Below are 281,300 nucleotides of genomic sequence, written 5' to 3' on the forward strand. Positions count from 1 at the left end.
GGCCTTGTGCTCCAGGACTGGGTGGGTACCTACCCTGGGCCACTAAAGCCCCAGCACTGGGAAATGGGGACAGCTATTTTTCCATCGGACATGGAGTAAGACTCCTGGCTGCCCAGCCATCTCTGCTAACAACTAGGTGACTGGCAAGTTATGTTTCCTTTCTAAGCCCCACCTGAACCTGCAGGAGAACAAGCACCAAGAGCTGTTTGCTGAGCCCTCACACATGTGTGCCCCTTGAAGATGGGGAAATGATACCGCCCTGGCTTCACAGATGGGCACACAACTCTTGGAGGGCTGGGGCAGCATGCAGTGACCTGGGGCCAGAGAGCCGGCAGGGGGTTCTGGGAGCTCCAAGGAGGAGCACGTAAGGCTGATGAAGGCAAATGGAATTTTCCTGGAGGAACTGGTGTTTGACCAAGCTTAATGGGTGAACCAGATGTTCTCAGGTAGAAAAAGAGAAAGGGGACCTTTCAAAAAGAGGGCCCAGCAGGGGGAAAGCCCTGAGGGCGAGGCATGCCCAGAAGCTGGTGTGATCCTCTGCCAGAGCACCAAACGCCCGGGACACAGGGAGGTGAGGCTGGCTATTCAGTTAGGAGGCAAACCTGGGAGGGCACTGAATGCCATTATCAGGACCTCTGGTTTCACTTGGCTGGCAGTGGGGAAGTAGAAAAGGCTCTCAGGAAGAGAAGAAGATCTCCTGCCAGCAATAAACCTTCAATAGTTCTCTGAGCCATTACCTCCACTCTTGGTAACCATGCAGCCTTGGACAGGTTACTTAACCCCTCTCCCTCTCAGTTTCCTCATTTTTAAACAGGGGACTAACACCCACCTACATGTCTGTTGTGAAGATTAAACGCAATCATATTGTAAAGCATCCAGCACATAGAAGGCCTGCAGTAAACATTGTCTTCCCCCTCAGAAACAAATATATCCTCAACTCAGCCAACTTCCCAGAAAGGGCCTCCTGCTGTCTGGCCTCCCACATAGGAACCTCCTGGGGCCCCAGCTGCTGCCTGCCCACCCCTCTGCCTGCTCCTGGTTCCTGTCTGTCCCCAGGAGCTCTTACCTTTCATGGCCTGGGCCCTGGGGCCTGGGCCCACCAGTGCCAAGGCCAGTAGCAGATAGGACCCCAGCTCTCCCAGCATCTCTTCATCAGGGGCCCCCAGAACCTTGCAGAGCTCAGGCCAGGCTAGGATCTGAGGGTCTGGAGCAGGGAAAAGAGGTGAGCTGCAAGGGCCTCTGTGTTAATGGAGGGGTGAATAATTCATCAGCCCCTCAAATTAGTAAGCTGATCCCCAGGTGCCTCCTTCTCTCCACCCTAAGGTGACGGTTCCAGTGGTGCTGGTTCACACGTTTGGAGGTCTGTGCTGGCCACACTATATCAAGAAGGGAAGCAACTCAGAGGTAGAGGGGAATCTGGTGGTGGAGAAAGGGCACGAATTAAGAGTGAGGCAGATGTGGGACCATCCCAGGTCAAGCTCTCACTTGCCAGCCGATCTTAAACCGAAGCTATCTAACTGCTCTGGGTCTTGGACTTATTTATCTGTCCAGTGGGGCAGTGCAGCCCACCTACCTACAGGGCTGTTGTGGAAATGAAGTGTGATGAGATTTGATGAACTACATAGTGGGCACTTGCCACAGGTGTTTCCCATCCCCCATGCGTGGGGCTGCTGAAAGGAGCCTCTAGTTAATAGGACAGGTGGGATAAGGTCCTTCAGACAAGCTTAGATTAGCTTAGGGGTGAGCTCAGGAGGTTGTTGTGGACAGTTGATGAGGAAAAAGTCTTTTTCATGGAAGAATGCAGCAGGAATAGGGCAATCATATTGTGCAACTAAAGTAATCCTGGGTCTGGGCCACAGTGTAAATTCTGGCCAAGAATATTAAATGTTCACCCTTTATTGATCTACAGATCTTTTCCTGCCAACACCACTGTGTGCCATGTGCTGTGTTAGGAGCTAAGCTATAGAAATGCCCTCAAGATTCTGTGTCCAACAGGGAAGAGCATCTTTCTATTTCCTCTCAGAGTCCTGTTTGGTTCCAGGCAGTCCAGTGCTCATTTCCTAAGCTCCTTCTCTGCACAGAGCCTGCACCAGGCACAGGGCATCTGAGGTAAACTGCCCGCTGAGGAGTCTGCACTCTGGTTTGGCAGATATGGTCTCGGTCCTGGCTCTACCACTCACTCCGGGCTGTGGGAGCCTGGGAAAGTCACCTAACGTCTCTGAGGCCCAGCCAGCCTCCCTGCCTATGCAATAGGAGTAATGTATTCGCCTGCAGCTTGCTGTGAGGGTTAAATGAGCCATGTATGGAAGTCTTAGCAAAGGCCTGGCTCAGGGCATAGGAGCAACTGTGACTTTTATGTGCCTCAGAGGAACTGACACCACCTGCCAGACCACATGTTGCCTCTGGCCCATCTGTCTGTCCAGAGGTCCCCAGGGAGCCCTTTGCTACCCGATGGGAGGCCATGGGAAGGTGTTCAGCAAAGGGCATCAGGAATGGTCAGATCTCAGGGATTGGCTTACCTATGGGGCTTGGTTGGCAGGAATAGAAAGGTTCCCCTGTCCTAAGCAGTCTGAGGGGACGGGAGCTTTTATTAAACACTTGCTGTGTTCAGGAGAGAGGGTGCTAACCCAGCACCTGCTGAGTGCTGGGCGAGGTGCTAGGAGTCTCACATCCATGTGGCATGTCCTCCTAATTTCAGGGCCACATATCAGTCTTCCTATCTCACCAAGGAGACCAGTGAAGCTCAAGAGCTTTGAGCCACTGTCGTGGGTTGAGTTGCTCCACAAGAAAGCCCAATAACGAGAATTCAAGGGCAAGTAGTTTATTTGGGAGGTGACCCCAGGCAGCACAGGTAGGGGAGGGGGAGGTGAGACAGGGATGAGAAAAGCCAGTTCAGGGTGTGCTAATGGGCAGCTTGCCATCATGGGCAACAGAGGCCCAGCTCCCATGGGCGCCTCCAGGAGACGGTATAGACTGTGGCCCCAAGTTACTCCACTGAAGGGCGAGGAAGCAGTGTCCACCAACCGCCAGCCACCTCCACCTCCGGGTGAAGGCTGTGCGACGGCGTCATCTCCACCCTGCCTGCGAATAGCCCAAAAGCCCAGGGGCTGTGGGCAGAAGCTGTCTGCATGCCTGGGAAAGGTGAATGCCACAGAGGCAGGCACTGACAGCAGTCAAGGAGCCACCTGGAAGACTCGCCAATATTGTGACTGCACCCTGGACCTCTGTCCCTGGAGTCACTCATCTCTGAAATGCTCACTGTGACTGCACCCTGGACCTCTGTCCCTGGAGTCACTCATCTCTGAAATGCTCACTGTAGGAGCAGCCATACTCTTCCCGCTCTCCTGAGCAGCCTCCCGACACTCTGGGCTCTTCCCCGGCCCCCCCAGATGCCCCCTGCTCTGTCTTCCCTCTTGGGCTTAGAACCCAGGGCTGGGGCGACCTGCTGTCCTTTAAGGGCATCTACCAGGCGAGCCCAGCTGGCCACACTCTCCCCTGGCTGTCTCTGAGCACTGTGGGCAGAGCCCCGGCACTAAGCAGGCAGCACCAGCACCCGCTCATGGGCTCTGGCCCCGGGCCAGGGTCTCAGGTCCACCTCCCAGGTGGCTCTGCTTCCGGGCCTTGGTGGCTCTCTCTGACTCTCCACAGACCACCCTAGACAGTGCCTCCTCCCCTCCCCTTGCAGATGACCCCACCCACTCCTGCAGAACAAAACCGGCATGCCCTGAAGCAGAAAGCCCTCCACCTTACAGGGGTCCCCTGCCTTCTGCAACCTGTGCCCTTCTCCAGCCTTAGGGGAAGGTGCCCCGCCTCCTGCCCGAGGCTCAGGGATCTGACTCCCCCAGGGCTCCTCCTCTCTTCATACCCTCAGCCTCTCCTGCCTGGATGGCTTTCTCCCATCCACACTAAGCACACGCAGGTCTCCCCACCTTGGAGAGGGATGTCAGGGGTGCTGCAGATACACTTTCCATGAGCCCGTGTCCTCTCCAACTCCCTCTCTCCCCATCTGCCAGCGTTCCCAGCCAAGCTTCTTCAAAGCAGTGTCTACACTTACCTTCACTTTCTCCTCTCCCCTCCCTCCTCTGAGGTCTACAGGGCTACGCTACCTCCCCAAAGACAGTCAAACTCTGTGTGTCCTGGTCACCAGCAACTCTCTGGTCCCTAAATCCCATCAGTGTTCCCTCTTTCTCCTAAATAAACCACAAGCGTTCAAATCCTTATCTCAAGGTCTGCTTTTGGGTGAGCCCAATCTAAGACACATGCCCACTTTGAGGCAATCCCTGGAAAAGAGGAGCAATCAGCACCATGACCAGCTTAGCACAGCTCATCCCCTAAGATGAGGAACATCGCTTCTACAACGAAAGCAGGATTTGGCCGGCAAAGAGCAAAGCCAGGGTGGTTGCGGGCTGGAAGCTGATGGTAGCCACCAGCATGCCCCTCAAGCCCCTCAAAATCAATAGCTCCCCAACGGAATTCATTGGCCCCCCATCCCCAAATGTGCTCCTCCTCTGGCATTTTCTACTTGAGGTGGTGGCACAACCAACCTACCAAGCCAGAAACGTAGGAGCCGCCTTGACTGCCCTTCCCTCATCCTCACATCCGTGGTCACACCTGAGCTTGGTCACCACGTTAGGCTCTGAAACAAGTTCTGAAGTTGCCACTACCTACATCCGCCCTCTCTGTCCTGCATCACTGCTGTAGACTCCTCACGGGCCTGTGTGCCTCCGCTCCTGCCTGCTCCCTGCCCACCCCAAACCACTCTCTACTCCAGTCTGCCCAAAACGCTAGTCTGGCCATGTCACCCTTTTGCCCAGAGTAAATCCAAGTCCCCTGCTTGGCGTTCATGCCTCTTCAGGACACCCACACCTCCAGCACATCTCAGACTCTCTCCCCACCTTGGGCTCCACATCCCAGCCATCAGCATCTCTCTCACGGCTCCTCACATGCTGTGCCCTGAGCCTGCATTGCCTTCCTTTTTCTCCCGTCTTCCCTTGACAGACTCCTACTCATCCTTCAAATCACTGTGACCTCTTCCAGGGACTTGTCTTGACCCCACCCTGGGCTGGGAGAGTGCCACCCACCGCTGAGAGCCCCCTAGTGCCACCGAGAGGACCCCCTGTGCCCTGGCTAGCTGGCTTTTCTGCAGGTAACCCTCCAACTTCTTAGGCTTTCGTTCCAGTGCTAGCGTGGGGCTTAGCCCAGATCACAGCCTCCACTTGTTCCCACTGTACACCTGCTCAACGGCCTTTGATGGATGGAACTGCCCAGGGACACATAGCTAGGAAGTGTCCTTGTTGACTGGAGCCCCTGTTCATCTGTGTCCAGAGCGTGTGCTTGTAACCCTGCCTGGCAGAATGGCAGGGTGATCTGGTGTGCTCTTTAAGCACAGAGCACCTAGAACTAAGGCCATGTGAGTTCAAATCACAACCTGGGCAGTTACTAGTTATGTGACCTTGAACATCACCTCTCTGGGCTTCTGTTTCCTCCCCTGTGAAATGAGGATGGCATTTACCTGCTGGGCATTGTGAGGATTAAATGGGTTAGCATGTGGGGGTGGAAAGAAGAGTGCCAACACCTAGGAGGCTCGGATGCACGTGCCCCTCATCCTGAGCTCCGTTTGTGTGAGCTCCAAAGGCTGTCTGTGTGCCTGTGTCTGTCACTGTGTGTACACGCCCATCTGGATGACCTATGTCTTGCTGGTCCATGCTTACATGAGCCCATCTGGTCTTGCTGTATCCGTGCATAGTGCCTATGCATCAGGCACAAAGTACATTAGTCTGTCTGCAGTGACTGTCCATTTCTGAGTGCCAACATGCCTTTTTGCAACTGTGCCCAACACTGTGCATTCATATCTGTTTCCTTGAATATATGTGCATCTCTGTGTATACACATGGGTCACATATATGTGTGTCTCTCTCCATGTCTATGAATATACATCTAGACCTGCACGTGCCCAACTCTCTGTGTGGATATATACAAAGATTTCTGGGGGAATGTCCCTCACTGGGTGTGCATCTGTGTCTAAGTACAAATGTCATAACCTGTGGTACATGACAGTCTCAGGGTCTGTGTGCCTCTCCACTGCATGTACACATTCATCTTTACATGTGCACATCCACTTCCACTGTGTATATGTGCACATACACAGCTATCTGCTGGTGTATGGGTCTGCACTGTGGTGTAGAGTTATGGCCTCTGGGTGTGCACATCTGTGCCTGAGTGCTCATAGCTCTGAGTATACATGCTGGCACAGCTCTGGTGTGCACTTCTACATCTGGGGTTCCTAAGCCCATTTTGTTTTCATATCTGCATTCTGTCACTCTACCTGGGTACAAGGACGGTGCCCTTGGGATAGCAAGGGTTGTGCCTAATGCCTCCCTTTTCCAAAGAGGTCTGGGCTGACAAAAGGGGGTGTGGCAGAGGGCAGGATGCAGGGAGAATGTGCCACTCCCGGTGATTCCACTCCCCCAGGGAGACACATCTCCATTAGTCAGGGCCTGGGGGACTTGGGACCTTCCCAAGGGCATGGGCCCAGTGGCAGAGGCCAGGAGGTGGGAACACCCAGGAGCACTTACACCCTCTGCTCGTGACATCAGCAGAGGCTGGACACGCCTGATACAAGATGGGCATGTTGCATCTCAGATGTCCTCTGCTGGAGCCTGATAGAAAGCCACCGGGTCAGCGTAGTGTGAGTAGGTGTGTGCGTGACAGAGAAGGGGAAAGGGAAGGGGGTGGAATACAGAGCCGGCAACCAGGAGAGTGAGGTGAAAGGTCAAAGAGAAAGGTGGAAAGCTGAAAGCAGGGGAGGCAGGAGGAGGCAGGTGGAGCCAAGGCGGGTGGTGGGCCGGGGTGAGTCCCCAGGGACAGAGGAAGGGGGCTGCTCCCCACAGCCCTGGAGCAGCCCCCAGCCCCCAGGCTGCGATTTTGCCAAGGGGAGGACACCATCCCTCCCCTACGCCTCTCAGAGCCTCTGTTTTTCTCTTTGCCCTGTCCTGTTCCCAAAGGCTCCGTGTGAAGGCCACATGCCAGGAGGCTCCAGAAGACCAGGCTGGCCAAGGATGAGCTTCCCAGAGAGCACAGACAGGGCTGTGACCTTCACAGCCTGCGCCTGGGCCAGTGGGAAGAAAGCGAGGAGGGGCCCACCCAGCTCTGGGCCATGTCAGCCGTATCTCACTGGACCTCCCAACCCCGTAGTGAGTGGGAAGGTACTGTCCCCATCCACACTGCAGCCCAGGGGATGAAGGCCCAGCACAGCAAAGGCCCTGCCATGGAGCTGGGACTGGGCAGTACGGGTGCCCATAGTCCCAGGACAGGGCGAGAACAGGGGTGCCAGGCAGAGAGCCAGACTCCTCGCAGGAGCTGCTTTCCCTCAGCACTGCTATGTCACTATTACCCATAGTTTAGAGCGATGGGTTTGGGTTCAAATCTCCCCAGGTTTAGACCCACGTTCCATGTCTGACAGGCTGTGTACTTTGGGCAAGTCACTCTCTTCCCCCTGAGCCTCAGTTTCCCCGCATGTGAAGGGGGGTTACTAATCCTGATCTACCTCCCTTGGCTGCTGTGAGGATTATTAAATGCACAATCTGGGAGGTAAAAGGGCCTTGAAACTGTGAAGAGCTGTGCACCCCGGTGTCTGTGCCTGCAGGCGGATGAATGCTACAGAAACAACTCAAGTGGTAACTATAGTGACCACCTATTGAGCTGGGCGCTGGCTGTGCACTTGGTGTAGATTGCTTCATTTAATCCTCATACCACCTCTGAGGAAGCACCATCGAGGCCCATGGCATAGGTGAAGAACCTGGGGTGGAGGAGCTGCCCAGGACCACACATCCTGTAGTAGCAGGACTGGGATTCAAACCCAGGACTGTAGAGCTGCAGGGCTGAGGCTCTGAGTCACCAGGTGGGGTCTCCAGGAAGTCGGACAGAAGGGGTCCTGGAAGAGGATTTGCAGTTTGGTGGCGGTGGGGAGGCTCACATAGAAAACCTCCTGACGGCCCACCTTCTCTCCTCCTCTCCTCCTTGATGGCCAAATGTCCTGCTGCTTCTGCTCAGCCTGGACCTTTGACAAGCCAGGGCATGTCAGGAAGTTCACAGTTAGGTAAGGAGGACTGTCTGGTGTCCCCTGCCTCAGGAGAGGCTGCGGGAACGCTTGTCCCAGGGTTATGACCTCCAGGGAGTTGTCTGCAGTGTTTTACTGCCTCCCTGTACCCCTCCGGGCCCTCCTGTCCTCACTACACCCCACCACTCAGCGACTCCCCTCACCTACTCATTCACACCCAGAGCTCAGGCACTATGAACGGCTCAGCATGCGGCCTTCCAGAGTGCCCTGCCTCGCTCTGCATCACCAAGTCTAGAACCTCCCTGCCCCATGATAAAGCAAGTATTGAGCTCCTACTGCTTGCCAGGCACATTCACATCCAGCCACAACCAAGCTATGTGACCTTGGGCAGGTTCTGTAACCTACGTCTCTGTGCCTAGGTTTCCTCACCTGTGAAGAGTGAAAATAATGTTTATATTTGCAAAGCATCTACAAGAAGAGTACATGGCTTGTAGTGAGCTCTATTAATTTGAATTCATTAATTTAAACAAAGTTAAACATCTTTTTAACAACTTTGCAAGGTAAGAATCACCAGCTCCATTTCACTGTTTGGTAATCAGGGCTCTGAGAAAACTGCTTTCATCAGTTCATTCATGCAACAAGTATTTATTGAGCACCTACTATGTCCCGGCCAGTGTTCCTACTTTGTGCACTTATCCTTCCTAATTCTGAGGAGGTGTTAGTTTCTCCTGACATTTCCAGCACCCTCTGGGGAGCAGCACTACCCTGGCTGAGACCGACCCCTGGCTGTTTGCTGTGTCCCCCCCAGCTCCCCCAGCAAGGTGTCACCGGGAGAGCTATCTGTATTTTGTCATACTGTATTTCAGCCTATCGCACAGATTAGGTGCTCAATAAATACCTGTTAAGAGAAGGAATAAAAGCTTGCAGATGAGGAAAGTGAAGTTTAGCAAAATGAAGTGATTTGCCCAACATCACACAGCTTGCTCAGTGGCAGAGCTGAAACTTGAACATTTGTCTGACGTGTTCTTACCGTGACACTGATTCTACCAATGTGGAGGCCCATTTGTAGGAGGAAGAAGAGGTCTGAGCTGGGATGCAGACTCCGGGCAGGCTGTGGATGCCTAGAGTGGCAGAGCTGGGGGCCAAGACACTGTAGCCTCCTTCATGGAGGGTCCTGGCCCCTCGTACCTCCAGCCTGCCCACCTGCCTTTCCCCTTGGGCCGCTGGCTGTCATGGTCAGGGAAGCAGGGCTCCCTTATCAGCGCACCTGTCAAGAAGAGGGGTGGGCTGAGCTTCAGGAAGTCCAGACACAGAAGCTGCCATCCTCAGGCTCTGCTGGGAGTCCAGGGTGAGACGGAAGGGAGCAGAGGAGGAACAGCGTAGTATGAGTAGGACAGGCCAGGGCCTTGGTCCATCAGGGCCAGAGGTGACCTCAGAGGGCAAGTCCAATCCCGTTTTCCTACACACTTTCTGACTGTGGAAACTGAGGCTCAGAGAGGGTAGAAAGACAGAGCCCCACACATGCTAACTATGTACTGTATCTCCAGCCAGGCAGAGTGCCAGGCTCTTTCAACAGCATCTGTGGCCTCCTGGGAGACTGTGCGCACCTCCAAGGTCAGGGTCCTCAGGAACCTAGGAGAAAGCCTGCACGCAAGCCGGTGTTCAGAACCATGCTGGATACGTGAATGGAGGAGTTATTAAGTCTTCAGAGTAATCTGGTGAAGTAGGAATTAGTATGCCACTGAGGAAATTGAGCTCAGAAAGGAGGGAATTAACAACAGTATCAAATTCTGCTGAAAATAATCTCTGGATACCAGGGACCTTATCAAGAACACATGGGGTGGGCACCAGATCGCAGTGGGTGTGAGAGTGAGGGGAGGTGGAGAGGAGGCACTGCAAGTTGTAGGCAGCTCTTCAGGGTGAGGCTGAAAATATGAGACACAGAGAGAGAGAGAGAGAGAGAGAGAGAAAGGGACAGAGCCAGAGGGAGACAGGGTTCTTCCCTGAAATACCATGGAGGTGAGGCAGGCTATTGCTTTATTTTGTTGAGTTAACATGGGGAAACCTGGATAGGCTTCAGGGCGAGTTGGGAGCCAGTAAGGACATTCTGGACATTCCCTGGAGAGATATTCTGGAGAGCCCTTTATCTGGAGGTTCAGAGGTGGTCCCTGAAGGTGGTGACTGAGCTGGGCACAAAGGTTCACTTCTTGGTAGAGATCTGTGCTGCCCTTGGGGCAGAAGAAGGGAATTACTGCTCGGTGAGATCTCGCTGTGGGCCAGGCAGGGCACTGGACACTTCACTTACACCATCTCCTTTATGTAAGCCTCAAAGCACCCCTGGAGGAATGGAAATCCCAGCTCATTTCACAGTGGAGCAGTAGCTAACCCTGGGTCATGTGGCTTCTGCCAGTGCATTCATTCACTCATTCCACAGATGCCACTTCAGCACTCACTGGCCAGGCATTGCAGTAGATGGGGAGGTGGGGAGGAAGCAGGCAAGCTACAGAGCCCTCCCTGCCTTCCTTCAGCAGCCGCTTTTCCTCTTGAGCACCTGTTTCTTCACCTACACAGGGAAGCTGCTGCTCTCTAAAGACGACGAGAAAGAAGTGAGATAGCAGCGAACACGGTCGATGTGCCACCTCTATCACCCTGCCCACCCAGAGGAGCCTATAGGAAGTTCCTAAGAGCACGGGACTTCCTGCGTCTCTTGGCCCACCCCACACCTACCAGGGAGGCTGCAAGTGTGGCGAGTGGGTGTCCCGGGCGCAAGCCTGGCGTCAGCGGGTAAATGCCCAGGCTTCCTCACCCCTTAGGGGGACAGTTGTAGGGGGTGTTCCGCGGTCAGCCTGGGACCCCGGCAGATGAGCTTCAGCTGTGCCTGGGTTCACCTGCCCATTGACACATCCTTTGTTGGCTTCCCAACATCTCCTGAATAAACTTCCAGCGGCCAAACCCTTGCTCAGACTCTTCTGTGGGGCAAACCAAGCCTGGGACAGATGACTGAAACTTGGCACTCAGAAAATGTTTACCTCCATGCTCATTCTCACTTTTACAGAACCAGACATCTCTGAGAACACAGCCAAGGCTCCAGCTGAACCACCACCACCAGGCCTAGCAGTATCATCTGGGAGCGGGTGAGGGCTGGTGGCCTGGGGCAGCACGGAGACGGGGCCTGGGGCAGGGGAGTCACCACCAGAGGCCACAGGGCACTTCCTGTAGGCCGAGCCCCTCAGAAGCCAGGCTAATATCTACACAGCACTATATAGTTACAGTTATTTTCTCATGTTCCAGGTTCTGTGTTGGCGTATTCCATCCCATTGTTCCAAATCATATGCTCCAACTCAGGGCTCTATGTTCAACATACGAGGCCTCAAACCAACTTGCATGTTGTGGGCACCCCACCACCATCACCACCACCACCTTGCTCTTCTCCCTTTGGTCATCCTGGCCAGGGGGCACATTCCCTCATGTCTGGGCAGAGAAGCTGATACAGGCTCACTTGCCCTCCAAGCAGGCCCATGTGGCCACCACCCAGCCCATTGGGCCCACCAGGCCATGGTGCTGAGTCCCAAGATCTGGGATCTGGTCAAGCCTGTCACCCCACCCTGCTACAAGCTAGCGTGCGCCGTCAGCATCAAGAGCAAGGATCAGGACATATGCGGTGGTCTCTAGCCCAAGCCTGTGGGACCCACGTGCAGATAGCTTTGCCACCTCCCATGACGTGAAGTCCATGTGTGGCCCTGGTGCATGCCGTCTACTTGGAGTGAGCCCTGTGGGGTGAGGGGTCTAGGAACCTCAGGAGGGCCCCAGGCTAGAGCCTGCCACAGAAAACTCAGCCCTAGCCCATGAGTCAGTGGCCTGTGAAGGCGGCACCTTCCCAGGCCAGGCCAGCAGCTCCCACAGCTCATGGTCAAATTAAAGAAGGAAACGAGTATGATGCACCCACACTCACAGCTTCTCAGGCCGCCCAGGCCACACACACTGCTGTGTTCCTGTGCCTCTGGCTGGGGTTATGTCAGCCACACGCAGCTCCCAGCTGGCTGTACAGATCAGAAACTCTAGGGATAGCTAGCTATGTCTTTGATTAATAAAAAAAGGGAGATAAATTAGTAATGACATAACACATGCAATTTGGGATCAAAATCTTTGAAAGTATGGGAAAAATAATAAAAACGGGAGATCTTGATAGTAAAAAATTTGAGAACAAGTGCTGTCCTCAGAGGCCAGCCATGAGCTGGGCACTGCCAAGGCCACCAGGGGAAGGAGAGGAGGGGTGGGCTTCTCACACTCGCTCTATGCCACGTGCTGTGCTGGGCTTCACACGTTTCCTTCACTCTCACACAATCCTGGGATATTACACTACCATCCCCACTTTATGGATGAGTCAACTGAGGCTCAGAGAGGCCAGGTTACTTGCCCTGGATATTTACAGAATCAGTAAGGAATTTGAACCTCGGTCTGCCTCACTTAAAAAGGAAAACAAACAAAATAAAGCAAAAAAAGGAAAAAAATTGTCCAAAACTGTGGTGTCTGGAAAGTCATTTGGGGTTGAGTTTACCAGGAACGGAAGAGGGACAAATGGAACAGCATGTAAGTTATGAGTGCTGACATTTTTTTATACTATTTACTGCTATCTACAGACCAGGGCACACAGCAGGCGCTCACAACAGTTTCAAGTGAAAGACTGCAAAGACTGAGGCACAGAAGGGTGAGCCTAGCCTGCATTGGGGAAGAGGGAGTGAATGTTTTTAAGCCTCTAGTTTCTGAAGCACACTGACAAAGCATGTTTAATCTTTCAAAAACATTTTTAATTATGGAACTATTTTGAACACAGAAAATTAAGAATGCAGTAAGGCAGACATCAGTTGAACCCATTGCCCAGATTCAGAAGTTCATATTTTGCCATATTCATTTAAAATGTTTTTATAATAAAGTGATACAGAAAGAAAAAAAAAGTTCCCCACATCATCCCATCCCCAGAGGTCACCACTTTCTTGAGGTTGGTGTATGTCCTCTCAGCACATCTGGCATTATTTTGTGTTTTTAAACTTTCCAAATATTGGTCTCTGACTGTACCTTTCCGTTTACAATTTGATTTTCACTCAATTATTATGTTTTTTGGATTTAGTCTATGTTGATACATGTAGATCTAGTTCATTCATTTTAACTGCTGTATAGTATTCCACAGTGTGAATAGAGAACAATTTCTATATTCTCTGGTTGATGGACATATATACAGTTTTTATTCTTTGCTATTTCAAGCTGCACAGCGATGAAAATCTTTGTATCCCTCTCCTGGTAAACTCATGTGTCACGCATAACCTTTGTAACAATTGTAGCATATTGGAATTTATGTACCCCTACATGACCTTGTAGAATTGCTTCATGTTTCAGAAATATAGTGCCCTTATCAGTAAACTGGGGTAATAAAACAGTATGCACTTAGGTGACAGGTGGGTGCTTCAGTGTAAATGAAAAGCATTTTGCAGCCTGTGAAGTACACTGTGAATATCAGTTGTTTATATGCAGGTGCTTGACGTTCAGGATGTACTGAGCACCCTCCTGTGCTGGGGACTCAATAAACAGACCCCAGTATGGTACTCGATGTGCTCACACACATCAGAGAGTCTGAGAAGGGCAGCAACAGAGGAACGCACAGGAATCTGCTCACTAATCTAGCCTGGAGCGGCAGAGGCAGACAAGGCTACCGACAGGAAATGACACTGAGCTAAGTCTTCAAAGGATGCGAGGCAAAGGCAAGTGGAAGATGGAAGGGTGGAAGGACGGCCCAGGCAGAGGGAGGAGCAGGCCTGAAGGGCCTGAGCGACACAAGAGAACACCTGGAACGTCAGGGCTGGGGGCGAAGGGGCCGTAACCGAAAATAAGTCTGCAGGGGTAAGGGGCACCGAGAGGCTGTATTTGAGGACAACAGGGAGCCACTGAAGGATTGTATGCAAGGGAGTGACAGGCTCAGACTTGCATGTTAGAAAAAGCAGTCTGAATAAACTCGAGATCTGCTGTACAACACTGTACCCACAGGAAACAATAATGTATTTTACACTTAAAACTTTAAGAGGGTAGATCTCGTTAAGTTCTTACTGCAATTAAAAAAATGGTTTGGCTGCTGTACAGAGTAGGGTGTGGGGGGAAAGGCCGGAGGCTGGGAGGGGGGTGGTGCAGGCCGACCCCGGTGAGGTGAGGGCTGGACTGCAGCAGCTGTCATTTTGGTCACTGTCACCCTGACAGCACACCTCCCCTGATACGCAGCGGGCGCATCATCAGGAAGGCTGAGAGCAATGGGCCAGGTGACAGGAACCTCCCTGCCAACTCAGAGGTCTGTCTTCACGCATCCCAACTGGCCCTCTTCTTGGGCTCGGTCACCTTCGAGGCACAGCACCCAGCCATGAGCTCCCAAGTTTCTGGACAATATGAGCCCTTTTGGTGTCCTGGAACCAAGGGCATGGCTGGGTCCTCACCAGTGTCCCAAAGGAGACCCTGTCAGTATCCAGACTCCATGGGTCCCACATGGAGTGAGAAGGGGAGGGACATTCTAGGGCAAGATGAGCTGTTGGTGATCACTGAGTGGTCTTATTGAATACCTAAACATGAAATAGCTAAAACAGAACAAAGACAGACATCCAAGAATGCCCCCACTCTGTACCCCATCACTAGGCACCCCCAGCAGTACGAGTGTGAGCACTGCCTTGGAAGGCCTCCTTCCCCTTGGCTGGGCTAAAAGCCCTTGCCATCCACGCTCCTCACACTCTGTGCTTTCCTTTTTAGAACATTCAACCCTTTTAGGACCACAAGTTTGACTGCAGCCCTCCCTGCCGGGCTATGTGCTCCCTGACGGAGTTTACCAGCACCGTGTCTGCTTTGTTCACTGCTGATTCCTTGGTGCCGGGAACGGAGTCCGGCTCATAGCAGGACCTCAGGGAACACTGGTGAACAGAATCAACAGGACACACTGAGGGAGAGGAAGAGTGGGGGAAGGTGCCCAGATGTCACAGGCCCTGAGAGAGGAAAAGTGTCTTGCTTAAGTCACAGGTGAGGCGAAGGAGTCACACGGCCTGCCTGGGGCCTCTGACACTCAGTGCAGGGCCTTCCCTCTTGTGACACTATGCTTAAAAGAGGCTGTGCAACAGGTCAGCATTTCCAAAAGCGCAGTCTATGGTATGCTGGCTCCAAGATTTTAGTGCATAGAAAAGTTCTGTAAATAAGTTTGGGAAACTCTGGGTTAAATCAAATGAAAAAGGCTGTTTTTTTTTTTTTAAGCCTTTACCATGCCCATATGCATACGATTCTTGGTGAAGGTCACAGGCAATATTCCCCACATCTATGGGACCATGGAATTCTGCCCGGGGACATGGTATGAAACCTTTGGCACCATCCCCCAGCTGCCTGTCATGATTATTTATTGAAGCACAGCATGGAGATTTGTTGCAACTTTTTGGGTGGTGCAAAAAAACCATTTTGCAAATGAAAATGGCTCCAAGCCCCAATATATAAATGGAATAAAAATAGAGCTTCTCTGGTTGAAGGGAGCCCTGGAAATCCATCTGGCCACCTCTTTACTGCTGCCATGCCAGTAACCCTCAAGTCCTGTGGAGCCATTTGAAAACAACTGGTACAGAACTCAGCACAGGGGTTCTGGCACTGGCCCTGCTATGCGGGGCACTTGCCCACTTGGGCAAGTCACTCAATGTCACAGGGCCTTGGTTTCCCCATTTATATGAGTCTGTTAGCCTGGATGCTTTCTGGAGGCCTTAATTTTAATCTCTGATATGATGAGGCCGATGATTCTATGCTGTAAAACTCTAACTTTAAGATTCTATGGTTCTTTGATTCTGAGATTCCATGACTTGATATTCTGATTCTGGGAGTGCTTGTAGCCAGCCTGAGCTGATATGGCACACGGGGGCCCAGGCTGTGAAAAGCAGAATTCATTAACTGCAGCGTGCTGCCCAGGAGTGCAGGGTTCCATGGGGAAGGTATGCCCCACGTAGGATGGAAGGGGCGGGGGGAAACGGGAGTCGGGTGTGGATGGAGTCAGCAGCCGCTCAGTTGGCAGAGCAGGGAGAAGGACCCAGGTCTCCTGACTCCTGCTCTATCTTTAGATCTCCATAGCAACTGTCACCAGGGTGCCTGAGCTGAAGGCAGGGCTGAGCTGGCTGCCTGCAGGAGGCAGGGGCGTTTGCTTCCATGCCTCTTTTGTTGAGGAAAGGACTCTAGGCCAGCCTCTGAAGCCAGGGATGGGAGACTGAGAGTAAAGCCTTCCAGAAGAGGAAAGGCTGGGGGACCAATACAAAATAAAGATAATCCAGGACCCCACCTCCCTCTGAGAACCTAAGACCGTGTGTGTCAGGTTCGTGGCACTGGAGGTACATAAGGCAAGTTCCTCCTCCAAAGATCTCTGAGCTGCCCCCTTGGTCATTTCCTAATCATTAACAAGCACCTCATCAGAGCCAGCACTGAGGCCATAGGAGAGACACACAGTTTCCAGGGAAAACAGGCTTTGGCATAGGCATTACACAGCAGGGCCCAGAGGGAGGCTCTGGCCCCCCTCCCCACAACCCTCTCACCTGAAGAACCAGGGGAGCTCCTCCCGCCCTTCCTTCTGTGAACACCTATAGCCCTAGCACTCAGCATGGATCCAGCTTCCTCTAGGGCGTCCTCCCTGACTCCAGGCTGGTTACTCTCCTCCCAGGGGCTCACAGCAGTATGCCTGTCTGAGGGAGTCAGTAATCTCACGGGGTAGATGAGAAATGGAGGCATGCATGGTAAAGACATTCACCAGAGTCACTGAAATGTCAGCAGTGCTGCTAGGCCTGGACTCCATGTCTTCTGATTCCAGCCTGTGCTTCTTCTCATGTCACAGAGGCAGGCCCCTGGCCTGGATTTTGGGAAGGAGGCCAGCGTTAGAAGAGGAAGTAGGAGTCCTCCGTCACACCTGCACATAGCAAGCACCTGGCCATGTCCTTGGTAAACTCAGCTGAGCCACAGACCAATGCAAATGGTTTTCTCCGGCAGGAGCTGACCAGCTCTTCAATCAGGTTCTGGGCCAGGTGGCCAAAATGGGTTTTCTCCCGGTAACTCCAGGGAAGCTGCTCTGGGAAGTTCTCCTGGGACAAAGAGAAATAAATAGTGGAGAGGGATTAAAGATGGCGGTGTGAGAGGTGAGACAGAAACCTCCTCCCTAAACCTCATATAATTAAAAAATATAGCAAATACAACTAATCCTGAAAGAGCAACAGGAAAGAAGACTGCACCAGACTGTCTACACCTGGGGAAAAGATCAGATCTCACTGGAAAGGGTAGAGTATCAAAGCCACAATCCAGCATGACCCAAGCCCTTCCCTCACCCCAGCTCACTGGCAGGAGGAAGAGAAACAGAGCAGGGTGGGGGTGGAGGCCTAGGACTGCTGAACATCCAGCCCTGGAGATCTGCTCTGGGAGCACGAACCTACATTACATGGTGCTCTGGAGATTTGTGGGGTTGGAAAGCTAAGACAGGCGGTAAACTTGGAAAGACTGAAATTCCAGTCACTTGTGGAGAAAAGATACCCACAACTGGCTGGTCTGGGACAAAAGGTGGGCACTCTGAGAGACTTCCCAACAGCTAGAGGGCTGCTAAAGGGGCAAGGATTGCACAGAGTTTGCTGCTCAGGAGAAAGGACAGTGGACAAAATTGTCCAGGTGCACTCAGTGCAGCTTGTTCCCAGGATAGGAACTTTCAGGAGCTTCAGGCACTCCATCTCCCTGTCTGGCAGTGCAGCTCCAAGGCCCCCCACCATGATATACAGCTTGCCGCTCCTTCCTCCCGGCCGGCATCAGTTCGCAAACTGGCTGCCCCCACCATTGCGCCAGGCCACCCAGAGGGCGGCCCCACCTATGACAGCTACAGGGGCGTAGCATAGAGACTCCTCCTTGCATGCTCAGCCCTCTGGCCCGGGCAGTGGAGGCAAGCACTGTAGCCAGCCAGGAAGCAGGAAAGAGCTCTTTTCTCCCTGACAGGCACCAGCGCCGCTTGCCTGCAACCCCCTACATTGCTCCAGGGGCTGAGCAGTTCCAGAGAGTAGAGCTTCTGGGCACTAGAGGGCACCACCTTTGCCAAGTTATTTCTAGAAATATGAAATAGCAAAAGAACCTAGAACAAACCAAAACCCACAATCACCAGAAAGAGGGCCAAGTGAAACTGAAATTCCTAATATTCCTGAAAAAGACTTCAAAAAGACATCACGGAGCTATAGAACTTAGAGAACAGGAACACAAAGAAGCTGAGGCAAAGAGAGAAAAAGGATCTCTAGGAGTGAAAGAGTATTAAGAGAACTGTGTGAACAATCCAAACAGAACAATATTTGCATATAGGGGTATGAGAAGAAGAGAGAGAAAAAAGGATAGAAAGTGTCTTTGAGGAGGTGATTGCTGGAAACATCCCCAATTGGGGGAAGGATATATTCTCTCAAGCCATGGAGGTGCACAGACCTCCCAACACAAGGGATAAGGAAGACCACACCAATTTTATTATTTAATAATAATTAAAATGGCAAAGATCAATGATAAGGAAAGAGTATTAAAAGCAGCCAGAGAGAAAAAAGATCACATACAAAGGAAAACCCATCAGGCTGTCATCAGACTTCTCAATAGAAACCTTACAGGCCAGAGGGAGTGGCATGATATATTTAATGTAATGAAACAGAAGAGCCTTGAACCAAGAATACTCAACCCAGCAAAATTATCATTTAAATTTGAAGGAGGGATTAAATAATTTCTAGATAAGCTAAAGTTGAGAGTATTTACCTCCCCAAAACCATCATCTCTACAGTGTATGAAGGGGCTCTTATAGATGGAAGTGTTCCTAAGGCTAAAGGACTGTTACCACAGAAAATAAAACCACAATAAAGGAAGTAGACTAATTAATTACTAAGCAAATGCAAAATTAAATCAACTATCCCCAAAGTCAGTCAAGGGATACAGAAAGGGTACAGAATATAATGCCTAATATATAAAGAATGGAGGAGGAAGAAAAAGGAGGGAAAAAAAAGAATCTTTAGACTGTGTTTGTAATAGCATACTAATTAAGTTAAGTTAGACTGTTAGATAGTAAAGAAGCTACTCTTGAACCCTTGGTAACCACGAATCTAAAGCATGCAATGGCAAGAAGTACATATCTATCTATAATCACCCTAAATGTAAATGGTCTGAATGCACCAATCAAAAGACATAGAGTTATGAATGGATAAAAAAAAACAAGACCCGTCTATATGCTGCCTACAAGGGACTCACTTCAAACCCAAAGACATGCAAAGACTAAAAGTGAAGGGATGGAAAAAGGTATTTCATGCAACTAGTAGGGAGAAAAAAGCAGGAGCTGCAGTACTTGTATCAGATAAAATAGACTTCAAAACAAAGAAAGTAACAAGAGACAAAGAAGGACATTGCATAATGATACAGGAGTCAGTCCAACAAGAGGATATAACCATTATAAATATCTATGCATCCAACATAGGAACACCTACATATGTGAAACAAATACTAACAGAATTAAAGGGGGAAATAGAATGCAATGCATTCATTTTAGGGGACTTCAACCCACCACTCCAAAGGACAGATCAAACAGATAGAAAATAAGTAAGAAGACAGAGGCACTGAACAATACATTAGAACAGATGGAACTAACAGACATCTACAGAACACTCTGCCCCAAAGCAGCAGGATACACATTATTCTCAAGTGTACATGGAACATTTTCAAGAACAGATCATATACTAGGCCACAAAAAGGATTGAAATTGTACCAACCAGCTTCTCAGACCACAAAGGTATGAAACTAGAAATAAATTATACAAAGAAAAAAAAAATCACACAAACACATGGAGGCTTAACAACATGCTGCTAAATAATCAATGGATCAATGACCAAATAAAAACAGAAATGAAGCAATATATGGATACGAATGACAATAATAACACTGCAAAAATCTGTGGGACACAGCGAAGGCCATGCAAAGAAGGAAGTATATTGCAATACAGGCTTACCTCAGGAAAGAAGAACAACCCCACATGATCAGTCTAAACTCACAATTAATGAAACTAGAAAAAGAAGAACAAATGAGGCCCAAAGTCAATACAAGGAGGGACATAATAAAGATCAAAGCATAAATAAATAAAATTAAGAAGAATAAAACAATAGAAAGAATCAATGAAACCAGGAGCTGGTTCTTTGAGAAAATAAACAAAGTAGCCAGACTTACCAAGACAAAAAGAGAGTCTATACACATAAACAGAATCAGCAATGAGAAAGGAAAAGTCATAATGGACACCACAGAAATACAAAGAATTATTAGAGAACACTATGAAAAACTATATGCTAACAAATTGGCTAACGTAGAAGAAATGGACAACTTTCTAGAAAAATACAACCTTCCAAGGCTGACCCAGGAAGAAGCAGAATATCTGAACAGACCAATTACCAGCAATGAAATTGAATTGGTAATCAAAAAACTACCCAAGAACAAAAACCATGGACCAGACAGCTTCACTGCTGAATTTTACCAAACATTTAGTGATGACTTAATATGCATTCTTCTTAAAGTTTTCCAAAACGTAGAAGAGGAGGGAATAGTTCCAAACTCATTCTATGAGGTCAGCATCACTCTAATATCAAAACCAGGCAAAGACACCACAAAAAAGAAAAACTACAGACTGATTTCCCTGATGAACATAGATGCAAAAATACTCAACAAAATATTAGCTAACCGAATTCAAAAATACATCAAAAAGATCATCCATCATGATCAAGTAGGATTTATTCCAGGGATGCAAGGATGGTACAATATTTGAAAATCCATCGACCTCATAGACCACATCAACAAAAAGAAGGATAAAAATCATATGATCATTTCCATAGATGCTGAAAAAGCACTTGGCAAAATTCAACATCCATTCTGTTAAAAAGTCTCAACAAAATGAGAATAGTGGGCAAGTATCCCAACATAATAAAGGCCATATATGACAGACACACAGCCAACATTATACTTAACAGCGAAAGGCTGAAAGCTTTTCCTTTAAGATCGGCAACAAGACAAGGAGTCCACTCTCCATACTTTTATTCAGCATAGTATTGGAGGTCCTAGCCATGGCAATTTGACAATACAAAGAAATAAAGGCATCCGGATTGGCAAGGAAGAAGTCAAACTGTCACTGTTTGCAGTTGACATGATATTGTACATAAAAAGCCCTAAAGAATCCACCCCAAAACTACTAGAACTAATATCTGAATTCAGCAAAGTTGCAGGATATAAAATTAATACACAGAAATCGGTTGAATTCCTATACACTACCGATGAACTAGCAGAAAGAGAAATCAGGAAAACAATTCCATTCACAGTTGCATCCAAAAGAATAAAATACCTAGGAATAAACCTAACCAAGGAGGTGAAAGATTATACCATTAAAACTACAAGACACTCATGAGAGAAATTAAAGACGATACCAATAAATGGAAATACATCTCATGCTCATGGATAGGAGGAATTAATATTGTCAAAATGGCCATCCTGCCTAAAGCAATCTACAGATTCAATGCAATCCCTATCAAAATACCAACAGCGTTCTTCAACGAACTAGAACAAATAGTTCTAAAATCCATATGTAACCACAAAAGACCACAAATAGCCAAAGCAATCCTGAGAAGGAAGAATAAAGCAGGGGAAATTATGCTCCCCAACTTCAAGCTCTACTACAAAGCCACAGTAATCAAGACGATTTGGTATTGGCACAAGAACAGACCCATAGACCGATGGGACAGACTAGAGAGCCCAGATATAAACCCAAGCATATATGGTCAATTAATATACAATAAAGGAGCCATGGACTTACAATGGGGAAGTGACAGCCTCTTCAACAACTGTATTGTCAAAACTGGACAGCCACATGCAAGAGAATAAAACTGGATTATTTTCTAATCCCATACACAAAAGTAAACTCAAAATGGATCAAAGACCTGAATGTAAGTCATGAAACCATAAAACTTTTAGAAGAAAACATAGGCAAAAATTGATTGAATATAAACACCAGCAACTTTTTCCTGAACATATTTCCTCAGGAAGAGATACAAAATAAACAACGAACAAATGGGCCTACATCATGCTAAAAGCTTCTGTACAGCAAAGGACACCATCAGCAGAACAAAAAGTCACCCTACAGTATGGGAGAATATATTTGTAAATGACATATCTGACAAGAGGTTAACATTCAAAATATATAAAGAACTCGCATGCTTCAACACCCAAAAAGCAAATAACCCAATTCAAAAATGGGAGGAGGATATGAACAGACACTTCTCCAAAGAAGAAATTCAGATGGCCAACAGGCACATGCAAAGATGCTCCACATTGGTAATTATCAGGGAAATGCAAATTAAAACCACAATGAGATATCACCTCACACCATTTAGGATGGCTGACATTCAAAAGACAAGGAACAACAAATGCTGGCAAGGATGTGGAGAAAGGGGACCTATCCTACACTGCTGGTGGGAATGTAAATTAGTTCAACCATTGTGCAAAGCAATACGGAGGTTCCTCAAAAAATTAAAAATAGAAATACCATTTGACGCAGGAATTCCACTCAGGAATTTACCCAAAGAAAACAAGATTTCCGAGTCAAAAAGACATACGCACCCCTATGTTTATTGCAGCACTATTTATAATAGCCAAGATATGGAAGCAACCTAGGTGTTCATCAGTAGATGAATGGATAAAGAATATGTGGTACATATATACAATGGAATATTATTTGCCATAAGAAGAAAACAAATCCTACCATTTGCAACAAAATGGATGAGCTAGAGGGTATTATGCTCAGTGAACTAAGCCAGGCAGAGAAAGACAAGTACCAAATGATTTCCCTCATTAGTGGAGTGTAACACAAAGCAAAACTGAAGGACCAAAACAGCAGCAGGCTCATAGACTCCAAGAACAGACAAGCAGTTATCGAAGGGGAGGAGTGGGAGAGGTCGGGCTGGGTAGGAGGGAGAAGGGGATTGAGCGGCATTATGATTGGCACACATGGTGTGGGGGGGTCATGGGAAAGACTGTGTAGCACAGAGAAGACAAGTAGTGACTCTGTGGCATCTTACTACACTGATGGACAGTGACTATAATGGGGTATGTGGGGGGACTTGATAATATGGGTGAATGTAGTAACCACAATGTTTTTCATGTGAAACCTTAATAAAAAATTTAATTAAAAAAAAAGAAATAGTGGGGTGACTACTGGGGGGGCCTTCAGAGTTCATGCAGCAAGCAGTCCTTTGTCAAATGAAGAAACTGAGGCAGAGGGGTGGGAAGGCAATATTCACCTAGGCCTGCCAGGGGCCAGGTACTTCCTCGTGCTGGGACTCAGATCACCCTCACAAGCCTGTGGGTGGATAGCCATCCTTCTACAACTCGTGAGGCACAGGGCGGAGGAGGGACATCCTCCAGGGTACACAGCGAGGCAGGGGCAGTGGCAGGACCCGACCTCAGGCCTTGCCCTCTCTCAGTGACTTCCAGGGGCCGCTGCTCCTGTCACTCTGGGGGGAACAGTTTCTCCCCAAGATTACGTGTCTTCCAGCGTCTTTCCAAGGTAATCCAACACTTCACCCTCAGAGCATAATTTTTGTTCATGTAAGTTTTCCATTCACTTGTTAACAAATGTGTGCTGAATGGTCACTCTGTCCCGGCACTGAGCGTGGCACAGTGGATATGGCAGCAGCCCTACAGACAAGGTTTCTGGCCTCATTCTAGCTGTGTGTGTCAGAGGTCCCAGAGCGTAGTGCCTTAAACAACAGAGGGGCTTATTTCTCCCATGTAAAAAGGCTGGAAGTAGTACTATGGGGTGTTCGGTGCCCAAAGGGCCCAGGCTCCTTTCTTCCTGTCCCTCTAGCCTTAGTTTGTGGCTTTTGTCCTCAAAGCACAAGAGAAAAGCTCCACCTCTTGCTGACTTGGAGGAATTTCTTCTATTTTCTTTATGTAAATGTTTTATTGAAGTAGAACATACGTATAGAAAAGTCTACAAGTAATTCTAGCAAAGAGATGGAACATGTAACCAGCACCCAAAGAAAAAAAAAACAGAACAGTACCATCACCTCTGCAGACCGTTAAGGTGAGCATCTAGTTCCTGGAGCCAGGCAGACACAGGATGGAGAGAGGAGGGTGGGTCAGGATCCAGACCTGTCGCTGCTGCCTGGCTGAGTGACCGGGACCTTTCTGAGCTACGTGATGAGTGCACGGGGTAGGGAAACCCCTGCAAAAGGCTCCGTGAGCTCCATTCCCAGGTGTACTCACAGGGCCCCACCGGGTTCACCCAACTGCACCGGGGACAGCAGTGTGCTGCTGACAGGCATCCTCTCCACTGATCTGTATCTTCCCACACTTCCTCCACACCCTGAGTCACCCAATGGACCCTGGAAAGCAGGGGCTGGCAGGTCCTGCTGGCCTGGGCTTTCCTTCCCACTCCCTGGTTCCCTCAGGCTACTCACGTTTGGCTCAGCTCACCCCGACTGCACAGAGAGGTGCTGGGTCTGGCTGCTGCTCAGGTGGTGGGGTGGGAACCATAAGCATAGATGGTGCAGTGGGGTGGGTGGTGTGCAGGAGAGCCCAGCCTATGACACAGAAACATCTGTGCCAGCCTGGAGGCTCTAAGACAGCTTCTAGGATGGAATTGCACTGCAGCAGACAGATGTGAGGGATGGGTAGTGTCAGGTGAAGAAGTGGGGGAAAGTGTTCCTGGCAAGGGAACAGCATGAGCAAAGACCCAGCAGCCAGAAAAGCCCAGTGCACTTGCATGAGCAGACCAGTGACACCAGGGCAGCAGGGAGGGTGCACGGGGATGTGAGGCCACAGAGATTGACGCAGCCACGAGGGCTCAGACTTCATCCTGAGAGCAGCAGGGAGCAGGGAAGGGCTGAAAGCAGGGTGGCGGTGTGACCAGAGCTGCCCTTCTGCCTACCGGATGAAGGACAAATTGGCAAGGGGTGGCTGGACCAGAGAGACCCTGGAGGATGCTGTCACTGCAGCCAGGCAGGAGAGGGAACATCCTGAGGCAAGGGAGCATGGCTGGCCAGGAGGCACCTCCCACTCCATTGCCGCTTATCTGCCCCTGCCAGTGATGGCCAGCCCACTTACCTGCTAGACCCCAGTTCACTGACATCATCAAGCCCTGGCCCAGGGCTGAAGGTACTTTATTGCTGATGAAATTTAACTCTACCTCAACTCCAGGCTCAAATGCCATCTCCCCCATGAAGCCCTCCCTGCTTGCTGCATGAATACCTTCCACAGCACCTATCCCTGTGCTGTCTCACAATTTGCTCTTTGAGGCACTTTTAGAGTGTCCCTAAAGACTTATGTGAACTTTGACATTGTAGCTGCAGAGCATGGCCTCTGCAGCAGAACCACCCAGGGTCACACCTAGGTCTCCACCAAGATTGCAGTGGGATTGAAAGACAACACACATAAAGTGATCAGAACAGCGCCAGGCACAGAGGAGTGTTCCATGAAAGGGAGCCGCTGTCTGCCATCCTGTGGCTGGCTGTCTCCCCATATACAGGTGAGTACCTGGAGGGCACAGAACAGGCCATCTTCATTTTTGTATCCCTGGCACCTGGTATGTAATCAGGGAACAGGAATGCAGGCTGAGGTGACTCGGCCAGGTACCTGCCTTCCGGCTACTCCTCCCACCTTCCCTGTCCTGGCACTCAGGCAGGGCCAGCTAGTGCCACAGTCTTCTCTTCATTCCTCTGCCTTGGGCACCTCATGCTGCTACTAATGCTCACTAAGCACGATCCTTCTGATGCTCATGTACTGAGCGTTCTGCCCCATGGACAGGCCCCCAGCCCCTGGCCCCTGGGGATCTCAGGCCCTTTGGTACTGGGAGGGGAAACCCAGTTTCCTGATACCCCACACCCAGCTACAATGTCAAAGTTCACATAAGTCTTTAGGGACACTCTAAAGCTGCCTCAAAGAGCAAATTGATGAGAAGGGTGCTCCACAGTAGAGGGCCATGCAGAGGACCCTGAGCAACAAAGAATGGAGTGGAGGCCCTAGTAGGGGATCCAAACCCAGGGGTTACAGTAAAGAAATAAAACTAAGACCAGGGGAAGGCAGGTGAAAAAAGACAGCCAGGGGCCTGGCCTGAGATGAGGGGGAGACACCCCACCTGTGCTGCGGACCCGGGTGCGGGGTGCTGGGAAGGGTGGCCTGAGTGAATGGAGGGGATGCCGAATCAGAGAGAGGCTTCCAGGTAACGTGTCTGCAGCGCGGAGAGTTTGAAAGCAGCTTTCCTCCCATATAGTCAGGTAGGGACCCTAATAAATGTAGTACCCTCAGATCCTGTTCCTGCCATCCATCGTTGACATAGTACATGCCTTCTCTGTGACTGGCACTGTGCTAAGCGCTGAGGAGAGGGTGGTGATCCAGACATGTTCCTGTTTCAAGAAGCTTATCACAGCCTTGAGGATGTCTGCGGCCTGGCCCACAGACTTCACAAACAGGCCCTCAGCAAAAGATGATGCCAGAGGGCAGACAGGCAGCAGGCATCATGGGTGAGAGCTGGAGCTCTGGAATCAGACAACGCCAGGCTCAAACCCTGGCTTCACCCCTTCGGCCAGCAGGACATGGGCTGGCACCTTCAGCTCTCTGAGCCTCGGTTTCCTCATCTGCATAATGAACATGACAGTACCTGCCTTCCTTGCCAGGCACATGGTAGGGGTTCCACCAGTGGCAGGGATTATTATTATGGCATGGAGCAGGGAGGCCACAGCAGGTCGTCAGAACAGCTGAAGGGGACATGACTCTCAGTCAAGGAAGGAAGTCACCACCTTGGGCTCACCTGGCTGAGGACAAAGAAGGTACGGATGTTCCAGAAAAGGGCCTGCTCCTGGAGGAAGGTTTTCAGGTAGATGTCCTCAAAGGTCTTGAAGCAGCCAACCAGGGTGACAAAGGTCTCATCGTCTGCGTTGTCTGTGATGCTCTGGAGGATGGGCACCATGGGGGCCAGGCCAGTGCCTGCAGCCAACATGAGGAGCTCACCGTGCTGGGGAGGAGTAGCGGCTACATATGACAGGGTGCGTTGGGAGGGTCTCACCCACCCACCCACCACAAGGCCTTCTCTTGGGCTTGCTTCAACTGCATGGCATGCTCTTCCTGGGTGTCCCGCCTGACTGAGCTTCCCCCTCTACCTCCACCAGGAAGCCACCCTTGCTTGTGAAAGTCTGTAGTTTGTGAGGTGTGTGTCACAGAAATGGAATCTGGGTACTGAAAGAAAATGTTAAACAGTGAAGCCCACCCTGCAAGTGGTTTGGGTACTTTCCTAAGCATCGCACGGACTGATTACACACTTCAACTGACAGGTAGCCCTCTACCTCCCAAGGCGATTTGCTCTATTACAGGCTGAGTCCCCTTGCCAGGGAGGACTTCCAAGCCCCTGGGCTGCTTCCTCTGCTTCTGGGAAGCCCTGCACAGATCTGAGGGCCCCATCTTGAACCCCTGAGTCTGCTCTGCTTTAGACTAAATGAGATACTCATACCTAAGTGCCTAGCACAGGGCTGGTATGAAAGAGCTATACAATGAAAGTGCATTTCCACCCCGAGAAGTTGCTGTTCCATCATCCCCTCCTCATAAAACCCCTTTTCTGGCTATGGGTCTCTTACAGAGAGGCAATGCTCTTCATGGTCAGAAATTTAAAGGTTAGTGCCTAACCTATGCAGTGAGGTATTCACCTTCCTCATTCTAGAGGTTAGGCCTCTGTGAATGCAGTCTGAGTTTTCACTCGCTGTATTGACCACCACTGCACATCACACTGCTGCATGAAACACTTCCTTGAGGTCAGGAGTCACAGACCTGGGTATAAATCCCAAGCCATATGGTCTGGGAAAGTTCGTTCACTTCTCTGAACTTTGGTTTCTTAACTAGTAAAAACATAAGAGAACCTGCCCATTGCAGCTCCTATCTCAGAACTGTTGTGAGGATTAAATGAGATACCATAAAGTGCCTGGTGTGGATCAATGCAGCTGCAGTTCCTCCCCTCTCCGAGCCCTGAGTGCAGGTCACGCATCCTGCCCTGTGCTGGGGCTCCCCTGGCCTGCCGCTCTTCAGCCCGCCAGGCTCCTTTCTCCCCCAGCACCACTCCAGCTCTCCTCTGGGAAGCCTTCCCCGAGCCAGGGGCAGGCAAGCATCCTTTGCATTCCCAAAGCCCTCTGTGCACCTCCTCACAACACTGGGCATGCTGTACTGTCGCCTCCCCATCAGACTGAGCTTCTGGAGGCCATCTGTGGCTCTGGGTGGATGCTTGTGAATGTCTGTGGAATAAACGCACAGGTGCTGATGTGCCTGTCTCAGAGCTGATGTGAGAGCCCCCTGCAAGAGGAATACAAAGCAGTGAGACGGCTGGGAAGAGGGCCAGAGCACCCCAGCGTCCTCACGGAAGCACAGCCGAGCTTGGCCGCAGTGTCAGCAGCCAAATGCTTATGTGTGAGATGCCATCTCTTCTTCCTCACTGCTGGGCCCTACAACCCCCCTAGGAAGGAAGTACAGGGGCTTTCTAGTGGTGGCCTATGGATGCAGAAAAGGCTCCACCCAGGAAAGGTGGTCAATACAACATTCATCAGGTGCCCTCTCTAAGCTGGGAGGAAACAGGGACCATTCCTAATCCATGCTCTCAAGAGCGTGGGGGACATAAGGACACCATCAGCTAAAATGCAGGCTGAACATGGCTGCACCAGCAGTACACTGTAGAAGAGCATTAATATATGCATACCACATATCTGTAAAACGGGGGTAGCAGCTCATAGGAGCTGTTGTGAGAACTGAATGAGTTACTACATGGCAAGTGCTAATAATCAGGTGCCATGTATGTATTTGATATTATTATTATACACACATATGTGTGTGTGCATGTGCCTGTATGCATTTCCAAGTGTGGAAGAGGATTTGAAAGATAGACACCAAGGCAGTAAAGCTGGTTTATTTGGAGAGATGGGCTGTAGTGTTACTTTCTTCTTTTTGCCTCTATATCTGCTGATTTTTTTTGGTAATGAACATGTACTGTATTTTTAATAAGGGAAAAAAACTTAAAAGCTGTTTTTAAATTAAACAAAAAAATGGAGAGGAAGGAATGATTCATTCTTTTCCATTTGTTTTTGTTTTGCTTTGTTCCCTAATTATAAAGGTAATAGGTGTTCATTGTGGATAATCTGGAACATATAATGAAGAAAATAAAAATAATCCATAATTCTACCACCCAGAGCTGTTAACATTTCATTGTATTTTTTTTTCATATTTTTTTCTGTGCATTTTAACTTTTCCCCACCTGTTGTATATTCAGCTTTGTACCTAGTGTTTGTCACTTGATCTTACAGCCTAAGGATATAATATCATTTATAAACAATTTTAAAATCCAGGGTAATATTCTATCAAGTATCTGTACTTAAGTGTTCCCCTGTTACTGGATATTCAGTTGTCTCCAATTTCTTGCTCTTATAAATAAAGCAGCAGTGAACACGTGCCCAGGAGTCAACATTTGGATTCTTTCCATAGGACAGACTTCTAAAAGTAGAGTTACTGGGTTAAAGGATTTGAAGATTCTTAAGACTCTTGGAACGTACTGCCAAACTGCTTTCCAGATACACACCAACTGATGGTAAATCACTAAGTCTTCCTGGGAATGTCAGGGCAGGATATGCTGGAAAGATGAGGGGAAGAGCCTTTGGGCTGGGGACAGGCTCCCAAGCAGCAGGCCATTGCACATGTCCAGGGAGTGGTCTCCTTGTCCTGCACCTGGAATATGAAACTGGAAAGCTATCTGAGGGCCAGTAGGGACCCCCAAAACCACGTACACGAGTCTGGATTTTCTAAGCAATGGGAAGCCATGGACAGTTCTAGAACATAGGCATGCAGTTTTGTTTATTAGTGCCTATTCCATCTTCTCCCTTGGGGTTGGGGTTGGGTTCAGAAAGAATGGCACAGTAAGATTTTATGGCCTAAAACATGAAAACCGTAGACCTCAAGGCCAACCTGGGAGGGATCTACTGATGAGTTAGTGTGCCCATACTGACCTGGTTTGGCTTATAAATGAAGCCTCCAAAAGGTCCTCGCCAGAAAGCTGTGTCTCCTGCTCTCCAGGACTTGACATACCGGGCCATCAGCCCAGTCGGGTAGCACTGGGGGCAAACACAGGGGACCTCGATGGGACAGGCACATACTGCCAGGCAGACCACAGCGGTCGTTGACACGGAGTCCTTCCTGCATGCTAAGTGCTTTTCCTATGTTATCTTGTTTAATCCACATTGTCCCACAAAGTTGGTGCTATCATTCCCGGTTTTCAGATGAGGCCCAGAAGCTTGCACAGAAGGGAAATGGCGAGGCTGGGATGAGAATTCACAGGACCTACTGCCTTAACTACAGAGATCTCAAACCCAAATAACTACAGGGATCATGCAGGTAATATAACTTTAGAAGATTAATGGCAATTAACACCCAGTCTCAGTGTCAGGGAGATAAGAAAGAGTGGGGGGTACGGGGGACTGTGGTGAGTGAATGCTCCTTCTAAAGGAGGAAGTCCCTTTGCAGACTCCAGTATGGAGTTTATGAGGTTGATGATGCCAGATCTGATTTTCCAAGAGGGGAAGGAAATCCATATTTTTATGTAAAATCTCCCATCTTTAAATGGCAGTAATTAATCCTATATTTTAAAACACTGTGCAGGCCAAAACCAAATATACTTAAGGGCTAGAGTCAGTTTGTAGGCCACTCATTTTCAATGTCTCCATTACTCATCACTGTCTTCTGGCTGGGTGATAAAAATGGAACTTGTAGAGAGGATTCTTCCACTGGGGGCCTGCCAATTCTGTGCCAGGCACCACATTGGGGCTGCAGGGGAGACCACTGGATCTTAAGCTCCAGGAAGGCAGCCAGTGCCTAAACACCATGGAAAAGACTTAATAATTATCTGAATGAATGAATCAATTAATCCAGAATCAAGCCTTAAGGAAGTCACGATATAGAAGTGACTTAAGTCTCAGATACACAGGGTAGAAACTACCTAATAGCCCATGAGAATAGAGTGCTAAGAGAGCCCTGAGGAAGTGCAATTACTTCCAATGGAGTAGGATCAAGGATGGCTTCCTGGAGGAGGAAGCACTTGAGCTGGATCTTTAGAGCTGGCCAAGACTGCATTCATCGCTGGGGGTGGGAGTAGAAGGGCAGAGAGGATTCTGAGCATCAGGTGTGGTGTGGTCAGGGGTAGGAGAGCCTAGGTCATGTTCTGGGAATAGCAAGTGACACAGGAGGGGAAGGGGAAAGGGAAAGCACTGGCAGACAGGACTGGAACAGTGTTTGGAAGGAGATTTTAACCAGGCTTGAAGGAGACACTGGGCTTTGATTAGCAGACATGCTTCTAATTACCCACAGCCACCTCTGGTACCACCCTGACTCAGTTGAGCACCATATGCATAAAGCAAGGGAAGTCCTTGTCTCACCTATTAGGGGTCTGGGAAGGAGGCTACAGTTTTCCTCCTAACTTGCTGGAGGCTGTCTCAGAGCACACCTTGTTTTCTGGCCCCAGTCTCGGGGGAGGCACAGCCTCAGCTGTGGCCTTCGAGGCCTTATGGCGCAGACAGACAGCACTTCCGTGTCTCCAGCACCCACAGACAGACTGGCTCAATACACATTGTTAAACAGAACTTACACTGAAGTGTTCTTTGACTTGGATCATATTACCCAAGAGGCCTTGGCACAATGACATCATCTCTCTGAGCTTCAGTTTCTTTATCTGTAAAGTGGGGATAATATGATCTACTCTGCAGGGTTGTTATAAGGTTAAAAGGAGACAATGGAAAAAAAAAAGAGCTAGAAGCAGTGCCTGATGGCCAGAAGGTACCTGAGAATGGGGAGCTCCTCCTTCCCACTTGCGAAGGTAAACCTAAAAAACCTGCCTGCCTTCCAATTGCAACGACATCTTCCCAGCTAGCAGCTTAGGGATAATTAAGCATCTCTCTAAAGAGAGGCTTTCCCGTAAACGAAGGAGAAAATCAGTCTTGCAGCTGGGAGAGATCCAGCTGCCCTGAAGAACTGTCTCCAGGCTTATCCTTTCAACAGAAACACACCCAGATGAGCAGCTTGGGGATGCAGGCCATTTGGAGAGGATTTGTGGAATCTCCCAGACAAACAGTTGTGGGAGAAGGGATCCCATCCAAGCTTATGTGTGAGGGAATAAACACTCTGGCGCCCAGGGCAGGCGGGGCGGGCAAGAGCCGGAGGCAGTGCTGAGGTCTTGGAGTCAGAGGCCAGGGCTCACTCACAGCCAAACATCTCACTAGCTGCAAAGCCTTGGGTCTTCCTTTGGCCTCAGTTTGAAAAGGGGAAAATAATTCCTGTCCTACAAGTGAGATAAAGGATGACAAAGCTGTTCTTAAATACTGATGTCCTAGGATTCCATTTGGGAAATGATGCGGTAGAGATATACATTAGGCTGACCCATATGAAACTGCTGTTAATCTTTAAGGCAAAGGTTAGAGTATCAGCAATATCATGTAGTTCAATGTAATTTTTTTTCCCACACAGAATTGGACCTTCATGACTTCTTATACATTTTGGTGCCAATTCCTTGGGTCTCTTGTGGGTTTTGTACCCAGCCCTCTTTGTTTATCTCATCTCTGCCAACTTCCCCACTCACCTGGGCTGCCCCCACAAGCACCTCTCCTTCCACCACTCAGAATGGTTACAGTTTCTACAAGATCCTGTTCTGTTTCACTGCCCCCTGCCTTTGGTTATCTGTCCCCTGGGCCTGGAATGCCACTTCCTGCCACTGGCAGTTTGTACTCCTTCAAGGCCCAACTCAATGCCTCAGATCCTGCCCACCTCCCAGAGAGATGACCTCAGGTTAGTTTGGTCCACAAGGCCCTCTGTGTCCCACCTTTTGCCTGCATACTGCCTCTATGCCAGGGCACAGGACTAACAGTCCCCAAATCATGTGGGACACAAATCATGTGGCCTCCTTTGCCACTGTACAAGCTGCTCCCAGCACTCAGAGATCCCTTCCACATTTCTCCCCTAGGTCCCCACTCCTCAACTCAAACATACAGCTCAACTCACAGCTTCCACTGGGAAGCGCAGCCTACCTTCCCTGCCCCCCCACCCCCCGCTGCCCTGAGCTGGGTTGGGGTCTGCTGTTACAGTGTCCATCACGCTGTACTGTCTCAGTCTAGCTCATCTCTGGATCCCAGTGCCCAGCACACAGTAGGTGCCAGGTGACTGGGATCCCCATTCCTTTGCGGTCAATGCTCACTCTGCATTGATAGGGAAGAAGGTGAGGAGGAGCAGCTTTCTCAGTCTGAGCCTCCTTTTCACAAAATCTGTCAGGAATATGCCCTCTGTTGGTGCCCAGTGGCTTCCTTCCCCAGGGAAGAAGGAGATGGGAGAAGTCCTCCTTCGCTGTCCCCAGTCTTCCCTCAAGCCAACCTCCCTCAATGTGATCACTGGCTTTTCCCACATGGGTAGAACTTCCCCATCACATCCCAACCAAGCTGGTAAATGTCCAGTTCACAGCATCTTAGCACATCCACGTGGGCCAGCTTACCTTGATTAAAACTTCAAAGTAACCTTCTGCGTTGGCAGGGCTGATGGGAGTATAGGCTCTCTGAATTTCTAAGTCATCTACTTTCCCCCTAGGAAAGAGAAGTAGTCAGTCAAGCAGTCAGCCAGTCATTCAACAAACCCTTACAGGTATCTACTATGTGCCATGCTGGTGAAAGTAAAGGTGGGGCCCAGACATCCAGGTGGTCCTCACTGAGGGACAAAATAAGGACAGTAATTCCAGGCAGAGGGAATAGCCTGGGGGAAAGCTTAGAGGTAGGATAATGTGGGACAAGTCAGGGACTGATGAGTAGATCATGAGGCTGGAATAAGGGGCAAGTATTGGGGAGGGGAGGGAGAGATAAACTTGTTGAGAAAGGAATCTGGGGCCTTGGGTTATGATGCCACTGGGGAGGCATTGTGCAGCACCAGAAGTTTGGGGAGTGGCATGGTCAGCCACGTGGGTTAGGACATAGCTTAGGACTGGAGTGACAGAGAGGGCAGAGGAGAGGGGCCAGCCTAGGGGCAGGGAGTTCTGAGCCTCCCTGGTTTACAGATGGAGGGCTGCATGGGTCTGTGACCTGCCCTGTGGCCCCTCCCACCTACTGGAATAGTGGGCTTCAAGGACTGCCAGCCAGGCCACAGGCCCGAACAAGATGGGCACAAACACCAGGGGTCAGTGCAAGGCAAGTGGCCAGAGTGTGACCAGTAATGTGCTCTCTCTCCTGGTTTTCCTCCTTTGCTGGCTCCTCCTCTTGCTAATACCATAAATGCTGGCATTGCCAGGGCTCGGTCCTCTGCCCTTCCCTCTTTCCACTGTCCCAAATATATGCCAATGATTCCCATATCTACATCTACAGTTCGAATCTCTCTGCTGAGACTCAGACCCACAGTGTAAATAGTCTAGCAGACAATTCCACCTGGAGGTCCCAAGGAGCCTTCTCCCTGGGCAGGTGGGGTGGGGATCTAGGTGGGAGGGGAGTGCAAAATTAGGCTGGGAAGAAGAAGGAACTTGAGAGGAGTGGTGAAGAGTGTAACGCAGGAGGCAGACTGTTTGGGCTTGAGTCCTGGCCCCACACTTCATTAGCTGTGCGATACTGGACAACTCACTTATCCTAATAACAATGTCTTTTCTCTCAGATGGTGTTAACCACATTAGGTTAATACCACAGGCTCTAAAGCCAGACTGCTTGCCTTCAAATCCCGGCTCCAACACTTTGTGAATGTGAGACCTTGGGCGAGTCACTGAACCTCCCTGATTTCCGTTCCCTCTCAGGAATGATTATGGTACCTACCACAAAGGACTGTATGAGAATTAAATGAGTTCAGATGTATAAGCACAAGAACTGTGCCTTGGATAGTTAGGTGCTATAAAACTGTAGGTTACTGTTATTAGTAGTACTTATGAAAATGCATTATCTAGTTCAACCCCAAGAACCCTCTAAATCAGATATTGCTAGGTTTATTTTGAGGTGACAAATGGAGGCTTAAGAGAGATGAAGCAAGTTTCCCCTAGTCCACATGGCGAGCAAACAGAGCAGGGCCGCAGAGGTCTGGCCCTCCCGCTACCTGAGTGTACCGTAGGATGAGGTGTTGGCCAGGCCGCAGGCCAAGTGGGCTGTTCCCAGGCAGTGCGAAGCGCACGTGGTAAGTATCCTTAGTGAGTTTGTCTATAGCACTGACGCAGAAGGCTAGGAAGGTCTCAGGGCTCAGCTTAGTGGGGCGGCTCTGCAACAGGAAAAAGCTGGGCTCAAGCATCCAGAAGCAGCCTTCCCACTCTGCCAAGGGGAAGCTATCTTGTCCACTAAGTTTTCTGTGAAATATAGTAGCTCCACCTTACTTCCCTTTCATGCCCTAAGAGTGCCAGTGCACTCAACCTGGGGCTCACCCTGCTATGAAAACTTCCATGGCCCCCTCAGCCCCAGGATAAAGTGCAGGCTCCTTAGCTAGACACTCAAGGGCCCCATGGACAACCCTCAAGCCTCATTTTATCTCCTACACATCAGATGCCAGGCATTTCTCTGTCCTCCCAGGACACCCTGCTGCCTCCTGGGAGCATCACCCTGGGAGTCCTGTATTTGTTCAAGTTATGCCCCCTTGTACAGAACACTCACCTAAAATGTATGAATGGATTTTTCATACCTTCAAGCCTACTAAAATCCAGATTTGCAGAATTTAGAAATGGATGGGGCTTTTAATGATGATCTAATATTCTTATTTACACGTGGGGAAACTGAGACCTATGTGGTAGTGGATTTCTTGTCCAAGGTCACACCATGAGCAGGGACTTGAATTCATGTCTTTGAAGTTTCAACCCACTGTCTTTAACATTCCACCACACCTCCACCAGGAAGCCTTCTCTGCATGCCATGACTCCAGATCTCTCTCCTATAAAATGCCCATACCCAGTTCACTCCTGGAACCACCCCATGCCCAGCTCAGGCTCAGACTTTGAACCCAGATCTGTCTGCTTCCATTAAGCACACTTTCTCTGTGCTGTGCAGGTCAGGGAAAGCTTCCCTGAGCATCAGGTACACTTTGCAAGGCCAGGTAGACCGCCATCCTGGCCCACTCGCCTGAGGAGCAGCCCTTCCTCACCCGTGACTGCTCCCCACTCAGCAGGCTCCTGTTCTTGCTGGCTTGGGCTGCCTCCCACCTTGCCAGGTCTCGGTGATAGAGGTCGAACACACAGGGTGAGCAGCCACTGCCACAGCACTGGGAGGGCAAGGGCTCCACCGGCCGGAGCTGCAGCCAGGCCTCCTCACTGTCATCCTCCTCCCTCTTGTCCATTGTCAGTGGGTCTTCGGCAGCCTGGGAGGGACAACTGGGTGCTCTTCCCAGAGTGGGTCTGGCTCGGTGAGGCCATGGGCCCAGGCCCTGCTCCCCTGCCGGCTTAGGAGAGGGAAAACATGGGTTACACTCTGGTGATCTCTCTCCTCCCCATTCTCCCTGAGACCTGCGGGTGCCATGCCCTGTGTGAGCACGGGGACGAGGACGGATCAGCCCTGGGATCTGCTGCCCGGCGGGGAGGCAGGGTGACAGGACACAGCAATCTGAGCTGGCAACCAGGTCTTCCTGTACTCTGAGTACTTGGTTAGGTACTTTACATAGAAAATCTCTTTGATTTAAAAAACATTAAAAATAATAAAGTACAGCATGTACAGTATTAAAAATAAATTAAAATGTTGTAAAAGAACATCTTTGTAATTACCACTTAGTCAAGTAAAAAGAACCTTGCAAGCATCCCAGAAGCCACTCACACGTGCCCCTTCCTGATTATCACCCATACCCCAGCCTCCAGGTAACCACCATCCTGAATTTGGCATAATCATCCCCTTGCTTTTCCTTAGTTTTGCTACTTTTGTTTGCATCCTTAACCACTATAGCTTTGCCCGGTTTTTATTTTTTTATAGATGGAATCCTATGAACATATTCCTATGTCTGGTTTCTCTCACTCAGTGTTATTGATGAGTCACCTGCCCAAGTGCTGCATTTCATATATTTTCACAATGAGGCTAGTACAGGTATCATTTCATAGATGGGAGGACTGGGGTCTGGGGGGCGTTAATCCAGTCACATAGCTCCTAAAGTGGTGGCACTGAGATTTTAACTTCAGGCTGCTTTCAGAATCTATTATTTCTCAACCACAGGGAAACAGGAAGAGGAGGTTGCGATGGTCCAGCTGAGAGGACCCGGACTAGGGCGGCTTTGAGGGGGATAATAAGACAGGGGTCAACTAGAGAAATAGCAAAGAGGGCATTAACAGGACACAGAGACAGACCAGTGTGAGGTGAGGGAGTGAGGCGGGCAGAGGGGCTAAAGGCACATCTACATGTCCTGGCTTCAGTCTGAGTGGACAACGGGCTCAAGAAAAGAAGTAAAGCTTTAGGGAAAGACGAAAGAGGGGAAAGATGGTAAGTTCAGTTTAATGTATGTTGAGTGCCCATCCAAATGTAAAATCTAGTTGTCAGCTGGGTTAAACAGGTATACGGATCTGGAAACAGAGATCTAGGTAATCTGACACCAAGGGAGGGACGAGTGGGTAGAGGAAGGTAACAGGCACGCTGGAGCCTTCTACGAGGGCCTGCTTGGCTCCATTCCCTCCTGCAAGTACTTACTGCACTTGGCCCAGCCCTGGTCATCGGAGCTGCCCAAGAAGTACTCTTAAGTGAGTGAATCAACCTCACAGTGTTACACGATGTTCAGAAATTACATGGTTATATGTCTTTCTCCTCTTTGGAATTATAAATTCCTTGAGGGCAGAGAATATTTTTTAATCGTTTTATGAAGCAGCGCACTAAATATTTAAAGATACGTTTGTGACATGAAAAGAAGGAAGAAAGGAAGAGAGTTTAGGTATTAGGTAAGAGGTATTAGGGGGCTATTAGGTAAGAATAGTCTGGAAGACAGATCAGGGAGGGAAAGTTAAATGGCAGTGATTTATTTTCAGATGATTCTGTCAGGGCAGTTTGGGGCTTACAAGGTTCTCCATATTTACATGTGGAACTCCACAGTTTATATAGAAATAGACCTGATCATTTCACCTAAAGATGAAATATTCATTTAAAATTCCACAGGTAACCGGAATATGTAAAACAAAGTCTATGTGATAACAGATAATGCTTACTGAATGCTCACTGCATGCTTAACATCACATCAAGCAATGTAATGAATTGTTTCATTAGTCTTTGCAACTACCCTTGAGGTAGTAGTAGCATACCTATTTTATGAGTGAGAAAACTGAATGTTAGAAAGACTAATTAATGTGTCCTGTGTTACACAGGAACATGTTAAGAGGGGGAAAAAATTCTCTAAAAAATTCCACAGGTAAGTCAAAGCAAAAGAGGGTGTTTCCTTCTTCTTACCTGAGAACAGAACTGAGGGGAATTCTGATGTCACAGAACATTATTTGATGTAAATATCACTCCTCTAAAATGCAACTACTTTTGAGAGTTCTAGTCCCTGATTTCCTCCATTACTGCTGCCAGACACTCACTGGGCAGGAGCTGCTGCATGAGGTGCTGGGATGCAGAAGTGAGTGACATTTGTCCTTGCCTTGAAGAAGTTACTGGCCTAGTGGGACAGTCAGCCCTAAACAGATAGCAACCATTATAATGGATGTCACTCACTGGGCCAGAGTCTCTGCCAAGTGCTCTGGACTGTCTCACTCTGTCTTCCTGACAGCCACATGAAGGGAGGCCATGGCCTTCCTCATTTCACAGAGGGGAAAATGAGGCCTGAGTCAGGAGGCTAGAAGTGATAAGGTTAGTACTCAAACCTGGGTCTCTTCTGCCTCCAGGTTGGTAATCTTTCTCACTAGATTTCATGCTTCTGGAGAGCAAGGTACAGGGGGGTCTTCAACTCCAATGCCCAGTGCCAGGCACTGGGCTGGCACACAGCAGGGGCCTAACTTGCCAAACTGTCACTTAATTTTGTGGGCACCATGGAGCCTCCCAATGGCACTAATTTCATTCATTCATAAAGTGCTAGGATCAAGATGTGAACCAAGTCTGTGGAGGGGCAGAGGGTTAACCACCAAGCCTGCCAGAGGACAGAGAAGCTCCACTTCTTGGTTACCAATCAGCTGCCAAGAGTCCTATCTTTAAGATATTTCTACTTTTCCTGCCTCCTCTGTCCATTTACACTGGAGCTTCTCATGCTCCCAAAGGCTGTGCTCCTAGTCTCTCCCTATACCATCCGTCATCACACCTGCCACCAGCTCTGATCACACCAGTCCCCTATACTTAGCAACTTTTAACAGCTCCCCATTGCCTAATAGACAAAATTCAATCTTCTTGCCTGATGCCCAAGGTTCTTTCTGATCAGAACTTGTCCAAATTTTCTTACCACTTACTATCATTGGTTTTAGAAGGGCAGTACTTCTGTGTGCAATAAATCTTTCTCTTACAGAAGAAAGGTTTTGGTTTCAGAAAATTTGTTTCTGCTGCTGACAAGCTTTATGATTTCAGGAAGGTTTAGCAGACTGCGACCCCCTCCAGGGCAAGGATGACATCTTATTCTTTCTGCAGTCTACCACCAGGCACAGGCACATAGAAGGCTCCAGTGATTGGTGACTGCTCATTCAGTTTACAAATAAGATCCGGAGCCAGGCACAGTGCTAGGTGCAGGCATTCAGCAGGGGTAAACAGGACATGGGCTCTCCCTTCAGAGAACATGCAGCCTAGCAGGGTGGTACATCAATTCAACCCTTTTTATTATGAGTGAAGTTTGTTTCCTTTTTCATGTTTTCTTAATCCCAAGTTTTTGGGAGGTCAAGTGAGATCAGTGAAAAAGCTCTGTTAACTCTAAGCTGATATTCAGTGTGCGGGTTATTCTTATCAGGCTTTGCCTTAAATGTATCTTCTCCATGTTTTCAAACCCACTTTCTCGGTATTTTGGAAGTTGATAGAGAAGTTGGCCTTGTTAGTCATATATTTTAAAGACCTGGTTCATGCATCCTCTTAGGCTCCACTTCTTCAGTCTAAGCACTACCTTTAAGCCAGGCCTTAACACTGGATGTTGCCTAAGCCTGGATGACTCTCTCCACTCTTCAAGTTTTGTTTATAGGTCATCTCTCCTCAGAGGCCCTCCCTGAACCTTTTGATTTTCATTCTCTATCATGTATCCGATTTGTTTCTATCATGTCTTCCTTCATTAAACGTATATTTACCATGTGCCAGGTACTGTTCTGGGTGCAGGAGATGCAGCAATGAAGAGAAACCCCTGCACTCATGGAACTTATAGTCTAGTGGGAGAGACAGTCATTAAACAAGACCAAAATGGCAAACAGGGCAGAGTGTTAAAGGCTGAAGAGAAAAATAACCAGGGCAAAGGTGTAGGCGGTATATGTGTGTGTTGCAATTGCTTATTAGTTTACTTGCTTTCCGAATCTCCAACCACAGTAAGGTAAGCTCTACAGCCCGTTTTAATCACCAGCACAAACCTGATGCTCACCACAGTGCCTGACTAACAGTAGGCATTTGAAAAAGTGGTGTTGCTCAAGAAGCAAAGGAACACCTTCATCGCCCTGGCCTTCCTTCTGGGAGGCGGAAGGGAAAATCCCGAGTTAAAGGGAGGAAAATAGGTCACTTTGGCCCTGGGGAAGAGGCACGCAATACGAGCTGGTGTGGTGGACAGGGCCACTCCCAGGCTCCGGAGAAGGGCAGTGATAAAAGTGCCCACAGCAAAGAGAAGTGCTTAGACAGGAAAACAAACGTCTGCGCATCCACTCCATGCTGAGCGCTGGCAGGTGCCCTAACACGTATTTCTAGCCCCACATTTATAGCGAGGGACATTGAGGCTCAAATGGAAGTGCTTTGTCCAAGCTCCACTAGCTCGTAAACAGCCAAAGTTGCCGTCAACTTAGGTTTGGAGTCCCGGTGCTCTTCTAGTCCCACCGCGGCCCGTTCCACCAGCACTCACCTACACTTCTGCGCCACTCGTCAGAAGTTCCTCCAGGGTCAGCCCTCTCGCGGGAAGGCGGGAAGTACCGAGCTCGTCTCACCAATGAGAAAATGAAAACAAGCATGAGAGGCGGGGTAAAACAAGCGTGCCCTAACTGTGATTGGCTAGAGTGGCTGCCACTCATAAAGCGAGCCTCAGCGCCCAGCCCCTTTCGTTTCCAGCAGGCCTTGCGCGCGGGAAAATGGTGGCGTCCAAGTGCAGTTCCTGAGACTAAGTCGGTATGGCGTTGGTAACGGGGCCCGCTAGGCGGGCACTGGCTCGCCCAGGGCGGCTTATCCTTGGGGGCTGCGGGGCCCCGAAACGCAGGGCGTACGACTGGGGCGTGCGCTCCACGCGGAAGCCCGAGCCTCCTCCCCTGGACAGGGTCTACGAGATCCCTGGACTGGAGCCCATCACCTATGCGGGGAAGATGCACTTCATGCCTGGCTTGGCGCGGCCAGTCTTTCCTCCCTGGGACCCCGGCTGGACGCACCCAAAGTTCCGTCGCACGCCTCCGATTCACGAGCATCCGCTGTACAAGGACCAGGCCTGCTACGTCTTCCACCATCGTTGCCGCCTCCTCGAGGGTGAGGCCCCTGGACGGGCGGGAAGGGACGTTGTTTCTCTGCCTAGCACCGACACGAACCACTGTGGCTTTGAACAAGACATTGAAACTGTGGGTCTCCGTTTCTTCGTCTGTAAAATGGGACCGTTAGTGATTTTCATCTTCCGAGAGTTGTGAGGATTCAGTGGGATGTAAAGAGCTGTGCTTGCAAGAGGGGAATTAGATAGTTTGAGCGGCAAAGTGAAAGACCTAGTTCCTCGGCCTACCCCGTCTCTAATTCTGTGTGGGGTTTTGGGCAAGTGGCTGAACCTTCCTGAGCTTCCATTTTCTGTGAAATGAGTGGTTTTGACTAGGTGGTCCACACTGACCCTTTCAGCTCTGACGCTCAGGTGTAGTTGTACATTTACGAAATAGATGGAGAAAGATTAGAGTGGGAAGAGGCAGCAGAGTGCTTATCTCCTGGCCTATATCATCATTTTACAGGATTGGTAAATGTGACAGAGGGAAGTCATTTGCCCACAGGCGGACCGTGGGTTAATAGTGAATCTGGTTGTGGATCTGGTTTCTTGAGTCAATGACCTTTGTGAAAGGTCAGAGCTGAGCTGTTTTCAGAGAAAGGATCTGAACCTAAAAGCTGCTAGCCCGCTTCTGCTCCCCTTTCACTCTCACTGAGAACAGATTAGAGTGACTGAGCCAAAACCAGTCAATGTATCTAGAGCTGTGCCAGAAGTTATTTTCCAGAGTCCGTGGAAAGGCTTGTTTATAGAGAGTCCCTTCTCATTCTTCCTCCACGTTCTTCCTTAGTCCTCAAATCAGGATGGGGCTAGGGCTTGTTCTGAAAACAAAACAGTTGAGGTAAATGGGAGCAGTATTTTCCAAGGAAAGAGACCTGGCACGATTTGGGGACTAAGCCAGAGAATAAATCCTGGGTTTGAAAAAAACTTAAGTCAACTGGCTGGCATTTTGAGCTGCTCAAACCCATTCCTGAAAGCTGAGTTTCCAGCCTTTAAACACTTCCAGTGTCTGCACAGGGTGCTGGAAGCCCTCACAAGACTTGGTATCCTCTAGTGACTCTGCTAACATTACCATGTGGAGGAATGCATTAGTAATATTTTAGAAGTTAAGGTTACACTTGTTTGACTTACATTCACTTGACCAGACTGAAAACATACCCTGTGCTTTCACCATAAACAAAGACGTTTTGTGAAGTCTGTAAAAAGCTCTGCAAGATACAGGGCTAGTGAAGCAGACTGGGGTAATGGAGAGATCATGGGCTTTAGGTTTGACAGAATCAGGGTCTCCTCCCAGCCCCATCACTTAGAAGGTATGTGACTTGAAGCACATTCCGTAGTCTGAATTTCATCCTCCATTCCATGAAATCCCATCCATCTTGTAGATAAAGCCCCTGGCAGTGGGTAGATGGTGATGCTCAGTAAATGGCAGTAAGCATTATTACATTTATTCATATACTAGTGAACCATAAAAATCTTAATATTTATCCACTTACAAGTTTAGGGAACAATGGCCATGTCTGGACTAAAACCTGGGCTACCTGACTCCCAGGCCAGAGTTGTTTCTACTGCACGAGAAAATCCAGAAGTTACATTTCTAAATGTTTGTGTTTCTGATATCTTAATGAGCCTTCAAGTGAAAAGTCTATTGCCTTTTCCCAGAAGAAATTGCCCAAGGGTGTCTCTCCCCAAAGTGTTCTAGGCTCCCTTTAATCCCAGACATAGCTTTTCAGATGAGGATATGCCTGAATCAGAGTTGTGTTTTTCCAGCTGGGATGAGTAGCCTGCCAACCAAAGCAGTCACCAGTCCTCTGTCAGCTTGGGGCAACAAGCAATGAAAAGAATAGTGTTAACTGATCTGAAGGTAGAGGACTTGTAGGTGGACTTAGGCAGAACTTAGGTCCTGGGGCTGCATCTGTTTCTCCCTTAGGGAAGCCAGATCTGGGGAAAGTGAGGTGAGGGGATTTTGCCTGGTTACCACAGCAGAGCCCATCCTGCTTAGAGTAGTTGACATTCCTTAATGTTTAAAAACTAAGTGGTTTGAATCAAATCTGTTTTAGTTTATTTATACTATGTCTTTTCCTGAAAAGCATTTTGGGCATTTTACAACATATCCAGATTAAATAAAAAATAGGTAGGTTAGGGGATCATCACAAAGGAAAAATAAAACAATGAGGTGAATACAAAAAATCCATACAAAATCCAACTTGCTAACAGAGACCCCCAAATTTGGCTCTCAGCTTGCTAGCAATCAAAAAATGGTAAAGGGACAGTCACCTGACTGGGCCAATTGGCCTGTTTCTGTAGTTTTATTAGAATACGGCCATGTCCACTTGTTTACATGTTGTGTGTGGCTGCTTTCATGCTACAGTTTCAGAGTTGAGTAGTTGTAACAGAGACTCTACGGCCTGGAAGCTGAAAATATTTACTGTGTGGTCCTTTATTGACCCCTGACACAGGGGAGAACTTCATTTAAGCAGTTCACTATGTCCATAAGACAAAACAGTTCTGAACCCAGGAAAAGTGCAACCTTCCTGGGTTTCTGAACCTGAGGCCAGAGAGGTTCAGAAGGTCCTCAGTATGATCCTTTTGACAAATAGAACAGTCTGTTTCATAGGGCATCTTCATAAGAAAATCTGCCTATAAAATAACTCATAGAATCTCAGAGATATAAAAAATTATCTGTTTAAGTGCTCCCAAATCCAGGGCTCCTCAAATTATTTCTAGAAATTATTTCTAATATTTCCAAAAGCTATTACCCCTGATAGAGCAGCATGGGCTTAATCCTGGGCCCACACCTGGTAAGTGAGGTGTATTTGCTAGACATGGACTTTTTCAGTAAGGGACTGGGGTGTGGGTTAATAGAAGGGATCTAGGTTTTGAAAGGTTGGCATCCATTGATTTAGTCCCATGGTTTAGGGTCTGTCTGAATCATGTGGGCAGCAGATAGACCCCTGCCTGCAAGATTCAGCCCTATGATCTCAGTCATCTTAGCCACTGTTTAAATTTTTCCCTATCAGGCACCCACCACCTCAATCAATTATTGACCATCCTTATGTAAACAGTCATTCCTGAAGTTGAGTTGACATCTGGCTCTCCTAACTCTTCATTATTAGTTCTGGCCCCTCAGGTATCACAGAACAAATCCTGTGTTTCCGTCTAGGCAGACTCTTCCCCATGATGTTACCTGGCTTAAGCATCTCTTCCTGAATCGTCTTCTTTTTTTGTTTTTTTGTGACTGACTACCATGAAGGTGTGAAGCAGGCCCTCTGGCTTACCAAGGCCAAGTTAATAGAAGGCCTTCCCAAGAAGGTACTTAGCCTTGATGATCCAGGGAACCACATAGAGAACCAAGATGAACGCGTTTTGAATGTGATCTCTCATGCTCGTCTCTGGCACTCCACTGAAGATGTCCCCAAGAGGGAGACCTACTGGTAAGTTTCCCCCAAGTCAGTAAGATTTCCACTTGATGGATCTTGGAATCAACCTGTTGCATTATATCTCCAAATGTCTCTTCTTTTCTCCAAGCCCAGTCATTGTGGACAGTCTGATACAGCTGTGTAAGTCCCAGATTCTCAAGCATCCTTCTCTGGCAAGGCGGATCTCTGCCAAAAACTGTATGTTATCCACCACCTGGAATCGAGGTTGGTCATCTTTACACCTGAAAGCCTCAGTCTGTTTTTATCTTTCTACTCTTCGCCCCACCACCAGCTCACATCCTTCATGGTCCAATTCTGTGGGTGCTCAGACACACCCTCAGTATCATTAGCCATGGCCCAACCTTTTTTGTTTTTAATCACTTCTTCCTAGACTTAATTCAGCCATATCCATTGCCTGTTAGTGCCTAAATGTTGAATGTAAGGGAGTAATAAAGCACATACAGTCTCTGCCCTCATAAAGCTCATACTCTGTTGCAAGAGCCTTCTTACCCCATTCATGCTTTTCTCCTTTTCCAAATCCATTTTATGCATAAATACTAGAGTGATCCTTCTAAAATGCAAGTCTCTTTATGTCCCTCCCCTGTATCAGATTCTTCCCCATCTCCCAACAGCATAAACCATTTATCATGGTATCTAAGGCTGTCTGTGATTTGGCCACCACCTAGTCTTTCTAGTCCTTCTCCACCCCGCTTCATCCTCATACCCAAAATTTACACTTAAGCCACTTGCAGCTTTTTGGCGAAGCTTTTACAGCTTAGTGCTTTTGCACATGCTGTACATTCTGTCTGGAATGCTCTTTTCTACTTCCCTTATTTGAGTCCTCAGGACTAACTGAGGCCCTTTTCCTATGTAAATCTGTAGGTTAGCTATTTCCTCTCTGCTTCTTATGCCTTCTATGCCTGTTTTTATCATAGTACATATTACACTGTCTTATAATTAATATCTTCTCTGGCTGCCCCAATAAACTGAATTTCTGGTGTCAGGGACCATGTCTAACTCACTTTAGTCCAGTGTGTCTAACACATAGTAGGTGCTGCCTGAAGGGATGGGTGAGTGAATACCAGATCTCAGGTGTTTCAGGTAGGGGTGGTGAGAGTACCCAGATGTCCTAATGGGTAGAATCCTTGGGAAGGGAAACCAGATGTGGAATAATTGGGGACTTTCAGGACATCTTGGTGAGGTTTCTCCAGCTTGCACTGTTGGGTATGGACTTCCTGGCAAGGAGTCAGCTTTGCAGAGGTAATGGCACCACTAAGGAAATTAGTGAACCTCATTAATAGAGGAGTACTTACTGGCCCATCATCAAGTATTACCTCTAATTAAGCTGCCCTATTTGGAGCTGTCACTGGAGGAGGGATGTGGAGGGAATTGAGTTGGAAACCACGCTACAGTGGTCTGGGGGGAGAACCTAAAACCCAAGGTTAGAGGTCCAGGCATATTTATCTTCCTTGCAGATTATGTGAGGAAATAGGGAATACTTGAGAAAACTATTATTGAGGTGTGGATATGATGTATTTTAACAAGCAGATCAGAGTACCCATACACAGATGTAGTATCTGTTTTTCACATACCCAGAAAGGGAAGCCACATGCTAAGTAAATGACAGTGTTGGCCAAACCAGTTTTTAGATATACAATAGCATCAGCCTTGATCTGTTACCATCACACTGTGGTTTAACTATTTCTAAAAACCCAAGCACCTTTAGAGGAAGATTGCCTCCATGGAGAATTCACAGGAGGCCATTCTCACAGGGTCTTTGCAGGCACATCTTGCCTGGTGGTGGCATGCAGCCTTCTGTAGGGCATCTGCACAAGTTGACAGTGACAGGCTTGCTGATTAGTCAGATTTGAGTTTGTTTCCTTTTATCTATTTCTCCATGTTGCAAAAATGCTAATCTGACTTGAGAGAGACTTTCTGACTAGCCTGATTTTTTTTTTCTCTCAGCTGTTGAAAACGTGGCCCTTTTCCTGGGTTTGATAGCCTTTCTCTGCAGCCTCCAGTCTCCATACTTCTCCCTCTCCATCCCTCCTTCCCTTTCTTTGCCTGGCAGACTCTTACAGAATGGGTTTCAACCAAGTGTAGTTTTGCCCTCCAGGGGAGATTTGACAGTGTCTGGAGACATTTTTGATTGTCATAGCTTGAACTGGGCCTGTGGGGACATTGGTAGGGGGGAGGTTTCTACTGGCATCTAGTGGGTAGAGGCCATCCCAAGGGATGCTGCCAGACATCTGTAGTGCACAAGATAGCCTACCTCTCCAACAAATTATCTGGTCCAAAATGTGACTGGTGGCAAAGTTGAGAAATTCTGCTCTTATTCACCCTTCAGAAGCTAGTTTGAAGGCATTGCCTCTTTCAGGAAACTTCCCAGTCCTCCCAGAGGAAGTCAGTTTCTCCTCCTCTACTGAGTATGGTTTATACTTTTGTTGTAGCACTTACTACCTGTAAGGACCTTGAGGGCAGAAGGTTACTCTCACTCATTTCTGGGTCCCCAGCTTAGAGCAGGTGTTTGGGAAGATCTGTGTGGGGCAGCCCTGAACCTACAGAGACCACCGGGTCTGAGAGTTCCCTGGAAAGGAAAAACTGCACAAAGAGTGCCTTAGTCAGTCCTCCTCTCAAGAATCCCAGGATTAACATCTCAGCCAAAGTGATTAGGCTGAGCAGCTAGGAAAGCTATAAGACATGAGGAGCATGGCAGGATGAAGGCTTTAGCCTTAGCTGGGCTGAAAGAAAGCTTTGAGCCAGTAAACTAATCACGTTTCTCCACCTTTAGAATCTGTGCTCTTTCAGGTCCGTGGTTCTAGTGGAGTCCAGCTGAATGCCAAGGATCCTCTGTCCCCCATTGCCTCCAGAGAGGAGGTTGAAGCTACTAAGAATCATGTTCTTGAGACTTTCTACCCAATATTGCCCACTATTGATCTTCAGGAATGCAGTGTTTATGATGTGAAAGATGACACAGGTAAGTATCAAAGCCTTTGACTTTCAGGCAACTTGGAGATGTGGTCATGTTTTTTCCAAAGGGAAAGGATAGATTGAGTGCTTCCTATGTGCTAAGCACCTCGTGCATTTTCTCCTAAGAACCATGTAGCAGCCCTGTGAGACAGGTACTATCACCCCATTTTATAGGCAAGGAAACTGAGACTCAGGGAGGTTAAGTGAGTACCGTGAATTAGTGAAAGTGGGTGAAAAGGAAGAAGAAAGAAGCTGGGAAAACATAGGCTCTAAAAATCTTAAGAAAGAGACCTGGCTTTCCTGTCTGCCTCAGTCCTTGCTTCAGGTACTTAGCACATGTCAACACCCAGCACTCAGCTCTAAGACAGGTACAGGAACAGAGGCCAAGCAGAGCCTGCCACTGCCTTTGAGGAGCTCAGTCTGGAGGGAAGCCTACCGAAGGTTTGCTCAGAGCCATGCAGGGGGAAAGAATAATGGCCTGGCAGTGCCATGGCATAGATGAACAAGTGCTGGTCTCAGCTCTCAGCACCAGTATTGTGCTGAGGAAGGTCATTTGTTGCTAATAAAAAAGTACTGAGTTTTGTAGGTAATTTGCTTTTTAAAGAATAATCACCATACATTTCAGGTTATCCTTGTACTAACATCACTGTCTTCTGTGTGCTTGAATGCAAGAGAAAGGGGTGAAGTGAGAGCTAGCATGTAAGAAATTGCCTATAATAGATTGATCAACATTTTCTGTAAAGAACCAAGTAGTAAATATTTCAGGTTTTACAGGCCATATATGGTCTCTGTCACACTACTCAGTAGGCATTATGTAAATGAGTAGGTGTGGTTTTGCACCAATATAAACTTTATTTTCAAAAACAGGCAGGGGACCAGATGTGTGCAGGCTGAGGTCTGCCAGCCCCCAAGCTGTAATGATGTTGTCTGCCTTGAGTGAGTCTCCTGAGTGCCTGACCCTGAGCTCAGGTCAGGCGACTGTCCTGAGGCTTTGGGGCGGCTGATGAATCGTGTCCTCCCTTCCACATGATTATGTATTTTGCAGGATTCCGGCAGGGTTATACTTATCCCTATCCTCACACCCTGTATTTCCTGGAGACAGCCAGTTTACGACCACACCGCTTTCAACCAGATCAGCTGCGCGCCAAGATGATCCTGTTTGCCTTTGGCAATGCCCTGGCTCAGGCCCGGCTCCTCTATGGGGTACGTATGTGGAGAAGACCACCTAGCTGCTTTACATGGTGTGGGTCTCCAGCCTTACACTGATCAAAGAGAGAAAGGAGGCACAGGAGGACTCCTTGCTTGACTGAGGAGTCTTAAAGAGAGGCACTTCCACTCACCCTACAGAGTGAGCTGATATCTGCCAGGGGCCTGCCTGGCAGATGTGCTTTTACATAAAATACCTCATTTGTTGGTCATAGTGGCCCACAAGGCTTCTTTGTGATTGCCATTTTCCACATTATGCCAGTGAATCACAGGGAGGCCAGGGAGCTTGTCCAGCACTTCATGGCAGTAAGTGGGGAGAAAGGATTGTAACTAGGTATGCCCCACTTCTAAGGCTTCAGTTTCATGTGGTCCAGCACACTGTGTCTGTTCTGTAGCATCAGGACTGGCTCCCACACAGGCTCCATTGGGTAGGCAGGGGGAAGTGAAGCAGTAGAGATGACCCAGACCTGCCTGCCAAGTCAGGATGGGTTCTGGGGACCCAAATACCACTTAGAGGTGGCCCCATGATTTTAAGGGGAAGTCTCAGTGACCTAGATGGTGTAGAATAGGGGCTGAGTGATTGTCACACAGAGCTACCCAAGATTGGCCTACGAGAAGAGGCTTCCAGGGAGGGGATGGCAGTCTGGGTGCCCCTGAGCAGTCCTAGGACACCAGACCCCTGGCTGTGTGTGTTTATGGCCGGGGAGCTTCTGAGAGCTGTGGCCAGCTCCCAGGGCTTGGTTGGAGCCTAAGGCCCTCCTGGAGGGGTAAAGAAATTAAAAATGTTCTGTTTCCCATCCTAGGAACTGGGTGGGGTTGGGGAGGTGTGGTTAGCCAAATGAGACAGGGAGTAGAATGTATCTTGCCCATATTGAGCATTTGCTACATGCCAGACATTTAATTAGGGTTTCTGTATCAGTGGTTCTCAAAATATGTTCCTGGATTAGTAGCATGAACATCATCTGGGAACTTGTTGGAAATGCAGATTCTCAGACCCACTCCTCTAGGCCAGCTGCATCCGTAACTCTTGCAGGGTAGAACCCGGCAATCAGTGCTGCATCAAGCCCCCCAGGTGATGCTGGTATAAATTCAAGCTTGAAAACCACTGCACTAAGATTGAGAACCACTGCATTGTTTAATTCTTGCAGCAACCTCCTCTGCAGATACTATGTGCTTCGTTGTACGCATCAAGTAACTGAGGCTCAGGGAGCTAAGTAGCTTGCCCAAGGTCACAAAGCTAAGAGATTAGCATCTTTATGTGACCTTCCTGTGTCCTTCCGATCTTTGGAAGGGTATCTTTATTCCCATTTTCTGACTATATTTCTTGAAAAATCTGGAAGGTTGGGTAACTTGCCCCAAATCCATAGCTAATGAATGGGAAAGCAACCATTGGAGCCCTGATCCCTCCAGCTTTGAAGGACATGCTGCCTCCCAACTCTGGGGCAGTGGAAGGAGGCAGAGATAGTCTCATGCCAGGCCCCAGGCCTGTAGGCTCATTGTAGCTTCTGTGCCAGCTACTGCCAGTAGAGCATAGATAGCAACGCTGTTGCTAATTGCCACCCAGTTGGGTAGGAGAGGCCTCCCCATCTCCAGGTACAAATTATTCCTGGGGATGTGAAGTTGAGCAATTATGGGAAGAGCCTCTGTGTAAAAGGTAAAATTGCTGAGAAATTTATGTACTACCTGCAGTTTTATTGATCTGTAGAGGGAGGTAAGAGTCAATACAGAATTCTCTGCTAACACTTAGAGGTACTTTTCTTTTTATTTATTTCTTGTGCAGCTAACAACAGGTATTTCTAAGGCCAACAGTCCCAGTGTGGCCCACAGTGAGGTCTGACATAGCTACTCCTGATGTAAGTTTCAGCCCTGGAAGGGTGAAGGTAGGCAGCTTTTTTGAATCAGAGATGCTCTGCTTCATGGAGCCTGCATGTTGGATCTTTGTCCACTGGGCAGCAGTCACCAAACTGGATTGCTGCAAAAACTCAGGAGGGGAACAGAGGATTTGTCATCCCAACTATTGAGGACACTAGTGAGGGTAAACAGAGGTTATTGTCAGATACAGGGGTGTACTATGAGGTGGAAACCAGAACAGAAGGGTTCTAAGTAATTTATTAGCATGGAGTCTGATCCTGGCCCACCTCTCATGGGTAACTTGAGCAAATTATATCATTTCACTTCAGTTGCCTCATCTGTTAAGTGGGTATATACTGCTAGATTTAGGAGATTAGAAGAGACTTTATGTAAAAGTGGCATCATGCCTGGTACATGAGAGGCCTTCAGTAAATGGTTGTTGGTATTATCATTACTATTATTATCCACCAAAGGGCACTAACTGATAGTTAGATGTGTTGACTAGTGAAATCCTCGTTGCTGACACAACAATAGGAGTGGACGCTTCTGGAAGCTGACACATTTTCAGAGTTGCATTTTGAGTGCAAAGCCAAGGTAGGAAGACAGCCTGTAGGCTTAGGGCATTCCAGGCTGCCAGGCCCTTAGGAGCAGGTAGAAGTGGGAAACAAGTGTGTCTAGTGTTAGCCAGTCTGCGCTCTGAGGCCATACATCTGTGTGACTTCAGACAAGTCACTTGCCGCACCGAGTCTCACTTTCCTCACCTTTCAAATAGAGTGAGAACTGAATGAGATTATATTCATTGGCCTTCCCAGGTGATCCTTGATAGAGCTGATGTTATTTTTGTCACCACCAGGTAATGCCATGAGTTTGAGGGTTTCCCATCGTTAATCTCCTGGCTCACCTTCCTGTATTATGCCACTTGCCCAGTAATCACCTCTCAATGGCAGGAATTATTACCATGTTCAGGTTGAAGAGCAGGCACCCTGGGGCCACAAGGCCCTTAGGCCAGGCAGAGCGAGCCAGGCTGGGCGAGGGACGGAAGGTCTGGCCTCGGACAGTGCCCTGAGCTCACTCGGTTTCCACTGCCCCATGAAGTGGAGTGGGCGTTTGCTCTAAAGGCCAAATCTAGAATCCGCCTGGCCTGTGCTGCTGCTTGCACCCTATACTTTCTCATTTGATTTACTTGCCCTCTTTCCCCTCAGAACGACGCTAAGGTTTTGGAGCAGCCGATAGTTGTGCAGAGTGTGGGCACTGACGGACGTGTCTTCCAGTTCCTGGTGTTGCAGTTGAACACCACAGATCTGGCCTCTGATGAGGGCATCAAGAATCTGGTCTGGGTGGACTCAGACCAGCTCCTCTATCAGCATTTTTGGTGTCGACCAGTGATCAAAAAGAAGGTAGTTGTGGTAAGTTCAGCCGTCTTCAGCCAGGTGAAGGACTATGGCCGTAGCTCCTCCTACCCAGAGTGAGCCAGGCAGGGGTGAAGGGATGCTCCTGAGTGGGGCCCTGGCTGTAGGTGCTTCAGCCCCAGGACCTCTGCCTGGAGGCACTTTGGCCCTGCCCGTCACCTAAAGCAGTACCTTCCACCCTGGGCCCTGCCCAGCTCACCTCCCACCTCCCTCTGTGCCCTGCCAGGCCCAGCCCTCCCCGCTCCCTCCTCCGGTAGCCCCACTGCTTAGGTAGCTCAGGATCTTAGCTGATGCCACTCCCTTTGCATAGGAGGTCTCTCCTTTCTTTCTCCCTTCCCCCTGCCCCATTTCTCTCTTGTCTGGCCCTCCTCCACTTGCTCGTCCAGGTTTAGCATAAGAACTCACCGTCCCACTTCCAGCCTCACTTCAGTGCCTCACATGGGATCCTGTGGCTCCGTGCCCCCCATCCCAGCTCAGTCCCACTGCTGTGCAGTAGGCCTGGGTTTACATGTGTCTCCTCCATCAGACCCAGCTCCAAGCTCCTCCAAGGCAGGCCCACAATCGAGGCAGTCATTCATTTCATTCCACAGGTGCGGAGCTCCTCCAGTGGCATTGTCCCTGCTGTACGCCCCGGGCTCAGCTGAGAGCCCAGGCCTGTGGTCTGTGCCAGGGGGTGGCGGCAATATCTAAATAAGTTGGTAATTCAGTGTCTCAGGCAGTGATAAGCACTCTGAAGAGACATGAAGCAGGATCAGGGAACGAGAGAACGGAGTAGGGACACTGCTGGATCTGTGTCGAACTGTGTCGTACGTCCCACACAGGGCTGAGGTGATGCGCTCCACAGAGTTGCTGAGCCTTTGAACTGTATCTGCATGGCGGTTGTAATCAGTTCTCAGCATCTATCAGTGTTGTTTCTACTCTTGAAATGCCTCCTGGGTCTGGGCCTTTCTCTCTGCCTCTCATCTGCCAGCCACGCCAGTCAGCTTAGTCATGCACTCTCTCACCCCTTCTTGTCTTGGGGTTCTCTTCCTTCCGGAGCACTAACACTGCAGACCCACCCTGGTTTGGTCAGACGCTCTTCCTGCCTCTGGAGTTCAGCTCCTGCCCCCACCTGCCCCCTCCCCTCCCACATGGGCCCTGCCTCCGTCCTTGCCCATTCCCATCCCGGCCGTCATCTGTGCTTCTGTACCAGTGCCTGTGCTGGTCTCTGAAGCCACCTTCCTTTTCTTCCTGGCCCATTCTACTTGCCTTTTCTCATTCATGGTCCCATGTACAGAAGTCAGAGTTAGTTTTTCTTCTCTGCTTTCTCAGCATCTTTTTCCTACTTCTGTTGTAAGGCCTGTTGTCACCTTTAATCATCACTGTTTGACTATCTGGCTGTATAAGCTCCTTGAGGGCAGGAACCAAATTCAGGTCACTGTTCCATTTCCAGCACTGGGTGCAGGCCCACTACAGAGACAGAAGGCACCTGATGAGTGTGGGTGGTGTGAGTGAGGGATCATTGTCCCTGGGAACTAAAGGGGACAGCAGGCCATTTGTTCATGGTTGAAGGGAGAGGAATTAGGGATCAGGGCAGTGCCAACAGACGATTTGGCTGAGAGGTGCTGGGAATGCTTCATGTTCTTCAACCCAGCCCTTCAGGCATCTCTTCAGTGCCAGCTCCCCAGTGTCCCTCTTTGGTCTGTGAGAGAAAGAAACAATTATCCAGGCACTTAGGATTTATAGAAAACTGACCTTTGTTTTAATTGCTGTCATCAAACCTAGTAGCAGGATCCTAATGGGCTGTGTTCTTTCCAGGAACCTGTTGGGCCGACCGGTTTCCAGCCAGAGACATTCAGGAAGTTTTTAGCTCTGTATTTGCATGGTGCCATGTGAGCCAGGGACCATTCTGAGGCCTGAAGCCCCCCCGCCCCTTCTTCCACAGAAGATCCTGCATCCTGGGTGGTACTGGGGCCTGCCAGGTACCTTTTGGTGTTCTTTTGGCCCAGTGGTCTGATGACTTTAAATAAAGAGTCCTTCCAGTGCACTGGAGCCTGTAATTGGTGTGAGGGTGCTGTCTGGAGGGGCCACCCACCCGTGAGCCCACACTGAGCTGTCTCCCTGTATGAGCAAGCCCTGGAGCCTGACCTGCCCCAGGTTAAGCCCAGCTCTGCCCATAACCCATTTTGTGACTTTTGGTAAGGATTTAATCTCTCTTGAATTTCAATTTCTTTACCTGAAACTTGGGGCTAATATAACCTACCTTGTATTGAAGACTATAGATCATGCTACATGTAGAGTTTTGCCATGTAGGTACTCTGTGATGTCACAGGTCTTACTGGATTATCAAAATTGTGGACACATTCCACAATGACTGCAGAAAATTTGAATAGAATATTCATTGTAGATTCCTCACTAGTGTCTGTGTTTCAAATAACATCAAGTCCTGCTCTGGACCAAGCACTTTATACACAGATTCTTGTCTAATCCTGACACAGCCCTTGTAAGGTAAATGTCATTTCCATATTCAAAAAAGTGTTCAGTGCCTGCTATGTGCCAGGCACTGTTCTGGACCCTCAACATGAGGCAGTGCAGACTGTGTGTGGAACTTGCCCAAGGCTACACCACTGGTGTTTTAAGTCAGCTTCCTTAGGCAACACTTTGAGATGGAGATTTGCAGGTGGAAGTTTGGGGAGAACCTTGAGGCTCAGCACTGGTGGAGGAGACTGAGCTCAGTGGATTGGCACCTGAGGCCTGGGCCAGTTCCCGGTTTTGTAGGCGCTCCAGAGGTGAGGTACTGAGCCTTTTTGCAGATGCCTTGGCCTGTCTCCAGTCACTGGACATACACTGCTCCCGAGAGGGGCAGACACCTTGGGTTAGGTGGCTTTGTTGGGCTGAGTGCAATTCTCAGAGGGCCTGCTGGGAGTGAGCAGTTAGCCCCGGACACTTTCTGCTACTGGAGGATCTCTTGGAGGAGAGACCTGGGACCACATGTTGCAACCACTACAGCTAATAATGGGCAAAGCAAGTCCAGCCTGTGCGTCTCTGCTTCAGGCTGTGTTCCTTCCACTTTACAACTCACCTTTTAGGCTTGGGATTGGGGGAGTGGTGAGGCCAGGCTGAGCATGGAGGAGTGGGGAGTGAGAGGGTGAAGCAAGCCTGAATCGTGAATCTGTGGGATGGAGACCGTGAGTAAGTGGACAGTGGGCAGATGACTTTGCTGCTTGAGGGCTGCCTGAGTGAGGACATTCCTAATGGCTGGCTTTGATGTGTTCCCTTTGCGCCCCAGAGCTAAGCTGCGGAGCCTGACATCCGTTGCACTGTCCCTCAAGCCCCTTGCAGCTGGTGTGCAAGTGAGGCAGGCAGTACTGATGGTGTTTATTATCCCCCTACAGATGAGACAGGTTGAGACCATGTAGTATCATGTGAAGATCTGGGAAGCTGCTCTGTGATGACAACTGCCTGCTTCCCCAAATCCCAAATGCCCACCTACTTCACTGCTGACCACCTGCTTAAATCCCCTTCCTTGTTAAACACAGCAAGGGAGGAAATACAGAATGATTTTAAGGCCCTGTTTGGTCTAACGCCTGAGACTGACTAGCCACCTAGTCAGAGTGTGTCTGGAGGAAGCAATAATCAGTACTGTGTGAGTAGAGGGGTGGCGGATGTCACTACGGGTGTAAAAGTCCCACTACAGGGACTTGGACTTGTAAGCAACAGACTTTGGGACCAAAATTTTGACACTGCCATTGTGGACATATGTGAACATATTTTTATCTGGTCATATATTTAAGCATCTTACTGATCCATTAGGAAGTTCCTCAGTTCATTTCCAGCAGACATCAGTAGCAAGGCAATTACAGCCTTGCACTAGGGAGAGGCCACGTCCCAGAGCTTCCCATATTCCAGCTTCCCTCTCCGATCCTGCAAAATGGGGGTAAGGCACCTCCCTTTCAGATTTCCCTCACTTTTGGGTCAACAGGTTGCATTTGACCAAGAGGTTTTAAGTAGATGGATCTGCAGGTTTTCAGAGGCACTATGAGAGTGGGGTCGCTTTGGGGGCTACTTTAGGCTGCTCTCTGTCCTCTCCCAAGGCTGGCTCAGGCTGGGCCTAGAGTGGGTGCTTGTCAGAGGCTCTGACTTGCTGGGCTCTGTCCCTCAGCTGCAGGCCCAAGGCTGGCAAAGGAGCAGGCTAAGGGCACCTCAGGTTTTAGACTCTCTCCCTGGGTCTTCCCTTTCACCTGAATATACAAATCACTGTGAGTCTTGGAGCCCACCTGCTTGGCTGCTGCAGAACCACCATGTATGGGGACCCTCTCCCCAGTTATGTCTGGGAACCTCCAGAGATATGCACTTGTTACAGCTCAGTTCTAGTGCCTGGTCCTCACCTCAGGATGTGAACTATCAGCCACCTGATTTATCATCCAACAAGTATCTGTGAGCATCTGGTATGTGGCAGGCATGCCACAAGGCCCTGGATACAAAGCTGTGAGCAAAACGACGTCCTGGCTCTCAGCGTCCACGTTCTAAAGTGTGAAGCCAACAAAAACAAATTTGTGTCAGAGTGATACAAAAAAAGTGAAGCAGGGTGCCTTAGATGGGGGTTCCCTGGCACAGACTCTGAGATGGAGGTTGTGGCAGGTTTGCTGGGGAGCACTCACTCCCCAGAGACCTGTAAGCAGGCAAGGAGGGTGCGACTGGGAACAGGGAGGAGGTGGGACCTCAGCTCACCCTGAGAGGGCTTGGATTTGGATGGCCCTTCAAACTCCCAAACTAAGGCAGAGGGGTGGGGCCTTGAGGTCCCACATCAGCCATTGGCCACTGGCCATGCCTGGGAGGAAGTGAAACCCTGGTGAGGTAGTTCCCTGGGGCCTAGGGCACTGCCCCAGAAGGGACACAGTGTGAGCCACTGGCAGCTGGGGAGGGGCATGTCAGCTCTTACCTCACAGGTGAGCTGTGCTCTATTAGGTGACGGAGGCCAGGAGGGCTTCTGCAGGAAGGTGACATCTGAGCAGAGACTGAATGAATGTGGGAGCAGGCTGGGAAGGTAGCTGGAGGAAATGCAGCGGCTCTGGGAAGGCCACGGGATCTGCGTGTGTAGGAGAGCAAGGAGGCCAGGGAGTGCCTGCCTGGGGGAGCACGGGCTCCATTATCAGGACAGTGTCCCACCCCTTGCCCCAGGCCTGCGCCACCAGCTCCTCCTTAGCAGCACTGGATCTGCCACAGCCTTTGGCAGAAGGAATTTCAGCCCCAGAGCAGCGGAGTTGGTGGGTACCTCTTCCACAGATGATAGAACAGCTGGAAGGCTGGGAGGGACTGAGTGAGGCCAGAGTCAGTTCCAACCCCAACTCTGCCCCTGAGAAGGGGCCTGTTTACCCTCTCCTCTGCCCCTGACCTGGGATCCCAGGAATCAACATCTCTCAGTGGACGTCTGTCCCCACCTACCCTTCCCCCAGCTGGCTAACCACTTCCAGTGGGGGGGGACTTGCCACTTCTCTATGTAGCTACTTTCAGACTTTGGCTATCTGGCTGCTGGGTTTTCCCATCTTGGGAGGAATGTCATCCTGTCACTTCAACTCACGGGTCCCAGCTCTGCCCTCTGGAGCCTCAAACCCCACCTGCTCTCTCAGGGAATTGCCCTGTAGAAATTCCAGGCTGGGAATTACATGCCTCAAAGCCAAATAGCCGTGTCTGCCTCCCTCTGAACCTCTCACCCACTTCTCAGTCCACACCTCACCGTGGCCACCAGCTCCAGGCTCAATCAGAGCAGGGCCCAGGGACCTTATTCTTCAGGTTGGCTGAACACAGCCTGGTGGAGTAGGCTAGCCCCTCCCCTGGTTTGGACTCTGCTTTGGTTACTGCCTCTGAGATCCTCAGTCCCATGCCACTCACACCTCCCCACTCCCAAAACCTGTATCCAGGGAGCAGGCTTGCTGCCCAGGGCCAGATTCCAGCCTGTCAAGAGCAGCATGGCCCCTCCAACTACCTACTGCCTCCCGCAGTGACTGGGTGTTGGCTGAGTACAGAGAAAGCTTCTTCTCGTCCCCAGCTGGGCCATGAGGGAACCCAGGAATAGGTCAGGATTAGGGACTGAGCCCTGAGGTTCTCCACTGCAGACCTCTTCTCGGGGCAGTCCGACAATTCAGCCCATTTTGTAAGTACCTATTGTGTGCCAGGCCTTGTGCTGGGAGCCAGAGATACACAAGAGATGTGGTGCCTGAGCTCTGGGAGCTCCCAGTTTGCTGGTGGACACTGAGAGCAATCTGTCTCCTTTGCATCTGCAGAAGCAGGTAGCCATAAAGGCCACCCCTTTCCTCACACCTGAGCACCTGCCCACAGGTGACAGCATGCAGTGGGTGACTACTCAGCCAACATCCAGTCGCTCCCTGAATATTCATTGAGTACCTGCTGGGTGCCAGGCCTTGTCCTGGGTGATTCTGGAGACAACACTCAGACGCAGTCCCTGGCTTCAAAGAGCTCCCACCTTAGGTGGGAGGCAGATGCTGACCCATTATAGCATTGGAGTTGTGGGGGCCCAGAGAAGGCCTCTAACTTGGCCCATAAGGCTCCAAAAGAGGGGCCATTTGAGCTGGCTACTGAAGTACAGGTAGGAAAGGCACACTAATACAGCAAGCACAGAGGCCCTGGGTGGGGGGGGGCATCCATCTGTAAGTGGTTCTGCATAGCTGGGCATGAAGTGCTGAACTGAAGGTCAGGAGAAAGCAGTGGAGGCCTGTGGGGCCCAGCCATGCACTGCCTGAATGCAGTGTGAGTGTGGACTGGGTCCCTGGGCCTGGAGGGCCCCTCAGCAGCCGGTACCACTCTCCTCACTGTGCTGTTCTCTTCACTTCTCTGCCTCCTGTGCCGATTCCTCCTGCTTCCCAGATCTGTCACTGAGCAGCACAGGGCCCAAGGGCCCTTCTCCATTCCCTCTCCAGATGATCTCAGCCAGTGTCGTGGCTCTAAAGGCCATCCAAATGCCAACAACTCCCAAAGAATGCCAACAGCCCAGACCTGCCCACTTGACATCTTTACCTGGATATTGAACAAGCACCTCAAGTTCTACTTGCCAAAACAGTGTCACCCCAACCTGCTCTTTGGGCAGCCTGCCCTACTCAGTGAAGGGCATCTCCACCCTTGCATGTGTTTTGTTCACTATATAGCCCTGGTGCTAGGATGGCCCCTAGCATGTAATAGGTGCTCAACACATCCACACATGGCTGCATGGAAAGAAGAGCTTAAGAATGCCCAGAACTGTGTTAGATCTTTGTGGCACTGGAAGGGCTGAGATGGAGGCAGGAAACCAAGGAGGTGGCTGTAGGCGCAGGTAACAGAAGCCCCGGGACTGGGCATCACACGCACCAGGAATGGAGAGGCAGCACTAGCGCAGGGCAGAGTGGCCCCTCTAGCCATCAGGCACACCCCGCTCCTCGTTTGCAGCACCCCCATGCCCATGTCCATTGAGCCCAGGGTTAGCACGGTGAGACAGGCCTATCCACTTTTCTCTCCTCCCCTGCCCAGCCCAGCCCTGGCCAGGGGAGCCCCAGTGCTCCAAGAGGCCAGTTTCACTCAGTTCAGGGCATGGCCCTCACAGCGGCTTACAGGGTGCTCCCAGTGCAGGCCCCCCTCCCACCCTGGTCTGTGAAATCCTCATGAGACAGCAGCTGCGGGTTCCTCAGGGTCACCCAGGCACATCAGGCTGAAAGCTCCAGCCCCAGCTGAGCCTAAACTAGAGTCCTGCTCTGGCTCTGGGCCTTGGCAGCTGCTGACATCCCTGCCCCCCATGCCCCCCACCCCCAGACCGTGGCTGGCAGCAGCTGACTTGCCTCGAACTCTCCTTTTTGGCTGCAGGGAGGGGTGCCTAGGCAGAGCAAGCGCACAGGGCCTCTAGCCAGGCCAGCTTGTTCTGACTTCAGGCCTGGCCCTCACTCTGGACCCCGAGGCTAGCTCCCCTAGAATTGGGCCTCATGGACAGTGATGAGTCTTGTAGGAATGTAGCTGCCAAGCTTCGCCTCTTGGCCTGGCTCTTCCACTCCTGCCTCTTTCAGTGATGGGCTGAAGCCCTCAACTGTGAAAGAATAGGAATGACATCTCCCTTTCACCTGTCACCGTCTGGGATCCTTGTCCTGGCTCAGTGCCTGGTTCTAGTCTGGCTCTGCACCTCAGTCAGGCCTGAGCAGGGGAACAGAAGCCAGTACTCTCTTCAAAGGTCTGGCCCTGGTGGGAAGGCCCACCTGAACCAGCCCTCACCAGGGCTGTGAGTGTTACAAAGTCAAATATGGGTTTATGGGGGGCTGCTGGCCAAGGGGTGGTATGGAAGGGCACTTGGTGTGCTTACTGCCCAGGCAGAGGTGGGCAGTGAGGCCCTCATTCCAGGCTGCGCCCTGCCCCCGTCCTGGGTTCCCTGCCAGCTTGGCACTCCCCCCACCGCTCTTCTGTGCCGGAGTCCTCTGGGGAGCACAGGTGGCAGTCAGGGTACTAGATGGCCATCCCGTCATCTCCACCCATCTCCTTTTTCCAGCATTGGGTTGGCACAGGGCAGAAGCTCAACACTGGAGGAACTGCTCTTCAGAACTGTGAGTCCCCTCGTTTGTCCAACAGTGATGTTTCCCAACATCAGAAGTGTCTGAGTTGAGGAACACCCTAGGACGCCTTGTCTCTGATGAGCAGGGAAGGGCAGGTGGAATAGTCTGGGCTCTCCCAGCTGCTTCCCACCACACCCATCCGGGCTTTCCCTAGACAGGAGGAACAGTACCTGAGAGCTAACATACTGCTCCCAACTACGTGCAAAGCACTGTTCTAAACACTTTACAAATGTTCGCTTATCCTCACAAACACCCCACGAGGTCGGCAAGCCATTGTCCCTATTTCATAGATGAGCAAACTGAGGACAGGTGAAAACGAATTTGCTCATTGCCACACAGTAAGTAGGCAAGGGCGAGATCTGAAACGGCAATTTGCCGTCCGGTACCCTCAGCCCTGGTCAAGGTGGACGGAGCCCACACTGCTGACACTGTGGGTTTCCCTCCCCTTTGGCTGCAGGCCTGGGAACAGGTCCCCAGAGCTCCAGGGATGCAGAAAGTTCTACTTTCCAAATGTTCCAACCAGCATCCACTGGGGCTTACCTCACCCCAGCTCTCTTACCTAGATACTGGCTGCGGCCGAGTCTCCCCACATCTGTCCAGCCCCATCCAGGATGTGGCTGGTAGGGGTTTTCTACAACTCAAGCCAAACTTGCATGATTCTTAAAACCTTTCAAGGGCTCCTCAATGCCTTGGAGGGGAGGAGGGGAGGGGGGGAGGGGAGGGGAGGCAGAAAGGAGGGAGGAAGGAAGGGAAAGAAAAGCCCGAGGCCCAGCACCTTAGGCCCAGTGAAGCAAATCCCCCCTGATGGGAGAGCAGGGTGTAGCTGTTGCCCCCAGGGCCATGCTGACCAGATACTGACTGGATTAAAAACCCAGGGCACCAAGCAGCCTTCTTCTACTTGCAGAAAAATACAGACATTCTGGCAAACCAAAATCTGTTTACAAGACAAGAAACGTAAAAGTGGCCCTTTAGAATGCCCACAAGTATCTCTAGTGAGACTGATATCCTTCCTCCCAACTCACCGTCCCAAAGGCCATTGCAACTCTCCACAGAAAAGGCAGAACCAACAGGCTCAGGAAAAGCCGGCAGATGCCTTCAACACAAAACAAGATCTTGCTGAGCACCAGGAAAAAAACCTCTGTCAACTAGTCGCCTTGCATTTTGCAATCACCGTAATAATAAACTCCCACCCGCAATTCCCCAAACATGTCAGGAAGGGCTGCGGAAAAAAGATGTCCCTTTAATAAAACGTTATCAACATATATCGTACACAAACTACAATGTATCATAATTACTTTTTTTTTTCCTCTCTTAACTCAGAACCAGACTACAAGGTAAGAAAAAACACAGAACAGCTACAATGTTCCCAATAATCGGCACAAGGTCTTTTTTCAGGCAGATGATATCGCACATAATATGATATACATGGGTCAAAGGGGAGGGGAGAAAACAAAGACCAGCTACAGGGAGGGGGCGCAGGGTGTAAATGTACAAAGAATTCGGGTGCCTTCAGGGCAAGAGACGGAGGTTCCAGTGGGGGAGCGAGGGAGGCCGTGAGTCACCCCTCCCGGGGGCAAGGGCTCCACTGTCGCGCTTGTCAGTTTTTGAAAATAAAAACAGGACCGGAAACAGCATGTCTGTTCGGTTGTTGGTGTGCCCCCGACCCCCCACAGCTGTTCCAAAGTCTCTCCATACAGTTCCAAGCATATACAGAGCAACTCTGGTCAATACCCCATCTTTGAAAAAAAAGGAAGAGAAAAAACAAAAAACCTAAACTCCAGCCCTACACTGCCCGCACACACGACAAGGATGCGAGGGCCACTGGGATGAGAACGCGGAGGGCACGGCTTCTATGTCGCAGGTCACAGCCACCCTGTCGGGGCGGCCTGCCCCTACGCTGCAGGCCACCACCCAGCCCAGCCGGCAGGATTCTCTCTGGGAAGACGGGGGTGGGGGCTGAGGAGGTGCCGGAGCGCAGGAGTGGGGTCCGGCAGAGAGAAGAGGAAGCAGTCCTGGGGACGTGCACCGTGAGTCTCTGCTGTGGCCGAATCCTGAAAGCGGTCAGGTGGTTGGGCTCCCTCTGGCCACCACGGGGGTGGGCGCGGGGCCTGGGGTCCAAGTTGTGCAGAAACCAAGCAAAAACAAAACAGGCCCCTTCCCCTCCCTTGCCCATCTGCACAAACCAAGAACCCCTAAGTGGAAAAGTAACTTCCTTTCTTTCCAAAAAAGGCCTTTTGAAAGAAACCACCAATTGTAAACTGCCCAGTTTATTATTATTATTGTTTTTAGATGGCTACAAAGACAGCGTGAAATCTCACACCTAGACTAGCTTTCCTGGTGGAAGGGCTTGGGTACACACACAGTGGGCCTTGGGGTTTTTTTGTCCTTTTTTTTTTTTTTTTTTTTAAAGAAGAAAGCAAAGAGGTTGATTGGGGTGGGGTAAGGGGGGCTTGCTAGAAGCTTCCATTTTTAAAAATTTTTCCCCAAAAAAATACCCCCTGAAAACAAATTAAAAAAATCCCAACAACGGTAAAACCCCAAACAAAAACAACAAAAAAGTGTCATGTACATAAAAGGTCCTTTTGAGAAAGGGCAAAGGATGGGATTTTTCTGGTAGTTGACTTGAAAGTTATTATTTTGAGTTTTGTCCTTCATGTTTTATGGAATAAAAAGTTCGGCCTTTTTATTGCATGAAACCAAAATTGGGACAGGGAGAAATGGAGGGAGAGGGTGGGGGTGAGGGGGAACGGGAAGACGCCCCTCCCCCAGCTCCTGGGTAATGACACCTCATTTCTTCTTGCATAATTTCTGGCATCTTCCCGCCTGCAATGCCGGCTCTCTCAGCGTCTTGGAGAAGAGGAGGGGGATCACACACTCATCGTCATGCTTGGAGAATACTGGAAGGGGAGAAGCAGAAAAGGGGGGTCGTGAGGGCCAGGGTGTGGGAGCCTCGTGAAGATCTGGCTGCATGGAGCTGGACGGGACCAGTCAGTGTGCTTGGGCTGAGAGGCATGTGACAGTCCTGGGTGGGGAGGGGACCTCTCAGTACCAGCCTGTGTCCCTTCATCAGGAACTATGGGAGATGATGTCACCTCACCCTTCCCCTCTCTCTAAACCACAGCTTCTCTCCAGCTGAGGAAGCAGCTCTATCCCTGCCATGGGCACAGGGCCAGCAGCTCTCCAGGAGCGGGCCACAGTCTTGCAAGCCAGAGTACAGCCAGGGTGCCCAGGGTGGAAACCAGTCTGGGGGTCTCAAAGGCTGTTCAGCTATGACGTTTCTTCAGCTGAAACGGCAAATAGCAGCCCAATATGGAAAAGCAGATGGCCGGCCCTTCTGCACTGAGACCCTAGGAAATCACTGGTTGCATGAATCTTCCTCCCCAGGACCAATGGAACATTTGCCCAGGGACAATGCTGCCTGAGACCCAGCCTGGGGCTTTTCCAGCCACATCAGCTCAGTTAGTGCTGGCGGCATCTGCCTGCACAGACGAGTGCCTCCAGGACAACCTGCCCTCAGGTGTAACAGTCAGGGGAGGAAGGGAAGGGCTCTGTTTTCTGTAGGAAAATGATGGATGGGAAGGGCCTGCAGCAGGCCTGCTGGGGCAGCACTCACATTGTCGTTCTGGAAGGAGTGGAGGAAGTTCCCCCCTAGCTCCCCGTCGTCTCGAGGGGTACCTGGAGGATTGCTAATGCCACTTATGTTGTTAGGAGAATTCTGCAGAGAGAGGAGAGGAAGTGAGCCTGCGTGCCCAGCCACCTGCCTACCAGATGGGGAGAGGCTTTGTGGGGGCCTCAGGGGAGGGTGGGGCAGGCCCGTTAGGGAGGAGACTGCAGAATGCACTCACTTTTGGAAGTCCATCTATGTCACCAGACCCTGGAAGAAAACAGAATCTGGTTCAGTTTCTTGTTTGCTTTTCATGGAGAGACCTTCAAATCCTTCCACCCAAATCCCACACTATTTCTGAGCAGTCTTCCATCCGGGCTGTCTCCCTTGGGATCTTCCCATGTGCCTGGCCAAGGCCAGGGCTGTGGACCAGCCTGGTTGAGGCAGGAGCTGAGCACGGGGCGGGGCATGGCTCCAGAGTAGTTGCTGGCTTACCTAATGATCCGTTCATGTGGTGCGGCTCCATGCCGCCCATGCCTCCCATGGGGCCATCCGAGCCTGGACCCATCGGGAACTGAGGAAGAAACACACAAGTGTGGTGGCAGAGTGGGCCAAAGGCCCTCTGCACCCTTTCACCATTCCCATTCCCACAGGGGCTTCCATTCTGGTGGGACTCCTGTCATACATATGCTGGGAGGCTGGGGCTGGCACCTCACCTCGGCCTCAGAGTTGCGCAGGGCAGTGGTGCTCATTCCTACCCAGGACAAACCAATCCAGAGAGGGAAAGGGACTAGCACAGAGCCATCCAGCAGCATGGGGCACCAGCTCTCCAACTGAACCCTTTGGGTCCCATCATAGGGCTCTTTCCACCTTGGTGGGGAGTGTGTGGCTCATGGTCGGACCCTCACACAGATGGTGACTGAACCAGGCCAGGTCCAAAAACATAAATGCTTCTCATCCCAATTTTACAAATGAGGAAACTGAAGCAGAATGGGAAGTGCTCTGCCTGAGGTCTCCCAGGTGGGAGATGAGGAGCTGGGACTGGAATGGGGCAGCCTGGACCTGGAGCCATCCTAGCAGCCTCCTCCAAGCACTTCCTCCGAAATGATGTTTCCTGGGGACAGGAGTTCTTTCTTTGGGACTACATGGAGGGAGGACACTAATGAGGTCCCCCTGCAGAACTATTGGCGTGAGCAGATCAGAGCTGGTGTCTGCTCTGCCTACATCCCCAGGCCTGTCTGCAACTATCAAACCCATCTCAGAAAAGCAGCACATGCATGGCCACAAAGGGATGGCTGAGCCCAGGCTGCAGATGAATGTCAGGGTGGGCCCGAGCTGAAGGTGGCAGGATGGAGGACTGTGTGGCATCTTGGTTGGGAGTAGGACACAGAGCAGGGTCATAGCCCAGAGGAGATCACTGTCATGGACACCAAACTACCCCACAACAGATGTGCTGTTCCAAAGGGAGCTGCAGACAAAGTATGGCCACAGCTTCAGCAAGAGGCACTGGAGAGAGGGCAGAGAAATCAGAACTGGCTGCATGGAGGAGGAGGCATCAAAATAACTGAGGGGTAGAATTTGGGCAGTAAGAGCCAGGCCACAGAACTCATTCCAGGAAGGGGTCCTGCATGAACAGAAGAGGCCTCCAGCAGGTGGCTGCTTGGAAAGGCTAAAGCACAGGCCAGTGTGAGGAGCCACTTCCTCACACCTGCCCGCCCACTCACATATACCATGGGTACAGCATCCTTGCCTGCCAGTGGCCACTCACAGGCTTTGGGGCACATTGTGACATCTGGCAACACATTTTATGCTTATTAACCCAAGTGATATGAGGATGAGGGTGGACAACTTTTTAGGGAGTCAATCCAGGATACACGCATATCAGACAAACCCCCAAACATAATATAATAAACATTTATATACATAAATGTTATTACTTAAACATAAATTTAAGAACATTCGAAGTTATGCATTATTGTACATTTTTTTGTATATTATCAACAGCTTTATTGGGGCTTTAATCCCCACACAACTAGTCCCTAATTCAGTGGTTCTTGGTATATTTACAGAATTGTACAACCATCAACAGTTTAAGGATATTTTCATCACCCCCAAAAGAAACCCTGTACCCATTAGCAGTCACTCCCCACTCCCCCTCAAACTCGCAGTCCCAGGCAACCATCAGTTTGTTTTCTGCCTTTATGGATTTGCCTATTCTGGATATTTCATATAAATGGAATCATATATGACTTTTGTGGCTGGCTTCTTTCATTTAGCATGTTTCAAGCTTCATTCATATTGTAGCACCAATTGAAACCTCATTCCTTCTTAAGACCAAATAACGTTCCATTGTGCTGACAGACCACATTTTATTTATTTATTTGTAAGTTGATGGACATTTAGGTTGTTTCTCCTTTTTGGCTATTACGAATAATGCTGCTATGATCATCAGTGCACAGTTACAGTGTGAATAGGTGTCTTCATTTCTCTTAGGTAGCTTACCTAGGAGTGGAATTGCTGGGCCATATGCTGTTTAACTTTTCCAAAGCAGCTGCACACTTTTACATTCCCTCCAGCAATGTATGAGGGCTCCAATTTCTTCCATCCTCACCAACACTTGTTATTTGTCTCTAGTTACAGCCATCCTAGTGGGGGTGTGGGAGTACCTCACTGTGGTTTTCATTTGCAATTCCCCAGTAATTAATAATGCTGAGCATCTTTTCATGTGTCATTGGCTACTTGTATATCTTTGGAGAGATAGATGTCTATTCAGATCCTTGGCTCATTTTTTACCTGGGTTGTTTTTTTTATTGTTGAGTTTTAAGAGTTCTTTACATATTTTGGGTTCAAGTCCCTTATCGGATGTATGATTTGCAAATATTTTCTCCAATCTGTGGGTTGTGCTTTTACTTTCTTGATGGTGTCTTTTGAAACACAAGTTTTAAATTCTGATGAAGTCCAGCGTACCTACTTTTTCCCTTTTGTCACTTGTGCTTTTGGTGTTCATAGCTTAACCCTGGTCATAAAGATTTACTCTTATGTTTTATAGTTTTAGCTCTGATATTTAGGTCTAGGGTCTACACTGAGTTAATTTTTGTGTACTGGTTAAGGATGCAGTGCAACTTCATTCATTTACAGGGGGATATCCAGTTATCCCAGCACCATCTGTTTATTCTGTATTATTTACTTTTCGGTTACATAAATGTTATCATTTAAACAAAACCATAGTAAACAGTAGCAGTTAGGAGGACTAGTTAAACAAATGATGAGAAAAATTTAACATTTTTATGTTTCTGTCCTCTGATATAGTTGCTTCATTGGAAATTTAAACTTTGTAGGCTATATTACTGTGTATTCTTGAAACATAAATTTAAGATTTTTAAAAAGAGAAACCTAAATACAATAGGACTGATAAACATACTTTAATTCTTAAAAATGTTTTGTTTCTGCCCTTTATTGTAACAGGATATTTTTGCCTTGCCTTTTTTTTAAAGATTAGAAGTTTTTAGTTTTTAAAGATTAAAAATGTTTTATTTATTTATCTAGTACAAACAGCTAGTATTGCTTCTTTCATTGGGTAGATGTCTCAGATAATCCATTCAAGGAAGATCATTTAGTCCAACTTGATGAAGCCTATATCCTTTGCATCCTGATGGGATCCGCTGGTGGCTCATACTGAGCCCGTACTTCTGGATCGGACCCTGGCAGTCTGAGAAGACATGGCAAAAGCAAGAATCCGGGTCACATTTTCTCAGGGGGCTCCAGTAGAACAGCTGGTGTTCCTTCTTGCTTTCACAGGTACAATGAGGCTAAAGGTGCTGGCTTTTCTACTAATACTTCTCTGAATTGCCTGTAGCCTTTAGAACAACTTGTCTTCCTTCATGTAGTGGTAAAACTGAACAGAGAGTCAGATGCAAAATTCCCCTGGACTTGCTGCTCTGCCCTTATCAACCCCTGGTGTCAGCCTCAACATGGTACCACCAAACTATCCTCTCCACAAAAACGTTGATGCATGGAGTACTTAGGATTTTACTTACTTGCATGGGGTTCTAGACCTGCTGGATCCTCTCTCCGCTCTCCAAAGATGCCCATCCACTTTGCAACTACAGGCTAGTTTTGGCAGGCCAGCCACTTGTCAGTTGGGTCCTTTGCATCCACAAATTCATTAAGTGGCTACCCCTGTCTAAGATGTTTACAATTTCTAAACATTCTGAAGTACACTGGAAGTCATTATCAATTAAAACTCTTTCTCAGAGAAAAAATGGTTTTAAAGTAAAGCACAGAGATCATATGAAGCTATGAGATCCAAACTGGATTCCCAGTAAGTTATAATTTTAATAAAGAAATTGAGGAAGTCCTGTTGAATGTGGCTGACCGCACTGGTGGCATTTTTTGAGTTCCCAAGCAGTTTCATTTCTAAAACTCAAGTCATTATTTTGGCTGCAGATGTTTCGTCACAACCCCCAACAACTCTGAACAACTCAGGTGCAGTGTGCTCATCCTCGTCTGCATTCTTCGTGACCTCTTTAAAGATCATCACACAGTTCTGCAGAAATAGCACATACATTTCCGTTTTACTGTAGTTCCCTTCTCCAGTCTCATCTCAACTTATTTCCAAATTAGAGGAGGATATCACTGCAGGCTGACATTTTCACATCTTTTCTATGGCCAGCAGCAATGATAGCCATCTGGTGGCGTGTGTCTGAGGCTCTCTCCATTTCTACAGTCAAAAGTGTCATTAAGGGCTTCTGCACATTCTGAAGAAATTGACAAGTGACCAAAACCTTTCATTATGAAAGCTCATATCACAAGTAACCAGGTCACACCTCTCTATAGCGGTGTCGGGGAGGCGTGCGAGACATTTAGCAGGTAAGATGTTTATAGACAAATGGTATTTGCCAAATTAACCGTGTCCTGTCTGCCAAAGATGCAAAAAGAAGAGGAAAGCCTAGTTTGTACTTGGGCCAGAGAACAACATTCTTTTGTTTCCTGCAGTTTCATTCAAATCTTCATAGAAATCAAGATGATGATTTGGAGCTCTAGTGTTCAAGGCAAAGTACCTACAAGCAGGGGAACATGTTTTTGTTGGCATGACTTGATGCACCACTTGATATTCTGTAGGAAGCTCACCTGATTGTTGGCAAGATCCAACAGAATCAGCTCTAGGCCGTAAAGGACCGACACTTTTGTCATCCGAAGTCCCTCTTCCATTCACCCACAGGACTTAGTTGCAGCCTCTGACTCAGGCTTCTCAGCTGATGGAGCTATCAAGGGAATGGCATGGTGATGGGTTCCTTGGGGGATATGCCCGAGCTAATGTGTGGCCACGATTGTGTACTGAGCATTGGCGTCTCTTCAGAGGACGAAGAAAACTCTGGCTTGATTTAGAAGGACATGCCTGTCTCATCCCAGACTCATGCGATTCAGTCTCCACCGAGCTTTCCCTTCGCCGTCTTCACATGCCCTTCTCCTCTTTTCTGCATACCATGTGGTACGTTCCCCTTTGGCTGTCTGTCTCCCTAATCCAGTGTGTGTGTGTCCTCCCACCTGTCATTACAGCAGCACCATTGTTTAGCCTTTTTGGAGGAGATGTGTGGGTCATACTGCTGGAGGTGGTGTCATTGTTCTCATTTTCATTACCTGAACTCTTAGAAAACAAGGTCATAATACTCACAATGTGAAAAATGAAACCTATACCATCTCAACACAAAGCATAGTAGTTCATCTGCAGGTGGAGGTGAAGGCGGACCCAGCTCCCTGCAGTGACGCAGCATGCAAGATCCATCATCAGGAACCACAGACATGAGTGCGGGCACCCGTGGTCAGGGGAAATATGGCCACAGTGACTAGAGGAAGAGGGCAATCTGACGCTAAAGCACAGTGTACCGAGTCCCTGTCTTCTGGGCCGCTGTATAGGTCTTACACTTTTCCATTCAAACGTATGCACCCATTGCCAAAACCCAGGACTGTGTGTGTCCTGGGAAGTCATATTCTGTGACATAGGGCTTTCAGTGCAAAAACTCGGATGGTTGGTCACCCTAGAAAGAGGCAAGGGCAACAATGCCAGGGTGTGGGAGGTGCTGGCTGCCCAGAAGGAAGCAACAGGGGTGGCAGGGCAATGGGTAAGGAGTGCAGCCCCCATACACCTCAGTCGGTGTCCCTGGCTCAAGTCCCTCTCACTAGACCAGGAGGGAGGCCAGAGACCCTCGGCCCAGAGGCTGCTGGAAGATTAAACATGGGCCGTGCCCTGCATGGAGCAGCCCCCATCAGGAGTCAGCTCCAAGGGAGATTCAGATGTCATAGCAGGAATGGAGCCAACAGGACCAGACAGAGCGCCCCAAAGGCCAGAGGCCACTTGGGGGCCACAAGTCCACCCTCTGGCTCGGCAGTCCACACACTAGTCATCTGGTCACACAGCAACCTCCTTTCCAGACACTGAGCTTCCCACAGGCAAGGCAGGCCGGGTTTCCTCCCCACTTGGTGTGGAGGGGTTGTCTGCAGAGGTGAGCCAGACCAGCCTTCTCCTGAGAGCTGCCAGCTGGGAGAGGGAGACAGACCACCCTGCAGTCATTTAAAAGGGGACATGGAGCATGGAACACAGCAGGGAGTAGATGAGCAGGAATCAGAAAAGGCAGAATTTGAGTTGCAACATCATCGAGTGCTAGAACTTTGAGGCCAAGAAGGAAGGGAGTGGCTTCAAGGCCAAGGAGAGCTGAAGACGCTACAAGGGGGCCCCCGTTGGAGGGCCCCCAGGCCCTGGAGGCCCAGGGCAGGTAGGTCCGCGATGGGCCACGTGCTCCTGCTGTGGCCTCCACCCCAGCTCCATGGCTGAAGAAACAGACTTGAGAGGGAGCGGGACTGGCCCAGGTCCAGCTGCTGCCTGGTCCTTTCCCTCACCAACACACACTCGGAGTGCTGCAGGTCCTCACAGCAGGGCCAGATGCCCCCCTCGGATCAGAGGGGTGGGAGTCACTCCACCCACTTCTCCCCAACCCCCTGCCACCTATGCAACGGGAACTGAGTTGCCCAAGAGTTAATCACTTTTCTGATGGTTTGTTTTACTCATCTTTGGTAACAAATGGCTGAAATCAATTAAACTTGCTTTCCCCTTAGCTGATGAAGTTAATTATGATTTGTTATGGTATCTGATATGTAAATTATTAGAAAGCAGACTTACGTTGGACCGGCTGCCTCCAGGCGGCACCGGATTAATCATTGTGTAGATGTTGTCACTGGAATTTGTTGAATCTGGAGAACAGTGGAAACCCGCAAGTCGGGGTGATTAATCCATTTCTTAATTAAAACAAACTCATGGCACTTGAACTCATTCTTTTGTATTTTATCACTTAAAATCTCCTCTAAGTACCACCATTTTCTGGCTAATTTGTATTTAATGAAGATTCACAAAGTTTTTAATCACAGAAAATTCAACTGTGAAAACTACTCAACCCTGAAACGAAGAATTTCAGGGCGTCTGGACAGTAATGTGGACACGGCAAAGGGGCATTACAGGATTAAATTCTCGACTCCCCTCCCCAAACCAAATCTGATCTCCAGACACTGCCTGGGACAGTGCAGGGGCAGCCAGCCCACCACCCGTGCTCTCCCCCCAACCCTGCTCAGCAGTCTTAATCAAACTGGGGAAAGAGAAACGCCACAGAACACCCAGGAGCCACCCTGCCAAGCTGATGGGGCAGAAGGGAGAGGCAGGGATGGGGCTGGAGATGCATTAACATATGGAGTGGTTTAACGTGACCCAGTCTGAATGTAGGTCACGCAGCTCATAAAAATGCAGCAGCAGAAGGAGGGCGCTGGAGCAGGAGCCAGAATGTCAGGGCTGCCACCGGCTCCACCCCTGCATCTGAACAGCTTCCCTAGCTGTGGGGTGCTGAGGAGGGGTGGCAGAGAGGGAGCCCCCTGTCTCCCCACATCAGCCAGAAAAGTCTCCCTAGGAAATCAACTAGCATGTCTATATCAGGGGCAGTCACCGTATTTCTCAGGCAGAAATCCAACTACCTCTCACTTTTTATTTTTTGGGGTGGCTAAAGATTATTTGTATGTTGAATTCCTCCTAGTTGATGGTATGCTACTCTTAGCTGGAAAAGAAACACAATTGTGATGGTGTGCGTGTGTGTGCATGCATGCACATGTCCATGCCCATGTGTGCACGTATGCCTTCTTCTGATTAAAGAAAAAGGGGGAAGAAATCTCCTATACAGAGAAGCCAAGGGCTCTGGAAACTCAAAAGGCATCATGCTATAGAGTTCTGGTTCCTGGAGGCCAGAGCCCCCAACCCCCTTTTCAGTCATCTAGAGAAATGCACAACTAGGACAGTGTTCTCTGACCACTGAGAGCTGAGGGCAGCGAGACCCCTCAATTCCTGGATCTCTCTGCTCTGCCCTGTCCTGTAACCAGAGATGAGGTGTGACCTGGCCTGTGCCACATGCTGGGTTGGTGGCACCAAGGGGCCTCCACCCCACTAGATTCCTGATGCCAAGATCCCTGATGGTGTATGTGCTACTAAAGAAGAGTGGCTGGTAAGCTTTGGCTCTGCACCTGGGCCCTCTAGGATTCCCTACTCTTCCAGTAGCACCCCTCCCCAAGCCCACTTACCTGCAGGGCTAGGCATGATGGGTGTTCCTGGGGGGCCGCCACCACCAGGGGGTCCCTGGAGATACAAACTGACATTAGACACTCATGGCAATGACACACGTTGGGAGAGGCCACCAAGCTCTAGCCACATCAGCAGCAAGGGCTCACCTGGGGCCTAGCCCGGTATTCAACTCTCGCTAAAGCTCCAGAGCTCAAGCAGAGCCCACATGTTTAAGCCTTGGGAGAACTGGACCTGTGTTCTAAACCTAGAGGCAGATGTGGGTGTGTGTGTGACAGTCTGTGCTTACACTCGTGGCCATATGTGACACCAGAAGCCTGCAGTGGAAGCCAACCAGCCCGCCGGTCAGTCCCCTAGATGGTGAGCCCAAACTCAGGGTTTTGTCTGGGGACTTCTGGACCACAGAAGGCATAGACACCTGAATGCTGACACCAAGTTCTAGCAGTTTGGAACCTAGGCTTGGAACGTGTTTTGAAAGGGAGAGAGACAGGGACCGTTGACCAGTTCTCTTGTGCACTCAGGCACAAGTGGCTCACATGCAATGCCCCAAACCCGCACATACTTACCACATAGGTACCAGGTGATGAGGAGGAGTACGGAATCTAGAAACAAGAGGTGGGGAAGTCACATGTCAGAGTCACTTGCTCCAATGGGCAGCACCCTTTGGCTTCCAAATCCACCTGGGGACACAACCCCACTCTTGATGGGAAAGGCTGTGGGACCCACCGAGCTACCCAGTTAGTTTCCTTAAGAGGGCCAGGGGTGTGAGTAAAGTCCAGTTCCTACACTGAACTGACTTATCCCAAGAGCCTTGGCTGGAGGCTAGGGGGACCATGGCATGGGAGACCCTCCATTTGAATGGGCAGGAAGTAAGGGCTCGTCCCACCCTTTGGGCCTTCTGCCGCAGACTGTGTGGGCTGAGGCCCTTCCCAGCTCCTCCCTCACTGTGCTGGGAGCCAGTTGCTGCCAGGGAACGGAGGTCGGCAGGAGCCTCTGTGTGGACGATGCTCTCTAAGCCAGGCACTCAGCTCACACTGGAGAGCTGCTAGGCTGTGGCTGGGCAGGCGTCAAGCCCCTGATGGCCCCCAGGTGTCACTCCCAAGCCTCCACGTACAGGTGGGCTTCTCCCTGGAAGTATCAGGTGGAGTCCTGCTGCATCCCCCTCCGCATGACACCTCCAACATGGGGACAGGAACCATGCTGTACCCTAGAGCCCCCATCCTGGCAAACACCACCTCACCCAACCTGGGTACTCACTGAGTTAGCACTGTTAGGATTGGGCCAGGGTCTGCCGGCTCCCGGGCCCCTGAGAGAGGGAGGGAAAGAGAGATGGAGACAATGAAAAAGGTGCTGTGAACTCCATGGGGGTGGTGCCAGCAGGGGCAGGAGGGGAGGGTGGAAATCACTAACAGGAAGCCTTTTATAGAGTCCTAGGGACTTAGAGACCATCCTGTTCTTGGACAGTAGTGGGTACTTCCATGGATAGAAATCTGTCAGCTCCTATAAAGTGTGTGTAAAATTTGTGAAGTATATACAATTCCTTGGCACATGCATTTTCCTAGGAAGGGAATCCACGGATTCTCATAGGGGTCTATCACTGCGAAGAGGTCAGGAAGCACTGAAGCACTCGTGGTCACTTGTACAGGGCTCACACCTTGACCCTGCCACGTAGAGCTATGTGGGCCTGTGCACATAGCCCCTCTCTGTGCCTGAGCTTCCTCGTCTGTAAGTGGGGGGTAGTAACCACCACCTCTTAGGGTTATTAAGAAGGTTAGGTGAGCCAATTCATATAGCAAGCTCAGAACCGTGCCTGGCAAGAACTGACACTGTGAGCTCTCATCATCAGTATCATCGACATCCTCATTTCACTGATGATGAGACTGAGGTTCAGAGAGGTGCCAGTAATTACTATGATAGCGAGTCTTTTGGGGGGCCAGTGGAGGGTGGGGAAAGCCAGGGGCTCTGAGCCGCCAGCAGGGTCATTTTTGCCTTACATGTTAATGCCGGGCATAGCGGGGCCAAGGGAGCTGGGTGGTGGTCTCATGCCGCTGCCGTAATTCTGCAACGATAACCAAGGGTCAGTCTATGAGAAGGAGAAAGGGAACCGGAGAGAGAAGAGGGAGGAAAAACAAACAGAATATAAGTGAGAGGGTTAGTCTGCGGAAAGGATCTGATGAGGAAAAATACACATTTGTTTAAAAAAGTGGGGGAGGTGGGAACCAAATGACAGGACAATGACAAGCCAGCACAGAGGGACAGTCACAACTTTAAACGCATCTTCAGGAGCCTCAGAATGGTTCTCAAAGCATATGGATGCCCAGCAAGCTGCTCCCATCTGGGCTCGTGACCCCGGTCGGCACTTTCCCTCGGGTCCCTGGTGGGTGAAAGGGGTGGGCTCGGTGATGGCGCCCACCTTAGAAACTTTGAGGGAGAACACACTGCTGGCAGGCTGAGGGGCTGCGCCTGAATGCAGCGGGGGAAGGAATACTTCTGAAAGGCCTGTCCCATGGCTGCCCCCAAAGCCCCGCATGTACAGATACCCCACCTTGCCCCAGGTTTGGGTTGTCCACACACCCCTAAGCTCTGGGTCAAGTTGCCTGATTCAGGTGTCAGCATGCGGGGCCTTCAATAGGCTCAGTGCTGCAGGAGCAGGAGACTCCATTTCTATGCTCGGAGATTACCGCTTCATTCTACATGCAATATGGAGACTCACGGGAGTCTCAGCTCAGTTCAGTACAACCAAGGCAGGGCTGTGTGGGTCACAAGAGGGCCTGGACCAGGCAGCCTGGGCCTTTCACCTGGTTTGTCTCCTGTCACTGCTGCTCCCCGACTCCCCCCTTCCAGTGCTGTTTTCTTTGCAGGAATAAATGCCTTGCCTCCCTTCTCCGCTTGGCAGGCTCCTACACACCCTCTAATACCCGGCTCGAACAGCACCTCCTCTGTGAAGCCCTCCCTGCCCCACCCCTCGGGGTACCTGCTCTCTCCTAGCTACTCCCACAGGGCCTTGTAACTTCCCTGCCCCACAGCCTGTACCACACGGGGTTCTCACAGTGACCACATGTCCATCTTTCCCGGAGTGCCTTTTCACAGTAGAATCTGTATCTTAGTGATCCTCCCATCCCCACCACTCCACACACCAGCTGCAAAGACTGAATCAGTCAGTGAAGGAGTGAGGTGGGTGAAAGGGAAGGACACCGAGCCTGGTTGTAGCTTAAGCTCTGCCTTTGTAGGAGAATCTGCAAGAAGTAAGGCAGGTGGGATTTTGATGGCAAAGAATAGCCAGTGTTAGCTTTTTATTACTGAGAGCATATTTTAAAGTCTCTGGTATGGTCCTTATAACAAAGCAATGAGGCTAGTATTATTCCCATTTTACAGAAGAGGAGAAGGAGGGTCTGAGGGGAGAAAAATTCACAGTCAGCAAATTTAAATCTGGATCTTCAAGCCTCCAGGGTCTGTGCTCTACCCGACACATGTGGTGAGAAGGGAGTGGGAAGGGGGTGGACAGGAGGCTCAGAGCCAGAGCTGACAGCAGGCTGGTGGCTGGTTCTTCAGCCATGGACCGTCTCCCAATGTCACAACCTCGGGGCCACTTGTCGGGTTGGCTGCCCCTCGAGGGGCTTGGTGTCCTGAGAGACAGGGCGTGGACAGTGACAGGAGCAGCACCAGGCTGGCTGGGAATGAGCCGGCACCTCCATAGCTCCGCATGCCCCATACCTGCTCAGGGCTGAGTGCCTGGGCCAGGCCCTCTTTACTACTTGCAGGTGACTCTGGGCAACTGCACAGGTAACAGTAATGATCCCTCCACGCCAGGCTGTGCTACCTGCTTGTTATCATCTGCATTTTTAAATCATCACAACAACCCTATTACTATCTCCACTTTAAAGATGAAAAAACTGAGGCGCAGAAGCAGAGTGACAGCTCCTCATGCAGCTGCGTGCACAGCACAGCTGGGATGGAGGCCCCGAAGCCTCGCTCTGGCTTCAGAGCTACAACCCCTCTTCTGTGCTACCTCATCCACAAAATGGGGACACAGAGCCCCCAGCCTTCCAGGGCCCTGTGAGGATCAGACGCAATGATGGCTGTGAAGTCTCTGTCAGCTCTCGGAGGTGGGCACTGATTTAGGATGTCAGCAGCAGGTCTAACGCCAAATCCCTTAATGCTGCCTTAAGCGTCACAGGATCTCGGGTCTGAAAGGCCCTTTCTGAGTCCCACGTGCAGCTACTAAATCCCCTGTACAAATCTCAGCCTCACGGCCACGCCTCCAGAACAGAAAGCTGCTGCCTCCGCAGGCAGCCTACTCTTCCACTGCAGACAGCCGAACTGATTAGCGAGGTCTTCCCGATCCACTGTGCTATCCCTTCCAGGGGTGGCATTGCATCTCGCTGCCTTTTCCACCCAGGAGAGCAGCCTGCATCGAGGTGGAGGGGAAGGTTGGCCAGGGGGGCTGGCGGAAGCCCTGGCTGCTGCAGCCCAGAGGAGGGTGAGGGAAGGGCAAGCAGGTGCTCACTCCTGAAAGACATGCAGCTCTGCACAGGAGGCTACGGGGCACCACTGGCTATTTCTAGCCCTACCCCCCTTTCAGGAGCCTCCCAAACAGTTGGCATGGCTACCTCCCAGGAAGGAGTGTGCCCACCAGGTCCTCCCTCCTATACAGGCACAGACTCTGGAGGGCCACTCATACCTCCCCATTTCACAGATAACAAGCTAGAGGCACAGAGGCCAAAGAGTTGCCAAAGGCCAAACGGCAAGTCAATAACGCTAACAGTTGGGTTTGAGGGGAAAGTTTTCACATCAAGAACACCAGCCTTTTCAGAGGGCAGAAGGCTTGGGACAATGGTTTCAGACTCAGCAGGAATGGTTCCTCTTCTCCCAGCACCTGCCTGCCTACAGCACTGGTTGCAAGGTGTGACCACTAGCCACATGCTGCCCTTTCCTCTGCCATCAGCACTACTCCATAGGGACAGGGGCAGCTGGGGACAAGAGGAGGAGCCCTCTGAGCAGCCATGCAGCCAGCCATTTGCATGGGGGTCTGTCTTCCCACGGCCCTCATTCTCATCCCCACTTGGGTGCCCCAGGCCTTGGACAGCAGGAGGTTGATTTGGTCAAGGACAATGAAGGGACCCCTGCTGGGTGCTCGGTCTCAGCTCTGCACCTTGTGCAGGGTCTGCAGTGCCACGGGAAGGCACCGGCCTGGCACAGTTTCTGCTGCTCCTTGTCAGAGGGCCTCTTTCTTGGTGCTGCCTGCCTGTGGCCCACCACACACTACCTTCACCTTAAACAAGGAGAAAACATTCCAGTCTTTGGGACAGATCTGTCAAAAAGGGGTCTTCAGGCTGTGGAGGCAGTTTCCCAGGCCTGTCCTCCACCCACTCCTCATCACGAGGAGGCCTGGCCAGCCATTGCTGGGAGAGGTCTCCAAAAGGCCACCTGGGAAAGTGCCTCACCCAGTCCCTGGCTTCTCTGACCAGGCTAATGATCCTTCCATCTCTTTCTGGGGTCTCTGCTCAAAAGGCTGAGCTTGCTGTCCTGAAATGGCAGGGGGAGGCAGTTTCCTCCAGGAGCCACAGGATCGTCCCTAGGGATCACGGGTTATCCTTCATTGTAATTTTCTCAAATTCAGACAAGCCAGGTTGGCGATCTGACTCTCGTGCTGACTCCATCCCCGACCTGAACACCACAAGCGCTGGGGATCAGTATCCTGGTATCCGTGGGGTCTGAGGCACAGCGCCCCAGGGCCTCTGAGTCCTCTCCATGGGAGCCTGGCCAGACGTCCCCACAGTCTCAGCCTCATTCTAATAAGATGCACTTTTGAGAGACTCAGCTAAAGTTTCTGACCTGACGCTGACATACACACAATTCTTAGAGAGAGAATACAATTAAGTGGAAATACTACCCCCTTTTGGTGCTGGCCATTTCATAAAAACACAGGAAAATCTGAGGCACTGTGGGCAAAGGCAGGGTGATGCCCGGTATGCTAGTTCTTTCGTGACATTTAGGCTAAAGTGTCTTCCCCCCACAAAATGCAGTGTCACTCTGTTTTGGTCTGAAACCTGCAAAACAGATTAGATCATACTGGTCTTTGCTCAGCAGGTTCTGCAGTGGCCACTACCACCAGGAATCTTCTTCCCTTCCCACTTGGATAACAGGCTGATGGTTTCCCCATTTCGTACCTGGTCTCAGCACAGCACTGTACACTCAGTGGTGCTTCCTGAAAGCTGCCTGAAGGGCTTTCCTAAGAGCGCAGGCCTGAATTCCAGGGAGGGAGTGGGATCCGTGGAGCACTTTGAGGTGCTATGCAGCTACTGCTTTGCGCACAGTGAGCTATGAGGTTATCGCCTGGCTGTCCACTTTGCACATGAGGGGATGGAGACCCAGTCAGGCTGAGCCACGACCAGAATCGTGGTTTTCCAGCACTAAGTTCTGAGTCTGTCCTTCTCCTGTCCACTGAGAGTGACCAGGGTAGCACCCTCAGGGGACACAGAAAAAGGGGGTGGGGAGTAGCACTGGGGGACGTCTGCCCTTTCCCCACCCTTGGCCTTGGCATCTGAAACTTTCAGGCTCTGCAGTGCTCTCCTTGACTGGCCCAGAACCTCCAATCCATCCCACACCCCAACATTGCCTAGGCCCTGTTCCACACAAGGCCAGGCCTTTCTGTCCCCGGTAAAGGGCTGGTACAGACATTCTGGGTTGCCCTGAGGGAGGCTTGGCCGTGGGATTTAATACTGCACCCTACCCAGAGGTAGGAAAAAGTACTGTAGGGTCTCGCTATTGACAAAATTATAAATAAATAGCAAAGAGAATTTCAGAGCCCCTGAGGTTAGTGAGGTGGAGAAGGTCAGTGAGCCACATCCTGGGCTAGCACCTCCCTCTGCTCTGGGCACCCCTCTCAGGGCCTAAGGGAGCACTCCACGCAAGTACATAGCTTGGAGAGGCCCAGAGAGCCACGTGGGGCCCAGCTGGCCCTTGTAGCAAGACGGTGGCTTCCAGGACATTAAAGCATGCCATAACAACGTGCCAGACTCCTGGTCAAAGACAGTGACATGACAAGACCCCAGAAACTCTGGAATACTACTCTCAGACAGTCTGACAATATCCACTCCCAGCTTCTAGTACCTCAGTATGACTATAGGCTTAACAAGCTATTAATGGCCTTTGCCTGAAAACATTTGTGAAAAGCTCACAGCAATCACGAAACTCAAGTAACCCTGAACACTGGTTTTGAGCCCCTAAGTTGGAAAACATAAATTGCTTATTAAGAGTCTACACCATGCCAAGCATCACATCAAGAATGTCGGCTGCCTCCTCCCAGGACCCCTCAAGGAAGATGCCTGTCTCCTTCCTGTGTTACAGGTATAGCTACTACTCCACCAGGAACCCTGTGTCCGGGTGGGGGGTGCAGGGAGGCTGGAAGTGCAATAAGAATGCTCAGTGCTGTGGGAATGAAGGTTTCCTGCCTCACACTCCATCCTCTTGTATCCCCCCAGGACATTCCGCAAGTCTAGGCCACCGCCGACTGCTACGCAAGAGTATCTGTAATGAGCAGTGGAAGGGTCTCAAAGTTCCTGACTTGAGAGGAAATATTGCTTGGAGACCCTGCCACCCCTCCCACAGGTTTCTGGGCCCAGTCACCCTGCAGAGGTCAGCTCAAGACAGCTAGCTGCAGGGCAGGAAGGGGCCACTCTGACTTGAAAGGAGCTGGTGAAAACACAAGCTTTGAGGATTTAATTTAAAAAAAAAAAAAAGGAAAACTGGGGCTGCAATTGGTGTGGGCTTGCTTCCTTTTAGGATTACAGGGCTAATGGATGACAAGACCTCCCTAAAATCTTTCAACGCCACAGATGTTGCAGCCACCACAGACAGAAAGCAGCAGGCTGGGTGTGCTGTAAATACAACTCCAGACACAGCAGATGACTGTGGGGAGTGCGCAAACAGCTCTCCCTACAAAGGGGATGCACTGTGTTTGAGCAGGGGCACGGCTCCATCCCACAGGAACCAGAAACCTGGAGAAGGGCCCAGAGAATCCAAACATCTTCAGGAGGATGGGAGAGACAAGTAGGCTTCCAGACAGGGCAGGTAAGAAGGGAAGGAACACTCTTGTCCCAAACCCTCCTATTCTCCCTGTGAAGCTCCAGTCTCCTTCTTCAGATGCCTAGCTTCTTTTACATATTCAGAATCCAGAGAATTTTCAAGGAGGGCAGAACACAGCAAGCTCTGTGCCCCAGCTACTGCAGGGAGCAGAGCCACAGTCACACAGTCTGAACAGTGGGAGCCAGCTGTGACAAGGCTGTACAGGAGTGGCCTGTCAGACCCCTGCCTGCTGGGCCTGTGAACCTGGTGCCTGTGGGGTGTGGAGCCGGGTCACAAGCATCAACCACTGTGTTATAACTGAAGAGGTAGACAGGGCACTTGAAATAATTTCTTCCAGAGGTTTCTAACTCTCCTTTTGGGCAGTGGAGGCCCTCTGTTCAAAAGAAATCTCAGGCAGGAACCTGGTCTATGAAACCGGCAAAAGTTCTGGATGACAGTGGGTGTTTGGGGCCCCGGCCAGCTGCCTCCTCTCACTGGGGCTCGTATTGCTGAGAACCATGGACTAGGCTCACCCCCATGGACAGGTGGGGAACTAAGGTCGAGGTCAAAGGGATTCATCCAAGGACAGACAAACGAAGAGTTTTCAGCAGAGCTAGGACAACCACTCATGAGTCCAGCCTTTATTGTGACCATTAAGCCAGCTCAAGTCCACCACCCATGATGGGAGGCTTTGGGATTGGTGGAAGACCCACACCACTACTCAGGCACCAGACCCCTGCCTTCCAAATCCCTAAAACCCTTCCGCGGAGGGAACTGCCAACTCAAAACCCCCAGATGCCCTTCCTCCCTGGGAGTCCCTCCACTCTGTCTGCCATGTGCAGAGTGGGGCTGCTCCTGGCTGTACATGGACAGAGAAAAACCTGTCATACCACCCCCTGTGCCCCCGCGCTGCAAGCTGAGTAGTGTGAAAAGACTGACAAACTATGGAAAGAGGAGAGCAGGCGCGTGCAAACAGATGGCGAGGGAGATGGACAGACAGACAGGTGGTTACCTGTGGGCCGGGCCCCATGGGCCCCATGCCTCGGGGAGGGTTCATTCTCTGCATTGATCCTCCCATGTTGGGGTGTCCTGGAGGGAGAGTAGGTGAGCAGTGAGGAGCCAGAGGCAGATGGAGGAGGAGGCCCTCCCGACCGGCCACGCAGCCCCGCCCCGCCCTCTCTACCTTGTTGTCGGGTGGGATCCATGGAATTGGGCAGCAGTGGCTGTGTCCCAGGAACTCCTCCCGGAGGCTGAAAGAGATGTGAGAGGCCGGCTGAGCAGCTGCGCCCGCAGCTGGGGGGGCAGGGGGGCAGAGGGAGATCACCTGCTCTCACCCGACCTGTGGGCCACTCGTGGGCTCCCTGGGGGCATTCCTGCCACCTGCTGACTAAAAGAAGACCCCGGGAGCAGGGGTCAGGGCCAACCGGTTCTCAACTGCAGCAATGGTGGGCAGGAACCATCACCCCACCCTGCTATCTTTGTGGGTGTGTGTTATCTGCCAAAGCCCAGTCATATTCTGGCTGTGCCACCTGTCACATGCCCCTCCCAGGCAGCACACCCCTCCCCCTTACCACCTAAATGCCGGCCACTGCAGTTTAGGCCAAACCCATCTGTCCTTTGCCTCACAGAGATGTAGCTCATTTTAACCCCACCTCCCACCTGTGAGGACCAAGACCCACTAGCTAGCATCCTATCACTACAGGAGGTCATTTTTAAAGGAAAGCAGGGGAGGGAGTGGCCTCTGAGATTTAGATGGGGGAACTGAGGCCCAGAGACCCAACAGTCACTGGTCACCTACTGGCAGAGCCAGGATGAGTACTTAAGACTCCTCACTCTGTCTTCTTTCACTACATGAAATGTCACCTTCTGAACCCAGGGGTGAAGAGGCAGCCTCTTGGAGAGGGATGATTGGGATGCTGAGTGAGAACCTGCTCCCCAAAGCCTGCTGCATGGCAGCAGGTGCTGGTGGGACGGCCATTAAGAAGGTGCAGACAGGGGCAGGGTGCTGCGGGTTTCCTGAATGCGCACTTGGCACACCCACTGTGAGAGCCTATGAAAAGGGGTTTCTGGGTGGCTGAAGTTCTTTCAGCTGCAATCTGCAAAAACAGAGCAGCAGAGCTGGGGTGGGGGACAGCTGCTTCCAGAACCCCACGCCTCAGGAGTACATGGGCCCATCCATGCCTTTGTAGAAGCTTATCACCCTCTCTTATCTGCAGGGGACTGGGCACGTGTGACAGGGACCCCCAGTCCTGCCCTCTGCTATGGCGATGGCTGAGTGGAGCTGGTCTGCCTTTGGATCAATGGTGAACTACAAACTGGTTTTGGAATGAGGTGGTGGAAGTGAAGGAACAAGTCCTCACTGTTTTCCCTGGCTTCAGAATGGGGTGTGTGTGCATGTCTAGCAGGCAGGTCCCTGATGCTGGGGTGCTGCGAGTTTCTCTCTCTCTCTCTAGCCCCTCGGTTTGAGCTGCTCAGACAGCTTGCTTTCTTCCATCCCTGCTTCCTCTCCCTGAGTCCCTAAGCTCTCAGTCACATGACTGATTTGTGGCTGCCCACCTGGGAGCTTAGAATATTTCTAGAACTTGGTTACATGAGTCTGAGAGGACACGGGAAGGCCTGCCTCTAAGGCTGTCTGGTTTGGGGGATCCCAGGATATTGAGGTGGATGGGGGATCCCCCCAGGCCATGGAGTGCACCCATTCAAACTTGATGGAGCAGCTGACAGAGTGGGGCAATTGCCCCCTCTCCAGTTAGCCTGGTGTTGGCCATCAGTTTTTGTAGAAAATACCTCCTTATGTCCCTACCCCTGTTTCAGGACTCAGGAGCGCAGCTGGGCTTCCTAGAGAGGGCCTGGGCATCACTCTTTCCTTCCCTCACTGGGGCGACCCTGAGATGGGGCAGGCTGGGCCTCCTCTACAAGGAATGGAAGGTGTACAATGATTGAGGTACAAGGGTCTTGCAGTGGGAAGGGTGGAGCCCGCAGATGTAAGAAAGGAAACCACCAGCTAGTGTGTGCGACTATAAGCACGTGCTGTGCACGCACTCGAGCCTGCTGGAGTCACATACTCTGGGGCTGTCCCACGGGCTCCTGGAAGGAGGAAGTGTCAGCGCAGGGAACGGACAAACACCAGGTCCCTCAGCTGCCTACCCGAGTCAGTCACCATGGCGGGGATTTCGCTGGCACATGTATGGGAGGGCTGCCTGACAACCCTGGATTCCAATCTTCCACTCCTCAACCCAGAGCTGAGCCCCACTGAACACCTACCCACCCACTCCTGCTTGAAAAACAGCAATGCTTTATCCATGGCCCCAAACTTCCAGCCCCCTGGGAGGTAGGTGGGAGATGGCCGTCCAAAGCTTTAGGGCCAGCTCAGCGACCTTTAGCTTCTTGTGCCCCAAGCGCCCTTCTCATTGCCCTAACCTGGGAGTTCATGTGAGCCTGAGCAAGTCCTGCTGCCTGTGCTTCCTGCACCTGCCATGGGGCTTGGGGGCCAGGGGGAGGCTGAGCTAACGGAGTGGTACAGAGGCTTCTGTCCAATGGGCAGCCCCAACTGAGGTACTCTTCAAGAAGCCACCCGGGCAATACCTGGGCGAGCGCAACATCCCTCTGGGAGGAGAAAAACTTCCCGGAGTTCACAGGAAACCAGAAAATTAGTGTAGATAGCCAGTGGGGGGCAGCAGGGAGACTGGGACAAGTGGTTTGTAACATGAGGTACAGGTGAAGGATGTACGGTCCACTTGCTCTCTTGGGTATTTATTAATGCGAACTTGATAAACAGAAACATACATGTCTCTTCTCGTGTCCTTTAACTGCTGGAGGAAAGGCAGCAATTATGCTAAGGAAGCATCTGTTCTCTCCTGAGGCGGGGGCCAATTCAGGCCAAGGAGAGCCCCTGGAAAGGCAGGAGGCAAAGTTGCTTCCAGGGCCCATGTGATTCATATCAAAGGAGGCCACTTGGTGACCAGCTAAAAGCTAAGGCGGGGGCAGCATTTTTACCACACTGAATGGAGGGAGGCAGAGAGCAGGCAGCACTGGGCCTGGAGTGGGTGACTGACTTAAGCCCTGTTCCCTGGAAGACTGCAAAGTCACTCCCCAACTCCGACCCGGTGTCCTCTTCTGTGATGTATTCAAGAGTCCCTCCTGGCTCAAAAAATTGGGTCTCTAGTTCTCGTCCAAATCTGTCCCCTTTATGTCAGAGAAAATAGGAAACAAAAAACTTTTGGAGAAAAACGTAATTAAAAACTGATAAGCAATTTAATTTCAAAATCAGAGGCCCTTGGTTATGAGCCCTGTCCATAGTCCCCGTGTTGTCTCACTCAGAGGCCTTCCTGCCGAGCCTTGGGAACGGAGGGAATCATGCTCAGAGGAGGCCAGTCTAGCTGGTGACTGAACTCTCCAGCTCCAAAGGCAACAGGGGCTGGAAGCACTCGCATCGATGCCAGACTTTGTGAAGGGCTTTTGCAAGGTCACACTGACAACTATGTATAAAAAATACTTTGGCATGAAAATAAATTTCCCTGATGTTTCTTTAAAGTGTCTTTTAAATCTGATTATGCTCAGAAGAGGATACTCATCTTTACCTCTCCAGCTTCCCTCCCAGCCCTGGATGGGCTGAACCAGGGAGGGTAGTGTAGGGGCTGATTTCTCCAGACCACCTAGAATTGCCAACCCTAATGGGCCAGCATAAGGCACACAACCCCAGGCTGAAAAGCCCTTTCCTTAAGCAGACCACTTTTCTAATTACATGAACAAATCCTTTCTTGTTTTGAGCTGGGTCTGGGAAGTAGGCAGACATTGCTTAAAAACTCACAAATGTCCTGCTCTGCTGCATCCAGGCTCCTGATCTAAGCATTCCTACGGGCCATTTCTCCTCTTAATAGCAGGATTATATTTACCAGCCTTGGCAATTCTCAAAAGCTTCCAGGAAAAAATGCACATTGTCAATTAACTTCATTAAGGAGGAAGACCCTTTTCCAAGAAGGGGCTGGAAGGGAGGGGCGAGGGCATCACCACCTCCTCTAGAATAGCTGAAACCCTGCATTCCCACCCTGGCTGCTTCTGCCGCCCTCCGAGCTCCGGAACTGGCTCCCCAAAAGCCCATCCGGGGAGGCGGGTGGAATGCTGGAAGGAGAGCTGTCCCATGGGCACAGAGTGGACATAGGGCCCCCTCTCTGGGGACCTGCGTGCAGATACCCTCCACGTTAAAACCTGTCTTCCACTTCCCAATCCTTCCCCTGAATTTCTATTTGAGTCAAAGTCCAACTGGGGTCAATGGTGGCCGAGTGAAGGGAGAGAGAACATGAAAAGGTACAGTACCTGGTTTCCCATTCTGATTGGGGGCCTGGGGCCGCCTGCATATCGTGGTGACATAAAAGGCTGCAATTACAGGGAATTAGTTCAATGATAGCCTGTGCTACTGCACAGTGACAAACACAAATGCACTCCACTCCACAAAGTCCAGTTTTGTTACAACTAGTGATCTTTTAAACTCTCTTTTTTCCTGGTAGCCTCTTCCCTCCGGGCAAAACTTCCTTTGGACAGAGGGAACAATAGGTGCGCACAACATATGTGACTCCTGACTCCACATTTGTTCGCAGAGATCTACTTTGGGTGGAAGGGCAGCAGTTGGGGCTTTGAATAGGATGCAGAAGAGCAGTTACATCAATGCAGGGCAAGGGAGGACACCTCTGCTCTCAGTAAGGGCAAACAGAAGAATCAGAAAGGGACTTACACATCACATTTTTAGGGTGTGCAGACAACACTGGACACACATGCACACATGCACCACACACACACGCACGCACACAGAAACCACTGACAAAGGGGGTGGGGAAGGGGAATGAGGATTGAAGGAGGGAAACAATGAAAACGGTAAGGGGGCAGCGGGCTCCCTAATTTAATGCGGGGGAATGGGCAAGAAAGCTTTCTCAGCAGTGAGAGTGCACAAAGGAAAGGCTAGGGATGCAGCTTCAATTACAAACAAATGGTTACAAACTCAAAAACCAAACCAAAAGTGAGAGGAAAAAACAAAAACGCAGAGGCCACTGACAAGGTCACAGAAATATTTTTTTTCTTGTCTTTTGGTTCCATATCTAAGCTGGGGTTGGTGTCCAAGGAATGAAGACTATCTTTAAAGAAAAAAAAATTTTTTTTTTTAATTTCATTTGTCCATGAAGACTCGAAGGCAATGGCTAGAGCACATTTTGATTTTTGTTTTTCCTCTGCTGGCTCTGTCCTCCTGGTGCCCCATGACCCCGGGCGGGCAGGCGGGCCACAGTGCTTTTACCTGACTGTGGGGTCCCATCATGCTGCTGGGATTGTGAGGTGGAGGCTGTGCGTGCGGCGAGGGCTGTGACCCCGGAGGACCCTGTGAGGCCAGACAGTAGAGGCAGGTTATAGATCACAGCACATGGAGAAGCGCAGAAGCTTAAAAGAACAAAAATTAAACCAAAACGAGGGGCAGGCGGCGGGCGTGCGGGCGGCGGACTCTGGTTGGCGGGGAGGTGCGAGCTGCTGCTGAGGTCGCTGGCTCAACGGTGTACGCGGCGAGCGGGAGGGAGAGAAGCTGATGAACACACTCACGGGGGATTCACAGGAATGAAAAATCAAATCAAGCTCCTTTGTCAAAGCACGCAGGAGCAGGGGGGCCCAGGCATCATCTACCATTGGAGCAGAGTTTGCCATGTCAAATACGCTGGTGGGGGTAGGCTCGGAGAGAGCACGGGCACCAGCCCCACTTGGCACAGCCCAAGTGCCGCTCATGGGCACGGGGAGAGTCAGGGGAAGCCCTGCCCTCCAGGGGCCCCCATCCTGTGGGCACAGAGACAGGCGGAGGGTACCCAGAAACCAGTCTACCAAGGGGAGGGGGCCTGGTGGACAAACAAGAACAGACAGGAGTGAGGTGGTGCCAGAGACACAACAAATGGGGGAATGGAAGGAAGAGACAGTTACCGAGTGTGGGGGGCATTACACTCAGTGCAGGTCTTTAATTCACCACTTGAAAATGGGCTGGTGAGGTGGGGTTTCTCATTCCTACTTTTACTGATGAGGAAACTGAGTCTCAAGGGATGAGAGCACTTGGCTACAGCCACACAGCTGGTAGATGGCAGAATCAGGATGAGAAGCTTGCTGGGTCCAAGCCCAGAGCTCAAGCTGGTATGTGCAGAAGAGCAGGGGGACAGGGCTGCGGGCTGCTGGGCGGGTGGGTGGAAGGGCTGGGCTTTCTGCTCAAGTTGGTGGTGAGCCACCTATGGTTCCCAGATGACCCCCAAAGCCCTGGGCTATGCTGACTTGACTCCCCTCACAAAAGTGGGCAAATGTATTCACTTAAACCACAGAGTTGGTCAAACTGTGGGTTGCGACCCTTTAGTGGTAGTGAAATGAATTTAGTGGGTTGAACCATTGGCTTTTTTTAAAATCCTGGAACAGAATAAAAAATAGAATAGAAAACGTCAAACAGCTTTGTGTGTTTTAAGGCAAATATTTTTCATTAACTTCCATTTCATTTGTAAATATGCACATATGTGTATACACTGGTTCACAATGTTGAATGTGTTGCCTACTGTGGGTTGAAGAGCATGAAAAGTCTAGCTTGGCAGAACCTTCCTGTCCACTCAGGACATCTGGAGCTGGACACTGTTGCTGGAGATGAGGAGCGTGCCCTCATTTACTCTTCTCCACCCAAGATTATGCCATGACCCTTGGAAGTTGCTTTTGAGAAAAAATCAAAACATACATAGGGGCTGGGTATTTAAAAAGAGAGGGAGAAAGAACCTTTCAGAGTCAAAGATAGGGTTTTCCTCCTCAGTCTTATGCCTCAAAACCAGGCTGCCCTACCTCCCGCCTGCTCAGGAAACAGAGCCCAGAGCTGGGGAGGGGCGGAGGGGTGGGCACAAGCCGGTGGGCACAGAGACACAGAGAAGAGGTGTGCAGAGGAAGACGGAGGCAGCCGTACAAGAATCTGGGGGGGCCAATGAGGACAGGCCTGGAGTTTCTTGGTCGAGCAAGGGGCTGCTCACTTCCGGAAAGCTCCACAGAGCAGATGTTCCCCTACCTGCCATGCTACTAATTTCAACAAGTGTGTGTCTTTCTAGCGGCTGCCAGCAACGGCATGGTTTGTTACCATGAGCAATTTTCTTAATTAACAGACATTAATTAGCCATTTAGCAATTTTGCAAGCATTTGTTTAGCGGCTTTCCTAAACATGAATACCACTGTGATAATGGCACTGATTAGAGGGTCCCCTAATTAACAGTACAGGGAAGGAAAATTGAAATCACATAAATTAAAAAGGGAGGGGAAGTTAATAAAGACGGGACATATTTGCACCTGCAAGTCTTTTGTACAATGCAACTTGGGTGCAATGTAAACAAAATAAGATAATTTGAAGCCAACCCCCCAAAAAAAGAAAAATAAAAAGAATGCAGGAGAAGGGTTCAAGGGTGAGGTCTAGTTGCCAAGAGGGGGCAAAGGGCCTTCTACTGGTTTCCCAGCTCTTGGCAGGAAGGGAGTGCCTTCCCGCTCCTGGTCCTTCGTGGCCCTCCCTGGTAACACCCACTGTAACTTGGGGCAGGCGCCCCACACCGGTGCCCCCATCAGCCTCGGGAGGGTATCAGTGGCTGACTTGATGACTGATGATAGAAAATCTATGTAAAGCACCCAAGAGAGTCTGATACCCGCAGTGAGCCTCAATCGCCGGCAGTCCTTACTAAGGGCTAACACTCAAACCCAGGTCTGGAGGGCTCTGCCTGCCATGCCAAGGGGTCTCTCTGCCCTGGGTTAGGCCACCTGGGCCCCCAAGATTCAGAGGGCCAGGGTGTGTACCTCACTTCTACCTCCCTTAGAAGCTCCCCATGGATTCCGGTGACTAGTCCCTGAGTGAGGGACTGTGGCAAAGTCAGCCCCAATGCCAGTGCCCATTCACAGGAAGGCCAGGAAGTGCGGCTGGGCAGGGAGGCCCCCGCCCAGCCCCAGTAACCTCTCTAGCCTGTGGGGAACAGGGTGGGGTGGGCTGGGGAGCCTGGGGAGGGCGTAGCAGCTCAGAAGTCTCTCCTCTGACTTGGAGCCAGGGTTCAGACTGCTAAAGACAAGGGAACTCCAGCCCAGGCCAGCCAGTCACCCACAGAGAAAAATCCCACCACACTCGGCTTAGGCAGAAGTACAGATCAGCATCCTCTACAGGGCAGGAAGCCACATGAAGCTCCTCTCCCAGCCCTGGTCACCTGCTGACCAGGCTCCTGCTCTGTACTGGGAGCTCTGTCAGCAGAGAGAGCTTTTCTTCCATGGAGCCAGAAGTCTACCACTGCCAGGGGATTTCCCCCCACATCCAGCCAAAGCTCTGTTCTCTGCACCTCTGCCACCTCTACTCAGCCTGGAGCTCTGCGTCCCTAACTCTGTCCCTGAGACCATATGCAATAGCACATTTTCAGGAGCAGAGAATGGGGCCCCATGTTGGGGAAAATGTTTGCCTCTGCAAAGACGACAGACATGGTGGCCTCCATGAGGAGGCACAGAATCTGCTGCCCTGGGTCTTATTAGGCTACGAAAAAGTGTTCTCTTCCCAGTCTACCTTCTCAACAAGAGACCAACAGGTAGGTTTAGAAAAAGCAGACTTTATGGTCTTTTCAATTCATTACCCACTTGGGCAAAGGCTATGTAGAAGGCAGATAAAAAAGGATCTAGTCTGAGGATTTTGACCTTTGTTGGGATGTGGGCTTTTCTCTTTCCCCAAACTCTGAACAGAACTGAGAGGCAGTGGAGAGACTGAGGTGGAAGGTGGGAGAAGGAGGAGTTCAAGCGGACAATAATGCTGAGTTTTCCCATACAAGACAACTCCTCCAGGGGGCCTCCCTGGCTTCTACTTGCTGAGAGCTTCGCAAGAACCCAAAGTGTACATCTGGAAGCCTGCTCGGCCAGGACGGGCCTGCGGCCGGCCCCAGTGAGACCATTTCTCCCACAGGTCTCAGGCTTTCTGTCCCATGTGCTACCTGATCAGCCCCCCTCACCCCGACAAGCCATGACGATGGTGGATGTGGACAGGCGTCTTGGAGGCACACAATATTGGGCCAGGTTGGGCCGCAGGTCCCCATACAAGTCTGGGGAGAAGAGTCACCTATTTGTTGGGTGGCCTGACAGATTACTTCTTCCAATGCCCTTTATCTATAGTTAGAGAAAGGAGAGGCCTAGGACAGAGATATGACCTTTCTAAGGCCACAGAGAACTAGCTGGTGGCTGAGCCACATCTCCTAACTTCAGCTCAGGGCTCTCTCTTCATGATACCATGTCCTTGTCCATTGTAGGTAAAGAAATAGGGTTTAGAAAGAATCAAAATTCAAATCCCAACTGCCACTGACCACACTTCTCTCTTCTCATCATCGAAATGGGAACAATTATAGTAATAATAACAGAGCCACACACCCCGCACCTACATTAATTAGCTCACATAACCCTTGAAACCTCACAGGGAGGCTATCAACTGTTCCTTTTTATAGCCAAGGAATTGAGGCTCAGAAAAGTGAACCCTCCTGTTTGAGACTGCAAAGCTTTAAGTGACAGAACCAGGCCTCAAAGTCCATTTCCAGGGCCTTAGCTGGTCCACCATTCTACAAGCAGACAAGTGGCGCCTCCATATCGCACAGAGGGCACAAGCAGCAGAGATGAGAGGAAGAAACCCTAGAGGCTGAAGGACCTGAGTGCTCCTAGTCACCCACACACATACGTATCCTGGGCGCTCGCCTCCTGTGTGTCCGGCCAGCCCCACGCTGGCGGTGGTAGTGGGGAATGGAACACACCAGACTCATCTCTGCCCTGGAAGCTCCAGGGCTAGCTGGGGAGGAGGATGAGGACGCAGTGACCAACAAACTCAAGCATCAGCTTAAACTGCCACAGGCCCCAAGAGAAGGTAAACTGAGGCCCAGAGAGGCCATAGGGTAGAAGCTAACGTGGAGCTGGGATGACAGCCAGGGTCCCCTGGCTGGACAGAACTCTCCATTGCACTTCTGCAGGGTTACAGCAAGGAGAGCTGCTCCTGGAGGAGAACCTGACATGGGAAATCCCTGCTCCTCAGTCTGTGAAAAGGAAGCAGGAAACGTGCCGACTTCCTGTCTGGCCTTCATTCTGTCCCAGACCTGTTAACGACTGGCAACTCCATCTTGTTCCCAAGACCTCTGACTGGAGATACGTAACTCTGCACTTCCTCTTTATTCTCTTTTCTGCAATTTCAGCACTGTCTAGTGTTATATGTTGTACCTGCAGCCCCCACAGCCACTTGGGCAGAGCCCTGCCTTGGGGTGAGAGGGAGGCAAACGCTGGACCATCCCACTAAAACTCTGACATGGACAGGAGTTAGAGCCTTCGCTATCACTGATGCGGTGGGAGGAGAGTGCCCACAGCACAACGGATCCAAAGGTCTCTGAAGAAAAGCGGTTCAGAAGCACCAGCAGGACCCACCTCCCGGGCACGTCTGGTTTTGTCCTTGTACTTCATCTGAAGCCATCCTCTATAGATGGGCTTGTGGCATGCTGGGGAAAGCTTCCAAGTACACAGACCCAGCACCTGGTCCCAGATCCTCCACCTGTGAGTCCGGCTTCCTCATAAGAGAAAGGAGATGTTCCACGAACACCACAGGCGGGTACAGCCGATAGTGCTGGGCATACAGAATGTCCTCATCTCCCACAGCCCCCACGGCTCATTTATTGGGAGCTAGAACCGCCCTGCCACGGGCTTCCCCCTCAGCCTCTAGAAAGCCCAGGCTGCTCTAAAAGTCAGGGGCTCTCGGAGTGCAGGGCATCTTCTTCTCACATTCTGCCTGATCTGTGGGCTCCTCATGGACAGTGACACTTGCCCTCCCACCCCACTTGGGGACAGCCAGGGCAGCGTAGCAAGGCAAGCAAACAGACCCCACTGCCACGGTCTGCCGGGCCCTGGGGGGCACTTCTAACATCTCTGCATCAAGGAACCACAAGTTGGGACTAACAGGGTGACTAAATTGGTCCTCTGAGCTAGACTCTGGGGGTAAGGGAAGACAGTGCCTTAAAATTAAAACTCCAATTTTAAAAAAAACCTGCATTGTTTTTTAGGAGGGAAGTAATAAACGCTATGTGCTGAATTTGGTCTTTCCAAAACTCACTGCTCTTTCACCAAATACCACTCCACACTTCCCAAGGCTGCTTTCACTATCATGGACTCGCAGAGAACTAGAGCTGAGACTTAATTCCAGGCTTTCTGGGTGCACAGGGCAGCCTGCGAGAGTGCATCAGGACAAGCTGTGGCCAGTGGTGAGAGGATCAGCTTAGCGAGGCCTGCTGTGCATCCTGGGCCTTGGGCTGCACATCTGTAAGGGGGGTTGGGCGAGAAGCCCAGGTGATACTTTCCTCATAGGAAAGCCCTGAGAGGGCTCTGTAAGCTGCCAGATGCCATGACATTGCCATGGAGGCCAAATTTGCCTTTTGTCTTCACAGACGGCCTTTGGTGCAGGGGGAGCCCGAGCCGACTGTGTGCCCACCCAACTTGAGTCTGGCCCAGCACAGCAGGTCCTTAGGGGGCTGAAATGTGCCACACTCAACCATGAGGCAACTGCCCAGGCTTCAGCATGGCCCTCAGAGAGCTCACAGTCAGGGTAGCTGGCCACCTAGGAGACGAGCCCACAACAGTTGTGACCTTGAGTTTTGCCAGGGAGAGGTCGGGCAGGTGGTGGTGGCCCATCTTCCTGGGATGATGGAAGTCACCAGTTAGAGAAAGCAGGACGGTACAGTGTCCCCCCTCTGGAATCACCCATGTGTGACAGGAATCTTCACAGCCACTGAGGTCTACTATGTGCCAAGATCAGCCAAAGACTAACTGATTTCCATCTGAGCAAAGGCCCCAGCTGACCTTGCCTTCTCCCTGGCTTCCTCCCCTGAGCTGGGACAATGCTGGGCAGGCGGGGAGGGCAAGAGGTCTGCACACTTGTGAATCTGGCGCCAAGACACCCGCAGGAGGCGCTCAATGAATGTTTTGCTCTAGAGGCACTAGGCCGGCTTGCCCCACAGACACGGAGACACAGAATCAGCAGGCGACGGTTTCAAAACAAAGGGAGGAAACATGGCAAATGAAAGTACTGAAGGCGGTCAGGACCTAAAGTGGAGTTCCTCCACACACATAACACTCCCTGGCTCTTCCGTGGGCCCTGTGCCTGGACGGGAAGACTGAGCCCAGAAGCCTGGGCTCGCTGCTTCCAGTTCAAGGCTTGGTCCCCTGCACCACAGTGCACCCCGGAGTGGAGGCGGGGGTCCGCTGCAGCACGAGGACCCCAAGAGCGTGACCACCATGCTGAGCCAGGGTAGGGGTCAGCAAACTCGGGCTCAGGACCCAAGCTGGCCTGCTACCTGTTTTTGTAAATAAAGCTTTACTGGAACATAGCCACACTCATTTGTGTAATCAAAGTAATGGCTGCTTTCATGCTTTAAAGGCAGAGTTGAATAGTTGCCACAAAGATCAGATGGTGCAAAAGTATGAAATATTTGCTATCTGGTCCTTTATAGAAAAGTTTGCTGACCCTTGAGCTAGGGAATGGTCTTAGAGACTGAAAAAGGAATGAACTGAGGTCTTTTAAGTTCTCAAGGAAAAACAAAACAGTATTGTATCTACTTCCTGATTTTAACCTCACAACTCTTTAGTAAGATAAATGAAACAAAAATTAACCTCATCATACAAATGAGAAAACTGGAGTCCAGTGACATTATGGTATTATTTTTATCAGAACTGAGATTTATCCCACTGAGGGCAAACAGAGGGAGCTTTAGACCAGGGGTCGGCAAACCTGAATTCTGGTTCTCCTACCAGCATTCCATGTGGCCAATCTCTGAGCCACTGGTTTTGAACAAAATGATCTTTCATCATTGTAACACAATAACCAGAACACATCCAGCTGGCAGGTTCCAGAGTATCTGTCTCCTTGCTGACCACCTCCCCAGTTTCATTCTTGCCACAATGCTGGGGAACAAGCTCTTCCCTCACTTGCCAGCGTAAGACATTCTGGGGGCTTGATTCCAACCCTGAGAGCTTTCAGCAGGTTTGTGCTGTGTGACCCTATCCTATGCAGTGAATTCACAGAGGAATTCTCTGGGGTCACCTCTGGAAAGGGCTTTACCTTGAACAGCTGTGGGTTGGGACAGGGAAGGGATAAGAGAGGTGATTCTTCCTCCAGCTGCTAAACCCTTGGGGCCTCCCTACTGGAGATTCTTTCATGTGCCTGTGTCCACACAACTGGGCATTTTCAAGACACAGGAAAAAGCATTAACACCCAGAATGTATGGGCAGAACTCACATCCACAGGGCAATGCATCCAGCCGCTGGGACCTCGTGCCCTGGGCCAAGGATGCACAGAAAGGCAGCACTCTGGCGCTCCCCAGAGAGCAGGCTGGTTGAGAGAACAAGGTACAGCTATTACTACAGCCGGGCTTGAACAAAGGGAAGGTACCAGGTGTGCTGGGCAGCGAGGGTGCAGTGGCTACAGGCCAGTCACATGTAGGCAGGTCCTGGAAGGAAGAGCAGAGAAGAAACAGAAGGAGCTACTGGGCTGAGAGACTGGCATCTATACAGCAGACACAGAAGTGGAGGTGTTGCTAGAGGACCTTATATGCACAAGATGGCGACCCTGGTGCTGGAACTTCCAAGCCCAGGAGTGGGATCATTAACCTTCGGGAGTTTGTGCAAGGGAGTGGCAATCAGATCTGTCTTGGGAATCACACATCTGTTCCATTCCAAAGAGGTTTCTGTGCCCTCTCTCAAGTCATAAATCAAGACATGTGGCCATGCAAGACAGTGAGTCCATACTGGGTGGGGTGCTAATTTCCACACCTCAGTGACTACGTATGCAGTGTGTACCTGCTCTCCTAGGAAGCCACACTCCAGCCCTGAACAGCCAGCACTCTTTAATGCTGGTGAAGGAGCAGGTAATCAAACGATGCAGTTGAGGGTTTCTAACGCCCAGTCCCAGCTACGTGGGTTTCTGGCCGGGATGCAAATAGCACACACACTTCTCCCTCCTCACAACAGAGACAAGCTCCGCAGGCAGGTGGGAGAGGCAGAGACTGAGCTAGGATCCAGAACCACACCAGTCCCACAGAACATGGTGGGAGGACACCTTCCTTGGCAAGAGAACCAAATCCCCCATTTCAGACAGTGTGTGGCTCTGAAACGGAGAGTGCTGTGGAAATGCACCTCCAGCTCCTGCTTCCCGGCCTCCATGCTACCTCGCCACACTCAGGCTCTGCTGTTCATCACGACAGCACAGTGCATGCATGGCCCATATCAGAAGGCACTGACTGCCTCATCCACCAGAGAATTACTGCTCTACTTTCTGCTCTCCAGCTTTCCAGTCAAACATGCGCACACAGCCTTCCTGCCCTACTCCTTTGCGCCCAGCAGACTATCCAAAAAGTAAAGATTCATCAGAGCCTCCTAGGAAGGAGAGAAGCAGGGCTCTGGAAGCCACAAATCCAGAAAGCCAGGATGCAACCCAACCTGTCCATCCAGAAGTGGACTGAGTAGGGAATGGGAAAGTTGGCCAAAGTTTCTCTGTAGTTCTGTGCCTCCCTGGATAACAGGGTAGATTCTCATCTGTCTCTGAGAAGTGTGGGTAATGGTCCAAAATCTTGTCTTCCTTCCTGGCTAAGGAACAGAATGGGGTGAGGAAAAGAACCAGCACTCTGGGCAGAAACAGGATTAGGAAGCCTGCCCATGGCCCCCCAGCACAGCTGTGAAACCTGGCATGCATCAGTGGAAACACAAGGGGCAGATGGACAGTGGTGCTGCTGGAAGAGCCCCAGTTCATGGGCCTGGAGCACAGACTGCAGCCCCTTTGAAACTCAGTTACCTCGCCCATAAAATGGGCCACCCTACCCCTCCTTACACACAGGACTGAGACCCAAGAGTAAAGTACTTATTTTATTTTTAGTCAAGTGCCAGGAACTGGCTCTCCCAAAAGGGAGGAACCCTTTTTCCTTGACTAAGTCTTCCTACTGCCCCATTCCCAGGGAGCTGCCTCCTTGCTCACCAAAACACACCTTGCCCTGAACTGAGCTAGTCCTTGGGCTGGGAGCCCAGCCCCGCCAAGAGGCCTCCAGGCACCCTGCTGGGTGCTCCTCGGCCAACTTCACAGGAGTCATCTGGCCCCTAAAGTGGTCCCTTATTTCTTCTGTCCCCAAAGCCTTGATGCCCCTGAAGACAGGGGCCAGGTGTCTTCTGATTACCGCTGCACCTCCCACGTCCACTCCTTCTAGCGTTATTGCATTTTATAGAAAGGTAAAGCCACTGCCCAGAACACACCACAAAACCCTTAGAACCTCTCCACAACTCCAGAGTAAGTTTTGTGGAATCACACACTATAACTAGTCACAGGATGAGACACTAAATCAGACCCACATTTGGGGCATCTCTCTTTTGACCTTGGGGCAAGGATGGGGCAAGACTTGGTCAACATCTTCTTGAATAGAACTGACCCAAGAGTGAAAAGACTTCAAGAAGACTCCTTTTATGGGTCTCTCTTGCCTTTATTCAGTTTCCATCTGTGGAAGAGGCCATGCAGACGTGCTGGAGGGACAGAGGCTGGGTCAGGGAGCAACAGTGATGGCCCTTGTCCTATGGATCAACAGCTGGTCCAAAAACAGGGTGAGGGTTGCAGGGGCTAGATCACAAAGCCCTCAGTCTTACCAAGAATCCGGACTTTATTCTTTTAATGAAGGGATACCACTGAGAGGAGGAGACTTGATGGAGGGGAATGAGCCATCCCATGGCCCTGCAGTTAGCCCAGGCTGGAATCTACCCCGTGGACTATGAACATCTGGGCCAGGGAGCCTGGGAGCCCAGCAGGGGCTGGCAGAGAACAGTCACTCCAGAGCATGTGCTGAAGGAGCAGACGACTGAATGCCAGCCTCTGGGAAGGAGCCTTTGTGCAGATTTGATCTGCCTTTCATTTTGACCACATTCCCAAACTCACAGCTGGTGAAGCAGGTGGAGCTATGCCTATTTTACAGGTGGGGAAACAGAAACTCCAGCCATACCCAAGTGAGATTCACTGAGGCACAGGCAAAGGCCAAGCCCTCCTGGGTGGGAAAGCTGACATTAAACTCACAGTAACGAGCTCACATTAATGAGCAAGGTGAGAAAAGAATCAGGAGCCTCTGGACATACAGCCTGTTTGCATACTTCCACCTCCTCTGCCAGCTCCTGTCAGGTGGCCCAGGGAGCAGAGTCAAGGTGGCAGGGCTCAAGGAGGGGACCCAGGTGGGCAGGACTGCGTGAGGTAGTAAGTTAAAGGTCCACCGGGACTCGTGCTTAACAGGTGCCAAATACATGAGTCTAACTGAAGGGTTAAGCACTAAAAAGCTGATCAATCTCAAGAATACCCAGAACCTCTCCCACACATCACTGCCACCAAGACTGTGCTGAGCCCGAGACTACTTCTGGGAAAAGGAGACCACTCATGGCAGCCCTTGCTCTTGGATGAGCTGGAAGACCTGGTCTGCCCTGGCCTCTGGCTGGCAGAGAAAGAACTGCCCCAGGACTCACCTGCTTGTGTCCACAACACAGGATCCCAAGTGTTTACCCATGCCAGGTGCCAGGCAGGGCTACAGAGACCTCATTTCATGGGGTCCTCATAACTGTCAAGAAGTCAGGTATCTTCAGGCCCAACCATCAGATGAAACAACTGAGATTCAGACAGGTGAACTGACTTTCTCAGGTCAATCCACGTGCTGACCCAGCACCACCAGAAGACAGAAAGCATTCAGAGAGGGTGAGGGAGGGATGAAACACACAGGGGGCAGATGAGCCAACAGGCAATGGGAGCTCCAGAGGCCGAGGTGCTAGGCTTCTGACCATGGGTCATCACGGATCCTGAGGTCAATGGGTCGTGTACCAATGGCAGTAATACACCATCACGGAACACAGGAACTCAGTCCACAGCAGAGCTCCGAAAAGGAGGCAGAGCGATTTGCTCTATGACTGCTCCTCAACACAGCCAAGGAAACCAGTGCTCAGAGAGGTCAAGGTCAGGTTCTTGCCCCACAGCACTTCACCAGGAAATGTCAGTGGCTGTCTTGCTCCAAAGCCCCCAGTCACAGCCACCAAGGGTTGTGACACCTCTCTTCAGAAGTCATCCCTTCGGTGCCCTCCTGCCCTCCATCCCTGTACTATATACAGAGCTGATGAGCTGATGTGGTAACCCCCAGCTTGGGGAGCCCAGCGCCCTGCATGGATCTGGCCCTTCATGAAGGCTATGGCCTCCCACCCATGCTCTTACCGAGCTAACCACACCATTTTGGTCTTAGCAAAAGACAGGAAATTTCCAGAAGTTCTCAGAGCCACTGGTGGGCCTGGCCCAGGGTCTTCATCTACTCAAAGCCTTCAATGGCAGGGGAGAGGGGGAAGAGGACAGCATGTCAGGGAAAGGTCAGCTGGCGGGGAGCGAATTTAGGCAAAAATAGGACACAAACCCAGAACCCACTCTGTGCGCCCCAGTTCTTAGGACAGCTACACACTTAGCACTCAGGGAGAAGCAAGAAAGCCTGCTGACCCCCAGTCCAGCCCTGGCCCCAGGCCCAGGCCATATTCCCCACGAAGGGCAGTTTCCTTTCAGGGTCAAGTGATTTTACTTAGGGGTTCTGTCCTGATCCACATAGTGCCCAGGAGTGTTATTACAAACTTTCGCTGAAATCTCTTCCTCAAACCTCTAGCTACAAGGGATGAGGAATCTGATCTCTCTCTTTTTTTAAAGGAAAAAAACCTCTGCATGATTTGCAGAGAAGAAAGGTGGGGGCAGGAGTAGAGAAGGGTCTACCACTCAGCCAACTATGAAGAGACAAAACAAAACCACAGGGGGCTGCCCCTGCACCACTAGAGGCAGCTGGGCCTTGTGCAGAAACAACCACGGCCACAGTGCCTGGGAGAGCTGGCAGCCCACCGCAGGGCGGCTCTCAAGCACAGGGGGAATTCAATTCTAAGAGAAACCCCAAGTAAAATCCCAGGTCCAAAGGGGAAAAGGATAAACCAGTCCAAGCTCTTCATAAACGAGAGGTGAAGGTGGCTGCTGACACCAATTCTTGAATATCAGATCCATAAAAGTCAGAGAGATCTGGGGGTCAGCTTACAGCTCAGGAGAGGAGGCCCCAGAGAGGGCAGAGAGGGGACACAGCTGCTGGGGTCTCCCGGGGTAGGAGGAGCAGCATCAAGGACACAGCCCAGGACTCCTAGGCCCAAGGGTTCTTCTGAAGATGCTCCCCTTCCTCACCCTCAAAAGGGAACAGAGACCTGGGGAGAGGGGTGACTTGGAAAGGCACAAGCAGGCAGCCAGGAGCTGGCCGCAGCCCTCGTTGGGCATCTTGGTGCAGGACCAGCCGCGTTAGGGGGCAGTCGAGGCCCACGGAGCTGCTGGGTGCTTTGTTACTGAGCAAATCTCCCAGGCACTGACTGCTGATGCATAGCTAACAGGGCGGCAGACATTGATTTATGTTCAACTTTCCATTTCATCAGTGAGAGTTATGGCGCGACATGTGGAGTCCACGTGTTCTGCAGGGGGCAGAGAGGCGGCTCGGTGTGCAGATGTAAACGTGCCCACACGCGTGCACACCGCACATGCGCCAGTCAAGGCCGTGACTTTTTTTTTCCTTTTCAGGAGGGAGGGTGAGGAGGGCAAGGGAGCTGAGGCAGCCTGGTGCGTCAGGAGTAAGCTTTTGTCCACTGTTGCTAGGAGCTCTGGTGCCAGTCATCTGCCACTGGGCAGATGTTAGGCACTAGGCTGACTGTCGGGTGGGGCGGGAGCACAGCCTGACCTTTGTGGAGGTGCTATTGGCAAGAAAAGAAAGGTTTCTTTCCTTCTTTCCTTCCCTGGCCTTACCACACAGGCCAGGTTGATTGTAGGGGGGCAGGAAGGTGGGGGTGGCCTGTGTGGGGGCCATGGCGGGAAGGGGTGCAGGAGCCCAGACCATAGCACACGGAGTGGCCAGGGGTTTATAAAGCCCTCCTGAGCACCGCTCATTGGAGTAATGAACAAACAAGGCCCAGAGAGGGGGAGATGGCTTCCCAAAGACACACAGCAGAGTTTGGCAGCACAGCTAGACTCACCAGGGCATTCAGCTCCCAGGGGAGGGGAAGGGTCTTCAGGCATCAAGCCTGCCACTGGCTTCCTCAGAGTAACCAGAGGAGGGGGCTGCTGCTGTGGGAGTCAGGCAGGCTTGGAACAGGTGGGGTGGGGGGTGGGAGCAGCCTAGGGCCTAGCAGTTGGGGCACCCCACCTCCTCTCTAATCCTTCTCACTGGGGGTCACCCTGCCTTCTGTCAGTCTGGAGGCAGACAGCAGGGCAAAGGGGGGGGAGGGGGGAGCGCTCTTGTCCCTTGGAGGGAGCAGCATGCACACCCAGACCCAGCAACTCTGTCCTCCCCTTTACAGACCCGCGCATCTCTCAGACCCCCTCTGCCTACTGGGAAGCTGACAGCACAAGGGGCTGGGGCCAGAGAGTGCGGCCCAGAGAGGCACGGAATCTGCTCCTCAGCAGACAGGGGGGCCATCACAAAGCTCTGGACCCTACTGCCCTGTCCAGCCCTAGCTTCCCTGAGCAACTCTCTGTCCGGTATTGGCAATGGCTCCCTCACCCGTACGACGGGAAAGCTGTCAGCTCTCAGGCCTACCTTACAGGGTCAGAGGAAATCACAGAAGGGGGCATCTCTGCTAATCTGGAGAGTGCTGCATCAGCAACTGTAGGAGGGGGTTGAACAGCTCCGCTTTGGGCCCTGAGAGCACTGGCTGGGGTCACCAGCGAGGGCTGGGCTGGGCAGCTACAGGGCCACACGTGGGGTGCCATCCCCTGCAAAGAGGAGGGTCTGACAGGGTAGGAGGCACCTCAGCTTGACCCTCTCACTACCACGCCTGCCTCCCGCTCTCCTGCCGCAGTCCCCTACTCAGTCCAGGCTAGAACCCTGAGTATCCCACCAGCCCTGCTTCCCCACATCCAGCAAGGGGCCCCAAGTCAAGGGCAAGTAAGCACCAGCCACCAGCCACTCTGTTCAGTCACCCTCAGCACCAGCCCCAACCCAGACTCCACACCTCCACATTGGCCAACCTGCAGCGAGACTGGCTGGCCCCTCCAGGCCACTGCTGCCCTTCCTGGGACTGTGTCACACCCTCTGCAGGAACTTTCCCCAGCTTGCCTCTGTCTTTAAAGTCCTTCATGTGTCTATCCAGGCCTCCTGCCATCCTAAACTTGCCCCATCACATCCACACCCCGGCACAGGGCCCCCCTCCGTATCCACGGCAACCGCCTCCTGCTCAGGCTGCATCAGCTCTCAGCCTCTCAGGGAGACTCTCAGATGGCCCCCAGGCGAGGCCAGCTGGTCCCATCCCCTGTCCCCATGGCACTGACCCTTCACATAATCACTCCCTGCCTCCGCCAGACTGTGAGTCCCTCTAGGGCAGGGGTTGGGGTGCCTCCTTAGCCTGCAGGGCTCCCCAAGGCTGGATGACTGGGAGGTTACCGCACCTTCTAAGAGATCACATCTAGCCGACAGGCTAAGGGATGATCAGCAAGCCTGGCCAGGTCTCACGTGGCTTAGCTTCTTGCCTCAGAAGCACCGTCTGTCAAATGGGGAGGCAGGCCCCCACCCATCAAGTCCACAAAAACAAAGGGGTTTAATTCTTCCTGGGTCTCCCCTAGCCCCACACTGCCAGCATGGAGAAGTTTTTCCTGCTGCAGCAGACTTATGGTGGGAAGACCGTCAACATGCCCTCCTGCTGCCTGCTTCCCCTGGAGGGACAGAAGGCAGGAAATGGACAGCGCTGGGCCCAGCTGAGCTGCTGCCCCAGGCGTGTTCTCATTTACTGGGCTTTGATCCTCCCTGGAAACACTTCACCCCACCCCAGGGCTCACAGTCCCCAAGGCTCTCTTCTTGGTTACCACTGTGCCAAGGAGCTCACTACTTTGTTGTTAAATTGGGGGGTGGTAGAAATGTCTTCCCTACAAAGACTCAAATTGACCCTCCTTTTCTCTCAAGGATCTAAGATCTAAGGGCTAAAGCCTCACAGAGGCAGGTCTGAGTATCTTCTACATGGCAGAACTTCATACACTTCAAGTCGGTCATCAGAGCCCTCCTGAGGCTGCCTCTCTCTCCCAGCTACTTCCGCAGGAAGTGAGGAGAGAAGTGTTCCCTGCAGGAAAGGCCAGAGGCAACGTGCATCTCTCTCCTCCTCTTACTTCTGGATCACTGCTCTGTTTCCTGGACATATACATCACTGGCTCCTTCCCCAGTCCCCTCCATAACTAAAGGGAGGGTTCTCTGGGGGCACACCTCAACCTCTTTCCAGGGCAGGCGGGCTAGGCTGGCAGGAACGAGGACTCACTGGAACGGGGGAGCATGTCAATCTGGACTGTCCCCCACCACAGCACAGGGTATCTGGGGAGGCTCAGAGCAGGATGGGCTGAGCTTTGGGCAAAGGGAACTTGGTACCCTAGAACTGTCTTTTCCAGAGAAGGCAGAGGCTTCAGCCCTAAGACCTCTGCTGGGTCTCTGCACTGCCTGTGTCCCTCGTCAGGTCCCTAGCCTCCGCAGAGCTGACAGAGCAGGTGCACTGTACTGTTCTGGAACACAGACCAGGCCAAGGCATTCTCCAGACTGGAATGCTCCAGTGGCTCCCACTACCTGCTGAATGTAGCCTATGCTCTTCAACAGGGTCCATCGACAACTGCCAGCAGACTCTCCATCCTCATCTCCCACTGAACACCTTCATCCACCTCATTCTAGACACCATCTCAACCAAGACAGCACTGCCTCCAGGAGGCCCCTCCTGGTCTTCTGTCTGGGTAGGCATGCCTCTCCACTTCCTGCTACAGGGCATAGGTTTACCTGTCAGACTGTGCTCCACAGGTAGACAAAGGATGACTCAGTTCTGGCCTAGAGCCAAGCCCTATGCCTTCAGGGAGTGGCTGAGAACTATCACCGACCACAGTCCCGTCTGCCTCTGTGCCTCCATTCCACATCTTTAAATGAAAAGCCTGGTCTAGTTTGGGGATAGAAAATACACAGGACATGTACTACCATTTACTTGTCTATGTTCATTGTAGACATTGCCCATCAGTCATTGCTGAGCTTAGACACAGCTTCAGAATCATTCTCAACACAGTGTTCTAAGCAGCTACTACTAACCAATCAGAGCTGACGTATGAATGGAAACACTGCCTGCTTTTGAGAGAAGACGGCTATAATTTCTCTTTCTCTCTCCATTACTTCTCTCCTTTTCCTCTGTTCTCTATTTTCTCTTCTTCCTTTAGCCAATCAGACATGTATCTATATATGAACTTTTGACTCCTGTGGAAAAACTAAGATCAGGAACCAGGAAACCTGGGCTTACACTCTGATTATAGACCTCAGCTGATAACTCTGAGCAGGTCATTCACCTTTCTCAGTCTTACTTTCCCAGTCAAGCATGCCTCCTCTGCAGAAACACTATGATCAAAATGAAAGTAAGTTGCATGTCTAAAAACACCACATAACTGAAAACAATTTTTGGAATTTAAAACAAAACAAGAACAAAAACAGCCTGTACCCAATGCTCTGTTCTCTTTGACCCCTGCCCTCCCACAATTCCTGGCTCTGGACCTAGAAATCCTCATTGGACAGTGCCTCCATTAGAATCACCTTTGGGCCAAGGAGCGGGGGACCCACCCAGACCAGTAAGCTTGGCTACAGCCAAGCTGCATTTGCCAGATGTGCAGCCCAACTGACTTAAGCTGCATGAAAAAAAATGCCACTGCTTGATTATGTAAAATCCATCTGGATCCAAAGCAGAAAATCCAAGTTGGAAGGGCCCTCAAAGCCCATCTGGTCCACCCTGCTTCATCTACTAGTGAGGAAACTGGGGCCCAGAGATGGGGAGCTACTTGCCAAAGGTCACTCAGCAAGTACTGGGCAAGCAGGGGACTAGAAGAAGTGTCCTCCATCTCTAGTCCTCTGCATCCGTCTCCACTCCAGAACAGCACCCCTGGGCCTGCCAAGCCTGGTCAGAATGCTGCATCTAGAGCTTTGGAGCTGGCTGGGCTCCCCTCCTGGTAACATAAGCAACACAAATAAACTCAGTTCAAACATTTTCCAGGTCCCCAGTGCATGCCAGGTGCTGGGGATGCCAAGATTAAAGCAATCTTTTTATAAGGAACACAGAACTAGAATGTCCTTGCTAAGTTCTACCATGACTCCAAGAACCTCACAAGACTCCCCAGCATTGAGGTATGGTCAAGTCAGGTCCCAAACCACCTTCCTACAGCCCTCAACTTGCCACCAGATACATCTCATGCCACAGGACTAGTCGGGCACCGTCCACTTGGGAACCTCAACACTGAATATGAGAACACAAACAGACGGAACTGCACATGGAGATGGCCAAAACTTCTGACCCTGGGAGCAGCCACGCAAGGAGGAAGTCAGAGGCCTGAGGAAGGAATTCCCGTGTTGCTTTCTGAGGGGCTGGGGTGGGGGATGGACAGCTGCTCCCTCCCGTCTACCCTGGAGGCTCTGCTGGCTTCTAAATTTAGCACCAACTGGGGGTGGAGTCCTGACCTGAGAACTGGCTGGCTACCTTGAGACAGGGGCTGGCCAAAGCGTGATGAGCCAACCCAAGCTGGCTCCTTGGCACAAAGACCCTCCTGCAGCAGAGCTGTGGCCAAGTATGAGGAAGAAGTGCAGTTGTTGGCAGCAGATAAAACCATTGATACCATCTCTACTTCCCTTCTAATATCAGAGTGGCTGCCTGCAAGATGAGCAAGGGGCAGGACCAGCAATCAATAGCTAATATTCCTGCTGTGAGCTGGCCTGCTCCGGAAACAGGCAGTCACTACCTGTTCCCAGAGAGATACCCTTTCCCCTCCACACTGACCCAGACTGAGCGGTTCAGCATCATAGCCAGGGGGGACCCCATCTGTCTCCATCTGCCTGATTGGGAAATGATGCCGTGGGCAGGGCAGGGGGCAAAGCCGACCAAAATCACCCAGGAAGCAGAGAGGCCAGGCACACAGCTCCCTGCTCAATGACCCAGCCAGCTACTGACAGTTCATACTGACTTAGGATCAGAGAAGACCTCAAGTCAAGGGGGTCCAAAAGTTTCCTCTGATGGTGGCTGGTGGTGGCTAAATAAGGACAGAAATCAGTCTGGACTTTCTCACCACCCGCCCCTGAACGTCACAGGGGAGGGCCCAAGAAATTATGTCTGGAATTAGGCCTTAACCATGGACAATTATACCAAAGCAGGAAGTTGGGAGCTGCCCACATATCAGGCCGACCTCGCCTCGCCCCAGACTCAGGCTAAAATAGAATTCAATGGCCATTTTAAAAAACACAGCTGGCTACTGTCCACCTCTTCCTACCGCAGTGACCCGCACTGGGCACTCACATGCCAGCAAGCAGACTCGGTAGGGCTGCACACTCAGGTAGAGACTGGTACTAAGGTGGGCAGGAAAGCCACACATGCAGGGCATGCATTCTGGGCGAGGACTTTTGAGCCTGGGAAAGAAGTGCGAACCAAATGGAACTCCTGGGGGAAAGACCACTAGCTGGGTGCAGAAGGCCCATCTGCAGTGGCCAGGAAGATGGCTGTGCCTGGCACAGATGACCCTCTCAGGTAAAAGCCCCTTGGGGTTCTCCTCTAGAGGCAGGGCACATGCTTACCTGGCTCCTATCTTTCTTGGGTCCAGAGGTTTCAAAGTATTTAAACAAACATCTTCCTTTCTTAGAAGTCTAGCCCTTCTTCGCAATGCTTCTGGCCTTACCCCAAGCTGAACCCCAGGCAATGCCTGTCTGGTCCAACCTGGAGCCTGCACACTGATTTCTGAGGCTGTCCCCACCTTCCATCTCTGGGATAAGGCCCCAGTTTGGGAAGCATGCTAGCAATGCACACTGATGCACATAGTATGCCCATCCAATGTCTTAAACTGCCACCCCTCAGTCCCTCTCAGCTCCTCACAGCCATCTTGGTGGGAGACCTATTTTTCTGTCTTTGAGGAACACCCAAATTTCACCAATTCCCTTTTGGCTGGTATGCAGCATGTCCTAACCCTCCTTTCCTGGGAGTTAACATCAACCAAAATATGAACTCTTACAAGATAGAACTATCTTGTAGGTCATCTCCCACCGAGGGAGGAAATCCCATTAACATCCCTGAGAAGTTTGTTCCATTTGGGCTCAGCTATCTCCAATGCCAGGGAGCTCCAGCTTCCTGCAGTGGATGTACTAAACAGTACAAAATTCTGGCTTATACCAATGAGGTTTCTTGGACTCTGCCCCAGTGGTCCCAGTTTTGAATTCTTGGGCTTCACCAAGAAATCTCTGCCTTCTTTTCTATACAGCAGCTCTTTCTATGACCTTATCTGTAAGTATAAAGCTTTCAAAAGGTGTGTGGAACTCAGGCAATTTCCCAAACCTAGCTGCAAACAGGTTTGAAAGAATGAGATGTTACACTCAACAGAACAGCTTCCCCATAAACTTCCTTCCAGTCCTGCACACTGACACCTCCCAAGACATTTCCCAACCTCAATCTGATTTAAATCAAAGGAGTCCCCTAGAGGGGACAGTAGAGATGGGGGAGGAGCTGCAGAGGGGGCGGACGCTGCACCACCCTGTCAGAGAGTGCACAACCCTGACAGTGCCCCCCTCAGTGCCCCACAAGGTGTCTTTTGGAGAAGACTGGGCTCTGGACCCACGCGGGAGCTGCTCCTGCCTTTGGTGGGCAGAGTGCAGGCACAGATGCTGTGGGAGGTCTATGATCACACTCGGAAAAAATCAAGTGGTCAACCAGAGGCAAAGGATTCCAAGACCTGCCAGGATGGTGGGTTTTTTGTTTTTTTAGATTACGCCTAAGGTTTGTAGTTTGGACAGGCAGAGTAAACAACGACAATGACAGCAGCCACGAAACAGAAACAGAGAACAGTTTACTTGTTTTAAAAAGAAAAAAAGCCTTTTGTTAAAAGACATTTCCACACGGACTTGGAAGCAGCCTCAGCCTCCTGAACAGGGGTGACCAGGGGCAGGCTGTGTCATGACTGTAAGGTTGGTGGGAAGAAAACAGAAGTGACACAGCACATGCAGAAGGTGTCTGCTCTCCATCTCTTTTCTCCCCTCCTCAGCTTTCTAAGGGGTGCAGAAAGGGATGGGAAGGGAAGGGTTTGAACCAGCACAAAGCAACCGTATTTAGACCATGGCAAACTGAGCTACTGCTTACTTCTCTCTCCCTCCCTCCTGCCTGCCTGGGCCTGGCCTGGAGTGAAAGGAGCGCAGGACCAAGCCCAGCACATACCTGAAAGAAACCCGGTGGGATGGGGCCTCCTGGCATCCCATCGTTGGGGGGAATGTTGCCAAGCACGGGGCTCGGGGCGGCTGCTGCGCTCTGTGGACACAAGAAGGTGGAGAGTCAGAAGCCATGCTCACAATGAGACACAGAGTTTGGGACCCTGGCCCCTGAATCTCTCTGTCCACCCACGTCCACAGACCCTCCTCAAATACCACCTTCCTAGGTGGTATCTGTCACTTACTTGGCAAGTGATGAACTCTCTGAGCCTCTATTTCCTTATCTCTAAAATGGGAGAACAACACCCACCACTGTGCACGTGCACTGCAGAGCAGTAGAGGGGGGCCAACATGCAGCCACTGTTACCGATGTAAGGACGCCCTGCCTTGCCCAACTGGCTGCCTTACGAAGTGCCTTCAGGGCAGAGAGGTGCTGTATAAACGTATGTGCCCTCTCCAAGAGGCTGGTGTATTGTACCGAGCGGAAGATCGATACATATCCGTGACTTAATGAATAAACAGACAGCTCAACTGGGAAATGTCCCTGGAGAGGGTAAAGTAGGGCAGACACGCTCTGGGCCCCATTAAGCTCTTGGGCACTATAGGAGGTGAGGTGGGCCACTGGATGGGGCACGGGGGGGGGGGGGGGGAGAGGGGGGGGCGCTGTCATTATTTTTCTTTTTAAATGCTGCTATTCCAGCATTTACCTGGTACATCTGCCTCAACAAATGTCTCCCAGGGGTGAACAGATGCTGCCCTTCCCAGTCTGGCCCTCCTCCAGGCAATCTGTGTCCCACCTGTTCATGTGGCCAGTGTGTCTGTGCCTGGCCCCGTGCTCACAGGGTGAGCCTGCTCAGGAAGTCACAGGCCTGACTGCCTCACCTGGGCCTGTACCCTGCTCCTCCCCTCTGATTCTAAACCTCCCAGTTGTTCCTCCTGCAGGAAGCCACCTCCAAACCCCAGGACTGAGAATGTGAAACTGAATCACCAATCATCTCCCGCGAGTCTGACTGGTTCTCTGGAACAAAAGTGAACTCCCTAGGTCAGGAAGTAGGAAGCCTCTTCTTCTCTTACAGATGCAGTCTGCCATCATCACCACTGTAAAGAAGTCACTTCTGCTTCGCTTTCCTCAGCCAGAAAATAGGAACCATCAAAATAACTTGCAATTTTGATGGAAGGAAAGAGTGAATTCCATGAATACACCGTGTGCACAAGATGAACAGATACCACTGGGAACCAACACATCTGGGTTCAAGCGATACTGCCTTTACTAGCAAGGGATGACCATGGGCAAGCCATTTGGCCATTCAACGTTAAGTTTCCAGTAAAAGGGGGTGATTGCTATCGTCCTGCCTGCTTGTCAGGGTTGTGGAGGACTGACTGACAGGACAGGCTGTGTTTGCAAACCAGGAAAGCTCAGCAATCTGGAAGCAAGGAGAACTCAGTATGGCCATGTAGTGGCTGTTTTAATAGACCCCAGGTAAAGAGAAGGGGCCAGGGTTGGACTGCCCATTCCTGCCCATCATTTCAAAATGATTCTGCCTATAGAAAAGCAACCCTCTCTGTACTCAGTGATTCTGCCAACTGTCCTATAATATGTTACAAACATCGCCAAACACCACAGGTTAGGTCTTCCCACCTCTCCAGGTTTGAGGCCATAGCCCCACTTAGGAGAAGCCCCCAGCCCAGCACTGTCTGGGATGAGGGCCGCCTTGGGGACATGCCAGGTTGTCCATTAGCTGCACTGTTTGCTTGTGGTTGGTGGTTCTGCAAAAATGCAACTTTTCATGATTTATAGCCAACAATTACGCTGTAAGCAGCAGGAGCAGAAAAGTTTAAGGAAAAAAAAATCAGGACAAGGTAAACACTTGTATTTTCTTCAAACTCTTTCAGAAATCGGTTTTGTTTAACACTTTAACCCTTCAGCAGCTTATTTTAGTAAATATGGACTTCACTCCTCAAACACTGAACTGCCTAAGTACGATCTTCCCAATCAACTCATTTGTAATCAATGACAAAATTCTTTCAAAAGCTCTGGTCTGTTTCTGAGCATTTAAGTCTGTGCTATGTCTCTATCATTCCAGTGTGATGATCAGAGCTTTACAAGGTATTTTATTACCTCCTTCAAATCTTTAATGGCAATTTTCTTATTTTTATCTTCTTAGCCGTCCAAACCTCAGATCATTTATAAAAGTCACCTCCCTACTAAAAAAAAAAAAGAAGTTCCTATGCATTCAAAAATTTGGAGGACACTGACATCTTTACAAAACAAAGGTGCCCTCCCAGGACACGATCTTTCTCCAATTATTCTTTGTTCACGCCCACCAGTCAAGCAGGGTGTGCTGTCCAGCAAGCATGATCAGAGGGTGGGAAGGAGCGACGAATCTGAGAAAACCAAAACTGTCTCTTGCACTGACTAAATGTTTTATTCAACAAACGTGGCGCTGACATGTTCCTGGATGCTGAAGAGAGAGCAGGACAGAGTCCTGACTGGGGCCAAGAAGGATCTGGAGGAGGCCAGCCCTCGTGGCGTGGATGGCAGGGGCTACGTGCTTGGGTGTTTTCACGCCATCCCTCCCTGAACCCCGGCTGGCCTCTGATAAAGACACAGCACCCCCACTTTACAGATGGGGAAATACCCATGTGAAGAGCAGGCTGACAATGAGCCTTTTCCATCTGTCCTCCTCATAGAGTCCAGACCTTCTCTATCAGAGCCTTCAGCTCAGAGCAATGCTTTGTTTTTAAAGATCTGGAAGCTTTACCATTTAGATTCTTTAAATTAGCATTTATCATTTAGTATAAAGCACTTCCCTATTATAGAACACAGCAAAGTAAAAATTAGTCACTGCATCTTTTAAAATAATGTCATGAGCACTTTACCCACTCCCCCATTAAATGGTCAAAGAAAACATGATCTTTAAATACACCTAATACTATATAAAGGTATTATTTAACCAATTTAATGGATAGGCATGATGTGTTTGCTAACAACTTGGTTGTTACAAAATGGCATTTCTTTGGTATTTTGACTTAATTTTGGAACCACTGCCTTTTGAAATAGTTTACACCAGCCATTTGTAAATCTACTCTTATGGTAAAACATTCATGCCCTTGCTATTTGGGTACTTGACCTTTTTTTCTTAGTGACATAGAACAACTCTCTATACTCTAAGTATATAATGCAAGGATATCTTATAAATTTTTTTTGAAAACTTAAATGAAAACTTGAACCTAGGGGCATGACTTACAAAGGTCCTTCACTCTAAGATCTCGTTTTCCTAAGAAATCAAGAGTGAGTCAATGGTTCTAGGAAGTGGGGGTGGGAGAGTCTGTGGTCTTTGAATGTCAGGGCCGTGGTAACCATGGTTCTAGTAAATGGATGGTGTACTTCTCTGACATCTGGGTGGAGGATGATTTTTGCTGCCCTCCAATGAAAGGAAGGTCATGTTAGCAGTGACTAAGGTAGCAGGAAGCTGAGGTGAGTTATCACTTAAAGCAGCAAAATTAAGCAAAATAATGACCCAGAATTATAGTATGAAGAATAAAAAGCAGCAACTGGTGTTATAGGGTGACAAAGAGTTAAGCAATAATTGTTCACAAAACTTAAGCCAACCCCAGCCCTGCCCCCCACCCCCAGCTACAATCCACCACTGGCCCCATTCTCCACCTCCACGGAAGGAGCTGTTTTACCCACCTCTAAGAAAACCCAGCGCAATGTGAGGCATACAGCAGGTGTTCAATAAATGATTATGAGTTTTATAATTCAAAGACCTGCTCGAACCTGGCCATCTGGAGCCCGGCCTTTCTGGATTGTTAGGAATCGGCCTCTCCCCGCGGTTTCCAAAAACACATAAGCCTAATGGAAGCCCCCTGACATTCAGTGAGGCCTACTGCCCTACTGCCTGGCAGTGCGGTAGAGGCCTGGGGTAGAGCTCTCCCACCGGAGTAGGGGAGGAAAGAGCGCTGGACTCAGAGGCCAGAGCCCCCCCACGTGGGCTCAGGTCCTAGCTGGGAGCCCATGGACAAGTCCCTTCTCACTCTGGCCTCGGTTTGCCCCGCATTCCCAAGGGAGGGGTCAGAGGAGATGGCCTCCGGGGCCTTCCTCCAAGCTGCTTTCCCCGGCCTGGGCACCCATGCCAGGCAGGGGTGGGGGCGGGGCACAGAGACTGGGAACAGCAGCTCCTGCATGAATAGCGTCGTCCTCTTTTCTGAGGGCTCTGAATTTTAACTCTTCTCTGTTCATTATAGAACAGAGATCAAAGATTAGAAGCCACCCAGAAACCTATTTGTTAACAGTCTGCAGGTAACAGCAGATGACATCTGAGCTCTCCCCACAACATGTATCCATACATATATGAACTGCAAAAAGCAGAATCAAATCGGGCACGGAGTTTGGTGATTCATACAGTTTCATAAAACGAATTAAAATTCTTTTCTAAATAGAAAACAGGCCTGGCACAGGGTGGTGTGGCCCACTCCAGCCAGCTGCCTCCTCTAGGCCTCTGAGGTACAGTCAACCTAAAAAGTGTGAGGTGCCTTCAGACGACTGACTAAAGCTCCAAAAATTCCCTGCAAATGTTTTTTTTTCCCCCACTGCCGGGAAACTTCCAAAGAGGACTGATCCCACTCCCTTTTAAAGAGTAAGGTTTCTTTATGATCCCAAGGTGGTCACACAACCACCGGGGCTTGAGAGTCACTGCAGTCCCTCAGCCCAATTCACATGCTGGAGGCACAGGCCCCTCCAACAACAGGCATCCCTTGCTGTCCAAATCTGGTTTCCAATTGCAAGCGAATACCTGAACACCTCCCATGCCACAGAACAAATACATTCTCTCCCCACTTTCCCCTGGTGGAGGAGCAGGGTTTGAACCCAGAGCCCCACAATCTGAGTGACTGGGAGGAGCCTTGAAAGCTGTGCTAAGGGATGTGGGCTTTCTGCTCCAGGCAACAGAGAAGAGTTCTGAGCAGCAGAATGGCCCGAGACCTCTGAGAATCCCACCACACCCCAAGCACCCCGATGCACCACTGCAAGCCAACCACTCCACAACCAGCATACCCAAGGCCCCACAAACAAACGGACCTGGCGAGTCCTGGGTGTGGTTCTGGGCCCTTTCCTTGCTCTGTAGCAAGAAGTCCTCCGAGGCTCCAGGAACAGCAGCATCAGTCTAGAGGAACGAAGAGACATGCTCCCAGGAGCCTCCCATCTTGTATCTCCTAGTATCTAGTATCTCATGGTAGGTGACAAGTGTTCTTGCTTCCTTCAAGAAGTGAGGGTCTGGGGGAATGTTCCCTACAAGGTATCATCTGCCAGCTTTACACCAAAAACCCGGTTATCCCCACTCACCAACTAGCATGGGACCCCCTCCACCCCATTTGTACTTGCTTTTAAAAATAGTTCTATGTACATGAAGCTCCTGGAACACTGAATAGAGGCCAAGGCTCAGAGTGAGTGGTGGGACTCCTGCCAGGTTGGCCAAGCCCTCCTGACTGATTTACAAGCTGCAGAAGGGAACTTTGTTCTGCCAAGCCCCGCCCCCCTCGCCCCACCCCTGCTCAGGCCTCAGCGTGTAGCAGTGCAGGGCCCACAGGCAAACCCTCCAAGTCAAGCCTTCCTTGACAGAAACTCAGTGAAGACCACATGGTCAGACACCCAGGATGCCAGGGGTACGTGGCGTGCATCTGGGTGCTTAAAGCTGGGAATGGAGGTCACTTCAGGGAGCCAGGGCCCTCCTGCATTGACCACACAAGGAGGGTGAGTGAGAGACAAAGCCTCTGAGCAAGGCACGCGTCTGGGGAAGGAGGGACGCTTGCACTGGTATCACTGAGACACAGGCTCGGCATTCAGTGCAGAACGCCGGAGTTTCTGGGTCCCTCTGCGCCAAGTTTCCTATGGGGAATTCTAGAAGCACTGGCAAAATGAAGATGTAGATAAGAGAATGGGGAGAACGGAGGGCATCTCCCAGATGGAAAGGCCGAGGCTGAGTGGAGTGGGTGAAAAAAGGGAAAGGCACACAGAAAGACGCCTCTTGGTTGTATGCACAGACCACAGAAGAGATCGGTTTTGGAGAACAGAGCTCTAATTCCACAGCTTGGGGAAAACAGAGCTTTTGCTATGTGAAGAGACAGAACCAGCTTGTGTTAAAAATAGGTGTGGATGACACATGGGAGTGACACAGGATCTCTGCCTCTAAATAGCCAGAGGGCCGTCATGTGGAAGGAGGAGAGGCTGTGCTCTCCCAGAGCCAAGGGATGGGCCTGGGTCCAGCAGTAGATGTTCTCAACTACAAAGAGCTTCTCCAGATGTGAGTACCTGAGAGAGTGAGCTGCCTCAGTGAGTGGTGGGCTGCGTTAACCTGGGGTGGCTCACCGGCAGGACACGGCAAAAGCACACTGTGGATCAGAATATGTGGGCTTGATCTCCACTCCAACACATCAAGAGCCAGGCTGATCATCTCAGCCTCAGTTTCCCTCCTGCTAAAAGGGAGAGCCACATCACCTACAACTGCCTGGTATTTCCTGGGAATTCTTAGGAGAGAAGAGCCCTGGACTGCAGGTGCCGGGAGCAGGGTGCCAGCTCTGGTGGGTAACTACCCATTGTGTGAGCTGGGCAGGCCTTCCTGCCCCTGGGCTTCTGCTCAGATCCAAACAAGGTGACAGATCCTGCTGCTTCGACAAAAAGGTGGGTGTCACACTTAGTGCTCATCTAAGTAACCTGAAAACAGGTCACGTGCAGGCAGAAAAGCTCCAACCTACCACCGCTAGGCTATTAGACCCAAGTGAGGGCTGTTTGGACACTAGAGCTTCTCCCCGGAAAGTCCCCACCTCATGTTTGTCTCCTGGGTGGGAGGATGAATGCAGGAACACAGAGAAGGGATGCAGAGCGAAGCAACTGCCTTTCTATCCTGATCCCAGAGACCAGCAGAGAGGGAAGGGGGTACCTACCATTCACTCCAACATCTTTGGGAAGGAGTAGGTTCTGTTTACTGAAACTGAGGCACACAGATACGTGTAATCCTAAGTGGCTCTAACTTGAGTCTTCTTGTCCCACCACCTCTGACCTTGAGTCCAAAAAGTTCCCCAAAACAGTTCCCCCACCAATCCTGCAGTCCTCAACAGGAGTTCTGTGTGCTTTTTGACATTCATGAAAATAATGGACAAATCCTTAGAGATGTAAGATAAGCATATGCATTCTCTGCAACTGGGGTCAGCTACATGTTCTACTCTTTCTTTCCTAAGAAGACTGACCTACCTGTGCTCCTTCCAGCAAATATTTTGCTGAGCTGGCCTCACTAAGGTGTGTGGGGTGTGTGTAGGAATGCAAGGTCCTGCTGAAGTGTCTGTTGAACCTCACTGGTCACTTATCCTGGGAACAGGAGGAGAAACAAGGTAGGTGGAGAGCATTGAAAGGTTTTGAGTGCTCTGAACACACGTAGGACACGTTCAACAAATACTCGCTCCTGGGCCTCCCGGGATGTGAGGGCCTTGGCTCTGCCCTCGAGGTCTAGAGGATGAACTGAGTTGCGGCAGCAGAGACCTGAGGGATGTGGAAGGTTCCCAGGGCAGGCGCTGTGAGGTGGGGATTAGGGGGATCAGGGAGGCTTTAAGGAAGAGGTAGCACTCAAGCCAGGGCCTTAAAGTATGGCAGGCCCCGAAGACGCAGGAGGTGATACAGAGCTGAGGGATTACTGCTGTCATCTTAACCCTCCCCAGAACCAGGCCCGCTGACAGCCTCTTCTTCAGAGCACAAATCCTGCCAGGCCACCGCCCTCTCGGAGCTCCATTCCCTCTCTGATTTTGGAGGTGGGGTGGGGTTTGTCCACAGGAGGGGAGCTGGCGCCCATCCCATATGAGAAGGCTGCCACTACAGACCTAGCTCGCCCAGCTATCCCTACTGCAGCTTGTCCAGTTTCTCTCCCCACTCCCAATAACCCAGGAGATGAGAAAACAGAGGCTCCCATACATCAAGGGACTTGTCCACGGTCACACAGCTTAGAATGGCAGAACTGGAAGTCAAGCCCAGATATGCTGAAGCCAGAGCCCAGCTCTGAGCTGTGTCTTAAAACTGATGCTTAAAGATGGCCACCTGGCCAGAGGTCTGGGTGCGAGGCCCAGCCCTTCAGTTCCTCAGGAGCCAGGGTACTCAGGCACCTCACTTTACCTTTCGGAGCCCTTCACCACGAACATAAAGGAGAGGAGTCCTCCACCCTTTGTGGTGATGTGGGCAACTTAAATATGACTCTCGGGTAAGAGGCTCGGGCAGACATAGCTGCTTGACAAACAGAAGCCCCTGAGCCAGTGACACAGCACCAGTCCAATGACAGACATGCTTACATTTATGACACCATGAACAACCAGCAGACCAGGGAATGAAAGTGGGTTAGGGCTGCCGAAGACAATTTCCTCTGTTCAACAGAAGCCAATCTTCTTAGGAGTGGCCTCTCTCTAATTAGAAAAATATAATTTTTTTTTTAAGATGAAAGCAAGCCACCAGTCAGGACATTTCCAAAAGAGAGAGGAACTGGATTCCCTGTACTGGAAAGGCTGAGACCCCATCACACAGGCCCTGCCCACCCATCCCAGGAAGCAACTACTTCTTTTGAGAATTGGATCAAAAGCACCATTTGTGTAAGAGGTGGAGCCCCATGTAATTAATACCTGGTTATACCGTGGATGCCGGCCAGGGTACTCTCCTCCATGTGCAAACACCTCCCTGGCAGAGTTGCACAGCACAGGGCACGAGCCCTAGGCATGCACACGCAGGACAGGGGAGATTAGAGGCTAGAGGTGTCCCTGCAAATGAACAGTGCCGAGTGGATCAACAGCACGGTATTTGCACAACACTGATTCCTTCGTAAAGAGAGATGAGCTTCAGGGCCCTGGTTTACACCATTAGCAAAACACACACACACACACACACTACTGTCTTAAAGAAGCTACTTACAACCGCAAACATGTCATGGTAGGCCAGTGACAGCTCCTTAACAAGAACACTGCCAGTTGCTTCTGCAAAGTGGAAAATTCCCTGGCGTGGACCCACACACATGCTCAGTTCCAATGACAACTTAATCCCGCCAGGACTAAGGTGTGCAAAGAACAAAAAAACTGCCTGCTTCTACAAACTTTTTTTTTTGTAAGTTTAAAAGAAATCATTAAAGGCATGGCCCTCAGAACATCTTTCAAGAATGACAACTCACACTTTGCTCAGCTGGCACCAAATTTAGTGGGGCCAGAGTCACTTTCCCTTCACTCATCCTCTGTTGTGACAGGATGAATGGGCACAGTCTTAAAGTTCACCAGAGTCCCCTAGGCAAAGCCAAGGAAGTTTACGCTCAGCCAGGGAGGGGTGTATAAATGAAGGCACTGGGAATCCTCAAGCCCTATCTGCGGGTCAGGAGAGAAGCTGGCGAGCAGCTCACTGCTGTGGTTTGCACGACTGACACATGAGCTCAGAGCTGAGCAGATGCCACCTAAGCCTTTGAAGCATGCACTAATTGCACTAATTTAGCTAACAGTCTCTGTTTCGTCCCCCACCCCAGTCAACCAGCGTCCTTTGGTACTTCTGGAGAGAGATGCAAGCTGTTGGCTTTAGTGTTATTTTGTCAGCCATTAAACGATTCATCGGAATCATTAATTGATTTATTACTGTTGCCTGCTCAGAGGATTTAGCAAATAAAGAATGATGTAGGTCACAACGCAAAGGAAATTGGACCAAACAACGCCACAAGAAGCTGGGCACTTAGAAAGTCCACTTGGGCAGCACTCCACACCCAGCTGTCAGATGGGGGACAGCGTAGCTGGCTTTCCTGCCTGAAATCCGGTTGCCAGCATGCCTCCTGCCCAGACATCAGTGCTGCCAAAGATATAGAAGGTGGAGAACATTGTCCGGAGGCCCCTGGTGGTAGGCTCCTAGGCACTTTGCAGGCACAGTCAGCAGCAAAGTAACTGAGTGTGAGTGGGAAGGAAGCCTCCACTGGCCTCTTGCCAGATGGGTTACAACAGCTGGATCTGCATCTCGGCCCTCCAGGTCACCATGGAGAGGCCCCCAACCAGGGCTCTACTCCAGAGGGGGCACACCCTCCAGGAGGCCCTGCACTACCCACAGGAGTGGTAGCACAGTAATAAGTGACTCCAAATGCCTGGCCCTCTTATATGAGCCTCTCAATAGCCCTAGGTGATAAATAGCATCACAGTCCTTGTACTACAGAGAAGGAAACTGAAGCCCAGAGAGCTGCCCTGCCCACAGTTACACAGCAGGCCAGGAAGTGGTGGTCCTGGGATTCGAACCTAGGTCTGCCTGACTTCAAAGTTTACATTTCTTCCCCTCCACCAAATTCTTTAGCTAACACCCAGGGTACTGCAACTCGGCCTAAATGATAACCTCAAGAAAAACTGACCAGGTGAACAAGAGCAGGGCAATCCCTCCTTCTCAGAGTCCCAGATGCCTCATTTACAAAACAAGCAGGTTAAGGTGGGTGAGCCCTGCAGCTACATGGAGGAGATGGCAGAGCTCAGCCCCTTCCACCTCCCTAGCTTAGAGATGGGCTGGCAGTGGAGCCAACATGAGTAACCCTGCCCCCTTCCTCCTGTGGATGGCCTGGAGCTGGGAGCCAGCCCTCCCCACGGCTTCCCCTGCTGCCTCACCTGCCCTCCAGCCTAACTGCAGCAGGTCCAGGAAGCCTTTCCAGGATTAGGCCAGGCCCCCCCTGCCCTGCTCCCAATCCCCAGGGTTCTGAGCAAACACGAGGGAGTGGTGTTCAGATGAGGGGACTAGAGCGGTCATTTTACAGAAATGTCATACCCTCTCCAACAGGACTATAAGGTAACAGATTCTGTGTGTGTGTGCATGTGTGTACGTACACATGTCTGTCTCTTGTCTCTGAGGCCGGAAAGGTAATAGCTCTGGTACTTACTGTCCCTAGGGAACCAAACACAGATAGTTTGGTTGGTACAAATTCTGTGATCACAGAAATCAGTCCCTCAAAGACACATCACACCCCCATCCGCTCAGCAGCATTCTAGAACAGAGCCCACCCTGGTAAATTTTCAGAGGAGGCCCTTGGAGGGTGGTCGGCTGTTTCATTTGCTCCAAAAGGGATGAAGATGAGCTAAGAGGTAGGTCTGCTTCAGCCCTTCAGAGCTCAGTCTGCGGCCTGCTGAGGTCTGGTGGGGGCATTACAGGGCAAGGCGGGCCTGTCTCCTCAGAGCTCCCCACAAAGAGGTCCACAGATATTCTGGGTGTCTACCAGGCACATTAGACAAGGCTTTATGTTAGCATCTCCCAAGAATGGGTCCAGAGCATCCAGAAACACACACACCCTTTAGGATCTTAGGGAACAACCTGCTAAAGGGGTGGGGCCAGGAGCTGGGCCAGAAGGACCAGAGAAGGCCTGACTGGTCAGAGGCTTCTGCGGGGGAAGGGAGTTTATCTACAGAGAATCCTGACCCAAACTGGGCTTCTGAAATAGACTCAGGATTTCCTGTGGAGGTGGTCCACCCCTTGTGCCCTCCATCAGTCCACATGGTATTGAAAGCACAAAGGAAGGTCTTTTAGACACCTTCATGAGCGTCCAATAAATTATACATTCTTAAGGTCCCATTAGAAAAAGAATAACCTAGTATTACTTAGATATATTTAGTACTCTCCAGCTTACAAAGGCCTTTCTTTCACCATATTTACTTGATAAATGTGCCTAACTACCCTTTGCTCAGGCTGGTTCCTCTCTCCGGAACCCTCTCCTCCACTTTCTCCTCAAGTGATACATCTTCGTCCTTTATGTGTGTTCCTCGTCACAGCACTTGTCACATCAGACTGTTAATTCCCTATTAAATTAGCCACCTGTCTTCCCTGGTGTAGGGGCAGGAATGGTGGGCATAGCACAGAGTAGGTGCTGGCTCAGTAAATATTCTTGGGTGAATAAAGGTCTTACAGATCCTGCTTTTCAAGAACAGTCAGCATATATACAAGGTAAAATTCTGTGACTAGCTAACTCAGTCACCTTCCAATTTACCATTTGGCTACAATCCATGCAACTACTGCCTTCCCTCCAAACAAACCAACCACCACACACACATGCACACATGCCTCACCATGACCACACGCTGTTCCCTTCATTTGTAAAACCCGAGCTCTGGGTGTTCAGAAAACTTGGGTGCTGGTGCTGCTCAGCCCTTGCTGGCAAAAGAGGTTGGCAGGCCACTTTGCTAGAGTCAGTGGTCAGGTCAGTAAAACAGGATCACGGTTATACCCTCCTCTCAAGACAGCCTAAGCTAATGTCTGGGCAAAGCATTTGTACTTCCGAGAAGGACAAAGGCAATGAGAGGGAGTGGGGTGCCTCAAGGAACTGAACTCTCACTGTCATTCTCACTTTGGTAGGAAGTGAAGCCTGGCCCAGGGGGCTGGGTGCAGTGAGGGGGTTCCAGTGGTCTTTGAGCTGCTAAGATCTAGCTGCCTCACCTGACCCTCATGGCCAAGCTTTCCTTCCACCTTCAAGGCAAAGCCTGCTACTTGTTCTCAGAGGTCGGATGCCCTGCTTCTTGGCCCCCCTGAAGATAGATGTCTGCTCCATTGGCCCAAGAAGCCATGTTTTCCATAGGCTTCTTAAAGGGTCCAAGAGAACCTGCCTATGACTTTTGGGGCTTGGGGACAGGGAGAGGTGGGAAGTGCCACCCCTTGAACTGGGTGGAAGCTGAGGAGGCCAGCACTGCAGTAGTCCCACCTTGAGACATCTTCCTCTGTGTCCCAGATAATGTACCATACAGACAGAGGAATCCTCTGCTGGTCTGAGGCCTGCCCTTCACAGTTAGACCCTCCAAACCACAGGTTTACAAGAGATGTGGTTCTTGGAATCAGAAACAAGCCACAGAGCAAGCCCTGAACTCACTCCGGAGGAATGTGGTGTCCTCCTCCTCCTTGCTTCAATCCCTCACTTGACATGAAATGAGAACTTGAGAAGGGCAGAGAGAAGGGGGAGGGCAGAGACCAGGCTCTCAATCCACAAGCACCTTTGGCTGCACCCCTGCTCTGCCCCCTCCTTGTGTTTACCATGTCCTGGGAAAGGCTCCAGCCCCAAACCACTCCTGGGGACACTGGGCTACTTTTTACTTTTTTCTTCTTGACAAGCTCCCCCATCACTTTCCACTTAGCTACCTACAGAATTCCTAGTCATCCATCATTGCCCAGCTCAAATGTCCCTGCTTCCCAGTTCAGAGCGAGCAGTAAGTCCCTAAGTCAGTTCATGGGCTAGAACTCAGTATCAGAACACCTGTTTCCACCTGCAACCTTCTCATGAGGCATCCAATTAAATGTTCAATACCAACAAACTGCTAACCAAGGGCTGTGGTGCTAAAGCAGACCAAGCACTGGACCTAGGGCAGGAGCTTCAACTCCCTAGCTGCCTGACTAATTCAGAAAGGCAGGCTCAAGATGCCTCCCCTCCCCAGTACCTCTGTTAGGCTTGGCATGAGAGTTAAAGCCAACAAGGAGATAACGGAAAGGCTGTGTGATCTCAGCCTCTCTCTTCCTCCTGTTCCAACCTAACTCTTTTCTTGTGCCCTGAGCTTCAGCCACAAGGAACACTCGCTGGTCCCAAGCCTCTGCACATGGCATCCCCTCCAGCTGGAAGGCCCCCGTCCCTGCTGGTTTCTGCCATTCCGGTCCATCCCTCAGGCTGCCCTGGGCACTACACAGGATGATTTCTCCATCTTCCTAGTCCACATGAAACTCTATCTGTGACCCTTCTATAGTTTTCTACTTGGCCTTATTATATGAACAAAGGCTATCTATCTCCCTACAGGACTGCTGGTTCCAAAAAGCAGAATCCAAATATTTACTATGTCTAATAATCAATCACCATCAAATGACTGGGGGCTGTGAAAAAGCTTTTGGATAAAGCTACACCTGGCTCTTCTGGGAAATTTCTTCCTTATTTCTCTCCTGTATAAAGATGTTACATTAAGAACAGAACATACTTTCACAAACTCAGGTGTCAAACAGAACAAACAGAGGCCTTACTTTCCAAAGGTTTCCATGTTTCCTCAAGCAATCGTTGGAGGAGAAAAGCATGGAAACCTTGGGAAAGACCTGAATTTGAATCTTGGTTTTGCTCGTAGCTTGAAACTTACAAGGCACATAGACATTGCAGGACCATCCTTGATGGATGACCACACTGCTCCCTCTGCTGAAAATCTGCTCTAAACCAGTCCGTTTTTCTTCTATTTTTTCTAATTCTATTTGAGGCCATGGCCTGGGTCATCGCCACTTAGGACAGGAGTTTTTCATTAGATTTGAGTAATCCATGGGCCTTCAGAAACTTTGAATCTAGAACCTTAGAACATGAAGGAGTCCCACAGCCCCTCGGTTATAGATGTGACCTCCAGCCCACAGACCTGGGTCAAGGGAGAAAGGTCTGGCACCTCGGTCTTCCCAGATGTCTATGCTTGGTGTTCCCACCGACAGAACTAGATAATAAGCCCTCCCTGAGGTTGTGAAAGTAAAGTTTCTGCTGCCTCCCCAGAAAGGTGCCTGGCCATACCCATCAGGTACCCAGTAAATACTTATTGAATGGCACTCCTTGTAAAGCCTCCTCTCTGCCTTCTCTCCAAGGAGGAAGGCCCACGTTCTGGGGTCACTAGCCATGAGGTGCTCACCCGAGAGCACTCCCATCCCTTCTCCCAAAGCTTGCCGGCACTGCATCCCAGGAACACAAACAAGTCCCCACTTGCAAAGGCACCGAGGAGGTTCTGAGCTCACTCAATCCCCCCAGCAACCTTTGGGGTGGTGACTCCACTCCTTTGTTTCATATCTGACCTATCTTGCTGGTGAGGATAATAATGATGAAGTGTCTTCACAAGGTCACGTTCCTTCCCAGTGGGTCCAGTCACCACAGACCCACATACCCACCCTTGCCCCCTCCAGTGGGAACCAGAAAGAAGACTTCAGTCGTGGAAAGAAAAGACCATAACCCTACAATAGGGCCCTCTGACTCTGGCACCAGTTGGGGGCAGGCCTCTTCAACCTTAACTTGCCCACCTGTAAAACGGGAAGTCACCGTTCCCTGCTTCGTCCACCTCACACAAGGGTATGAAACTCAAATAAAGAAACACACACAAAGGGGTGTGAACAGAAGGTCAACAGCATCTCCTGACCCTGGACCACAAAGGGGACTGGGAAGAAAGGGGGATGCCACAGTGACAAAGGCACTGAGCCAGGAGTCAGGCCCTGCTGGCTGCGCCTCACCTGGAGGCTCTGCAGCAACCAGCTACCCACCCTCCCCAGGCTGCAGGAAGGCTGCAAGGATCCGGCTGTCGGGGCACCTAGATCAGATGCTCCAGCAGCTCCCTCCTGGGTGCCACCTCTGTCTGGAGACAGACCCCAGGTCCAGAGATGGCTGGCCAGATAGGCAGGCCTCCTCTTCTCACTCTCCCCAGATGGGCTCCCAGGAGGCCTGCAGGAAGCCTCTGGATGCAGGTCAGGGCTTAGACAGCCCGCCCAAACAGGTAGGCCCAGATTTAATTGGCCTCTCAGCTAAGCTTTCTAATCTCATTAAAGCTGCCTCCATCATGCAGACCGTGCCTCTGAATTTAATAACAGAAGAGCACTGCCCTGCCCCACAGTAAGCTGATTAGGTCTGGGGAGGCCCAAGAGGACCACTCTCTGCCCTACCATGCCCGGCTGCCATGTGGATGGCACTAACTCAGACTGAAAGAAGAGGGGGCATACCTCAAAGGGGGCAGGAGGGCAGGAGGGCAGGAGGGCAGGAGGTGGGAGGCAGTGTTTACAGTGCAGGGCCAGACCTGCCTATCCACACTGGGGAGCCGGTGCTGTCCCCAGACTTTCAGTAGATACAAACCACCAAGTAATGTTATTTCTTATCTTCCCCAGGTGCAATAATAGAGTCCACCTCACCCCAGGAGATGGCTCCCTTCTGGGCAGGGTGCAGGACTTGCAGCCTCTGTGCCATGCCACCCTGCCCCTGCTTCTTTTTGAGGCTCTACCCCTACTTCATTCAAATGGAATTCAAAAAGGGGAAGGCAGAGGGGTGTGGTCTGAGGTCCAAATGCTCTGCATCTTTGGAAGAGAAAGCTTGTCCTACCACCCACCCTTTCCCTCACTCCTTCCACCCCCTGAGAGGAGGTACACCCCACGATCTTGACCTGACAAGGGTGTGAGGAAGGGTGTGATGTCCTCCTGGACATCAGCTCTGAAAATACCATGGTCAACATGTGCAAACATCTCTGTGCTAATACACGTCACCCAATATTCAATCATCTCCCCTCCCTCTAAATATATCCCAAGGAAATAACTTGGCAGTGGTGAGAAATTCTGCAATGGCTCCAAAGTAGCAAACACACACATACACTCTCTCTCTCTCTCCCTCTGCTCTGTTTGAGGTGCCACGCTGGGTCAGGACAGGCAAGGAGACACAAACATGCCCAGGCGACAAATACACAGACTGTGTTGGAAGTTCAGTCCCGCTGAAGGTTGTTTATTATTAACATTTAACAGGGACGGTCCTCTGTGCAGGTTCCAAGCTGGGCTAGCACAGATGCCCTGTCCAGGAGGGATGTCTGGGGGCATGGTTAGCTGAGCACATATACCCTCTGGGACTTGCTTTAAGACACTGGCATTTTCCACTCTACTTGCCAAGAATGGAGCCATCCTGCCCTGTGTGACCCTCAAACCCCTAGAAACAAAGCAGCAGTCATGGGATGGGCTAGCACCCCTCAGGCATTGGTCTGATGTCTGTCTCCCCTGCCCTCTGCCATTTCACCAAAGGGGAAACAAAGGCCCACAGTAGCAGACAAACATGCCCAGATCCTGGCCAGGGTGCCTCTTATTCCACCACAATTTTGCTCTTTGGGTACTTTGGATAAAGGTGGCTTTTAAAAAAATGCCCTCAGCAAATCTAAGCTGTTTATGACCACCTCTAAGCCTACCCTCTTTGGCACAAGGGCACCAAATTAGTAGGAAAATGTCTGAGGGCCAAAGGGGTGTGAGCAATCCTCCCAGTCACACTAGCTCGCAATGCGCTGGCCCCACACTCTGGGCTCCCACACCGATACCCTAGTGCCCAGTTTCTCCAGTCTCCATCTGGACTTGGTCCTCACTCCTGGCCCACTGCACCAGCCACCCCCTCACTGGTTTATCTGTCTGAGTCCTCCCCTCGTCCCTACCCTTTCTCCAAACAGACCTAACTGGGCCACTAACTGCACAAGCTCATGACTTCGACAGCCCCTCTGCTCCTTGCTGCAAGTGGACTTTGCAGGGCCCTTCACAGTTCCAGTTCCAAGCCCTCCGTCCCCAACACAACACACCTTTTCAAGCTCCCAAGCATTTATACAGGCTCTTCCCTTAGGCTGGAATGCTTTCATCACATTCTCTCCTCTCAGTCACCAACTTCTACTTCTTTTTTCTTTTTGAGAGCCCACACAAAATGTCACCATGACCAGAAGGCCTTCTGGGCAAAGTCAATCTAGGCTTCCCTTGGGGCACCCAACAACTGGGTCCCTGCAGCACCATCAGCATCTGCTATGTCTGTCTTTGCCCCTAGACCATGATATCCCAGAAGGCAGACATCTCTCAGGCATCTTCAGGGCCCAGCTAAGGATCCTGCATACCCAATGCATTTCCAAAAGAAACATCAAGTCTCAGCACTGATACCAGTGACATTGTTTAGTCCAATCTTCTTTCTTTTTAAAGTCAAGAAAATTAAGGCCCAAGGAGGATAAGGGAATGTCCACACCACATAGTTGGTGAGCAGCGCAGGACTGAAGTCTTCATCGACTCCCTCTGATTGGCCAAAAGCTCCTACAGCAAGACCAAACTCAGCAGACGTCTACAAGATGCAAACACCCAAGAGACAGGAACATGGAAGGCCCAGAGGCAGCACAGGAAGAGCTGGCTGGAGGCTTAGGAGCCCAGCAGAAGGGAGAGCACATGCCAGCCTGGGAGTCCCATGTGGATACTATCGGCTCCAGTGCCCACAGCAGGGGCTTCGTGAGGACAGGAGGGAACACCAAGGCCGGGACCTGGCCTGTGGAGGCATTCAACACACATTTGCTTTTACACAGTTAACGATACAAATGATCAATTATAAACCAATGCAATGCACAGTTTGACACAGGCCTGCACCCAGCCCCACAACCCTAGAGAAAGGAAGGGTTCTTTCTGCCGCAGGGGCGGGGCAGTCTGGGACGGCTTCACAGAGCGCTGACATCTGATCAGACACCATCTGCTATTTTTCTCTAATTGTTCCACATATGTGAAATTTTGATTCTAAGCTAGAATGTCAACTCTGAGAGGCTGACACTGTGGCTGCTTACCCTACCTTCCCCAACCCCTCTCTCTCCAGGATGTCCATTCCCGGGCAGGGCTGGTAGTGGGTACTGAGGGCAGGCCAACAGGAGTGATGGACCATGCCCTTTTCATTCAAAGAGGAGGTAATGGCAACATTGGTTTCCCACTGTCTGCTTTACTTGCAGGAGCTCCCTGAGTCCCCAGTGAGAAATCCAGCAGGTGTCCACAGGCACTCCCAACATCCCAAATGCCCCAAGTGCCTGGGGTGCACTAAGAGGTGGGCGCTCTTAGGCTCCACTGCATACTTTCTCTGCCCAAAAGGTGGCACTGGCTCTCTTACACACTTTGCCTACCTCCCCCTCTCAACAACCTTTCAAGATAGAAATCAACATCCCTGGAAGACTGAGGCTCAGAGAGAAGTTACATGGTGAGGTCACAGCAAGCCCACACAGAGTCTTTCACCACATCACACTGCCCATCACAGTAATTCCCTGCCAAGAGTTTCCTGTCACAGAAGCACCATCAGGATCATTTGGGAGGAATGAATGTGCCCATCCAGACATCCCATCTGCAAGAATACACTACCACCCGCACACTGACTGTGGTCTCACAGCACCTACTTACCTAGTGGCCCACTGTACCCGGTGGGGCCTCTCACAGAGACCATACTATAGCCCAGGGTCTACAGCTGCACCCCACCTTCTCACTTTACTGAGGCCTTGACACCCCACCTACCCCAGCCACATCCTGGTTTCCATAGAGGCCCCGAAGAATACAAACTCCAATTATTCCCTTTCTTGTTTGGATAACGGCCACTTCACAATCCTCCCTCCCATGCCAGGACCCAGGCTGCTCCTGAGCAGGCGCTCAGGCCAGGGAGAGAGAGCTAACGGGAGGGGGGCGAAAAACACATGCAACAGTAAGCTGCAACCCAAACAGAACTAATCCATTCAGAGCCGAGAGAGGCTGAGCAGATGGGAAGCCAGCAGCCCCTGCCCGCTGCCACCCGGTTCGGGGCCTTCACCACAGTGTTATCATTATAATGGGTGACCCAGCCAAGTGCTCTGGGGCCGCCCTCTGCTCCCAGGCACCCGCGGGCACCACCTTCTTCTGGTTTGCGTTTAGAGGCCTCCCAGAGCCTCCCCTACATCATATCTGCAGGAGCAGGAGCACAGACACCCCAGCCTTACCACACTTCCACAGCCGGGAAGGAGGCAGGCCCCAAGTCTGCAGCTCCCCTCTGGACACCATGACCCTTAGGACTCCAGGTGGGGGACAACACACCCCTAAGAGGCCCCCCCACCCTGACCCTCCCCGGCCCAGTGGCCCTACTCTCCCTCAGTGTACTCCCAAGGGGCATGGTGACATCCCCCTTCACGTGTGTGGTGTTTCCTTCCCCTCCAGCCGGTAATGGTGAGGGCAGGGGCAACTGTGCCTCTCACTGCAGCACCCCCAGTGCTTAGCACAGGGTGCAGCTGAGTATAAACACTCACTGGATGAATGTACAGCCCAACTCCAATCAAGTCTATTTGATTCCTTAATATGAGCTCCCTTCTCTAAACCTTAAGCACACTGAGGGCAGAAATCCTATCTCATTCATCACTATCTCCCCAGTACCTGGCACTCTGCGGGTGCTCCATGAATACCTGCTGAGCAAAGGAATGACCATTCACCACTCTGAGAAACTTACGACTAACCCATGGTGGGACAACAGCTAAATCAGAGAACATCAGGGCTGAACGGGGGCTAAAAATTACCGGCATCGCCCTGCTCGTTTGTTAAAAGGAGGGACAGTGACTTGTTTATGGCCACAAAGCAAGTCGGGGTGGCAGATGCAGGCCTCGAACCTAGGTCCTGATGCCCAGCCTGCCCTGGCAGGGGAGACAAAAGGCACTGAAGAAGTGCCTGCTGCTCAGAAGGAGTGGGTAATCTGGAAGGGCTGACGAGACAGACACGTGAAACAATTAGTGAACAAGAGAGCTGCCAGGCTCACAGCATTATACCCTGATATAATAAAGTACACGCTGTACAACACAATTAGAGACAAGAGCGAGGCACACCACACTAATTACATGGGACAAAGCGTTAGCAAACGGGAGTCACCAGGATGCCGGTGTTGTCACAGAGGGCTCTGGAGGCCAAGGGACCTGAGCTGAGTTTGGGGTGGGGGGGTGCTTCCCCCAGGAAGCCTCTCCTGATTACCATTCCTTCCTTGTTGCACCTGCTAGGCCCTACCCTAGCTAAGCTTGCTAATAATCCCTCTGTCACTTACGACCCTTGCTCAGGCAGCTTGATATTGACCACTTGGATGGTCAGCCCAGGGGCCAAGGAGCAGGGGACAGGCCCTGGCACCCAGCCAGCCCCTGACAGTGGCTCAGGATTCATCATTTCAACAAAAACAATCACCCACACTACATGTTGGGCACTGTGCTGAGCCCTTGCATGCATCATCTCATTTAATCCTTACAACAACCCCTTGAGGTAAGGGCACATGACTTTGCAGATAAGCTCAGGGTGGGGAAGTCACCATCCCGAGGCCACAATGACAATAAATGGCAGAGTCAAGAAACAACATAAAACAGGTCCACCACTGTACAGATGTCCTGCTCTTAAGTGTCCACACCCACACAGTCCAGCATGGAATCTCCACCCCAAGGGGCTACTGAGTACTTGAAATGTGGGCAGCTCACACTGAGATGTATAAAATATGGACCAGGTCTCAAAGATTTAGTATGGAAAAAAATACATAAAATAACACATTAATGATTTTTATATTCACTACATCTTAAATAATATTCAGAACATATTTGTTTATGATTAAATAGACTATTCAAGTAAATTCCACCTGCTCCTTTTTACTTTTTTTATGGGGCTACAAGGAAATTTAAGATGGCATGTGTGGCTCACATTCTATTTCTATGGGACAGCATTGCCTCCATGCCGTCTGTCTGCCAGATGATTGACGGGCAGGATATAGAACAGGAGCACCAGAAGGTGGCACTTCAGGTAAGGGGAGGTGTGGAGCCAAGGTGGAGGGCGGGAAGCCCTGAGCCCTGCAGGGCAGGTGGGCAGGGCTGAGATCTGACTATAACTGGTGGAAGCCTGGCTCAGGTATGTTGATGCCAAATGACAGAAGATGTGGAAAGCAGGGCAGACTCTGATCTGGGGGTTCTGTTAGGAGGGACAGGAAGCAAAAGTGTTCCCCACACACAATAAGGGACCTGGGAACAATGACTGTGTGACTCTAGTGGCCTAGAACTAGTCACCCACCCTCAGGTGCCTTCCAGAATATAGCAGCAATGGCTCAATTTCCTAAGTCAAAGAGCTCCAGAGTAAGTCTCCCCGAGGACCAGGAAACACTCATTCCAACTGGGCAACAGACATTTTTGTGGGCACATGGCTGATCTCACCTGGGAGTGCTGAAGAGATCTTTCAGAGGAAGGGGCTGGCCAGGTGAGGCTAAATGGGGATGTAGGAAGCAGGAGTGGGCAATGGAAGCAGCAGGTAGGGCTTTAGAACAGGTCATTCCAGGCAGAAGGCCCAGTGTGCGCACAGGCTGCATGCACAGGCTGGGGGTGGCGGCACAGGGGGGCAGCCACAGGCAGGGGCGGAAGAGCAGAGTCCAGAGGTGTCACTGGAGCCAGACCCCAGGATTTTCTGCTAGGGAATTCTGTTGGTGCAAGGCTGGGGTTTGAACCTGGGGATGCTGTCAGAGAGCAGACCAGTCCTCACTCGTAGAACTGGGCCTGGTCCAAGGGCCTCTCATCTATCCTCCGGTAAGATGAGCCTTGGTCCACTGCAAAGGCCACCCCAGAAAAACCCATAGCACTACCACTACTGTGAAGCAGTGACAGTACATGGGACCCGATGCTGCTCCTACTGGAGCACTCTCACTCCAGCACACCTGGCTAACAGAGGCTGGGCAGAGACCAGGGCCAATGTCTGGCAGGAGGTACGGCAGGGGGACCATGGCTGGGTAAGAAATTCCAGCTTTGACATTTGCAAGCTGAGAGACTTCAGGCTCTTTGTTAACTGAGTAGGAAGGGAACCACTGTCTTACTCTTCAGGGTCCTTACAAGGAATCAAGAGATTCAGAAGATGTGGATTACACAACACAGTCCCAGGCCCTTCTCTGCCCAGTGTCACTGGTCCCCCAAAGGCCTGCCTTGCCTAGTCAGTGAGGACACAACATGTGCTACCACATTGGGCAGCACATAATAGGCACTTGGTAAGTACATTTTCTGTTGTCAGATGTCAGGGATGAGGAACAGCAAATGAGATCCAGTTACAATGGCAGAGAGCACCTTGGTGAGCAATCGCAGGGACACAGAACATTCTTAAAAGTGGAAGAAAGTTCGTATGGAACCACAAAAGACGACAAATACTCAAAGCAATCCTGAGAAGGAAGAATAAAGCAGGAGGGGAGTGGATTATACTCTCTGACTTCAAGCTCTACTACAAAGCCACAGTAATCAAGATAATTTGATACTGGCATAAGAACAGATCTATAGACCAATGGAACAGACTAGAGAGCCCAGATACAAACCCAAGCATATATGGTCAATTAATATATGATAAAGGAGCCATGGATATGCAATGGTGAAATGACAGCCTCTTCAACAACTGGTGTTGGCAAAACTGGACAGCTACATACAAGAGAATGAAACTGAATTATTCTCACCCTATGCACAAAAGTAAACTCAAAATGGACCAAAGACCTGAATGAAAGTCATGAAACCATAAAACTCTTAGAAGAAAACATAAGCAAAAAAATCTCTTGAATATAAACATGAGAACTTTTTCCTGAACGCATGTCCTCATGCAAGGGAAACAAAAGGAAAAATGAACAAATGGGACTACATCAAGCTAAAAAGCTTCTGTACAGCAAAAGACACCATCAGGAGAACAAAAAGGCATCCTACAGTATAGGATATTTGTAAATGACATATCCAACATCCAAAATACATAAAGAAATCACATACCTCAACACCCAAAAAGCAAATAACCCTATTAAAAAATGGGTGGATGATATGAACAGACACTTCTCCAAAGAAGAAATTCAGATGGCCAACAGGGACATGAAAAGATGCTTCACATCACTGATTATCAGAGAAATGCAAATTAAAACCACAATGAGATATCACCTCACACCAGTTAGGATGGCCAACACAGAAAAGACTAGGAACAACAAAAGCTGGCAAGGATGCAGAAAAAGGGGAACCCTCCTACACTGCTGGTGGGAATGTAAATTAGTTCAACCATTATAGAAAGCAATACGGAGGTTCCTCAAAAAACTCAAAATAGAAATACCATTTGACCCAGGAATTCCACTCCTAGGAATTTACCCAAAGAAAACAACTTCTCAGATTCAAAAAGACATATGAACCCCTATGTTTACTGCAGCACTATTTACAATAGCCAAGATATGGAAGCAACCTAAGGGTCCATCAGTAGATGAATGGATGAAGAAGATGTGGTACATATACACAAAGGAATACTATTTAGCCATAGAAATAAATAAATCCTACCATTTGCAACAACATGGATGGAGACAGAGGGTATTATGCTCAGTGAAATATGTCAGGCAGAGAAAGACAAATACCAAATGATTTCCCTCATTTCTGGAGTATAAAAACAAAGCAAAACTGACGGAACAAAATAGCAGCAGACTCACAGACTCCAAGAAGGACTAGTGGTTATGAAAGGGGAGGGGTGGGGAAGGGCAGGTGGGGGAGGGAGGGAAAAAGGAATTGTGGGGTATCATGATGGGTGCACATGGTGTGTGGGGTGTCATGGGGAAGACACTGTAGCTCAGAGAAGACAAACAGGGACTCTGTGGCATATTACTACACTGATGGACAGTGACAGCAATGGGGTGTATGGGTGGGACTCTATAATAAGGGTGAATGTAATAACCACATTGTTTTTCTTGTGAAGCCTTCATAAGAGTGTGTATCAATGACACCTTAATAAAAAATAAGTGGAAGAAAGCTTCAAGCTAGAGGCCAATGGCTTCCTCTGCCAGGCTGGGCAATCGGGAGAAAAAAAGAAACAGTAAGGCGGTTCAAGTTTGGATCTTCTTATGAAAGATGCACCAGAGGCAGAAAGAAACTCACTTGGTTTTAGACCTCAAAGAGGGTCATTACTACCTGGTTCTCAGTCTAGTGGGCTCTTCTCCAAGCCCAGCACCCCTCCTACTAGCTGTTTCTTATCTTCCATCTATTCTGTCTTCTGCTAAGATACCGCCCCCCCCTTCCTTGCTCATGCCAACAGTCTAACCTGCAAAGTCCAGTGGAAATGCCACGTTCCTCAGTGGTCCTTCCCAGATCGCCCTACTTGAATATGTTCCCTGCTCCCACCATGTCCTCAACTCTTGGCACCCTTCTACCTGGGCTGGCAGCTCCAGGGTTCCTTTCTTATTCCTCCTCCTGGACTAACAAGCCAGCCCCCTCCACACCACCCCCAAGAGGACAAATGTCTTGCCTGCAGAGAACCCAGAGGGCCTTCGCAAGGAGGGAGTGGAGAGTGCCCACTTGCCAAGGGAAAGAGTGGGAGGAACACGGTAATGCACACCTTGGTGAGATAAGCCCCAGCTGGTGTCAGCCAGGTGTCACAGAGCACATCCACTGAAGGACAGGGGAAAAGCTACAAGTCCAGAGAGGCATAGAGTTTCAGGCCAGGACACCGGGACACTCATTATTGGCAAACATCAGGTTATTTGAAACCAGACTGTATAACAGAGGTAAAAAAGCCATGGCCACGGTGTGGCCTCACCTGAAGCCATGTTCACTCCTTGCCTGGGTTACCCGTGGGATGAATGGGAAAGATGCTGACTGGGTGGAGCGGGGCCAGCACCCTGTCTTCTTGGGCCCTATTGCTGCTAGTGTCGCTATGAGGATGGCAATGACAGCACACGTTTACTTGGTGCTGAGCACTTTATTACAATCATGTCTCTTTATCTACCTTCACACCAACGCCAAGGCATAAATATGTTATAAAATCCACTTCGCGGAGTAGGAACAGAGGCTTAGAGCACCGAGAGTCACACAGCGGTAGCTGGCAGAGCTGGCAGCTGCCTGACCTGGGCTCTTTCCACAGCAAAGCAGCCTTTTCCACCGATGCTTACCTTGGCACTCAACCTCAGGATTCTGATGGTGAAACAATGAAGACTCAGAGGATTCCAGCCACTCTCTGTCCCCACAGCCCCCAGGATGACTGAAGCCCACGCTTCAACAGGCCACCCAGGCCCTGCTACCTCAGGACACCTTACACTCCACTCCTGTTGTATTCTCCTCCTGCTCTTTTGATGCCAGGATGAGGGCACACCGCTTCCTTTAAAAGAAACAGCTTCCCCACCATCCTGGCTGCCCAGTGAACACCCAATGTCCATTCCCAAACCAGCTCTCACAGCACTGCCTCTACCAATTTTTATACCCATACCGCATTTCCCCTGGTCCTGGAGAACCAACCTCTTCCCGCTTCTCTGAGCCTGGCTTACCCTGGCCTGGGTCCTGCAGAGATTGGGTCTGAATTTATCTTTGAATTCCTAGTGTGCATAGAATAAATTAGGTAACAGTTTTAAAGCACACCTCCCCCTCTCCAAACAAGTAACTCCCCAATCCCTCACCAGAGCTGCTCATCAATAATTAAAATAACAAATAAAAGTAGGCTAGGCCACTCATCAGAAGGGCAGGGATTCATTCCTAGGTCAGTTCTGAAAATTCAGAATACCTAAGAAAAAGGCAATTTATGCCAAGGCCTTGTACAAGAAAAATCTCACTGATTGGAGTAATTCAGGACAGGAGATGAAACACTGGTCTGATTTACTGCTGTAACAAAGTTACAGCACACTGTTGATGAACTATATGAGGCATACACATAATACAGCTCTAGTGACTGATCACGGCCCATTTGTCAACAGCACACACAGTGCCTGTAAGCGAACAGAACGCTGATTTTGAGCAGCATAGGATTATCAACAAGCAGGTTTTGTATAACCTTCCACATCTTAATACCATTTATTTGCTTGGCAAACTTGCCCTCTGGTCTTGGCCTGAAGGAGTGAGGAGCTCTGCCTTGAGGGAGCTTATAAAGTTTCTATCAGACCCCATCAAACAGAGCCATCCCCAAACAATATGCAATTCTGCAAGAAGCCTAGTGAGACCCGATGGTGCCAACACATGCCAGTTCAAACCAACAGCCGGTGTAGAAGTTAGTGACAACGCAGTAACCGGACAATGAGGGAGACATCGGCATCCTTCTCTGTGCAGCAAGAGGAGGGAAATGAAGCTGGTTCTCAAAGCAGTGGGTCTTGTGTTTGACTGATATTCGGGGAGACATTCCTATTAGGATTTGAAGCTGCCTGCCGTGTGAGAAATTATTTGTCCCTTACGCATGCACACAGTGAGCTGAGAAGCCTCGGGCAGCTGCAGAATTGGCTTCTCTGCTCCTCACTACTACTGCCATCACACAAGTGGCCCAGAAAATCCCTGACTCCCCAACTGCCCCGTACTCAGAAATAACCAAAAGCCTTAGCCACTGCCAGAAAAGGAAAAAGAAAACCCCAGGAACACACGAAATCCATGTCCAACTCCTTTGCCCTTAGAACAAAACCCACTGCAGGCGGGGAAACCCGTACACAAAGCAGGGGGGGCTGGAACAAAGGAGAGGCCAGGTCACACTCGACAAGGCACTTTCTTGTCACTTCCAAAACAGAACTGTCCTCTATTAAAACACTCTTGTTGCTTGGACATTGATGGGGGTGGGGGGCACAAATATCAAAACAAAAGGCAAGCTGAGGCGGGTGAGGAGGCCTTGAGCCGCCTCCTTCCCCCTGCACACGTCCAAGCTTTTGAATGCCCACAGACCTCGTTCTGAGCTGGCAGCTGTCTGTTATTATCCCACAACTCCAAGGGCCCCAGCGTCAGGGAGCGTGTCCCGAGCAGGTGAACACCATCTGCCCGGCTCTAAAGAGATGCCCATCTTCGTGCCTGCTGCTGCTAGCAGGCCCTGTGGGCCTCGGGGAGCCTCCCACCCTCTCTTCAATGTTCTTCAACTCCAAGCCAGGCTTTTTTCTCTCTCCCTGGGGCTGCAGGCTCAGTCACTACCTGGCATTTATCACAGAGGGGGAGCTCTTTTGAAAAACACTTGGTCACCTTTCATAGAAATTTCTAAAGGCATTGAGAGTATGTTTTTTCTAAGGGGGGTGGGGGAATGTTGCACAGAGTTGGGTATACATAGAAAAACAGAGCCCACTGACACACCTCCTAGGGGTTAATTTTAAGAAGGGGCTTTAATTGATCTACAAAGAGAAAGAAGTTTTCTACCTGCCTTTTAAAAAGCACTCCCTGCATTAGCTAAAACATTCCCAACACACCCCTGCCCATTTCCTCCCGCGCCCACTCTGGCCGCTTCAACTGGGGTAAGTGGCTCCCTGAGTTCTCTGCTAAGTACTAGCCCAGGCCGCGGGGGGTGGGGAGGGGCAAGAGCTAAGTGGACAGGCGGGGCTGGGGTGGGCAGAACCCTGGGATGGGAGCTGGATTCTACTCCAGGGAAGACAGGAGTTTCCCTTCAAGTATTTTCATTGACTGGTCTGTCAAACAACTGAATTGCCTACAAGTGTGACAGGCAGGGGGAACAACTCCACTTTACAGGACAGAGAGAGCCGAGGGCGGCGTGAGCCTGCCTGCCTGTGAGTCTGGGTCTTCCTGGGGTCAGTGCCCATGCTCTGCACTAGTCGCTAATGGCACTTCAACAAGGGGCACAGATCCTCACCCTCAGCTCCCCGGGGTCTCAGGCAATAAGAAACCAAGACACACATACTTCGGTCTATCTCACGTACACCCACCAGTGACAGACTTATCTGCTCTTGCCATGGCCTGAGTCTTTGATGGGAAAGCAATGTGGGACAGGCATGGGGAGAGAATGGGCCATTCCAGAAGGGGGCAGCAGAGTGAAGGTCTGGCCCTGGGCGGCCTGGGCACAAGGTAGAAACCCACCAACAGCCCTGAGCGAAGATCATGGTCCTGAATATACTCACGGGAAAGGCCGAACCATGAGCACTCTGCTTCTGAACAAAAACCAGAAAGCAGCAAGAGAGTTTGGAGAACCTGTAAGGCAAAGCTGGGCCCACCCTCTACTGGGTTCCCAGGCCCTGGGGCACCTGCAGGGCCAAGAAAAGGGAAGGACCCCACCTAACTCAGGACTGTTGGGTTCACGACACACAGCGGAGGTAAAAGGGCTTGGAAAGCTATAAAGGGCTATACCAACAAGATTCCCAATCAAGCCTACCTCATCAGGAGCAAATGGGCAAGACGCAGCCCACAGGGTAAGACATCCTGGCACAGTCCCACTTCACCGCTCAAGGAGAGCACACTCCAGAAAGCAGCCCAACTACACTGAACAAGCAGCTCTTCTGTCCCTTCCCATGCCCTGTGCATAACAGAGGATATGATCCCCAAGGTGTCCTGCTGGAGAGCCAGCCAAATTATCATCACCATGAAAATGCAAGAAGGCTGCACATAGAAATAGGCCTTGTGTTACTACTTTACCCAAAGTAAGCTCTGTGTTGTGTCCCCAGGTGCACAGTTCTGGGGTTTCAGTGGCATCGACAGCAGCCAGGCCCCTGCCCAGGGCACCCCTCCCAGCTGGAGGAAGCTGTCATGGACATCTGTCTCAGCCTAACCCAACGGCCTCTCTCCAGCATTCACTGGCTGATTTGCCTTTTCTCATTCTTGTGCAACAAAGCAGCAGCCCACAGGAAAAGAGCTCCAGCCCACAGCACCAGCTCTGAGCTTTGTAGTATTTCAAAGGAAAGGGATTGTTTGGGGCAAGTAGTCAGAAAGGGCTTCCTTTTACAAGGAGGGGGTAGCTCAAGATGAGCATTGAAGAACAGGCAGGATTTCAGAGAGGACCAGAGAACACGCTCCATTCACTCTGGACCCAACAAAGGTCAGCCATGGCTGTCTTCGTGCCCTTTGGGCTGGCCCATCTTGTCACAGGTCCTGAGGCCAGCTTCCAGACCACACCAATCCCCATGCCAGCGGACTGCCAGAGCACACACCTGTTGGTCCCACCCAGGAGGCAAAGGCCACAGGACAGTGCCCAGTTGAAGCCCCTGGGTGTCTTCTCCCTGCCAAGCTCCCCCCTCCAGCGGGGGTGATCAGTCCAGCTTCCTGGAAATGTCTCCTCCACTTTGAATCCACTTCAGAAAGGCGGGCCTGGGTGGGAGGCCAGGGAGGGACTGGGATAGAACATCCTGTCTGCATCAGGGTGGGGCGGGGTAGAGAGGGGAGGGACAAGTGGGGCTCCAGGGCTGCCCACATGTGCCTCAGGCTTTTTTCTCCATTGAGCAGGAAGTGTTCATTCAACCACAAACAAGCATGTGGGGGTCGCAGTAGGGTTAGGGCAGTGAGGCTAACCTCTGATGGGTGGAAGTGAACAGTCCAAGACAATGGGTGTGTGACAGTGGAGAAATCAGCTCCAGATGCGGGCCAGAGCCAGATGCCTAGGGACCAATCTGGTAATCAATCCTGTTGATATGTTTATTCTCAAAAGAAGGACCTGGGGGAGGGAGCTAAGGCCAAGGCCTCAGCAGACAATGGAAGGCAGCTGGGAGCACAGTATTCTGATCCACACTTGTCCCAGGCATAGTCTGGCATACTGCATTTTCTTCTGCCTCAGGGCCTCCCTGCTCCCCAGTCAGGAACCTGGGAGGGGAGACAACTACACCAGCTGTGTGCCTGTATTTTCTAACATCAACAGTCAAGGCCCCTGGGGCCAGCACCCAAGGTCTTGCCCATAAGTACTGCAACCAGAGAACCCTCCCCCTATGGCCACAGGTTGCCCAACACCTTTGTACAGAGAGGTCTTAAGCTGAGGCCACTTAGGGTCAAGATAGCTAAGCTTTCCCCCAAACAGCTTTCTCAAACCTCAGGGCAGCTGGAAGCATGAATCCTGAGATTTTCACTTTTTTATATACCATTCATATAGAAGATAGCAGAGTGATTTAAGATGAAAGTGGAGGTCCCAAGGGGCCTAGCCAGCCAGTTAGTAAGTAGCAGAGTTTTGACCAGCACCCAGATTCCCCCACCTATCCTAGGGCTCGCAGGATGCACCCAGAGGATACCCACCTCCAACATGTAACCCTACACTCAGTCCCCGAGGGGAGACAGGATTACTTGCCAGGGTTCTCGTCAGGGGTGGGGAAGGGTGGCGACACAATGATAAACCAAAACATCTACCAAGTGTGTGAGGAGACATATTCTAAAATGCACTTCTGAAGATGTACCACGTAGCACAAACTCCCTGGAGCAGCATAAAGAATAAAGGACTCCCCCACTTCAAAGGGCTTTCAGACCCACAAAGAGATGGGGCTTTTTTAAAAAACCTTTCTATGAACCACAGAATGACCACAGGCTGTGGCCTGGGAGCTGTGCCCAGACCTGGCTGGTGCGGTTCCACCAACACTGGTGAGGCTGCAGGGGCTCCCTGTCTGGCACACATGGTAAGCCCCCCAAAAGGAAAAAAAAACCCTTTGTTAAATAGATTGTTAAATGGATGGGAAATTGAGCCTGCCACCTCTAACACTGCTTCCCAGGACAAATATTCTATGACCTTAGAATTTCTTTAGATTCTTCCTAAAAGGACTTCAGAGGGCCCTGGAGGAAACATCTGTGGAAGGAGCTGCCTACTTAGGTAAAGTACCTGGTCACTGGCTGTACCCCAGCTGGGAATGGGAGCTGGTTTCCAATGTCTCTTCCCAGAATGGAAATTCCATGAGATTGAAAGCCACCTGGGTATGGGCACTGGACAAGGAAGGCATACTTGTTGATTGGCCCAGCTTTCCTTGATGGTTAAGGGAAGCCAATGATGAACAGGAATGGGAGAAGGGAGTTGAAAATCCTTAGAACAAAAGAACGGCGGAGCTTGTCACTCTGGCCCTGATCATCCGTGGCACCCTCTCCAGCCATCTGTCACATCATACAGAAATTCCCTGTGTGTGATTCTGTTTGCCTGGGAAGACTGCTGGCTCCTATCCATCTCCCTCCCTATTCCCACTGAGCTTGGTGCCCAGGAGGCCCCATAAACATTGTTGAACAAAATGCTGAACCAGGGTACTACCAGCGCCTTCTTATACAGAGCAAGCACCGGCCATGCCCATTCCTCAAGGCCAAGGCTCTGAAGGTCCCACCACTTCCTTTTCCTTAACCTCTGCAAGCACAGACAGCTCATACTACACACAGCAGCACCAGATCATACCTAGTCTACCTCTGCTCCCACCAGCCACCCATCTCTCCTCTCTCAGGCAGCTGTAAGTCCCTGGCAGCTAGCAAACAGAAAGGACGCACCACCCTCCACCTGGCACAAGAAGCACACAGCAGTTAGACTTGATTGCTGCAAAAGAAAAGTCAGGGTTATAACATTTTTTCATCTAGAGCAAAAGAAGCGCTTACTTAAACAGTCTGTTTTATAATCCCCAGTGCAATCAAGTAAAAATGAAGTTAGAATATCCACTTATCTCTTCTAGCATTGGTATAAATCAAGACAATCCTTCTAAAAATAACTTTGGAAAAATGACTCAAGGGTCTTGAAACGGGAGGTCCAGACCTTTAGACCCAGTAATTTCACTTCTGAGAATTTATTCCAAGGAAATTATCCACAACGAAATGCAAAGATGTTCATTGCAGTGTTATACACAACGGTGGGGGGTGAGCGGGATGACAGGAAGGAACCCAGTAATAGAGTACCCGTTAAACAAAACTTCTGCAGTCATTAAAGGATAATTAGGAATAACTGGAAATGTGCTTATCAAAAGAAAAGGCAGTAGACCACAAATACATGTGCAGACCTGGACGGCATTTGGTCCAAGCCTATAAGTGGTGATAAGATAACAACAGAGTGAGTGTTTTCCTTTCACTTTCCAAACTTGCCCTAAAGTTGTCTTTAAGAGACACGGGGCACCATACTTACTAAGGCAGCCTCCTCCAAACCACTGACCTCAGGCCTGGGACTTAAGCAGACAGGGGGAAGACTCTGAATCACGGCAGAGGAACCTGGTTTCAAGCCCTGTTAACGTGACACCTCTGAGAATGACATTTAACCATCAGGAACCTTCTGGGGAGATTTAAATACCCTCTAAAACACCAAACCAGGCAGGCAGGCTTTATATATAGTGTGTAGCCATATACAGAGAGCTGAATTTTCAACATATAGAGACAGAGACACCATTCCATTCCCAGCAGCAGCAGTGGCCAACTTAACGCCCCAATCGGCCATCTGGGGCTCAAAGGGAAGGTGTCAGATCGATCACCAGGGCTGGATTAAATTTTTTTCCTTCTTAAATCCCCTTAACTGAGAAAGCAGCTTGAGCCAATTCTGCTTTTTCACAGACACCAAAACACCAAGCTGTAGTTCCACCAGTTCATCTTCACACCCCCAGAGTTTGGGGGAGGGGAGGATAAAGCTTTCCAAGCAACTCTCTGCAGAGTCTCACCTCCTGGAGGAGAAGCTAGAAACACAGGCTTAAAGGAACAGGACTGCCAAGAAAAACAAAGTCCCAGCCTTCCCCCGTAGGTCTCTTTCACATGAAGGAGGCGGCACCACCTCTTAGAAGGCTCTCCAGATCCCTACCCCAAGCTGGGGGATCTTCCCTTCTCTGCTCTCCCACTGCAGAGCTTCTCCAACTATTACAGTCCTTGCACCAGCCTGACCTACACCAGTTAATACATCCTTTACCTCACTGAGGGAGTGACGCATGGGATCAGATTGTCCTGTCTCATGATATCCTGGCACCCTCCTCCCATAATTCCATGTTCTCCCCCTCAGCAACCTGATGACTGGGTATTCCCATTTTACAGATGTGCAAATTGAGGCTGGGAAACACTGCAATTCTGTGGCTGTATCCTTAGTGTTTAGGCTGTCTATGCCACACTGGCTGCCGCAGACCACACTCAACAGAGAAGGCAGGGAACCAACCACTTGTGAGCACTATGTATATATTCTTTCTGATCCTTAGAATAGCCTGGAGACATAGGGACCACATCCTCATCCCCAACCTCCAGGGGAGAAAAAAGGCTCAAAGATGAGCTGACTTCCTTCTCACACAGCTTCTAAACGATGAGCTGGACTCAAGCCCAGGTCACAGAGCTACGGCCCTAGTGCCCAACACAGCAACTGTTCAATTGTCAAAAGGCCCTCCAGGAACCAGACTGTAAGCGGCTTGTGTAGCTCCCAGCTGGGTCTACACACCTGACAGTATGCAGTATGTGGTATAGTATGTACTCAAGACATGTGTTTTTGCTTGGTGGGGGGGAGAAGGTGGAAACCAGGATAACGCAAACCCGAGATTTCTCTCAAATGGAGGAAACTTCCCAACATACAAGAAGCAGGAGTGATGCAGGAGAAAGGTTCTCCTGGGAAGAAAGCACCGCCTCATGGCACAGTTTCTTGCTGAACCTCATAACCCACTTAATGCGCACCTTTAGCCCAAGAACTGGGAAGGTCCTTAACCCCTGTCCCCTTCCCAGGGCAAGCCCACTCTCGTTACTGCTTTACACCCAGACCCTCCCTGGATTTCTAATGATTAGCCCTCCAGGCAGGCGCCAGCCTTCTAAAGAGACAATGACTACTACCTCCTGGAAAAAGAGCCAAAAGCAGGTTCTGCATCGACTTATTAGGTTGTAAAAAAGGGTCCTGAAGAAATAAAGAAAGAAAAAGCAGCTCTGACACAGTGCTTCCGGTATTTTTATTGTTCTTTTGTTGGCCCCTTCTCTTTGAAGGAAGCAGGTGGTCTGGGAGAGGTTGAGGGAATAAAAGTCAACCAGAAAGACTAGTGCTAGGGAAACTGGTTTCAAACTCATTGTCTGGACAGACGTTACAGTTTCTCAGGACTGGACAGGAGGGCTCCCAGACCACCCTGAGACTCAACCCAGGAGGCTGGCTCCCACCATCGCTCACACATGCAGCACCTGCTTCACACCAGGCAGGTGGGAGAAAGCAGGACTTCCAGGGTGCATCAGAGGAGCCTCTAAGGGCATTCCCACACAGGACAGAGACTCAACACAAACACCAGTGCCTTCCAAAGGCGCAAAGCCCCAAATCAAAGGTATGTGGAAGAAAAGCCAATTTCTGAGATGAGAAATGCTGGCTTTGCTCCCACCCACCAAAAAAAGAATTGACCAAGGAGGGAGGAGGTCTGGCTTCAAAGAAGCCACAGGCAAAGGTTACACAAAACAGGTTTTAAGTTAATACACGAGTTGCTGAGCAGTCAGGATCTTACGCTATCTAGGTGCTAGGAACCTGGGGCAGAGACTGAGGGAGTCAGGCCCTGACTTCAAGGAAACCAGATAGGGGAGACAGATACGTTACTTCGGTCCACAGAGCTAAGCTCCAGACGATGTCTCAGTAACTCCAGCAACTAGCACCATGCCTGGCGTACAGGAGACATTCCACCAATGAATTTGTAGAATAAATGAATGAGTAGGAGTACAAAAAAGAGGGCAGTTCATTCTACCTTGAGAAGGCAGAGAAGATTTGCTGGGAGAAGAACCTGGAGCCCAAGCATAAAGCGAAACTGGTCCTCCAAGGAAGCAAAGGAGCATCAGGCACCCGGCAGAGGGGATGGCATGTGCAAAGACAGTGGCAAGAAGAAATGCAGCACATCCAGGGAACTCTAGGGGGCCCTTCTGTTCATGCCTGAGCGACAAGGGATGTTCTGGGCAAAGGCACTGAGCTTGCGGGGCCTTAGAGGCCCACTCTGGGAGCTTGGGGCTTCCTCCAGAAGCAGAGGAGAGACTCTTTGAGATGTGCAGACACTGATGCAGCATAGCCAGATGGGTATTTTAGAGAACGAACTCTGGTAGCAGTTCTATTGATCCCATGCCCCTCCTTTTAGATGAGGAAACTGAGAACTCAAATAGGGCCATCACCTGCCTGAGGTCAAGCGGCTAAATGGCATTCATCTCCAGCCTCCACCCCAGGGCTCCTTTCACCACACCCTGCTACCACCCTGAAAGCTTTCACTGCATTACCTACATATTTCACAAATGCTGCAGAGAATCTTCTGGATCAATCTGTGCAAACAAGTAGTACAGCTCTCAGGCCAGGAGCCTGGGAAGGCCTTCACCTGCCTGAGCTCCAGCTTCTTCCCCCCGGTGAAAGATGGAGGGATTGATGCTAAAGCAAGATAGCTGTCATGCAAGTCAAATGACGGAGATGTGCACAGCTTCAGCATGCTGACTTGCACATGGTCTCCTGAGTCCTCCAAGGATGGTAGACTAGTATCATTCGCTCATTCAAACATAGAATGTCTGCTGTGTGCTGTTCTGAACATTAAGAGCAGGATGAAGGAAAGGGAACTGAAGACCACCAGGGTAAAAATGGATAGGATGCGTCCCATAGCAGAGGGCGGCAGGGTCTGAGCCTCTTGGCCTATTGAGTGAGGGGGTTGAGTGAAGAAGGAAGAGGGTAAAGCCACAATGTTCTGCATTGCTTGACTGCTTGGCAATAAAAACAGAAAGATGATTGGGAAAGGTGCTGTTCCTTCCGAAGATCTCTACCTAGTATCCAAGGCTGCAGGTGGGGTGGGGGAGGGCAGAGACCCGGCCCTGGATCTAGCCTTCCCAAGGCATGGTCTCTGTTACCCTCCTGGCCCTGGCTGGCTGCTGAGACTGGTGGACCAAGCAAGAGTGATACTACATAGTTTTAGGCAGTAGAGGTAACACACAATGTTGATGAGGACTAGAGAATCTTGCGGATTTGAGGGTCCTAAAAGGTTCACCATGGCACTGCCAGTGAAGTTTGGTGGCTTGGAGAAAACAGAGCGCTTGACTGGATTGGTATATGTGTATGAGCAGCTGTGGCCAGTAGCCACTGGCATAGACAATGGCCCAGTGTTCTCTGATCTGTGCTCACCACTAGCTGCTGCCCTGGGCCAGGAGGCAAGCCCCTCACCGACCCACAATGTAGCTCATTCCTATCACCACCATCTAATAATGCATCTGGCACATGAAGTCAAAGTAGTATCTACTAAAAACCCAAAGGTAAAGGCCAGGCCAAGTCCAGCAGGATACAGGCTGTTATGAAGGAGATGCACAAGGCAAAGCCCTTCCTCCAAGGAAAGACAAAAGGAAGAAACGAGGAGGAACGGCAATGATCTCTAGGAAAAAAGTCAGCTGCCTCCCCTGCCCCTCAACCTCTGCACCCTCATCAATTAAGCCAGGTTCAGACAAAACCAACAAGCCATTTATGCCTCAAATGTTAAGTCAACTTAACTATCAGGAGGCTCTGAAAGTCTAACACAGTGTCTATCATAGGGCGTGCACCTCATACAAATGGCTGGTTTCCTCCAAAATTGCATCAGGCACCTTACGGCAGGGCTAGGAATAAAAACAGAATCCCTGACTTCTGGGACAATACTGACAAATAATGACTTACATTCCACAGGGTCTGTTCACTGAACCCTCGCCTATGATTTTCAAGGAACTCAGGAGGTGACTCCAGGCTTCCAGGACAAATAGAGAGCAAGGATGTTAGAATCATTAGGGCATTCTTGGGCAGCAGGGGAGAGGGGTGAAGGGTTCTTCACCTTCCCCTCCCCTCCCCAACCCCATCCAAACCCCAGAACAAATGGTCAGCCCTTGAGCAAGTCAATTAAGCTCCCAGAGAGCATCTAAAACTACTCTTTAGTTGGGAAAGAAATATAGGCCCTAAAACTCTGCCTCCAGGGCTTAATTAGCTTTGTAAAAGGCCAGGAGATGCACAGATAACAGATACTTTTGCCAAAAGGGGAGAAAAAGTAAACTACTCCAGGAAACAAAAACAAAATCCCTGTCCCAGCCCCCAGGACCCCTCAGGCAGGTGAGGCTGGGAGACAGGCCCTAAAAACCAGTTCCTCCAGCGGGGCAGGATGCCAAGGCATCCTGCTGGGATAAGCCTCCCCATCTTCCCTGGGGAAGGTGGTGCTCCAGCCTCCTGTCCTGGCCTGCTTGCCAGACTCTGTCCCAACCGGCAGGAGAGGGCTGCTTCTGGCCTCACCTGCCATGCTATCTGCCTTCAGGCAAGCAGAGGGCAGAGAGAAGGCCTGCAGAGGTGGTGCGGGCTTGGGGGAAAAGCTGGTGGTAGACTCATGAAGCCTAGATTCCAGGGACAGCTGAGATGTGCTTTGAATTCATGGAATTCTCACCTGTTCTAGAGATAAAAAACGCTGGCACTAGAAGGAACAGAGCAAGGCCTACGGAGACTGTCCAGCTCTGCTTCTATCCACAAAGTGAGGTTTGCAAAGATGGGGGAGGGAGGTGGGAAACTTGCATAAAAAGGAACCACTGCAGCAGAATGAACAAGTGGGGTGCAGTGGGTATGCCTATGTGCCCACCACAAGATTTACTGAGTATCATTTACGAAAAGCCAGAGGTACTGGGTATTATCCTAAGCATTTTACAAGAACTATGTCCTTTATCCTGAAGCATGCTGGTAGAATGTGCTTTGTCCTGGCCTCACAGATGCAGAATGGAGGAGCTGGCAGGTTGGCGGAGGGGGTGTAGACAGGGGACTTGTTGCTTGGAGATGACAGCTATTCCATCTTGCTCTTCCTTTTGCTCATCCTAGGCCCCCACTCTTCCAAGTCACATTTTTTCTTTTTCAAATGCTGCTGAATTCCTGAGGTTAGGGACCAAGAAAGCTGGGGTTCAAACTCAGGTCTATGTGTGCCGAAGTACCCCAGCTTATGGATATCATCTTCCAAAAGAAGGAAGCCTCTGGTCATAGAAACCAGAACAGGGATGGGCCCTCAACAGTCTTTAGACCATGGATGAATCCCCATCAGAACAAATCCCTCTTTGGCCATTGGAAGAACCAGGGAAGAGGTCTGCCCCTTCCAGACAGTCCTTGGCATGGCCCCATTCCCTTACCAGGGCCAGAGAGCCCAGCTCGGCCTCTGTGCCACCAAAGGGCCCACTGCAGTTTCTTTAACCCCTACTGATGACAGCCCTAATCCCCATCCCAGAGGACACTGCTCACTCAGTCACCTCACAGGTCAGGGCAAGATGAAGAACAACCCCTCAAACCAACCCCTCCCTGGGTCGCGTCCTCAAAACTCTGCATGGCTGCAGCTTCGCATGCCCCCATGGCATCCCATCACCACGGTGAAGGAGGCAGGCCCACTGGGGAGCGAGGAGAGGAGAAACGGGCCTGATTTACAGAATCTACCAAATGGGTCTGTTTTTCACCATGTTCCTGTCCTTTTGGGAAAACTCCAGGTTTTTAAGAGAAGTAGATTAATGGTAGGGAGTTAATGGGGCAATTATATATCCTGCCTGAAATTTTTTGAAAAGTTCTGTGTAAAAGGCGTCCAAGTCCAGTGGACCTGCCGTGATTTAGTATGGTGGCCCCCGAGAACAGCCAGGCCCATATGGCGGTAAATCTGCTAAATGAGGTCGTTTCTGGAGGGCGGTTTTCAAGATATATGGCCTGACATGTTGCCAAACTTCCCAGCTAGCTGAGCCCCAAATGTGAGGACAATGAGAGAAGGCCAGGCAGAAAGCCGGACACTTTTCTATGAGGGGGGGGAAATACGTTAGAAGCAGCTGGTGCTGGGGAACCAGAGCTGAACTTCAGCTCTCTGGCTTCCTGCTGCATGCAGTGGGAGAAGAGGGTTCACGGAATTGAAGAGAGTAGAGCTAAAAGGGAACTCAGACATCACCGACTGCAGTTCCATTCAAGCAATGGAAAACCAGCCCCAGAGAGTACCACACACTGGCACCCATGGGCAGCTGTACCCCTGCAAATCCCTGCCACACCCCACAGCCCAGGCCTGCCCTTTTCTCAGAGCCCCTGAGCTCACAGGGAAACAGCAGGATGGAACTGGGCTTCTCCAGCTCAAGTATCACCAGGTCCTCGGGGACCCAGATACGGCCTGAATGAAGGCAAGAAGAGGAGAGGGTGGAACGCTCCCCTGACAAGCCCTGGGAGAAAGATCACGCACCCCGCACCAAAATCTTTCTCTGTGCCAAGGCTTTAGAGACACAATGTAGCCAATCACAATTACCTAGCCCAAGATGAGATAGATGCTCTCTCATTTTGTAGCTCCCACTGATGTCAAAGTCTGTAACAGATCAATTACGATGCCATCATTTCCCACTACCTTTGCTGGCAGATTCAATTATTCAATTAATTTATAATCTGCTTTCCTGGTTGTTTTTTCCCTATTATTTTCTTCATACCAAAATTACATGGAAGTGGAACTTAAAAGAGTCCAAAAAGGCATTTGAATGTTTTAACTGCTGACGTCAATTCACTGGAGGCATTACTGTGTCTTCTCTGGTTTCCTACACACTTCTCACCCTATTTTGAAATCCCTAGAACCAAACCTCTTTATCTGTGGACTTTGCACAGTGGCAAAGATAATCCAAGGGAAAGTCCTGTCTGACGTCAGGGGTTGTGCTTTCGGGTGGATTTCCCAGGCCCGCTCCTAGCCGTCCGTGCCACCTTTGCACGACAGCTTAGTGGGCACTGATGGGGACCCAAGTGCTACGTGGCATCCCTTTCAGGGGAGCTGGTGCTGCTGGGGGCTGCAGAGGAAGCTCCAACTCCAATCACCCTTTTGAAGCTCAGGGTGATCTGATGATCATAGTGGATAATTAGAGTCTCTTATCAAAACAATTAGCGGATGAATGAACAGCCAGTCCTGTCTCTGACACAACTACATAGGAGAGGCAATGAGGGAGTTGCAGAGACAGGGGAAATGATGAATCCCAGCCACCTGCCATCCTGCCCAGGCTTGAGGACAGGCATTCTCATCTAAGCAGGAGACACACTACTCCCACCTCGCCTCATCTGAGCTGAATGCCCCAAGCACCTTCCCTGTTAGCCTGGTCAGGTTCCCTTCCCTCTCGCTCAGTCCCCGCAGGAAGTTTTCAGCAGCCAAGCCGTTGCTCTGGTCACACAGTCTGGGATCACAGTCCCTCTGAGTCTTTGTTTACTCTCTACTCACCCAGGCTGGGCCACCCCAGGCCAGGAGTCAGGGCTCTTCACGCAGCTCCTGGCACCAGGAAAGGGGCTGCGTAAATGTTGTGGAGCCCATGAGTGAGGCTAGCCTGCTTCTCTCATGACTGACTGAGAAGTGTTTCATGGGCATACCCAGGCCGTTCCATCCACTGCCCCTGTCTACAATTTCAGTAGCTAATGCTTAAAATTCAAAGCTCCTCCATCATTCCCATGTCTCCCCATCTGTAAACAGGCCTGTGGGTCCGATACCATTTGTTTCCACCAGCGAAAACACACAAAGATTAGCCAGAAAGCCCTCTGCAAACATAATCCGAAGTAGCCCAGATTGGAAGGTGGGAACTATTGGCCAGAAGAGTGGGTCCTTCCGGTTCAATCTGTGGTCCTAGGAAATGGGGCTGAGAAGGTGAGGGACACCCCAGATGTCTACAGTGCTGTCAGTGAGGGAAGGGCCTTGCGGTTTCTAGACATGACCCAGACACTTGGGGGGTGGGAAATGATATCTTAGGCCCAGCCTATCTTGGCATTTACCCCAAAAGTGATACATTCTGAGGTGTGCTGGAGTGCAGTGCCCCCCCAACTTCCTAATGTTCAACAGAAAAAGGAGAGAAAAGGAAAGAAGGAAAAACGAAAAGGCAGAGGCCAAAACAGAGTTCTCCGTCTGCTTTTGTTTTCCATCATGTTCTTGTCAAGGCCTGGGTTCTGCTAAGCCCCCAAAAGCCATGGCATCATCTGTCCACTTTCCCCTCTGCAATCTGCCACCCTGCCTGTTCCTGACAGCCATCAATCACTCCATAATGTGCTGACCTCAAGGCTCAGGGGATGGAATTTTCAAGTCAAATGTAGCCCTTAACATAAAGCACTGCCCTGGATTTCTTCCTTTCTTTCTCTGGCTCTCTCTCTGTCCCTCTCTCCCTCTTTTATGATTCTGCCTGCAGCTGCTGCTGGGGACTCGGTAGGCAACAAAAGTGAGGGCAGACAGGAAGAGTGGAATGGCAATTCTACTTTTGAGTCATGACAATTATGACGTTGGGATAAGAAACATTTTCTATGAATTTTTAAGCACCAGTTATCCTGTTTTGCAATTGTCCCTGGGGAAAGGACAAAAGATTCAACAGGACTGAAGGCTACAGCCCAACCGTCCTGAGCAAGACCAACCTGGAGTCCCCTCTGTGCCCCTCCCCAATGCTGCCCCCCCCCACTCTAGCTGGGGCTCACTCTGCATCTTAAATAAAGCAGTTGTCCTTTAGGTACATTTACATGCAAATGACTTCCATATACCAAATATAGTTCTGTAAGCCAGTGTTTATTTTTAAACATGAAGAAGAGTCTCCCATAATAAAGCTCATGATAAATGTTATGATCCTCAAAATGGTTTTTAGGGATAGAGGAAGAGCAACTAGAGGGACTGGGAGGCAGAATGGGGCTTTTACTGAAGAGTCTCCCCCTTCTGCTCCCCAACAACCCTGACCTCACAAGCAGGCAGACCCCACGGAGGGAGATGCCTCCTACACTCCCATCCTCCCTTCCTACACTGTGAGCAACACCAGGGGGCCCAGCAGGAGAGTAATAAGCACAGGAAAGGTCCACAATGCCAAAGGGATAGTCCCCAGAGAGAGAACCCATGGATCCAGAAGAGAGCAAGTGGCCCTGCATGAGCCAGGCGACCACCAAGACTCTGGTCACCTGCTGCAACCAGGACCTCTGAGTCACCAGCAAGGCCCGCCTGAAACAGTAGGAGCTTCTGAGCAGGAGTCAGGATACCAGGCTGGTCTCTGGTCTGGCTTGGCTGCTGGTCTTGTGTGTGACTTCAGTGAAGTCACCGCCTCTCTCTCCTCATCTGTACAATGGTGGAGGCTGGCCTAGAGAGAACCCTCCAGGTTCAGTCCAGGCCGAACTACCCATGGCTACCTATCAACCCAGAAGCTCCCTGGCAGCTCTCCCTCAGGTAGAAGGCTGCTCTGCCCAGCGGGCTTTCTAAGTTCTTCAACCAGCCTAACAGTGTCTTGACATCCTTGCTCACATCTTGAAAAACCCTGGGGTTCCCCCAATTTCTTCTGGGAGGAAAATCAGCAACTTGGTTGCCAGGGCATCTTTATAAAAGCCACACACAATGACATGGGATCTAAACCCCACAGACGGGATTCACCCTCCAGTGGCAGTTCCCTGGCCTACGGCCCAAGCCCCTTCAGAAGCTTCACTGCACTTAGAACGTGCCCTTACCCCAACCCTGGAAATACCATGCTGGCCAAAGACACCACAACCAGAACAGGGGCTTCCCTCACACCAGGCGCAACCTCCTCCATGTTACACCAGGACACGGGGCCGGTGCTCACCCATCTTGCAGGGCAGGGGCTAGAGTGCACATCATCCCTCTTTGGACCCTCTGGCTGGTAGGTTTCCACAGGAAGTAAGAAGGATCCCCTGATGGAAGCTAGTGCCTATTTCGAAGGTCCAACAGCAAAGTTCCGAAATTACTTTGGAAACAAAAAATATTTTGGAAATTATTTTGATTTTCCAAGCCTCAAAACGGGAATCAAACTCATACCCTGGACTCCTTGAAGAAAGGGACTTTGAGTCTAGTTCTTGGTCCTCACCAAGACTGCTCGCAGTTAAGAGATGGACACACTATCAAAGGAAAGAGAGGGGGGTGGGTCTGAACATGCCTGTGACCCTGAGGATGAATGACAGACTTTTTTTAAAAGGCTGTTCAAGGCAGACACATTAAGAAGGCTGCATGTTTATCTTTCTGACATTTTAAAATATGCTGCAGAAAGCTGAATCTTAAATCAAGGTGCATTTTTAAAGGCAAATTGTACCAGGGACAAAACCACTTCCTTTCTCCCTTCAAGGAGCAAGCCTTGAACAGAGCGAGAAGTACTGAGTGTGGTCCTGGGCCCCCTGCACAATCGATAGTGAGTTACGTCTGTACGGCTGCGCAGGCTGGGGTTTACAATCACACACAGCCCACTGTCGGGGCCTCTGCCTACCACCCAGACCCCCAGGCTCGGCCCGGGCCCCAAGCCACAGGGGAGCTGAACCGCCTCAAGGAAACCACAGGCTCTGTGAGGGTTCACCAGAAACGGACACTTTCCGGACCTAATTCAGGAATCCAGCTCCCTGTCAACTGTTCAAGGCACAATCCCAGCAGGGAGCCCCCAGCTTCTTAGGCATCTGGATGCCATGGCAGCAAATGCTCTACACAAAACAGAGGCCCAACCACACCTCTCCTTGGGGTAACTGACAGCTGGGGGAGGGGGAACCCAGTTGGCCTTCCTCACCTCACAGTTCAGGTTAGGCCGCTAGGGCTGGGGCGGGCAGGGTCTAGAAGCCCTGGACTGCTTTTCAGGTGGATTCGGTTAAATGTTCCTTAAGTTGGGTGAGAGACTTCAAAGTACACTAAGGGACTGTACATCCCAACCAAGTTCCCACTTGCTGCTCTGACATACTGATGCACAGCATGGCCTGGTCATACAGGTACGCCCATTAGAGTATTATATGATCCCCAGTACGTGCACACCCACCCAGAGTCGTGAGCCAGAGGGAAAGATCTGCATCCATTCCTCTGCAGGCAGCTGCCACAGCAGAAAGGGCAGGCCTGAGAACTCACAGGGAAGTGCTCTCACGGCTCTCATCGCTGAGCTCTCCATCAGACCTGAGCCAGGGGGGAGGCCTGGGCCAACCTCCACCGTCAACAGAAAAAAGCAAAAATCAATAAACGCAACTGCCACCACCACAGAAGTAGGGCTACTTCAAGAGGCAGTGGTGCCAGGTGAATGGGAACTGGTGGTAACCAGGAGGGAGGCATTACCAGCACCACCTTCCCGAAGCTCAGAAAGGAGTTAGTAACTCACCCCAGGAGTCATACAGCCCAACTTTGCTGACCTCCACGGTCTCCTCTAAGGCCACCCATCTGTTGCAGCTTCATTCACCCTTGTGGTTACAAAATTTTTCCTGGGGTCAAGTCTAAGACGTTACTATTAGTCAGTCTACCAACAGTCCCTTGGGCAAAGGGGCGCAAGAGTGACCCCTCATTCACAAGGATCCCTCTCTGTGATCATCAGTCATTTCACTCGCCAGCCCTTGGCCGTTCTCCAGCAAACTGAACAGAGGTGCTCAGCATTCCCTGCCCGTCACCCACAAGGGGAGGGGATGGGCTCTATCTGCTGACACAGTACAAACCTCAACATGACCAAGAGCTCCAACCTTGTGTGGGTCAAAACATCTCTTCCCCAAGCTTCAACCTGAGGGACACATACCAGCCCAGAAATCCCTCAGGACAGGCTCCTACGACCCCAACACCAGGTAGCAAAGAGAAAACACCAAGGTGGACAACATAGGCCCCCTCTCTGGAGCACCTAACTGGATGGGGATCGCCCCATTAGTGGTGGGGCCAGGGGTCTTGGGATGCCAGTTGTGGTGGAGCTTGGGGAAATGAGGAAACAGTTAATTACAGTCACTGAGACATTATTAAACGGTTTATTACACTTTGCAGAGGAAAATACACATCAGCATCCATTAATGCAAATGCTTTTCTATACATCAAGCCCTTGCAGATTTCCTCATTCTAAGAAGAAATAAAGGGTTACACATGTGTACACACATAAGCGTATGTCCCAGAATAATAACCTCCATATGTAAAGTCTTCTATATAGAAAAAAACACAGGTATAGGCCCAGTTGGAAAGACAAAGGAGTAGTATCTGGATAAGGGTATGTTACACTACAGAACTGTGTGCATGTATGCACACATACTTAAACCAGATGCTGAATTATTTCCAGATGCTACAGTCTAGGATAGCCTTTGTTAAGGAAGAGGAGGAAAAAGTTTGCCCTTCATGTCCAGATAACTTGGGTTCAGGTTACACGAAACAGGATTAGTTCAGAAAATACTACAACTTCACAGCCAAAAACCAAAGAATGAAAACCATGTAAACAGCCAACACAAGACTGACAAGAGACAAATGGTCAAAGCCTTGTGGATTTGCTCCGACGCCCCCTCCCTTCACCCTACACTGTGATCTAACATAGAGTGGGGGTCTCTCAGGCTTAATAACAGGGCTTGAGTTCCTCCCATGACAAAATCTGAAGGCATCTGATCTGGGTGAGAGGTCGCAGGATTTGGTGCCTTGCTGTCATCTGTGCCCCAAGGCCATGCCGATCAGGTGGCCAACCCTCCACCAGCTGCCTCTTTACCCTGGGCTGTGGCCGCCAAGGATGAGCACTGTCTGCGCCTGTAGCGTGGCTTCTGAGAGAGAAGAAGGAGCCAAGAATGGTGGGGGTTGTAACTGCCTGCCAGCACCCAAAGCCAAGGCAACAGTTCTCCAGGGAAACAAGGACTCTAGAGGCCTGCACGCCCTGCACCTCCCAACACAGGCCTTGTCCCCCTAGTCTCCATCACCTGCACCTCCCTGAGTGCCTCCAACCACAGGTCCATGAGGGTCTACTCACTTTCATGAGAATCACTTTGTCACAGACCTGAGGGGCTAGAAGGTCACTGGATGATATATAGTCCAATCACCTTATCACCCAGATGAGAAACCAGGACTCAGAAAAGTTAAGTGACTTGCCCAGGGTCACACAGCTCATAAGTGAACAGGCTGGGATTGGATCCCAAAGCTGTCCAGCTAAGCCTGTGCTCCTTCCAGTAGGCTAAGTTCCTGTAAACTCAGCTGTTGTGACCAGTCCTGGGAGGCAAAGAAAATGACAACTGGGATAATAAGACACTGGCAGCCATGTGCATAGGCAGGAGTAGTAGGGAAGAGACCTGCATGCCAATCACAGTCACTGCAGCAGCAGCAGCAGCAATGAGCTGTAGGGAAACCGGAATGGGAGGAGGGGGCTGCAGAGTAGGGCGGACACAGAACCTGGGGCCAGGAGACCTGGATCCTAGTCCAGGCTCTGCCACTGGTGACTTGAGTTGCCTTGTCCAGGTCAAGCTGCAAATGTGGGCTTTGTTTCCTTATCTGCAGAATGAAAGGGCTGGACAAGATTATCTCAAGGCCGCCTCACCGCCATTTCAAGTCTCTAGGGCCTGATTATAGCTTCTTTGTTATGTGGTCTCCCATAAGTCACTTCACCTCTCTGTGCCTCCACTCCCTGACCTGAGACAGGTAACAGGTTCCCAGGGCTCCTTGGTAAAAGCTCCAAGGAGGCCCTGTAAGCCTAAGGGGTGTCCCCAACTGCTCTGGCATCAGAAAGGACCAGAGCCGGCTGACTGGCTAGCCTGCCCTGCAGCCAAAGGACACAGGGCCGAGTGGGAGTCAAACGATCAGACAGTCAAGCTGAGTGGCCGCAGGGACAAGAGGGGACAAATAAAGTGTGTCACTGCTGGCACTCAGGTCAGGAGGCGAGCAAACACATGCACACACCTCCTCCCACGCAGCATTGTTCCTGGTGCCTCCGTCAGCAGTTCTGCTGGGCTTGACAGCCAGGGCTTCCTAATAGGGCAGGCTGGACCCGGCAGACACCCGGTCACTTCCCCTCCAGTGGTCCACGGGGACATACCACTGGCGGCTGAGGGTGGGGGATGTGCCAGGAAAGCTGTGCTTGTCCTCAACAAAGGCCTGGGAGCCAGCCAGCTGCGTGGGTGGGCCCTGGGGGCCTCTCATACCCCACACAGGTGGTCTCCTCCACCCTCCCACCTCTGCGTGCCTCCCCGATGGGACGCTGGTCATCCAGCAGTGGGGAGCTCACTACCTCCACCTCCTTCAAGGGGCCTACTCCACAGCCCACCTGGTGCCCAGACTTAGGAGAGCAGGAGCCTCTCCCACTACACATCTACCACAGCTCTGCCCTCGATCCAGACCCAACAGCCAGCGTCCGCAGACAGGCAGACTCAATGAACAAAGAGCACAGGCAGCTCTCTTCCCACCCACCACCCCTCTCAGACCAGTCTTACTCTCTCTAGGCTACATGGCCCAGAAACTAAGAACTCTAAGCCACCCTGTGTGGGGTTGAATCCCGGCTCTCCCACTTTGAAGCTGTATCATCTTAGGCAACTTAGTTAACCTCTCTGTGCCTCAATTTCCTCATCTGTAAAACAGAGATAATATGAAGTTGATACATATATATATAAACTATTTAGAATAGTACCTGTCACACAGTGAGGACCATATCAAAGTCGGATGTTATTAAAACTGCCTTCAAGCTCAACACTATCATTTCCTTCAGTATTTCTTCATTCAATATCTACACCATCTACTGGCCCTCTAGTTTACTCCAGACAGCACAGGCCCTGGTTCCAGATGGTTCTGCCACTTTCTTGCAGTGTAGCCCTGGGCCAGGACCTCAACCTCGCCAGCCTGGGCCGCCTCTTCCAAGAGAGGAGCCTCTGAACTGCCTCAAAGGATGACTTCAAGGATGAAATGATAAGGCGTGTAAAGCACCTAGCTGTTGTTATGAATTATTAACAAGAACAACATCCTCCTCCTCCTTTCGGATATGATCCATGCTCAGCAAGCCTGTATCCCTCTCTTTCAGTGACGGCCAACTGCTGGCACCAAACCAACCGTCAGGTAAACTTGAGGGCCGCTTTCTAGCTCGCTGCACAGATGAAGCTTCCTCATCCTGTGCCTGTGAAGTTGATTTTTTTTGAACCTACACACAGACTTTACGTTTATCCCTATTAAATTTCATCCTGTTGTTTTCAAGCTGGAATGGGGGCAGGAAGATTCGCTAATCAGCTCTGACTCAGCCAGCGCAGGGGTGCTGACCCCGGAAAAGCTGCAATCCCTGAGAAATTACAGGGTCCAGAGAAGTTGCATGAGACAACTAAGAAGGTGATAGCTACAGCTGTGCGGGCCTCGACCAGCTCTGCGCTATTTGCCCAACACCCAGACACGGGAGACAGTCTTATATTGGCAGGGGTACCGTGCTTTCAAAAAGAAAACCACAGGTGCAAACTGTTGTCATTGTCATAAACACAGCCTCTCTCAAGGCCTCCCCTGCATTCATTCTTATAGTAATGTGTTTCATTTCTTCAACATAAACACAATCAGATTTATTACATTCCGGCAATATTTCCAGGGTAAGAACTGAGAAAGCTGTGTTTCCTGGGAACAAGAGGCACTTGTGCGTAAGTGTGCAAAGAAAAGGAGAGAAAAGGCAAAACCCCTTTTCCAGACTGCATCCAGAGACCGTGGCCATGCTGAGAACCCTTACGCCATCTGCCATGCAGTGGCTGCAGGAGGCAGAAGCAGATTTAAAGTTGGGGTTCCACATCATGTGTCAGGCCAGACATAAAACTTGCCCGCCAGACTGCAGAGATTCATGCCATTTAAAGTCTATCTTCCCTGAGCCCAGATGTACCATTCAAGGAGCCCTTCCCCAGGAGACAAGTATGCATACATGATCCTGTAAGACAAGCACTCTGTCCCCTGGAAAAGGGTGGAGAAGCAGCTGGGGGCTGGGTTCTCATTCAGAAGTTCTTCCTACTTCCCCCAGGTTGGATGAGGCAGAACCAGTAGAGGGATTCCTAGGGAAGGCAGGCAGGAAAAGGAAAGAGTTGGGGGAAGGGGCAGGAGAAATGAGTCTCACCAGAAGGGAGGAACTCTGAGCCAGAGCCAATGTGATGTCATGGGACAAATACGGGCACTGGAGCCAGAGAGACCACTCAATTCCAGCTTCACTGCTTCCTGTGTGACTTTGTACAGATCACTTAACCGTTCTGAGCTGCAGTTACCACATCTACAGAAAGAAGGGAATGAAGAGACTATTTCTGAGGTTCTTCTGGCAATGACACTCCCAGTTCTAGCCAGGAACTTCTGTGTCTTTGGTGGGCAGTAACCTTTAAACCTCTCCTTGTAAATTTAGAGTGCCTCAAATATAGTAAGCTACCTAGCTCCCTTCTACCTACCAGGCCTTTGCAGTAGGCAAGGCAAACACAAGTCTAGATTAACCAGACTGATGTGGCCCCCAACCTAGGGGAACCCAACCCACCCAATCACCTCTCCTGAAACCCTTGGAGGCCCTAGCTCCTCCCTGCCTGCTCTCACAACACTGATGAGAAGGGGTTGAATTAATTCCTGCCCAAGCTCAGTGGGCATCCCCAGGTCCCATACACCTGAAAGTGGGGAGTAAAGAGCCAGCACTGGCCAGAACCTCCCAAGCCCAGGGAGCCAGTGGGTACCTAGCAGATGCCCCTGGCCTCTGCAGATGGGCTCAGTTCAGCAGCTTTCCAAAGTCAACAAAGTAAGGTTTTCAAATCCTACAAGGCTTCTCAAGCCCCTTCTAATCTGTCTGTCATTTTGTTTCATCTGCTCAGCTCAAGTCAAGGGGAACTTGACATTTGGAATACTAACTGCAAATAATCCCACGCCAAGGATGGGGCCTGGCGTGCCACAATGTCAGCATGTGGCTCACCAGGGTGGTGAGAACACTTCAGCTATCTGCAGAGGGTCCCAGAAGGCACAAGTCAGGTCAGGTTCCTTGGCCACCTGCAAGGGGACCACCCAGAACTGTCAGCTGCCCCAAGGGCAGAGCTGTACCTAACTCAATGGCTCCCTTAACACCCCACCCAGGGTGTGGCAGAGGAGAGATGCCAGGTTGGACGCTATGCTGGGGGAACCTAGGCTGGATGAATGAATGCGTACAAATAGTGGAAGAGGACAGAGCACTGAACCAGCATACTGCAAACTCCAAGGGTAAACTCCAGCTCCAGAGTAGCCACAGAATAGCATGCTGGGCTGCCTCAGGTGAAACACCTTGCTTCTTTGCACTTCCACTTTACAACAGATCCCATGGCTGGTCTTAACAGTGGGATCTGCCAGCAACCCCTCCACCCCAGCCCACAGGCCTCAACCAGCAGGATATGGAGGTAGGACCACATGCCTGTCACCGTCACACATGTGCAAGAGACTCAGTGCACAAGCCAGACCAGGTTTAGGGAGCTGGTTGCCCTAACCTGTGCTGTGCACTAATGTACTCTGGCTTGGCTTTTTAAGAGGAAGAGGTGCAGGAAGTACCAAGAGGCCAGGGGAGGCAGAGACTTCAAGAACAGGCTTTGAGTAACCAAGGCTAACCTCCAATCTCTGACCTCTGAAGCAACAAGGGCCTGGCTGACATAAAGTGTTTTTTTTCCTCAAACTTTGTAGACACTGAGCCCTTTGGGTATAAAAGTAACATCTCAGGACCTCAACTGAGTAGTAAAATAAGGTAATGATGACTGTAACCACCCATAATGTCATGTGTGTTTACAAATAAAGCTCAACAGTAAATAAGCCCAAAGTACCTCTTGCCCCACCCCAATTGATTAAGTCAACTCCTCCAACTCATCACCACTTCCAGGAAGCTGCTGCTGACCGTCCCTGTGATCCAGGTGTCCCTCTCCCATGTCCCCACAGTCCCCAAGTCCTCTACTGTAACAACACTGGACACCCAGTCACTCTGACGGAGCCTGGCACATATGCTGGGCTCCCATATGCTAAACTGAATGTTTATTTCCCATTTCCCCAACTAGACTACAAAATCCTTGAGGGATAATACTTAATTCAACTTCATTTTGCAAGTACCTGGAAAGAGATCTAGCACACATCTCAAACTTAAAACCATCTGCTGAATATAATAAGGGTTTGTATGAGCACCATGTCCTCTCGCCTGTGCTGCCCCCCTCAACCTCAGGAAGGGATCTGAGGAGTCCTGGAAAATCTAAGCCCTAATAAGATAACTCCAAAGTATCTAGGCTGACTGCATGGTCACTATGGGCCTCTCTGCCTTCAGAGAAATATATATACGCAAGGGGTGTGAGCTTGAGTTTCCATATAGACCCAGGCAGCTAAAGGAGATCTCTTTTCCTGGTTGAAGCTAAACAGGGACCCAACCACAAACATCTAGTAATGCTGAATGTGATGTGAACAATGTAAAAATAGCCGCTGTATCGCTGCCCCCACCCTTCTCCCCAGCAACACAACGGGCAGAACACAGTGACACCTCTAACAAGCCTCAGCTTGCTCCAGCATGGACAGCCCCAGCTTCCTACATCTGGGCCAGATGCTGTGAGCCAACAGGGAATTCCAAATTACATTTTAATTACCATAATTTTTCACAAGTACCTGAAACCAGACCATGACAACAGTGCAAGAAATCTCCAAGTACGATGCATGAGGTCCACATTACCCGTTAAGTTTCTCTGCACACACCTTTTCTCCCATGCCTTTCAATGCATGGGGCAATTTACAATTTGCAGAATACTTTCAGGGGCCTTCTCTCTCCCATGAGCTCTAGGATTAAGACAACATGGTTTACTTCTAGCCGCTGAAGTACAGTGCCCTCTACAGAGACCTTAGATTTTTTTTTTTTTAAAGAAGGGAAATTGAGGGTTGGGGTGCAATTCTTAGCCCACAGGGTTACTAAGTAATATTAAAGATCAAATGGAAAGCATAGTGAAGATTTTTAAAGAGAAAGCACCTGTTTATATTTAGGCTAATTCAGGTTGGGCAATAGTGAATGCTTAGCAGACACATATTCTCAGTGTGGATATGTCTACACAGCTAGAGGTTTGGAGAGAGCTCTGGAATTAATCCGCTAAGATCTGGATCCAAACTCTGAAACATTTTAGCTGTGGGATCTTGGGCAAGTTAATTAACCTTTCTGGGCCTCAGTTTCATCAACTGGAAAATAAGGATGATAGTAACTACTTCACAGGGTCCCAGTGAGTCCACTGAAATAAATGCCAAGAACAGTTCCACAGTAGCGGCAGGGAGCCAGCACTAGCACACAGTAAGCACTCAAAGACAAAAACATCACTGGGGGCGAAGGGTGTCACAAGTGCCTTAAAACAGGGGAAAAGCAAATGCTATGGTTCAGCATTTGGCTCCCCATTCAGCCAAACTTTGTAAGTGACTTCTGGAAGGAAGAGTGTGTGGGGAGCAGGACCCACATGGCTCTCCAGCTCTAGTTCTGTCTTAATGCTTACGTCTTTATTTCCCCACCTACATAAATGCCTTCAAGAAAGGGATTGTGTCCGTTGCTTTGTGGTAAGCTCTGAGGTCTCTTGACATGTGACTGGAATAAAACTTCTGCTAGGTCAATATTTACAAAATTAATTGAACAAATTAATTTCTCTCTCTTGCTTCCGTGCATTCCAGATATCAAAAAGAGGCAGGCTGCACAAAGAAAGTCCTCTAAAGGTGGCTTGCCTCTTTTCGGCTGCGGTAATATTTGCAAAGGGAGTCGGTATGCAGCACCAGCCCCTTCCCCTCCACCACTACACCGCTGTTTGCTGCCACAGAGAAGCAGAGGCATGTCCCCAGTGGAGGCCCTGTGGGCATGGGGTAGAGGTGGGAGTGTGCCGCATCAAGCCCAAGCATGTCCCCAAACGGTGGGAATCCCCACAGCTGCTCAGGGGCAGCAGAGGGGGTGGGCAAAGGAACAAGTGGCTCCCACTGAAACCCCAACAGCAAGCCTACAGGCAGTGAGGAGCAAGTACACATTTTTATTTTTAGCTACAAATGATGGAAAGTTACTCCTGGAATGGTGCACATTTTGCTCCATCCCCCTCAGTACCTTTCCAGGATCGCCCCCGGTGGCTTCCCAGGGAAATGGCAATTGATAAGCAGAGAATTTCTGAGGTTCTCAGAGGTGGAGAGGGAGGACACAAAAAAGGAGGTAAAATCAGAAGAGGGAGGAAAGGTGGCCTCCCTGAACCACAGTCCTCCCAGCTCAATGGCTGGAGGTAAGAGAGGCTCCTACAAGTGACTACACTCCACTGGCTGACAGGAGGCAAGGGGTCCCCCCACGTGAGCCAATCTCAGAGCTGAGGCTGTCCCCGACACCCCCCCACACACACACACACCTTACTGGGAGGCAGCAGGTGATGGAATCAAAGATTTAAGTCCCACTGCTGCCTCAGCTGTGTTCTGAGGCAAGCAGCCAGAGCTCACTGGGCTTCCATTTCCTCCTTCACAAACTGGTGCCACCACAACTGAGCCACAATACAGAGCGAATGAAATGATGCCTTGCCCAGTAGGCACCTGCCACCTTACTCCTAATTATCTTTTAACAATTAACTGGTGTCTAAATAAAGGTCTTCAAAGACTCTGCTGTGTGATCTTGGCCAAGTCTTTTCTTTGGGCTCCACAAAGGATCAGGCTGGCAGGGACAACGTTCAAGATGTGCCAGCTCTGGGCTGCTACGCCTGGCCTATTGGAATGTTAGCAGAAGTCTCCCTTTTTCAGGTGTGGGGACTCCACTCTGAAACCCTGTCCAGACCTCAGAGCGGGCTAACGCCTCTAGAAACATTAGGAAACGGCAGTGAATTATGATTACAATGATTCTCCCCTCCACCCTCATCCAAGCTCTATCCATGGGCCAAACAGCACAGACTCTGCCCCCATCCATCCGTCCCACAAGGATTCATCACCCCCTTTGCTAGGTGTGCTGGATGATAAATATTCGGCAAACAGGAAAGTCTAGTCCCTGCCTTCCCCAAGCTTAACTGCTAGATGCTATAAAATGTTAAATTAATCTGTTCATTATGCTGTGGGAAGTGCTACGAAAGCTGGGAGCCTCCAGGAAGTGTGACAGGAGGCCTGACCCACTAAGGGTCAGCAAGTGAGTGCCCTTCAGGCTGAGAGCTGAGACGTGAGCAGGTGCTAGCCTGGAGACCAGGGGTAAGCAAAGGGATGGAGGCACCTTCAAGGCAGAATATCCAGGCAGAGGGAACAGCATGTGCAAAGGCACTTCTGAGAAACGAAGACAAGGCCAGCGTGGCTTGAGGACAAAAAGGAAGACCAAGTTGCCAAAGTTGGGGCTAGTAAGACAGGCTTTCAAATATGGACTACTCCATCCCTCAGAGGGTGTCCTGGGGCCCCTAGACTTGGGTAAAGTTTCCCTGCAGACTAAGCCAGCAGAGATGCAGATGGCTCAGGGCACAGCAAAGCAGGACAGTCTAAGGTTTGGTCCATTCCTGCCCCCCACTCCCACTTGTTTTGCTTCATATCCTATTTTTATTTACTTATTTTCAAACTGGGGCCTGCTTACGGTCAAGTTAATGCATTTTTAAAAAGAAAGGCTTGAATGTGCTGCAGCCCTCCCTCAGAGGAGATGGGTGGATCAATAGCCTTCTTTGCACTTCCTCTACCAGCAGCAGGCCAGCAGGGTGGGGCGCCAGTGCAGGCCCAGCGTGTTCTCAGCAAAGTGGACCTGACAGCAAGGATGGCCTCCCTCCTGTCTGCCCGTCCCCTTGCGACCCCTCCCTTCCCATCAGGCAATGACTCCCACACCGTGCTCTGCACCAGCTACAAGGTAAAACCCTGAAACCCAGGGAAAATCAGGTAAGGGAAAGAACACTGGACATAGTCTAAGAACTTGAGTTCAAATCTCAGCTCAGCTTCTTAGCAACCTTGAAAACTTCGATAAAAGACTACTTTGCTGTATCTCAGTTTGCTTAACTAAAAAGCAGGGATCTGTCTAAAACCTGAGTGACATAATGGGAAAAAGGAACTGGGATGCTGCTGGCCTGCGTGCCCTGAGGACCCCTACCTCATCTCAGGCTCTGGGTCCCCCAAGCCAGCAGACTGCACCCTGCTGCCACGGATCCTCCTTGCCCACCTATCCTATGGTCCCCTGGCTCCCTACCCCTGGTAAGCTGGCATGCTTTGTGAGCTTCCTCAAGTGAAAACCCTCCCCCAATGCCGACAGATGGGGAGTCCTAAAATACAGCGTATGGATCATGTTTCGTGACTAGCAAAACATGCCAGCCGGGACACTTTGAGAACCCGGCCGGTTTTCAGGAACAGGATTTTACACATTTCCCAGGATTGGCGGATCTGCGCTTGCCTCCACCCACCCACAAGCTCGAGAGCCCAGATACTGCACCAGGAGGATACTTAGGACAGGTGGGGTTCTGTGAGGGAGGGGAGGCACCACAACCAGCAGGCTGGCTGTGTCCTAACCCTCTGCTTCTGATATTGTTATTGCTGTTCACTGAGCATCGGCTGCATTCCCTGCTGGGCACCAGGTATTTAGCACATGCTCTAAAGCCACGCTGCCTGGATTCCAAGCCTGATTCTAACTACATGCCCCTGGGCATGTTATTTCACTTCACTTCTCTGAGCCTCGGTTTTCTCATCCACGAAGTGGGGCTGTAGTAGCTTCCCCTCACTGGGCTGCGGTGATGCTGGGCGAACAACACAACGTGCTACAGCCACCATCACTGCCGCCGCCTATCCTACAGAAGGCAATGCGGACACTAAGAGGGCACACGAGCCAGTGGGGCCATCCAGTTGCAAGGGGGTGGTGGGGGCGGTACATGTCTATCTCTGAAGGGCCTCAGGGACGGGCTTCAAAGGGTCTGCAAACCTCTGGATTTATTTGTGGACTGAATCAGCCTCACAGGAATCTGTGGTTCTATAAAGGTTAAAAACCATAGCTCTGTGCAACCCTGTCTGCTTGACACATACACGCACAAGGAAGGTCCCCCTGCATAGCAATCCTGTCTGCACTTCCATAGGCTCTGAGAGGGCCAGAGGGGAAGAAAAGAGATGGTGGCAGGAAGCCAGGCAGCTGGCAATGGAGGAAGCACAGGAGGAGAGGCATGAGGCCAAGAGGTGCCTCTGGTTAGATCCCTGGTCAACCAGCCAGGTAGACTGATTGTACCCCACCAGACTGGGCCTCCTGAGGGCAGGGACATGTTTAGAAAATAAGTCATACTAACAAGATATAAATCAGGTATTAATTATATTACTCTTTTGTACATCAAAGTGCCAGAATTTTGTTTACGTTTATGGTCAAATATCCCCCACAGTGAACATAGATCTGTGTACTTCTTGGAAATAAGACAGGAAACTAATGTACTTACAAAGCTACCTAGGTAAAAGTACACAGTCAGTCCTGGCATAATAAGTACTTATGCTTCTGCCCAATGTGGGCTCCTGAAGGTCCCCCCTCTGGGAGTGGGTGATTCAAGCCACTCCCAGGGAAGGCATTATTCTGGGGGTAGAGTGCGGAGATTCAAGTATGTTCAAGGATACTCCCTTGGATCCTATATGGTCTGCTCATTTAGGGACATACTAACATGCTGTGCCTCCCTGTAAGGACAGGGCAGCAAATCTAGTTGATTCAACACTCCCATCTTCAGAGCAGTGAAGGCTTTGGAAAGAGATGAAAGAACTGGATAAATGCCCAATTAATTTTCTTCTCTTTGTTTTTTTGGTGGTGGGGGGACAAGAAGAGAAGTGGGATGGCTCAGAAAACAACGTCCCATCCTCAGCAAGTGCCTGAGCCCCACTGTCCGCAGACAGGGCTCCAGAGTCCACATGTGCACAGCTGTAAATTTCATTTGGCGAGTGTGGCTTTCAGTCACAGCCTTTTGAGAATACATATAATCCAGACTTCCTATTTACATTACATTGGTTTTCGCCAACACAATAGCTACACATGCTTTCTACTCCACTCTTGTCATCTGTGTGGAAATCCTTCTCAGATGCAGGGAGGCTATCAAGTCATGGCAAGAACTGCCGTTTGTGGCACACGGACTCAAGTCTCCGCTCTTGCTGCTCACACCAGAAACCTCTGTGAGGGGAGAAGAGGAGCTGTCTGGAGCTATTAGATGCTAACCCACACTGGGCTCCAGGTCTGTCCACAGCAGGAACACAGGAGGCCCCATTAAAAACACCCTTACACAGTATTTGCCCTTCCTTGTTCCTAGCTACCAAGGCTGCCCGGACAGACAACACCAAGAAGCACACTTCAAAGTCCCTAAGTCCCACCCTCACCTGCAGGGAGGAAGGTACTGGAAGACCCTCCAGATTCAGGGGTCTTGGCCACCTTCCCTATTACCTTCTTCCAGAGGGTGGGGGAGCAAATCCTGGCTTGATCGAGTTGGCCTCAAAATTAATAGGGCAGGAAGGAAAAGCCTGTTTGTATTTCTAAGGTCATCTCTGAAGTACTTACATGAACGTTTCCTTTACACTTTCTTTTAAAATCTCTGGTTTCCACAGAGGCTTCTTGGCATAACGGCCAGGCGGTGTCTCACCTCTGTGCAGGGCTGAGCCCAGAACCTGGCATACAGCAGACTCCTAATATATATTTACTGGACTGAATAAAATTGCTGAGTCAATGAGGATCGTGAAGGCCCCTTAAACCAGGAATTTAAACACATGCCCTGTGGATTTGGGGCCAGCACCGTCACTCTGTGTTGTGTGTTGAACTGTGACCCTTTAAAAGATATGTTCAAGTCCTAATCCCTATTCACAAATCCTGTGAATGTGACCTCATTTGGAAATACATCCTTTCAGACGGAATAAAGTTAAGATAAGGTCATACCAGATTAGGGTGGGCCCTATTCCACGACTGGGGTCCTTATAAAATAAAGGAAGTTTATGAACACAGACAGACACACAGGGAAAATGCCATGTGAAGGAGGCAGAGACACGAGTGGTGCAAGCCAAGGAATGCCAATGACTGCTGTGACCAGGTTCTCCTGGAGGGCCTTCAAAGTGAACGCGCCCCAGCTGATACCCTGATATCAGACTTCTAACGTCCCTAACTGCGAAAAGTAAGTTTTCTGTTGTTTAAAGCCGCTCCATTTGTGGTAGTAGTCTGTCCTTGCAGCCTCAGAAACAAATACATCCTGAATTCTTTCCAGTCCTCCAACCTCCAACTCTGCTCTCACCCACCCACCCTGCTCCTCCCCCCTTCCCTGTACTGTTCTCAATTCAGGGTTATGTGCCCCACCCTGACATCCCTGCAACCACGTGACCTTCCACCAACACCATCTAGGACAAGTCAGAGTTCCCCTCCCAGCCTGGATCATAAGGTAGAAGATTATCTTTCCTGGGGAGAGTAAGTAAACTCAGCCCCTTGGCTTGTAAACTGAGAAGAGCCAAGGAGAGTCTGAGACACAAGGTGTTGGGAAATAGAAGATGTAGGGAAGACAGTGGCAGATGGGTAGAAATAATAAGAGGTGGCAGAAAGGGGGACTAAAAAGGAGAAAGTTCAAAAAGGAACCTGAAGGTCAAGGGCACAGACAAAAGGCAAAAAAAGTAGAGCCCATCTCCCCTGCCGTAGCCAGCAACATGATTCTAACTCCCTCTCCCGCCCACCTGACTTTACTCCAACAGTCTGCCTATGAACACCTGGAGAGCTGATAACCCACACAGCTGTTGCACTTCGAGCTTCCGCAAGGAGAAAGCCAACCTGCTTCATCAGAAGCTGGGCTTTGTTTTGGATTTTCAATACCTGGAACTGGCTGGGGCCAAGTCAACATCAGATGGCCAAGGAGCTAGTCGGGTAGACAGATGGGGCTTGAGGTTCCACACGCTGGTTCACCTGTGGCAGCTTAAGGAGCAGTCCCCTGGGGCCCTGGGGCATCAGGGAAGATGCACCCCAGCCTCTCTCTCCTACTACACTCACAGCTCAGATGGCAGCACGAGCCCCAAGCAGCAGGGAGGCCAGGGGACTAACAACAGTTGCTGGGGAAGTGAGTGGCTCTAAATTTCACCTCTGCTTCTGTAAAACCATGAGAAACAAAGGAATCCCCCAGCAGCAGGAGTGGCAGTGATGATGGATAATACAGGTCTGCTCGGTCACAGACCACACCAAGACCTTGTAGTAGTAGCACAATCATCCTAGGCTCTGGCTCTCACTCACCCTCAAAGCAAGTCCACAAAGTGAAGCCGGCCTCAAGTGACAGGTGCAGTGTCAGAGAGGCAGCCTGGTACCTCGTTGAGAACTTGAGCTGGGCAAGAAGCCCAGTTCTACTGCCTGCAAGATGTATGTCACTGATCTGGCCAACGAGGATTTCCTGAGCACCTAGTATGTGCTCTCAACACCTCACCTGCAAAAATGGGGTGACAAAAGTAGCCTTAACAAAGCTCTTCTGAGGATGGAACATTGATGGCATTTTGCCCAGCCCAGCGTCAGGCATATTAAACAGAGCTGCCACAAAGGAGAGATTGGAATTATTTTGGTCCTATCTTCCAAATCAGAGCTTGAGACCCAAGGTCTCCAACAGATCTGTACCATCAACTAGAGTGTCAGCTCCACAAGGACAAGGCAGGGTTATGGTCTGTGCTGTTCCCTGCTGCACTCCCAGTAGCCACAACGGTGCCTGGCACACAGAAAGCGCTCGAATGTTTGTTACATGAACAAAATCTCCACCAGGCGTCCAAGGCACCCCACACTGGATGCAGAAGTATCAAAACTGCCATGACACACCAACATCTTGGGGACAAAAGTCAGGATTGGAAGTTATAAACAAGCAATCCTGCCGCCAACCAGGCAACAAAAGGGCCACATGCCCACTGGTCCCCCACAAATGAAGCCAAATCAAAAGAGGAGACGAGGGCAGAGCCGCCTCTGGTTGCAGCCTCAGAGAAGCATGTTGGCTCCTCTTGGAGAAAACTGGTAAAGGATTAGCACTACCTTAGTCACATTTATAACACAAGTGCTGGGGGGTCACAGGAGATGAGTAGCCAGTGAAGAAACAGGTGTGGAAGGGCCAGAAAAACATATCAAAATCATTATTTTGCAGATGTCTTTTTCACGAGATGGCTCCCGCTTTGATCGGGATTTGTAGCAATGTCACCCTTTTTAACCTCCCTCTACTCTCTCCATTCCCATTTCAGGTTCAGACATACCTGAGAAGTGCCCTGGAATGCATAACACAAATTGCTGGCCATCTGGAGCCCCCTGGTACATCACCCACCCAGAGTCCCTTCACTGCAGCTACTGGCTGTCACTCCAACTCTTCTGCCCTAGATTAAGCCTCCCAAACTCCAATCCTGGGTGTTTAACTGGAAATGCCTTTACCATTTCCATCCCTATAGGCTGCACCCTTACCTGCCACTCTCAACCTTGGACTATTAAGACCCATTAATATACACTGGTGTCCATGTGGAAGGCATTTATATAGCAGGGGGGCAGATGGAAGACTGCGGAACCTGGAGGCTGAACCACTCATTGACTTCCTCAGGGATGTGACTGGAGGACAGGTGGTTTAACCCACTCTGAGCTCCAAGTCTGCTGGAATCCACAAAAAATAATAGTAATAACAATACCTCCCAATGAGGCTGTTGTAGGAAACTCAAGGGAAGAACACAAGAACGGCCGGACCCTAAATAGTTCTTGTTTGAAGTGCTTCAACTTGTTAAAGTTGAAGACCGTGAACTCTCTTCTCTTTCTCCCCAGTGGAAGAATGCACCCAAGTACCAGCTGGAAAACCCTGCCAAGCACAAGGTGGCCCTGCAAAGCAGAAGTAGTCCCATTCTTCTCAAGTGATTGGATAACAGGTCGAAGAAAGGCTGTGGTGCAATTCAAGAGGGCCACAGCCAACAGAGATTTATACGCATAAGGCCTTCGGATAGTTTTCTAAGACTGTGCACAACCCTCCTTTGGCTGAGGATCTCAGCAGCCAGTAATTTTCTAATTGATTCATTAGCACTGCAATCAACTACTACTTTAGACACAAAGGCCCCGCTTGGATCTGAATGCCCAGCCGGGGATGCTGAGTGAAGGGACCACTGCAGCTCCAGGGTTAGTAGAGCGCAGGGGCAGGCCAAGAACCCCGTGCAGAGACCCTTCAAAACCACACTCCCAATGCGAGCAAAATTACTCGGAGACTGGAAACACAAACATAGCCTGCACAGCTTCTTAAATGTTATTTTTTATAATGAGACTTTTCTGGCTGGAACATGATTACGCAAAAATGTAAGTGAAAAAGGAGGAAAACAGCCCAAAAGAAAATATTCCCCCAAAAAAGTTGGCACAAAATTAGTTTTGGTGGTGGAATGATGGAGATTTTTTTTCTTCCTTCAGCGTCTCAAAATAAGCATTGTACACAGCACATAATTTCTTCAGTTTTCTCAGTTGTAAAGCCACAGCAACTACAACTAATTCCCAGGGTTAATGTAAGGATGAAATGAGAATGCATGAAATAAGCAGAGCCCAAGAGCTCTGGACGCTGGACAGTGCCAAGCTCACCCACCAGCTCAGGGACTATGCACCTACCTGCCACTCGGGCCAAGAATCAGAGTTACGCTCAGGGAGATTATAAATTACTACTGTCACTTGTGAATTGTTGAAGCCACCAATGGTAAAATGCACAGATCTCAAGAGTAATGCTCTAATAATTTAAATATAAGTTAAGCTTTAAAAACAATCTTCCTTCATCATTTCATATTCCTTTGGTGTGCCGAATATTTATTTAAGACAGGGTTCCCCAACGGACCAAGCCAGTAGGAAGGAACCTCCAGCAGATACTGTAAAGGAATGACCCAGAACCTCACTGGGCCTTCATGAGATTCAGGACCTGATTGCTGCCTGGACATCCAGCTTAGAGGGGAGACCTCAAATGTACTATAGCATTTTGGAAACACTCCTGACTCAACCCAGTCTGGATTAGCACTCTCCTCTACCCCACTCCACAATCCAGACATTTGTCCAGCTACCTACCCACCCATCCAAACTTCTCTGAGTTTATTCTCCAGAAGGAACTCCTGGTGAGCCAACCAGCAGTGGGAATTCCCAGCAAACTAACAGGCTGCCTTATTGTGCAAGTATCCTCAGTCTGCTCAGGCTTGGGCTAGACAGAACGCACGGTTCATAAAGGGACCAAAGGCTTAGAGACACTAGTTCACTCAAAGCCCAAAACTCCAGAAATAGCACAGGACACCTTGAGAAGCAGGAATGAAACTTAAAGTCCTGTTTCTCCTAAACAAGGAATTAACTTGTTCCCCACCTACGTGGCATTCTCCAGAAAAAAACAGATGGGTCCACATTTCTTGGCTGGTAGGTAAAGGTGGCTTCTTTGTATGACACTGTTAAAAGAAGTCAAACTTTTCCACAAGATATTCCTAGGGAACCTTTGTCAAAAACTGTCCCCACTGTTCATCTCAGCTCCAAACCCCCTATCCTGTCTCCTCGCCCCCACTCTCCAGAGTAGAAAGTCATGCATTTCGTGTCTTACTATGGCAACTTTAATGCAACAAGGCAAAAATGAATTAGGTGGCTATCCTCTGAGTCTCACCTCACTCAGATCTTTAGCAGGAAGCAGCTGCATTTCACTCATCTTTTTGGCCATCCAAACATCTCGTATGATCAGCACTCTACTCACTACTATTGTTACTGTTCATGGATATGTGCAATCAGGATTTGAGAACCACCATCTCAATCAACTGCTCTGAAATTTCAACATGGGGGTAAATTCTTTGTCAATTTTTCCTACTCTAAAACGGAGGATGATTAATGTGAAGAACCTCAGCAAGACCCATGAGGCTCATCCGAGATCCCCCACAACATAGTACAAAACCCATCCAAGCCCACCGAACACAAGCAGGCCCTTGGCCCCCCCCCCCCCCCCCCACCAAATGGCAAGCCTGAGACCTGCAGGCGAAACTCAAGGCAATGGGAAAAGGGAGGAGCTGGCCCTGCCAGTGCTGGCTCCCCAGGCAGCCACTCCATGCCCTGGGTGGCCCTCAGTGCCCTCCCTGTAAGGAGACCACTGAGGCTCCCCACACACCCCTGCCATGGAGAGGGAGGCTCTCCCAGGGCCTCAGCCAGGTGCGGAGCCCAAGACATAGTTTTATTTATTTTGCATCTAACAAGGCGAGGCCTCAGCTCTTGTAACTAGAACAGGGCAGATCTATTCCTTCCATAGAAATCAGGCCTATTGTGAGAGGAAAAACTTTGGGCCAAAATCTAAGCCAAAGTGGGAAAAATGCAAGGTCACCTCCACTTTTATATCCTAGAGGTCCCAGAAAGCTTCGGCTCAACCCTGCCCTACTTGAGCTATGACACACACAGACCACTAGCTCAACCCCAGCAGCTTGTCTTGAAGATTTTTTCCTTTAGCTGTTTTGTGATGCTTCCACTGGTAAGGGCTCTGTCTACCTGCTATGCACCCCCCACCCAAGCCAAGAAGATCACTCCTGTAAGAAAATTAGAGTTTAAAGTATCCCAGTGAACCACATGCAGATCTGAAACCCAATTCTAATTACCCTCTCGTGGGCTCCATGGAAGTCAGACAAAAATGGGCAGGGTCCTGAGGCTGCCTCCAAGATGTGGCCTGCCTCCTGTCTCCCCTACACCATAGCCCAAAGGCAAGGGAGGCAGCCCTCAACAAACCCTCACTGAAATGCACTGAACTGGAATTACAAAATTACCCTCAACCAGACAAAAACTAGGCAAAACCCTAAAGCCACCTCTACACTGAGAAGCCAGTCTGAGGCCCAGCAGTGCAGAGAGACTTCTCCAAGTTGCTTCCTCCATCCATAGACATGGACGGAGGGATCTGAGAAGACCAAGGATGAGGAAGTCAGGTCCCGTGTTCTGCAGATGGGAGAGTGTGGTGAAGAGGGGACTGACTATCCAAACCACAGGGGGTCCAGAAACTGAGCTGGACCCAGGCCCTCGGCTGCAGGTGGCAGACCATGTCCGGTCCCAAGAACACTCCCACACCCCAACACCAGGCCAGGCTGACATTCCACTGCCCCAACCTGATCCTCTGAACCCAGAAAGCTGAAGCCCGCAGCACAGGTATCTGCTCTCTGCAGACTCTTCTGGTCTCAGGACATGTGTCCCTTTGCTGTCTGCAGTGTAGGTACACCTCCCAGCCCCTCAAACTCCCACCCATCAAGAACCACTTTCCAACCCAACCTTTTCCACACACCTGCCACACATACAGCGGTGGACAGCCCAGTGAGGACACGGTATGGGGTCCAGTCCTTGCCCGGGATCCCAGAGTCCCAGGAGGGATCTCACCCTTGGCTCTCTGGTCCTCAGCTTCTGCACCTATGAAACGGGAACAGTGAACCTCCACAACAACACTCTGGGCCTTTAACACACGGACCTGTCCTCAGAGAGATCACAACTGGGATGGGAGTAAGCCACATAAAATTCCCTCTCAAACCCCAGGAACACTCAACCTCTCCGGAGGAAGAAATTCAGAAAAGCAGCCCAGGAAGCCAGCCAACTGGAGATCCCTTAGAACCTGGGCCCGGGCTAACACAGAACGCTCTGCTCAGGAAAGCATGGACCTTGGAACCCCGATGTACACATGCCATTTATCAGGCCCAAGGATTTCTGGGTAATTATGGCCAAGAGGATAAGGGGAGAACAGAGCAGACCCTCTGAGAAAGGCAGGGTGAGAAATGTGAACGTCACATGTCTTCTCAAGCCAAAAGACCTCTTGCTATCCTTGATACAAGGCCCCTCTGAAAGGGGCAAGTTAGGCAGAAGGCCCCTCGCATAGTGGGAGCCTCTCATGCCAGGACACTGGTGTGACCTGCCCCATCTCTGCCGCGCCTGGCACCTGTGGTATCCCACCAGCGTTTGCTGAGTGAGTGAATGAACCTAGGTTTTCTGTCCTGCTCCTGTCTGCTCCGGGCACAGGGCCAGGAGCACAGCAGACCTGCAGCTCCCATGCTGAAATGAACCAAATTTCTGGACAACACCCATCTGGGAAGTAAATAAAAGAGGAAGGCACCAAGTGTAGACAATGCAGTGGGGGTCTCTCCCCACCTAACATTTAAACTAATTAAAATTAAAACATTGGCAAACTGAAGAAGGGCTCTTAAAATCCTCCTAAAAAAGTCAGTCCCTCTCAGAGCACGAAAAAAAAAGGATTCAGATTCAGTTTACATGGTGGTGTTTCAAGAAGGCGGCTATTGTATGCAGGAAAGCCAACCTGAGCGCACATCCCGTTCTTTGTACGAGGGGACACGGCCCCACATTAGGGTTCCTGGAACCCAGCTCCCTCTCTTCCACCCACCCTGCCTGGCTAGACCCCCATTAACGCCCTGCTAGTGCCATCAACACTGTTGTTTTGGAATGTGCCAGTAATTCTAGTGGCAGGAACAGCAAGCTTTAAGCTCAGCAGAGAAACCAGCTGGAGAGGCAGCCTCATGAAATAATGAAATGCCAAACCAACCCCTACATCTTCTCCAGTCTCTCAGGTCACCTACCAGATTAGAAGGCCTGTTGCTACGGCAACCATATCTTGCAAGTGCCGGCTGAACTTCCCCATAATTTTTAACCCTTTAACTAGCTCCAGGAGGGTGGCACGCAGACAGAAGCCAAATTGTGGAGAGTTGGCCTGTTCTGGCTGTGCTTTTACAAATGAAAGCAATGAAAGACAAAAATGGTGGGAGGGGCGAAGGTCCTCAGTTAAGCAAACAGACAATAGTGAAAAGGAAACGCTGCACACATCCACTTTTCCTTTCTACCACCATGCCACAGAACAGCCCCAACTGGTGGTGGTGGGGACCCAGAAAACTTCTCCTGCACCTGGCAAGTCCCCCAAAGTGCAGGAGCCCAGGATGAGAGGCAAGGTGGGATTCGGCCTGCCCCTCCCGGCCCGGCTCCGTGCCCTCACACTGCAGACTACTGCAAGGCCCTTCTGTGGTAAGCAGAAGGCTGACGGGAGCCAGGCGGAGGGGGACAGATGGCCAGGCAAGCACTGGCACTTTCCAGTTGTCTGATAGGCGCCTGCTGCCAAACAAGCCCCCACCTCCTTGCAGCACCCCCACCCAAACACAGCTCCTGGAAACTGTGGTGCTGGCTCTAAGGGGACAGGGAACGCCATGCCAAGTGCTGGAGCTTTGGGGGTGGGGGAATCTCCCTCCCAGCACCCCTCCCCAACATCTGCAAGTCATCGGAGACGCATGCAGGCAGTGTCCACTCCCTGTACTGCCCAGGCCGCTCCCTCACTCCATTTCAGAGGAAAAGCCTTCCTCCACCCACCCTGACCACTCAACCCTCTTTGTGCTCAACGACCAGAGTTCATGGGGGCCTTCAAGAATCAATCTTTAAGATGACATTCCTTACCCTCTTGTTTTTGACAGGAGAGACTTCATAAAACCCCACAGAGGCAGAAAAACGCCAGCCGTGGCTTCGACACTGGGGATAAAGCCCCCTCACCTCACACCAAGTGTGGTGGGGGAGGGAATAAGGCTCACCAGCGCAAGCAGGCCCCTGACAGACCAGCAGACTGGCTGATGCAAGGATGGTGTGGTTTCCCCCAAGCACCAAGGAAAGGTCCCTGGGAAGGAAGGAAGTGAGACCAGGAAAGAGGACTGAGCCCCCACTTAGAGGAAAGAGAAAGCCAAAGGGCACAGGGAAAAGGCAGGCAGGAAGCTGAAGGCTGCAGGGGAAGACTATGTCCCCAGAAAAGGCACTCCGCAAAGTATTTCCCCAGATCACAGTCCCACTCCCGACAGAAGGCTAGGGATTCACCCCCAGAGTCAGGCAAGGAATGGGGGACAAGACATGCAGCACGGGGGTGGCAGTGCTTTGGTGGGGTTTCCTGGGTTGGGGGTTGCCTCCCCAGTATACTGGCACTATTAGCATTGAGAAAAGGGAAAATTCAACCCTGTTAACCCCCACCACCTCACCCTCCCACTGCCCGGCCCACCCGGACCCCTCCACCTCTCACACATGCAGGGGGGCACCTGGGAGGAAATCCAGTGCAGTGAATTAAAGTCCTAATGTTCTCTTTGCCAAGTAATTAACCAACGGCCCAGGCTCCCAGAGAGGAGTGATGATTTTTATTAGCATGTTTCCCTGTCACCCAGTCCTTCTGCTTGTGGAGCAGTCAGCCAGGCTAAAGGGGAACCCAGGCCAGGCCATGGGGCAGGAGTGAGGGCAAGCACTGTCCCTGGGGAGAGGGAGGGCATGACTACAGCTGGAGTTCGGCCACTGGGCTATGTGCTTAGCAGGCATGTGGGTACTGGGCACCATGTCACACATGGGACACTGATAGAGGCAGCTGTGGGGGGTGGCCCTCAAAGATGACCTTCCATAGCTAAGGCAGGTGGCTACCCAGTGCTTACAGGAGACCTCCCATACCATCCAGACATGGGGTGTCCTTATATTAGGGTCTCCTTCCCTAACTACTTGAGGGCGGAACTGTGGCCACACCTTTATATCCCCCTGCAGTGTCCAGGACAGGGTAGGAGTTCCAAGAACATTTGCGAGATAAAAACGAATCAGCTTTTTCCATTTTAACCCACCAGATGGGCAGGCTGCCACCAAGCTTATCTATTGTTAGGTCTCATTTATCCAAATCTCATTCAACAAGTCATTATTGGGCACTTACTATATACCACGCACCATGCATAAAAAAACGAGGACTAACACACCTATCTGCCTTCAAGGGGAACTTCTGATCTGGCCACTAACTGCTGTCCTCTAACATTCTCCACGCCAGCCTGTGCACAGCACCCCTCAGGATTCGATGGATGCCCTGGACTGTTGGATTCTCATTAGGTGTGGCCCTAAGTCGTGGCCAGCACACCCAGCCCAAGTGGAGAGGAATGCAAGAGCAGAGTCTCAGGGCTTCTGTGCAAAGCCCAGTACCTGTTGACCAGTGCTGACCAACAAGAGGATACATAAGCAGTTCCATGACTGCTCAACAAAAGACCATTATTCAGGGGCCACAGCTTGGGCCTCACTCCAGGGTAAGGAGAACATCAGGACATGAGACAAGAAGCCTGGCTTCCAGCCACAAACGTAACCTTAACCTGCTGTGTGACAAAGGAGGACAAGTGGACTTCTCTCTGGGCCTGTTTTCCCCTGCTGGTAAATGAAGGGGGTTGTCCATTCTGATCTTTAAAGACAAGGTAATAAACATTAGGAGAGCAGCACTGACATAGCTGGACAGGGCTTCAGGAACAAGGGTGTAGCAAAAGGATTCCAGGCCCCGGGCACATCCCCACCCGCACTCCCACCACAAGGGGAAGTTCTACCCACAGCTCTGAATACCAATAGAAGTAACATTTAGGTAAGGTTGGGGATTAAGCTAAACCTCACTTAAGAGGCAGGGATGTTGGCATTTGGAAATAGGAAAAAAGCCTGGGAACGTACTTAATACCTACCACAGAGCAAAGCGGATCATGGCCAGCTCCTGACTCAAGAGTGTCTTCAGCCTCTGCCACATTTCTCCCTCCCAATTCTAGAACACTTCAAGGGTGTCAGGCCAAAGAGGGTCAGAGGTCAGTTTTGGAAGCCACATTATCAGAACACTGGCAAATCAGAAGCCAGGCGAGATGCTTTCCAAAACAGACGAGATCTATTTTAAACGGAAACCCATTGGTGGAAGCAGAGGAGTTTTATGGAAAGAACAGAGAACATGAATGAGTTGCTATAATTAATCCCCTAAGAAAGCTGTCATAAGGAAGAGGACGTCTTTCCACTTGCTGGAGGTAATACCAAGAACACAGACTTCCAGCCATTCTAATTGCCTGGAACTGAATGTGCTGCTGCCCAATCAAGTAGTGAGCTCCCCAACATTAGAGGTGAAGCTGTAGAGGAAACCCAGGCCAAGACACTCATGTTCAGAAGGGATTTTAGAGGTTATCAGCTGAGAAAATGCTGATGGGAGAAAAATATAAAGGGAAATATTCAAGCTCTTCAAATTTTAAAATAACTTTTGCTTTAAAAATACAAAGAGAATGTAAGACTCCTCAGGGAACATGGAAATGTCCTGCCTGTCCCTCACTGACCTGCAGAGGGGAAACCAAAGGTTTCCCCAACTTCCTTGGTCAAATTCCACTGGCTACAGAGGTCACTATGTTTTTGTGGCAAAAGCTGCAGGTGGTGACTGAGATGCTGGATAGTAAGAAAAGCTCCATTATATAAAAACTCAAATGTTGAGGACACTTCTGTGGCGCAGAGAAGCATAAAATAAGTTCAGTGAGCAGACCTTGTGTAAGAAATGTAACAGGTCAGCAGTCATCATTTTAGGACAAGCTGCCATCATGGCATCCCCACCAGCATCACCCTGCCTGGCATGCTGTGGATGGGTGACAAACCACGGTGATTAGTAACCACTCCCTACCTACCTCGGAGATCTGCTCAGATCACAAATCAGTAATCATCGTCAAGTGGAACTGCGACCTCCTGATGCTACTGGGTTTCAGTGAGACTCAGATGCATTGTGACTGCCAACTCAGAGCTTTGTTCACTTGCTGAATTCTCAGGACCTAGAACAGTGCCTGGTACAGAATGCGTACAAGAAATACTTGTACAAAGAACTGATATTTAAAACAAACAAGCAAACCAAGTATCTTCTCTTGGTTTTAGAATCAACCACGTTAACTTCTTTTCCCCAGCTGATTCACCTCTCTCCTTACGTTCTGCTCCCTGAGTCTATGGCAGGATAAAGGACTACCTAGAAGCTTAGAGAGAAAAGTTATGACATGGGAATATGGAACCCTCAGTCAGAGCTCCACACAGGTAGGAAGTTTTGTCTGTTTTGTTTCCTGCATTATCCCAACAATGTGGTATAACACTGGCACACAGTATGCACTCAGCAAATAATCTAAAAAGAGTCAACAAGCACATTTACAGCATGATCTTGGCAAGTCACTGGAAACTGTGGTGCTGGTTCTAAGGGGACGGGGACACTATAAAATAACAGTGGTAGAGGAGCTCAGGGGTCCCCAGTCAGTCCTAATGGGTTTGAAAGTCTGTGATCCAGGTAAACTGGCCTGGGAATGGCTTGATCAGAGAAACCAGCCTGGGTCCCCCCAGGTGTTTCTGCAAAGAAGGAAGCTAGGAGGCAGTGTGGTGCCACAGAAAAAGCACAGACTAGAGTCCAAATGTTGCAGTCCCAGCTCCGGTCAGGGGAAGGGGAAGACTATGTAGAGATGTCACTGAACCTCCCCCCTAAGCTTCAATTTCCTCATCTGCAAAATGAGGGGCAATACCCAGCTACTTCCTTAGGTCGCAGCCTAGATTACACGATAATGTATGTAAAAGCACCTCACAAGGGTTAAGGACCCCGAGTCGCAGAGGGACCCGTGTCACTTCTATCCCTAAACCTTACAAGTATCGCTACCCTCAATAGGAGATGCCAACTTGGGAAAAAAGACAACCAAGATCAGTTCACAAAACATTATTCAAAGATTCATGATCTGTAACTTGGCCCTAACGACAAAGACACACATTTTTATAACACAGTTCATCTCAAGCTCTTTGCTTCCTTCTAAGAAAATTGAACAAAGGTTAAAGTAGAAAAGGAGAAATATTTGGAAAAGTGAACACCCCTAAAAAGAAAACAAAACCCCTTCTGAAGGCTGCACTTAGACCCACACTGATGGGCCATGTGGGATAAGTAGAGAAATGCTGCCCCCCAAAGAGGGAAGCCTTCCCAGGTGGGGTGGCAGTTAGGAAGAGCCCCTGGGGTGGTTGTGGTCCTGAGTGGGGCCCCAGAGAGGAGCATGGAGCCAGCTGGCCCAGAGCAGGGTCTGCCTCTGCACCCACCACAGCCCAGCAGCCAGCCATCAAAGGTGTGTATCAACACAGCACCTGTGAGCAGCATAAGTGACAATCGAAATCAAGACAAGTGACCTTTCTGGATGCACCGGATGTATTCAGGCCCCCACATTACAGTCACTACAAGGTGGAAGACCTCATTTTAACTCCCGAGTGGCAGGCCTGTCACCCTCCTTCCCCACCGTGGGCTCAGTTCTCCCCTCCTTACTGAAGCAGGCTGCAACCAGAAGTTTCCCTAGAAAGAAATGGGACATGTTGGGGGTGGGGGGGGGGGCGGTGGCAGCATAACTAAAAGAGTACAGGAAAGAGAGGGGTTCAAGGCCTGGCAAAGATTTCTAGGATGGCTTAAAGCTAAACTGAGAATTTACATCTTGTCATCTGGCATCTTAGTGAACTATCTTCACCCAGGTCTTCACCTCCTGGAAAGGACAAGCAGAGAGGCCCACAACTGAACACATCCATGCAAACATCCTAGGCAAGGAGAAACCCCTCCCTTCTCTCACTGCTCAGACATCTCCTCACTCTGGCCCTGGAGCTAGGGCCTTCTGGGCCCTTGCGGCCAGCGCTGTATCCCTGGACAGTGCCCAGCCCCAAGAAGGTGCTCAGTGAAGAACAAACCTCCTGAGCTCACAGAGCAGTACTCCTCTGCAGAGCAGTCTCTCTCCAACAGTCCTCTTGTGCCCCCGCACCCACCCAACCCCAAAGGCCAGGCAGAGTGAGGGCCAGCAGGGGTTGTTTTATTAACGAATGGAGGTTCAGGCTCCTGTTACAGCCACAAACAGTGACAGCCCACTTGGTGAGTGAGGACCCCACCAGGTGGAAGGTCCTCCAGATGGCCCCTACATGGGGAAGGCCCCTGTGATCCAGGAAAGAAGTTACTCTATAGGAAGGAACACCCAATGGTGTATTCCCCACCCCATAAGCTCCTGGCCTTGAAAGCTCCCAAGAAAAAGCAGGCCCACAAATCTAACTTTTTTTATAGACCAGGTAGTTGGTTTTACTTATTTAAGTTCTAGTTCATCTTCTTAAGCTGTCCAAACATTTGTTAGAGCATCCCAGTCACACGCTAGGCTGCCCTGGGGGCTAGTTCTGCTTTTAATGGTGAACTTTTTCCCTTGTTCTCTCCCCCAGATGACAGCAATGCCTTGCCCATTTATAAAAGCTGTATGCTACCAGGAGAAAGGATCTGAGTGGGAGGGGGTGGTGGCGCAGTTAGCTGTCTCAGAGTAGGTCTGCACGGCAGACTGTTGTTTGACTGGACTGCATATTTACATGGCGAGTCTTGGACAGGGGCCCGGCACAACCCTCACAGCCTCAGGGTCTGGATATGCCCCTCTCTGCAGGGCATTCTGGGGAGGGAGGGGCCAGGCCTTAGGAAGCCCATTCTAGCACACCGTCCCTACAGCCCAGACACTGTTTGCTGAGCCACAGCTCAGTTTCCACAGGAAAGTGACAAAGACACTTTGCTTTGCTTGTCACAGCTATGCACAATTTTCAATCCAGAACTGCAAACCTCTGGAGTGCATATTGCCTTGTTTTGCCAGTCTGGGAAATGGGGGCAAGTGTTCCCTTCTCCCCAGCTCAAAGGAGAACCCCACAGGACACACACACAGTCTTCAGCAATAATGTGAATAATGAGCTTTTCTTTGCTTGGGGGAAAAGTAATTAGCACAATTCTAAGAATCAAGAGACACTCTTGCTACCAAATCAACTATCTGACGCCACACTGGACAGTTACAAAGAGGACAAGAAGACGGATGACGTTTATTTATGCTCCTTCCTACCCCTCTTCACCCAATAACCACATTTTTCTCAGGCCCTCAAAGAAACAGCCTCTTAAAAAACCAAGCAGTTATGTGTGATGGGGGAACACAATACTACTATCCCTGAAATTACTCTGTGCACCACCAATTTTGTTTCAATGTCAAAATAAAAGACAAAGAAACCCCTACATTGACAAAAACAAACAGGGTTTGATTTTTTTCTCCCACTAGGAAAGGTGTATTGTTTTGTGACAGTTTCCCTAATCAGACTTAAGCTGGGATTTAGCAAATCTTACAACTCTTGAGGAAAAGGATGATTTGCATAGAACTAGGAACACCTGCTCTCTAGAGAGGTCTGGACAGGCCACCTCTCCAGCTTTCATATGGGAAACACAGGGCTCAGACCAGGATCCAGGCAAGGTTAGGCCACAGGAGGGCTCAGGTGTTGGTCTCTAACTCATTTTCCCTGCAGACTAGCCTGGTACAAGAAAAGACATTACGGCATCCAAAGAGAACACTCTAGAACGTGGGTTGGCAAACTAAACTCCATGAGCCAAATCTGGCCCACCGCTTGTGTTTGTAAATAAAGTTTTATTGTAACATAGCCACACCCACTCATTTTTATAATGTCTATGGCTGCTTTTGTGCTACAGTGGCAAGGCTGAATAATTGCAACAGAGGCCACACAACCCACAAAGCCTAAAATATTTACCATCAGGCTCCTTACAGAAAAGTTTGCTGAACCCTACTTCTGAGTCAAATGCATTCCATTATAAAGGGCGTAGTAATAGACAGGTTTCAAAGAATGAGGAGAGCCAATTCAGTACCTCCACTTTATAGATGGAGAAATTAAGGCCTGGAGAGGAGGAGGTGACCTCACAGGTCAGACTCCAGGAAAGACTGAGGTTCCATTTGCCTTCCAACCCAGCATTCCATTTAACACAAAGTAAGGGGTGAGGCTTCTCACAACAAAACACCAGTGGCAGGGAAAAATATAAATAGAAAATTAACTCCTACAGACAAATACTAGTTCTTGGCCCAAATTTAACATCAGAAATGTGAAAAGTGGAGAAGGGGAGGAGGCCATGGGATGGTCTGAGCAAACTTATCCAAAAGGACAGACTACTTAAGACCCCTTTAGAAATGCCCCTTCTACATACCAGAAAGCACATGTGCAAATCAAATCCTGCCTTTCTCCCCGCACAGGAAGATGGCCACTCCTCCTCTCTGCAGAGAGGGTGATCCTGGCAGTACCGAACCCAAACAGCCTCTCTTTACCAGCTGTCTGCCTTTCAGCTTTTCCTGGTTCTCACACAACTCTGCCCTTGAGGAGACCATTAATGAAGTTTGTGCTCAATTCCAACACTCCAACTATTAAGACCTCTCCCAAAAGAAGAACCCAGCACTTCCCCTCAAAACAGTTGTGGCAAAATCAGGACGAGAGGGAAATACAGATAGAAATGAGCCTGCCTTCACAGGAGGGGCAGGCAGGAGGGAGGAGGGGCCCAGAGGGAGGGCCAGAATCCACATCCTCTGTTTCCAGAGCCTTTTTCTTACCCACACCAGGAAAACACTGGACAACGTGAACAATGCATGGAGATGAAGCAATATTACAAAGTTAAAATTAATTAGCTGGCACGTTGACAGAGGCTCCATTGTGCTGTGCAGTGAAGCAATCAAAGTGCAAGGGCATCACATACACAATGTCGAAAGGCCCTTGGCAGCTACAGGTACAAGAGGTGAGGACATGCTCTGTCTTGTCACTAACATGGTTTCCTAAAGGAAGGTATGCAAGTGTGTGCATGTGTGTGTGCACACGTGTGTGCATAATGGCTAATGGAAATCACACCTTGAGTTAGATTTTCTTAATTTCAAAAATGCAACAACCAAAATACCAATAAATACATTAGTATCTGAGAACCTGAACTGAAGGAGCATAGCTGAGGAACAGAGCTGCACCGAGCTCGCCTACAGCTCGCCTCTCCACTACTGAGCAGCCTGAGAGGAAGGTGCGCGGGCTGGAAGCTGCAGCTCACAGGGTGGAGGCCGGGGAGGGCAGATGCTCTCCCACTCAAGCGACAGAACTGGGGCGGGAAGAGGCCCAACTATAGTAGATGCAGTGACTCTAGGTGCTCCCTTACCTGCCTGCAGTCACTCTATCCAGTGATTCTATCCTGGTCATGAACTCCCACTCACACTCGCCTGCACACCTTGCCATTCCCGTGATCTGTCAGGCTGCCTCATCACCACCACCCGCCTCGCTCACACTGGTTCTGACACTCCTCCAGCCAGACGCTCCTTGAAATCCAGTGGGCTGTGCAGCTCAGGTGTTAAGGGCCCTGAATGCCTATGCTCAAATCGTGGCTTGGACCTTTAGATGTGTGACCTTAGGCAGGTTACTTAACCTCTCCCTTCCTCAGTTTCCTCATCTAGGGAACTAATTATAACCTTACAGTTACTGGTGTAGGTTAAGTAAGTTGGTTTACATAGCACACTTAGAATACCGCCTGGTACAAAGTCAGGGCTAAACAAGTTAGTATTATTAAGCTCCCCCGTCCTCCCCTTCTTATTGGAAAGCACTTCCTCCAGAAAGCCTTCCGAATTCGTTCTGTGGGTTAACTGCACTGCCCTGGAGCCTGGCACTCTACCTGCTGCTAACACCTGTCTGACTGCATTTATAGCTTATTTATAGCTTATTTATACTCATGGCTATTTATATAATTGTCCACATGGCCCTGAGGTAGGCATAATACTAACTATATCCATTCCCGTTTCCAGCAACATGGGAGCGCAAACTCAGGTAACTTTCTAGAAGCTTCATTTGTGCCATATATTGGACCATTACATGATTATCTTATAACCCTTTCAACAGCCCTGCAATATGCCAGTCTATTACCCTAAGTACACTAAGACAAGGCATCTGATGCTTAATCTCTCTATGGTGGACAAACTTAACTGGAGTCGCAGTTAGTTAATACACTGCTGTTTAATTCGTGTTTGTCGGAATTTAGAAAATAGAGTAGGTAAGCAACGTGGCCCCCAGGCAGAACTGAAATGACTTTCAGAGCTGAAGCCAGACAGATATTAGTGCATGTAAACGCACACGAAGACCTTCAACTGGTTAAATCTGGCTACCAGAAGGAAGAATGCAGAGGGGTGGGAATACTGGAGGACTGCCTACTTTTATTTTATATACATCTATACTTCTGGAAGACTTTACACAAGAAGTACTTAGGTGTTACTTATATAAATTAAAAATAACAAGAAGCATGTTACATCCACCTCCTCCAAGAGACCTGAAATTATTCAGATTTAAAAACTTTAGAGGTGGTCAACTCTTCCTGGACTAAAACCTTGGTAAGAACCAGTGACAGAGTCACACAAACCGTGCTTCCAGTCCCAATACCACCTTTCTCCTTAGAGCTGAGTGACACTGTTCAAGTTACTAAACCTCTCAGAGCCTTGCCCTCCTGATACAAGATGGAAATATAATTCTTTTACCCTGACAGTTTTCAAGAGGCTCAGCTGAAGCGGGTCCGATGCTCTGCACACAGGAGGCCAGCAGTACGGAACCTCTCTCTGCTTCTGAAGGGTTAACCCTAGTCTACATCCATAATGATGAGTCCTTCTCCCAAATTATCTACTTGGGCAAAAAGAAAGATAAGAAAAAAAGGGCCACCAACCACTCCTGCCCATAAATGCCCTCCCAGAGACTCCCCTTCTGAGAACACCAGCCATTCTTTAGGAGTCAGGCAAGATCCAAGCAATAAAAGTGGAGACAGAAACCTTCTTGCAAAAGAGGTCCCTGATGCCCTGTTGTCTCTGTAGTCCAATCTGTGCCTCTTAGTAAAGAACATTCAGATAAATGGGTCCCCACTACTGACCTCTTACCCAGGGAAAAACATCTAAATCTAAATGAATTTAACATGCATGAAGCCCCCACTGCTGGAGCCAAGCTTCCGAAGGGTGAGAGGAGAAAGAACTAGCAGGCTGGGTCCCTGCTCCCCAGTGCCAGACAGGCCAGATAAGGCAGCAGGCAGTCAGAGGCCCTGCTCTGACCTCCCAGGCACTGGTTACCTAGGCCAAGGTTGCCTATGCAGCTGGCCCTTTCCCACAATGCTCATTAGCACTTTTGCCAGGAATGCACGGAAGCAAAACTCATGCTTATGAAACAATGTACTGGCAGTCCTGATGTACTTTTGGTTTTAAACTGTGCTGTGTATACCATGTGACCCAAACGTTCCACATCTAAGAATACCATCACATCTATGTGTGCAAACATTTAGCCATAAAAGATGTTCATCACAGTGTTGTTTACAATGAGAAAACTGGAAAAAATCTTAATGTTCCATAATGAGGAACTGGTAAAGTATGTCACATCCAAGAAGCAGAATTCTTGGTGGTCACTAAAAAGATGGAAAATATCAAATGACAGCAAACATCAAATGACATGTCAAAAGGTTTAGGCAAGCCCTCCAGCCCTCCACCTGAGATCAAAACAGATGCTTAATGAAGAGAGGTAGACAGCTCTAAAAGGTGGAAATGCTATACTGTAGTGTAGTTAAGAAAAGGGACTTGTTCTTAACTGCCAACTGAACCTAGAGTTTTTTTAAAAAACTGGGTACCAACTCACAACTCAGCACATCCCTGCCTATAGTTTCTGAAACATTTTTAGAATTCCTTAATTACATGAGGCCCTGTGGTCAAGTAAGTTTGAGAATCACTGTGTTTTAGTGTTTATCCATCCCATACCTACCCTACCCCACTTCTGAGATCTGCAATGCATCATAATGCACTAAAAACTCTCGAGAAGCCTTACCGTAAAGAAACTGCTAAACCCCCCATTTCTCACCAGCATCTGGCTGCAGACCCTTTACTGAAACATGTCTGAACATCTCACTGAAGAGCTGGGGGATGCTGATAGGCTAGAACCCCAGATATGGCAGGAGGCCTGGGGACCTGGCCTGGGGACCTCTTTTACTAGGCACTCTTCAGCCAAGCAATCTCTTTTTCCTGGGTACAACCTCTACGTCTCTGAGCTGGACTCAATCAGAGGGTCACTGGGGCATAAAAGAGGTGGGAGTTCAGCGGGCAGGGCACTTGGTTCCCCACTCCCCTTAACTAGTAGAGAGCTCTGTTATTCTGTTTAATTGTAAGAAAGGGCTCTCCTACTAGAAAGGAAAAAAAAGTAAGTTGAAAACGACTAGAGGCTATGTCCTGCAAGGTCTCTCCTAACCATCACAGCTGACTTTGTTTAAGTCTGTATTACACATGGGAAGAAGTCCTCTCAAATGCAGGGAGCAGGCTGGCTTCCTGGGAAAGGTGAGAATTTGCGCTGAATTTCCTCCAAAAGAGTCTTGGTGGGCTTAGGGTTGGGGATGAACCTGGGAGACTGCCTACGGGCAGGAAGTGGGGGAAACAGTGAAGGGACACTGTTGGGGGAGATGAGAGAGACTGGTCAGCTACGTGGATGGATGAAAAGGCATCTTGAAAACCAAGGTCAAGAACATCAACATAGAGGCTGACAGCAAGAAACTGGCTGATGTTCGAAGAGCTATGCAATCAAAACAAGACAGTCACTAGGTTAGGTAACCATGGCAGATGGTTTCTGTGGCTCAGTGTGGGGGAAAGCTGAGGTGAAGAAATGCTCCAGGCCCCTGTGCTCATGGTCTGGCAATACAAGGGCAGATGCAGAATTCAAGGTTCAAATTGAATGAGAACTTCGAAGTCAACATGGAGATTCTGACTCACCAACCAGTCCCAGAACCCTGTCCTTTTGATGGAGGATGTCACCCCCAACAACACCCTGGGCATACACACCCCTCAATTTTTCACCCACCACCAACTCAGGATCCCCACATCCTAGGAGGGTCTTTGTGTGGTGTGGAAGGTCATCCTTGGAACATCCCAAGATAAATAAAAATGTGGAGTGGAGCTCACGGTGTTTGCTAGAGAAAGGCATCCATGCTTCCTCCTCTACACTTCTTCCAACTAGGAGGGTTTCAATCCTGTTTCGGCAGTTAGCTGGTCCCACCTTCCACTCCCTTCTTAGATCACCACCTGGCACACCAATTCAAGCAGCCCATCTTCCATCAAACAATACAGAAGTGACTGACATTTCCCAGGGCCTTCCTAGAAGGTGGCAGTTGGCTTTGTCAGACAGGTAGGTACAGAGCGTCCAACTGGCATTCAGTTTCAGAATGCATCCGACTTTCACTTATCCGGAAATCCAAACAACCAGGACAAGCACACATCACTGGCCAACTTCCAGCCTGGTGTGTGACACTGATGACAAGGAACTTATCTCACACCCCAGCGTTATTCAACTGACAATGGCTGACTAGAATGCGGTATTGAAAATAATTCTGAACACGGGGTCAGAAGGAAAAGTTACGGGGATCCACCTGCAACATCTGACATGATGAGCAAGGGAGGAACGCAAGCCTAGGTGCCAAGCACCTGCCATCTGCCCTGCACACCCTGACTAGCCTTCAGATTGGATTCTTACCCTTAGCTTCATCATATACTGGACGTGATTGGAGAGTCTCAAAAAGCCACCTACCTGCTTTTTCATCAACTAACCAGGATAATAAGCCTTGCCCGTCACTCCCCCGGGAATTCTGGAGGGTGCCAACAAGCTCATGTACAGAAGGCTGTTCTATAAAGTGTCCAGCGTAGGGGATTATTATATTTAAGGGATTACAGTTCCTCTCCACAAGAGTGGCCCTGAGGCATTACATGATCCTGAAGAGGCCTGTAAATCAACAAAGAATTAGCACGAGTGTGGCGGCAGCCCCGATGAGGCAAGGCTCCATTCTGAACTTGGGAACAGGCTCAGGCCAGGATCTCTGTTCCTGTCACACAGGATACAGGGACACTGGGATCCTTGTATCTTCAGTGGTTCGTCCCAACTGCTTGGCACAGTGCCTTGGGCACGCACAGCTGAGAGCCCCAAATGCCAAAGCCACAGGGCCAGTCTGCAAATTGACAGAGCCAGCCACTTCTTCCCAGGGGTGGTTGGGTGAGAGAAGACCCATGGTATCTATGCTAGAAAACCACCTAAAGGAGGGAGCACATTAAAGGGCCAAGGTGAAAGCCGCAGACACTTCTTTCACTGCATTACTCTGATAACTGTATCAGGTCACCCTGCAGGCAAACACTGTACTCTCTGGGTAGGAGCTGCGTGTTCTTGTGAGACTGAGTGGTTCAGGGTCCCGATTAGGTTTAGGGCGTGTCCACACTCCAACACCAAGGAGAACTGCTTTGATGGCGACATAGAGGTGCTGTCATGAGCTCAAAAGTCCAAATGGGAGAAAGAGCCTGTGTGGATCCCACATGTCCATGAGCATGCTTCTTCACACCCTATACAACCAGCATGCTCTGGAAGGCTGTCTCTGAGGCAGCCCTGTCTTATGATACACGGAGGGCCTGGGGCAGCCTTCCTGTAATGTAACACAGGAGAGCAGGCATAGGAGAGCCACACTCTCAGTGTGTCTGCCACTTATTGTGACTTTGGATGCATTATCCACCCTCCAAGCTGCTTTCTCTCCCATAAAGTGAGGCTAAAATCACCCCACACAACTGATGAGAGGATCATCAATAATAATTACTAATATCAAGAGATAAGACAATAACGAAAATGACTACTGTTTACAGGGACTATGCACATGCCAGGGCTATGCTGGGCACTCTGCCCATGTTTTATCTAATCCTGCCCAAGTCCTACAGGCTTCTGGCCTTGCAAACAAGGACAGTGGGAGGGGAGGGCAGAGGGGGAAGGAGCCTGCCTTAAGATCCAGTGCCTTCTACAGTACAACCACCTGGTAAAGTTGTTGGGGGTTGGCAGTTCCCTGCTCACAAAGCACTCTCCATCCAAGAGCAAATACCATCAAGAACCTCACCTCATCTCATGGACATGGGTTATTCTCATTTTACAGAAAAAGAAACCGAGGCAGTGACTCCCCAGTTTGCCCACTAATTAATAAGCATCTATTTCCCAACAACTAGACCTGGGCCTTAGCAGGCAAGGCACGTGACTCAAGCGGCCACGAGTGTATGTGGTCTCCAGAGCCTGGCTTTTGGAGTTTGAATGCTGAGTCTTACATGCTGTGTGAGCCTGGGAAAGTCCTTAACTTCTCTGTGGGCCAGTTTTTCAGCTAGAAAATGGGAGAATATCTGCCTCATGGGATTGGTTAATGGAATTAAATTAGTTCATACTCGTAAAGCACTCAGACCAGGGCCTGGCACAGACTAAGAGCCCAAGAAATGCCAGCTGCTATCAATGTCCACTGTCCACTGTCCCCCAGGACAAAGATCTTCACCAGCCTGGGGTGCACTTCCTCTCTACTTGCTCTTTCTCTGTCGCCTTTGAGGCCCAGCTGCAATGGCCCTTCCAGAAAGCCCTCCCAGCCCAAGGTAGCTGGTGGCTCCCCACTCTGGGCTCCCCTCAGATTCTGTGTGTTTCCGCTTCCAGCACTGACCATGACCTCCTCATGATTGTCAATCAGCCCATCTGCCCTTCTGGATGATCATCAACTGGATCCTCACCCAGCTTTGAATCCCTCAGCATTATGGCCCAGGCAGAACCCAGACAACACACATTAAATGGTGACTGAGTGACTGGCAACATACCCATTACAGGTTTCCAACTCTTCTTACACCATCAATCTTCACTGAGAACTCGGGAGCATCAGGCACGCCGCTGAGCATCGTACACCTGCACTGCTAATGTACACCTGTACCCTGACCCCTGTTTTATAGATGGGAAAACTGAGACTCACATGGGCCAAATGATTCACCTAAGGCCACGCAGCTGGAGAACAGCTGGGCCAGGACAAGAGCAGAGTCCACATGACCCTGTAGACCTCGCTGCCTAGTTATCCTCTACCTTGTCTTGGCTTTTCTTTCTTCTCTATCCTTCCGTGCGTGTGCATCTGTGTGCACAAAGCGAGGTGTCCGTGCATTTTATTTCCCCATTGCTGGGAACAACTGATAGCCAAGCAGGGTGCCTGTGTACTGGATGGCTCTGAGGTGCCTGGGCCCTCCTCCCAGTGTCACAGGCACTCACCCACTGACACAGACATGCAAATGCCACCTGACTGACTGACAGCCTGGCTTCCCCCTTCCTCCCTCTTCCCCTCGAGGGCCCCCAGAACCAACGGGGAAGCTGGTTGCTAATGGCAACGGCCTTGGGAGCAAGGTGAGACCCACCAGCCTGCTGCTGAGGCTAGAGGGAAATTTTCAACAGCCTCTGGGGCCCCTTTCTGTCAATCAAGACGGCCTCTTCCCTGACTGGGCCTCAGTTTCCTCTTCTATAAAAAGCGGGCACCATCCTCCATGATTCTATTTACAGAGCTGAGAAGGGTTAAAGGAAGCCAACCAATCGGATCCTTGGGGAGGTGCCCTGGATGGAATTAGATGGGTCAGCAAGTGCTGTTTTTAAAAAGAGGAATGCCTCTCAGCACCCGAACTCAGCAGACCCCTCCCCCAACCTACTCCTGCCCAAAGACTGTACCCCACAACGGTGGGGCTGAGTGGCCCGGCCTGGGCTGTTCCAGGCTGTGTGATTTGGGCCCACTAGTACTACAGCTACCATTATTTTCATCCCATCACCCTACTAGAAGAAGCCTGCTCAGACAGGACAGATAGGCTATTACTGCTGCTTAGAACCGTCACCCGAGGAAGTTCACAAGAAAAGAGGTGCAGGATGTCTGGGGCCAGTGGTCAGAGTGGGCTGGCTGGCTGCAGGCCTGAGCCCTGACTCCTGTGGCTACTCACAAGGGGCACAGGTCCAGGAAGATGGCCCCTCAAGCAAATATCCTGGGAAAGCTGTCTCATCCCATATGACCTTTGTTATTAATCCCCTCAGCAAGCCACAAAAGGACGGAGTCATCAATTCCTTCAGGCACCACTGGCCCTGCCCTTCCCACCCACAAGTTCTTGGCCTATCCAAGCCTTTCTTGGATTATCAATACCAAATACCTAGCATCCAGAGTGAAATTTGTTCACAAACCACCCTCAATCCTCCTATGACGGGTGCTTGCATTCTCCCCATGTTTTAGATAAAAGAGGTTGTGGCTCAGAGAAACAACGCAGTCAGTGAAGCTTGCACCACGCAAAAAAAGTTTTCCCCATTCCCCTCCTGCTGTTGACCACCCCCACCTGGCAGTGTGGGAGGCTTCTCCCCCTAGACAACCTGCCTGGAAGACGAGTACCCAGCCCTGGCCCTACCAGGAAGGGAGAGGGAGTTGCAACTCATTATCTAAAATTCTGACCCCACCCAATCCAACTTGGGTTATTGGGGAACTCATGGGCCACCAGGGCAGGAACTTGCTTTAAAATGTTTTCAGTCCTTATTTGGTGGAATGACCATAGCCTAAGCATAAGCACTAGAACAAACTCTGGTATGGGGGAAGGCAGGAGGGTACCCCCTGGGAAGATGTAAATGGCAGCATGGCACCCCACCCCCTGGGTGAAACTTTAGGAGTCTTATCTCACAACAGATAACCTTGTCCTGTGACAAAACAAACAGGGCAGCAGAGGCAGCTATCCCAGTCTGCTCCTTTAGGTCAGCTCCCTGTGCCGCCCACCAGCTTTCTACCACGTGGTTCTCCATTTGTCTGCAGATGAGGCCAGGGACCGCATATGGGCCCATGTCCCCAGATGTTAGGCAGGACCCTCTGGTCAGAGCATGGAGGGCTCAATGTGCTCAGAAATATGGCAATAATCATCATAGAGCATCTCACTTGAGTCTGACCAAAACCTGTCATCACCATTTTACTCATGGGGAAACTGAGGCTCAGACAGGGAGAGAGGTGGCTCAGCCAGGGGCACACAGGATCAGGCTGATGTGCTGAACAAAAAAGTCCTGAGGGTGGGTGACAAGCAATACAATATTTATTCCTGCATGCATCCATTCATTTACTGGTCTAGCAGAACAGTGTGGAGGACCCAGCAGACACTACTCTTTAGGGTCTGCAGTGGTGAGCAAAACACTGAAGTCTGGCGCCCACACCAGCACACAGGTATGTGCCTCCTCTCCATGGGATTCCCATTCTGATACGTGGTGGATGCCGGTAGAAAACAGCCTAGCCACCAGCCCCCTTTCGCTCTCAGCAGCTGCCAGGACTGCTATGAATCTCCAAGTGTCAAGCTGTGGGCCAGGGAAATAGGTCCTGGAACACCACCTCAAGACAGGGGACACCAGTCAGGGTCTCTCTCTAGAAGCCTGCAGTCTTTAGGGGGAAAAGATGGTCGGGGCATGCACTTCACAGCTCACAGAAACCGTTTTTATAAAGTACTCTTCTAAAGAGAGTTGCACAGCCAGAGGCCTTCCTTTGCACTTTATCTTAACTTGACAGGCGGCTGCGGTGGCCCTGCCCGCAACTGGAGCCCAGACAGTAAGGCCCTGTCCACTGGGCAACCAAGGGACGGGCCAACTCTGTGCTCCTGGAGAGGACATAGGTGGTGCTGACGAGGCTCCCCAACCTGACACAGGAAGGAAGGCGGGCCAGGGTGGGGAAGAAAGGGAGGGAAGGAGGAGGGAAGGGAAAGGAGGGGTCAGGGAGGGGAGAGGGGAGGGGAGCCTTTGTGCTGGCCTCCCTTCCCCCACCACAATCCCCAGGAGCAACAATCAGTTATGCAAATAGCGACCCTGCCCCAAGCCCGAGCCAGCCACCACTCCTGGGCCCCTCCACCTCCCCAGGGTCTCTAGGTCTCAGTCCCTAGTGACGTCCCTCTACTCTCTCTCGCCCCACCTCTGTTCCCCTCCTCCTTCCCTCTCTCTCTTTGCAAAAGGACCCTGTGGCTGTGCCTATTCAGGATGGAAGCCAGCCCCTGGCCCCCACCTCATTCCCTCAAAGTCTTTAGTGTTCTGAAATTAATTTTACCCTGATTTTACCACTGCCAGCCTCTTAACCCATTACACGATTCTCACTTTGGGGCCAATATCGGCTACTCCAGGAATAGAGCTCACAACTGGAAGGCGGGATCCATCACTTAAAGCTTCACAAAGTAACTGAACACACTGCCCATTTCCATTTCATGTCACTAATTCTCTCACTGAAATACAATTTGAAGGACAAACTGGCTTCGAGGCAGAACCCTCAACCATGTGGTCAGTCTGGACCTCTGCAGGGTCCCACATGGAAAGTCTCAGCCAGGTGACAACTTGGGGGGGAGGGGCTCTTATCGCCCTGCTCTTCTTTTTTCATGAGATAGATCCTTCTGATTGTTTCAGTTTCAAATTACCGTCAGCCGTCTAAATTGGGAATCCCAGCACCTCCTGCACAGGTGCACCAGAGGTGGATATTCAAAGCAGCCCTTATTTACAAAGGTCAATGCAAATCTGCTGTAAACCTGGACACACACAACACACACTGCAGCTACTGTCCACGCAGGAGCTCCCATTCCAACCAAGGACCAGGGGTAGGAGTGTCATCTGTCACCAGCAGCCTAGAGATGGCAAACAATGACCGTGACTGTGACAGACATCTGCAAGCATGTGCAAAACCTGGCAATTGTTACATCTCCAGTTAAGCTTTTGTCAACTTAGAAAATAATGATCATTAAAAGACAAAGCCTGAATGTTCTCGGTGAGTCCTGTATACAGACCAGTTTCTTACCTCCTGGGCACACAGACCCCAAACCAAGGATATTTTAAAACATTCCACTTTGGGAAAGCCAGAGGGTGGGCCACAGGGGCAATCAATAAACAGTGCCCGGGTCACAGTCACAGGCCTGACCTCACCCCATTACTGGGTTCTTATCAGTTGAAGTGCAGCCCCCTTCCCCCAAAATGGTTCCCCACTCCAAAACCCAGAACCAAAACCCACTGTGGTCCTGGCTTTCCTCACAGAGGCTTCCCTCTAGGCTTTGCCTGATAAACCCTCAAAGTCACTCTGCAAACCAGAAGGGCCAGAATGCTCCAACCAGTCCAACCTCCAATGTGCATGTGTTGAGTGCTTACTGTATATAGGTCCTGTCCTGCATTCATCACATACTTAATGCTGAGAAGGGCGCCTTAGACACTGATATCATCTCTAAAAAACATCTGAAGAAATAGACTGGGAGAAATTTCAGGGTCATACAGGGACGGACCCTCAGGAAGGCAGTGCCTCTCCCCACGCTCTAGCATCAGAACAAGGATCTCAATTCTGCTGGAGCATTTCCAGCAATAGATACCTGGGAGACAAATTTTACAAACCCAACCATCTTATGTCATAATGGGTCCCTGCGGCTTTGGATAACATTCCTATAGACAGAACCAGGAATAAACTTGGAAAATAATAAACAACTTAGATGAACTTTCTGACGACATGTGCAAGAATGGTGGGCCGAACGACAGAAAGTGCTTTTGGGGACAGCATTTAAGCAAGCCACTGATGCCAAAAATGTACATGAAAGTCTAGAATATGATTTTTCTGTACATTGAGGGAGGAATATTTCTACGTTTAAATGTTATCTTCTGTAACACAAGATTCTAAACATGTATAATTAAATTAATAACTTAAATATTTTAAGTAAGGAAAAATACTTCTGGCAACGATAAAGCCAAACTGATGACCCCCAGTTCTGCTCTGCCTCCACCAATCCACACCCGCCTGGCTGAACCTCTGCAGTCCTCCGCTTTGTCGGCTCTAATACGATGTGCATGGCCACAAAATCCCGGGAAGCACATGCCCTCACACCTCTAGGCCATCAGGTTAGAAGCCAAGCCCTGCAGTTTCCACTGTCACTATGAAAAACTAAATCAAGCCCATTCTTGTCAAAGTCTCAGCAAATAAAGTTAATGGATAGATTTTGTTTCCCCCAGCATTCAGTTTTGCTCCCCCAATTTTTGGTTCAACTTCTAAGGGATTGCTAACACTTGCTTAAAGATATTAAGATGATCCTGTAACAACGGTAGGCACTTCAGTACCCAGAAGTATGAGTTTGTCTCTTAGAGTTCAGCTTGTCCTTATTTCTAGGTGTTACACACAAAACTCAAGTGATGTCCCCAGAAGCACTCAGGACAGGAGAAAGAGGGGCTCTGATGGAGAGCCCAAGGCCCTTCACCAGGGAAGGTGTTCCCCCAGTCACAGCTGCAGCCCTGGGCCCTTCAACAATGCTGCTCCCTCTGAAGGGGCTGCCAACAGCCAGCACCAGACTGCAAAATTAACCTTTGTGGAACTGAGGCCCCTGGCTGGTTCCCTGGAGTTTGTGTGTTGACAGCCAGGCCAGGACCTTCCAGATACTTTTGCTTCACAGGGAGCAAAGAAGGCAGGGGCCTCAGTGGCCTCCGGAGGCTCCAGTTAAGTTTCGCTGGTGAGTGGCGGGGGCACAAAGGAAGGAACCGCTGGGGGAGGGGAGGCCGCAGAGCTGAAGGGCTGGGACAAAGGGGACAAGAGACAAAGGGACAGGAAAAGGGAGCCCGCTTTCTCCTCTGAGGAAGGAACTCTCCATTTAGCCTAATACTTCACTCACATGCCCGTGGGCAAGAAATGCACACTCACACGTTTAAGCAGCAGGCAGCTTCAGGTGCCCCGTGCTCCTTCTGTCTCTGCTGCACACTGGTCTCCTTATCCCCCCACTCCTGCTTGCCCAGACCCCTCTTCACCCACTTGTTCAAAGTCAGTGAGGCTGCCTTTGATTGGCTGCCTCTCTCCAGCCCCGATCTGCCACCCTGAAGAGACAAAGAATTATTTATTTGGAGAAAAGAAAACCCTCAAAGTGTCAGCCAGTGGCAGACATGATACTTTGTAAACAGGAGCAAGGAGGCACGAGCCAGGTGCCAGGTTTTCTAGACTGCAGAGGGCTTTCATGAGCAATGAACACAGTGGGGCCACCCTCTGCACCCTCAGATGTTCCCTAAAATCCTACCTGCTTGGCCCTCTCCAGTTTCTTTCCCCTTAAGACAACTGCCTACCTTACTGGGAGACTGTGATGATTAATCTACAGTGAAGGTGAGAGTGTCCAGCACCAGGACAAGGTCTGCAATAAAGATGGCAAAATCTGAAATGTGCGCCAGGTCAGGCTGGAAAGACCTTGAGTGTCTGGCTCACGGTCTGGGGCCTCTGTCCCATAGTCTGGGAAACCTCAGGGCTGTCTTCTCTGCAGCTCCTGATTGGTTTAATTTTTATTTTGGTTTTAGTAAGGGAAAGATGTGATGCCATCACATATTACATCAAAAAAGCAAATCTGGCATCCACGCCTAGGCCCACGCCACCAAAGGGGGAGTTTAAGGATAAGGCCAGGCGGCTAGCTGTTGCCACCGGCAAGGACTGCAGGGGAAAGGCAGGAGCGGCTGGGCCCTTTCACAGACCACAGCCCTCCTACCTCCCTGCTGCCACCATGCACGTGCCCAGGCTGTCGTCCTGTCCCTTGAACACTTCATTCACCCAAATAGCTGAGTACCTCTAATGGGCTGGGCACAGCACAGGAGAGCATGGTTCCTGCCCTCCTGGCAAGAACATCACACCTAGGGCAGCAAGTCCTGCTCACACACTGTTTTAAAACACAAGACTCTGAGCACTGATGGTGTGCCAGGGCCTAAAGGCTTGCTCATTTGGTGGGGCCTGAGAAGCAGACCACCAGTCCTGCTGTGGGGTGGGGACAATGGGGGCTTGAGGAGGGGTAAAGGGTCTGTATCCAGAGGAGGAAAAGTGGAACCGACTGATCAAGCCAGAGAGAAGCTGGCAGAATTGCTCTGGGAGCTGGGCTGGGCTACCACACTGGTGGTGGCACGGCTCCTGTATCGGGTCGGGGCACCCCTCCCCCAGAGCAGCCTGTGCTGCTGCTCCAGAAGGGAGTGACCCTTTGAGTGGCCGGGACAGATGAAGTCACACCTCCCTTCCCTACCCTGGTGGCTCCTCCCCATGGTTCCTCCTCACCCCCAGGCCCAATGCTCCAGTCAAAATTACACCCTGAACAGGGCCCCAGCAACAGGCCCACCAAATGATTAGACCAAGGACTGGGCCACATAGTCAGCTCTGGATCAGAACCACTTTTCCAGTTCTTAGTGACAGCTTCTGTCCCTGTGAAAAGAATACCATGGTGACACATACTCCACGTTAAACACATTTGCAAAAAAGAAAAATGGGAGGGAGGAAAGAAGCCATGTGAATCTCAAGTCTGCAGGCAAGCTCTGGATGGAGCCAACACAGCTTCCTGAGAAGCAGCAGCCCAGAGTAGCCCTAGCCCCTGACCCTGGCCCTCCTGGGTTGGGTATTCCACAACAAGCTTGCTGAGCCACCAGAAAGGAGGGCACTATGGCAGGCACCTGGGCCAACGAGGTGGCCCAACCCCTAACCACAAAGAGGGGCATTTTTATTTTTGGTAAAGCCAAGAAAAATCAACTCAGGTCAGAAGACATAGGCCCCTGAAAGCTTCCTTAAAACCTGCATATCCTTCATTCTCTTAGTTTATGTTCTTGCAGATTTGTGTTTCCAATAACCAATTTTTAAAATGTTTTTACTAGAATAACAGCTATACAAGAACATTCTTGTTCCAACTCTTCTCTTGTCTCCAAGATGCAATCATCACTTTGTCCAAACTCTTAGCCATGCCTTGACGAGGCCCCAGAAAGGGCTCAGCTCCCTCCAGCCACACACCACAGCTGGGCCCCTGAAGGAGTCCTTCCCTACCACTTCGCAGGGAAGGAAGTGAGCCCTCAGTTAACCTCAGGCAACCAGTCCAAAAATCACAGAGCTGGCCAGCACAGCGGCCAGTGGGCTAGGGCAGGCCCCAGCAAGAGGGACCTTGCTGGTTTTCTATCAGGGGAGGCTGGAAAGCACTCCAGTACCCTCCTAGGGGACAAGACCATCTGAACCTAGAGGGTATAGCTTCTATTTAAAGACCTGCAGCTAGCATCTTAAAACACGTTAACCCCAGATGAAAGGGAAGAAGAGTCTATAAGCTCTGGGAGTTAAAGAATTTGCCCATGTCCTTGTGTCTGCAGCCACACCTCAGAAGCACCAACTGTTTGAAAATGAAAGACTAGACTGACAATGAATATTAAGAAAAACAATAATCTGGTCTGACCCCTCCATAAATTTTGGATACAGTGTTCCCCCAGACTGACACCATTAAGACAGTCTTAATAGAAAGTGGCGGTTTAAAGGGAATGAGCATTTCAGGCCCATGGAAAAGCCAGGATGGCTGGCCTAGAAATAGAGAAGCCCCTCCGCTAAGGTGCAGCACACCCTCTGTGAAGATGAGATAAGAGCTCTCACTATTAGCAGCTGCTGCCCCCACACAAAGGCCCACAGCCCAAGTCCTGGGCCGACCCCTGGAGTCTTGTTTATCTTCCTTGGCTAAGCAAACACGAATCTTCTCAGATAATGTAAAGGTCAACTGTAGACTTGTGTGGCCTGATAACATCACCACCAACTCTGAACTACAGAGGGTCAAATTATTAAATATTCCTGCATAGATAAGCAGGAGAGTTAGAGGAATCAGAACCAGGCCATTTCCCATCATCCTAATTCCACACCCTGCTAAGACACTGGCTGAGTGACAGTATTCAGGATTCCAGACACATCCCTGCCCACCTACTCCCAATCCCCCTTACAAAAGGCAAAACTGGGCAAGAGTCACAGGGCTTCCAGCCTAAGAGGCTTCAAAAGTTGGCAAAAGGTTGGGCTAAATTGAACAATGAGCACTTTTCCACACATCTCTGAAGACACTTCGCATCTGAAGCTCTATCCGTACGTCAAACACCTATTTTGGAAAAGAAAGGCAAATGCCAAGGCCAGGGCTCAAACTGGGCGGCAAAATTTGTACATGTTCTGAGGGCATTAGGCTTCAGGGAGCCGTCCAAATGTGCAGACAGAGCTCAGGGGGTGGGCAGCCTCCTAGTGCTTTCTAATCCACAGATATGAACTGGGCGCCCATCAGGTGCCAAACCTTGAGTTTACAGGCCCTGCCCATGGGCTCAGAGATGAATACAAGAAGTTTCTTAAATTTGGGTGACATGTAAACCAAGACATATTCCAGGATCCCCTAGCGCGAGAAAGAACAGAGGAAAGTGCTCCAAGCAGGAACTGTGCAAAGGCCCTGAGTTAGGGAGCTCAGCTCCTCAACTACAACCCAGCACTGTTTGGTATCTAAATCTCAGAATCACCACTCCACCCTCACAACAAAAATACACAGCACAATTTTTATTTCTAAACACAGAAATATTCCGAAATTCCCTCAATTTGTTTTCCCAACGTAAAACATCCACAACTTCTCACCTCTCCATTTCTGCAGTTTTTTCCCAGGAGCAATAGCTTCTAAATCCTGAACAGTTCTCTTGGGCCTACAGTTTAGGATACACCATAGCTCCTCGCCATCCAATGGCCTTCCCAGCTGTCTGTCCCTGTCTCCAACACAGGCCTGGGCAGGGGCAGGGGAGGACATGTTTCCCAACAACCAAAAGAAAAGAGCAAACTCAATCTGCTCTGGGCCGAGCAGGCCAGGAAGGAAGCAGGAAGTCATCCTGAGTGCAGGAAGTCCTCGCTCATCCCTAGATGAGACCAGAGCCCAGCCCAGCAACAGGCACTCCATCCTGGGAAGGCAAGAATGTTTTCGGGGCAGGGAAGGGGGTGAGAACACCTCTCTTGTCCTGCACATGGTGTCTGATGCATGGCCTGCACTGGGGACACACAAACACTTCTAAGCTAAAAGTACTTAGTTCTGTTGTTAGCTCTGTCCTCACCCCTACTCCCCACGAAAAACAGTCTTCAGGAAGAAAATGAATGAAGTTTTACAAGCTTCCCTATTTACCCAGGACTACAAATCTATCAGTGGGGAACCTTTTAAAATAAACTCTCTCCTAGCAATGTCACTTCCTTTCTTCTATTTGCCACTCACACACACACACACACACACACACACACACGACTCACACACGACTCACACACGACTTTAACCTTGGCTGTGGATTCTGAGTCTGAAAGAGGAATTCCAAACTCAGACCAATTCCAAACATAGACCAATCCACTGTGAGTACTTCCTGCTCTTTCCTCTGCTCCTCTCATTTACTCCTGTGTCTAAACACACCCAGGATAGCTCCCTAAGCAGGGACACCTTCCCCAGCATACCAGCTACCTTTCAGCCTCATTCTTTCATTCCAAAAATAGTCACTGGGCATCTTCTAGAGTGCTCTGCATCGCTGCCTCAAAACAGTACTGCAAGTTGAGCATGATCTCCATTTTATAGCTGAGGACACTGCGCCCAGAGGTAAGCAAACTGGCACAGGTTACCTTGTCAGGAAAGGTCCCGGTGGGGATGAGAACCCAGGCTGCTTCACCTTGTTCTTTGCACCCTGGTTCCCTGGCAACCCATATTATCTATTAGGCACAAAAAGCAAAGTTGCTTCTTTGAAAAAAAAGACTCATTCTGGATTACCAGCAGCTTTACTATTAAGCTTGAAAACTGAAGGCTATTTTAACTGTTGCCTCCAAGAAGGATCATGGAAAACCCAGTCAGCAGCAAGTAGGGCCCTGCTTCAACATCAATGACGCCATGTCGTACAGCTCTTGGAGGCACAGGGTTTGGGCAGCTTTCCCTAAGCCAGGGAAGATACCCAGTGGGCCATAAGGAGCTGGCAGACCAGGGGTTAGAGTCTCAACCTCTCACTGCCACAGGACTTGGGAGCAAGGGGAAGAGAGGACTGGGTGGCTTTCCAGCAGTGGCTCCTGGACCTCTTCTTGAGGCTTGAGGTTTTCCAGAAAATATGAGTCATGTGCACAGAACCTTACAGCTTATAAAACTAAGCACAGTGTGAACTTCAGGAGCTGGGAAGGAGGGCAGGGAGCCTGCACAGCCCTCTGGCACAGGAGGGGATATGGGCTGTGTCCTGGGATCAGTGGCTGGAAGCAGAGGGGATCTCAGCCCCAGTTTCAACAGTACTTACCACCCACATTCCAGTGTCTGCAGAGGAGGCAAGAACATTGCATCCCACAGAAAAATGGAATGGTAAAGACTTCCTTCATTTTCAAACCAGCCTGCCCCATTCATCCTGAATTCTGGCTGGCTTTCCATACCTCTAAATCCATAAACAGGCCCTACTTTCTGAACCCATCTTCCTCCCAAGCAAGAAGACCCTCTCCTCTCAGGCTTCTCCCACACCTAAGCACTATCTAACAGAATTCACTTCCTGCCTGCCTGCCGGCATCCCTCCTCCTCCTCCTCCCCAGGCCCAGGCTGCTCCCGCCCAGACCCTCCACACCAGGGCATCTCCTTCCCCAGCTCTCAACTTTCCTCAGCCGTAAAACAGAGCAGGAAGAACTTTCATTCCATCCATTCCTCTCACTGGGATGCCTGGTGTATGAGAAAATACTCTACGAAATGTGAGATATCGTTCATTCACACGCGCTAGTGTCTCTGAGGTTCCGCCACACTCCGTACACACAGTGGTTTCCTCACGCCTATAGCCGATCGTTTCTGGGGTATTGGTCAGAAAACTCCCTTGAGGAAGACCCTAAAAAGAACTGTAACTCAGTGACTTGACTGCTTGAAGCTGAAATCCACTTTCTCATTTAAAGCCAAAACAAAGCTGCCAAATGCCAGGTCATCCTTCCTTCTGGAAAGGAGGGACTGTCCAACTATCCCCTTCAACGAAAGCCTCTCAACTATAATCCCTCTTCTCTACAGAAGGGCCCTACCGGATTATTTTCCTTCAAAAAAAAACCATGATTTACACATCGGGTGTCTTTACTTTCCAAAGCACTCGGAATTAGGGAAAGGGGGGAAAAACACGTCTGTTTCTATTTGAAACTGTCAAAATTAGCATTTAGTAATTAAAAATCACACCCTTTCTCTTAATAACCTAACCAGCATGATACAATCAGGTTGTGCCAACTCTTTAATCTAATTGACTAATTACAGATTTTAATTTAGTCAGTTACTGAACAACTGTTGACAATTTGTTTTCATTAGGGACAGAACAGAATAAATATTTAGGCTTCCAGTCACAAAGACTCCTGTGATCAGTTCTCCACCATGACCCCCACTTTGGAGAGAGCTCTGGCTCCAGCAGCATCCAGAGACACAGGTACACACGCAGCTCTCCAACCACTTCTCGGCTATAGCCTGCACAAACCTTCCCACAGTGCCTCTTAAGGCAAAATCCTTAAGTACAAACAGAGGCCTCCATTCCCAGAGTACAGGCAATTCCCAAATTCACACACGTCACTCAAGAAGTGGCAAACACTTAAATGTTGTGAAGAAAAATAAATTCAATGCTACATGTCACCGGCTTTTAAGCAACAAAATGAGTTAACAGTCAAAATAGGTTTATCTGCATTCATCCTAGGAGGAAGCAAACTGTCACTGACATCTTTTTTATTAAAGACACATGTTTACAGGTTTCTACTGAGGTGATCCAATCCCTTCAAAGTGCACTTTTCCCCAAGATCTCCAACTCCCATAGATGATCAAAAGTTTGTTAAAATAACAGTGTTGCTCACAGACTAGAAATGGGGTCCTGGGTTCAAATCCTGCCTCATTATTTATTGACTTCATAGCCATCGGTAATGGCGTCACTTCTCTGAGCCTCAATTTCCTCATCTAAGGAAGGAGATAAAAACAGCCTCTGCCTTGTGGAGAGTTACAGGGGTAAACGTCATGTCCACACAGTGCTTGGCCCAGGCTAAATGTGCAGTAAATGCTGGTCACTGCTGTTTCAGAAATTAATTTTATATCCCTCACAGCTCCCATGCTATAAATTAGGAAACTGAGACACAAAAAGAAGACAATGGCCAGCCGAGGGTGACACCAGCTACTAAGCGGGGAGGTTTGGTTGAGAAAGATGATTTCTGGACCTGCTGTCCATCTCCTCTACCAGATACAGCTCAGAACATAGAGAACATGGTACCTGTGGCTTTGCAGGTCTGTAGGGATAGGGATAGGGGATTCTGGCGTATCTTCGGGAGACGGAAGCTCTCCACTCAGGGTCTTAGACCCAACTGGGCCACCCATCCTCCAAGCAGCATTTTCCCTATGGGACAAGCCTTGCAGGCTCTGTGGTAGATGACCTAGAGTAACCTCTGCATTCTGATCCTCCTGACAGAAAACATGAGGGACTTCCCTCCACAGAGCCCAACCATGGCCATCCCAGAACAAAGCTACATTGGTAGGTGGGCAGAGCATAGGCAGAAGCCACAAGTTTCCAGCCTGAGGACTCTAACCAGGTCTCCTTAAAACTCTATTGGGGTCTCTGGAGCATTGATGGTATTTTTTTAGGCTCAACAAAAATCAGGTCTGCCTCAAGTGAAGTGGAACCAGGATTCCCAATGTTTTCTGCTGACTAGAATGCTACCAACCTCGGGTACTCACTCTGGTTCCCCTGAGCTGAGAGAAGCTCTGATTAGCAACTACACAGTTATTTGTCATATTTCTTCATTAAAATGAATGGTGACTCAATGCATGCAGTTTACTTGTAAATAAAGTATTTTCAAGCATGGAGTTCACAGGGCATGCTAGGGCATTAATAAAAGGGGGCCTTCGTAAGTGAGGAGATGGCCGACCTCTTCTTTAAGGTATACAGGCCCAAAGCAAGATGTCTTCTTCCTGGGTGAGGTCCTTGAAAACCAGCCCAGACCCTCTGCCAGTGAAAAAGCATGGCCAGTAAGGAGTCATTTGACCCACAGACAGGGCTTCAGCTTGCCTGCCTCCCTCAGGACCATTCCTGCCCAGTCCTGCCAGCCCCAGTATCAAACTACACTGGGCTGGCAGTGGTCATCAATTAATTAAGTGTAAAGATGTCAAATTTGGTATTAATTCTTATGGAGGCAGCATAGTATATAGTTGTGAAGAGCACTTTAAGTCCACCTGCAACATTACTGAATCCCTCCCCTCTTATGCCTGTTTCTTTTTCTACAGAATAGAAATGAAAACAGAATTTAACCCATAGGGCTGTTATAAGTATGATGTGAAATAAACCTAAAGCACTTAGAACAGTACCTGGTATATAGTTAGCACCCAATAATTGTTCACTGTTGTTATAAGTTCCTCCTTCATAAAACAGGAAAAATATCCTGTCCCCTACTTTGCCCAAATAGGGTGAGAATTAAGTAAGAACACTTTTTTTAAGGGTCTTGGCACATAGTAAGTACTCAATAAACACCATTAAATAAGGGATTATTAAATTAGTTAAGATTATTATGAAACCACACACTGTAGTTTAGTAATTTATTCCTAAGAAACTACCACCCCAGCGCCCAGTGGCACCGCATGGCAGATCATTGCTCCCTCACTGTAGGGGCCAAAGTCAAACGTGGTAATTTTTACCTTGTCTCTCCTCTTCAAGTTCCCTTTGACAAAGAAAAATAATGCCAAAGAAAGTATGTGGCGACAGTCAACTAGATTTAAGTTCATTTTCTGTAGCTTGGGGTCAGAATCGACTGTGGCACTCTGGCGATCGAGTTTTCTGCGCCTCCCCGTCCCATGCATTAGCCCGCTGACAGAAATTCACTGCGGTATTTAAAGTGGCAGCCATCACGACTAACTCAAATTGTATTGGCTTCCCCACGCTGAAATGCTCTGCTGAAACCATCAATTGGCCAATTCGGAGATAACGTGGTGGCTGAAATTCCCTGTCATGCTGTAAAATCCCCTTTTGAAGCAGCTCACCAGCTGGAGATCCTCAGTGAAACCTGCAACCGGAGCTGGGGGCCAGGACAGCCTCGCGGAACAAGAGGGCTCGCTGAACGGGAGCTGGTGGACAGCGCTGCCAAGAGGAAGGGCCTCCAGAGAGAGGATAACATTTTCTACTGGAAGCCTTCTAAAGACAGTGAGAAAAGAAGGGCAGCATGCACACGCCCAACACCAGGCCTGCCCACTGGGCTGTCTGCCCCCAGCACAGTCCAGATGGCCAAAGCCACAGGAAGCCCGCGGCATCTCCCAAAGAAAGCTGCAAAATTCCTAATGGATGGCAGACACAGGCACCACCCTCTTCAGTGGAGGCTTTCCAAAGTCAGTGGCCTCCACAAGGAAATCAGGTGTCCATCTGGCCATAGACTTGCTGGGTTATCACCCTACTCCAGGCCTCAGTTTCCCTATCTGTAAATTGAGAAGTTCTCTCTTAATATACATTCTGTGATTTGATGGACTGCTCACAACTGAAACAGCCTTCTTAAAAGAGGACCACAAATTTACAAACCATTTCCCATGCTCTTACCCAACTTCAAAAAAGCCTGAGAGGCAGAAAAAAAATCCAGGCCTCATTTCATATCACAGTCAGATAAACCAAGGCTCAGAGAGGTCTATCCAAGGCCATCTGAAATAATCGTTAACTTGAGCCCTGGGCATTCAAGTCCAAATCCCGTGTACTGTTCATGACACTGCTTTAGTCCCAACATCAACCAGGCATACAGCAGGCACCCACCAAGCAACTGCTAACCTGACCCAGTCTGCAAAGCCAAGTTCTGCCCATCCCAAGAGCTCGCAAAGCTGCAGCCAGCATCCGCAGCATGGGGGAGGTTGGTGACCCCAGAGCCTGGTCTCTCAAACAGCCTTTTGTGACTGGGAGAGAAGGATCAGAGGAAAACCTCAGACAGGGGCCCCAGGGAGCAGCCGTGTTTCTTAAGGTCAGAGGACTGTGAAACAGAAGCGAAATGTCAGGCGCTTCACCCAAACACACAAAGAACAGGGGGACACAAAGCCTGCTGCAGGAGCTGTGCAAACAGCTGTCACCAGGAGGGGACAGGGAATTTTGGAGGCTGGGTCAACCTGGGTCAGCCAGGATGCCCTGAGAACTATTCTCAAGATTCTTGCTGCAGCTGGGGCCTGAACCCTGCAGATGTTCAGACAACACCCTCCACAGGGGGCCAGGGAGCCCCTGCTTCATGTGCAGACAGGCGGGAGGAGCTACACCATAGTCAGCCAGCAGGGACAAGCTGTAGACTCCCAGTGGGAACTACTACTTATTCAGTATTTGGCAAGCATATGCTGAGCACCTTCTAGTGTTCGATGCAGTAAGAGTACGGCAGCAACCACCCAAGGCAGAGGTACCAAGGGCACCGAACCACCAGACACCACTCTGGTGGGGAAACAATTCTCTCAAGAGTTGGGAATCATTCCCCTTGTTACAGATCAGGAAACTGAGGTGAGCAATTGCTTGTCGCTTGTCACTTGGCTTAAGTCACCAGCTGGTAGGTCCCAAGATTCAATCTCAGCCCTCTCTGGGCTAGTAGCTTTCAAAGTTTAGACCGAGACCCATAATAAGGCAGAATTTTATGTCACAAACCAGGCACACATTCATTTATAGATAGGCATGCATGAATCACTGAAAATAGAAGTTTCCTGAAACAATACTTAAGTGTTTACTCTGTGTGATACAGTTGTTTCGTATTTCATAACTGCCAATCCTGAACCACTAAGTTGGTTTCACAGGCATTGATGGGTCACAACTCAATTTGCAAAACAATGCATTACCATGTGCCACTTGTCTATCTCCATTAAAAAGTGTATTTAATACACTTGATTCCTGGGCAAGGATCAAACCTCCCATTTCTCAAGGCCCTGAGTCTAGCTCACCAACCTTGGGATTTATTCAAGGCCCCAGGAGTGTGGGATGGCTGAAAGGGAGTGAAGATAAAGGCTCCTTTCCCTCAGGAGCTTTCAGTATAGGAGGGGGAAGGGATACAACCTTGACCCAAATCACTCCCATTCCAGGGAGCAAGTATCAAGTGAATAAGAGACACAGAGTTCCTGGGGGAAAAAAGGATAAAAGAGGGGGGTGTTCCCATGGGGAAGGCCCTGACAGGCCTGGGGGAGGCAGCCACATTCCAGGATGGCACCTGCTCTACAGAAGGGCTAGTTGGCAGGAGAACCATGTCAGGTGATAAGGGATCAAGTAGGGACCACGGGAAAGGGTCAAAGCGGGCTGGGAAAGTTCCAGGTTCCTAGAGCAAGAGAAGTGACAAAATGGACCCTAAGTGAACAGCACAGGCCAGGTGCTGGCCAGGGGCAATCTTACTTCCTCCTCCCAAGCGCCAGGGCTGGTTTGGAGACTGCGTGTGTCACCCCACCCTCCAATCACTCAAGGGTACTTAAAAGAAAGGGGGTTCAAACCCAGGGATCCAGAGTGCTAGTCAATAGATGAGCAAGCCAATGATGGCTCACCCGGCACATGTGCACATATGCCTATTTACTCCTCAGGCCAACCTCATGAGGCTGGTTTACTTTATTAATCCCATTTTCCACCTGAGGAACCGGAGACACAAAGGGGTTAATTAAAGTGCCCAAGTCTGCACAGCTTGTAAATACAGCCATGCAGCACAGTTCAAAGGACAGAGTCCTGGATTCTGACTGGGTTTGCAGGTGACCTCAGGTGGGGCATCTGTCCTCTCTGAGCCCCAGTTTACCTACTTGTAAGATGACCAGGTGACCCCCAGTTCCCTCGTCTGCAATTCTCCTATCTATACATACATTAAATACATTTCCTGGCCACTACATGGGGCGGGACTATTTACCTACTCTCACTATCCTTGACTCTGTCCTGGTCTCTCTGAAGAACAAGATCAATCTGCACTTAACACATCCTGGGCTGCACCTGTCTCTTCAACTAGAGGTCGTGAGCAAAGCCAGCACTCAGTAATCGGACTTAATCAACACCTTCAAACTCAGCAGTGTCTTCTATTCCTGGTCTGGGAGCCAACTGACCAAGACCTCAGGCTCACCCAGGAAGCCGAAAGAGAAAGCAGCCAAGGTGCCCGTGGACCTGCAGAGGCCAACACATGCCTCCCCAAGCTCACCTTTTCCTTAGGGCTCCTTTCTGGGACTCCTCGCTGAATCAAGAGTCAAATGAGGACAGGGCAGGATACATACCAAAGAGGGAGATGACGAGACCCCAAACAGGGGATTTTGATCTATTCACCCTGTGGGCATTCACACAGTGCAACTTTCTCTGGATTCCCCATGGTGGGTTGAGCAAGGATGATCCTTGTGCCTCTTGTATAGTCAAGAAAACAGACCTTACAAAGGAAGGCCCCCTCAGTTAACAAGGTGTGTGAAGCCGAAATTTGAATCCAGATTTCTGCTGATGCCAAGCTGCGAGTCCTTTGGGTCTTACAATTCAGTGGCAACACACAGAAGTGGGACGGGACCTCTCAGTCCAACACAGATAAGGGGCGCAGACATCTCAGGGGAGCATTTATCAGTGCCAGCCTGTGGCAGAACTGCCTGCTCTGCCCCTTCCAGGGGTATGGGTGTGAGACAAGACAGCTGGTGTTGGGGGAGGACTCTGAGATACACAGGGGAGCCCAGGCACCAGAGGACATTATTGGGAAATTCAAGTATCCAGTTCTCATGTGTAAACTTGCTCTTCCAAAAAAATATGCTATTGTCCCCATCATATAAAAGTTTTTAGGGAAAACTTTAGAGCTGCCAAAAGGAAAGGAAACAAACTCACCAAACACTAGCCACAGAGAAACAACCATTTTACAAATATAATACTCATCGACCTTCACAATAGCCACCCAAAGGAACCACCATTTCCTCATTCTTCAGAGAGGGAAACGGAGGATCTGAAAGTCCACTCTGCCCGGATATGAAAGAGTCGGGGCTACACTCAGGTGTGCATCCCAACCACCACTCAAGAGCCCAAACCCTTCAAAATCCAGAGGATTCAAAGTCCAGGAAAAGAAAAGCATAACATGGGAGAGAAACATTCCTAAAACTCATCTTGCTAGCGCTACAGAAAACCCCATTACCCCAGTGAACCAAAAACAATCATTATTGTCTGCTGTAAGCTCCCAGCAACACGCAATAAAGAAGTTTATGTTAATCACCTAATGCACTTGTGCCATGGTCAGAATTATTACCAAGCTACAAAAGATTAATTTTTCTGAATACTCTAAACCCTAGACACTATTATAAAGGCTACAGCTGGTGTACATTTCTGTTATCTTAGCTGACAGGCCCTCTAACACACACACCTCCCTCTTAAGACTCAAACACACGCACACTCACACACAGAGGCAGGAGGTCGAGGGAAAGAGGCAGGCAGCTCTGGCCTGAGGTCCCCACTAAAGAACTCACTCTGGGAAGATTAAGACAGCCTAAGGGACACTGCAGGGAAAGCGGGATGTCTCCTGGCTCCTTCAGAGAAGTGGCTGGCACAGAGCTAACTCTTGGGCCAAGTTTGCAAATGCTGAGCTAACAAAGATGGCATTATGCAAAGACTGGGGCACACGGCTGGTCTTGGAGTTCAAATGAAGTGACCACTGCCAAAAACTCTGTTTGGGTCCCCACCAGCCCTCCCACCCACCTTCCGACTTGAACTAAAGGGCAAGGATTTGCAGTTTGGGGTCTCGCTGCCACTTGAAACCCATTAAGGTGGCTGCACAGCCTGGGTTCTGGCAAAATGCAATTCCAGTTACTCATTTAGCGTTTAATTAGCTGCTGAAGGAGGAGGAGTCTGGCGGCCTCTGGGGTTAAGAGGAATTGCAGCAAATGGGTGGGAGCCTGAAGAAAGGACACAACACAAAGCCTAAGCTCCAAGAGGAGTGTGTAAAGAAACAACTGTGTGTATGTTTTGTTTTTTTAATCTGCCACACAAGGGTGCCAAGGGTCAGAACCAAAGGCAATGGCGTGAACTTGCCAGGACCTCTGGGCAGATAGCTGGCTGGCTTATCTCAGGGAAGAGCACTCCCCAGGCTACTCAGAGCCCAGCTGCAGCCTCCTCCCATTCCTGCCTGCACTGCTATCCTCTCATGCTCCTGCCCACAAAGGGTTCTGGCAGGCATGGACACTCCCTGCCTGGCAAGAACCTCAGCTCAGCACATCCAACGAGAGCCCTCTCAAATATCACTTTGCTATTTCAAACCCACCAAGGACACTGGACCCCTGCCCACAGAGCCACAAATACCTCAGCTCCCATCCACGCCCAGGACTCTGGGGCACTTTCCTCTTACCAACCTGCCTGGAGACACAGGCTCACAGCTTGGCAGTTACGGGGGGTGGTCAGCAGAGTCCTGCCGGCTGGGAGCACAGGCCTCTGAGGGAGCTAGCCCTGCTCAGTCTGGGGCTCACAACAGCTCTGCTGAATGGAACCTCAGAGCAAGGAAACTGAGGTTCAAGACTCGCCTAGGCTATGAGAACCCATGTCCGCTACACTCCCCAAGTCCTTCACTGGGTATCACAGAAGGGCTTCAGATTTGGGGCAGCAGTCCATGAACCTCCTGAAATCACGTACAAGGTCTTCTTTGTGAGGACACATGTATTTTCTGGAAAGAAAGGCCATAGCTTTTACCACGTTTTCCCTGCCAAAACAGCCACAGCACCAAATCAACTCCCTTCCCAAGCACAGGGCCCACCTCTGCCAGTGACTCTGCAATTTCTCTCGCAGGGGCTTCACTTCAATTCTCTGCTAAATTCACTGCTTCAGTGAATGTATATGGGGACACTTTGGGTCAAATGCAAACACTCTCGCTCTGTTTAAAAGGGATTCTGTATGAAATGAGTGTTGTCATAAACTGAGAGGTAGAATTTGAAAGACAGAGGTCTAGCCCCAGCTCTGCCACCCGCTGGCTGCATGCCCCTGGACAAACCATCTAAACTCCAGCCTCAGTTTCCTCATCTGTAAAAGAGGGATGAGACTGATTAGTAAAACCTGACCAACGAGGCAGCTGTGAAACCAAACCACAACCATGTATAAAAATCAGAGCCCCATGTGCAGTGCAAGGAGCCATCACTGCTGTCCAGCACCTTCAGCTCAGAGCCACTTCAGGGCCTCACCTACTCCACTTGTTTCTCGCCACCAAAGGAAACACAAAATTAGCTACCACAAAGAGTGAAGGGAGTGCTGGGAGTTAAGAAAGCACCAAAGACACTTCTACCAACCCCGCAGAACTTGGAGATCAAAGTGGAGAAGGTGGCCAGGACACCACTGGGCCCACAGTGAGATGGCAGTTGGGAGTGTCCACTCCATAAAGGACAGGACCCAGACAACAGCACCTAAGAGAGCCCAGTGGGACCCACAGAGCTCCTGCCAAGGCTCCGAGAAGCACTACACTAGCCAAGGGCAACAGCAAGGAAACCACAGGCATGATCTGAGCACCTCCCCCCACAGCCACAGAGCTCCTTTGACCTGAGGCAAACCAATTTCTCAGAAAAGTCCACTCTAGGTCAACATCAGGGTGTTCAGCCTCATAAACAGTGAGCCAAGAAAACTGAGGTTGCCAGGTGTGGGGAGAGAAACAGACTGTGACTCAAATAAAAACTCACCAATTCAAAGAAGATTTAAACCCCCCTCCCCGCTGAGTCACCTGGTTCATTCTAGGCCCTCCAGCCGGACCCTAACTGAAGAGGAACCTTTGAAATCTCATGACCCCCTAACCCAGGCACTGGGAAGGGGAGACAAACAACAGGAACACAAAATCATTTCCCTAAGGGAGCTGAGACCAGGATCTGCCTGTGCATCCCCACAGGAGTCGGGCACAACTTCCTCATCCCGGCCAACAAGCACTTACTACCCACTGGCCAGGTACCTGGGCTGCACAGACTCCCACACAAACCTTGAGTCTTTTAAGTTCCCTTTAAGGAAAACAGAAGGCAGTTACTCCACTCACTCACGCTCTACTGTATCTTGTAGACAGGGCTTAGGGTAACGAGTTACCCCACATTAAAATCACCTGGTCCGAGATCACCCAGCAAAACCAAGTCACCAGAAGAACATCTTCCAATATCCACTGGCTGTTCCAGTTACTCACTGTCCCCAATCTACAGATTTTTTCTTACTCATAGTTCCTTAATCTCTTCATTCAATTAGCATGCATGCCTACTGTGTGCAAGGTATTGTGGGAGCTACAGAGATGAGTAGCTCTGTAGATGAACTGTTCTCCGGCATGGAAAAAATTAATAAGCTGTGGTTGGAAAGACAAACCTGAAGGAGAGGTTAGTCAGAACAGGGGCAAACAAATACCACTTGGTGTTGGCCTGGACAGTGCTGGGAGCATGGATTCTAGAGTCATTTACGACCTGTGTTTGGATCCTAATTCTACCACTTACCACCTGTGAATTAACCTCTCTGTACCTCTGTTTCTTCACCTGCAAAACAGAGTGGACCTTCTCTCACAGGGCCACTGGAGGCTTAAATGAGGGGCTGAACTTACAGCATTCAGCACAGGGGCCAGGCCATGGAAAGTCACCAACAAAGGCTTTGAATAGATGGTTTTTATAGACATTGAGATGAAGGGGGTGATCAGAAAACTGATCAGAAGGTATGTGCAGAAAACTATCACAAAGTCCTGCATGGAGAAGTTAAAAGATGGCTAGGATTTGAGTGGATAAGAGGCACACATGTTCCAGACAAGAGGAAGGGAGTCCAGAAAGACGCTACAGCAGTAATTCTAGCAAGAAGGAATGAAGGCTAACATAGACATGGAGAGATCACATGGAGATTTGAGGATGACAAAGAGAAGATTCCTTTCCTTAATTTTCTTAAATATTTCTTAATATTCCAGTTGCTTCTGTCACCCTTGCAACTCAGAGCCACCCCTTATCTCCTTCACAGTGGCAATGTTCCCGTCCTGACCCCATTCATCACTCCATCCCTCCTCCCCCACGACCCGGCTCTTAAGCCGCAGGACAATAAGTGGAGTCCAATCCAGAATGAAGGTTTTGATCCTAAAATCTGTGAACCCTGAGCCCCAATCAGCGGGACCGCCACTCTTAGCAGCATCTTCTAAATGTGTACACCAACCTCAGCAATCTCTACACAATTCCGCTGCCCTTCTATTACTGAAAGCAAGCCCATGTGAGCTATCGCTGCCACCATGCTGTTTCAAGATGGCAAATGAAAGAAACCACAAGTTGCCAGTCTTACTAGTGCATTTAACTTAGTTAAAAATCACCAACTTCTCTGAAGAATGCCTTACAAAAGATAGCATAGACATCCAACATCAAGAAATTGAATTAGACACATTCACCCATCCCCCAATCTAAAATGAAACTACTTGTACAGCAAAGACTGACCACAGGAATTGGCTGCCCATGGATTAAAAATAAATAAATAAATATGCAAGATCTTTACTACAAAGAAAAGTCAAATTCACCATGATTATGTGGCGAATGTACCTCGTAGTCTCCTCCCCAACCTCCTGCTCAGGAAACCCTTTGATCACCACCATGGATTTTCCCAGAAGAACCACATCACAAGTGAACCAGTCACCTCACCTATTACTCCTAAAAGTTTACCAGGCCATAAGTAACCATTTGCCAGCCTCTCTTTTTCAGTCTGGGAGAGGGCATAAGAACTGGTCAATTTCCTCAGCATTCCACTCCAAGGGCATTAATTTTTCCATTATAGCAAAATTTTTAAACATTGAATTTTCTCAAACCTGTGAGCCTCCAGCTGAGTCTCTAACTTCTAGTATTACAGGAGAAATTTGCACCATAAAGATATTCATAGTAATGGGATTTGACACTTGTGAAATTCAACCAGATGGGTCTGGTCTCCTAGGCCAGTTTCGAACTCTGTACATGGGACACGGAGGGCCTGGCCAACTGGGTGGCCGGGACATTCAAGAACCCAACTTCCATGCCTTAGACCTTGGGGACAATTCCTAGAACCCAACTTCCATGCCTTAGACCTTGGGGACCATTCCTAGAACCCAACTTCCATGCCTCAGGCCTTGGGGACCATTCCTAGAACCCAATTCCCATGCCTTAGACCTTGGGGACCATTCCTACCCACCTCCAGCAGAAGTGCAAGGCCAAGTAAATCACCTCTTACATGCACATGTGTGTACACACACACAAGCATGCACACACACTTAACCTTCTACAAGGCCAATGGGAAGCAAAGACCGGCAGAAGGCTGGTAAGATCTTGAGATGCTACCCCATCCACCTACCCCAGGAAATCTTAACCTGTTTTCACCGGATCATAAAGTCTGACTCCAACCCAGGTTTGTAGTCTAATTTTTTTTTTAAGGGGACCGTTGTAGGAGATAAACATGTGGCTAACATCTCTTGGAAGCATTTCATAACCCCTAACTCATCCAAGTAGAGGGTGGAATGACTGGGTAGGATGTACTATAATGTGATGAAATTAACTTTCATCTTTGTAAGAATATTTTGAACACAGGATTATGAACCAAGTATATACACTGTCTCAGTGTACACAACATGAGCCCTAACCACCAAATACACATATACACCCCAATACATAACTTGAAAGATTGACCCCTGGAAAAGTAATGCAAGAGTCCATTTCACCAAATTCTCATTCAACCACCCCTTCTACTATAAAACACAAGTTTCATACTTTTTTTTTTTGGTTCTGTCCATTTTTTCTTAAACCAACTCCTCACTGTCCACTCTGAACATAACCCATACATGGTTATGCCCTACACAACACTATTTAATTCTCCAGATAGGTATTACCCTCTTTTGCATAATTACAACATTACGAAATTCTGTTCACCAAGTTCGAATGCTGCTGGGGGAGAATACGGGGCAAGGCCCGTAGTGAGGTGGGCAGAACAGAAAGAAAGGCAAGGCGAAAACAAAGACCACTGCCAATTGGCTGTGTGTTTGCTTTTGGTACCGAAGAAGTTAGAGCTATCCAACCCTGTAATTATTGCCAGGATTAAGAATTTGTTACTCACGTAATCATGAAAGGCTTTTGCTTCACTTGAATGTTCACAAGTGTCTCGCCTTTCAGGAGCTGCACAGTAAAGGTCCCAAAATACGCTGCAAGTCGAAAAATAAAGTTAAGATCAGGTTACTAATTATTACTTGCGTGCCCAATGGCAAGTGCACAAGGCATGGTGCTAACAGCACCAGGTCTCCCAAAGGCTCGATCCCACCTTTCCAGCCTTCATCGGGCACGCTCAGCCTAGAAAACAAAATGGACCCGATCTTTTCTGGCAAGCCAGTCATTTGTAATTAAGAGTAATAGTTCTCGTCTACTGGCACCTACTATGTGCTAGGGGCCTCATACCCTAGCTTATGACTACCACAGCACTATAAGGTAGGGGATTTTATCCCCATTTTATTCATGCAACCACTGAAGCAGGCTCCAACAGGTTGGTACAACCTGCTCACAGATGCTCAGATGGGACAGGTGGGACTTCAGATGAGAATTCATGCCTGTCCCATCTGTGCTCGCTCTATCCCCTCCCCAAACCAAGATGGCTACATCTCACAGGAAGCTTAAATTGTTAAAGTCAGGACTATGATTCATATGTGCTGCAATCTGGGTGACTGGCAATAAAGCGAACCTATAGATTCTTAATTCCAGAGCCCACACCCCCCTCCTCCCATTGTGCCCCTACTACCACCCAGGACCTCTCCCAAGATATTCTTATGCAAGAACCATCCTTCCCCTGCCCACTAAAGAACATGCATCAGTTAGCTGAAGGAGAGGTCATGGCGACCAAGTATCTCATCCTCTCCTATTCAAATAGAAAGCCCTCCTCAAAGAGGCACCTCCCCTGCAAAGGGGGAGTGGGACAAGGCAGGGGATGGCACTAGAAATCTCTGCCTCAACCCTTTCATGGTTTTGTATGGTCACTCTGCTTTGTATTGCATAAGAACAGAAATACAAGTCCTATCAACCAGTAAAACCCTCTTCAAACACAGGATAGACAATGATATTAACAAGGGGCCTTAGAAACCCTCCCAGGTCAGAAACCCAAGACCAAAGGATAGGAACCTGCTTGAAGGGTAAAATGGACACCAGAATAGCAGTTGACTCTCTGGTCCAGTGCTCCTGTACCCATTACAAGAAGCAGCACAGAAGAAACCACCTTGACCTCTCATTCTGCCAGTCATCAGACAAGCAATCTTACTCAAGGTGTGTGAACAATGCAGCCTGGACCTTTTTGGATCAGCTCCAGTGCTTCCTCTCTCCCCAAAAACCATGGTCATTTGCTTGGTGTCAAATCACATGAGGCAATTTCTAACTCATAAGACCAAAGCAATAGTCACTCAGAGCCACCACTGTCTGCAGCACCACAAACCCAACATTCCTGGTGCTGAGAAAAGGCTGGAGAACTTTTGGGAGATACGGATAGAAGAGGCAAATCGGGGGCTTCTACTAGCTGCAAAGGGCGGCTCAAGAGCATTCCTTTCTATCCTCTGAAACTGCACATACTTTACTAACTCCACACACTAAATATCTCTAACACTACAAACTCCCCAGCCCCTTCCTTCTAGGTTACTTTTACTCTCAAGCCTAAGTTTCTGCAAAATCCATGACGGTGTGACCCACCAACCCCATCCACTCACTCCTCTCCAAAAACAACCTGAGAAAATCCATCGTCACTCCTACAGGTAGAGTCCTTATGCCACACCAAATGCCTCCAACACTGGCAGTAGGCAGGTTGACAGAAATAATTAAAAACTCATTTTCTCAGAGCAGGTTGGAAGAGACAGTTCATCCCCCCACATTTCAAAAGGACTTGAAACAGTAACATGAGCTACCTACATCAGGTAAAGGAGCTAAGATCCCTAAGATCCCAAGACACAGCCCTCCGTTTTCCTGAACTCCACCAAAATATCCAAAGCCAACTCTTCTTTCTTTTCCACCAATAGGTCCCACAAAACACCCACGTCTGACACACACAGCAGCTTGCTCCCGCTGACCCTAAGCCTCCCTCCTGCCTGCGGCAAACCAACACAGCAACAGACCTGGGGGTGGTCCTGATCCACAGTGTCCAGGGGCCTAGAAGAGGGTCACAAACAAGAGAGAACCCCTAACTACCACTAACAGGCACTATGTGAGGTCAACGTGGACCAGTGAGGGTTCTCACAATAAAACTTCGTGGTTTTAGGGATGATGGAGTGGGCGGGGTGTTTAGTATAGAGGAGATGAGGTCCAGGCAGTCTGAATCAGTATCTTTAAAAGAAGTGGCAGCCCCTTCTTACTTTTTCCCCTGGTGCCAGAAAAAGACCCCAGTAGACTTTTTCTCAAGGTTTTGAGCTCATAGAAGGAAAAGGAAGGGACAGGCCAGTTGTAAAACAGACCTGGTATCCCCGCAGCCCCACCCCACCCCCACTCCCTCTAATTAAAGCAGTATGCAGAATTGACAAATCTTCAAGGTTTTTTCAAGCCCCTGACTAGTGCCCCAGAGCAAGATGGAAAAGTAAGGAGTTTCTATCCAAACACCAGGCTCGATTTATAGTAGGTTCTCACAGGAGGGGAAGAGGCAGCAAAAACTTCAGGCACCAGCTGCTTCTGACCTTTCCCTCCTCTACCTGTCCTGGTATGAGCATCCTGGCCGTGCCCAGTTCTTTGCAAAGCTGAGGGCTAAGACGTGTGTGGGGCCTGTCCAGGCCTCCCATCTTTGTTCACTTGGACCCCGGGCTCAGAACAAAACAAACACATACACAAAACTATCACACAAACTTACCACCACCACGAGTGCAAAAACCCAGGCGGTTCTCCCAACGTGATGTTTTTTTCCCATCGAATCTGGAAAGGAGAGAGCAGAGGCAGCTTAGAGGAGCAGAAGACAGGAAGTGGGATGGGGGCTTCCCAGAGCCAAAAGGCTGTTTAGACCAACTAACAATAAATGCCAAAAGGTGATAAAAATTCAAAATGGTGGCCACAGTGGCTGCTCCTGAAAACAAAGGCTCTAAGAATAGTGGGGAGGAGGGGGTGTCAAGAAATTGGATGATTAAGGGAGTTCCACTCACCTCCGACAAGAAGGTCTGTGCAGATTTCTGTGCTCCTACGTGCAGTAAATATTCGTAGACATATAAAGCTAACCTGGAAAGTGGGAAGGGGGTACAGAGAGAGAAGGAAAGCGTCAGATCACACGGGGCACCCACTCCTGGACCCTGCCAGTCGGCTTCCAGCCCTGTCTGCGCTGTCCCATTGTGGCCGGGACCAGAGGTGAGTAGCTAGCTCGGTGCGATCAGTTAGCGGGTGAAAACCAGGAGATGTGTTATCTCAAGCTTTAGGGCCGGACAGCAGCCCCCAATCTTTAACTTCCAAGTGGCATCGGGGCCAGAACTAGGGAGGTCTCTCAAACTCGCAAGCCACCCGACCCCTGAGCTTCCCTCCTTTCCCGACCCACTCTGCCACCCTCTCCCCAGTTTATCGGGTCGGGAGACTCAGTCCTGTACTCTGGGGTGCTCCTCACGCTCTGGAGGGGGCAGCAAAGCGCCACCCTCACCACCTCCCCCTCCAAACAACTGTCCCCCAAGCCTAGGGCCGAGCCGGGGCCGCCGTCCCTGCCCAGCCCGGTGCTCCGGAGGGCGCGGAGCCCGTGGCGAGGCCGAGGGCAGGGAAAGGAGAGCGTTCCTTGCCAAACAAAGCCCCGGGCACGCACTCCTCAAGCCGCGGGCGGACAAAAGGAGTCGTCGGGGCTGCAGAAGCCACGCGCCCCCTGCCCGCGCCGGGTGGGCAAAGTGCGGCCACCGCGGTGAGTGCCCCGGCTAAGGCGAGCTCCGAGGCTCGCCCGCGGGACCTAGCCCGTCGCTCACCGCGGGCCCCCGCTCACGACACGCCCCGCGGCCACCAAGTGCCCCCTTACCCGGCGGCGCCCCCCGTCACCCCTTCCCCGATGCCCCAACCTCCGCCGGCTCCCAACAATGGGCTCTCCCACGGCACCCGCCGCGGCCTCGGGAAAGGACCAGGCAGACGGCGCCGGGGCCCGGGGCGCAGCAGCCCCCGCCCGCCCGCCCACCTGCCTCCCACCGCCCGCCCGCAGCCCGGCGGCGGCGCGGCCGCCACTTGGAAAATAGGGCTTACTTTTCCCGAGCCTGCCCGTCCGAGGGCACCGCCGAGCCTTTGCCTTTGGCAAACATGGTTTGCAGAGAAGGCGCCGAACCTCGTCGCCGCCGCCGCCGCTACCTCTCCGGCTGCTCCCGAGCTGCCCCCTCGCTCCCGATCCCCTCCCCGGCGCTCACTCGCTCGCGCTCTCCTCGCCGCGCTCCCCTCCCTCCCCCCCAGGCGCTGGCTCCGCGCTCTTTCCAGCTGTCAAAGCGTCAGCCCCGGCCGCGGCCCCATCTCCCTGGAAGTCCTCCCGCGCCGGCTCGGCCTGGGGTGCCGGTGCCGCGGCCGCTCGCCCGCCGGCCCGGCTGCCCGCTGGCTCGCTCGCGCGCCCGCCCGCCCGGCTCCGCCTGCGCCGCCCTCTGCGCCTCCGGCACCGCTGCCGCTGCCGCTGCCGCTGGTCTACTTGGAGCTCAACCGAACGTGGCTACCCGGGCAAGGAAGCGAGGCGGGCGTCAACGTCCCGCGATTGATAGCCGCCTCTGCCAATCGGCGCACGGGGGCGGTTCCGGGGCGCCCGGGAGGGACGCCCTGTCAGCCCCCGGCAGAGGCAGTCCCCTCTGCGGCCGCCTTCGCGGAGCCGGTGCCCCTGCTCCTCCCGGCGAGCGGGGGTGTTCGGGGGTGCGCACCTCTCCCATCTGTAGTTGTGGGGAGGGGACACCAATCGGGATGGGGGAGCTCTGGTTTCCCGGCCCCAGCGAGGAGGGGGTTTAACCTGCGCTCCGCGGCTTGGAGTACTGGGTGGCGGGGGGAGGGCGCTGCGGCAGCATTGGAGGGGAGGGCGCGCGGACCCCTAAGCGGAGCCGCCACGTCCCTCTCTCTTATCTGCCCCTCACCTCCCCCTGCCGCTGCCCGCGCCTGCCCAGCCCTTATCTCTCCCCCTCCCCTCGCCTGCCTTTCCCCCTGGGCTCTGACCCCGGCCCCCTCCCCAGACTCTAGCCTGGTGTCCCCCTACCCTGGCTGCCCAGCCCCCGGTCCTCGCTCTTGCCCAGTCTGGCTTCCGAGCGGGCCTGGGGCTCCACGCTGCGAGCGGGGCAACTCGAGTCGGCGCCAGGACGCGCGGCTGCTCCTTTACTAGATCATTAAAATACTTTGGAAAACCCCAAAGTGGAGCGGCGCAAAAATGGCCCTGGGCGTGCTTTGGGGAACCTGGGAGAAGGGACCGAGGGACCTAGGCTAAGAGAAGGGAGGATTGCACCCCAAATTTCAAGGTCTGCCAGCCCTGGCAAGTTAGCCCCTTGGCTTTTCAACGAGATGGTGCCATTCCAGGGTAGGGGGGCGTCACCTGGTCGCCCCGCTACTCGGAATGCGCGCCACAGAAATCTGCAAACTTCAAATAAATGGAACTAGATTGGGCTTTGGGGGACGAGAGTCAGGCGTGGGGGAAGGGGAAGCTTCCATTGTCAATGACCCAGGTGTACAATGGGAAATAGAGGTGGGGGCTGGCAGAGTGACCCAGCTATTTGCTGCTGACACCTTTATGCTCACGCCGGGAACCCGGAGGACACACTGTGTATCCCTCACTAGAGACTTACGACCAGAAACTGGCGAAATAGGGGACGACTCCCCCATTTTTAGACTGTTTTCAGAGCGCGGTTCTCTTTAAATGTGACAAAACTATAGGCACTGTCTCTTTAAAAGTCAAGCAGAAAAAGCTGTGTAAGTGCTGATTGGCTGCCGGTTTGGATACATCTTTAGGGGAGCCTTGAAACTGTTAGCCTAGGTTGATTTTTTTTTTTAACTGCGCTGTTCCAATAAACAAGTAACGCCCCTCCCCCTAACAAGCCTCGCACCAAACAATTAAAGGATAGGTCAGTGTCCTGGGGAAAACACGTTTCAAGTAGGAAAACTCAGAACTAAATTTCAATAAAATAAAGAGTAATTCCCAACTATTAAAGTTGGCTTATTTTGATCTGTTGAAAAGAGAAAAGGGGCTTTAAAAAGAAATGGCCCTCAGCAAACGGATCTACATTGGTTCAGGAAAGAGACTGAGTGCATTTTTGGAATAATGTTCTACTCAGTGTAACAGCCTCCCTAAATTAGAATACAACCGGGCCCTACAAACGCCTCTGGACTCAGTCTGTTCTCTACAGAGACCTAGAGCTCACAGGCGAAGGGGGCAGGAAGGGAAAACACTGAACCCTAGTCTATGGTTGTCTGTGTGCTAGCCCCTAGTTTAAAGGTTGTTTTGTGAATGAGAGTTGGAAGGGAGTTGAAATAAAAGGATAGGGGAGAGAAGGAAATAATTACAGTTATTTTTTCCCCTAGGCGGTTTAATTTAATAGGACTAACTTAAGGTACCTTAGAGTCTACACTAATTAAATTGGCCTACTCGTACCCTTCCCCTGGACTTAAATTTTTGATGGGCTAGGAATGGCCAGAGATGGCTTGTCAACAGACTGACTCACAAGAAGCCTGACTCATCTTGGGTCTGCAAGGCCCACAGATGATGAGTATCTTGAATATTGGTTAGGTCCTGGCTAAAGCAACACTGCCCGTCTCTGGCCCTGCTACACGGCATTCTCTACCAAGTTGGCCATGCCTTGCATCACAGGCATATCTGTGTGCACATCATTTTTCTCATCTACAAACGGGAAAAGGGGGTAGGTCTTCAATATCTCTTAAGAGTCTGATATTCTATGGCGCCAATTTTCCTTCCATAGTTTTCACCATCACCACCACCCCAACTCCGCATCCTTAAAAAAAGACTAGCTCCTCCTTGCAGAGCATGTGTGGCAAGAAGGGAGGGGCAGCATTCCAGGAACCTGTGCCAGGCACGCAGTCCCTGTGGTCTGCCCTTTGCTGGGGCTTGACATAGCATGAGGCCCCACGGAAGGTTGATGGGAAGGTTGGGGGTGGAGCTGAAAGAGACAGTGGGAAAGTCTAGGCAGAGAGATCAGGGAGCCTCCAGCCTGCTGGTGAGGAGGAAATGGATTGGTTCCCAGGAAGCAGGACCACTCAGCAGCCCCCAAGTAGGCTGTAGTTGCTGGCACAATGATCCAAACACAGATCAAAAGAAAGGGCAGACACTCAAGAATAGCATCCAAAACCCCAACCCACCTTTTCCCACTGGATCGCCCAGTCCCCATCCTCCCTGGACCACATCTTCGGGTCTGGTGTCTACATGGAATGCCTCCCACCACAACCCCCTTCTTTGACTATTCCTTAAGGCTACCATCCCTTCTGATACCATCTCCTCCAAAAAAAACCTCCTTGCTTTTCACTCCTAGGGCAAAACTCATCCCTCTATCCGTTTTTGCTTGGTCTCATTTTGCTTGAACTTCCATAGTTCTCCACTCATTCTGCCTATTGTTGTAGCCATTGTTTATGGTCTCCCAGGCCAGACTGGGGAAGGGGGCAGGAATTAACTCTGAGTCATCTGTGTGTTTCCAGCACCAGGGCACAGGTTCAATACCTGCGTACATACAGAGATCATGAGAGGAAAAATGGCCCCATCCCCAAAGTAGCTCTGAGCCCAGTGGGAAGCTACGAAATGGGGGACACTGCCAACAATAGGATTAGATAAAGCCACTGCCCAGCCCCGCTGCCGAAACTACAGCCCCTGGAGCTACTGTGCTTTAAGCTCCTAGGAATACACCCAGACATTTCACACATCCAGTCTAGGCTCATTCATTCTTTCTCCTTCACTCTCCCTATTCCTGCTTTCTTCCCTTCCTCCTCCTCCCCCTCCTGCCCTTCCTTGTTTTCTTTCTTTCTTTCTATTGAGCATCTACTATATACCAACCACTGTTCTAGGCACTGGGTAATAATCCAGACGAAAATCCCTCCCCTGTGGAGCTTGCACTGTTGTGAAATCATCGGCACAATAGCCTCTTCCTGTGACAGACTCCTTACACATTCTAAAACCCAGCCGGGCAGGTAGCCCCTCCTCCAGAAAGCCTTCTCAGAAAGCCCACTCTGAGCTCCAGACTAGGTCAGGAGTCCCCTAGCAGCCCCTGTGCTTCTCCCTGACCAGGACAGATTGCTGTTGGCCACACTGCATGGGTGTGGTCACATGTGCATTTGCCCCGCAGGATGTGAGCTCCTCCTGGCCAGGGAATGATCGCCCTTCATCTGTGGGCCTCTGGTGGCCAGCAACTGTGGTGAAAGGAGCTGAAGTGACTGAGTGACCAGAGAGTGTGGAAGGACAGACAGGTGAAATGGGAGAGGGGAAGGTGAGTGGAGTTCCAGCTTTGGCTAGAATGGCCACTGCTTCTCTCAGCTGCCAGAAACTGGAGGGCAGAAATCCCAGGCTTTAGGATCAGGTAAGCAGGGGCCAGAGATGGCAATTAAAGGAGAGGCCCATGGGCTGAACTCAGGAGGTTGCGTTTACCAGGGTGCCAGGGGATCTCATTGCCCCTCCCTATTCGAAGCTCTATTCCAGTGTTCCCCACAGCTGCTGGGAGGATGGGGGCGCCCCTTGGGGAGCTGTTTGAATGGACTCGGTGTGGAGCCCATCCCCTCCTGCGACAGCACACTGGCTCCTGAAATTGCCTGAAGACATGTCTGGTCAAAACCTTGGGCCCCTGCTGGTCAGCCCTGGTTTTAGGAGAATTTCCCCCAAGGGCATCAAGGGCTTCCATGGGGGGAATGCAAAATCCAGCACCCAGAGACCTGGCTTCAACCTGGCTCAGCACCTTGCTGGTGGGATTTGGGCAGGTGAGATTCCTTCTGTGAGCCTGTGAAAGGAGGATGTTAATGCCTATGTCAAAGGCAGGTGTAAAGATGAACTCTTGGAGCTGATTGGGAATTACCTGCTAGGCTGCCAGTCAGTTCTGACTGAGCCTACGATTCGGAATGCCTCTGGACACTGGGGTCACTGCTTTGAAGGCAGTTTGGAGGCTCAGCTGAGGTAGTAATTGGGGAAATGTTTTATAAATTGAGAAAGATGATTATTCCTGATGTCATTAGCATACCAGAGCCAGCAAACAAGAGGTGCTAAGGAAGAAGGAAGTCAATTTGAGTTTAAAATCAAATGTGTTTTGAAATGTCTTCTGGTGGACATATACATGTCTTGAGCCAGCTTGTCATAACCAAATCATTTTAGGCAATTCTTGAATGTGTTTAGTTCTATCTAAAAAACACTTACTAAGTGATTGGCCCCGAGCCAGGGATGCTGGGAAGTACAAGAAAATCCAAGACAAGGTCCTGCCAAGGAAAGACCTGAGAAGAAGCTGATGCTGTGGCTGTGGTCCTTCCCAGGTTCCTGTTATGCCTCCCCAACCTCATTTCCCCAGTGTCCTGGCCTTGAGTTCACTCCCCTCCCACCCTCCATGAAAACTTTGTAGTGACAGTACTGGGTATAGTTTCCCCTTGTGTTCTCTACCAGCTTTGGCCCAGGACATCTCTCTGTTTACTCCTCTGCCACCCTTTGCTTATTCTCGTCCCTCTGCTGAAACACATTCTCCCAGATCAAGGCTTCACTCATTCTGTCACCGCCTCCAGAACCCCGGTCAAACGTTGCCAGAGCCCGCCCTGATGAAACTTAACGGAATGGCACCTGCCCTCCTTATCCTGTTCTCTTTTTCTCCATAGCAACCATCACAACCTAACATATTATGTGTTTGTTTGTTTTTCTTACCTAGTTACCTCATTAGAATTTAAGCACTGTGGGAATTTTAGCCCCACTTTTAGAACAGGTACTCAATACAACTGTGTTAAGCATTGAATAAAATAATTCATTTAACAAAGGCTTTCTGAACATCTGATGTGGGCTGGGGATCGTGGTAGGTGCTGAGAACGCAATGGTAAAGTGAACTGGAGGGTCAGAGTCCCTCTCCCTGAGGAGCTTACAGAACAGCAGGAAAGACAAGGGTTAATGCCAAAGGCACACAGACAAATATGTCATGGTGAACTGTGCCAAATGGAAGATGCTATAAGAGCAAAGAACAGGGAATATGATCCTGTGGGGGAGAGTGGGTGGTCAGGGAGGACATCTCTGTGGAGGTAATATTTGAGTTCTAAAGGATGTATGAAAGTTAACCACACAAAGGAAGAATATTCCAGGCAGGTAAGAGAAGTCTGTGCAGCAGGGAGGAGTCCTGCCAGGAGGAGTTACTGACAGCTGGTCTTTCTGACAAGAATTAAATGCCCAGTGCTTCTGCCGGGTCCCTTGCCATGGTATCACGAACCCCCAAAGCAGAAAACAACCTTCACATGGCTGAGGGGAGGTGCTGTCAGGTCACACTGCAGGAAGCAAATTACTGTAGCAATGGATGGAGTCAAAATGGGCTGACCGTTTTCACACTCTTGATGAATATTACAGAAAAAATAAAAAAGGAAATATTGGCCAGCATGTGGAGAAATTGGAACACTTGTGCACAATTGGTGGGAATGTAAAATGCTGTTGTCACTATGGAAAACAGTATGGTGATTCCTCAAAAAATTAAACCTAGAACTATCATATGATCCACCAATTTCATCTGTAGGTATATATCCAAACTAATTGAAGGTAGGGACTCAAACAGATATTAGTATACCAATGATCATATAAGCATTATTCACAATAGTGAAAAACATGGAAACAACCCAAATATCCATCAACAGATGAATGGAAAAACAAGTGGTGGTATATCCATATGATGGAATATCATTCAGTCTTGAAAAGGGAGTGCAATTCTGATATGTGCTCTAGCTTGGATGAACCTTGAAGACATGATGTTAAGTGAAATAAGCAGACACAAAAGGATAAATATTGTATGAGTCTACTTATATGAGATACTTAGACTAATGAAACTCATAGACAGAAATTAGAACAGTGGTTGCCCCAGGCTGGGGGCAGCAGGGAATTGGGAATTATTGTCTAATGGATACAAAGTTTTAGTTTGGGAAGATAAAAAATTTCTGGGATGAATGGTGATGATGGTTGCACAGGTATATATGTGAATATATTTAGTGCTAGTAAGCTGTACAGTTGAAAATGGTTAAAATGGTAGATTTTATGTTATGTGTATTTTACTACAATAGAAATAAGAAGGAAAAATAAAACTGGGTAGAGAACTATGAATCAGAGCATAAGAGGGGTCCAAACAGGATGTCATGGGGCTACAAAGGGGGCACTGACAAAGGGGAGTGCATTGAAACTAGCCCAGTGTGAGGAGGGGTGGTGGTGGAGTGGGAAGCGGTCCAGGAAAGCTGTCTAGAGAAGGCCAAAGTCTAACCAGAAGTTTGAGTCAGATTTGGGAGCGCAGGTGTCAGATATGCTGCAGAGGGGGCTAAGGCTGGACCCTTCTGGGCCTTGAGTGTCCTGCTAAGAAGTTTGGTCTTTGTCCAGCAGGCAGGGCTTTAACCAGGGATGACCTATCTGTGCTTCAGAAAGAGCACTCTGGGGGCCACTGTGGGAGAGGCAAGCCAGAGGGCAGCAAGGGGGCCCAGTAGCATGTGTGGTGAGCCATGTGACAGTTGGGGAGATGGGAAGAAACCAGTGGATGAGCATTTCATGGCCTTGGTGGCTGGTGGGGTGTGAGTGTGTTGAAGATGACTCCCAGGTTTCTGGCGTGGGGATGGGGCTGCCCTGCATGAGCGGACCCAGTGGGGTGCAGCACTGTGGGCAGGAGTGCGAAGAGGTTAGTCTTAGCCACGTGGAGTTTGAGAAGCTCATTGGACATCCAGATGGAGATATCCAAGGCATGCGGAGATGATGAGGCTGGAGCTCCCGAGAGAAGTCTGCCCTGTAGTCTGGGGCGTCAGCAGCACCTGGCATTCAGATCGAAGCCTAACCTGTGAGAAAGAGGCCTCGCAGGAGTGGTGTGAACGGTGTGTGTGGCCTCCTTCCCCAGTCCTGATGCTGCTGGAACCCTCTGTTCCCACAGCGTCAGAAACTGTGTTCTCCTGATTTCCTTCCTTCCCCTCTGACTGTTCTTCCTGCTGTCCTTTAAAGGATTCTTTTTTTTCTCCAGTCTCCTCCTAAAATGTTATTAGTCAAGCTCTTGCTGATACAATATTATATAACAAATAGCCTCCAAATCTGGGTGGCTTATAATAAATGCCATTTATTTCTCACTCACTCATAGGTCTGCCTCAACCGGGCAGCTCGACTTCAGAGTGCAGCGTAAGCCTGCTCAGTGGGTCTCCCATGCCAGGACCCAGGCTGCCCGGCATGTTTTTTTCGGAGCAAGTGAAAGGAGCACAGATGCCAAGCCACTGCAGGCAGGCCCCACGGCTGCTCCCAACCGCAACAGCAGTGGGGCAGGGAAACATATACAACTCTCACAGAAAGGGGGTGCACTTCTAAGGCTCTGGCCTTGATCTTCTCTTTCGCTTTGGCCAAGTTCAGCCATGCACATGGCCTTGACCACACCTGAACCTTGTGATGACTTCTTTTTCTCAGTACCAGCCCCCATTCTGTTTAGTTACAAGGCATTCTCACCTGGATGTCCCCCACGAGCTTCAAAGTCCATGTGCCCAGAACTGGACTCATTGTTTCTCCCTGTCTAATTTCTATTCCGTTTCCATCTCTATACACTGCACCAACACCTAATCAGTTACCTGGGCCAGAAACCTGAGAGTGGGTCTCTGCTCCCTTTCTTCCTCACCCATCTCATGCAAGATGAAGCCCAAAGTCCTCAGCAGAAAAGTTCCAGATCCTTCATCATCTGGCTCCCGCCTTCCTCTGTAGCCTGTTGCTCACCGGTGTCTGGGGCCCTGGGCACGGGTGTACTCCATGGGCATTTGCAGCCTAGGGGAGAAGCAGACAGCCCTATCTGTACTTAGGTTGCAACATGACAAGTGTCATGATAGAGATATGCCACAGGGCATATTGCAGGGGTGCTGAGCTGACCCAGGCGGTTGGATTAGGTGTCCTGGCAGAAGTGTCCTTCCTTGGACCGTAATGGGAGTGGACAAGTGTTCTGAGGGAGGTGCCAGAGACGGAGCTCTGGGGAACACCCTGGGGGCTGACAGGGGAAGAGCTGGTGTGACCAAGGAGGCCATCTTGCCCTCGGGATTCAGCCCTGGGCAGGTTCACTAGGGATTCAATGTGACCAGGGAAACACAGTAGAACGTTCTTGGGGTGAAAGGGTTATACCCAACTTTATTCCCACAGTGGCAGGTCAGTCACTAGAATCCCGTCCACTCAGAGCGGGTCTGCCTGCAGCAAGCCTGTGTCTGCCCCTGGGTCTCTCTGCCCTCACAGCCGTCCCAGTCTCTGTCCTCGGCACTGCCGCCACTCCAGTCTCATATCTGCAGCCCTGCAGCCATGCCACCGTGTCGCCCAGAGCACTGGGCAGGGCTCTTCTATAGAGTCAGTAACAATGCATTGCCCACACGTGTGTAGTGAGCCGGCCGACCAGGGCCAGGTGAGAATCCTGGCCACAGGAACCTTCACTTTCTCCACAGAGGCCTTCCCAGAGTCAATGGGGAAGAATTCTGGGGAGGGGATGCCCAGGAAAACAGGGCTTCAAGGAGGATGTTGAATGCTAGATAGTGGTCAAGCAGTAGAGAGAATGCAAACAGCTTCCAAACAGAGCTCTGTGGAGGCCATGGTTGGCTGGTGAGAGCAGTTTAGTGGAGTGATGGAGGCAGAAGCCAGATTAGGGTGGTAGAGGTGTGGCAGTGGAGGCAAACAGCCACAGCAAGGGCAGACAATGCCTTCAAGAGTTTGGCTGTGAAGAGGGTAAGAGACAGGCAAGCACACCAGGGATAAGGAGCTTTGCTGTGTTTTGGTTGAAGATGGGAGGGACTGGAACCTGGGTAAGTGCTGATTGGAAGGAGCAAGTAGGGAGAGGCAGAAGGTACTGGGTGGAGGTAGAGGAGAACCTTAGAGCAAAATCCCTGAGAAGATGGAAAGAGAAGGGACTCAACACAGATGGAGAGACACCTTCACCCCTTTCTGGGGATACAGAGATGAGGAAACATGGCCTATGCCCTCGAGATGCTAACGGTCTAGGGAACAGGGCTTTGCAGAGGGCATAAGCTTGGAGCTGGGCTCTGAAGGTGGAGCAGGGGTTTGTTAGGCAGGAAGCAGTGGGGAAGGGATCCCAGGCAAGAGAGCAGCATGGGGCCTGGGACAGCCAACAGGTCAGAGCACCACAGTTGGCTCAGGGGTGGCGTGTTGAAAGGAAAAGGGACCAGAGAGCCTCTGGTATCCTTCCACATTGACTTCATGAGCATCTGTGAACTTGAGGGAAGCCAAGGACTGTGTCCTGTTCATCTCTGCGCTGTCCAGTACCTGGCTTACATGTATTTTGAGTAATGAAGGATCAGCATTCTCTCACAGGTAAGTCTGTCCTGAGGATGAGAGTTTAGATTGCAGGTCTCCTCACTGAGTCATTCATTCTGTTCCTTCCATGTGCCTGACACTGTGGAGGGCCAGGCTACCCCCCTGGGAGCTTTCTGTTCAAAACCTCCTTTGTAGCTACCCCTCCCGCAGGGTCAGCCTGTGGTGGGGGCTGAGAGGATCCCAGAGGCCCCTGATGAAGGAGTGCCCTCTCCCAGCTAACTGGAGCACCCAGAGAAGAGCTCAAAGGCTCAGTCTCTGGTTCTGAGCCCCGTTTCCACGGAAACAGACATAGGCAACTGTGAAAGTCCCCGCTTTCAAACCTAGGTCTCTTCCAAAACTTACTCTCACATGAATTATAGACTCCATGATTGCCAGGGCTCCAGGAGGAGAACATTCCACACTCCTTCATGCTGTGAGGAGGGGAGCCAGCACTATGGGGCAGAGTCAGGGCAGAGCACAGGGCCCTGCTCCCATTCAGTGTTCTGTCCTTAATCTGGTGCTGCCCCCAGCCCAGGAGGCCAGCAGCCATCCTGAACCATTAGCCTGGGCCTCAGTTTTCCCATCCATCTGTTGAATGAGGAGAAAGTACCTGAGGTCAACACATGCTTGTTGAGCATGTCAGGATCCTGCCAGCTTAGCACAGGGGAACCCAGAACAATGTGCACAGAGTAGGGGGCATCCAACTGGAACTTGACCCAGCACAGCCCCTGTTTCCAAGGCCTCCCTTCCCAAGACTGATGTTGCAGGGATCCCAGCCTGCTTCCTGCACACTGAGGGCTGGTGTCCTACCTCAGAGGATATTGGGAGGAGGGGGTGTGAGGGCACAGGTGACCATGGGCACTGACCCAGCACAGAGCAAGCTGGCAGGGAAAGGGCATCTCCGTGCAGTGGCCACTGGGCTCTGCTTCTCTCTGCCTCTGGAATGCTGTTTGGTGTTCGTGCTCCAGTGTCCACCTTCTGTCTGCTCTGTCTTGCCATCCATCCATGGCTCTCTTTAACTCTGCATCCCTCTCTGTCCCTGCCTCTTCTGTCCCTATGTCCTGGCCCGGCTCTGTTTCAGGGTCTCTCCATACTTTCCTCTCAGCCACTTCCGTGGGGCTTCTCTGGGTTTTTCCCTGTCTCTCCAGCTTTCTCTGTTCCCCCACTAGAGTCCCACGAGGACAGGGATTTTGTCTGGTTGAATGAATTACCTTTTTATGTGTCTGTTTTTCTCTCTTTCCCTCCCTGACTATCCCTGTCTCTTCTCTCTTCTCTAGGCCTCCTCTGCTGGTGGTGTGTATCTCTTGACTTCATAATCCTTTTCTTTCTTTGTCTTTCTCTTTAACTCAGTCTTTCTCATTCTCACTCCCTCTCTTAGTGTTCTGCCTCTCACTTGCTGCCAGCCCCTCTTACACACACACATACACACACACACACACCATCTGTGGCATTCTTTACTATAAATGTTTCTTAGGTTGTTGTGGATTTAGGAAACCTAACTTCAAACCTTCACCTCCAACCCTTGTAAAGCTGCCTCCACACAGCCCCCACTTCCCCAGTTTACCATTATAAACTGGACCAGGTCCTGGAGCAGCCCACAGCAAAACTACAAATACAGCAATTTATTTCTAATGCCTTTAGCTGTCTCCTGAGTCAGTGTTTTCCTCTGCCCAGTGCACCTCCTGAACAGAAAGACCCCCAGGGCCAAAAGACTGTTCCTTACAATAATCTGCTGTAGAGAGAGAGATTCTGAAACTAGCCGCTCACTGCCCTAGTGTGACTGTTGGCACCATAAGATTGCTTCAGGGGCTTGTCTGAGAGTTTCTTCTCTGAGGGACTGAGAGAAGATGAAGGTTTTGCCCCAGAAAGAGGAGTTTTGGACCCCTAGAAGCATGAAATGGCAGTATGTGGTGGGTTCAGAGAAAGAGGTTGTATGTCTCAGACCCCAACCTTGTAGACAGTCCCCTAATCAAGAGACAGTGTGTGGCAGTGGGAACATGGATTCAGAGTCCAACAGAAGATCTGGTTCAGCTTCACCTCACCCCTTATTCACTGTGTGGCCTTAGACAAGCTATTTGACCTTTCTGAGCCTCTGTTTTCTCATTTGGAAAACGGGGCAGGATGCCAACCTTTTGGGGTTTTAGAGCAAAGCATACACAGCACATCACACATAGTACATACTCAGTGAATGGTCATTTCAATTTCTCTCTCAGTGCATCAGATATGCCAGGAAAAAATGGAGTAAAGATGTATTAAATATCTGTACTTTACCAGGCACTGTGCTGGAATTAAAGACAGGTCTTTTGTGGTAGTTAAGAGCTCTGACTTTGGGGTCAAAAAGGCCTAAGTGTGAGGCCTGGCTCTGCCACTTACGGCTGTGTCACTGACCTTCAGCAAGCCTTGGTTTCCTCTTCTGCAAAATGGAGCTCATCTTACCACCTCTTTAGGTTTGGCAGAGATTTAAATGAGATAATAGCTATAAAGTGCTTGGCCAAATACCTGCCCTAGTATGTGGTCAGGAAATAGTAGATGGTACCAGTTTTCCAAATGTTAACATATTGGCAGTCACAACAATCCTAAAAGTAGATATTATATCACCCATTTTCCAGGGGAGGAAGCTGGGCTTGGAAAGGAAAGGTAAGTTACCAGATTATCCAGCTAGTATGAGGCAGGGCGCAGACGAGAATCTGGGCATCCTCACTCCAGCCGCTGTCTCAGCAGCATCATTGTTTTAACCTCCCTCTCCCTCCCAGAGCCCCTGGAACCCAGAAGCTGAGTCCTAGCCCATAAGTCTTCCCTGAACACATTCATGTGTTCACTCTCATGAGGCAATGATATGATTGCAAGAGGAAGCAAACTGAGAGCAAGACGGCTGTCCTGGGAGGCTAAATACCCAGGCTCATCCAGGACACCCCAAGCTCTTGAACTTGACATAGAACCACGAATGGCAGAACCAGGAGCCATGAACCACGGGACACATGCAGTCAATCCTTCAGCAAAAAGGTGTCTGCTGATGTGAGTTCCAGGGAAGTGTTATTCAGGAGTGTGCTCATCTTATATACTGACAAGGAAACAAGAATAGTAGGCGTGGTACCCCACCGGGGCTCAGAGGCCTCTTACGGAGAGGGGGAAGAGAGGGCGGCGTTTGCTCATGAGAATTATCCTGGAGACAGTGAAAGTATCTCAAGGCAGAAAACCCAGCTGGGCACATCTGGGGCCTGCTGACTCCATGACTGAGTCCCCCAGATGCATTGAGTTGGATCCAAACTTGGTGGGCAGCCTGGGATGGGAGGACCCAGCTCAGTTACAACATCTGGATCACATATGCCCCATTCTGTTCCCTAAAAGGCTTAATTCAAATAGCAGGGTGGGACTACTAACTGAGCCAGCTGGGATTGAGCAGAGGGGTCCTTCGGGAAAGAGGCCAAGAAAAGAGATTACCACAGTGTCTTTGGCTGATGGGAGTGCCTGATAATACTAATCCTCCCTCCCCCATTTTTCTATTTTTCTAATTTGTCTGTGAGTCACCTTCCAAGTGAAGAGATTCCCATGCCTAGGTACTGGTTGACTGGCAGATGCCAAAACAAATTAAAGACCCAGTAGTGAGGCACTTCGCTGGATTTGAACAAGGTGCTGGGGCGGTATCATAGGTAAAACACTGCCAGACCTTAGAAAACAATCTTTCTTCAGAGCAGCAAGTTTCTCTACTAGGCATTTATTTATCTTCTGCCACTTTGCAAGCATGATTCCAGTTCAAAGAGCTGGCAGCAAAGGGATTGTGTTCAAGGTTAGTTAAGAGAAAAAAAAGAAAGTAGGATCAATGGAATAAGAAGAGAATGAAAATGAGCAATACATTTCTGTATTGAGCACCAGATGAAGCTATAAGCTCCCTACCAGCCAAGGCAAAAAGGGATACAGGATGACTTATGGAGCTCTTGGCATAAAGTAGATAGAAACTAAAATTTGTTGAGTATAATCCAAGATTTTCAATACATGTTAACTCAGTTTCTTCACAATACCCATGCCAATAAACCATTGTTAATCCCGTTTTCTGGGAAGGAAAGTGAATTTTAGATGTTAGAGTGTATTTGTGGTGTGCTTCACTGGGATGCCCTCCAAAGGAGCAATGCACTCACCCCTCACTTTCTGGGAATGTTGATTGCTGACAGCTTGCAGTGGCATTCCTACCCTGGGAATTGCCTTTGGCTTCAGGGAATTACTTTACTCAAAGTTACGCTCCCTTCAAGGGGAGCTTCCTATTCTTGCTCTGAAGGAGTAGATGTCCCAAAGCGTGATCTTTCCGTGAGAGGATGCAGTAAGAGCTACAGTGAACTTTAAACTATGGCTGCCTCCTGATTATTTTGAACTCTCTGAGCCAGGAACCCCCATACTGGCAAAGGTAATTGACCCTGGGCATCAGGGGAGGTGCAACTGTATGGCTAAGCCATAGGAGCAGACAATATGTGTCACACTCAGGTGAAGGTTACATCTTTGCCTTTAATGGTACATGGCTTAGTCAAGCAGACATAGTAGCATGGGGCTCAGACCCTTCATGGTTGAGGGTCTGGGGTCTCCATCAGGAAAGCTGCTTAGACCAGATGAATTGCTAGCAGAAGGGGAAGGGAATCCATCAGGTGGTGGGAAGGTGATTACCAGGATCTGCTATGGCCTTGAGATCAACTTCTGTAGCTGATACTGTAGTTCATTCCACTAACCCTTTTCTTTCAGGTTTCCCAGGAAATAGACCGAACCAGAATCCTGGAGAAATTATTCCCAAATGGGTCAAACTTCACAGAAGAAACAGATCAAGACAGTTAAGGGGTGGACTGTAGTGGACACTCTCTGGCTCCCCACCGAGCTCTCCTCTTCACAGGTGACACACCCACCCTAAGCTGCTTGAGGTATTGCAGGGGTCTTGACCCACTATTACCCCCACTCGCAGGGGTAGTCAATGTGGAACTATAATGCCTGGCAACCTTGCTTCAGTTTGGGACACCTCTGAAGGGCCATCCCAGCTCTAGGGCTTTCCACAGAGTCAGCTGAGGCCTCAGTCACAGCCACACTGCAAGCAAGCTTCTGCCTCTGACCAGTCCTGCCTTCCTACCTTCCTTACAGGCACATCTTCCAAGAACGCTTCACAGTAAACCTGGGACCACAGTCTCAGAGTCGGGGTTGGTTTCCAGGGAACCAATCTAAAGCAGACATATTGGTTAACTTAATCAAGGTAATAGTCCAAATATACACCTGCCCCACCGTGTCCTGGAGGCGGTTTCTCAAAGAGGCAAAAGTGTTCTTGCATCGAGTTATAAATTTTTAATTAAGTATTTAATAGAGAATCAACAGGCTTAAAACATGTATTCTATTTATAAGAGAAATTCCCAGTTTTCCAGGTGTTTTTATTGTATAACCAACTACCCAAACTTAGCTGAGTAAACAATAGCTGCTTTGTCATGTGCAGGGATTCTGTGGACCTTGGACAGGGCACAGTAGGAATGGCTATTCTCTGTTCCATGGTGTCAGGAGATTCAGCTAGCAAAACTCCAACTGCTAAGAGCTGGAATCTTCTGGAAGCTGCTTCTCTCACATATCTGATACCTAGACTAGCATGACTCAAAAGTTGGGTTTAGCTAGTACTGCTGTGGAGTCTCCATGTGACCTGGGCATCTCACCTCTGTCACATGGCTTTTGAAAGAGAAAGTCCTGACAGGCAGCATTCCAAAAATCCGCGGTGGAAGCTGCATCACTCTTCATGGGCTTGCCTCAAAACTCACGTATCATCACTTCTACTATACTCCAGTGGCCTCCACTGCACAGGTTCACCCAGATTTCAGGGGAGGGGATGTAGACCACATCTCTTGTGGGAGGAGTATCAAAGAATTTGCAAGCATTTGTTTTTTTAAACCACACATCACTTGTAGGGATTTATCACGGAGGCTAACATGAAGGTCTCAGATCTGTGTGAAAGCATGTTTACTGCAACATTGTTTATAATACTGAAAAGACCAAGGACCATAAGGGTTGGTTAAATAATTTGTGGTACAGTGCCTCAATACTATGAAATACTATGTAGCCATTTAAAAAGATGATATAATTTGATGGAAAGGTTTTTGTAATATACTGTTTTGTTAAATGGAAAAAGTTGGTTGTAAGGACAATAGGTGGCAAGATACATTTAGATTTAAAGAATAGTTTTTAAATTACAGAAATATGCAACAAGCTAACTGAACTTCTCGTGCACTAGCCCTGAGCTAGGAACTGGTGATACAGAGTAAATAAGAACCTATTTCTTATTGTAACAACTTTGTATGGTGATAGCTGGTAGCTAGAATTATCATGTATATAAATGCTGAATCACTGTGTTGTACACCTGAAACTAATGTAATACTGTGTGTCAACTACCCTTCAATTAAAAAAAAAAAAGAACCTATTCTTGTTTTGAAATATCTTTTTCTTGGGGGTGGTAGCACACGCACATATAAGAGGAGGGATGTTCCTCTTTGGCAACTTTCCAGAGGATACACCTGAGCTTTGAAATAAATTAGCCAGACAAATGAAGAGGACAGGTGTTACAGCCATGGAGTGACCCCTCTGCAACCCTTCCACCAATCATGATCCCATTTCTGTTGCTGATGATTGGTTTAGGAATAGACATGTAGTCAATCCTGGCCAATGAGAAGAGAGGGGAAGTCAGCTAGGCTTTTTGTGAGAACAGTTTCCAAAGATCTAATAAAGAGACTCTAGACGTAGATTTTTTTTCTTCCTGTGGATGTTGTCATGTCTAAGAGTGAAGTTTGAATCTACTACCATTTCTTCCAACCCAGAGAGGATTCAGCTTTAGAATGAATTCTAAGGGTGGCAGAGAAAAGAGAAAGAGCCAGCTCCTCAGCATTTTTGAGCTGTTGGTTGTGTAGTGTCTGGGGTGCATCTTGTCTCTACGGAAAGTGAGATAATGCATTCCTCATGGTTTGAGCCAGTGTGAGTCAGGGTATTCTGTTACTTGCAGCTGAAAGCATGTTAACTATCACAGAAGAGCATTCCAGCCACCAGAAATAGAGAGAGAATGGGTCTGTATTTCACTGTGGCTGCAAGGGAAGCTGTAGGGGGAGGAGGAATGCCAAGGGCTGACCATGGAGAGGCCAGTAGGGCCAGGTCGTGACAAGATTATGCCGTTGAAGGTTTGGGGCTTCATCCTGAGGGCAATGAGGAGCTGGCCAAGAGTTTTAAGCAGTTAAGTGATTTGTTCAAATCTGCATCTTAGGAAGATCACACTAGCAGCTAAGAACAATTTGCATGAGAGAAAGAGAGTATGTGCACAGGGAGATCAGGTGGAAGACTGACATACATGGGAAGAGATGATTGGGTAGTGGCAGTGAGGCAGAAAGCGGGAGAAAGTCAACAAATATTAAGAAGGCAGAGCTTCCAGGCTGGGTGCTCAACTTACTGATGGAGAAGATGGGGATGGAGGCTTCCTCCCAGGGTTCAGGCTTGAGCATCTGGGAGGATGTTGGTACCATGCACTGAGAAAGACAATGCCAAGAGAAAGGTTTGTGTGGGAATCAAAGAACTTCATTTAGACATGGTATGTACATGGTGGCCAAGGTACAAATAGTCAAATAGTGTAGAGAAATCTACTGAAGGTTATCTTTGCCTTTCTTCTGATAGCTGTTTGGCTGGCATTAGGGAACCATCCCTCCACCACCAGATAGAGCCTTAGGAGGCCTGCTGTCAGTCTGGCCAGGGGCAGACTGTGATAGGAGCCTAGACAACTAAATGCTTTCCTTGGAATCCAAACCTTGGCCTGTCTCACAATGTAATCAATTCATCCCAGAATGAGGTTTTGTCTAATCTGGTCTCCCCTGAACTTAGAACCTGAGCAAGGGCTTGTGTACAGGAAGTGTATTTGGGAAGTGGTTCCAGTGAGCAGGAAAGAAGAACTGTGAAATCTAAAATCTAAATAAAATTGGGAAATGTAACCCAAGGGTTACTATGTGGGATGCTGCAGTCCCCTGGAGCCCACCAAGGAGTAAAGGATGAGTCTCAGAACAGTTTTCAAGGCGGGTAAAGAGAGAGGCCAGCATCCATTGGCTTCTGACTCCACTAGGGCAGGGCAGATACCCCTGATGCCCTGGGTGGACCATGCATGTGTGCCCACTGGGCTCCCACAGGCACCTCAAGTGTCAGCATAAGATAAGCTTGGGGCAGGAAGTGAGAGGCTGCAGCACACTTCATTTTGAGATGAAACACTGTCAATGTAAACTAGATCAAAACCTGTGCAGAAAGGACCACAGTGACAGAAGAGGGGGCCCTGAGAGGATGTGAGGCAAGGTAGAAGAGATGTCTGGTACGGGCCTCAAAGGCTGTCTGCTTGTTCCTGCTGCTTGGGTCTCCGGAATTATTCCCACAATGCCCTCTCCAAGGCTTAATGGTCCAGCTTTTCTTTCAGTTCTGCAAGTCATGCCATGGCTTTCCAGTGAATCCCTTTTGGGCTCACATTAGGCACAGTCAGTTTCTGTTGCTTAAGACAAAAACAAAAACAGAAAAACCTTAATAGATGCATCATGTGATGTCATGGAAAGCAAACTAAAATGCTAGTGTAAAGCAAATAACCAAACTTTTTCTGTGGCATTTCTTGAGAGGTCCCTTGGTAAAACTGGAGGGCTGAAACATGCCTTCAGAGGGTGTGGCCTCCACTGTCCCCCCTGAATCCAAGGAAGCACTTGGACTCTTAAGGAGAGACTGTCCACATACTCTGGCCTCTATCACCCATGCTCCTGTCTGAGAACAGCAAAGACATACCTATATCCCATCCAAAGTCCAGGATGGGTGTGATCCTGGACTAAAAGAGGTTCTTTAAGGCACTGCATCTATGAATGGCTCTCTGTAGATCAAGGTCTTGGCCCTGGGTGAAGGGCTTTATGATTTTATGGGCCCAGGATGGAATCACATTGTAATTGAAACATTTGAGTGGGTACACATGTGCATGCTTGCATACATACTGGGCCAGCTTTCCTCAGCAGAGATATTGCTAATGGTCATTGACCAAGCATTACTTTTAGAGTATCATGAAGAAATGGAAGAAAAAGAAGACATCTTGGCAAGAAAAGGTACACTGGTAGACCAGAGGCATACCAAGTGGTATTTTTAATTCTATGAGCATTCACTAAGCTTAGATATTGGGATACCGTCAAAGGAGCTCCAAATCTACTAAAGCTGACAGACACAAATATAAAGCGTAACAGGAAATTGTAAGAACTAAGATAGAGGGATAAGCAATGTATCACAAGGGAGTGAATATTTTATTATGGGAAATCTGGAAAGACTTCCCAGAGGAGGACGTGCTTGTGTGGATCTTGAAGGAGTAGGAAGAGCTTCCAGGCAGATGATGGGGAGTAAGGAAAGGTAGACAAGGACTCAACATAGTAAATTCACAGAAGTGGGAAACAACATGGTGCATTGGGGGACACAATGAAAGGTAATGATGGGAGGTAGCTAGGGAGTTTATACTTGATCCTATAGGAAAATATGAGCTATTGAGGATTTTCTTTGGGAAATTACATTCATGTACGCATGTCTTATACACTTTAAGTAAAACATGTATGTGATGTAAAAAAAGTTCAAACAGTACAGAAAAAGTGTAAAGTAAAGGTCCCCACTGTCCTAAGCACTAAACACTTTCAGGTAACCTTAACAGCATATAATTAGCAGTTTCTTGGGTATCCCTCCAAATATTTTCTATATACCTCTAAACACATTCATGTATATATCCTTTTATTTCTAAAAATTGAATTCATGTTATATATTCCATGCTGTAGCTTGCTTTCTAAACCTTAACAATATATCCTTTTCATATTACATATTACATAGATACATCTCATTCTTTTTAACAGCTTCAGAATATCACATAGCATAAATGAACAATTTCCCCTCCAAAATTATTATGCCCATTTAAATAATCATTAAGTATGTATGAATGTTCCAGTTAGCTTTCCTCCTTGTCAATATTCTAGCAATCTTTTTCATCTTGACAGTGATAAATCTCATTCTTATCTCACTGACAATCTTGACAAGCTAGTATCTCTTTGTTTTAATTTCATTAATTAATTTAATTATAAGTGAGGTTGCTCATCTTTTTACTGTGTTTATTGATCACTTGTATTTATTTTTCTGCAAACAGTTTATTCACATCCTTTATCTGCTTTTATGACTGCTAGTCATAATAATTTATAAAAATTATTTATATTTTAATGAAATTAGACATTTGTTGATAAGCTATAATCATTTTTATATATATTATTATCTTTTGCCTTTGCTTACAGTAGCTTTGACATATGGAAATTTGAAGATTTTCTCTAGTTTATCATTCTTTTCTTTAATAGCTTTTGGGTTAACAACATACCTGAAAGTCTTTGCCCATTCCTAGCTTACCAAATAATTCATTAATGTTTTCCTCCAGCACTTTTATGATTTCATCATTTATGTTAAAAACTCCACTCTGTACGGCTGTAACTTAGGTATGTATGTCCCTGAGCACACACTTTGCTAGCAACTTGCTCTCTTCCTGTATTCCCAATCACTTCTTCCACTTGTTCAACAATGTTTGACTTTCCCTTACAAAGAGAGAGTCTTCTATTTCCAGCTTATGGGTGAAGCTTATAATGAGCACCCATGCCAAAACAGCAAGTGATAAGCCAGCCGTCTTGTCCACATATGCGACCGTTCACGTTCTACACAGAGTTCATATAAGTGCAAATGTGGACATTCTGTTATGGAAAGCAGGGTGGGCAGGCAGGTGAGTAAAATAGTGACCAGTGCTGGTGAGGACATGGTGACCAGGGCACACTCAGAGATGCCCCTGGGACCAGCCCTTCTGAAGGGCAGGTGACAACCTGTCAGGAGGGTTCACATTCTTTGACGCAATAAGTCCACTTCTGGGGGTTAACTTGAGCAAATAACCAGAGAGGTGAACATTCACATAGTAAAGAGTGTATCATAACAAGTTAAAAAGAAAGAAACAATGGAACTGTTGTAATAGCCATAGGTTCCATTTAGGTAAATTAATAATGCTTCAGTCATATCAAAGAACATTTTGCAGCTATTAACAATCATGTTTTAAATAAATAGTCAATATCGTGGGGAATGTTTATGATATAATTTTAAGTGAAAAACAGAATACAAACTACTTATATAGTATGCAACAATTTTTTTTCCAAATTATAGTGTATGATGTGGGTGATGTACATGTCAGTTAGCAGTTCTGAATTGGAGCAAGTCACTTCTGCTCTAAGGGTGAGTTTTATCCTCTGACGGTGGTGGTACTCACTCACAGGGTTGCTGTAGGAATTAAATAAGACTAAACAACAACATCAGAAACATGAAAAGTAATTAAAGACCAAAAAGAAATAGCTTAAAATGCCAACTACAGTGGGGCTACAGATCCTCTGACATTTTCCTTTTTACAATATTTTGGTATTTTTCAAATTTTCTAAAATGACGTAATATAATTAGAAACTAAGTAAATGTGTTTAGTTAAGTGAGCAAACTGTTTCTATTGTTAAGTAACAAGTTACATGGCTTGAATGCAAACGATTGAATTTTCTAGACAGAAAATACATTCTAATGGTTGAAAAATTTTTTAAGGTATAAAACTGTATACATATGGAGAAAGTGAGTCTCCTGCCCAGCCCTGTCCCATAAGCCCCCACAGGTGACCTGTGGTGACCAACAGTATCACTAGTTTGTTAATTTGCTTTTTCCTAATGTGAGTTTTGAGATAGAAAAAGGTTCCCACATAGTAATTTAATCTGGATCTGACAGAAACCTAACTCGAAGTGGCTTAAGAAAAACAGGGAATTTTGGGCACACATAGCTGAAAAGCCCAGGGGTAATGCTGGTTCCAGTCTCAGCCAGATACAGAGGCCTCAAGCCCCATCATTAGTTGTGTTTCTAACTCTTGGCTCTGCCCTCTTTGGTGTTGGCTTCATTCTCAGACACGTTCTCCCTGGAAAGCCTCAGTGATGACCACTGATGGTTCGAGGCTTATGAAAAAGCAGCCTTTCTCTCCTGGCAATTCTGCCAAGATCCCAGGTTTTCCTCTCGTTGGCCTAATGTGGGTCATGTGATAGCTTCGAGACCAGTCACTGTGCACAAGGCTGTAGAATGCCAGGCAGCCTGAGGCCAGCCTCACTGGAATCAAGAATAAGACAGAGCAAGTTCTTCAAAGGAGAAGAGGGCTTTGTCACGGTAGGGTGGAAATGGATGCTGAATAGGCAGAATAATGTAGGTGGCCACCACCCTACCCTAGTGCTTCTAGAAGAACAGGACGTGTACCGGACAAGTTATGCTCTTCTTTTCAGAGATCCACATAAAAAGGGATGCTCCCGCAGTCCTGCCAATGGCTTTGCACATGTAGAGTGTGAACATCTCTAGGAGGCTTGAGTGTTGCTCAGCTCTATCCCCAGCTGTTCACACTGACATCGCTTCACACTGGTAAGTTTATTTCTTAAGTCACTTTTCTGGTTTTCATGAACTAAGTAAGCATTTCAGAAAGCACCCGAAAAGTTGCCGTGTGTCATAAAAGGGCAGGAGGACTGGACTGGGTGGGGGCAGAAGCTGTGGCAGAGGACTAGAGGGAGACTAATTAAGGATTGGCTCCTGGCTCAGGCAGGAAGGGACCCATTTTCTGAAGGCCAGCCCTACCCCAGACACTTCCAAAAACTCACAAATGTACTCCTCACACCCACCTGGGAGGAGTGAGGCGTTAGTATGCCATTTTATAGATGAGGGAACTGAGGCAGTTAAAACACTTGTCAAAGTCTGTCTTCTTTCCTTCCTGCTCCATCTTCCTGGCTCAGGAACTCACAGAGATCCTATCAGGTTCCAAATGGAACCCAAAATTTTATCCCCAGTCCCAGGACTCTCCAACTATTTCTTTCTAGAGCAGATAAGAACTAATCAGGAAACTGCACCACTCAGTGTTATACCTGGTCTGATATGTTAGCAGCCTCTTCTCTCCCTTACTGACTTCTGTTTGCCACCTACCACTCCTGCAATTACATCCCTCTGTGCCTCTGTTTCCCTGGGAAAAACTACTGTTGCTGCCAAAGTCCAGGTAGAGGAGAACTGATCCTCTTCATTCATTCATTCACTCATCTATTTATTTATTATTCATCAAATGATCACTAAGTTTATATTGATATCATACTAGACTTATAATCTAGTAGGGCAAGGGAAGCCAATCACAGCACAATAGTATGTTGTAATCGGTGCTATGAAATGCATAGGGCACTAGGATGACACTTGATTCAACCCAAGCAGGGTTGAATAAGGGGGGATAAGGGGGAAGTCAGAGAAGGCTTCCAGGAAGAGGTGACACTAACAGATGCCTTAAAAATTATTTCTATAGGTCATGAGGTACAGAAAAGGACATTCCAGGCTGAAGAGCCAGTGTGCATATCAAGAACATTTTCATATCCCTGACAATGATATCCTGACAAGCAGCTATCTATCTTCTAATTAGTTTTTCTGTATTTCAGGTGATTGTCCCTCACTTTCCCAAGGTAGAAGACGGAACACTATTCCCAGTTACCCCAGGACCTTGATTCAGGGGAGAGCAACATGGAGCAACAGGCCTCAAAGGGGCTGTACTTTGCCGGTGCAGGTGGCACAGCCACGTCCAGTTTGGGGGGCAGCACGGTTGCAAGGTTGAGACCCTGACACAGATGTGACTGGTGCTTGTGACATAGCAACAGCAGTTGCCATTGAAGGTAAGGTCCTAGTGTTTGGTGTTTGGCTCTGAGCGTGGCAGCAACAGGTAGGCAGATGGCCACGGCTGCGGTTTGTTCCTAGAGGTGACTTCATTACCGAATCTACTCCTCCTCCTCCTGATGATTATCTGATCTACCGAACAGCCTGCAATGTACCCTCTTTCACAGGCCTGAGTGGGTTCTGTTACTGACAACTAAAATTTGTATGCAAATGCAAGGAAACTGAACAGAGGCAAAATGTTGCTGAAGAACAAAGCCTGAAGACTTATACTACCATATGTGAAAACTCATTATAAAAATGTAATGATTAAGACAATATAGTATTGGCCCAGAATAGATAGTAAACCACTCATACAGAACAGGCAACCCAGAAATAGAATAGACTCCTGCATATAGGATCACTTGATTTATGAGAAAAGGGTTACTACAATTCATTGGAAGAAAAAGGGTATTCAAAAAATGATGCCAGAAATTTGAGGGGAGGTGAAATGAACCTTGACTCCTACCTTACACCAAAAAACAACTGTTAGTTCAACATGGATCATAATTCTATGTATGAAAGATAAAACAATAATACTTCTGGAAGAATATATAGGCAAATTCTTATGAACCTTGAGGTAGGAAAAGATTTTTTTAAACATGTACATACACTCCAAAAAAATCAACCATGAAGGAAAATGTTGAAGAGATAAAGGATATGAATGAAGAACTTTTGTTCATCAGAAGATATTGCCAAGAGAGGGAAAAGGTAAGCCATAGATTAAGAGAAGACATTTGTGATACATATAACCAATAAGGGACTCATACCTAGAATATCTAAAGAACTCTTATACATCAAGAAAACAAAACCAGACAACCCATTGAAAAAAATCATCAAGAGGCTTGAACAGACACTTCATAAATCATCAATAAGCACTTTAAAAGGTGCTCCACATCATTAGTCTTCAGTGAAATGCAAATTTAAACAAGGTACTATTATATACCTACCAGAATGGCTAAAATGAAAAGGACCAACATTTTCAAGTTTTTGCAAGGATGTGGAGCAACTGGAACTCCCATACATTGTTAATAGGAATATAGATTGATACAAGACTTTGGAAAACTATATTCACCAAAGCTAAACATATATATATATATATATATATCCTCGGGAATTCCATTCTTGCGTGTATACCCAACAGAAATGAGTGTGCATATGTCCACCACAAGAAATGTACAAAAATGCTCATAGCAGCATTTTTTATAATAGCCAAAAATTGGAAACAACCCAAATGTCTACTAACAATAGAATGGATAAATAAAATAGAGTGTATACACACACACACACACACACACACACACACACACACATGACAATCATTACATGCTGCAACACAGATGAATCTCTTGGACATACTGTTAGGAAAAGAAGCTAGACATAAACAATCACATACTGTATGATTCCACTTACATGGAGTTCAAAAGCAGGCAAAATGAATACATGGTGATAAAAATCAAAATAATGATTACTCTATAGGGGATGTGGCGGAGCGGGGGCAGAAAGAACCTTCTGGACACTGTAAATGTTCTGAATCTTGAGCTGAGTGGTGGTTATAATTCATCAAGCAGTACACTTAAAATTTTGGCAATCTACTGTTTATAAGCTATACCTCAATTTAAAAAAAAATTAAAAAGTTAAACTATCAATGCCCATCAATGTCTCACCATTGGTTATAGGGGGAAATCCAGCTTTTTCTTCAGAGCACTGGTCCCACTGTTGTTAGTTCATTGTTTGGCTTCTACCCATTCCCCTACTAGACTATGAGCTGTCTGAGGTCAGGACCGTGACTGCGATTTTCACCACTGTAATCGGAACTCCTAGCACAGGCCCTGACAAAGAGTAGATAGATGCTCAATCAATATATATTTTAAATAAATTAATGGATGAGTAGTGGCTTTATCTTGTTCCAACAGCAACACTTCTGAGATTCCTCTCCAGCCTCTGCCAGAAGTTTCTGGAAACTTCCCAGCACTTGTCAGTCCCACAGAGTGGCTTACTCCTGCCCAACAGGAAGTGTTCTTGTACCATCTCCAGCCTTTGCCTGGGCTCTTCTAGAAACTCCTTTCCTCTTTCTCTGTCCCACAAACTCCTGCCTATCCTTTGGTCCCTTCCAATCCCTCCAACAACTTGCTCCTTGCTCCTTCGTGCTTTTAAACTTGAATATGGCACAATCATTATGTCTTTATTTTTATGGCTCCACAGCACCTGACTTTGAGACTTTAAACAGATTAACTAATTCTCTGGACTGGTTATTCTCAGTTTGCATGCCCTTGACTCACTAAGATCTGTTCTTTACCTTTCTTTTCCCTTTGCACACCCCAGAAGGCTGATTTCTGTGGAATACATCACCTAGGAAACCATGCCTTGTAGATTCCTGTGGATTCAACCAATGGGGAGCACCAGCAGCAGACAGGGGTATTAATTCCTCACCCCCACCCTCATTCTCTACAGCCATGGCTCCCATTAGGTAGCTCCTCTTTTGCAGCCCCAGCTTCACTTACTGCTTGTGACCACTTTCCCACCTCTTCCCCTTTAGACCTACAGGTGGTAACAGCTCCCCACTGTTGTTAACCTCTGGGCACCTCACTACCCCTTATAGATTACCTTAACCCTTTCCTTAATCTTTTCCTCACCTTTGTGAGTTTATTATACTCTCTGCAAGAAACCCTTCAGTTGCCATCTGTTTCCTACTGGGACCTGGTCTCACTTATACTCCCTGACTCTCAATTTGCCATTTGTAAACTGGGAGGCAACTGTGATGATTAAATGAGATTATGTATATGTGGTGCTTAGCACAGTGCTGGTTATAGTAAGTGGTCAAAGAACATGAACTACCTTTATAATTGTGATTTTGCTCCATCACTTGGCTGTGACTGCCCTATTTCATTTGATGGAGGCTCATAAATAGTGTTGAATGGATGAATGAATGAATGGATGAGCAATGACACAGAGTAAGTTAAGAGCCACTGTATCACTTACAGAAACAGAGTCTGTGGTTAGCTGAAGACCTTTCTAATAGAACTGCCTTATGAGGTAGTAAGCACCCCATGTCTGGAGGTGTACAAACAAGCTCTAGAGGTACAGATAACAGACTGATGGTGATATGGAAACAAAGCTAAGCAAAGCAGGTGACATGGAGTTGGAGGCATTGGTTAGACTTTTCAAGGCCTTTCTAACTCCAAGAGTCTGGAATTCTCTGACAACAGGAGTCAGTGGAAAACAGATTATCCCTTGGCTCAAGTTTTGAAGAATAAACAAAGGCTAAACTATGTATGGACTCACACTATTTTGGTTCAACTTTTAAATACCACCTAGTTGCCAGTTTTACTTACAGAGGTGCAATGAAGCCCAGAGAGGGGATGGGACTAGTCCAAAGTCACTGGACAGGCTAGAACCCAGCTCTCCTTACTCCCAGCCTGTGTATGCCTTCATATGTATCAGGCCTCAGAAGAAAAAGTACTTATCTTACAAGTTCTCTGAAATGACTTCTCTCCATACCTTTGTTGAATCAGATGCATATCACAGGAATGAATCGGTGGGCTGGCAAGGGACCAGGCTTAGAGTAGGGAGGAGGCACCATCTGAAATCATCCCCAGGATAACTCACAGGACAAGAAGATGTGGGGTGAGGGTGGAGACAGGACCCATGTCCTCACCTTTTGGAGACCAGTGGGACAGTGGGAAAAGATACGGCTGGTGTGGCCCAGAGCAAATCAAGGGCCCCTGGGAACAGCTGCAAGGAGGCCACTCTCAGAACTTTCCAGCAGAGTGATCCACTGAGGTGTGAACTCATCCCCTCTGGGGCTCAACAGGGGTTGCATGATTACTAGCCACCAATTTTGGAAAGGAGATTCTTGCCCAGGCTGGGGAGAGGAATTAGGAGTCTCTGAAGTTTCTTCCTCAATATACAAAATTTCAGGATGTTAAAGGTTTTTTTTGGAAAGGTTGTTCATATGGTTTAATATCCCCTCCAGGCTGCTGGGAGCATCTCTATAACATCCTGTGACATCCAGGATTTATCTAGCCCCCTCTCCCTAGGCCCCTGTAGCATCCCAGGCCTCCTTCATCAGACCACTTATTTTACTAAGACATGAGTGTCCCCTCCCTAGTTAAACACCAGCTCAGTAGCTCTCACCTGGACCCCTCTTGTCTCCTCCCAACTGCCCTCCCTGTTCCCACACTCACCTTCTCTGCTCCAAAGTCAGGGTATTGTTAATAAGTAATTATCAGATCACTCTCTTCTTAAGGCCCTGGGGTAGCCCTTTATACTTAGAATAAAGTTCCTTGGCTCCCAGGACTTCTGGACTGGCCTTTGCCTGCTTCTCTGACCACTGTCCTGTGACTCTCCCTTCACCCAGCACCCTCTACCACCCTGGCCTCCTTCCTGGGCCTCAGATAGGCTAAGCTCATTTCTGCCTCAGGGACTTTTCACTTACTGTTCCCTGTATCTGGAACATTCTTCTCCAGATCTTAACACTCCTAGTGGATGCTGAGGTATGCCACCCAAACCCCGCTTCAGGGCTGAGGCATGTATTTCCCCAGACACTGAGTGCTGGTGCAGCAGTTCTCTGTTGCACTTTGTGGGAATGAGTCTCTGCTGAAGACAGCTGGCTTGCCCAAAGTCTTGTCCCTTCCTGCGGCTGCCACCAATATGACTGGTCACTATGGAAGTACAAAGGCCTAGACCCATTGCCTGGAGCAGGGACAGCTCAGAAAGGCTATCCTCACTCCTGATCTATGGGGACAGCTTAAGCCTTTATTGTGACTACAGTGCAGCCCAACTTCTCCTTTACTCTATTCTGCTTCCTGCACTTGCCCATATTGTGTTGAGCCTGAGCTCACACTCCAAGCTTCTTGCACACAAATCTCTGTCTTAGAATCTGCTTCTGGGAATCTGATCTGAAGCAGCATGGTGAGCATTTCCTCATCATTTGAGTCTCAGCTCTAAAGTCATCCTCCACAGCCACTCAGTGCAATGTGGACCCAATCTCTCTGTCACCCTACCTCTTTTATTTTATCACCTTTGAAAACACCTCTTAGTTTTGTTTTTCATTTGTGTGTTGTCTCTCTCTCTCCCAGTAGAACATCAATTCTATAGAGCTGCTGTCTTGTTCTCCCTGTGGCCCAGAGCCCAAGCCTGGTGCATAATTGGTGCTCAGTAAATATTTGTGGACTGAACACATGTGGGCAAAAGAGTGAGTGGGTGGAGGAATGAATGACCGTGGGAGTGATGCCTGCCTTTCCTGCTGTCCCCTGCCTTCCCTACCCAGAGCCCCTGAGCCAGGCTGTGGTCCCCTCCCCCATGTGACCCTGGCTGAGCCGGGGCCTCCTGGGAGGATGGAGCCTGCAGCCGCCTTGGCTGCTTGCCCTGTATTGATCAAAGCTGGGAGGCCTGCTGGCTGAGGTCTGTCCCAGCCCTCAGGGGTGGGGGAGTGGGAGGGGGATTCTGGCTGAGATTCATGCAGGGCTTGCCTGGGGCAGAGTAGTGTTGGCTAGAGATCCATCTGCTTTAAGAGATGACAGCACCCCTTCCTCACACCTCTCAGGGGAGGCCAGACCAGCCCCAGGATGGTTGGGCAGGAGGATGGGGCACAGAGGCAGGGCTGTGGCTGGATTTGGGCAGTGAGTGCTCCTGGCCTCTTACAAAGCCTTGCGTTTGATTGCACATCACTGTTTATGGAGATCCTATTATGCTCCCTCTTGAGGCTGAAGAGTGGACAAGTGCCTCTTTAGACAGGCCTGTTGAGCCCCCTCTGTACAGAGCCCTGTGCAGGACCCAGGCATGAGGCACTTGCTGAGCTAGGGTTCTGGTGGGAATCACACTTGTAATCAATCACTCACTATGATCCAGGATACAGGGAAGGAAATACTGAGAGGAGGTGCCGGGGAAGAATCCCAAGGATGCTCTGTTCCTCTCAAGTCATTGAGAATGAATCATAGGGATAATTCCTATTTGGCCAAGAGGGACCTTGGTCCAGAGAAGATAAGTGACTTGCCCAAGGTCACATGGTTCTTAGCAATTAAGCTGGGGCTGGAGCCCAGTCTCCTACCCTGCAGGTGTACTCAAAGGGTAGGACACTCTGATGTCCTCAGTACTCTGCATACAGGTACTAAGCACCCCCTCTGGGCCAGGCCAGGTGACAGGGGCTGGAGATGGTATGGGGGTGGGTGGGACACCTGCCCTGACTCCGGAGCTCACAGCCCAGGAGAGAACATGCATGTAAACACGGGCACACCCACAACAGTAACTCCAACTGGTCCCATGATGAAGGTACAGAGAGCAGGAATGGAAGGCAGAGGAGGGGGGAGACGAACTACATCAGGGACAATCTGAGGCAACCGTAGGGAGGGGCTGGTCCCTGAACCATGTATTAAAAGATGGCTGGGTTTTAAAAAGCAGGGGACATTGGGAAGAGGCAGAGTAGCCCAGGCTAGGGCACAGCATGAGGAAAGACATGGAAGCTGCCATCTTCTGTTGTCTGGACAAAGGAACAGCCACCTCCAGTTCTCCAGACTCCAGATTCCCTGCCTTTCTATCCATAAACCGCTCCACTGTCAGGGTAGGTGCTCTGAAACACGGCTATGCTTATGCTCCAACCCTGTCAGTGACTCCCCACTGCCCCCTGGATAATGTCCTATCATCATAGAGCTTGAATGCTAAAATCACTCCACGGATCCTGTGTCTACCCACTCCCATTTTACAGAGAAGGACACTGAGGCTCGGAGAAGATCAGACCACTCTGATGAAGTCAAGGGCCACTTTGGAACTGAAATAGTGGCCTTCTGAACCCCGGTCAGGGCTCTACATCCTGAAACCACACCCTCTGCCCTCCACCCACTGCCTAGCTGGTATTTAAGGCTAGGAAAGTCTGGGCATCCTCATCTCTGATTAAAGTCTCAGAATACCAAAGGTGGGAGGAATCCTGAGGGCCACTTAACTCAGGCCCTCATTTTACAGATGAGCAAACTGAGGCCAGGGAGGCAAGAATTGAATCATGACTCAACAGCTTTGCAGTTAATAAAATACTTGCACAAAATCTTCTTACAACTCTGAGAAGTAGACTGGGCATCTATCATGCCCGTTTGATAGATGAGGAAACAGAGGCCCAAGGAGCAGAGTGATGACTCAGGGTTACCTGGTAGCCTCATTTGTTCATTCTTCAGATGCACACTCTGCATTTGCTCTGCGTTTACACTATACAATGCAGGGTACAAGCAGGGGACAAGGCCACCCTGTGCTCCAGGTGTTCAGAGTCCACTAGGCAATTTGATGGGATGCAGCTGTGATGCGCTGTACTGAACACTAGCATAGGAAGCCCAGGGGCTAGGAGGCCTGTGGCAGACTTCGGAGGATGGGGAGGTATTTCAGGGGAGTTCAGGGTGGGAGCTGGGGAGACAGGGAGTTCCAGGCAGGGCCCCGGCCCATCTCATGCTTCCTGCCTGCCTACTCTAGCTCCTTCCTGGAGGATTTAAGACTGTGTTGAGCAGTTGTTTTAAATTTCCGGGCAGGGGGCTGCAAGGGGGGTGGTGGTGGTGTAGGCTGTCTGTGGTGTGGGCTGCTATTTACCAGGGCCTTTGTGGGATGCAGCTCTCCAGGCTGGAGGCCCCCACAATTGCTTCCAGCTGGGCTGTCAGCCAGCTTGCAGAATGTTGGGGCTGGGTGGGGGGGTGGCAAGACAGGAGCACAGGGGCATGAAGGATCCCTTCTAGCCCAGTGTCCCCTCTGCCTCCCTGGGTGGCTGCTCTTCCTGGGATATCAGGCCTGGCTGAGCATCCTTGAACACAAAGTATCTATAAACTGGGAATCCATCCGGTCTGGACGTTTCTGAGCTTTATGGCCTTTATGCACTTAATCTTTCATTTCCTTTCCCCTGCTTCATCCCTTTGCTCACTTCCCCTCTTTCCAGGGTGGAATTGCTCTGCTCCCCTCCCCCACGGTGTGTTGAGGCTCCACAGCCCCTCAGTGGAAAGTACCTGTGTATACAGCTGTCCCTCTGTCTGTCTGGGTCTGCCATTCAATTCCTTTAACATAATGGTCAATACACACCACCTGGCATAAAATCCCAGCCCTGCCCCATGGCTCCTTCAGTACCCAGAGGACAAACTCCTTAACCAGACAGCCAAGATCCTCCAGCCCCCTCTCTCTGCTCCTCACAGGCATCCCCCCAGCTCCAGCCAAATGACCTCCCGCATGTGTGTTACTGCCCTCTCCCTTGCTCCTGGGGGCCCTTGACCCCTGTTCCCATCTTTCCCCATTCAGCTCAGGCATCACTTTCCAGACACCCTACTTCCTGGGAGGGTTGGGGCCTGTCCTATGGGCCTGTGGCCTTATTTTCTGTAAAAGGGGAACACTGTCTGGTCTTGTTTGTCTCACAAGCTGATTGATGGAAAAAGAGTAATGAGCATTGGAGGCAGTACAGGACTCATCGATTTGAAGGTAGCCTAGCTCTCTCCTCTACCATTTTGGGGGGTCCTACTTTTTCATGGAAACATGTTACTTTTATTCAAGAGTCATTTTGTGCTCTTCCCTGATGGTATCCTAGAATTGGATTCTGGGAGCATGGCTTGTCGTTGGTATCCCAGCACCTGGCTAGGGTCTGGCTCAGGAAATCACTCCTGTGAGAGATCTGCCAGTTCTTTTGCTTCATTTTACACAAAGGAAACCAAGGCCAGAGAGGGAAGGGAACACACCCAAGGTCACACAGCAAATCAGGGCAGGGTTGGGACCAGCTCCTTTAAAAGACACTAAGAAACCAGTCTATTTCTAACTCCGACTAAACCCCTACCCCAATCTCAAACATGTCACATGACTGCAATCCCCTGGGACACCTCCCCTGTCCCCCTTTCCCACCTGGTTTCCTTCCTGCCAGTTCTAATGGCGGAGGTGAGGGATACTTTTTGATAGGCTCTGCTCCTTTAAGGCCCCTCCCTCCCTCTCCTCCACACAGGGCTTTCCTGAGAGTGGGGCCAGGACCATGGGGGAAAAGGTGGCAGTCCCCGGATGCAAGGCCTAGTGAGTGGGTCCTTCACTCAGAGGATGAGTCTGCACAGCATAAAAAATGTCAAATGTCCCTTTTGTCCTGAGGGTGGGGAGGGGTAGAGCCCAGGACCAGCATGGGGAACAGTGGAATGAGGTGGATTTGTATGGGCTAGGACAGGGTAAGATGGGGGAGGGTCTGCTCTCTGAGGGTCCACCAGGGTGAAAGGTCAGTCATAGGAGCCTATAGGCTGCCCTCCCAGATCCAAAAGTGTTTTGGCCTCTGGTGGGTGGGCTTGGGAAAGTGACTTGTCTGGTCCAAGAGCAAGGTGGCAGGAGCCATGTAGGCCTGGGTCCCAGAGCACACAGCCACTCAGCTCTCTCCCTGGGTTTCTCTCCACCCCTCACCCACCTGCCATGGAGCCCTCCAACAGGCCCAGTCCCGGACTGTCCTCTCCATGTACCTTATCCCCCAACCTTCCAGAAAGCCCCATGTGGACGGCCTGATCACTCCCATTTCACAGGGGTGGGCAGGGAGGGTTAGAGAGGGCAGTGATTTATCTCTAGCCACTCAAACAGGGAAGGGAAGAACCAGAATTTGAAATCAAATCTATCTCCAAGCCCAGGTACTTATCACCTTTCCCTTGAGGGCAAAGGTCACTCCAGGCCAAATTTTAACTGGACAAAGAGGTCCTCAGAAAGGTGAAGTTACTTGCCTCAGGTCATCCAGCCTGTTTGGGACCTGGACTGGCCAGCCCAGCCCTCCAGCCTGCTCTGACCGGCTCCAGCCCCCAGTGACCTCAGGATGTGGGAGACTCTTTTCTTTGTTTGGGGCCAGTTTAAACTCCCAGATTTTATGTTGGAGCCCTGGAGTAAGGAAGGAAAGCATGAAAGCTGGCTCCTTATCAGTGTGTAATGTCTGTCAGAATATCTATGCTTTTAGAGAGTGAGTTTGCTCCCCTGTAAATACGTTCTGCCTTGTGAGGTTGACTGGGGGACTTTAGGAGACAATAGAGGCAAAGGTGAGCAGCAGCAACAAGGTCTCAGTGGAGGCTAATTCCCTCCTTTCCTCTCTCCTTTCTCTCTCCCTACCTCCCTCTTCTTAGCTCTTTGGCCTTGAGGTCAGATCAGGCCTGATTAAATAAGCCACAGGAAGCAGTTCAACAGGGCCTGGGAGAGACAAAAACAGGGGAGCAGGAGGAGGAAGGAGGCAGAAGAGTGGACAGGGAAGAGCAAAGGAGGAAGAGGTGGCTTGAGAGAGCCTGGTCTTAAGATTCCTGTTCAGATGCAAGAATTCAAGTCCTGGGGGCTTGTAGCACTTGAGCTCCTCACTGTAGTCTTACTGTTCAGACCCTAGACTGTCTAGGAAGGGAGCATCCCCCCTCCTTGCCCCAAATTGTGCAGATGAGAACAAAACAGGGCCTCGGGAAGGCTCTGTCCAAGCAGTGGTGGAGTGGGGTCACAGAGTGGGGTGGCCCCCGGTGCCTGCTAGGATCCCCCCACCTCATGGCCCACTGGTTGAGAAGGGGCTGGGATGGGGGTTTGAGGTCAATGAGCACCCTGTTCTCACTCAAGCTGCATGTTTAATTAGGATGACCTGGGGGGTCTGGCGTAGCTTATAGGAGCTGTAAGGCTGGACGAAGCCCCACACCTTGGTGTCTCCTAGGACCCAGGTCTCCCGAGTCTGCTTCACCTACCCCACATGTTCCCTGCCCTCCACTTAGGCTGAGAACTTATCCCCCTCAAATGAGTGGGGTACTGGCTTCAGGTTGTTTTTCTCTGTGGGGCTCAATTGATTCCTGGGTCTCTCACAGAAGATGCTCAGGCCCTTTAAAAATAAATAAAGAAATAATTCGAAGACCAGATTTAAAGTCTTGCCTGAATGCTCCCAGCCCAGCTTCTCCCTCCCAGCTCCCCCTGGAGCTCCTGCAGCCCCCTCTGCCTGAGCCCCTCCTGGGTATTTAAGCCTTCCAGTGGAGTGGGAAGATCAGGCAGGAATCTCGAGTTCTTTGAGGACCTTCCCTGTGCCTGACCCTGTGCTGCACACCTGACCTCTGACCAACCTCCTCACAACCTGACCAGGTGGTTATAGGCAGGCTGAGTGATCCCCACTTGTGCAGAATCTAGCAGAGGAGAAAAGTCAGGCTGAGAGAGGGTAGGGAATCTACTGAGGCCACACAGAGGCAGAGCTGGGGCTTATCCTCAGGTCCTGGGAGCTAAGTTCAGAGTTCCCTCTTAAAGTCTCCAGGGACAAAGTGCAGGGTCAGACTGAAAGGGCAGGCATCAGAGTAGGAAGGGGCCTCACAGACCATTTCAGATGACCCTTTGTCATATGGATGAAAAAAACTGATGAGGCAATGGGCTTAGCTGGGGTTCTACAGCAAGTCATTGGAGATGCCACACATAGTGCTAGGGGCTGGGACACACAGTGACCCAAAAGACAAGATGCTGGTCTCATGGAGTTCCTACTGATGGGGGAGACCAACAGGGTACACAGAGTTTGGGTAATGGGCGTATGGTGGCTTCTACTTGTGCAGACCAGTCCCTAACCCAGTCTATGGCTGTATGGAAGTCTCCCTGGAGGAGGTCATTTCTGAAAATTGAAGAGTCACCGAAGATAGGTGGAGAACTAGTTGGGAAAAGTGCTCCAAGCATGGGAGCTTTCTCCATTCTCTGCTACCCAGGGAACCAATGGAGAGTTTTAAGTGGTAATGTATACTCTAGTTTAGGATTGCCAGGTAAAATACAGGACACCCAATTAGTTTAAGTTAAACAATGAATAATTGTTTAGTGTAAGTATGTGTGGGACATTCTTATACTAAATAATTACTCTTTGTTTACCTGAAATTCAAATGTAACTGAGAGTCCTGTAGTTTTATTTGCCGTATGTGGCAACTGTGCCTGGGCTGCCATGGGGAAAGGGGTTGCAGGGTCTGACACCAGAGGCCAGAGGCAGCAAGGGAAGGGAGAGGCATTAAGAGATTGAGTCTGGATGGAGTAAGAAGCGGAGTCACAGCTAGCACCTGACATCTGAGCAGTCAAGTTGGGGAATGGAGGGGGGTCCCAGGGAGGCCGGTAGAGGTAGTCGGGGAGCATGGCGAGTTTAGTTAGGGGCAGTTATGGCTGAGATTCCCCGGGCCCTCCAAGTGGAAATGCTCAGGTGACAGCTGGGGACAAGGTTGGTTAGAGGCATAGCAACTGAAGTGTCACTGGCAGAGTGGAGTGAAGAGTCCGGTTGAGGGAACAGCCAGGCTGAGGTGTAGCAGTGTCTCCTCTCATGCACCCCACCCCCGTCACGCCCCCCTATGGCATACCTCAGCTGTAACTACTGGCGGTGGGTTGGTGGGGTGGGTGCCCAGCTGCAGCTGGTCCTCCTGGTCTCTGGATGTACCACCCTAGGTCTACCTCTGCTAGTCTCCTTTTGAGTACTGGAATTCAACTTTACCTCCCCTAAGGTCACCTTGTCCACAGCCCTTCCCTGGGGGTGGACATTCCTCACATTCCATGGCCCTCACAGGAGATGGCAGGACCAGGTTTCTAACCATCCTCAGCTCCTCTTGGCAAGACTTGCTGAAGGCTTACTATGCACCCTGGGGTCTAGACTTGGGGATCTGACCAGTCTGTGCATGAATTCTCACTGCCTCCTCCCAACTGGGTGATCCCCAGTTACCTCTCCTTCCCGAGCCACAGAGTTTTCACCATAAAGTGGGGATAATTCTGACGGGGCATGACGCGTCCATGTCTTTAAACGCACCTACCTCAGTGCTTGACATTTGGTAGGTGCTCTATAATATTCTCTATAATTCCTCCTCTGCCTTCTCTAAGCCTTTATCTCGTTTTTAAAGGAGAACAGTAACATAAACTCCCATGACAAGCCAAGGACTAGGCACGTGTGAGCTGTGATGGCCCGTGAAGTGGCTGTGTGGGAGGCCACTGTATATTTCTCAGGCTTAGGCAGCAGAGGCTAGAGAGAAAATCTGAGGTACCCTCAGCTGAGCAGGGAGCAGACAGATCCATTATATGGCTGCTGGGAACAAGTGGGTGGGCCAGAGGGACTTGGACACAAAGACCGATAGAAATAGAGGCAGGAGAGCCCATAGACCTGGGCAGCTGGGCCTTTGCTCTGACCTCTATTTTATAGGGTTCCCCTCTACCTTCTTCCAGCCCTAGCCCTTCCTACAAGGTAAGGTTTACATGGGCAAAGGGAACATGCCCACATGGAATCCAAGCTTATCATTCTAGATCCTTCTCTGGATACCTGGCCTGGAATTCCCTGGGTCTGTCCCCCTAATGGGCTATGCTGCAGGTGTGTACAACCATGGGCCCTGAGGGGTGGACAAGGAAGCTATCTGAGGGTCAGGTATCCCTGGGAATTTGGACATGGTGCCTGAGTCCACATGTCTTTATCCCTTGGAATAGGGATAAAGCAGGCAGGAAGGGAGGAGGAACCGGGCAAGGAGACTACCACTTGAACTCCTGCCCTGGGTCATGAATGTTAGGGGTGAACCACCCCATGGAGGACCCACTACCAGGGGAGTCCCAGAGTGGCAGTTGGAGACTTGGATACAAGGATGGACCAGTTTCACTTGTAGGTTCCCAACCCTACCCATAGAAATTCATATACCTGAGTCTTGGAGAAGATTTTGGAATTTGCATGTTTAACAAATTTGGCTAGAGGTCATGCTGCGAACTTTGTGCTCAGCATATCATTTAATTCTTACAACAACCTTGCAAGGTAGGTCACAAGGAGAAAGCTGAGGTTCAGGGAGAAGACTTTGCTAGGACCTCACAGCTGGCAAGCGACAGAGCTGTGACAGGTCCGTAAAATACGCTATCTCCTCGTACTCTTCTGCCCCTCCTTCACCCCAAACAACACACCAAAGCCTCAAAACCTCATCAAGAGATAATGGCACACACAGAATTTGTGTCTGAATTCCCAAATTCCTTTTGGACAAATTCTGCTCAGCCCCAGGGAAACAGAGCTTCAAATCCAGTCATGAAGCATAAGTTCTCTTCTCTGCAGAGGATGCTGTGGCCTGGTAAGTGCCCTCACCCGCTGCTGACACGGGGGCAGCCCTCAGGCCTGGGCAGGATTTGCTACCATCCAGGCACTGATGTCTCCCATGCTGATTTCTCTAGCCCAGGTCTCTTGGCTCCAAGCTCAAGTGTGCTCAACCTAGGCAACACCTCCTGCTCCATGACCTGCCCTGTTTCTGGCCCAGTGCCCAGCAAATCACCTGAGTGGCCGAGTCTATCCTTAACTCTGCCCTCTCCAGTCACAGCCAATCCATAGGTCACCATCCTGCTATGTCTACTTCCTTAATAGTCATGAATCTGTCCCCTCCTTCCACTGACCTTGCATCTCCCCTTGTTGGCCTCATCATCTCTCAAAAGGACTGCTGCCCTCCAACCATTTGCATGTATGGCAGCCAGAGCAATCTCTAGGAAAACAAGGGACATGGCATGCCTCTGTTCAAAATCTTTCATTGGGTCCTGTCCCGGTGTCTTCCAAATAAAAGCCATGCTCTTTTATACTCTCGCAACGCTAAGGGTGTTCATAAATCTCCCTTCCCTGCCCACCCCCATTGGATTTTTTCACTTCTGTGTCTTCGGCTGCGGTAGCCTCTTCCCGATGGCTCCTCTGCTGGCTGCTGCTTCCTAAGATTCCAGTCAGCCCGGCCTCTGCCCCTGCTGCCCCCGAGGCTGGCTAGGACCCCTACTGGGGGCTTCCGAGCTGTCTCCTGCAGCACTTGCCACCTGCAGTAATAATAGCTGATATTTATTGAGCGCTAACTCCATGTATTTTTCTTTATTGACCCATTGAACCCTCACAACCATCCTATGAGGCAGGCTCTATGATCACCTCCAATTTTCAGAGGAGTGAAAGGTTAAGTAAATTGCCCAGGGTCACACTACTTGGGGATTTGAGCCCAGGTGGCTGGCTCAAGAAAGCTGGCCTCTCTCTAATGCTGGGCTGGTTCCTCCCGCCGCACTGGGTGGACACTTGGGGCCGGGGAGGAGGGGAGTGTCTCTCTAGAATGTGAGATCCCCAAGGGCTGGGTGGCTTCTGACCCATCAGGGTAAGCCCAGCAGCCAGCCCAGGTGCTGGCACGAGTAGCTGCCTGACGCCTGGCGCTCCAACTCTGGTCTCCGGCCTCTGCGGAGCTGTGAGGGCCCCCCGGCCGCCGGGGCCTCGGGCGGCCCAGCTGGGGCGGGATTGGGGCCAGATGGGCTGCGCGGCTGCGGGGAGGCCAGGGCGGCCGGTCGGGCCGCGCGTTGCCATGGGGACGGGGAGGGGGACGGCGGCTCCGCCCCGGCGGGCGGGGGAGCAGGTGGCGGGACGGTGCGCAGGCTGGGGGAGGGGCCGGAAGGGGCCCGCAGGGCCGGGGCTGGCGGGGCGCGCCCCCGGCAATTCCACCCCCTCCGTCCGAAACCCGGCTGTGCTTCGTAGCTGGAAGCTGGGGGCCAAGGGACCGGGGCTCCACCCAGCCTCGGCTCGCATTACCTGTGCATCTCGGACAATTCCTAATCTCCACCCTCCCCTGCCCAGCCTCAGTTTCCTCTACTGTGAAATGCAGGAGTTGGAGGAGGAGACTTTAATGAACACTTGAGCGCACACTACTTTTTGTGCTTAAGGACAGGGCCGGGAGGATTCGGGGCTGAGCAATTTCTCATCCTCTTCCTGGATGGATGCATGTTTAATTAAAGACGCGCGTCACAGGACCCACAACCGGGGAATGTCAGAGTTAGAACAGGTAGTAGAGCCTGCGAACCCAACCTTCTGCATTATATCGAGCAGGCGACAGCAGCCCAGAGAGGGTGAGGGACCAGTCCAGGGTCACACAGCGAGTTAGAGGCCGAGGAATGATGAGAAACCAGGTCTTAGCCTCCCAGTTGCTTCACCTTTCACCACCCGCCTTGGAGGCAAAACCGTAAGCGTGGGGGGAGGGTCAGGTTGCTGTAGGAAGAAAACAAATGCCCCTACTCTGTGTTATGTAAGCACCAGCTGCCAGGATGGCAGGAACGCTGCTTGAGAGCACAGACCTGAGGGGGCTTCCTGTCTGCAAAAAAGACCCTCCTGGTTGTCCTGCCACCACCCGCACCTTCACGGTCTCTCTTGGTGTCTGCTGCACAGCTGTGCGTGAGTGGGTGTCCCCGCCCTGACAAAAAGGCCTAGAGGTTGTGGCTTCCCTCCACCGACCCCACCCCTAGTCAGTGAAGAGCTGGCTCTCCTCCCCTCCCAGCCCACAGTCCTCTGGGAGGCCCTGCTTTCCTCAGGAATAAAGACCCTTTCTCCTTTCTCCTTCCTCCTGCAGGACCCATTTCTGAGCTCTCAAAGCCTCAGCCATGGAGGGGGTTGTCTGAGAGGGCTGGGCTTGCTTTTCTTCCCTCCCTGCAGAAGTCACTGGGGACAGACCCGCTCTGGTTCCCAGCTGGTGGTGGTGGGAGGTGGTTCTGGCTAGGGGTGGAGGTGGAGGGGAGCAGGGTAGAGGCAGGGTTTGTGCCTTTAAGGTACAGCTTGCTGTTGGAGTGCTACACACATGCACACACACACGCACGCACACACACAGTGTCTCTTGACTGTAGTCGCGCGCAGTCACACAACCATACACACACTCCCAGGCTCTGTTCTCTCTCCCTCTCTCTCCATCACCCTCTCTCTCCACACACATAACACACACACTCCCAGGCTCTGTTCCCCCTCCCTCCCTCTCCCTGTCTCCACACAGACATATACACTTAGTCACACACACTGAAGCATCCACTCTCTCTCCCTCTCCCTTTCTCCCCAAGGTCTAGTTTTGAGAAACAGGGGCTAGGGGAGGAAGGGCAAGGAGTTCTGACCTAGAAAATGGTCCCTGCCTCCTCCTGTCCCTCTCAAGCCAGGAAAGGGGGCTTATGTTCCAATTTGGTGTCAATCCCCTTGGGTCAAGGCTGCAGGGAGAAATAAAGGGCACAGGCAGGTGGGGGGGTCATGCTCTGGGAGAGGGAGGGAAGGGGGCTGCTTGGCCACAGGCCCAGCCTATCAGTTACAGACCCAGGAATCAGGGGGAGCCACCTCCTTCTTCCCCTGCTCATTCAAGGTGGGACTCCCTTCTAGGACAAAGGAAGCAGGTTTAGGGACAAAAGTAATTGGGCAGCTTAGCTATAGAGTGATAGACTAGATGATCTTTGACTTATGATGAATGGGTCTTTAACCCTTTTTTGGCCATTTTATATCTTTAGTTAAATCTTGGACTAGAATTCTGCCCAAAGCTCTGGGATGAGAAGTGTTTTCTTCTTAACCAAAATTTTTCCCTTTGTAGTTCCGTGTGGAGGCTGGGAAGACTCTCCCTTGGAACTCTTAACCTTCTCATCTCAATTTCCTTATTTATGGGGAACTCCTGTTTATCCTTCAAAGCCCAACTCAAAAATCCCCTCAAGTAGAGAGTTTTCTCTGCCTCAGTCCCTTGGGCAGAATGAGTTCCTGTTTCCCCTAGGCATCTGGGCTTTCTGCACTTTCTGCAGTTCTAACACTTCCATAATTTAATAAGCAAGTGTGTACCTGACCTAGATGTTGCTTTTTTCACATTATCTCACTCATTCATCACACCCTTTCTGTCTCTGGTCGGGAATACTCTGGCCCAGCTAAATTAGTTGTAACAGCTAAACAGGATCTGAACCCACATATACCAGGTGTTACATGTTGGTCTTCTCCCTGCCTCTCACTACTCTGCACCTTTTCCTACAGAGACTCAACAGAGGAAGAGGAAGCCCATGAAAGGTCCCAGAAGGATTGGAACTGATCCCCACCATGCACGCTAAAATGTACCCTCTTCAATGGAGCAAAGCTTTATTGAGCACCACCTCACTATAGACCCTATGCTGGGTGCTGGGATGTAGAGACAAAATAGACACTGTCTGCATTTTGGGGCACAATAGGCACACAAATAGGGAACGATGACCTAGGGTTCCTGGCTGGGATCCCACAGGAGACCCCGACTCAGATTGGGACTGGGGACTGGACAGGTTGACTAAGGCCTTCCCGGAAGTGGTGACAAGGCAGCTTGAAGGGGAAACAGGAGTTGGCCATGTAGGTGGGACCTATGGAAAGACAGTTTGGGGATGATACTGAGGAATCCTTAGTGCCACCCAAGTAGCTTTACCTTTATCCTGGAGTGAAGGATGTCCTCACAAGTCTGGCTTCACCAGCTCTACATCCCAGATGGCTATAAGGTTAGACATTTCACTGAGGGCTCTCCTGACAGCTGGTTTCGACAATGGGGGTGTGGGAGTCCTAGAGTTCCCTCCCTAGAGCACTCACAGAATCGGGGATGTTGGCAGCGGCTCAGAACAAGCCACACAAGCTTGGGGTTCCTTCCTCATCCCCCACCTTCACAGAGGTCATGGCCAAGGTGTTGCAGCTGGTACTGAAGATTGCTGAGGGAAATTCCTTGATAAATAGGGTTGATTCCTTCATAGAATGCCCAGTGAAATTCTATCTTCTCCCCCTTTTTAAAGAAGATAAACACCACCACCTAGACTAAGTCAGTTTCCTAGTCACATGGCTGATGTCAGACCTCAGGAGTCAGGGGTGCCCCACCCGGGATTACCCTGAAGTCTGCTCTCTGGTCCTCCTCCATTTTTGCCACATCTTCTTATTTCCTCTGCTTGCTTATTTTCTATAAATTAATTCACTTTTAAAAAACTTTAACAAAAGAAATTGTATCTGTACTCTAAATGTTTTGGCTTTCAGAAAATAGAAGGTAAATATAAAAATAAATTCAATGAAAACAAAACTGTTTTAGCTTAGATACTCTTCCTTGCTAGGAGGCCTCTCTATTTGCTAGAAAGGGATATTTGCAAGCATCAGAGAGGCATTAAAGGCATACCAGCCTCAAACTGGACCCTTCTCTTTGTCTTTGACTTAAGCAGAGGCAGTAACTTTCTTGAGATGAGTTTAAGGTTCCCCACTCTGTGTAGCCAGGTATGTGCACTCCCTGATCTCTTCCACTGTCCCGTTGGGTGTACCTGACCTACTCTTTGGGAGACCGTGCCTCAGTCCAAGCCCTTGGTTCAGAGAGAGAGGAGATCCAAGGTCATTCAGCAAGGGAGTAGCCAACTGGAGTCAGGGATCCAGGATTCTGACTGAAGGTGGGGCTGGCCGAAGAGAAGCTGGGCCTGGTGGACTGCTGAGAGGCCCGGTGCAGGACAGAGGCCCAGCTCGGCTGTCCTACCTAGAAGTCCCTGAACACATGCCAGCATCACTCAGGGGCTCAGACTCCTCTTGTGTAAGGTAGGATCCCTCCACCCCCATGCTGTAGTCCTATATTACCATAATTACTTCCCAGAAGACATGAGCCCCTCAGGGCCTCCCAATACTTTACAGGGCAGAGTCCTGACTGCCTTGCAAAATACACAAGCCCACCTTCCACTCCCAGGGTCTGGCTGCTGCCCCCTACTCCAGCTCATCCCTCTTCTAATCAGCCACAGCCATCTGCTAAGCACAGTGCCTGGACTGTCACAGGCATGCCACCAATATTTGTTGCATGAGTGAATCAATGAATACTTTGCCACGTGTTCTGTCCTGCCTCATCTCTGCATCAGCTGTTCCCTTTGCTTGGAATGCCCTTCTCCCTTTCTGGGTCTCCAAGCTTTGATTCATTTCTTAAAAACCTACTTAGACACACTCTTTAAGAAGCTATCCCTGAAATTTTGCAGAGGAGCTCATCACCCATGAATCCCACAGATATCTACTGAGACCGTCCTATGTGCCAGGCATGATGCTAGGGGCTGCAGAGACGAGCATGAACAGGCAGTTGACACCCATTCCCTCAGGTCTTCCATTCTCCTGAGCCTCCCCGAGCCTGACAATAGGTGCTGCTCTCAAATTGCCAGACTGCATAGCAGTGATGTGTACCTGTTGCTCCTGGACTATGCACCCTCTCTCAGCTGTGGTCATCTAGGGGCCCCAGGGCCCAGCCCTTAGTTTGGTATGCAGCAGGGTAGCATTGTCAACAACCAGGCACCCCTCCCTGCTCCCAGAGCTGGAATTTATAGAATTACGAACAGAAACAAAGCTGGCCACCACTTACTGAGCCCCTGAGAGCCTACTGTGTGCCAGACACCTGACCCACACCCTCCACTACCCTGACAGCACACTGTTAAGTTGTTAACTGTGAACTGCAAATAACTGTGGGTTAGGCTTCCTCCCCAGTAGGCCCCTGGGCCCTACAGGAGCCTCTTCCCAAGGCTAAATTCCAGGGCCTCCTCATTCTGAGCCCTGCTCTGCACACCCCCATCCCCCAGCACTGGTCTGGCTTCCTGGAATTTGTCCTCCTAATTGAAACCAAACACCGGGGCTCCTCCAGGGCTGTGTCCCAGAGGCCCTGGTGGGTTTCTCTTTCCCGCCCTCCTCCTTTCCCCAGTTAGCTGGGTGCTCAGCTAACTGGGGGAGGCACTTCCTCTGCACAGGGTGTGGGGTAGGGCCCTCCCTGCTGCTGGCGTCTGTAAACTCTTTCCTTTCACAAGCTGGAGACAAATGAAAGAGAAGGGCAAGAAAGCAAGTAAAGGGGAGAGAATGGAGAACTGTCAACTGGGATGTTCCCGGAGAGCCCTGAAAGAGCCCTGTCTTAGGCCAAAGTCCTAGGAACTGGAGGGCAGATTTGTGAATCTGCTGTGTGATGTCGGGTCTTGGACAAGTCACTTCACCACTCCAAGCTTGAAGCTTCTCCTCTCTACAAAAATGGAGATAGATGGAACCGATCTTACAGCATTACAGTGAACATGAAACAGGATTAACCTACGTAAGTCCCATGTGGCCTTTGGCCGGTGCTCAGTGCAGCCCAGCCACCAGTACTATGATTGGCAGAAACATGGGCACCTACGGTTGGTGGGAGGCATGGCTGAGGATGTGTTGGGTTGTGGAAAGATGTCATTGGAAAGGTGGCTTAGGGTCAGTGACTGTTTGTTGAACGAAGGGATTCATTCAACTTTCAACAAACATTCCCGAGTATCCCCCACTCCATGCCAAGCCCTGGGAAAAACTGTGGAAGCAGCTGCTGCCCTCAGGCTGGAGTCAGGAGCAGGGTGGGCAGATGGGCACATCCAGTAAAGGTGAGGGTGCAGACTGCTGAGACTTGGGAAGCTGAGGGGCTGTGGGAGCCTCCCCAGGGGGGGATCCTAATCTATGCTGGGGCAGGTACCGTATGGCCATGGGTTGATTTCCCAAAGAGAGTGACTGGCTGACAGCTACTCTGATATCTGAATGGATGCCTCACCTTCCTGTGTGCACTCACTTCAACCAGAGCTTGTCATGGCATATCAGATGGACCCAGGTACTGTCCAAGGCCTGTGGCTGTGTTGGGAAGCCTGAAGTGACCACTGTCAGATGGCAGTCCCTGCCCTAACCTATGCCTCTGGCATGTTGTGTTTGGCTCCCACCACATTATCATTATAACCACTTGTATTCACGTCTGTGCTCCTTGTCACACTGTCCCACAGACAATATAGCGCAAGTCCCAAATGTGAGGCACATCTGTAATTTTAAATTCTTTAGTAACCACGTTTTAAAAAGTAAAAAGAAACAGATGGAATTACTTTCGATAATATATTTTATTGAACTCAATATTTCCAAAATATTATAAACATGTAACCAATATAAACAATGAGCAAATTTTCATCCCTTTTTTTCTGGTACTAAGCATTCTGCACTTATAGCACACCTCAGTTTGGATTAACCCGTCCATTGGGCTCAATCAGTCCATGTGGTAAGTGGCTACTGGACTGGATAGGGAAACTCTAGAATGTGGGTCCCCCTTGGGCAGGAACTCCTTGTCCTTTTCACCTTTCTTCAATGCTGGGAAGAGTGTCCTAGCTAGAGGGCACAGCAGGGACAAAGACACAGGCATGAAAGAACAAAGTATGTTCAGGGTTCAGCCATTTGGTGTGGCTGCTGTGCAAGGTAAATCAGCTGAGAAAACTGGGCAATGGAATCTTTTGTGTGTCAGCAGCCAGACAAAGAAAGGCCTCAAATACTGTGCTAAGGAATTTGGATTTTGGTTATGTGGGCAACTCAGGCCATCACTTATTTTTAAGCAGAGGAGTGTTGTATTCAGGTTAAGGTTTTATTTTTATTTTTATTGAGGTGCGTACAATAAAATACACAAATGTTAGTGTATAGCTCGGTGAATCTTGACATGCATATACTCGCAAGCACAGGTTAAGGCTTTAACAAGAGCCATCTGGGAGGCAGCATGGAGGAAAATTTGGATGGGAGTAGTAGGAACCTGACACCCCCATATAGGTGAGTGGCAATGAGGCGGTAGGGATGAGGAGGCAGGACTGACTGGAGAGACAGTAGAAAGGTCAAAGGTTGGGACTGGGATATTGACTGACCAGAGGGGAAGTGGGAAGTCAGAAACAAGCCCTAAGTCTTACCTTGTGGTGCCAGTTTTCTGAACCAGGACACATAGGAGGAGGGGGAGGAGGAGCAGGTCTATTGAGGACAACATCAAGGGTTCAATCCTGGTATATGCTAGCTTTGAAATATTAACAGGACAGTGGACAGGAGCAGTAAGTGGTTAGGAAATGCTGTGCTACAGTTCTTAAGTGGTAGTGAGCTCCCTATCATATGTGGCATTCAAGCAGGGGCTGGACAAACACTAGCCTGGGATGTTGTAGAGGGCTTCCGTAATCCCAGGGAAGCTGGACCTGGTGACCTCCCAGACTGGATGGTGTCTGAGCCTAGGGTTTTGCTGCATGGGGTTTTGTGTGTATGTGATACACTGTCTACTGGAACTTGAGCAAATCTGTAACATGGGGACCGTTGTGGTCTGAAGGTGATTCATGTTTTTGGACCTTGGCCACAACTGAGACTGGGGGCAGGACACAGGTGTGCTGGTTGCATGGGGGCAGAGGCTCCATCACAACAGAGTATGAGGGGAAAGAACCCCAAGGTCCTGTTGGACCCATCTCTTAGACCCAGAGCAAGAAGGTCCTTGGTGTTCAGTCAGCTTCCCTCTTCCCTCCACTCTGATTTGTGGGAAAACTGAGTGCCTTGCCCAAGTTCACTGAGAAGCTCACGACTGCTCCCAGAGGGGCTCAGCCTGGATCCCAGTCCCACCTCCCCAGTTCCCAAGGGCCTACAGCATTTGTATCTCCTTGCCTTTCCTACGCACAGGAGATGTTCTTTAATACGTGCAAAAAGGGATCCTGGTCCTTTTTAATCGGGAGGATAAAAAGAGAAGTCAGACGGCTGCCTCCACCCACAGTTGGGAGACTAAGTGCTCCCCAAATTATACAGCAGATGCCAGGGCTCCAGCTACAAGACCCAGCTTGATAGCTTTGTGGTAACCTCAGCCAGCACAGTTTTATTTTTATGTTTTAACTCCTTGCTGACATATAGACCTCTCACAGGCAGAAGAAATGGCACCCAAAACAAAAAAAATTTGTTTTGAACTTGTGTGACACACGTGTCCAGTTTTATTAACCCTTTGGTCAGGATGCTTGGTCTACCCTGGGCTAGGTAAGAAAACCGTTTCTGTGAGGCAGGTGCAGTGCAAATCACTGGAGGAGGAGGCAAAAAACACAAGGGGTGGTGTGCCAGCTGGGCCACTGTCTTGCTGTGGGACTGACCCCCAACTGGCCCCTGACTGTCTTGGGGCCTCTGGGTCCCAAATGACAACTCCCTGGACAAACATTTCTATGGGTAATTGTATGTGTTTCCTCTGGGGTCTCTATTTTTGTCTGCTTTTAAAATTTCACTCCTGTACTATAGGACTTCCTACAACTCATCTCTGTACCCTTTAAATCTGTTTCTACACACTTACTATTCAGAACTGCAACCAGAAATTCTGAATCAAAGCTCACCTCTGACCATTCCCACTCTCTCATCTCCATGATGAGGTACCCAGCTCCTTCCCTCCCTCCCCAATATCCCTTTCTCTCTAGCCACATTGATTGCCTATGGTCATCTGTACCATTGTACCTCTCTCTGGTCTCCCTCATCCAGATCAGTTTTCAACTCAGTTCTGTTCTGTCACTTCCTGGGCCAGGAAACTTGAGGGCGAGCCCTTCTCCCATCGTGTGAGGGTTAAATCCCCAACTGTTGCACCTCCAAGGCATGGTGCCCAAGACCTAGCCCCTGGCCAATTTTTCAACCATTTCTCCATCCCCTGTATGCATTCGTGTTCCATTCATTCAATGTACAAATATTTGTTGATTCTTTACTAGGTGCCAGGAGTTGTGTTGGGCCGTTGGGAAATAGCTGATGCACAAATACCCAGAGACTAAGTATGTTTTGAGAGCTCAAGGGCTTGGGGGCTCTGAGGAGGGGCACGGAATTGAGAGAGGGACTGGGCTGCGGCCAGCTCTCTTCTCACTGGTTTCCTGTTTACTATTAACAGCTGCCCATCCCGCCTAGTGCACAAACACCCAAACCAACCTTGGTATGTTTTCAGACCAGCAGCTCCGTCATAAACGCAAAGTAGGCAACTCGAAATTTGCCCTCAGCTGCCTTGAAAATCTGCAAAGGAGCCCCTTTTAATCCCTCCCTTCCTATCCCATTCACTCCCCAACTTCTGTCTTCCTTTCCTTCCTTGGAGGACATATGGCCTCTTGAAGTTTTTGTTTACTTGCAAGGGGGAAAAAAATAGACCCAGATTCAGTGCGGAAGGTTTTTCCTTTTTTTTCTTTTTATTAAGCATCAAGAGACATAGCAATCTGCTTGCAGATACTGTATGTGCATAATTAATAAAATCTCATTATTTATTTATAAAGAGATACACGAGGAACTGGAGAATTAGGGCTATCCCCATTATATATAAAGAGTGGGAGAGAGAGGCAAATACTTTTTGAACGTTAGATCCTTCCAGAGAAGTGAATCTCTTAATATGCAACGAATAAAAAGGCATCTACTCATCATCGAAGCAGTGTTCCGTGCACAGGAGGCATCAGAAAACAGAAACCTGGTTCAGGGAGCTTAAAAAAAAAAGAACAAGACAAACTCGGGGCTCTCAGTACCCAGCATGTCTGCGTTGGGTAGTTGGCAGGAGAGCAGGAGGCACAGTGGGAGGCCTGATCACAGGAAGAGGTTAGGGAGACAGTCCGGGTCTTCTAAAGGAGGGGGACTAGGACACACAATCCCTGGAAGGTGGGCAAGAGGCGGGCAATTACCCCACGCCACACAAATAACCTGGAAGCTGGCTAAGTGGAGCCCCTGGTTTCTCTGGTCATTACAAGGCAGATAACCTTAACTGGGGGAGGTTTCTAGAGGGTTCTAAATGCCAGCTCTGCCCTTGGACCTCTGCAAACCAGTTGCCCGGCCAGGACCGTCAGTATCAATAACCCAACTTATATAACAGCCCCTGTGCCAGACAAGCAAGGGTTAGAGACTCCCAGGATTCTTGAGTTGGGATGGACGTTCGGTCTCCTTTCTCCCTCCTTTTTTCTACAGACATGCTTTAAAACAGAAAACAGGCTTGTGCACGAACTAACCCCATAGAAAGGGGTGGTCTGGAAGGATCTTTTCCCCCACCTTCCTCAAGTGCAAGCAACTCATGCAGCAGAACGCTCGACCTTCCCGGGCGGTGGGCTCCGGGAGTGGGGCGGGGAGAAGGGCTGGGGAGGGGGCTGGCCTGGGCAGCAGCCCCCGCAGGGTTACCCGGGCGCGTGCAGGGAAACCTCTCAGCAATTCCAGCGCCCGAGTGGAGTGCGCGGGGGGGCTGGAAGGAGCGCGGCGCGGGGCACCTTGAAACCGCCGGCGGCCGCGCGCTGATTGGCGGAGCAGCCGCCTCGGCGTTCCAGCCAGGCGCCCCTCCCCCCGCGCCGTCCACCCCGGAAGGAATTTCCTCCTCTGGCGGCCGCTATTGTTGTCCGCCTTCGCTGTTTGGGTCGGATCGCGTAACCATAGTATCCAAACTGTCCGCGCGGGGCCCCAGCTTGGGACCCCTGTGCCCCAGCCCCCCCAATCCAGCCCCCTACTTTTTTTTTTCAGCCTACTTATCATGACTTCATCGGACTCCGGGGAGCAAGAGAGGGGGATGGGGCGGGGGGGGCTGGTCCGCCTCTGGCGGCCCTTACTTGGAGATGTTTTCAATTACAATTTTTTAAAAAGTCTGCTTTGTGGGTTCGGGGCTTTAAAATTTTCCCCACTAACCTTACTTACCCCCGGCCCCCCATTAAACCGTTGGACCGAACTTGAATGGGGTTTTCCCTCCGTTTTTCCTTTACTACCTTCACTCCAGTCCCTCACTTTGCTGCTCCCATCTGGGGTTGGGACTAAGCCGCCGGCGTCACCCCCCAAACCCCGGCAGTGTCCTGGCCTCTGGGGAAGGCGAGGCTGGTGGCGGTACTGGGAACATCGGACCCTGTAGCCCCCTCTCCGGGGCGCCTCCTGGCGGGGTTGGGGGAATCCCTGGAGATGGATTGGGGAGTAGATGTGGGGTGGGTGCCCACCAAACGTTGGGGGGGGGAATCTCAAAGGAATAAAGGTGACGGGGGAAGCAGCTGACATTTCTTGGGAAAACAATCCTCCTCGTCCCCCAAATTGCTCTTGCGGATCTCTGAGCACTAACATCCTAGTCCCCGAGAGCAGCCTGAACCCAATACCTGCCCCCGACTCCTGCAAAAAAAAAAAAGCAAAAACAAAAGCCTTGTCTCTGCAAAATGTATTCTGCTGGCAGAGGTGGGGGAGACAGCAGCAAGTCCGCTTCGGGCAGGCCGCGCAGGGCGCGGGAGCCCCCGTGGCTGGGGGCCGGCAGCGGGGGGCGGTGTGTGCTGGGGGTGTCAAACATTCCCAGAACTCAAGTATTCTCCCGGCGCGGGTTGGGGCGGGGGCAGCGGCTTTGGCGGCCCAAGTTCGGGGCAACACTGCCCCCTAGGGTCCGCCGCCGGAGGTTTGCAGCTGGGGCGGCGAGGGGGTCTTGAGGTTTGGGTTTAGTTCTGAACTGAGCCAGGAACCCGGGCTGGGGAGGCAGTGATGTCCTGGTAACGGTGACAGGACAGGTGAGGGCTTCCAAGCGCCAGTTGTGAGGGTGGGGCAGGGAGATGCGGTCGTGAGGTTTGTATGTTTGTTCTAGAATTTAAAACTTTGTGAGACAGTTGGGTGCAATCCTACAGGCTTCCGATGTTGGCTTGGACCTCTAAGATGAAGGGATGTAGTACCTGTATTGTGCAGCTAGAGAAACTGATGCCCGGAAAGTGGATGGACTTGCTCAGGGCCATGGGGTCTGTGCCCAATCCTCCTGGGGCCCTGGGGCTTTTTGGATTCACAAACTCCTCTTTCATCCGGACCTCAGTGGCTCCTTGTCAGAGAGGCATTATCAGGCACTGTACCAATGAGAAATCAGAGAGGTCTTAACTTGCTCAGCCACACAGCTGAGTGAGCACTCCAGTCACCTGACTTCCAGTGCAGACCTCTGTACCATGGGGACTCTGGGGACTTGAACCATAGGCTCAGCTAGCTGGCCAGCCCTCCACTGGACAGGAGTAGGGGTGGTGCTCTAAACCCATCTCTGCCAGGCCAGCGTCGAGGTGCCTGCTCCAGGCCGAGGGGGTCCAACAGAAGGGTGTGGGTCTGCTGAAACCTGGGTTCTAAGCTCGTAAACTGCTGTTTTCTCGGGGCCTTGGTTTTCCTGTCACTATAACGGCGGGGTGGCTAGGAGGATCTGGGAGGCATCTTGCTTCCCCAGAGTTTGGTGACACTGTACTGCTCTTCCTCCTCTTTGGTCTGTTATGGCCTCTCTTCTGCTCTGCCTCTCTTCTTGGTGGAGGTCTGCTGGTGGCCTCCCCTGCCTGCCCCTACTCTCCCGACCCTCTTTGGCAGGAGCAGGAGGGAGCCATGGGCAAGGGGCCAGCAGAGCGGCAAGTCAACCCCTTGGGAAAATGGAGTCGGGGCTGCTGGGGTGGCGGCTGCTGTCAGAGGCTGCAACTCAGAGTTGGTGGGGGCAGGTCCCTTGGGGTTATTTGTGTCCGAGAGGACTGGTGTCTGAGCTGGCTGCTAGCCTGCTTCCTTCCTCCCTAGAGATGAGGAGAGCCTCCCGGGAGTCAGTTGGACTCCCCTCTCCCTTACCGCCCACGAACAGGCACCAAATCTGGTCCTTTCTCCCCTTAAATATCTGTCTAGTCTTTCCCTTCTCCCCATCCCTCAGCCACCCTTTAATTTGTTGGGCTGCTGGTCTCCAGGGGGCTGTAAACTGGCTCCTCTGAGCCTCCCTCCACCCTGTCCTCACACCAAAATTTCTGAACCTGCTTCAGTCCCTGCCCTGCCTTCCATTGCCTTTGGCATCAGCTCCAGGATGCTGAGATCCTCTGTGACCTGGGCTGCTCACCTCTCCAACCTCAACCTGAGCCTCTTTCTGACACACCCTTTGTGTCCTAGTGACACTGCAGGTGACTTCTGGAGCCTGCCTTGCTCCCTGGGCTTCCACGAGTTGTCACTATAAGGTCCTGCCAGGCCTTGGGGATACTGAGGTGAACAAGACCACGCTTCTCTGCTCACAGACCATGGCAGAGACAACCAGTTTAGTTATATAATGGTTGCTCGTAGCATGGGATCTTAAGAGGACCCTCATCTGGCCTTAAGGATCCCTAAAGGAGGTGATGCTTGTACTGAGTTTCAAGGGAGGAGTAGGAATTAGTCAGACACAGAGGAAAAGGGGAAAGACAGTCCAGGGAGAGGTCATGATGTGAGTAGACTACAGTGTGGGCAGGGACAAGTCATGAGAAGGCATGATCCTTGGGGAAACTGGCAGACAGTGTAAGGGAGAAGGCAGTGAGGAGAGATGCAGCTGGAGAGGGAGCCAGCTAGCGGTGATCCCTGTGTGCCGGCCCGTGGAGCTGGGGCTTCCACATGCAGGTCACTGGAAGCCTCTCAAGGGTTCTGAACCCTGGGCTGGACTGCACTTCGGGAATACCTTCCCTCTTGCGACCAGGCCCTGGGAATGCAGAAATACCTATTTTATTTGCCAGTCTGCTTTCTTATTCCCTATTTCCCCTCACAAAGGATTTGGAAGGATCTATAGGAAAATCAGATATGGTTTTTGCCTTCAAGGAGCTTGTAGACTGGCATAGGTAAAGCATAAACTGGGTCAAGCAGAATGAAGAAAGCAGAGGGAACTTTCTAAAATATATACTTGTGGCCTTGTTAACCCTGATTTAAACCTCTTCATTGGCTCTCTGGTGCCACTTTTCCTTGGCCTTCGGGGCCCTTGTGGTCTGCCCTGCCAGCCATGCTCTCACACCCCCTTTACTCCAGCCAATGACTTATTTGCTGTTCCCCAAATACACAGTGTTCCTTCTACCACTAGATCTGTGCCTGTACTATTTGCTCTGCCTGCAGTCCTATTCCCCAGCACCTAGGCTGCTCACCCTTTCTTCATTCAACTATTAGCTTTTTCAAGATATAGCTCAGGCATCTGTCTGGCTAGGAAGCATCTTTGATCCCCAAAGCTGGGGTATGTTCCTCACTGGGCTTTGTGCTTGCTGTTATCACAGCACCTATCCCTGCCTGGTTTGCTAATCCACAGGAGACTGGCAGCCTCCATCTCTGATTTACCCTGAGGTCTCCAGGTCATATATACCCAGGCCACAGAGTAGATGCTCAGTTCAGTTTTTGTTGTTGAAGATGGTGTACAAGCTGCTTGTGAAGAATGATAATAGACATTTACTCCCTGCCTGCTGTGTGCCAGTAACCATTCTAGCCACTTGTCCCATGTTATTTCTCTTTTACAACTACCCTATATGGTTGACATAACCCCATTCTGTAGAGGAGAAAACTGACTCAGGGAGAGGCGGTGCCTATCAAAATGATGAAGGTATTTGTCAAAAGCCATTGGATTCCTTGAAGTTAGAATCTGTACCTATAAATTCATCTCAATTTAAAAACACAAAAAAACAAGGAAACTTCTATAACCTATAATTTTCTTATGTCTGAGAAAACTCTGGGCAATAGCTTATTGTTTTTACAAATTTAAAAAGGGAAGGCACAGTTGTTAGAGGCAGGACCAGAACTTGACCCATGTGGCCTGTCCCTAAGCCTTTGTTGGTCTGACCTCACTTTAGTTCACTAAGCCATTGGGAGGGCCCCAAAAAGGCTTCCTAGGAGAAGGTGGTCCTTACATGATGTGGGGCCAAATTTACAGAAAAGTCCTTGGAGAAGACATTCAAGGTGGGTGTGAAAGTCAAGGCCAGAAGCTTGGTCTGATGTGGTGCCAGTGTCAGAAGGATGTAGGGGAATAATGGGAGGTGAGGCTACCAGATCTGCTGGGTCTGATTGGTTAAGGCTTTGAATACCCAGATAGAGTTGGACTTAGTGCCCAGGTGGTGGGAGCCATCGACTCCTCCAAGGCCCTGATCTGAGCTTCTCTTGGAAGAATCTTTTCTTTGATGTTGGGGTGGTGAGAGATGCTAGTTGCTGGCCAGTGCGGGGCTGGATTTGGAGGGTCCAGAGCTGGGGAGAGGGAGAATCCTAGGGCAGGGGGACACACAGAAGTAAGGCAAAGTCTGAAGAGGAGCTGGGATTTGAATGCCAACAGCCCAGTGAACACCCCAGGCTACAGCACCAGATGGAGGGGCAAGTCCAGGCCCATGCAGCCAAATTCAGAGTTCAGTAGAGCTGGGATTGGGGTGAACTCAGGCAGAGCAGAGAGGAGGTGAGCACCATGACCAAGGCCTGGGGTCAAAACCTGGTGCTTCCACTCACTCCCACAGCGGTGTGACTCAGTATAATGACCTCTCTAAATCACAGTAGTACCTATGTCCTAGAATATTCTAAAGATTAAATGAGATGATACATACAAATCGTCTTGTAGTAAATGCATAATTATGTTGATTTTTTCCTTCTTCTTAACCACCCCCCATTTGCAGTCCTATTTGCCCATCTCTTCTTCCATAAGCACCCATTCCAATGAATTCCATGTATGTCCCTAAAGGTACATGTATCTTTGTTAAATACGTAGTGTTGTTTTGGGTGCTTTCACCCCACCCAGCCTCACTCAGTGCTACTTGTTTGAAGATCTCTCTGTCGCTTCCAGTTGCTGTGTAGTTTCCTGAATGCACACTGCCACATTTTATCATCCATTCTCCTAATTGTCTCCAATTTCCTCCTCTCGTAAATAATTCCTTGAAAAAACACCCTTGTACACATCATGGGCATGTCCCCTGTTTGAGCCAGTGTGAGAACTGCCATGGGATATTGAGGGATGTGATTGCTATGTTATGGGACACACACCTACTTAATTTTACTGACTATTGTTAGGTTGCTTTCTAGAAGGACTGAACCACTTTGCACCCCTCCAATAGGTGAGAGTTCCTACCTCCCAGCATGCCTGCCAGCCCTTGGTATTACCTATTATTATAATTCTTTCCAATATGATGGATGCAAAGTACAAACACATTAGTTTGTGTTTCTTGGATTATTTGTGAGTGTAAGGAGCTCCTCATGCACTTGTTAGTCATTGTGGCTTCTCCTGTGAGTTGCTTGTTAGGTCCTTTGCACATTTTCCTGCTGGGTTCCTGGTCTGTGTTCTAGTTGGGTGCTCTGCAGTCAGCAGCAGCTGTCTCCAAGATGGCCTGTCCTCTGTGTACGGAGTGATCAGGTTGGCTTGAAGGGCCTGAGCTTTGGCTCACTGGTGTCACTGTCATTTGAATTGCTATCATTTTGTAAGCCTTCCCTGAGTGCTTACCTTGTGTTGGGCCCTGTGTGGGCTCCAAGGATCCAAATGACTCAGGCTGTCCTACTTCTACTAACTCAGTGCAGTAGGGAGGCAGAATAGACAGAATAGAATAATTCCAAAGATTGAATGAAATAATACATATAGAGCACTTCCCCATGAAAGCCTATGGCCTCTAATGGTCCTGGTTTGGATGATGGAGAAAATATTCACAGCTGTATCAACAAATCCACATCAACTTCTATGGAGACAGGCCCAAACTCAGAAGGCCTTCTCTATGAGCCTCCTGAAGGATGGATGGGGCTGGGATTGAGGCAAGGGGTCCTGGACAACTGCTTAGCTTAGCTGACAAAAATCTGAGTGCAAGAGTGGAGTTGCCAGGAAGGGGTGAGGAAGAGAGGAGGCCAGACAGAGATAGGGGGAGGGATGTAGAGGGAAGGGGCCCGGGCATTCACCTCAGTTATGAGCAGGGATGTCTACCATTCAGTTTCAAGTCGCTGGAGTTGCTCCTTTGTTCCTTAAATTCTTAGCAAAGCCCACCATGTCCTCATTTGCCTTAGGTGAGCATTTGGTGGAAATTGAGGGAGAGGATGAGTTTCTGTTGAAGTTTCATGGCTTGTGACAGATCCAGCACCCATAGGCTACTGGGGTAGTCTAAAGAATGACCAAATACAGCAGAAGAAGGAATTTGGAATCAGAAGAGATCATGGACTTGTAAGTCAGCCCCTGGGGAATTTGCAGAAATGTGAAATGCGGAGGCGCTAACTTCTAAGGGTGAATGGGAGGTTCGAGACAGCTTATTTAAGGCAAAGTGGGTTTTGTAGCAGAGCAGACTGTGTTTTCAAAAAATGGTCTCACTAATATCTCCCATCCCATATGCTCCTTTTTGACGTGACTTTGACACTCTTCCTGTCAAATCAAGAGGTGGGGTCTGTGTGTCCTCTCTTCAAACCTGGGAGGACCTGTATAACTACCTAGACCAAGTGTGGCAGAAGCAACACTATTTTTATGATTAAGCCTACATCATAAAAATGCTATGCAAAATAACTGCTCTGTTTTCCTGGGTAATTCATTGTAGTGGAATCCATGACTGCCCTAAAGCTGTGAGGAGGCCCCAACCCATGTACACAGAGAAATCGCATGGAGCAGTCCTGATCTTGAAGGAAGAGAGGGGTGTTCAGCCACCCCACCAGCTGCTCGGCCCTCTGCTGTTCCGTCTCTGGCTGCTGTCTAGCTCCAGCACATGGGGGTCCTTGAGCCAGAACTGCCCAGCTGTGCCCTTTCCAAATTCCTTACCTACAGAAAGCATGAGAGGGAAGAAAATAATTGCTGTTATTTTAAGCCATGAAGGTTTGATCGGATTTGTTTCATAACAGTAGGTAATCCAAACAGGTTTATACTTATTTTATTAGCAGTCTTCTCTGGCAAACTGTAGTTGGTTTTTGTTTTCAGCACTTAACCTGGAATGTACTTGCTCCATAGATACTGTTTTATAAATGCATGAAAGTTAACAGACCAGATCAGCATGGTGTTGGGGGAACCACAAGTCTGAGGGAGCCCAGAGGAGACTCCTAACCCAGACTGTGAGATCTGAGGCTTCCTGGAGGAAGTGATGCTGTTTTGAGTCCCTGGGCAGGGCTAGGCACACAGGAATATTTATTCCTCTTCTCTGGGAGCTGTTTGTTCCTGGTGCAAATAAGCCTTTCTGGCTTGATTGATGTGTGTCAATTTTGTGGGTCCCCTTTCTCTATTCCTACTTCTGCTCTCTTTTCTCCCTCTCTTGCTGGGCCTACAGGCTCACTCCTGCCTCCTCTGACTCTGGGGCTGGCTGGAGAAAATTAAGTCAATGGGGAGGGAGGAGTTGACAAATAGACAGTCTGGTAATTGAATTTGCTTTTTTCTCTAGCCCTCCCTCCACCCCCCAGAGAGCAGGAGGAACTGGCTCTCCAGACGGTGGTTTTTCCCTGCTAAGGAGCTGTGGTGTTGCATCCCCTCCCAGCATCGATAAGTGGGGAGGTGAGGGGTGAAAGCAGGAGTCTTCTTGTGATCCTCTGGGGCTAAGCCTTGTGGAGAGGAGGACACTGAGGCCCAAGGAGGAGAGGAATTCACCACAGGCACTGAGCTGGCTGGCACCTGAGCAGGACTAGAAGGGAAAGGCCATCTGGCGCAGCCCTTGCACTGTCCTAGCACGGCAGGGAGCAGGGACTAGGAAGGCCAGCTGCAGGAAGCCTGGGGCTGCTGGGGCCCTGGAAGGAGGCAGCCTTTTTTCCATTGGTTGGGGTTTCCTTGGCTGGGAGCCGGTGGTAGGGTGGCCAGTCTGCTGGGTACCCAAGAGGTGAGCCTGTTGCTCTGCAGATCCATCCACCCTGCAGGACCTGGCTACCCTACAGGGCTACCTGCATGTAGAGTACCCTTTGGGGCAGAAGTGGGGGTGACTGGGTTGGTACTGACTTTGGGCAGAGGGGTGGCAGGATGGAAATAACCCAGTTCCATGCTCTATATCTCACTGTTCTGAAAAATGGGGATGGCCTCAAGGATCTCACAGGGCTGCATGAGTTATGGAGGGCAGGGCTCTTAGTTGGCCCTCAGTCAATAATATATTTTATTGCCTCATTGTAGAGCTAAAAACACTGAGGCTTGGAGGAGGCCCTCATTCTAGGTCGCAGGCTGGCAAGTGGCAGCACGGGGATTCAAACCCTGGTGGCCTGGGTTCCCAGGCCTTCTCCACCCTTGGGCTTCTTGGCTCCTTGGTGGGTGAGGGGGCTGCAGTGTGGATGCAAGCCTGATCCCTCAGGGTGGGGGATGCAAGCTGGGTCCCTGGTGTGGGGTGCAAGCATGGCTCTGCAGGGCAGGAGAGGGCGGGTGGACTGGCTGGCATTCTGGGCTCCCCACCCCCTAGGCTCAGCAGGGGTGGGTGCCGCTGTCCGCCTGGCTGCGAGGTGGCGGCTGCAGGGCTCGGAGGGCTTGATTTATTAAGATAATGTTCTAGCACATTTTCCCCATCTCGTAATGAGCTGTTTCCACCAGGGGGTGTCTGCAGAGCGACTGCGGGCTTCCGGCAGCTCCAGGGGGGAGGCCAGGCAGGCTGGCGGGTGGTCTGTTGGGGGCCAGGGCTTCTGACTGCCCAGGGATGGGTGAGGTTGGAAAGTCTGGGTTGAAAACTCACCCCCCGGTTGGGGATGCTGCTGAGGAGAGGTTGGAGGCCCTTCCTGTTCATGTAACCTTGGAGCTACCCCACTTTTCTCCTGGAGCAATCTGGCCCAGTCCTGGCCCGGCTTCCCTCCAGCCTCAGGGGCCTGGAAGGTAATCTAGCACCTGCATTCCAGCCTGGTTTCTCCTTGTCTCCCACTACCTGCAAATTTCTGAGGATTCTGAGCTCAGCCTGCCTACTGCCTGTTTGTTAACCCCCCAAGCTGGCATTTCTATGGCTTCATATGACAGTCATGTCGTTTGCAGTCAGACAGACCTGGGTTCAAATCCCAACCCAACCACCTTCTAACTGTGACCTGGGGTGGGAGTGGGGGTGAGGGAATCCTTGGCCTCTTTGGGCCTTAGTTTCCTGCTTTAAAATGGGGATAAGAAGCTGTATTTTGTGGTGTTATTGTGAGGATCAGTGAGAATGCAAATATGGAGCTCTGTATAGGGTGATAAACCCTGCCTTGACCAACTGGCCTGATGACCTTGGGGTGGACCTGCTGGGCCGCAGTACTTGGATCCCAGCGTGCATGTGCACAGTAGAGGTACCTGGATGCCATAATCTTGAGATGGGCCCCTCACAGGCAACAGATTCCTCTAGCAGGCCATTGCTTGCTTGCTGACAAGCCTGGTATCACAGGCCTGTCCTCAGGCTTTGCTTTCCTCACATGGAGCAGATAGTCCTTGGCTATTTTGGCTTTAAAAAACCAGGATCAGTTTTTCCTCCTTAAACTAGTGTCCCTCAGAGCCCCCGGACTCTGTGCTGGACTGAGTGGCCTGCTCAGTAGTAAAAGTCTTCCACTTGATGCTCATGATTTGTATGTTTAGTCTTTATTGCTATTTTTTCTTTGGCACATACCCAGCACCTAGAAGGCACTCATCAAGGGGTAGCTGCCACTGTTCTCTGAAGACCGTGCTGTCCCACTGGCCCCATCCCCTAGGAGAGAAAATGAGACGACTAGCACGGGTCTCTTGAGATTGATACACCCCCGATGTGATGTATAAGGTCCATTCACCTTCACCAGGGCTCCTTACCCCATTTTCTAGAGCAGCATAGCTGAGTGACTTGCTCGGGCACCTTAGGACATAAGTGGCAGAGCAGACTAAGAGCCAGACTTCTGGACTCTCAAACCAGTGCCCCTTCCTTTCCCACTAGAAGTCACTGAGGGAGCCCTCTGGTCTTCAGCAGGTCCTCAGGACCAAGGGGAGTTCTCTCCCCGTGGGTTAACCAGCCTTGAAATTTTGTGGACCCTTTTTAGGAAGGGCTTGAGTTTGGAGGCTTAGAGGGTCCTGACCCACTGGGTACCTGCACCTGTTGTCTTTGTTTTGTTCCTCACTGATTTCAGAACCTCCCTGAATCTCTGCAAGACAGCTGAGCCTCTCAAAAGCACAAATGAGCAAGTGGGATGAACTTCTCTTCTCAGCTGCCTGCCCTGGGGTTCCCGTCCTGCCTTCTCACACACTGTTCTGTGCCTCCCCCTCCCTCACCTCCCAGCCTTTGCAACCGCTATCCTTCCTTGGTGGCTTCCCGTCGTGTGGCTGGGGCCTTTGAGCGTTTAGTCCTCTCAGTCACCTCCTCAGAGGGGCTTCCCTGACCACCTGACCCAGAGGTCTCTCCATCTCTCCCGTCACGTTCCCAGCTTCTGTTGTCTTTGTGGTGTCATCTGAAAGGACCTGTTTATTGCCTGTCCCCCTCTAAAACTGGAGCTCTGAGAGCAGGGACTCTGGCTTCCTCAGGCCCAGAACACCTCTGAGAATGCAATGGTGAGTAATCCTCTTTAAGTTCCTTTCTTCTCAAATTCACCCATGCTCCAGCTCCTGGCTTCAAATTTGCACACTTACATTTCCCTCAGGGCTCCGGCATCCACTTTTCCAACTTTTGCTAACACGTGGTATTGGCTGTTAAAGGCACTACTAAGTGCTTTTCTTGTGTTAACTTAGTCCTGACAATGACCCCTTGAGGTAGGTACTATTATTGTCATCATGCCTGCTTTACAGATGAGGAAGCTGAAGCCAGAGATAACTGGTGCCACCTTACACAGTCAGTGGCAGGGCTGGGGCTGAAACAGAGATGGTTGGTTCTCTGGAATCCCTATTCCAGACTACTTCTGGAAGCAGCATGATGCTTCTGCCGGCCTCTCAGAGGGCAGCCTCCCCACCACCTTGTGGAATGTGAACAAACCCTTGGAACTTGCACCCCCACATTCCTACTGTACCCCAAATGGATTTTCAGAGTATTTCTTCCAAACACATATGATGTTTGTTCCAAACCATACATGTGTGGATGAGCAAACTTTCCTCCATCTTTTACACATTTAACAGAAACCAGCCTAAGGAAGAAAGGCCAATGTTTAGAGGAGTTGGAGCCTCTCCTGGAGCCCAGTGGAGCTGGGCCAAGAATCCTTTTGTCTCTGTGTAACCTCTCTTTCCTTCTTCATGCTCGTCCCTTCATCTGTCCTCTCTGGGATCCAAGTAGACAACAAGTTCTCCATGGCTCCTGAGCCCTTAGACAACCCTCAGTTCTACACTCAGGAGAAGAGAGAGGCTCTGAGGGCTGAGCTCGGACCAGGTAGTCCCGTAACAGGAGAGAGGATGTGCGGCCCACATGGCCTGCGCGTGGACTGCAATCGGCAGAGGAGTGGGGCAGTGAGCTGCGAGGGCAGCACTAAGCGCCTGCTGTGGTCTTGCTGAGCCTTGAACCCTGAGCTAAGGAAGTTATCCTCCAGGTGATGAGGGATTTAAGCCAAGGAGCAGCAGAATCCCACCTGCAGTTTTGAAGGCTTGCTCCAGCTGCTGGAGAGTGGAGGTGGGCTGCAGGGAGACCAGTGAGGGGCCAGTGTTCCTGTGTCAAGTGGCAGGGGGCCTGGATGAGGGCACAGGATCCCCTGAGGAGGAGGTAATGGCTCATGCTGCCTTCTTCTCTGGGCCATTTAATTTCCTCCTTCTTGGGTCAGCTCTAGGACTCACCCAGTGATTGTGGGCACTCACTCCATGCCCGTCCCTGTGCTGGGGGCTGAGGCCCTGCCTGAGGCGCTCACTGCTGTGGGAGAGGCAGGACATGGACACCTCAGTTACACTGGGGAATTGATATGTGAGAAAGGAGGTCATATGAAATGGTATGGGAGTCCTCAGTAGGTCAGAATTATTTCGGGGTGGGGTGCATGGGGTGGGAGAGAGGATCTGGGCCATATTCTGCCCTCCCTCTCTATCATTCTGTAGAATCACTTCATGCATACCACTTGATGCAGGCCTGGAAAAACAGGTAGGAATTGAATGCCTGGAGTTTTGGGTGAATGGCTTTCCAGGTGGAAGGCACAGTGTGGGTAAGGACATGGAGCTGAGAAACTATGAGGCATGGTTGGGGATGGCAGGCCGCTCTCTTAGTGAGATATGTGCTGCTGAGTAATGGGAGGTGAAACCAGAGGAAGGCTAGAATCTTCCTCTATAATCATTCCTTTGCAGAACAATTTAAACACCAAGCTTAGGTGTTTAAACTTTGTGCCTGGGTAGTAGGGAGCCAGTGACTATGAGCAGATAGTGACAGGGTTAGTGTTCCCCTTCAGGATTCTGACAGCATGGGTGTTCTATAAATTAAACCAGGGAGAAAGATCTCAGGCCTTCAGAGTGCCAGGGCTTGGGGACGTGCTGGTGCCTTAAAATGCCCATCTCCATATTCCAGGGCCTTTGGGAGCACAGCAGGGTAGTCAGGGAGGCCAGGAGAGGTATGTGCAGGAGGGGTGGCCACGGCAGCAACCACATGGCTGAGGGCCTGCAGAGTCTGCTGATGGCTAAAGGTAATTAACAATCATAATCACTCCTGTCATGA

At 50.1% G+C, this 281,300-nt stretch overlaps 4 protein-coding genes across 15 annotated transcripts in view; 1 reads left to right on the forward strand and 3 right to left on the reverse strand.

The window, feature by feature from the left end:
- The window catches only part of CDCP2 (CUB domain containing protein 2), a 16,587-nt gene extending 15,442 nt beyond the window's left edge, over positions 1-1,145 (reverse strand). The window contains exon 1 of the mRNA XM_037021759.2: positions 1,067-1,145. Coding sequence (XP_036877654.1) covers positions 1,067-1,145 — 79 coding nt within the window. The remainder of the gene's footprint in view (positions 1-1,066) is intronic.
- Positions 1,146-12,845: 11,700 nt separating this feature from the next.
- On the reverse strand, positions 12,846-41,193 carry CYB5RL (cytochrome b5 reductase like). 7 transcript variants are annotated; one of them, XM_073233978.1, is made up of 9 exons: positions 41,093-41,190; positions 36,269-36,562; positions 35,250-35,398; positions 33,675-33,762; positions 31,785-31,868; positions 30,154-30,258; positions 26,931-27,134; positions 21,939-21,980; positions 17,090-17,181 (listed from the first exon to the last, which is right to left on the reverse strand). In XM_073233978.1, the coding sequence occupies exons 2-8, from the start codon at positions 36,458-36,460 to the stop codon at positions 21,975-21,977; spliced, it is 828 nt and encodes a 275-aa protein (XP_073090079.1). In that variant the 5' UTR covers positions 36,461-36,562; positions 41,093-41,190; the 3' UTR covers positions 17,090-17,181; positions 21,939-21,974. The 7 variants fall into 7 exon arrangements, with proteins under 7 accessions (XP_036877794.2, XP_073090080.1, XP_017524537.2 ...); XM_037021899.2 differs by lacking the exon at positions 21,939-21,980 and having other exon boundaries at positions 12,846-17,181; XM_073233979.1 differs by lacking the exons at positions 21,939-21,980; positions 35,250-35,398 and having other exon boundaries at positions 12,846-17,181; positions 36,327-36,562; positions 41,093-41,193.
- An 86-nt stretch (positions 41,194-41,279) lies between these two features.
- MRPL37 (mitochondrial ribosomal protein L37) lies at positions 41,280-54,570 on the forward strand. The gene is made up of 7 exons (XM_017669042.3): positions 41,280-41,700; positions 44,943-45,123; positions 45,218-45,333; positions 47,900-48,085; positions 49,124-49,281; positions 52,338-52,541; positions 54,342-54,570. Exons 1-7 carry the CDS (start codon positions 41,355-41,357, stop codon positions 54,417-54,419), a joined length of 1,269 nt encoding a protein of 422 aa, XP_017524531.1. The 5' UTR covers positions 41,280-41,354; the 3' UTR covers positions 54,420-54,570.
- A 7,758-nt stretch (positions 54,571-62,328) lies between these two features.
- SSBP3 (single stranded DNA binding protein 3) lies at positions 62,329-218,814 on the reverse strand. 6 transcript variants are annotated; one of them, XM_037021891.2, is made up of 18 exons: positions 218,630-218,814; positions 217,570-217,642; positions 217,284-217,345; positions 214,536-214,620; positions 108,700-108,789; positions 87,677-87,757; positions 86,707-86,766; positions 82,574-82,640; positions 82,403-82,479; positions 75,318-75,406; positions 74,581-74,629; positions 73,890-73,925; positions 73,326-73,380; positions 71,890-71,960; positions 65,208-65,286; positions 64,954-64,982; positions 64,722-64,823; positions 62,329-64,005 (listed from the first exon to the last, which is right to left on the reverse strand). In XM_037021891.2, exons 1-18 carry the CDS (start codon positions 218,683-218,685, stop codon positions 63,976-63,978), a joined length of 1,191 nt encoding a protein of 396 aa, XP_036877786.1. In that variant the 5' UTR covers positions 218,686-218,814; the 3' UTR covers positions 62,329-63,975. The 6 variants fall into 6 exon arrangements, with proteins under 6 accessions (XP_036877786.1, XP_036877787.1, XP_036877791.1 ...); XM_037021892.2 differs by having other exon boundaries at positions 75,318-75,382; positions 218,630-218,813; XM_037021896.2 differs by lacking the exon at positions 87,677-87,757 and having other exon boundaries at positions 75,318-75,382; positions 218,630-218,813.
- Between the last annotated feature and the right edge of the window lie 62,486 nt (positions 218,815-281,300).

Source organism: Manis javanica, chromosome 4 (assembly GCF_040802235.1).
Source record: "Manis javanica isolate MJ-LG chromosome 4, MJ_LKY, whole genome shotgun sequence".
Classification (NCBI taxonomy): Eukaryota; Metazoa; Chordata; class Mammalia; order Pholidota; family Manidae; genus Manis; species Manis javanica.

What these genes read in the sequence shown, in the direction of transcription:
- CYB5RL (XM_037021899.2), bottom strand. Translation starts at nt 36,460, where the DNA reads ATGGACAAGAGGGAGGAGGATGACAGTGAGGAGGCCTGGCTGCAGCTC. An exon ending in AAGTCAAAGAACACTTCAGT is followed by an intron (nt 30,259 to 31,784) that starts GTAAGTTCTGTT and finishes GTTTGCCCCCAG; the next exon opens with TGCTACCCGACTGGGCTGAT. An exon ending in TCATTTATAAGCCAAACCAG is followed by an intron (nt 27,135 to 30,153) that starts GTCAGTATGGGC and finishes ACTCCTCCCCAG; the next exon opens with CACGGTGAGCTCCTCATGTT.
- MRPL37 (XM_017669042.3), top strand. Translation starts at nt 41,355, where the DNA reads ATGGCGTTGGTAACGGGGCCCGCTAGGCGGGCACTGGCTCGCCCAGGG. An exon ending in CCCAAGAGGGAGACCTACTG is followed by an intron (nt 45,124 to 45,217) that starts GTAAGTTTCCCC and finishes CTTTTCTCCAAG; the next exon opens with CCCAGTCATTGTGGACAGTC. An exon ending in TGATGTGAAAGATGACACAG is followed by an intron (nt 48,086 to 49,123) that starts GTAAGTATCAAA and finishes TGTATTTTGCAG; the next exon opens with GATTCCGGCAGGGTTATACT.
- SSBP3 (XM_037021891.2), bottom strand. Translation starts at nt 218,685, where the DNA reads ATGTTTGCCAAAGGCAAAGGCTCGGCGGTGCCCTCGGACGGGCAGGCT. An exon ending in CTGGAGGCAGCCGGTCCAAC is followed by an intron (nt 65,287 to 71,889) that starts GTAAGTCTGCTT and finishes TTTCTTCCTCAG; the next exon opens with TTCCCGATGGGTCCAGGCTC. An exon ending in CCACATGAACGGATCATTAG is followed by an intron (nt 64,983 to 65,207) that starts GTAAGCCAGCAA and finishes GTTTTCTTCCAG; the next exon opens with GGTCTGGTGACATAGATGGA.